This window comes from Phaenicophaeus curvirostris, chromosome 10, assembly GCF_032191515.1.
Source record: "Phaenicophaeus curvirostris isolate KB17595 chromosome 10, BPBGC_Pcur_1.0, whole genome shotgun sequence".
Classification (NCBI taxonomy): Eukaryota; Metazoa; Chordata; class Aves; order Cuculiformes; family Cuculidae; genus Phaenicophaeus; species Phaenicophaeus curvirostris.
Window position 1 is genome coordinate 17,257,051 of NC_091401.1, and position 263,454 is coordinate 17,520,504.

General features: G+C 39.0%; 5 protein-coding genes and 1 long non-coding RNA gene across 17 annotated transcripts; 2 read left to right on the forward strand and 4 right to left on the reverse strand.

Annotated features, from left to right (window-relative positions):
* Nucleotides 1–26,311: 26,311 nt before the first annotated feature.
* PEX5L (peroxisomal biogenesis factor 5 like) lies at nt 26,312–138,394 on the forward strand. 9 transcript variants are annotated; one of them, XM_069864676.1, is made up of 17 exons: nt 26,320–26,334; nt 96,573–96,638; nt 98,387–98,491; nt 99,884–99,922; nt 113,589–113,700; nt 115,491–115,700; nt 116,832–116,955; nt 118,115–118,211; nt 118,662–118,736; nt 124,266–124,361; nt 131,341–131,457; nt 132,373–132,516; nt 133,357–133,427; nt 134,355–134,552; nt 135,574–135,739; nt 136,112–136,269; nt 136,993–138,394. In XM_069864676.1, the coding sequence occupies exons 1-17, from the start codon at nt 26,329–26,331 to the stop codon at nt 137,195–137,197; spliced, it is 1,989 nt and encodes a 662-aa protein (XP_069720777.1). In that variant the 5' UTR covers nt 26,320–26,328; the 3' UTR covers nt 137,198–138,394. The 9 variants fall into 9 exon arrangements, with proteins under 9 accessions (XP_069720782.1, XP_069720780.1, XP_069720777.1 ...); XM_069864679.1 differs by lacking the exon at nt 96,573–96,638 and having other exon boundaries at nt 26,313–26,334; XM_069864680.1 differs by lacking the exon at nt 118,662–118,736.
* Nucleotides 138,395–144,034: 5,640 nt separating this feature from the next.
* On the reverse strand, nt 144,035–193,893 carry USP13 (ubiquitin specific peptidase 13). Of its 4 annotated transcripts, XR_011338132.1 has the most exons (23): nt 193,728–193,893; nt 185,190–185,315; nt 181,472–181,532; nt 172,336–172,457; nt 171,771–171,913; nt 171,406–171,590; nt 166,936–167,030; nt 165,247–165,434; nt 164,192–164,263; nt 163,833–163,926; nt 161,707–161,832; nt 160,251–160,404; nt 158,428–158,602; nt 156,746–156,834; nt 156,245–156,367; nt 154,329–154,355; nt 153,467–153,610; nt 152,333–152,499; nt 151,659–151,821; nt 149,971–150,055; nt 149,019–149,322; nt 144,299–144,407; nt 144,035–144,163 (listed from the first exon to the last, which is right to left on the reverse strand). XR_011338132.1 is itself a non-coding variant. In XM_069865316.1 (21 exons), the coding sequence occupies exons 1-21, from the start codon at nt 193,845–193,847 to the stop codon at nt 149,229–149,231; spliced, it is 2,553 nt and encodes an 850-aa protein (XP_069721417.1). In that variant the 5' UTR covers nt 193,848–193,893; the 3' UTR covers nt 145,391–149,228. The 4 variants fall into 4 exon arrangements, 1 of the variants encoding a protein (XP_069721417.1); XR_011338130.1 differs by having other exon boundaries at nt 144,035–144,407; XR_011338131.1 differs by lacking the exons at nt 144,035–144,163; nt 144,299–144,407 and adding an exon at nt 144,437–144,670.
* Nucleotides 193,894–195,827: 1,934 nt separating this feature from the next.
* NDUFB5 (NADH:ubiquinone oxidoreductase subunit B5) lies at nt 195,828–200,756 on the reverse strand. The gene is made up of 6 exons (XM_069864704.1): nt 200,614–200,756; nt 199,779–199,867; nt 198,829–198,895; nt 198,014–198,075; nt 196,944–197,050; nt 195,828–196,061 (listed from the first exon to the last, which is right to left on the reverse strand). The coding sequence occupies exons 1-6, from the start codon at nt 200,726–200,728 to the stop codon at nt 195,941–195,943; spliced, it is 561 nt and encodes a 186-aa protein (XP_069720805.1). The 5' UTR covers nt 200,729–200,756; the 3' UTR covers nt 195,828–195,940.
* A 57-nt stretch (nt 200,757–200,813) lies between these two features.
* MRPL47 (mitochondrial ribosomal protein L47) lies at nt 200,814–206,534 on the forward strand. Its single transcript, XM_069864705.1, has 7 exons — nt 200,814–201,037; nt 201,400–201,545; nt 202,125–202,185; nt 202,965–203,061; nt 204,109–204,239; nt 205,685–205,780; nt 206,224–206,534. Exons 1-7 carry the CDS (start codon nt 200,952–200,954, stop codon nt 206,339–206,341), a joined length of 735 nt encoding a protein of 244 aa, XP_069720806.1. The 5' UTR covers nt 200,814–200,951; the 3' UTR covers nt 206,342–206,534.
* A 1,698-nt stretch (nt 206,535–208,232) lies between these two features.
* ACTL6A (actin like 6A) lies at nt 208,233–218,406 on the reverse strand. Its single transcript, XM_069864702.1, has 14 exons — nt 218,242–218,406; nt 216,526–216,602; nt 216,158–216,332; nt 215,691–215,791; nt 214,199–214,296; nt 213,405–213,499; nt 213,079–213,185; nt 212,909–212,998; nt 212,664–212,725; nt 212,231–212,345; nt 211,811–211,891; nt 210,753–210,848; nt 209,583–209,669; nt 208,233–209,060 (listed from the first exon to the last, which is right to left on the reverse strand). Exons 1-14 carry the CDS (start codon nt 218,264–218,266, stop codon nt 208,980–208,982), a joined length of 1,290 nt encoding a protein of 429 aa, XP_069720803.1. The 5' UTR covers nt 218,267–218,406; the 3' UTR covers nt 208,233–208,979.
* A 40,967-nt stretch (nt 218,407–259,373) lies between these two features.
* LOC138724615 (uncharacterized) lies at nt 259,374–260,765 on the reverse strand. Its single transcript, XR_011338083.1, has 3 exons — nt 260,712–260,765; nt 260,061–260,223; nt 259,374–259,450 (listed from the first exon to the last, which is right to left on the reverse strand). It is a non-coding gene; the product is annotated as an uncharacterized lncRNA (long non-coding RNA).
* Nucleotides 260,766–263,454: the final 2,689 nt, after the last annotated feature.

Consider the following 263,454-nt stretch of genomic DNA (forward strand, 5'->3'; position numbering starts at 1 on the left):
ATTTTTAGAGCTCTTTGTTCACTTAAACTACTAAGAGTTGCTGTTCTTGCAGAACTGGCTGTGAGACTGTTGTTATGCTTTGGACAGCAGTACAACCTCAGCAGGCTGATGTACTCCTGCCATGCTTCCATGTGTATTCCTACCCGTGTCATCTCTGTAACTTGCCAGTAATTGCAGAACATCAGAATCCTGCTCATGTAGCTGCTTATTTGATTTAGAAGTAGCTGGTGGGTCATTCATAGGAAAAAAGTCATTGTCTTTAATTATGTCATGAAGTAAATACTCTTCACAGCTAAGGCCATCTGGACTCTGTTGGGCAAAAGGCATAAGAAACAGCTATCACACACACACACTCAACTGCTGAACTGATCTATAGCCATGAATTACAGTATATGTGTTCAGTATAGTAATTATTTGCCCTCAGACAATATCTTAACAATCTTCATTCATCATTCCAGCTACTCACTGATACAGGAAAGTAAAATCAGTTCCATTTAAACAAAAAAGTGAGGCAGAGAAATGTAAGACCAGTCTAAGAGTCCAGGTTTGATGACACAAAAAAAGCATTCCTGCCCTGAGCCAGTCAATGATGCTTTTTCCTCCCCATTTCCTGCTCATCTCTTTATTTGTGCTACTTATCATTAACTGAAGTTCTGATATCAGACACAGATGTTTCCTAATAACATTTAGCAGATATTCATGAATTAATAATTTGCAGCAATTTTGCCACAAATATTGCCTCTGAATACGGATAGCCAGAGCGACAAATACATCAGATTCAAAATGTGCAGACTATCTAACTCATCATCACCTGTATCTGCCACTGATCATAGATGTATGAATGTCATATAGCTTGTGTGAACAACTCTCACATAGCTTTAATCAGCTTCAGACTAATGGTAAGCTATCCTTCTATCACTGTGAGAAATAAGTAGGATTCAGACACCTGCTTTAGGGTGGAGTGAATTATGACCTAAACTCCAATGCCTGCACTAATTCAGTCTTTACTAGGAGTTAGGATCTCCATTTCAGGTGAACTCACACACTTGAATCTGATGTTGAATGTTTTCTCCAAGATCACACTTGAAAGGCGGAGCTGGGAATGGAACTTCAATTCCCCGATTCTTGGCATGATGCCCTTGGTACTGGATATTACTTCCCTGTATTTGAAACTCATGCAGGACAAATTTTAATTTTGTCCATGGACAGTAAATAAAGCAAAAGTAAAACAAAAAGAAGGAAAAAACCAACAACCCACCCTGTGTCCCCTCCCCGCCCCTGACATGAAAAGTCAGATAATACTGACTTCTCATTACTGCATACGTAATTCCTACTGACACAAACAGTTACGTGACATTTCAGTCTACTGCACTGGGTATTATGTTTCTTAAGGAACGGAAGCACATAGTGCCTGTGAACCAGCCTCAGGTGGATTTAAATTACTCCCTGCTCTTTCAAAGTGACAGTTTCTGATCTCTGATTTCCATTGGTTACTAAGCTACTAGAAACAAACATATTGTACACGGGTAAACAGTTATTGTATATATCTGGGTCACTAGCCAGATTGTAATGCAACCTGCCGTTAGTGATAATGAACACTGTGTTCCCCTACACACACATCGACTGGCTGCAGTAGTTCAGCCTTGTTCAGTTATTTCTGATATTCATCTTCAGAAACGCACAATAGGATGTGGATGTTGCTCTGGGGAAAGAAATTAATCCTAAAAATCAGCAGGATTTCCCTGCATAGGGAAACTAGGGAAAGCTTAGAGCTATTCAGCATTTCTTAAGACTCCCAGTCCTTTTTTTGACGTCTCATTTAGCTTCAGGGCACATGGTTAGCTATAAGGAAACACAGGTGGGACATTCCTTGGGAGAAAGTTACAAATGACAAACAGCCTCCCTGAGGACAAAGGAAGATGCATAAAATAGGGAGGTTGACTTGTGCTTTTATGCATACAATCTAACTAACTACATCCATCCATGCCCATTTCATGGTCCTTAAGCCAAGACAACAGGAGCAATCTTTTTTTCCCTAGACCCCTGAACTACAGGGTTTACTCAGATATCCTATAATAGCTATAAAACAGTGAAAGTATGAAAAATCAGTTCATTTTCCCATCAGTTCTGTACAGATACAGCTACAGAGGAAATACACAGACTGACAAACAGAGCGAAAGCAGAAAGCATTTTATGCTTACATAACAGTACCGTTCCTACAAGTCTGTAGAGCAATATAACCTTTTAATTGCTGCAAAGGCTGTAATGATAATCACAGCCTGTTTACAAAATAGTGATCCCTCTTTAATCATTCTGTATTTCTCCGATGTTGTATCCATATTAAAACATTGTAGGCTTTTTAAAATAGATCTTGCTTATATAACACCAGGCACATGTGAAGGGAACATGAAATAGCAGCCTTGACTCTGCAGCAGTTGACACAAAGAAATATCTGTATGATTCCTCCATGGCTGCAAGCAACACTGTCTTCACTGAGAAGGGTGTTTTTCCCATTCATCCTCAAAGTTCAGTATATTTAAACTTAATAAAAGTGCACAATGTGCTGCTCCAAAAGATTCATCCCTACTTTAGCCTAAAACACTGTCAGCAAAGAGCTCATTTCTTAGGAAGATCATAACTATACAGCTCACTTGAACCGGTTCTTCATTTTGAGATCTAAAAAAATGCTTACTTTATGTAAATAACCACATATATACATCAGGCTTATGTTATTGAAATGTGACTGGACGAGGCATAGTGAGGGGCAACTGGAAACCCTTGCAAGGTGGAACTAGGGTGTGACACCTCAGCAAGCATCAGGACTGGATCCTGGGAAATTCTGGAGAAGCTATGAGGGTCACGTATGGGTGGCTGTCAATTTTATAAGGAAGATTAATAGACAGCTCCAGTGGGAAAAATTTAGAGTGTAAGTCAGGAAACTGAAGACAAGAAAACACTACTGCTGGTGTCCCTGAAATGCTCCCATGTGGAGACGAACATGGGAGCAAAATTTTTATGTCGAGATGAGAAAATGGTGTGGAGAATGGCATTTCAGATTCAGCGAGGGAGCTTACACAGGACAACTTTGACATCACCAAAATAAGATGGGGACCAGGCTATCGCAACAGAAAACTTTTAAAACTAGGGTGTTACAGAAAGCTGGAGCAAAAGAAAGTACGTTTTGTGTTGTTCCACCTTTTGAGATGAAGTCATGTGAACACTGCATCTTTCAAATATGCCATGGAAAACATTAAACAAAAGTTTAACAGAAAATTACAGAGACTAGAGTGTCTATATTTAAATGAAAAATGTATATAGAAGGAACAGGAGAAACTTGCAGGACACAATTAGTGGGATACTGCAGACTCAGTAACCTACAAAGGAAAACAAAGTAGAAGAAATTACTGTACTGTGTGTTTAAAAGTTTCAGTTTCAGATGAGAGTGAAAAGTTAACCATGTAAAATAAAAGAGGAAGACAGAATACCTACAGACTGAAATTCCCAGATCAAATGGGAAAAGCACAGCATTAAGATTGTTTTACTATTCACCTGACCACAGTGGTGACAGACTGCAACAGGCTATGAGAGCAGAAAACACTATCTAAATGTAGAACATATTGATGATAAACATGATGTCAAGAGCAAATATCTAGACATCACTGACAACTGCTTCCTTGATTAGCTCCTCACAATTTGCTGGAAGAAAAGCAATTCTTGGCTCAACTCTGAGCACTGTCTTGTAATGTCCTCGTAGGATCACAGGAATTAAACAGGCAAACTACTCCACCAAGAAAGAACAGTTGTGTACTTTGTACACATAGCATGCACCAACACAAAGAGACAAACACAAGCACAGATTATTATTCCATAGTGTGATGCAGCTAATTTGAACTTGTTCTTGGTGACGCTTAAAAGCTAATACGTTTCCAAATTAGACTCTTGAGGTTTGATCATGCTCTCATTAGAAGCATTAACAAAACTCTCAGTCATTTTACCAAAACCCAGGATTAAGTCCTTCCAAAGATAAGAAAACTTAATATTAAGTGTTGCAATCTTCTTAAAAGATATTGTCACTATTCATTGATTTTCAAAATGAGCATCTCATAAGTACTTGGATCATTTGTTATGATAAGAAGTTCTGCTGATGCCTCAGGCTTTTCTGAGTTTCTTTTTACTTTATTTTCTTGTCCAGTAGAAAGATAAATGTTAAATGAACAAGGCAGTTTTAAAGTAATTTTCTTTAATTTTAATTTACACTTTTTTGTAAGACTGTAGTTGCTGTGCGCAATTCCTAAAAATACAACAATTTGCATACATTAAGAAGGTACATATGTGCAGTATGTCATTACTTCTCTCCTGCATTGCTGTTCTATATAAAAAGAGATTCTGACTCAGAATTATGAAAAATAACATCTATGAATGCTGTAGAGAAATTAAACTAATAATTGGCAATTGGTTATTGTCTTTTGAAATATTAATAACTGTGGCTTGTTCAGAACCTTTTGAATTCTGAGTATAAGTGAAGACCAAGACCCACTAGAGACAGAAAATATGTCATAAATTTTAACTCTGTTTAACTGACAAGGAAACTAAGAACTGGAAAGTTTGAGGCTTGCTACAGTTTTTCAAACTTTGTCTGCATTCAGAAAATGTTAGGATTTCTATAAGCCTTCAAACCCATGTACCATGTTCTTTTTGACACAAAAAGGAACTACTCAGTATATAGCAGCATTAAAGGCCTGACAATGATGAGTCTCCTGATAGGCAGCTATTGCATGTTCTGGACTACATTTGAACCGGTTCTGTGCATACTCACTTGTGTGAAATCAAGTAAATTGCATTTATTTAAGGGCAACAAAATAAAGGCTGAAGGTAAATCAGAAATATAGAGGGGAACAGTAATTATAGCCAGGGACATACAATTCCATTATAAACTTGAAAAAAATACTAGCCTTGTGTATTTTTATGTAGCTCACATCTCTGTATGTGTTATTTTAAGGCTTGGATGGCAATGACACTGAGTTTAGTAGAGGGCAGTTCTTTCATGGTGCTTCAATACTAGAACACCAAGATGAAAAGCAGTTCACATCAGCTTCAGTTATAACCATGGCAATAGTTAAATTTATCATCATTTTGCAAGCTCTGTTCTTTTGGCCTCCTCTTAAAAACAAAGATGTCTATTGCCTTGAAGTCATCTTTTTTTTTAACCTGAGTGATAAGAATTATTCACAGTTTTCCAAATTAAATCTAACACCTTATAAAATCACATCGAAACTTTCTTTCACAGCTCCACTGGAAATTACTGGCCTGACATATATCGCAGATTGTTATTTACTTTGTTTCATGACTGCATCAGACTGATGGCTCACAATAATCCTGTAAGTCAAAAATTGCAGTTGACTTCTTCCTCCTCCTGTCATTTTCAAATTAAAACTGTCTGGCTTTAATCATATATGTTTATATTTAAGTAGTTGTAGGCTTCATGCAGGAATTATTAGATGAAGTTCTCTAGATTGTGTTAAACAGGATGTCAGATTTCTCATGCCTTCTGGCTTGAAAAGCTAATTCTATAAACCCATAAAACTCAGGGCCTTAGTCAATCTCTAACAGAGCTGATTAGGAGAGGACTTGCCTTGATCAAGTTATTTCATAATTAGCCCCTGCAATGCTCCTCGACCCCTTTGTTAAAGCATCTAGTACAGTATTTTCAGAGTCACAATACTGGATTAATATTGATAACAATAACATTTGTATTTGCTTGAGTGTCAAGCTCATGGCACAGAACGGTTTGAATTTGTATGTTTCTGCAGAAGCAAGTAAACACTGAGGCAGAAAAATACACTTCTACTTAGCAGCTTAATCATTTAAAGTAATATCTTTGTTATTGTGTTAGTCCTATCCTTCACAGAGCAAAGGACTATGAAATCTACCGGAATTTTCATACTATGTGATGCAGACTTAGTCCCTTTCCAGATTTTCTTCAGTTCAGAGCCATTGTACTTTTAGCTATATTCACTTATGATCACTTTTCAGCTATGCTTTCTTGTGTTTCCTTACATTATCCTGTTCTTCCCTCTGATTCATTTCTAATTCTTTCACCTTACTTTCATGGTTGAACTCTTCTTTTATCTCTCATTGTTCCCTTTGCTTGCAAAAAATGGTCTAGCACTTAGATTTGGTTTTGTACTTATGTCACAGAGCAGGATCTTCCCATTAATTACATTCACTCTGCAACTTTAGTCTTTGTTTTGAAAAACTGTCTAATTTTTGGTTATTTAACAAACCCCTTTTTAGTTTGCATTCACAAACATCTTCTGGTATTTGCTTTTAGATAGCACCACTCTACTGTTGTACATCTTAGAAGGTCCTTCAAGGTTTGACATTTCAGAAACCTTGGGGACACATCTCATTCCACTTCCCCTGCTCATCTCCAAAAGAAACCCCTAAAAGAAAGATTTGCTGTTCTGTGCAATGGAAAGCTAGATCAATTAAAAATATTGGATTTTATCTTCATTAATTGAACCTCTACTTTATATCTGATTTCTGTGTCCCTGCACTGTAAGAGAGAGACAAATATAAGAACCCTATAATCTCCCACATAATTAATTTTTGGTCTTTTCGCTATAACTGTACCAAAGACACTTACCATTTTGATTTAATTTGCTTTCCCCCCCCCATTTTTAATTATTCATTTCCTTAGCAGGCCAAATATCACCCTACTATGGCAAACTGGGGACTGAGTCACTGAGCTATAGCTATGTGCCTAACAGGACTCACCTCTTCACAGCACAAAATCAGAGAAACAAATAAATGAGACAGCCCCTCACCTCATCATCAAACTAAAATGTACTTGCTGCTTGTAACACACAAATACCTGGTTTAAGTATCAGCTCTGGGGCTGTAAAGCTAAAGGGCAAGCTTGCATATGACTGAAATGGCTGTCATACTGCCTCTTGCTAATTAAACCTGCTACGATTCACTAGCACATGCAGACAACTCCCTACAACTTTCCTACGTCCAAGACATCCTTCTGTTTAAGCTTTTGAAGTTTCTTCTCTCTGCTTTCCCAGCTGAGAGAAGAACCGTACCCTGGCACAGTGCTACATAGTGAAGAAAAACAGGAAAACCCATTGTAGGGGAAGAATGGTCTGCAAATCCATCACATCACTTTACAAGCTCATTTCACTGCTCTTCTCTAGCAGTAGCCATCATATACCCAAAACTGTACTCAAGCACCCTCCTGTCAGATGGTAGCAGCTCCATCCAAGGAGTTGAGTGTTCCCAGCTTCAGGTGGGAGACAGAGAAATCTCTAAATAAGTCTCCCACAACCAAATAGTTCAAAGGCAGTAAAAAAGAGAAGAAAACCTTTTGCTGTGCAATATTGAAGAAAATCTCATGGAAAAATACCTGACTACTCTCTAAAATGCTGCTCTGCTAAAGGAATTTGGAACACCATTTTCTAGTCCTCTTTAGGTAGATGACCTCTTTATTACTTTTTATACCTTGTTCTATTAGTCAGTTTGCTGTCTCTCATTCTAACCCTCAGCAAATTGTTCTGCAGACTCCTGCTAATTGTTGCAAAAAATTTCACAGTGCTGCAAATTATTTCTGGATCATTGCAATTGCCTGTCACTATAAGTAAAGCCATTACCTGGAAGTACATTTCACCTAGAAAAGCAGTTCTCTATCAGTAGTATGGTCTTGTATGAAGAAAGAAGTATAGAGAATTTGCTGGCAATATTCTTAAAGCTATTGGTCTAAAACTTGCACAGGGGACTTCTACAGGAAACTGTTACATGCTCTCAAAATCATCAGATACTACAGGTTATCTGCAGTCTACACCTCGTTGCGAGTACCAAACAATTATGGGAAATGCTGCTGACATATATCCCCGTCAAGATTTAATAATGTAGATTAGTCTATAAATAATATGCTAAAATTTGTCACAAAAATTATAATTATTTCCAGTGACAATCACTCTCTTTCTTTTCTTTCCTTTATCCTTTCTCTCCTCTTTTTTTTGTACATATATATATAGATACGTATGCAGCCAGAGATGACATCCTGCTATACGTGGAATACATGTGTCACCAGCCCTTGAAGATAAATAGATGAAGTGATAGCTGAATGTAGCAGAATAATAAAATGTGCACAGCTAAAAGTTTCTTCCTCGTGAAGAAAATTATAAATAAAAGCATGCATATGGAGATCACTTGAGATAACCAAGAGAGATAGATTAGACGTTACTGACAGAGTTGGCAGCCAAATTTGTGCTGTTAAGAGCTGGTGTGTTATCTTTCTAAAATACAGAAAAATAAGCAGTGGAGACACAGGAGTGACACATGAAAGTCTATCCCAGTGGTGTTTCTTCAGCTCTGTGCCTCCTGTGACGACTCACAGGCTAGAACTCAGAGCTGGACTGGGAAGAACAAGCTCGATTTACTATAGTGAAGAAATTATCCAAGTAATCAATGATGTTTTTCTTATGATAGTATTATTATCTGATCCTATTTATTACCTACAGTATTACCTACCCATACAGTAGCATGGAAAAAACTAAGAGTTTTCTTTGACTACTCAAAGAAGTAGTGTATTTGGTATACATAGGCAGCATCAGATCCACCCTTAGCTTATATGAATATTCACAGAATAGGAGTCTCTGAAATTCATTTTGAAGTTGCGATAAAAGATGCTGGTTCCACAGGGAACTTTGGTTTTTGTAAAAAGAAAAAAAAAACACAACAAAAAAAACCAAACAAAAAAAACAGATAAAATCCTCAGAATACAAGAATGGTTTTTATAGTTCTTGGTTCTAATATTCTTAGTTTGTAAAATAATGGAAAACAAAATTATAAATAAGATCTATAAAAAGCATGGGAACTAAATATATTAAGTTCTCTTTCTCATCCCCATGCAACCATTGGATCACTAAACTCTAAAATCCTGATGGGAATATTCATTAACAGCTCAAAACAACATTTTACTCTCTGGATAAATGTTTACTAAATGCATTGAATCAGTGAAATGTATTTCATCAAGGCAACAACAGCAAAATGAAAAAGTTTTATCATAGTAACACTCAGTACTATGCAGATCATCACAGAGCATCATGTACTTTCACATCCCACAGAAATTCATTAATTTTACTGACAGACTATAAGCAGACAGAACTCACACTTTGTGCTTTTCTTCAAACTGTATTTTTCAGGCTTTTTGTTTTTCTCATTCCCTTCTTTTGAATTGTTTCTAGTTTTTGCCAAATCTTACCTAAATGTTTGTACCATACTTTCCTATTTTTTAAAACTGATTTCATAGCAGCCCTACCCTTAGGAGTTAAAACTCTAAAGTTGTATGGCAAATAACAGATAATCACTCATTAGGTAATCCTGGTCCTACTGTTGATATTTATGAATGCATTTTCTCCTATCTTTTTACAGCATGGTTACTCATGCTTTATTTTTATCATATATTATTTACAAAGTGCCATGTGTTCCTCATTTTTCACAGAGCAGTAAATGTTCCAGGTCCCTTCCCCACAAAAAAGCTTTATTTATGATTAAAAGTATGTGGACTTTATATTTTGAAACCTTCTTGATGTTACATCATAGAACAACCAGTAGAAATGTTACAGACCATAGCAGTTCACTGCTGGCCAAACAAGCCCACGACAACATTGAGGCCTCATTTGTTAATGTGAAGCCCTAATCCATTACCTTTCTGTGACTTCCATTCCATTATTTGAGCACCATGAAGCCGATGTCTGCATCACAATTTGATACACATCTTTAATGTCTGTTTAGATTCTCATCTGTCCTTATAGCTGTTCAGTGAAATCTGAATAGAGGAAGAACTTGAAAAGTGACTACAACTCAAAGCTGTATTGTAGAGCAGGACATCTAACTTCTTTCGCTGTTTTAATGTCAAATTCACCAGCATACACTGGGTATAGGAACTATAGTTCAATAAATATAACTTCCAGGTATATAAATGCAACTTGCTTATGCAACCTATATCTGAGTGTCAGAGACGTCTCATTAAATTACAGGATGGGGGACAATGTGATTGAGAGCAGCCCTGTGGAGAAGGAATTGAGGGTGCTGGTTGATGAGAAGTTCAACATGAGCAAGCAATGCGCACTTGCAGCCCTGACAGCCAACCATATCCTGGGCTGCATCAAAAGAAGCGTGGTCAGCAGGCAAGGGAGGGAATTCTTGTGAAACCCCACCTGGAGTACCATGTCCAGTTCTGGAATCCCCAACATAAGAAGGATATGGAACTGTTGGAATGGGTCCAGAGGAGGGTTACAAAGATGATCAGAGGAAGGAAGTACCTCTGCTATGAGGACAGGCTGAGAGAGTTGGGGTTGTTCAGCCTTGAGAAGAGAAGGCTCCAGGGAGACCTTATAGTGGCCTTCCAGTACTCAAAGGGGGCCTACAAGAAAGCTGGGGAGGGACTTTTTACAAGGGCAGGTAGCGACAGGACTAGAGGGACTGGCTTTAAATTGGTAGGGTGAAGTTTTATATTAGACATTAAGAAGAAATTCTTCACAATGAGGGTGTTGAGGCCCTGGCACAGGTTGCCCAGGGAAGCTGTGGCTTCCCCATCCCTGGAGGTGTTCAAGGCAAAGTTGGACGAGGCACTGAGCAGCCTGATCTACTGAGAGGTATCACTGCCCATGGCAGGGGGTTGGAACTGGATGATCTTTAAGGTGCATTTCAACCTAAACCATTCTATGATTCTGTGAAATTCCAACCAATGGCCTTTTTTTCCTGTTCTCTGATGTGCCAATGAAATGCCTGAAAAAGGCATTAACATACAGAATTGAACTTTGATTTTTCATCATTCTTCTTGCACTGGTTGATGAACAGTTCATCCTGTGACAATAAAAGCTTAAACCATTACCAGGTTTCTAAGCTGTCTTGGCATTGGTATAAGCATGTCAGGCTGAAAACAAGCTTGAGTTTTGTAACTTCACAGAGATGTTACATTGCTGAGAAAACACAATGTGCTTGAAGTTCTCAGCATAAAACAGACAAACAAGTGATTCTTGTTAATTACTGTTACAGCCATGATCATCCAGGACGATGAGCAGAGCTAGCTTTGTTAACAGATCAATGGAATAGCTGTAAAAACTAGAGGGGCTTTCAGGTATGTGAACCTTTCTTCAGGTCTGAAATACCAGTTAATTTTAAAGCTAAATACAAGATACGAACAAGTTAAATAGGCACATACTGTGCCTCCCGAGAGAAGGAGTTTCTAGCTCAGAAAACATGCAAGTGTTACTACTGTGAAGGAAAGGAAAGTTCCCAGTCTCCCTCTATAAACTGTTTATTTCCAGATATCGTGCAACTGTGCCTTCTTTCTTTCTAAAGAAAGAATTAATCTTCTTTCTAAAACAACTGGTCATGACCCTCAAGATTTGTTCTATCACTTGTTAAGTTGCACAGTACTACATGAGGCCACATCATTGACTTACATAACACATTCCTGTATTTTCCTTATTATCCTCTAACAAAGACCATATGTATTCTCAGTGACAGCAGCAGGACGCTGTAGCATCTTGTCACAGACTCTCTTGAAGATGTGAATATTTTGCAGCATGCTAGTGCTTAAACACAGGTGAAAAAAAGAAAGAGGAGTTCAGCTATAAAAAGAAATTAACTTTGTGACAGTGTTCCAGCTGCAGAGGAAGTCCAAGGCCACACAGCAAGGTTGGAGGAAAAGTCCTGATCTGGAAACAGAGAAAATACAGGATGCAGTGTCTTCTCAATTCTATTCTTCCTTTTGTAGCTAATACTTGAAGTCATGAGGGAAATACAAGCTGGCAGAGGAATAAATGCAACTGACTTGAACTTGAAGCTAAATTCAGCTCTGTTAATCTTCTGTTAGGTCTCCAACTGAACCAAGAAATGTAACTCCAGTTTGAAATATGGCTTATTTCTTCTGCCAGTCCTTAGGCTTTGTATTTGTGGAGGTGACACAACCAGAAACATTTCCCTCTAGCTTAGGAGACTTGGTTATAGATCAGAAACTCACCATCAATTCAGATTCAACCTATCTCTGCTCATGTGATTACAGTAACCAGGAAACAGATAATCCTCCTTTATTTCTAATAACTGCTCAATTCCTACAGGATGGCCAAGTGAGAATTGCTTGTAACTACTTATTGCAGGAAGTGATAACTCACTGCCCTGGCCTAAAGAAATGGCTTCAGCCATATCTAAAATGTTTAGGTATTTCTGGGCTAATATAAACACTCTTCTGGCTCCCTTTGGAATTGCAAATTGTACTCCAAGAATGCTGCTTTACAGAAATGACAAATTATCTTACTTTTCAGAGAGAAGACCTCAACGTTGGAGTTGTCAGTACTTCAGAGCTTCCTCTCCAAGTCACTAAACCTTTCTCTGAGGTCCAGTACATTCCTCTCTCAAATGAAGATGACAAATATAACCCATATCATCAAGATATTTCAAATCTAAAATCATTAAAACTTCTGAAATGTTTTGCAGTGTTTAGGAGAAAATGTTACAGAAATGGAAAGCATTTTTGCTACACTAATTAGCTGAAGAGTGAGACCTTTACAGAACTGTAGCTCATGCTTTAGGAGGATTATAGGTGGTTTTAAACTGTAAATTTTTTTTAAGTCTGAACACATTTTAATTACTGCAACTAAAACACATATAAAAGCATACTGACTTCACAGGGCCAATACAGCTCCAAAAAGCATCGGATTAGTTGGACTTAGTTCTTTTTATTTATATCTGAAATTATATTGCCATACTGGGAAGGAGAAACTCATATTTTGCTTTTTATCCTAGGGAAGTGCTGCAAAAATTAACATGCAGATTATGCACAGGAATCATGACTAGGACTTCATAGCTTCACAGTTCAGAGTAACTGTTCAACTGGTTAGAGCAGAAATAAAGGATAAGTAGGGGAGACGACAGGAGTGCAGAGTGCATGGGAAGAAGCTAGAATTAAGGTGGGCAGCAAGTAATTGTTTAAATTGGAATTTAGACAAGACAGCAGAGCTAATATGCCAGTAATATAAGAAAAATGAGATACAGGTACAATAGATATTTTGATCACTATTAACTTACTTCAAAGTTCTTGTAGGGTGATAGCACAATCTGTTACCATGAAAAGAGTTGTGAAGTTTTAATTAAACATATTAAGGCCTCTCTATCCACCACTGGAGCAAAGGCTTCAACGTTACACAGTCTAAACATATTTTCTGAATCCTTAATGGAAACTCCACTCAGTTTTGAACAAAAGCTTGCATAAACAGTGCTTGAGCAGCAATTTGCTTATTTTGGTTTATAAAGAGGCATCCAGACTGGAACATCAGCATCTCAGAATCAGCTGTTGAAAGGATTTACAGCACATCAGAAGGAGACATCCTGTGTGTCACAAGGAGCAGATACAAACTAAGCAACGTGTCCCTAGCAAATGGAAATGGCAGATAAAAAATAATGCAGATTCAGTTGGAAATCACTCCATATGTCAGAGAAAGACAAGAGTTTTGAGAACTTCCAAAGCAGAGAGAGAGAAAGACAGGACCCGAACTTTTCTCCAAAGTGTCTCTGTCTGCATTCAGTTACACAGTAAAGCCAGATGATACGCAGTAATCAAAGCGAGTAGAGAGGAATGCATTAAAAAATTAAGCAGCTGTCTCCTCCTTGGACCTATCAAGTAGGTTTTTTTGCCAAAGTACAAATTGTCTACATGCCCTTCAGCTTCCAAAAGTCAGCAACATTTCTGCTCTTTATCAGCCAGACACTTCCCAAGTTAATTCTGTTGCTACGAACCTGTCAACCAAAGCTCCCAGCATGCACTCCATCTTTCTCCTTGCCTCATGACATGGGGACCTCACATGCTACCTATATTCTCCCTTGTATCTAAGCAAATGCATATGTCTGATACGCTATATCTTAATCACTAGTACTTTCTGGATAAAAGTTTCAACACCTGCTGTATCTTAATTACAGCATCTCAAGGGACATCAGCTGACTTTCACATTAGTTAGCAAAGCCTTTCCTATTAGGAATTCTTTAGAGGCCAAATTGTTCATCTCAACATAGCCACAACACAGCAGGTGAAACACTCCAATGCAGCAAAGCAGCGCAAGACCTGTTTGCCTTCCAAGACCTTTATGTAGGATTTACTTTCTAAGCCTGCAACAGAAGAGGTAAATATTCCTCTCCAAAAAGATTAATTCCACCTTGAAAGAGGTGGAGTTGTTCAGTAAAGAGCAGGCTTTAGTCAAGTATAAATTATCCCAACTCTGTAGTCATGGAGCTACAAGAATTTATCCCTGCTGAGGATCTGCTCCAGGATTTTGCATCCTTTATTGCTGTGTAGGTATTGTAGTAGTGAAAGGTTGTCTATCACGATGAAAGTGAGCATAACACAATGATTTCTTTGTATTTAAATTCTATGTTTATATCTGGCTGTTACTCATTGGTTTTTTTTTTCTAAGCACATCTGCTCTTGTTACTTTCTGAATCTGAAATCCCCTATTAAGACAAATCATCAATATCAGCCTTTATCACTCTCTTCTGGTTCTGAGACATGTGCACCTAATTACACGCTCACACCTCTGCCCTAGTTTACAGTTTACAACTGAGAAAACAGAAGTATGGAGGCTGTGTAAGTTATGATTTCAAGGAGAAACAGCACTAGGATGAGATTAGATGACACAAGTTCCTGGTCAAAGTCCCGTGTTTACACGACCAGATAACATTCCCTGACAAAGTAAGGAAGTTTTGCTTTATGAAATGATGCAAAGACATCATTACAGAGAATAAAGAATTCATATTAAAAGAGAATAAGGAAAACTTGAAATTTAACAACAGTTAGGAGTAAGACTTTTTAAGACTTTTTGAAATGTTCCCCTTTAAAGCTTTATTTATATGCTTTATTCAGCTGCACAACTCCACAGAATAACTTTTACATAGTTGTTTGTAATGAGGAGGCTCATTTGGGGGGATGAGATTTATAAAAGCATCAAGAGACCTCTGAGCACAAATCCCATGTCTTTCTGTCAGACTTGTCTTATTGTATAACTCATGTTTGCTTTGAAAATTGCCTCTCCTGAGTCTAGTGGGGGTTTTATTCTGGTTTTGGCCCCAGGGACACTTAGCCAAACTAGCCCAAAGCCAGAGTAAAAATATTTTTCCTCCCAACCCTTACATTATCACATAGAGACAAAAGAAACCCTAAAATAAAATTAGTTTACCTAATCCTGACAAACTCGAAGCCAGATTTCTAAGAATCAAAAGTTTATCAGAAGACAGACTTCAGAGCTCAACCATGCACTTTAATCTGGTTTTACATGTGTGAAAACAGAGACATTTCTCACATAGGCATAAGACGTAGTTCATTATTCTTGCCCTATCTCAGTCTGTTAAACAGATGATTGCTACTGATACTCTGGATCACAGGATATGCATTCTTTATAGATCTTTAAAATCTACAGTGAACTTTTCATTCTGTCTGCGTCAAAGGACCTCAATCACTTTTGTCTCTGTTACCATCAACATCTCCCAAAATTTAAAGATATCTATTTTGTTACTAACCGAAGAAAAGATAAAATACTTTTTTCCCATCTGTACAGTCAAAATGAATACCTCTATAATGAACATGCTTACAACCATTAAATTATGAGTCTGAAACACAGGTTATCTGCAAATGACAGAAAAGGCAAAAGGGAAGATTCAGCAGAATTTGTTTGTGGCAGACTAGTCGTACATGCTGAGTCTCACATCTAAAAAGCCTCACTATTTAAAAGTTACTTCCTTGCTATTAATCACGTCTACCCATTTCTATGAGAGCAGGAGAAAAAAATGTTCTGAAGGTGATATATTACCATAACTTGTGACTCTGCAGCTTTTCCTTTGGCAGCTGTCCCTCACAGCTTCCCCTACAAGCCTGTGCTAGAATCAAATGGGGATCTGTTCTCTTACCAACCAGGTGATGTACATACATCTCTGCATGGTTGCCTTTCTTGCTGTGAAATGCTGTAAAATAAAGAGATCATTGTGCTGGCTCTCCACACGACACTACATCAAGCATAAAGAATACCAAATGACTTAAAGCAGTGACACTGAATCACTGGGGGACTGGCCCAGTTGGACTGAAAAATGTAACAGCATCTCTCAAATTCAAGGACATAAGGATTTGACCTACTGAGCTGGCGGGACAGACACATGTTGAGGATCCCACAAAGTCAGGTCTCAGAACAGTCTGTCCCTGTGTGCTCCCTTTTTCCTGAAACACCTGTACTCATTTTCTGTTTATCAGCAACAAATTCCCAGTCAGTGTGTCAGGAACCTTTTAACCCACACAGATGTTTCAGACAGAAAAAAAAAGAAACAAACGATCATTCACAAAAAATATTCTTACAGGTTGAAACTAAGCACACGTTATGAAAAATCAACATCTGACACATGAACTTCTTCCTCAGCAGAAAAAAAAGTAATGACTTTGGGAGCCAGCGCAGCATAGGAAGGCCAAAAGCTGTAATGAAAAAAGGTTTGATGGCTTCAAGGGCACTGAGGAAAGCAAATTCTCCATCCGATATGACGTGTACATGGGAGATTGGCTCTGGCTTCCCAGAAGAGCCTCCCAGAGTGACATCAACTGTCTAGAGGAAAGGGACTGAGGTTCAGGTTGGTCATGTGTAGAGTTTCAGTGCTGCTCCACTCACATGATAGTACAGCTTTATAACTGTTTCTGGGCGAGGTGTACAGATGGGGAAAGAAAGCTTCCTTTATTCTCCCACATTGAGCATAATAGCAGGATTCACACATACATGTGTCTAAAGAAATATATGTGAGAAATTTAGAAAGCCTTTCTCCTCTTTAGTAGGAAGTTGTATGATATAAAGAATAACACTGCAGCTTGGGAATCAGTAAGAGAAGTTACTATCCTAACTTCTGCCAGTGTCCTACTAGGTAGCCTTGAGTAAATCAGTTTAGAGATTACAAAAGCAGTAATTACAAAGCTCAATTGTTTGTTCCTATAACACAACTCTAGCTCCACTCCAAACCGATTCCTACTTGAAGTAGAACATATTTTTCAGAGAAAAAAAACCCAAGCAATCTTGATTTTAAGAGCTCCAGGTAGAGAATTCACAATGATCCTTTAAATCCAATTTCAATGGCTTATTAACTTTATTAGAAAAATGTGTACCAAGAATCTACTGTTGCCTCACTTCCAACTTTCCACCACTTTATTTTTTTATAACTGCTGTGCTGAAAGGTTCACCAGTATCATATTCTGAGCCTTATATAGATACAGGTTGGGACGAATTATCTTTCCTGAAACTAAATAGATTCAAGCCCTTGAGTACCTTGCTGCACAGAATGTCCAACCCATTAATCATTCTCTAAGCCTTCACCAAGTCTTTATTCCTTTTTGAATTATGAATCTGAATCTCCACACATACTCAGATATTTACCATGTCACTGCTGGCACAGAAGTAGCACAACTTCATGATTCCTGTTTGAAGTTTCCCTTTAGGCCATCTTTAGGCCTTTGGCCACTGCGTGACAGCAAAATTCTACATTCAACTAATTATCTACTATGATCACCCAAATACCTTTCAGTTCTTATTTCTCAGGATACAGTCATTCATCCTGCAAATGTAAGCAAAATTCTTTGTTCACATATGTGAAAAAATAGATAACTAAAATGAAGATATATTTTTTACATGGTTTTGCCTTCAGTGTTACTGAAGTATATATGATTTATGGATCACATCATAAGTTAGCTTTATTTCCAAAGTCCCAAACTCTATTCCATCTGCATAAAATTACCATTAATGACTTTTTAGTATTTTTCCCGTCACTAAAAGAAATGGGAAACAGAGCATGGTCCAACAATGCCTAAGGAATCCTATTAGATAATGATTCCCATTTTGCATATTAAGACTACCAGATAAGCAATTTTAGGTCCTTTTAATGTGTTGTCCAGTTGAATTTGCTTTATTCTCACCTCTTAATCAAAGGTTGACCATGACAAATGCCCTAAGGAAGTCCATTACATCAGCAGTACAACAATCATCGACCAAATCTCATATATCATAAGAAAGCTACTGAGTTAGTCTGACAAGATATATTTTCCATAAATCAATGAGAACTGCCATAAATTACATTATTCCCAATTATTACTTTACTAATAATGTCCCATATCACTCTTACATTATTGTGCCAGGGACTGGCACCAGGCTGAATGCCCTGTAATTACTAAGTCATCCCATTTAAAATTCTGGCTCAGTATTTGCTCTTCCCAGTGCTGTATCAATTAATAAAAAACATTAACAGTCCAGAGACATTGTTAAGCAGTTCCTTGAATACTCCCCAATGAATGTTATTGGAACTGCTGATCATAAAATGTCTTAACTGGAACAGTTGATCTTTAACAACCTCCACGGATAGTGATAAAATGAAAGCAATTTCCTAATTCCCCTCTTTAACTCTATGAAATGCAGATGACAACACATACTTCCCAAATGCTTTGAGATCAGTAGTTTAAAAACAGTGTTCATAACTCTACTCAGAAACTCCTCCGTATTGCAGTAGCTCTCTAGTGATTAACATTCACACTTCAACAAAAATCCTTCTCTCTTTTGTACTGAATGGGATCTAAGGTACAAAATATTGTATCTTTTTTTATACTGGCTATCCAAAATTTATAGAGCAACATTAAGCCTTTTGCCACCAGGAAATCCCTTCTGTAACTGTGTGGAGTCACCCTAAACAGATGCTTCAGCGAATCCAGTAAATTCTAAAGGTTTGTCAATTACAACAAACAGTGAAGCATTTAATATGGTGAGAGAAATGTGTGTTGTGGGTATTATCATTAATCACAGGTGGATAAAATCTGATTAAAGGGCCAAAATTTTCACTTTGAGATCTGTAAAGCATTTTGTATTCAAGAAAAAATGATCAGCAGAAAATTCTTGCAATTCTTGTTTTTGTTTGAGGTCCAGCATGCTTTAGGTACTCTGCAAATATTTTTAGCAATATTAAACCATTTAAATTAGGTTTTCATTAACTCTGTCAGCAAGAATTCTATACGAGTAATTTTTGCTACCTTCAAGGCAAATTAATGTGTTTACATTGCACTCACTGATGTAAAGGCAATGTAGCACAGATGTATAAAAACCAGCTTACATACTGATACCCATCTGGACACAGACGTCAAGAGCTTGGAGCAGGTAAATGCCTGCATGTTTATGCAGCTTCTAAAACACATTTTGGAATCCCCAGTGAGCTACATGCTGTTAAAAATTACTAGTATCTGAAAAAAAACCCACTGGATTTAAATTACCTAAGATGGTCAGGTGTGATCAGAAGTCTAACAGACCCAACATCAGTGATGGGAACACAAAGGCTTGAAAGTATTTAGGCATGTTAGTTGTTTTCAGAATAAGTATACCTGATCAAATTCACTCTCGGATTTTCTAAACATAGACTGAAGCAATCGCAGAAGTGTTACATTTGTAAATAGGCATAAACATAGTACTTATTATTATTAAAAATAGAAGAAAGAAAGGCCAGAAAGCTTAGTTCTAATTAGATATAGAAATACTATAACAATTCATCAGACAAACAATTTAAGTATCCAGAAGAATCCCCTGTTACTGATCACCCCATCAGTAACAACCAAAGCAAGTGGTTTTCTCTGTACAATATTGTAACAGAAATTACAGATAGACAAAAAAGACTAGATATTCTTAATAAGAACTTTATGATACGGTTATAAACAGCTGGGGGAAACATGGTCTAGAAAATCCACTGTTAGATGGCTGCTTAACTCTACTTGGAAAAGTTTTTGATGATTCACTGTCAAACTGGGAGGGTTTCCCAAGTGGCATTCTGCAGAACAGCATATAACTCAGTATTTTGATTAGTGATTTGGCTAAAGAAATAGAAAGCATATTTGTTAAATTCGCAGGCAACAAGAAGCTGGAAAAGCTTGCGACAACAAGACAAAGATGTGATCAGAATTTTTAAATGTCTAGATAAAATGGAGAAATGGTTTTGAATAAATAGGATATAAGACAAGAAGTCCAGTGGCAAAATTCTACAGTTGGGTAGGACTAATCAGCTGTGATGTCGCCATTCCTAGAGGTGTTTAAAAAAACAAGTAGACATGGCAATGTTTAGTAGGCACAGTGGTAATGGGTTGATGGTTGGACTTGACGATCTTAGAGGTCTTTTCCAACCTTTACAATTCTACGATTCAACTGAAATACGACTTCAGAATTTGCAATTATGCTGGTCATAATCTGGAATAATGTGGTACTTTCTTCATTTTGATGACAAGTTCTAGGCTGGTATTTACTGAGAGGCACAGAGCTACAGGTGAAAAAAAACCAGTGCAATTCCAACAGAACGAAGATTTATCCTGTTAGTAGTTTACTCAGGCTATTTACAACCCAATTGCTATTTGTTATGGACTTGTGTATTCTATGTTGAGTCTTGCTAATTAAATGTTTTATTACATCATTAGCAAAACTTTTACCTTTTTGAAATTAAGTTAGGATTGTGTGTTGCTCAAATTTAGTATTCATTAAAGTATGCAGAGCACCCTAAACACCTCCTTTAGATGCATTCTCTAAACAGATATAAAGCATGTTAGCATATAAAAGCAATGTGTAAATACACATAATGTAATTAGTGCTTTCATTGCTGTATGGTTGTACCATTCATAACTTACAATTGCAACTAAAAAATGGTGTAAAGTGTAATTAGAATCTGTCAGACATACATTATAAATCCTTAATTCTATGTTAAGATTTAAGACTATTAATACATTAACAACTGAATTTAATTTTCACAGTTTTTGCACCTCACTTGAGTCTAAAAATAAGCTAAATTATTTTTGGTAGTTAATTTTTAATCAGCTTCATGTTTTCACATATTAGGCCAATTCTTTTCAATTAGCAGAAAGTACTATTCATGAAAATATTTATTAGTATTCATGTTTGTAAAGATCTATTTATTAATAAAATGCAGGCATTAGGCTTAAACGAACCCAAAGAGTTTCCATGTATGCAAATTTCTTATCATCTCCATGGTTACATGAGTGCATACATTGATGTTTTACGCAAGGTATACACATCAGAACATTAATATTAAACAAAGCAGCAAATCTGTGTCTTTATGACCAAACATATGCTATCGTTGGATTCTGGCAACAAAATCTGTTATACATGAGAAACACCAAAAGATTCAGAGAGATCTGAGAAGCACAATAGATGCATCCAACAACCTGTCACGCACACAGAGGTCTGAGTTCCCCAAACTACTCTCCCCAAGTCTTGCTTCTGGAGCTGCAGGAATACAGCACATCACAGGCACAGCTGCCTCCAATGCCAATAATCTCCCTCAATTTCCATTTAAAACTCTTCCACTGAACTTTTTTTTTGTTGCTCACTACATACAACTAATTTTCCTTCAAGTTTCTCATTACCCACCTTCAGAAAAGTGTTCCTATTAAGGAAAAGCACTTACCTACATGCTTCACATTGAGTGTATATTTGCTTTCCCAACTTGGAATGTGCGTGCCTGTTTATTGTTGCACAATTATCCTTATAAAAATAATGATTTGCCCTTGCCATGTGGTTTCTTGGCATGGAAACAACAGACTTTGCCATTCCAATCACTTTGTTAATGAAGAATACTATGGTAACTGTTATTAAATTGGAGTCTATACGAGTTGCCTTGTGCAGTTTCAGAGAATGATATAAAACTATTTTTTAAATTTGCAGGATGACATAAATATCAGCAAGGCCTAAAGGAATGGAAGATCTATTGCTGTTGAAGATCAATAGGCCCCCCCAGTGGGAAGTAAATGTCAGGCTTTTGACAGTCACTACATAGCTGCTGGATTCTCAAAAAACGTCTTGTGCACTCTGTATTTCTGAAAATGCTCCTACACTTCCATCACTATCTCTAGGCTTCCTAATAGTCCTAACTGCCCTTGAAATATATTTGAAAACAAATTCTGATCATTTATTTGTAAAATAAAGGATTTTTATTTGACTTTTTTTCAAAATTTCCCCTGGCAATTTAATATTAATTAAAATCTGTTGAGCCATATGGTGACTTTTCTTTTTCTTAACAAACATTATGACTTTCACATTTTCTACCATGCTTTTCCCCATTTTTGCCATAACAAACAACAAAGCTTAGAGAGCTCATAGTACACAGACATCACTGGTTCAAATATTAATGCAACTGTGCAGACAGACCAAAAGGGATCACAATAGAAAAAGGTTTTTAAAGCATTTTAGGCAAGTGAACCTTGCACAATTAAACACATCCTGTAACAAAACAGACCTTCACATTCACAAAGAAAGCGCAGTCACAAACAGTGGGTCCTGGCACTCACCTTTTTACTAAGCTGTAAATGCCTTGTCTTCACATTTCTATTATATTTATGTTACAGAATTGCACATTAGTGGTACTGATTACCCATCACTGCATTTCTGAAATTGTACTACAACTGAGCAATAAGGACCAGGCACCACTTGCAGACCAGAACAAGATAGAGAGAGAAACAACCTTGCCAAAGCTGATTCTAGCGAAGAGCTAGAGCAAAGGCAGAGTTTACACTTGCAGAAGCACAGCGCTGCATCTGCATGTGGCTTGCACGGAAAGATATTTAAGGAAAAACTCTTTAAGAAGAAACCACTGCCACCCGTTTATCTATGCACACACAGCATTCACCTCTCCATTGCACTGACTGCTGCTTTGCCAGCCTTCTTAATGACTGGTGCCAAGTGATTTAGCTCCCAGCTAAGGAAAAAAAAGATGATCTGGATAACTGGTAAAAGCTGGATCTACCTGGCTGTATTTGATCTGCCAGATCCTGCCAAATTGTGGCACCACTATGCCATCGAATCAACAAATTGTAGAATAAATGCACCTACTTCTTATGCATTAAAAAAACGCCTATTGCAACACACACTATACTATAAAATCTCGTATCTAGTATTTGGATCATGCCAAATTCTACCAGTGTTTGTCCCTCACCCACACATAAAATGTCATGAATAATTATTTCTGAATTAACAACTCTTCTATTATAAGGGTACTTTTCCTACCCTGTGAGAAAATTTAAATCACAATGAATGTACTTAGGTTTAGCAAAGATAGATATTGTTATGTACTGGCATTGATAAATTTACCCTAGCTTTCCTCCTGATGAAAACAAGAGCCTTGTACTTAAAACAACAACAAAAAGGAAATTTTCACCTGCCTTAAAAACATTCAGCTACTATAGAAAACTCACACAATAACCCAAGAAAGGATAATCTGGATCTACTGCAGCCAGTGTGAAAAAGTGCACCTTCAAGATTGTTAAAAGCTTAAGAGTCTAACACATCTCTGTTCAACAAACAACAAAGACATCAAAGCTCCAAGTTTAAATAGGGCTTGTTTTTTTCCATCTAGACATGGACTTTCTTCTAAATTGAGTGCAAAGGCAGTCAGATATTTATATCAGAAAAATCTCTACTCAATGTTTTATATTTGAAGTAAAACCACAATAATTCCAATCTGATATTTCCATCTGCATAAGTGCAGTCACCTTTTGTATTATGTAGTGAAGTTTTACAGTAAGACATGTCTAACATGCATGGACAACCCCAAAGAAGTATTTTAAGCTCATCAGCTCTTAATTGAGGTTTTAAAAGCAGCTTAGAGGATTTAGACAAGAACTATTCATTTCTTATTTCCTTTCAGCACCAATACACAGCTAAACTTATAGGCTGTTCTGGAAATCTTGGTAAGCTAAACACATATTCATTGGATGCAAGAGAACTGTCACTTCTGACTATCTAAAAGATAAAACTCTCAAGCTTAGCTCTCTATAACTACCTGAAAGGAGGTTGTAGAGAGGAGGGTGCTGGCCTCTTCTCCCAAGTGACAGGGGACAGGACAAGAGGGAATAGCCTCAAGCTCCACCAGGGGAGATCTAGGCTGGACATTAGGAAAAAATTTTTCACAGAAAGGGTCATTGGGCACTGGAACAGGCTGCCCAGGGAGGTGGTTGAGTCACCTTCCCTGGAGGTGTTTGAGGCATGGGTGGACGAGGTGCTAAGGGGCATGGTTTAGTGTTTGATAGGAATGGTTGGGCTCAATGATCCGGTGGGTCTCTTCCAACCTGGTGATTCTATGATTCTATGAAAACAATAATTGGCTAGATTTTGCTTGTGCCATCACTGATGGCTTTATGAACTTGTGCTCTGCAAAATCCCGGTTTTTTTAGATGAACACTTCAAAAAGGCATATTTATTCAGCTGAAATGAGAGCTGTGATGACACAAATGTATGGGTTTCAGGAACAAGAAAACTATTTTGCATTGCTCTGGTATTGGAACACACTTAGGGTTGGATTTCTCTGGTCAATCAAAAACATCATGAAGTTTTGTGTAGTCTTATAGTAGGGCTAGAAAGCTCACAGATGAGAAATTACACACTCTAGCAAATTCCAGGCGCTAGATGTTTTCTGTGCTACTGAATATAGATACTCTGGGTGGGACAGAAATTTGCAATGAATCTGAAGAATCTGCTCTTTTTTGCAGATCAGAAGTTTAAGGTTTGCAGTGGGGGAGAGAAAGCTAAATCCAAGATGATACAGGCGTCACTCACAGGATTTAACCAGGCCTGTTGTGCCAGTTCACAGGGTTGAAATTTTGCACAGAAAGGCTATTAACAGGCTTTTTTTTCTGTATGAGAACACCTTTGGTAAGCACTGAAGAACATCACCAAGCGATACTACCAAACCAGAACAAAAGCCTCCTGATATTTTCTGTGAATCACGATAGACCACATGGTGATCAGAGTACAAGGTAGGGCCTGGCCCGAGCACATCACTGAAATGCGGCTCAGACACAACCGCAGCCTGTGCATCCTTCTGCAATGCCAAACTTTTTCCCGTGCTGCAGGCAGGCAGCGGCGAGCAGCGCTCTCCCAGCTGCTGCAGCGGTGGGAGCAGGGACAGGGCTGGGGGGACAGGGCTGGGGGGACAGGGCTGGGGGGACAGGGCTGGGAGCGGGGGGACATGACTGGGGGGAGGGACAGAGCTGGGAGCGGGGGGACAGGGCTCGGAGCCGGGGGGGACAGAGCTGGGAGCGGGGGGACAGGGCTGGGAGACGGGGTACAGAGCTGGGAGCGGGGGGACAGAGCTGGGAGCCGGGGGGACAGAGCTGGGAGCGGGGGGACAGGGCTGGGAGCCGGGGGGGACAGAGCTGGGAGCCGGGGGGGACAGAGCTGGGAGCGGGGGGACAGAGCTGGGAGCCGGGGGGGACAGAGCTGGGAGCGGGGGGACAGGGCTGGGAGCCGGGGGACAGAGCTGGGAGCGGGGGGACAGGGCTGGGAGCGGGGGGACAGGGCTCGGAGCCGGGGGGGACAGAGCTGGGAGCGGGGGGACAGGGCTGGGAGCGGGGGGACAGGGCTGGGAGCCGGGGGACAGAGCTGGGAGCCGGGGGGACAGAGCTGGGAGCGGGGGGACAGGGCTGGGAGCCGGGGGACAGAGCTGGGAGCGGGGGGACAGGGCTGGGAGCGGGGGGACAGGGCTGGGAGCGGGGCGCAGGCGGCCGCACGCCGGCAGGCATCCATTCCCAGGGATGCGCTCGGGCTGTTCTCCCGGAGCGCCCCCTTTTCTTCTGCGGGAGGAGGGAGGCTTCGCGTGCCAGATTCAGGTTTCGCGGTGCCCTGGCGCCGGGACGCCCCGATGCTTTTGTTGTTACGCTATTCTGGGGGGGGTTGTTGGGGTTTTTTGCCGTTCAGGCGCTGTCGGGGCGGTGGGTCGGGGCACCCGCGGGCGCTGGGCGCGCTCCCGGATGCCGCGGCCCCTCTGCGGCCGGAGGGAGGGGAGGGAGGGATGGAGGGAGGGAGGGATGGAGGGAGGAGAGAAGGAAGGAGGGAGGAGGGAGGGAGGCAGGCGGGGGAGGGCCGGCGGGGCCGGGGCCGCCAGGCGGGCAGGCCGGGCAGCTGGCAGCGGGACGAGGCCGGGCAGCCCCGCTCCGCCCCGCCCGGCGCCTGCCCCGCGCTCCGCGTTAAAAGGGGAGCGAGGCAGGCAGAAAGGGAAAGACGGGAGGGGAGGAAGCGGTAAGGGAGGGAAGCCGAGAGCAGTAAAGGAGCTTCAGGACAAACTGTCTTTTGCCAAAAAAAAAAAAAAAAAAATTATATTTATATATACAGCTCTTTCAAGGTTAGGATTTTTTTCCCTCTCCTTTCTCTCCTCTAGCGGAGCGCGGAGGGGCCCCGCGCAGCCCAGGGCATCGGCAGCAGCATGTACCAGGGCCACATGCAGGTAAGAGCCCGCAGGAGCCGCCCCGGGGGACGCGCCCCCCGGCCCCGCGCAACAAGTGGAGCCGCCGGGCTGAGCGGGGGGAGAGGGGGGGGCGTCAACTTCGGAACTAGGCGAAGTTTTTGCGTGTATTTATGAGTGGGTTATGGCTGCTTGCTCGAACAGATTGAAGGGAGCGGTACGGCGTGTTTAAGTGACACATGTCCTCCTGATGCATCTCTTGGTGTATGTCAAGTGAAGGGCAAACAATGAGGGGATAAACACGGGGAGCTCGCTTTGCAAAAATCTGCAAAGCTTTCATGCCGCTCTAAGCCATCCATTTGCACGGCGCCTTGTGGCTAAAGGTGATGGCTTTCTCCTCTTCCCTCCCAACACGGGATGAGGATTGATTGTGCTAAGCCCCGGGATGACTTTGTAGAATGAATTGGAACACATGTCTAAAGTGACATTTTAAGCAGAAATCTTGTCTCATGATCCTGTGGAGTGACATCGCTGTAGCGGAAAATGCCTCTCCTGATAAAAACATCCTAGTGCTTTGGACGTGATTACTTTAACCTTGACTCCCAATCTCCTTCATACGGCTCTTCCTTGGAAAACCAAGTGTGTTTGAAGGAGGAGGAGATGCCAAAGTGGAGTAGAGGTTTACAGGTTTTCTTTGCTTTTGGACCCAATCTGGCTTTGTGTTCATAGCCAGAAACAATCAGATGCTTCTGTCACATCCAGTGGCACCGGGATTGCATGTGGTGGTGTTAGTGCCAAGGCTGTTTACAGAGAAACTGCAGGTTTAGTAAGTGTGAGCTGACCAACCGCTCGTGCTTGGGGTGGCTCTGCATGGCATTTAAAAAAATATGCTGAATGGTCATCAGGGACATTAAACTTAAGTCAATGTCAGCCACAGGGTTGGCGTGTACAATGTGGTACAATATGTGTTAGTTGTAAGGACTCTGATTCAGCACTCTCTGCTTTCCAGAGCTGAATGATACCATGTTCGTGTTATCTGATCTCAATCACCGTAAATAATGTGTCATAATATTGCTTCTTATAGGAGAGCAAACAGGTTTTAAGAAGAAATGTAATCCACAGAAGGAGTATACATATTACTACTTATTTCTGAAAATACGGTTAAAGTATGCGTTATTTTATTGTAACACAAAATCCTATAAGTCCTGATACTAAATGAGCAAATAGGTTTTTATACCCTCAAGAAAACAGAAGTTCTTTGCTATGAGTACTATATTGCAAGGTTTCAACAAACATAAAACACTTTTAAAAAGGAAATGTAATGGAAGTGTCTGGTAGCATTGTATTATTTTTCAGTCATTAAAAGGTTGCAGTCAAATTTGCAAGAGAAAAATCACATCAAAACATACAAATATGTTACGTCCTTTAACTTATTTTCTTTGAAAACGTTTTTGTTTTTCTACCCCTAAAGTAATCAAATTCAAAGCAAATTCTCTTCAACAGTTTGCCAAGTTAAAAATTCTGTTCATGTTGAGTACATTTGTCATAATTAAAAATAAAAACCCACCTTAGTTTATCAACCAAACTTTTTAACAAATTTCTGACTAATAGGAAGCATTAGTTATTCAGAATACGCCTAAAAAAGCCTAAAGCATTAGGAGAGATTTTCATGTTTACTGTATCCTTAATTAGAGCCTTAAGTGAGTCAGACAAAGACAATAAAGAGCTAATTTCTTTGCCATGAAATGATCTCCTCTAATGCTTTTTAAACCATGTTGTAACACAAACTATTGAAGGTACCAATACAAGTACAGTATCAAACCACATGCTAACAAAAATGTAGGCACGTCCTAAGAATTACAAGTCCTTTGTTAATACCTCCAAGACTTCTGGAAAGGTTTCTACTAACTTAAGGAAAACTATTTGCAATAACCCGCCAATCTAGAATAACATGGACTGTAAAACAAGCCAAACGTAAGTGCCTGACTTAATCCAACCAAGTCAGTGTATGGACTCCTAAACAAAAACAATCTTGTTTTTAGAGATGTTCACAGAGCATGGAATGTTTAGCTGGGCGCTGCCTGGGTAGTTAAACATCTAACATTTTATGTCCAGATTCAAAGTGCTGTGCCAATATATAATGCCTGAGCCTACATTCTTCAAGGCAAAAGCTTTTCTGAAGTACTGTGGTCAAATTTAGGACCTAATCGAGAACTCCAGTCATTGTTTCCCCCTTTCCTAGTGTTTTGTTCTTAGGTGCAAGAGTAATATCTGCAGAAATAATTCCTTAGTCCTGTTACTTTAAAAGATGTTTATAGAGAGCCAGTGTTTTACTAATAACCTGCTGGAACTCCACTAATTCTTGGAAGACTTCTGAAAGGTGAGAAAATTAGCAACTGTAATAATGTAATAAGCATAATTAGAGAGACGGAGAATTTACCTACCTTAAATAGGCATCAAGCATTATCGGCTTCAGTGGGGATTTTCCGACTAAGCGCAGTAAGTGTAGACGAAATATACTTTGTATTTAAGCACTACTGAAGTGCAGCAAGCACCTGAAGTACTTCATTACATCAGTCCACAATATGTGTATCTGTTCTTAATTTTCAGTTTATAGTATTGATTGGAATAAACTAAGTGATTTTCTGGGATTCAGAAAAAAGTGAAAAACGAAGACCTCGGTTTAGAGCTCCTTCTTATTTTTTTACAAATTAATCGTCACAACACAGAAACACTAGAGATGTCATAAGCTAAAATTCTGAAGATGGTAAAAAAAACCCAAAACATAAATCTAAGAAGAAGGTACGTTACTGGTTAAACTACTGCCTTTCTTTTTCCAGGAGCCTTTCTGTAGGGCTAGCTGTTGTGTTACTTGTGCGCTGTGCACTTTCACATAGAATGCTAGGAGAAAGATGAAGAAATGGCCTTCCACAGAGCCAGCACCACAAACAGAAATAGGATGCAGAGAGGTTCAGTGCCGCAGGAGCTCTTTCAAAGCTATTTCACTATTATGATAAGCATAACCAATTGATTTAGCCCTATTTACCAACCTGTTCCATACACACTGTAACGTTCTAGAACATAACAGGGACCGGCATAGCTTCTAAGGCAGCAGCTGATTTCCAAAGCCTGAGCCTTTAAGGTGGGGCTTTTGCATGAGAAAGAAAACTTCAGGTGAGATACACAGACTGTTTGCAAACACACAACTTCAGTTATGTAAGAAGTCCTCTTTAATTCAGTAAACTTATGCTTCAGAAGGACAAACCTGATGGTTACAGGAGCACACGCTGGGACTGCACAGATATGGCAAAAGAATTGAGTCTAAATGCTCAACTGTATAGATGTAAGAGAATATTGCATTTCTTAGGGCAAGGTGTGCAACTCTGTGTGCTGTTTTGCATCTTCAAGGAAACATTAGCAAGCCAGATGGAAGCAGCACATAAGCCGTGTCTATCCCAGAGTCACTGTTCTAAAATATCTGTCATTTTAACAACCAACAATAAGATGTTTTGAAGTTTTTACAGTATATTTTATTGCTGGTACCAGTCCCTCCCTCCCCCGGGGAGGGATGTTTATGAGAGTTCTATAAATGGATGGAGGATAAATTACAATCATAGAATGGGATTTTCAGCAGTATATGGCTTCCTAGGAAATTCAAAATAAATGCTTTCAAAACGGTTTGCCTTGATGCTGTGTTTAGTCAGCTTTCTCTAGCTTGAACAGAAGCACATTGCCAAATGTTGGCATAGGATTTTATGTATGGCAGCAGTATGTTTTGAGATGGCTTAATTTAGACAAAGCAGAAATTTTGACCACACATGGCTATCGGAGTTCCTCTGGCACTTTTTATGCAAGAACAGGCTTGTTACTCAAAATGCCTTGGCCGAGTTCCAGATCAGTTAGTCTCTTAGACTTTTAATTCCATAGGCAATCGACTTCACACCCTTAATTGTTGTGGTGTGTATCACTGAAGATATTTAACATCCTACCACTGGCATTTCATATTTACATGGGATGATCCATAGTAATAATTTACATTTCAGTAAGATTTCAGTCATCAAAGACATACTTGTATGGTCATAGTGGGTCTACAGAAAGATAACTCTGAACGCATGAAAATTCTTGCAAGATGAAACCTCAAGGGCTTCACATGTTTTACTGGGCCTTAAAGTGTTGCTAAATATTTTAGGAGTTATTAAAAATAATTTTTGCACTGATTTCCCTACACTTAAGACACAGCTAACTCGCTGGGAGAAGTGGAGCAGAACTGGTTAGGCACAGATACAAGTCCCATCTTTGCTTCTTTGGTAACGTATTAAAAATGCTGCGGTAGTGTTGGTCACACTGCCATCTAAAATAAATCAAACTCAAGCTATTAATTAATGATGAATTTAAAAAGTAATCTCTTGGCTATGTATTTGGTACGTGAACAAAACAGCCCACAAAGAATATGCACAATATAAAATCGAATTCAGTGCTAAATTTTATCTTCGCTCAGCTGTTAAGATTAACATAAATGTCATAATTTTAGGCTACACAATTCTACAAAACTGGGTGCACCTGGAGTGCTAACTGATCCCTAGTGATGTTGATGAATCGTAACTCAACCTAGCTGAAATTCCATTATGATAAACTGATTTTTCATTATTACAAGGCTTTTCTAAAAGTACTCACAATATTAGGGCAGGGTTTGTAGGGGTACATTTCCCATTTTGTCTTTATATTTTCCAGTTATTCACTAGCAGCTTTTCAAGTATGAACAGCAGATTAAGAACTGCTTATAAATGAAACAAGCTAAAAATAATGAGCTCGCGTTCATTGAAAGAAATTCATGTAAAGAAAACAGGTGTTATACTGCTTTTGGCTAATTCGCATAGTGAAACTACAAATCATGAGTATTTGTAATGCTCGTATATAATTTCTTGCATTTCTTGAAGCTGTTACAGAGTTTTATGAGAACCTAGCAGGAAAAGCTTGCAAAGACTCAGAAGCTCTTGGCACACAGTGTATTTTTGCTGGATACTAATTAAGAGGAACTCTTAGTAAATAAATAAGGGATCCATCCCTGTAGTCCAGAATTATATTCATTCAAGATAAGAAAAATAACAATCCCTAGCACTGTCATTAATTTATATAAATATGTTAGTCTAAAGCCAGTATATAGCTTTCACAAAAGAGGCACCATTTACTCAAGAAATCACGCTGTATCTTTTTAAAAATCTACTGCTGTTGTCACAATTTGTAACAGCAGGATGCAGTTGCTAGGTCTTTAAACTATGTGTCTAGAAACATGGATTTTACCTCTAGCTTCATCATACAGCTTCAGCAAGCCCAGTCACCTTTCTACATGTCCACTTTGCCCCTCCTGCCTTATTCTACACTGATTACTTAGCACCTATGCTAAGCTTGAGTAACAATTACCTTTTTTTTAAATCATGTTTTCAAATATCCTAAAATGCACCTGCACATCTACTAAAACCGAGGACTGATCAATAGCAAAATCCCCAGCTGTGAAGACCAAGAGAGAGAGAGAGAGGGAGGGAGGGAGAGAGAGAGAGAAGGGGGGAGGGAGGAAAGGATGGAGAGTCTGTTTTGATTACTTAGATTATATTTGTTTGAAAGTTTAGGCTTACACTTTTGAAAACTAATTAGTTTAATGGGACTTCCTATTCAAAAAAAAAAAAAGGCAGGCCAGCAGTTTCAGAATGGAAGAACATAGGTGAAACTGCTATGCAAAGGAGGAGGTCAAAAAGCTGGAAAATAGTCCATGAGCTAGATCAGGATTAAATATCCAAGTAGTAAAAAGGTGCATGAAAGGATGGGAAAGATAACCAGAAATTTAGAGTACCCTTTAGGAAATGCAGGCTCATAAACATTAACCTGTAGAAAATAATTTCTAATTTATAATAATCTTATTTCTAAGCAACCTGATTGTCCAGAAACTTTTAAAAAAATAGGGTTGATGTCTACACCCAGTCTGTTTAAAACCATCTATCTAGTTTCATTTCCAACCCTTTGTGCAGTCATTATAAATGAAGATGGTAAAAACATTGGAATAGTACTTAAAATTAATCTGACCAGCTTTTTTCTTTCTTGCCTACCCAGCGCAGGAAGCATTTACTAGTTGCTTGTGCCACAGAATGTAAGCCTGCACAGTTTACTTCAGAAATAGCCAATACTGCAAAACTGAGACAAGTTGTCTTCCAAATCAGGTGTCATGACATGTAAACTAGGAGGTGACTTTCTGTAGTTTTGCATTTTCGTCATTGTCCAAGAACATTACTAGCAAAATGCTTAAGGATCATAAAGAGCATGCTCAGCAAATTTTTCTACCAGGTTACAATTATTATAAACAGTATGATATTTCATTGCTTTCACCTCGGGCTTTCAAAATTCTGAGTCACTGGTACATGAGTTTCACTTCTAATGGTTTATTTGCTTATAAATAAATAGAGTAAATCCAAAATACCTAGCAACTGAAACTTATACTAGACTGAAAAAAAACCCTCATCAGATTACCTGTCCCCATGAATAGAAAGCACCACCACAAGTTTAACATTGGGCCTGAACGTGATTTTTTTCAGAGTTTGTACAATTAGTTACATGTCTCAGCATTACTGCAGTTCCTCCCAAGCCTTATTTGTTAAACTTCTATCAGGTTGGCATAAGATATGGAAGCCCCAGGAAGCCCCAGGTTTCCTTTCAGTACTACTCCATGGCTTATCAAGACACTCAAACAGATTTGCCAGTGTTTCTTCTCTTGCTCTATCCTATTTCTTCATTTTCTCCGCCTTATCCAGATTCAAAGGCTTTATTGGAATGTTTTACTTCCTACCATGTTTTCACTGCGGTATCATTTGTGCTGTTTACAGGAGAACAGCTGAGCCCACCCAGGTCATGACTGCACACTACATGCAGTGGGGCTGCGTCACCTCTCAGCAGCACTTGGTCACAAGGCAAAAACATTCCACAGTGAAGTTCAGAAGCAAACTGATGGCTGAAGATCTTACTACCAGCAGTGCTCACTGCTCACAAACTAAATCTAGATTAGGAGACAACAGGGGACCAACAGAAAAAAAAAAAAAAAGCTGGCTTTGAAGGAGCAACCTGATTTTTTGCCTACACTCACTGCAGCATGTTTGTAGGGTAGACCAATATCCATGAACTCTCTTTTCTCACATGCTTATCTATTTTGGCAATCCTTAGAGAAAAATAACTACGCTACAGTCTTTGTGACTGTAAAAATCTGTAAAATATGAGAACATTTTACTGCCTCATGTTCATTTGTCTTAGAGCAGTCTGCTATCTTCTCGTAAGTTGCCACTGTTAATTCCATATCAGTTCCTCAAAACACCCCTTCTCCTAACTTGGATGTTGAATATAATACAAATTACATGAATACAAATGTCTTTGGATGGCATTTTTTAATTAACATACAAAAAGACAGCTATGCCTTTAGAATCTGTCAGTGTAATAACAAAAGCATATGATAAAGAAAGAACTGTGCAATGAATTCAGACAAATGATCTTTCTTTATTACATTAAGACTTTGTTTTCTGTTATTAGGTACACAAAAGAAATTCAAATACTTTCATTCACTGACATTTAGAAATGGCAGCTTCAGAACGATTTTGTCATGCATCTATTTTAGGACAAATTTTTTCCTTGTATTATTTTTCCTTCGGTCAATTATTTGACTTTCCAGACTAGTTTTCAAAAGCTGAATAAACAAACTTCAAAATTTGCCTTACTAACATTATAGGCAGATGTATCTATCTTTACATGAATGAATGTAAATGGAAATTACACTGATGTATGAAAGAGAATAATTGGCTTCCAAGCCTATTTCATGTTAATCCCTGTCTTCCTAATGTCACCAGTTGGGTTCCAAAGTTAGGAGTGTTAAGTAGAGAATGCAGCATGTGCTGAATGGGAGCAGAAAAGCCATTCAAAATTTCTAATTCAACATTTTCTAACTGGTACATGTATCAAGAAAAAGCTTCAGGAACTCTTACGTGCTGTTCATTAAAACTCAACTGAGAGATTATGCTTGCCTCTTTAAGCCTACCGTGGAATAGAGACCTGTTTCTCAGTAAAGTAACACTGATTAATAGAGTTTAAAATTTCAGAATTTACTAGGATCAGGTTTGCTTGTATTACGTATGAATCAGCAAAGACTATAATAAATAGAAGCTTATTAAGTATTATTTGATTATTATATAAAACTGAGAGAAAAATGCCACATTTTGATGTGATAGTAATCTGTCAGACCTCTTTAAAACCCAAATGAGGATCCTGCAATAGAAAGATCTGATAAAAAGCCAGTATCTGGTATTTTATACAGAACTGCAGAGTAGTATTATTTACGTAAATAGAAGGATGTCCTTACTCTTCACTAAGGCCTTGGACACTACTGTCATAGAAGCAATGACAGAATTGTCAAAGGAGCGATTAATGAAATGATAACAAATGTAGCTTGACATGTGTGTCATCAAAGTGACAAGTTATTTCTGCTGTCATTCACTGAAGTTTAACAAGGAAAATAATTTTCCAGTTAAGGGCTTCAGATGCAGATGAGATCTTTCATCTTTTACTGTTTACCATCTAACACTCCTCCCAAGAATCAGGACAACTTTAAGCAAGCTTTGAAAAAGGAATACAAGGAAGAATGTTAAATAAAAGAAAGGCGGAAAATGGTGATGTGCAACAGAGAAAAATAAGGCAAAATAACAGGAACTAGCAAGGAAGGAACTGCTGTTATTATTCTGAATAGTAGAAAACATTTTTAATATTACCACTGTACTCAGTCTGGGTAATATATGTGATATGGCAAGGTGTATAAAACCAGAAGGGATTCATGTGCTTGCCTGAACCTGTGCAACAAAACAAAATAATCTGAATTATTAGAAAACAGCGTGACACTACATGGAGACGGAGGAAGAACACTTATCCCTGGAGCTCTCACTATAAGAGATGATGTGCTGTTCGGCAAAGACAGAAAACGAAGGGTGTTGGTTGCATCAGGAACCTGTATTCCAAGAAAGTGGGGGAAATTTTTGTAAGAAGCTTCAGAACTACTATTTGTAAATATTAAAATTTTAAGACTAAGTTGAGAAACACAATGAATTGAGAGAACTTGATCCTCAAAGGAAGGGAAAATTCGAGTTGTTTGTTTAGATCTTGAAAGTACTTTAAAGCAATCGTTGAAAGTTTTTCAGTTACCTGGTTAAGAAGAGGGGGAAGCAAAACATACTCAGAGCACCATCCATGTTATGGATAACCTTATTTGTGGTACAAAGTCAGAATGGTTATGAGAGCACTTGTTAAAAATGTGTGAACCAAAAGCTCATGCAGAGGTACATTGTATAATCCCTAAAAACTGCTGATGGAACTGGTATATGAAATTGAAGACTTATGGTAACAAATATTTCATAGTCCAGTTATGAATTTGGACATGATGTCATGTGAAGGGACAATAGGAAGTAAGTCAAGATTTAAGGTAAGATAAGAAAAATGGTAAGACAGCTAACAGCCCAGATACCCACATGGCTATCCATAATCTGCAAGGTTTTAAGGAACAGATTTTAAGTAATATTACAAAAATAAATATACTTGGAAAATGGAAAAGTTGCTATTTGAATTTATCAAGAAAAGATAACGCTAGGATATATTGACAGCATTTTCTGTTATCCTAACTGGTTTTTAGGCAAAGGAGATGTAACTGACTTGATTTATACGGTCTTTGGTAAGCATATGTTACGGTGCCACAAAAGAAATTATTAGGGAAGTTGGAGAAGGCAAGGAATAGTAGGAAGTGAGAAAAAGAGCATTAAAAGAAAGACTGTCAGAGTGAGGAAAGTTTAATAGGGAAGGTCTTTGTGAATGACTGTTGGAACCAATGTCTCATCTTTCATCCATAAACACACTAGAAACAGGAAACGTTGAATACATTTGCTAATTAATCAGCGCTGGGCAACACCATCAGTACTGGGAAGTATCATCAGTACTAATTAATTTCAGGTCATGATAGAGAGGGAACTATGTGAATATCAGCAATACAAATATGATTAAATATAACAGCATAGTATGCTGCTGAACATCTGTAACAATCCTAGAATCCTAGAATTGCTTGGGTAGAAAAGACCTTTGAGATCATTGAGTCCAACCATACCTGTCCACTACTAAACCATATCCCTGAGCATCTCATCTACCCATCTTTTAAATACCTCCAGGTGTGGTGACACAACCACTGCCCTAGGCAATGTGTTCCTGTGTCTGATAACCCTTTTGGTAAAGAAATTTTTCCTGATGTCTAACCTGAGCCTCCCCTGGTGTAACATGAGGCTGTTCCCTCTCATCCTATTGCCTGTCACATGTGGGACAAGACCAACATCCACCTCCCTACAGCCTCCTTTCAGGCAGTTGTAGGCAGAGATAAAGTCTCCTGTCAGCCTCCTTTTCTCCAGACTAAACAACCCCAATTCTCTCAGGCGGTCCCCATAACACTTGTTCTCCAGCCCCTTAACCAGTTTTATTGCTCTTCTCTGGACGTGCCCCAGCACCTCAATGTCCTTTGTGCAGTGAAGGGCCCAAAACTGAACACAGTATTTGAGGTGTGTCCTCACCAATGCCGAGTACAGGGGCACCATCAGTTCCCTGGACCTGCTGGCTATGCAGTTTCTGATACAGGTCAAGATGCCATTGGCCTTCTTGGCTACCTGGGCCACTGCTGGCTCATGTTCAGCCCTCTGTCAACCAGCACCCTAGGTCCTTCTCCGCCAGGCAGCTTTCCAGCCGCTTCCCCAAGCCTGTAGTGCTGCATGGGATTGTTGCGTCCCAAGCACAGGGCTCTGCACTTGGCCTTGTTGAACCCTCTGTCAGTCTCATCGCATCGATCCAGCCTGTCCAGACCCCTCTGCAGACCCTTCCTCCCAGCTCAGTGTCATCCGTGAACTTACTAAAGGTCCATTAAATCCCCTCATCCATGTCATCAATGAAGGTACTGAACAGAGCTGGACCCATCCCTGAGCCCTGAGGGCGCCCCCTGTGACCGACTCCAGCTGGATTTAACTCCATTTACCACCACTTTTTGGGTTCTTCCATCCATCCGTTTTTTTAACCCAGCAGAGGGTGCGCCTGGCCAGCCAGTCAGTTTCTCAAGCAGAATACTGTGAGAAATGGTGTTAAAGGCTTTACCAAAGTCCACCTACACTATATCTACAGCCTAACATCTACCCTAAGCTGTAAACTATCATTTAGAAGTAATTCAGAAGAAAAACTCAGACATACAAGATGACTATAAGCCATCAGTTCTAAATATCCATTAAAAAAAACCCAAACAAACAGATGCAGTTCTGGTTTTCTAAGAGTTTTTTTCCAGAATAGTCAAGAAAATATCAATGGTAATTTATAATATCACTAACAAATTTTCATTTGAGAATCTTGTACAGATCTGGCATGGCATGGCAACTGATCCAAAGAAGGATGAGCAAGAGGAAGGGAAAGTTTATCTTACAAGAACAGACAAAAGATTTTGGCTTATTTTGTTGAGCAAAATGACAGCTCAGCAGGAGCATAATCACAGCATGTAAATGCATCAGGGAGATAAACACTGGATAGGGAAAAATCTAAATTAGCTAAGGACAAAACTGGCACGGGAACAAATGGATATTAACCAATTGTGAATAAATTTAGGTTGGAAATTAGAAGAAGGTTTCTGATCATTAGAGCAATCAAGATTTCCAATAGCCTTCCAACTGGAATAGTGGAGGCAAAAAACCTCATTACTTTAAAGATGAAACACAATCAATTTATGAAAGGCTCTATATGACATGTGAAAGCAGAAGGCTGAACCTCAATAACCCAGCAATAACTCTCTCGTCATCCTCTGAATTCTATGACTTCAGCAGAAACAAATCCTGACTCTTATAGAGTAAGAATAAAATCCTCAATTTTAAGGAGTCAAAGGCTGTGGAGGGCTTGATTTTCTTCACAGATTCAGTAACCTCCCGCTGAGTATGCCATACAGGCCCTGACAAATTAGTTTCATTTCTCCTTCCATCGCCTAGTCCAAAACATCGTTTTGACTACTTGTAGAGCTGTAGTGATTTGAATAACTCACTTTGCCAGCTTCCTTATCGAGTTTCCCAATCAGCTGAACTGATAGCATATACAGCCTTAATGATGAGAGGAAATGTATTGCCCCCATACAGCTAAACTCAGTGTTCATGCTAGGAACGCTGATGCTTTTCCCCATGTATTCACGTTTCTGCAAGCAGTCACTGAGAGTCTGAAATCACCAGCTGCGTTAACATTGTGTAACAGTAAGCTTAAATAGATTTTAATAAAAGTCAGAGTTTGTGTACATGACCAAGCTAGAACCTATCAGAGCCAGCAGGGATATTTTCCCTGACATCTACAGAGCCATGATATAGATTTTTCTCCATACTGCCATACTATTTTTCTTTCCTGAGCTCCAAAAATAAGTGCAATGGTCCTTATTTAGAGTATACACTGTTAAGTAAGACATTTTAGTGCTCTGGTTTGCAGTCCTAGTCAGGAAAAACTACTGACCTCACTTTGCACTATTGTCTTTGAAAGGATTGTAAAATGATGTCTTATACTCAGTCCTCTGGCCCTTCTAATAGACTGAGTCAGAAAATTATTTCTGGGCTAATCCAGGCTCATAAAACTACTTCAGAGTCTGTTTGCTGGTGTTTCTGTCCCATCTCAGACCATGGCAGCAGTGATTTGCATCCATCGATGGATCAGGCAGACAGATGTCCCTGAACACTATCACAACTTGATAAAACCATTACAGCTTTATAGCTCTTGGTTGCTAGCAGTTGCTGCGCTGCAGTTTACTGAGCATGACTATGCTGCTTATATTTTAGAATTTCAGGAGTCATGCCAGCAGAGAGTTTCCAAATAGGTGAGATCACTGGCTAATGCTACTCAAAGACAAGCGAAAGCACATTCCTAAATTTACTGAGCAAGCAAATAGGATGGTAATTTGATGAGTTACGTACGTTTACATGTGAGTACACAAAAAATGAATGCTTATTTACAAACTGTTTTATAGTTGTCAGAGTAGTAGCATTTCACTGCCTTTTTCTGAAGTAGTCACGGTCAAATCAGAAGTAAAATTTCAAACAGCATTCCGAGTAACTAACTCAGACTCATTAATCAGCACAGAAAAATCTACATTCAGGCTGTTGCACGTATATTGTGTGTATTTGCTAAGCACGAAGCGAATTAATTTTATGTGAATTTACAAGAGTATTTACTATTTCTTCTTGCATATGAACTTGCTCTAATTCCATCCTGTATTAGTGTCAGTTGCAGAACTAGGGAGCAGGAGGATTTATGTTACTGAAGTGGCCAACCAGATGTGATAGACAGACTAGAAAGACTGTATATATCAAGACAAAGTTTGTCAAATGGTGAAAATGGATGTACGTAGCATGCTTAATGAGCAATTGCAACTAGCTAAAGAACTGCCAATAGAAAACACAAGAACAGTAAAGTTTTTTACTGGATTTTGTATAGCTCTACTTACAAGGAAATAGAATGCTTGGCTTATGCTGATATGCAACAAACAATCAACATTTTTTTTCAACTATGATGAGTTGATTGCTTGCATGGCTCTCTCCATATATCACTGCCAACGGGCATTCTTTCTTTTCTAGTCTTTCTTGCTAACTCATCAGTTCTAAATATTAAAATCCTACCTAGCACTTCAGCAGACGAGAAGTGAGTTTCTTCAACTGCATAATCTTTTGGACAGCAGTCAGCAAGGAGTGCAGAAGGAACATTTACACTCATCTACAAGTAGAAACAGCACTATCTGTTTTTTCAGTATAACATTTATATAACACCTTCTAGTTTATGTTTTATTTTGAAACCACTGAGATGATAGCTGGACTATCATTCCCACTTCATCTGGCATTTAAATACATACCGATCAAAGACCTGCCTATACTTTACAGAATAGTCTAAGTTTACTAGTCAGACACAGTTATGCACCTATACTTTTTCATATTGTGTTCCTCATTCTTTATAACTGGCACTTCCTGAAGAGCAATGAAATCACTGCTTGAGAGTTAGTCTGCATTCATCATTTGTTTCTCTCAAATAACAGAATTGTTTTCATAAAGGACAAAATAAATTTATTACAGACATTAAATAAATTCTGCTGTGATTTATATTTACAGGTTCTCACTAAATAACAGGAGAAAAGGTTATTTAGTGTACCTGGTTACCATTTGCTTCCCACGAGTTTTAGTTTTGGGCAATCTATCAGAATTTGTATTTGTGGGCAGTAAAATAATTTCTGAAGTTTCTAAAATATGAAAAGCATAATTTTGAAACAGGAAACTCATTGCAGATTTCTGCCCTATGTCACCTTCTTATTAAAACTTAATACTGGCAGAGGATCATGGCCCTGTACACTCATGTATTGCAAAATTTATTTTAAAATATACCACTTTTCATCTATTCCAAATTTAATGTAATCCTGCTTCCAGTAAAATAAATGGCAAAAGATACCAGTTCGTTTCAGTGCAATCATGATTTTGTTTAGAATCTTTCACAGTAGGAAGCATTGTTCCTTGCCTCAAAGAAGTCTTAAAAGGGTTATCTTTGTTCTGTCAGCACAGAGAAATAGAAGTATAATAATAGGCTAAATTCTACTTTGGGGATTTGTACCTGTTTACACTCCATTTCTATGCAGTACATTATCTACTTTCTGCAGAAATTGTTGAAAGATTAAAATACCTATTCCACAATTTGTAGGGTTTTAAATGTGATCTACTCTGTCTTTAAGAAAGGCAAGTTCCATTACTGTTAGATCATTTCTTCAAATAGGTAAGGTAAGCACTCAATCTACAATCAATTCTTGTGAAACTGTTGTTTACTGACTAGATTTGAGAAAGGCAAATTTGAGGAGTTTGAAGAACCAGCATAGCCACCTGCATGTGGGAGCAAAGGGCCTTTCTTACCTGACAGTTCAGTACATGGGGAAAGGTACCGATAGGACACAGAGTAATTGAAGTCTGCTTCCCCAGCAAAGATTAAATTCTCCCAAGAGTACATATGAGAGGTGTTAAATCTTTTACTGGAGCTACACAGGATCTTCTCTGCTGGTTACAAATAATTTGCACCGGGACCAACTCTAAATGGATTGAGTTTTTATTCAAAAGCAAATTCTGTCCAATAACTTTCTGGATCCACATGCACAATACAGTAACCTCTAATGGTTATGGCAGTACTGCAGAGGAATCTGGGGTTAAGTTCCTGCTTTGCCATTACGACATATTTTCTATATAAACTTGGACAAGGCACTTACTGTCTGTGCGCCTGTTCTCCATCAGTAAGACAGGAATAAAAACACTCCCATCCACACAGAGTGTTATCCACATCTATTAAAACATATAGAAACACACATTCCTGCAGCTATGGAGACCACTTTTGTTTCTAATTCCCAAGCTGGTCTTTTATTCTGTTAAAAATGAAAAGACACCTTAAAAATAACCTTTAGATTTGAGTCCAAGCTTTATGCCAGCTCTCACAGAGAAATTATAGTACAAGAGCACACTTCAAGGTTCAGGGCCCTTTACATAACTGAACTGGTATGGGAGTTGGAAAATAATGGAATCTCAAATGCAAGAGGGCTCTCTACAAAACATGGGAACATGGCCATATAAATTTAGCTCTTCCTTCTGGGATATTGCTGATAAGACATAGATAGAACAATGATTCACGTAAGAGAAGAGAAATAGATGAGTAGTACAATCACAGAGAACTATAAATGGATGAGAAAATCTAAAACCAACAAAGGAACCCTGAAGCAAAGTCCACTCAGGAGCATCCTGCTCAGTAACAACACACTGCATTGGGAATGCGAGTCACACCGTGGAAGCATGGGCAGGTTGGCATTCTAGAATCCCCAGACAATGGAGGCGAGAAGGAAAAATCTCATTCTGAACCAGGCTTGATAATGAAAGGTCAGAGTTTTAAGAGGTTTGAACATGCATTTTAGCATATAAAGCATGAACCTGCTGTGATTTTATCCACTAGTTCTATGAAACTGTAACACATCCTGTGCACCACAATGTCCCTCTCTTATCCCAGCTATGCCAGGCTAATCAGTTATAATGCAGTTCATTCAATGCATTACTTCATAACTGTTATATACTGAAAACCTGTAATAAAAGAAATAGGATAAATAGAGTAACACTGTGAGCTCAGTCTTGATTTCCAAAAATCAGTTTGCTGCACTGAGGCACACAGAGGAAGAATCCAATATTGCTTGCTTCGGTTAGAGAATCTTATTTACCTGCTGCTCACAGTAAAAGATTATCCTGATTTCTCCATTTTTCACATACAGTGGAGAAAAATAACAATGTAGTGCATGAAGTATTTTTCTAAAATGATGACTTAGTTTCAGGGTGGATTTCTAAGGCTAGCGCCAATTAATATGATAATTCCAGGAGGACAAGGAACAGACTGGTGTTGAACAATGGGATGCAAAAAACCAACTATGGTACTGATACATTTTCAAAGTGTCTTTTCAGGATATAGAGTTGTGAAAAGGTATGAAGTAAGAGCTTATTCAAAACAGTAAAATCAGTTTGAATAATTCTGAGAAAAGGGCTATAAAGTGGATGTACAGTTATAACTAGTGTAAATATCAGTCTGCCCCATGGGTAGAGGAGGACACATGCATTCACTTCCACTCTCATTTCTTAAGCTATTCTAAGACAGACACTTCCAACAAAACCTGCTGTTAAGGGTTGTAGCTTTTGCTTTAAGTACTTCTCAGACTTGAATGCACTTGTTTCCATTAGGCTACAGGAGCTGCAAGCTACTGCTTGTAGCATCCGAGATCAGCTCTCCAGGGAAGATCACCAAACTCTCAAAAAAAAGTTAATAATGAAAGATATGATAATTGGATCTTAATTTCCTAGGAATTCTTGTTTAGGATGAGGAAGGAGTCTTGAGTCCTATTACCTCTATACACTGTGCTACCTTAGGAGCTATAGCTAATAAAGATCATACCAAAAATTATTTCTAGTGGATCTTAGAGATGGAAATAGAAGATAATTGCACAGATCTTGAGTTGAATGGAATAGTTCACTGCAAGTTGCAGAGCTATAACCCGCTCTGGCATCTGCAGAGACCCTTTTAGTTCAAGGGATGATACAGATGTAATCAGAAGAGATTCCGATGCAAGATATTAGAAGTAACAGCTAAATAACAATGTTATTATGGATTAATATTGAGAAGCTATTTAGCAAGAAAAGAAAAAAATCTTGTTCACGAAATGCTGAAATAGCAGAACATGCTGAAACCATTAAACCAAATAATTTTAAGAGAAAGCTACATAGTCAATGTTTTTTTAGAAAAAAAAAGGAACAGAGGGCACTGCTGCTGGCTAGGTATTTGTTAATTTTTCATGTGAATGTATTGCATATGTAAGTGATTGAATTAGTAGCATTGACAGGAACTCAGGCACAGTAAAAGCTTCCTGACACTGACACAGCACTGCTTAAGCTGTACAGTCCTGACCATTAGCAGTACAGCTATTGAAGCCCTGAGCCTTTCTCTCAAGCAGAGTCTGCAGAGCACACTGGAACTGGACCGAGCAAGGCATTGTTTCTGCGAGGTGAATTCTCAGACGTCCATTGCAAAGACTAGGATGAGACCACTACACTTTTTTAGATTAATGACCTCATTTGGACACTGATGCCAGGCTCCAGGGAAGAAACCCCAGTGCAAGCTAGTATCATGCTACCAAAATACTGCAAGGTAAGTTTTGGGGAAAAATATGTTTAGAGGATTTTGTGTTTTGTGGTAAAGAGTCTAAATGCAAAAAGGAGTCAGAAAAAGCCAGCTTGCAGAAGAGACTATAGGTACAGAAATCAGAATTATTTCCCACCTTTGAGAAAAGGGGGTCATTTCCAGACATTGAGGCTCAGCAGTGAAATCAGGATCTTCCATCACAGAGCAATAGATTGTTTTACAATGCTTCAGGCTTTGAGAGCAAACTCGGGGAATGTAAATGGCATATGTAATAATTTAAGTACGTGAGTCTACTGCCAATTATTATCACCTAAAAGAAGTATTGGTATCATGGCTGCTACCAAGTCCTTAGGGAGGCTCATAACCTTTTGGGAACCCTTTACTCCTTCCCTGCAACGCATTAACCTTTTGACTACATCAGTGCTTGGTTCTATGTAAACAAATCATACACACAGACAGGAATAGTTGGGTAGCAGTAGAAACGAAACTGTGCAAAACATCAGGGATGCATCATGTTGTGTGAATTTTGTATGAAAACCTCATATCCAAGAATAGATACAGATCTAAAAAAAAAAAAAGAAAAAAAAAGAGGTAATTTAGATGCATTATGAATGTGCAGATGAGCCGCCACGGGAAAGCATTTCATTGCTGTCTTATAATATTCCTGTAGTGTCAGATTGTGACAACTTACAAGAACGTAAGAGCATCAGTGCTGGATTTAATGGTGCTGTTAATGGAGTAAGATTTTTCTTGGAGTAAGAGTGCTATAAACCAGCCCTCAGTCACCACTTCCTGTTTACTTCTGGTGGTTTGTTCTCTAGGGCAAATACGTCTTTCTCTTGAAACTTCTGCTCATTACAAAAAAATAACTGCTTAATATTTTCCTTTTTACACTATTCATCCTCATGAAAAAACATCTCTTTTTATGTGAATCTTTTTACATGTAGAAGAGTGAAAGAATTACTGTTCTCATAGCAAAGTGGTAGAGCTTTACATAAAGCATTCTCTTTCGGTATGTCTAGACAGTCTCTTCTAAAATTTCATTTAGATATCATTTGTAATTCATTTGAACAATTTTAGTCACTTAGCAAAGTTACTTTAATATCTTCTTTTTCATTCAAAGTCATTGCATTGCTGCAAGCAAGGTATTTTGTTTGATGGATTTCCACATGAGTTGATCTGAGAGGAGAGAGGACAAAACACAAGACCCCCAAATTAAATTCTAATCCAGTTTAATAATAGCTGTAAAGGAAATGAGAAATATTAGTTACTCTAGAACTTTAGTCTCATGGTAACATGAAAAATGAAGCTGATCGTCCAGAAATTGTAACTAGTTTAAGTTTTCACCTGTATGCAAATGTTCCTCAAGCATCTACAAACCTAGGCAGAAGCTCCTGTTAAAACAACAGCATTGTACTGATGATATGATTAATGAGCTAAGATTGAGATTTGCGTTACAAATAAATATATGCTGAGGTGTACAACTACGAGTAAAACTAACAAGTGTTTTTGACATTTTGGCCACACTTGAAATTACAAAAAAAAAATGTTCTAATACATTGACAGATTTTGAAACTAGCAGAGTCCATTTCTCATCATCTCATATGAGCTGACTATAACACAGTACAGGTTGGTGTTATCACCGCTTACTTGATCTTCTAGATCATAGCTTGAATAAGAATAGCATAGACTGTAAATTCTAGTTTAAGTTTGCAGACAAAATAATGGGAAAATCTACTATCGCTTGCTCCAGATGTTCCAGTAATTATTCTCTGGATTGTTTAAAGCATTCCTAGACTTAGCAACATATTATGTCTTTCATACAAATACAGAATACATTAGAAACTATCCAACAAGAATGAAACAAAGCAGATAATGTTTCTAGAATTCTCAGGTAAGCTGAAATATAATGAGAAGGTTTGAAATTATATTTATAGACATGGAGAGCACACCTATCTTGGTCAGGACTTCTGTAAATAAAGACATGAAAGAATCAGTTAAAAGTCTGTCTTGTTCCCAGCACAGCATTTTGGTTCACTTACAGTGGACAAAAGTGGCAGTTGGAGGATTTAGAGGAATGATTCTAAAGGCAGCAGCAGCCTCTTGCTGTATGTTTCACAAAATGATCTTGCAATGTAAAAATTTCCATTGCCTTCGGAGAAACCAGGATTTCACCTCTAGTCTTGTGGGAGGGAATTGTAATCAACTTTTAGAAAACGGCTGCATCAAGAAATAGGAAGGTTGCTTTGTAGAGTGAACTTAACATCTGTTTGCATGGATATGTCAGGAGTGTGCATTCCTGTATTTTGTGGTAACCAAACATAGAATATGTACTCTAAAGTAGTTTAATCATACACCTCTTTTAGAATTTTCTCAGAAAGTTCCTAACAACCAGAGTTTTTACAGTTCAGTTGAGAGAATATGGAGTGACAGCATCTAAGCCTGAAAAAAATCCCATTAACAATAATCTAGACAAGGCTACAGATAAAAGAACTCCTCCCTTCTTTTTATGTGGAAAGGAAACAAGGTTATTCAACCAGTTACAAAAAAAATGGAAGAACTGTTTTCACCCAGGCTTAGAATGAAAGCAAAAGACAGAGGAGTTTGAACTTGTCGGTAAAAGAAATAGGTTAGCACATGTCCTGATTTAGGAAGACTAATCAATATTTAAAGACACTAAACAGGCTAGAGTTGGAGAATATCCTCTCAACAAGAGAATGCAAGAAGCCAAGAAAAGACCAGAGGAAAGCTGAATGGGGAAATCGTAGAATCATAGAATAACCAGGTTGGAAAAGACCCACCGGATCATCAAGTCCAACCATTCCTATCAAACACCAAACTGTGCCCCTTAGCACCTCGTCCACCCGTGCCTTAAACACCTCCAGGGAAGGTGAATCAACCACCTCCCTGGGCAGCCTGTTCCAGTGCCCAATGACCCTTTTTGTGAAGAATTTTTTCCTAATATCCAGCCTAAACCTCCCCTGGTGGAGCTTGAGGCCATTCCCTCTTGTCCTGTCCCCTGTCACTTGGGAGAAGAGGCCAGCTCCCTCCTCTCTACAACCTTCTTTCAGGTAGTTATAGAGAGCAATGAGGTCTCCCCTCAGCCTTCTCTTCTCCAGGCTAAACAACCCCAGCTCTCTCAGCCACTCCTCGTAAGATTTGTTCTCCAGCCCCCTCACCAGCTTCGTTGCTCTTCTCTGGACTCGCTCCAGAGCCTCAACATCCTTCTTGTGGTGAGGGGCCCAGAACTGAACACAGGATTCGAGGAGCAGTCTCACCAGTGCCGAGTACAGAGGGAGAAGAACCTCCCTGGGCCTGCTGGTCACACCGTTCCTGATACAAGCCAAGATGCCATTGGCCTTCTTGGCCACCTGGGCACACTGCTGGCTCATGTTCAGTCACTGTCAACCAACACCCCCAGGTCCCTCTCCTCCAGGCAGCTTTCTAGCCAGACTTCTCCTAGTCTGTAGCACTGCATAGGGTTGTTGTGCCCCAAGTACAAAATCACCTTGTACTGGTAAATCTATGTAACAATAAACACAAATCAGAATAGCAAATGTGTTGCCTCTACTGCTAATCTCCTATTTCCCTCTTCAGCAGAAAGGAGGAATATTACATGCAGCACAACCCACACCCTTTGCTTATCGTTTATGATAAACAAGTCAACGCTACCAGCACTTACAGCACTAACTCTATTCCATGCTTTCTAATTACATTTCTGTCCTGTTAACTCCATGAAGAGACTATTTTTTGTACTAATTTCCTTCACCCTATCTATTAACATAAATAGCAGTCATTTCTGTGCAACTAATACCAAAATGAAGTGCATGGATTTGGAAATGTGCTGTGTACAAGTGGAACAGAAGTGAAGTGACCTTGCCTGCAAAGCTGAATATTTTTGAAGATTTACCTTAACTAGTTAGTCAGGAAGCATTAAATTATAGAAGCTTATTTATTTTGGACAGTATAATGTGTAATTTTTTTCACATTAATTCATTAATTCAAAACATAATATCATTAATTCAAAACATAATATCATTAATTCAAAACATAATACATCTACCATATATGTTTTAACGATGGATTAGTAATGAAGGGATCTTTTTACTGTTCCCTCATGACAATACAAAGGCAAAAAAAAAACCCTCTGTGGGGACTCAGTAGTTGAATTAGGTTGTTTATGAAGCAAAGCCTACCTGTTTTATTTAGAACAGTTTCGGCAGACCTTGTGTAATGCAATGAATCTTTATCTAGATGCTGTCAGCCTAACTTAGAGCAGCTCCTTAGCTTGAATTTCTAACATTTTGACCAATTTTTTTTTTGTCTTCCGAGTACTTTAATTGTATTTATCCAGCAGTAAAAGTTGATAATAATTCACTGACAAGATTATATGCCTGTACCTTTCCCTTGCAGCTGTATTTACTCAAAACAAAGCTATTCAAATAAACTTTAATCAGGACACATCATTCTACCACACTGTATGCGCAAATCTATTTGGATCCCTTCAGCTGCGAACATATCAGCAGAGCCTCAGACTAGCAGAGAAACCCAGGTTTGTTGTGATGGGCCATCAGTGTCACACTTAGCCGATTTAAGTGTCATCTGGGTTCCCTAAGTACTCAGCAAAAGATGTGTTTTCTTCTGTGTGTTGACAATCCAACATACCAAGTCATACTGAAGACTTCTCATAGAAACCAAATATGATAAGTTGACATAGACGGCATTTGAGGTACTTGCTGGGTTTAGCTTTTTGTGACTATTACTCTCAGATGGTAGATTTAAGAGTGAACTGTACAAACCAATCAAAATGTAATTCCACGTGAGTTTTAGATCGTTCATATATAGAGCCTTTCTAAATAGGCAACTTGTGTAACTAGTGCTTGGGCAGAGAAATGCAGGATTAGAGAGAATCATCTGAAAGGTGGTCACGGAAACAGAATACAAAAAGCACTTCATTTTATCTTCCTACTAGATTATAATGAAGAAATATTGTGCTATATTGTGAAAATTCGTGGAACTGTAGCCTGTACATAATAAGAGCATTCTTGTCGCCATAAAAATCAATATTTGTGTCTTCATTAGATCTAATCACTAAGACTAAAATTCTAGATGTATTTTGCCAAAACGAGATTTTATTTATATATATTTTTATATACACAACCAGAAAAATAAAATTAAAGCAGATGTGACATTAACGCAAACCTACCAGCAAACACCAGTATATCATCTCCAAAGGAATTCTAAAAACTCTTGCTCTGTATGGACTTTAATATTTTCTTATTAGCCTCTCTCTCTTGAATATGAACCCTAATGCTAAGCTGAAAATCATCCTGTATAGACCACAGAGTTAGCAAATCAACAATAAAGATTTCACAGCAGTATTTATTGGTATGTTGCCAGCCCTGCACATACCAAAGTTCTTTTCTTAGGTTTCCAAGGTAATTGAAAAGTGCCTGCACTCTGACACATGGTTCAATGCGCCTGTGAATATTGTACTCTGTGTCTCAGTTTCTCTCTCTATACAAATACTTAGGGACAGTATCAGCCTACTTTATGGAGATCTTTCATGTGATTAAACTCACTGATGCCTGTCTAATGCTTCTAAATGCTTAGATAAAAGTGTGAAAGAGAAAATAAGTACTGGGACAAATATTGGCAAATAAGGTGTTCTAGACTAAGGTAGAAAGCATACTAGCTTTCTAAAATGCATGCAGGGTATAAGGGGGGCATTCTCTTCTTACATGCAAAGTACAAGTAGATTTTTTTTTTGCACTTTTTTTAATTAAAGTTAAAATGAGACTGCACAAAGGTGAAAATGAAATTTCTATCACCTTTTCCCATTTTCCTATCATCATTTACAATGCTTTTCCTAGTGTATCATGAAGTCTTTCATCGAAGAATTAACTTTCTCAACTGCCTTCCCTGCCTTCCAAGCCTACACAAAAGGGAAATTACCTGCCTCATTCCCTATCTATCCACATTTTCATCTTTTTAGAAGTCTTCCCATAAACAGTCCACTTAATGTGCACATATGAAAATGAGATCAAGACGAAGCCCTAAATTAGCAGGTCAGTGTATAATCGTGCTCAGAAAACCATTCAGATCTGCCACCACACATTTTGTCCATCACCATCCAACTGTGAATATATAAACTCTTTAGCATTGCATTTAAATATCACAGCATTTTAACGTGCAGCAAAGTTTCCGGATGCTTCCTACTAGGGTTTCATTTGGTAGAATCTGGATCTTGAAACAGTGGGAATTGTTAACTAATACAATATATCTCATTATTTATTTTGAGGAAATACTAAATCCTGCACCATTAAAAATTATTCTATACTTCCATAGCCTAAGTCCAAGAAGAACATATATGCATACACTAAGAAAAAAAGCTATTGTTTCAGCACATCCACAGGGGTGTGTGGGAAAACGGCTCAACCTGTTAAGAAACAGCTCACATCAGCACTTTCTGCAGTATGACCTAGCTACTTCATCTTATTGAGTTTCAGGGTGTTTTGCTGGCTGGCAGTAGTGAGCAAAGAGATACTGAGAGAAAAAATGAAATTTGTGGTGAGACATAAGCTTGAGAAAGCTGCAAAGGGAATCTCTTTGTCTAACTGTTTCTCCCAGACTTGCAGGCACCCACAAGTCAACCCCCAAAACTGCTCATTTTCCACACATACATGCAATAAAAGTTAAGTTGTGTAAGATGTAGTGTCTTTTTAAAAAGACACAGATTTTAGATTCTAACTAGTGAGAAAATTGCTGCAAAATTTCACCATAGCTGATTTATAGACAGACGACCTCGAAAAGCTAACATATAGTCTCTCGAAGGTTTTTTGGGACTCAGGCTCTTGGATAAAGAGAAGAAAGCCCTCGACGGTTCTGTTGTTCTGTGCGTGTGTTATAAATATGAGTCTTCATTGCCTTTAAATCTTCCATTTTCACCAGTATCCCCATAATCACTCAGAAAAGACACACACTAAATACGCACAGCAATTCATTTGCTTGCAGACAGAGAAGTGCAAGTGTAGGAGTGATCAAAGAGCTCCACCTCAAAGTAGTAGGGGGTGAATTGGAATAAGGGCTGAGCAGCAGAAGTGGGAGCCCAGCTCTGCTTAGAGTCTGGTATGCAATCACCCAACCACACAAAGGCTGCAGCATAAAGCGTCGTACCTATCGTTTTTACATACACAGAAGCTTTATCAGTATAATATCTTAAAAAATTCTTAGCTATTTCTGGAGTGTAATTGGAAATTGGGGCAGTAGTTTTATCTCTGTGTCATAAAGAGTAAAATGTAAAGAAGTGATTTTTCAATTGTCTGTGGCAGACTGGAAAATAAAAAAAAAAAGAAAAAGGAGTTTATACCTAATCTTCAATATCTAAATTAGCTCCTTAGGTGCCTTGAAAATCAGCAGGCTCCCTTGGAGAGCAATGCAGGCTGTCCCCTTACTTAGGCAGTTAGCACAAGTGTCTCATACCAAGGTAGATGATTAGCTGCCCACTGACTTCCGAATCATGACTTCAGAATAATGACACCTTTTTTTCCTCCATTCAGTTCTTTCCCTTTTCCAAGATTTGGTGCCTGGAAGAAACACGGCATTTGCAATTCCAGCAAGCCCATGCCTTATGTGTATAAGGCTGATCCACAGAAAACTTCTGCAGTCCCCTACAAAGCAACAACAATTTGTCTGACAGAAATTCATGCTTTTAGAGCACAAACCAATTTTCAGTCAGCACTTTTAATCCAATGAACGAGTTACACTTTCTATTGCAAGTCTTAACATTGACGCCTTTTCAGTCTGGTTTTCCAGCATAACGTAATTGTACCAGAAATCTTTATGAAACATCTGCCTGCTTTAAAATTGATTTACACAATGCAAAATATTCACACCAACAACAAGAACAAAGACACAAAAGAAAAGGTCATGGAGACTAATCCTGAGCTGTGAGCAGAGGAAATAGCACAACAATCATAACATGCAGCTTTTTTTCACTCCCTACATTTACAAAGCAGTAGTATTTCTGTAGTCTCAAAGAACTTTCACATTTCGTTTTTTGAAATATGGCTTATTTTTAGAATAGCTACTCATACTTTGCTAACAACTTACAGGCAGCTATCTTGAGTGCAAAGTCCGAGGATGCTGTCACCGTACAGGTTATGTTTATACTAGTAAGAAGGTTAGGGGAAGTTCCTGGGCACTACACTCTATTCACCTTTACTGTTAGACTGCCATAACAATCCCTGACATGGTTTTGTCCCATGCTAACTAGCAATCTTCCAAACAATTCCCAGGCATGATTCAGGAGCTGGCAGAGGACAGTGACCACTTCTAGCAGCCACCTGGTTGCAGAGTACTTTTGCAGGAGGCAAACAGTTTGCAGTATGGATAGCAGCCGTTCTATGCCAATTAGGTTCAACAGCGAGGAATGGACATAACATACTAACTTCTTAGTATGGGTGGAATCGGGGATCTAAGGAATGTTCGATTTCTTCCTCTGCAGAGTAAGCCCAAACAACATGTCATGACAGGAATTGGTTTTGGTTTCAAATACTCACTCCTCTCCTCCTACTTCAGTCATTCTGCTCTCAGCTGATTCACGGACCTCACATGCTGGTTTTGTATGGACTGACACAAGCAGCATGGCACACGTAGCTTCTAGCTGTGACAGAGGCCACTATAGTCATCTAGTCTGATCCAAAGTAGTGCAAACCAAAGTATAGGACGCTGGTTCCTCCACTGAGTCCAAGAGACCATGTTCGGAATAAATCTTTCAAAAGCCAGGCAATCTTGACAGAAAGACAACAGAAAAGCTGCTGCATTCTTCAGTACATTCACCGTCAAATGGTATGTGGCAGCTCACTTCAAATGCAACTGGTTGGTGCATTTTCAGCACTGTTACTTGCTTTGTCTAATTAGTTCTTCTTATACTATCAAGTATAACCCAGCACTAACTGCAAGGTAATAATGACTTACAAAGAAGCTTGTCATAGCCAAGAGGGAGAGAAGGCATTTTCCTTTTAAATCCCCAAGCTGCAAATGTGTTACCGGGGATTATAGCATGCCCATTACGCAAAAATATGCAGAGTCATCCGAAAACGTGCAGTGAGCAGAGGGCAGGTAGACTGTCATAACAGCTCTGGAAATATGAACATTTTGCTGTCCTAGTCATTCTCAGCAGTTTCTTTTGTCAAAAAAATAAATTATGCTTTCTGAAAAAAAAACCCTAATACTTGTTGCAGATTTGCAACTAAGAATTTGTTTGACATATCTTTTCTTAAGACCGGGATATAGCGAGGGTTTATTCCTTTCATAATTCTCATCCGGAAAGCATTGGTATCATGTAAACACTGGAGACTGAAGACAGTGAATATAAGACTGTATCTGTAATAGACTATGTTTATAAAGAGTGACTGTATGTCTCTAAATATTTACATAAATTATACCAAAGACACTTCTTATTCTCACTAGTCAGCATTAGTTTGTCCTTTCTGTGGTCAAGTCCTGTTACAAACAAACACTTTGAGATTACTTCCTTGCAAGACTGGATCTCACTCTCAATGAATAGATAATCCTATCAACTCAGTTGTCTTCTAGAACCAAACAGACAAATAACAAAACAAACAGCTTGGAGCAAGGGGTCCAATCTAATTTAGCATTGTAGGGAACATTACTACTCTCAAAGCTCTTCCTGCTGAACTGCCTTCCCTACTGATGGCAAGTGCTTCAGCTCTTTCAGTGCCAGCAGCATGGAAGAATATAACCGCTAGTTTGGAGCATGACATCAGATCTGTCGTTGCAAGCCAGAAAATCCATCAAATTGAGACTTTGTTCCCTCCAAAAGTCACTTGCTGCAGATCATTGAGCTGCTTATTTAATATTTATGCAAACTCTTCATTGTATTTTAGTGGACCATCTATAAAAGCCAATATATGCAAAGACAACTTATTTCCTAAGAAGATTAAAAAAAAGTCCTAAATACATAACGGGACACTTGTATCTACTTTGGTCGTAAGACCAGCTGCAATATACAGCTGCTTTTGAGAGCCACATGACTAATATTTTAAACACCTGCACAAAATCAAGGGACTACTACTTTTGCTACTGCCTAAACTAACATGTAATGCTCCAGATCTTATGATTCAGAACTCGTGATCTGCTTAAGGTCCTGAGGAGAAAGATCACAATACTAGGAGAGAAGCAGTTGGGTACTCCTAGAACTAGAACAATCTTGCACAGCAAGAAAGGAATTTGGATGGTTCGTTACTGGGAATCCTGCTGTGGTCCAACAGTATGTGCACATACAGACTGTTTGAAGTAAGTGGAAGCTACAAGTTAAGCTCAGGATTTTGATCAGAAGCATGCAGAGCAGTTCAGATGTACTCTTTACCAAAAAATAAGAAAAAACAAGGGAAGTCCTTTCCCTTTGTGTTTTCCCCAGTCCCAACAAGAAAGGCTGTCTAGATAAATCCAAACTCAGTCACCTGACTGTGATTTCTCATGTACTGTTTCCTTTCCAGAACAATTCACTGACAAATTTCTAAACTGGAAGCCCAGCACAAACCCAGTTGCCTTCAAAATTGGTCTGTTTGTCACAGCAATAAAAAAAAAAACAAAACATCTCAGATGCCACACTGTTAATCAACCTAGCACTTACACAACTATTTCCACTGTGAGCCTCACTCTTATATAAATGTCACAAATTCCATAATTAGCATCAGCTCATGCCATAGGAGTGGATCAAAATCTGTGTTATTTGATAATTTATTTTTGAACAGAACTCGCTTTTGAGAAGGGAAAGAAGATAGATAAAAGAAAGAAAATTCACTTTGATCAGAACTTATTTTGCATAATCTTGATTACAGGACTTCGTCGGTATTTGTAAACTGTAGCAGTGGTATCTGACTTACAACTAACCATCCTAAGTAATTCATAAAATAAGAAAAGCACAAAATTAAAATCTCCTTAACTCCTGAAATTTTAAAAGTATGCGAGACGTAGGTAATGTTTAGCTCCCCTTGGAGTTGTTATGTTTTTATTATTCCTGTCATGTTCTGTCTGTTTAATTGGATAATAACTGCAGTCATATTATTGCCTTGTAAGTACGTACAAGCACCTAACAACGTTTATGCAAAAAACTCCATATGCCTTGATGGTTAAATTGAAACATATTTGCATGTGCAACACGGGGTAGCAAGCTGCTTCACAATTGCTAGTCACCGAGGAATGAGAACAGAAGGTGAATTAATGAGAACTGTAATATCTGACCATTGAATTATTGCCACTAATGAAACAGGTGAGGACTAATGCTTTAGTAGCACAAGGTCTCCTTACTTGCCCTACAGTTGCTACCTGTGGGCCATCTTTTTTTCGTCTTTCCTTGTGCTCATTGGATTAAAATAACAGAGAAGAAAGAAGAATGAGTTATTTCAAACATAGGCATCAATAGTTCACAAGCTTTCCCATCCACAGATTGTGCCTATGCGTATTTTACAACACAACAGGTTTCCAGGTCACGTGCTAGAGAAGAGACAAGCACAGCTTTTTGCTTCCTAATCTGGCAGAACTCATGCAAAACAGAGAAGTAACTTGCAATGCCCTTCAGCCCAACTGTTTATTATAGGCCAGATTCAAATCTCAAATCAGTCAAAATTCTCTACAACTCCATTGATTTATGTATTTTATCATTAACTTAAAGAACAAATTATGAACATTTATTTTATTGTCATGTCCTAGACTCTGAAGTCACTGGGTGCAGCCCAGGACAGCACTTTATTTATCACTGTTTACGATGAAGTTAAGCACAATGTGAGAGCAATATCACTGAAAGCTTTCACAAGGGAGTCACCAGATGCTCACACATTGTATAACTCAGTATAAGCTTGATTTATGTCAATTTAATATTTGGTATGTAGAGGAATCCTTTCCAGAGGGTTCCAGATTTTCTCAGAGAAATTGAGAGAGAGCTTGAATTTATTTTCAATATGCACGTAAATACTTCTCTTTCATACATATATAGGGAAAAGTTTCTCCTCCTACTGTACACCTCGGTAGTTTGAAGAAGAGGTGCACTTAACACAATCTTAACCTATGTTTCCCCTTGGTGGGCTCATTCTAATTCATCAAAGTCTGAATCCTGCTGAAAATACTGAAAATGTAGATAAGTCTTCAAGCCGTAATGTAAGTGATTGGTTCTGACACAAGTAAAGGCATGTTGTCTTTCTTTCAAGTTGCCTGCTTTTCACGCAGACAAGTAAATTTAAAGACACGAGAATTCTTTTCATGTAGAGAAGTGGTAATCTGCCTTCTCAGAGTGGCTCGATTATGTCAGAACACATGCAAAGAAAAAAAATTCCCAAACAACTTGCTCAGCAGGCAGTTTTGTAAGAGGTTTGCCTTTTAGTTGGAATGTTGTTCAGTAAAACAGCGTTTCAGGATCTTTTTTTTTAAGGATAAAAGAAAATATATCTTTAAATTTATACCAGTCAAGTGAGTTCAATGGTCAACACAAAATGAAAATCAGAAAAAGTTCTCATTTGTTGATTTAAATACTGACTGCCTACACTCAAGTTAGGACTCCTATAAACACAAGTTCTTTAGTACCAACTAGAGAAGAAAAACTAAGAATTTCAGAATCTGCAACACCGCGTGTAAGGATGGTGCTCTGCCTCTATCTCACAATCAACACGGTCTCCACAAAACAGGAGAACCTATGATAATGAACTAGGGAGGTTCAAAAAAAAAAATCTTTCAATGGCTATTATGCCAAATATCTGACCGTGTCATTCGATGGGCATCTCTCTCACTTCACAAGGCAATGTATGACTCCAAAGAAATTTCAGGTCTCAGTTTTATGAAATACATCACAGCTTATGGTGATTAAGAGCATCCCCAATACCATACTGGTCTCACATTCACTGTGGTGCCACAGTAGTAGATTGATTTCAAATAATGGAAACTAAATCAACAGTGGGAGACCATTTCAATGACTGATATAACTGCTGACATTCCCTTTGAAGGTTCCAGTTAAGTCAAGATGCTGATCAGGTGACTAAAAAATAAAAATAATAGGTTACTTTACTGCACGGGATTCTTGCATTTTCAGTACTATAACCACATCTCAGAATCCTGAATCTTCAGATGAGGAGCAAAAGGTTAAACAAATATGAATGTTTTAATGATAATTTATTAACAAATGCAAAGGAATGGTGCCGAACTGCAGGAGTACAAATTAGTCAACACATTGTTAAGAGAGATTTGCTTGAAACCCTTTAGCATACAAAAATGTTCTTTTAAGCTCTTTACCTGCCACATCTTTCATTTGTTTACAGCAATACAGAGGCATACAGTTCAAATGTAGCATAAGTTAAGGAAATACATCTGCACTATCAGGAAGTCTATGAAATTATGCCGTTATAACCAGTTATGCTCTTAGGAGAGGGACCACTGAGAAGTAAACAATATGGCATACCACTTTGCACAGCTCTAGGATTCAATGTCTGTACATAAGTCTAAAAAAAGAAAAATTCAGGTCCTCTTCTCTCACTTAATTTTCTTCTTAGCAGTTGTCTCCCAGGAGAAATACTGCTGAGCAGATACATAGCCAGATGCTTAAGGTGTTTTGCACAGTATGCTTGGAAAGCTCCCACAAAACCAGTCCAGTTTATTTTTAGATTCCCTTAACTTTATGTATTGATTTAGAGCGATATGAGGAATGGGCATAAGTGAAGAGAGTTTTGTAAAAATGGTATCTTTTATTAGATTCGCTGATACAGCTTGAAAAAGCAAGCATGGTTGTGGATGCAGGGTGCCTTCTTCAGCAAAATCTAACTCAATACAGGAGGTTTCAGTTTAATCTTATTATATTAATGACAATGCTATTATGAAATAACTGTGGAATCAAATGAGAAGAGGGGTATGTTGAAGGTCTCTTTATTTAATTTGAAATGTCGAACTTCCACAAGAAGCCAGATGAAATATCTTGATCAAGATTATGGGGGGAAAAAAGCCTGGGATTTCTTCTAACTCTCCCTCTTCCTTCCACTCCTATGCACATCACTGCTCAGAAATCTGGCTCTGGCTGTTGCCTCTGATCTTAAAGAAATAGTTATTCTGAAGTTTTCATGCAACAGTATCACTACTATCGGTAATGTTCCACATTTACTAAACACACAAAAGAAATTGTGACATTTTGTTGGTTTTACACAGTCTTGTTCATCTCCCAGTTCCTAGTAGAAAAAGACTATGAAAACAGAAAGTGGGAGATACCAGAGTATGGATTGCTAGCACAGCTGCAACAGACTGAGGAACAAAGTGTGGTGAAAAAAAGTCAATCAAGCATCTTCACTGTTTAAAGATCCAAGAATAACAGAATTTGCACTAAAAAAAAAAAAAAAAGAGAAATCACAATGGCCAGCAGGGAAGCGGTCAGGAGAGAAATAAAGACAAACTGCCTGAGTGCTAGGATGTGCAAGAAAGACTGATACAAGTGACAGGAGTAGAAAAAATATCAGACACCAATCCATTGATCAGTGAAGAACAATCTCTGTGGTGATTCCTGGTAATGCCACTGATAGCTTTTCCTACAGCAAAGCATAACTGCACAACTAAGCAAAAATACACAATTTTTTATAAGGAGCAGAAAAGAGAGTCAGCAGCGTCAGTCAAAATTATCCTAATTAATTTACAGCTAATTAAATGTGAAAGTCCTAAAGAAGCAGGCATTTATTAGATGAACTACAGCAAACAAGTCAAGTGCAGCACTGATTATTGCATCAGCCTTATGTTTTCACTCATCTGCATCAAGTACAAGACTTTGCTTCGTTTTAATTCTTTCTGATACTGTTGTTAGAAAACTCCTTCCTGAGAACAAGACCATGAAGGCAGCGTTCAGACAGAGAAAGGCTAGGGGCTTTGCGGCTTGTCTCAAAGATCATCCTTGGCACACAAAACTACAGACAAGAAAGAAAATAAAGCAGTGGGAAATAATGGTCCAATGAGGCATCAAACGTGTCTTCTGTAAGACTGCATAGGAGGAATGTGGAGAATGTATCTGTGTGCAGAGGGTGACACTGTTATCTGTTTTTCTTTCCATCCTGTCCAGGCTTCAGCTTCCATCAATGTTCATTAATAGAAAATGTTTCTATTCAGTAGTCATTAAGCAGAAAATGAATAGGGAGAAAAGTTCCATCTGATTTTATTCCCGTCTCTGGTATTGGCAAGCTGCAGAAACCACAGGCAAGTTATTTATCACCTTATAATAAGACACTGCCTAAAACACTGAGGGAGAAAGCAGTGTGTTTTGAAGGCAGTGTATTTGAAGTGCCTCTAGAGGCTACTAAAGAAAAAAAGAACAACATTGCCTCTAGACTGGAATAGAGAGGTTTACTCAGCTCAGATAGGTCTGGTTCTGTCTGCGATTACTTTAAAACAGTATCAGGAAGGACTATGGCCACACATCCCAGCTCTTCTCTGCCCTCATTGTCATGCGCCTACTAGGATTAATGTTATGGGGATTAAAGTTTGCCTATGAGCAAAAAGAAACAAAGGATATTTCTGTATCACCTCTGCTTTTGTACTTTTACTTCTTTTCACTTTGAATTATTCCATCTGTAAAACAGGACTAAAATAGTTCTTTACTGCACCTGCAAGTGTTACTGTGGCTCTGCAGCTCAAGTACTGGAGAAGGTCATTTAAAGTGCTACTTAACAAGGAAGACAGAAGCCATAGCTCTTTATTCGCTGCCTTTCATCCTACACTACTGTGCTTTGCTAGGCTAGCTGCCATGATCTTCTTTAGTAAGCCATTTCATTTGTATTTTGACATATGCTTTTCAAATTGCATCATTAAAAACACAGCTCGTCTTTTCCATGTACTGTTGGCAGTACATTTTATCATTTGAGCAACCATTTCATTTTACTATTATGAATCTCTGAAAATTGTTGTGATTTAAAAAAAATACTTTAACCTGAAATACAGAGAGAAGAGATTAAGTCTTTGCAAAACACTTGCTCGTTAGGGTTCTTATCTTTCCATCAAGCACCTAGTTAGGGCAGCAGAAGCAGACAGGCACCGCAGTGCTGAACAGGGCATCATCGAACTCAAGTATTGTGCTGTCTCCCGAAATCCATAGCTCGAGTCGGGCCCCAGGCACCTGGGGTGAGTGTGTGCCTAAAATTGGCAGTCACAGTCATTAGTAGCTGGAGCAGGAGCTGCTTAAGAAATCCAATGCTCAGAAAGGGCTGATTTGGCTAATTTCTGGGCTACAGGAGCCTTCTCAATAGACCCCTTATCAGGAATCTGATACCCAACAATTTGTCATTAAGGAACTGAGATTGCCAAACACACACACACACACACTACAGAGAATGAAGGAGCAGCCATGCCCTCTGCAGCAACACAGCACTCTAGGCTCCAGAAGAGAGGTATCCTGATCTAGAATATGTCTGAGGTGTCCAAAACATCTGCCATCTTCAAGACGTCCCCAAACCAACAGATGTAGGACAATCTGCTGTATTAATGGCATTTTCATTCCTTCCTGCTGAATTTGCTCCACTGTGTAGGGAATTGATGAAATATTCATACCAACAGTCAGAAAAGGGATAAAAGCAAACTTGGATATAGCCCAGGGGCCAAAGTAGTTCTGCTGGAAAGAAAAAACACCTGAATTTTATGCTTTCTTTTGCCAACTGCTTCAAAATTATAGGTGCTCAGTAGAGCAAGGGTCTGAAACTCAGAGTGTTCCCCCTCAGTTTCCCTACCACCACTAGGCTTACTCCAGGCTGACAATCATAGGCTTTCTCCAGCCCACTGGAAAAATACTTATTCCACACAAATCAGAGTTGCTTCAATAAAAAAAAAAAAAAATGAGAATGGCTTCCAGCTACCCCAGGAGATCATACAAGTTTTGCATGTGAGTAGTCTAATGGAGTAAGGGAGTTTAAATAATTTTGGAAAACAGAAAGAATGGGATACAGTATGATTATGCTAAACCGCATTACTGGGTGAAAGTGGAGAAGGATGCTGTGGTTGTGTGGATTTGGCATACTTTGAGCAGGCCAGCAAGATTAAACTGAGCAAGCAAAATAGACATAAGAACACTTATTTCATGAATCTTAAAAATGAGGGATGGAACAGTTCAGTGCCATCAAGATGGTGATATCTAGAAGCAAAACTAGGTAGCTGAGAAACTGCAAAATAATTAATCTTAATGTAAGGGCCCCTCTCCCCAACAGAATAAAAAAACCCAAAACACCAAACTCAATGACAAAAAGACCTTTTACTTTAATGGGAAGCTCTTTGAGCAAGACAGAATTTGACTAGGCAAACTAAATTTAGGACTTATGTGCATAGACTAGAAATCTTGTGTCTAAAATCTGCCTACCTAAAGGCAAACATCACAAGAGAAAGACAATGAATAGAGGAGGACATGTATACAATATATAATTGCTATTTTAAAAGTATGAAAAATAACCTATCCTTTGACTCAGTGTTTGAGACTATGTAAAGTGGTACAGAATATGGGCCATCTTGTTGTAATGCCTCGTAACAGTGGAGAAGACCTCACAAGCACTCGGAATCTTCCTAGACCTATTCCTCACTTCTCCTCAAGGATGGAAGTTTTTTACGTGCAGTTAACCATCAAAGAATTATGCAACTTCCTAGCACAAACTGCGTGCATCATATGACAGATAACACCTACAATATATAAAACTATGATAAACTTATCTGTTATCGGAGTCTAGTCTGCAATTGTAAGAGGTGAGTGCCAAGGGCCAAGACTAACTGTGAAATACAGCTATATAAGGGAGAAGGAAATCACCTCCCTCAGCACTCCATGCTACACCTTGTGCACTCTGAACTCTTACTTTACTACAGTATTAATTGCCCTCATTTGTCAGTGTTTAACATACAAAGTGCAGAATAAAATCATTTATGAAATTCAGTACAAGTAATTAGCTATTTTACGTGCTTTCTATTGTAAAATAATCTAGTGTCTCAATTTATGACTTGGAAAACCATTCACTACCCATTTAGTGATCATATATTAATAATTGTGCGATGTTCCAAACAGTTTCAATAGATGATGTCATGTCCACAGACAGCTTATTATCAAGAGAACAGATCTGAGATGCAAATCACTGAGAATTTAATTATGTTAAATTGATTCTCTGCCATTCAGTGAACTGCCTATTGACAACATTCAATAAAACATAAATTGAATGCAAGTTGTTGCCCCTTCCCTGTACACAGTCGCCTAGCTTAATAAACAAAATAACTGCATAAAATGAATTCCAATTGACTTCAATCTGAGTAACTCTGTACCACAAAAATGAGCTTTCTTCCATATATTTCTTTCTTATTGTTACTGCATCATTTTCCATTTTCACCAATTTGCTTTTCAGTCTCATTCTGTTCTTTTATAAACAGCTAGTCCCTAGAATTACATGATTATATCTAAAGCTGTCTTTATTTTGGAAAAATGTTTATAGGTTTTATGGCTGTTGAGAGAAACTTTAAAATGTAAAGTCTTAACAAGCCAGAAAGCAAGTAAAACAATCACCAATTCTCTCATTGGTTTTAATGGACTGGCTCGTATTTCCTTAAAGCATTCAGTAATTACTGACTTTCGGAGCCACATTAGGACAACACTGAATCTAAGACATGAAATTTCTTCTTCAGAGAGCAAGTTATCAAAAGCATAGACCTGCAAGTAGGATAAGTTCAAGAATTAACATATGAAACCTCTTTGTTCGTGCAAAGTGAGTGGTATACATACTCCTAGAATGCATATATTAAAAAATACTTCTTTATTGGAAAAAGACCCATCATGTTTAAGTTGGCTGCACATGGAACTAGAGATAATGTACTAAAAAAACCAGAACTTTCTTTTAAAAACAAAGGTGCAAATATCTTCATTGCTGAAGAGAGAATTACTAAAGCAGGAAAATATTTTGATGATATGAATATTCATTAAAAACTGGATGGTGCCACATAAATCTAAGGAACAGTGAGCTGAAAAAAATCTCTTCTGATCCTTTTCACTTTAAGATGGGCTCTTCCATATCCACATCTCACCGAGTTGAAAATTGCCTCCATAACAGTGAATACAGCTAGAGCACCCTGTTTCATTCTTGCCATGACACCACAGGAAAGCTCAGATTGCTTCTTCCCTCTCCAGAACTACTTGGGTTTGTTTATTTCCTCTGATCTCTCCTAACCCCCAATTCCAACACTGAGAACCATCTTATAGTAAGCAGCCCTTCTGTACTTAACTCAAAGGCAGCCAGATGTGAATCACTATTCTAGGCTTTTCTGAAGCTGCTCTTAGCTGTATCAACAGTATTTGACTTTGAAAGATGTCTCAATATTCATTAAGCTACAGAACTGTCTATGGACTGATTATTGTTAGTGTGCTGTAGATGTTTTTTCCTATTCATCCTTTTTAGTTTATCTTCATAACCTGAAAGACTGTGTAAAAGATTAGCTACATAAACTAATTAGCTGTTACCAAATCTGCATCCTAAAGAGGGATCTGCTTCTTATTGAAAGCTGCAGGAAGCAGGTGACTTCTGGTTTCTTTGAGCTTGCTAATTTATACTGAGCTTTAATCTAGAAAATTCATTTAAGTTCTCATCTCTTTCTTCTGATAGGTACATTAAGCAAGGCAGCCCTTGCTGAAGGAGACAGGAATGCTGATAAACACAAATTACCATGCCATGGAAAACTGTATCAAAGTTAAGTAATATAGGAAGCACGTATGTTCAGATTTGTATTTAATACGCTGAACAACTTTGCCTCCATAACTTTGCACACAGAGTTTCTATTAATACAGATAAATTGGTATGGCTCTTGGATATTTCTTAAACCTTTTCAGCCTTCAAAGCATCTTCTCATAATCACCTACTAACTTTCAGCTTCAGTCGATTCTTTCCTGACCCTGCTCCTGCAGCCAGGATCCGAAACTTCCACCCTTTACCCTGCTTGAAGTCCTAAACAGCTGTGAACACATGCACCTGTACAGCAGACATCTTAAACACTGTCTTTTTTGTTCTTCTTTAGTATTTTGACAAAATCAATAGCCAGTTCTAGTGCAAATGGAAAATACAACATCTGAGGTGAATAGACAGCCTTAATTCATATTTGAAATATGCACATTTTATCTTTTATGGCCAAACCATTGACTCTGTTCCAATGGAAAAACTCCATTAGCCTAAGTCCTTGGGGATGATCTTGTATAACTGAAGTCTACACTATATAAATAAAGAGAATTCACATAGCAACCATTTAGCTGAAAATTAATTAAAATTAGAGATGTTGATGTATTATTTATATTAATTATTTTAGCAGAACACATATATTTCATTACGTAGACTTCAGCTGGCTTATGAGAATAGACTCCACAACTGTGGAATATATGTATTCCTGCTATGCTTTTTCCAAAATAATGAAGTGCAGTCTCAGCAATTTCTTGTCTTCTTTGGGAAAAACTGCAAAGACTCAGTCTATTGTAATCTACATTGAATTCAGCATCTGTTTACAGTATTCCCAGCAGGAAAAGTTGTTCCTTTTCATCATCTGCAGATGCAAGTATAACAGCAAAGCCTGTAAACTGTTCAGATATCAGATGATTAAGACTAATGAAAAGCCTAGAATGAAATGTTATTTTTGTCACAGAGAAATCCCCTGGGTTATTCTGTTCAGTACCCTTTAGCTTAAGCATAAATATAATGTAAATTTAATACTTTGCACCTTTGTTTCACATTTCATGTGAGCCTCTGAATTCACTTTGCAAATGCAACTGGATTAAGTATGCCAAAAAAGAGAAGAATTCTGCAACATGCAAGAGCAGAACACCACAGAGGTCACACTTACACACTAAGCTCTGCATGTCTACCACTGTTCACACACAAATATGCTAAAGCTGGACATGCAAAACCCAGAAATTTAAACTTTTAAATATTAACACACATTTTCAAAAGAAGCATGAGAATATATTAAGATTTTGACCTGCTAATCACAATGAGACCTGAGAAATTGAGGGGAAGTTTCAACCCACATCTCATTGAGGGTTCAAAGCCGTATTCCTCACAGATGGAGAGAAGTTTTTATTTTAAAAAAAAGGTGGGGAGGGACACAGTCCCAAGCTCTCAGACTTTAGGTCAATTTGTCAAAAGTACCTGCATAATTAAGGAACTATGAGATTAGGTACATGATATTGTCATGAGTTAGTTAACCCACTAGATAATAAAGATTTGCTCCCCTACCTGCACCAAATGCAAACCAACTCAAGTTACTTTAGCCATTCCTCATCGATTTCACAGAATAACATAATTGTTGATGTTGGCAGGAACCTCTAGAGACCATCTAGATCGCCTCTTCTCAGAAAAGAATTAAATAAAGCAAGGTGCCATGGGCCATGTACATTGTGATTTTTAATAACTCTGAGGATGGAGAGTCCACAGCCTCTCTAGGCAGCACATTCCAGTGTTTAATCACTTTTTTACCAAAAATATTCTCTCTCAGTTTGTGCCTGTTGCCTATTGCCTCTTGTCCTTTCACTAGGAACAACCAAGAGCAGCCTGAGCCTTCTCTACTTTCCCTATCAGGGATTTGTACATATTGACAGAATCCCAGGCTCAACTTCCACCTCTCTCAGACAGCGTTTCATATTTAAGATGCTCCTGTCTCATCATCATCATTGTCCTTCACTGATCTCACTGCAGTACATTCATATCTCTCTCATACTGGGGAGCCCAGGGATGGACACTGCACTCTACATATGGTGTCTCCAGGGCTGAGTAAAGAGAAAGAAAATCCTTTCTCAATTTGCTGGATATGCTTTTCCTAATCTAGCACACAAGTCTGTTGGATTTATTTGCCACAAGGTCGCGTTGCTGGCTCATCACAGAATCACAGAATAACCAGGTTGGAAGAGACCCACCGGATCATCGGGTCCAACCGTTCCCATCAAACACTAAACCATATCCCTCAGCACCTCATCCACCCGTGCCTTAAACACCTCCAGGGAAGGTGAATCAACCACCTCCCTGGGCAGCCTGTTCCAGTGCCCAATGACCCTTTCTGTAAAGAATTTTTTCCTAATGTCCAGCCTAAATCTCCCCTGGCGGAGCTTGAGGCCATTCCCTCTTGTCCTGTCCCCTGTCACTTGGGAGAAGAGGCCAGCACCCTCCTCTCTACAACCTCCTTTCAGGTAGTTGTAGAGAGCAATGAGGTCTCCCCTCAGCCTCCTCTTCTCCAGGCTAAACAACCCCAGCTCTCTCAGCTGCTCCTTATAAGGCCTGTTCTCCAGCCCTTTCACCAGCTTTGTTGCTCTTGTCTGGACTCGCTCCAGAGCCTCAACATCCTTCTTGTGGTGAGGGGCCCAGAACTGAACACAGGATTCAAGGAGCGGTCTCACCAGTGCCGAGTACAGAGGGAGAATAACCTCCCTGGACCTGCTGGTCACACCGTTTCTGATACAAGCCAAGATGCCATTGGCCTTCTTGGCCACCTGGGCACACTGCTGGCTCATATTCAGTCGGTTGTCAACCAACACCCCCAGGTCCCTCTCCTCCAGGCAGCTTTCTAGCCAGACTTCTCCTAGTCTGTAGCACTGCATAGGGTTGTTGTGCCCCAAGTGCAGGACCCGGCATTTGGCCTTGTTAAACCTCATGCCATTGGACTCTGCCCAGCGGTCCAGCCTGTTCAGATCCCTTTGCAGAGCCTCCCTACCCTCCAGCAGATCGACACTTCCACCCAGCTTAGTGTCGTCCGCAAACTTGCTCAGGGTGCACTCGATGCCTTCATCCAGATCATTGATGAAGACATTGAACAGGGCTGGACCCAGCACTGAGCCCTGGGGAACCCCACTTGTCACTGGCCTCCAGCTGGATTTCACACCATTTACCACCACTCTCTGGGCCCGGCCATCCAACCAGTTTTCCACCCAGGAGAGTGTGCGCCTGTCCAGGCCAGAGGCTGACAGTTTCTCAAGCAGAACGCTGTGAGAAACTGTGTCAAAGGCTTTGCTGAAGTCCAGGAAGACCACATCCACAGCCTTTCCCTCATGCAGCAGCCGAGTCACTTTGTCATAGAAGGCGATCAGGTTAGTCTGGCAAGACCTGCCTTTTGTGAACCCATGTTGACAGGGCCTGATCACCCGGTTCTCTTGCATGTGCTTCATGATAGCACTCAAGATCACCTGCTCCATGACTTTCCCTGGCACTGAGGTCAGACTGACAGGCCTGTAGTTTCCTGGGTCCTCCCTGCGGCCCTTTTTGTAGATGGGCACAACATCAGCCAGCCTCCAGTCCAGTGGGACTTCCCCAGTCTTCCAGGACTGTTGGAAGATGATGGAAAGGGGTTTGGCCAGCACATCCGCCAGCTCCTTCAATACCCTAGGGTGAATCCCGTCCGGCCCCATAGACTTGTGACTGTCCAGTCGGGCTAGCAAGGCTCTGACCACCTCCTCTTGGATCACGGGAGCCTCATTATGCTCCTCTAGTTCCTGGGTTAGTACACAGACGGAACGACCCTCCTTACGACTAAAGACTGAGGCAAAGAAGGCATTAAGTACCTCAGCCTTTTCCTCATCCCCTGTTACTGTTGTTCCTTCTGTGTCCAATAGGGACTGTATGGTCCATGTTCAGTTTGGTACCCACTAGGAACCCCCAGGTCATTTTCTGCTAAGCTGCTCTCTGTCTGGTCAGCCTGAAGCCTGTACTGGTGTAGGAGGTTATTCCTTCTCCAGTGCAGGACTTTACAGGTCCCTTTGTTGAACTCATTACTTTTATCAGCCTATTTTTCCAGCCTCTTGACGTCCCTCTGAATGGCAGCACAACCATTTGGTGGACCAGCCATTCCTTCCCCTTTTGTGTCTGCAGTCTTGCTGGATTCACTGTGGCCAAACAGGTCATTAATGAAGGTGTTTAACAGTATTTGGTCCAGTATTGATCCCTGGGGTAGACAAGCAGATACACAGTATTTTCCTACAGCTGAAGTAATTTATTTCTGTCTGATCCTTAGTCTCACTTCACTAAGTGCCTAAAGGTAATATTTGGCAGGATTTACACAATCACCAAGCAGGCTATATCCCCAGTTTCCATTAGTATCAGCAGCCTAACCTTTGTAGATACCTTGAAAATACCACTGGACCTCTATCTACGTCTCTTGGCAATCAAAAACTTGGCAAAAATCTATCAGGAGACACATTTTTGAAACTCCAGCTCCTAAGAAATTTGAGGGGTTTGATATGTTTAGTCTTACTTTGTGAACAGGCAAACAGTCGTCACTGTCCTCTTAGAGGTGACAAATGAAAGTATTGAGAATTTTGGAAATTATCACAAAAAAAAAAATGTAGCTGAGCCAGGAGCTGAACCTAACTGCCTTGATTTAAGTGTCGTACCTTTGAGAATTAAGTTTTGGTAGATTGGATGAAGATATGTGAAAATTATGCAGAAGGCATATATATATCCATTGTCATTACAAATAAAGGACAAGTTGGTTTTGATTGAAATAACTTTTGTACTTTATCTTAGGACTCCTTCTTGCCACTATTTTCACCAGCTCTGCCCTTCTTCCTCATGTTTCTCATACTAATATTTATGTCTGGTTCACAAGTCTACTAAAAGCTGGAGTAGGAGGTTGACAGAAGGAGCAGTGAGAAGAGGGTAGGCAGCAAAGCAGAAGATATTTGCTTGTTTTTTCACTCACTTAGTGCTGAGCTAGTGTGGTCCCAGCTAGGAAGTCCAGACCGAACAAGACACCTGAGACAGTACAGGCGGCAGATAACTGGAGAATAGACTTTACATGAGTGAATTAGTGGAAACTCTTGTGTGCAAGACAGGCAGCTGTTGCACACCTCCATCTTATGCAATCTAAGTAGATCCTAAGATAGTTTTTTCTATCACTAATTTAAACTACCCAAACTGCCAGTTTTCAGTGGGATGATTCTGCAAAGGTGAATAATTGTGAAGTTACAGGAAGCAGTTTCTGATCAGCTGGCAGTTAGTTGCTCTGAAAGATAGAAGATTTACTGGAGAAGACCTCATCTCATTTCTTGGCATACAGTAAGGGTCAAATTTAGGTAACAAACTCGATAAAGGGATTAAATTTTACTATAAGAGGAGTAAAGGCTAGTCTTTAAGCAACCATTTGTTGCAAAGACAAGTGAGTCAGGGCCAAAATCTGATCCAGAATGTCCAGATGGCAGTAGTAAAATGCAGAACAGACAGAAATACTTCCATTACTGCTTCCTTTTTTTTTTCTTTTTTGTCTGCTTCATATTGTTGCTTCATCCAATAAACATTAGCCTACACCTGTGATTTTCCACCTGTGGCCCCCACAGATGGGGAAGGTTCACAATTAAGGAAAATTCATGGATAATATCCACGGAGACTAGAAATGCAATTAAAAGAAACAATGTCACAGTTGCTAGGTCTTAATTCCCTCTGCAGAGGTTCGTACCTCAACTGGAATACCGCAAGGGTCTACAAGTGAAAAAGATTCAAAAATAGCACCCCCCCCAGTTCCCAGCCAGGAGATAAAGAACAATTTGTTAATTAGAAAACAAGTTTACTTTATGAACTGGAGAAAATATTCAAACTTCTGGTCTGCGATACACTTATGTGTGCCTCAGCAGATCAATCATACTGTTCCCAAGTCCCTACCTCCAAAACAGGGCATGTACATCCACAGCTCTTCAGTTCCATGTGAGAAAAACATTAAAGATGTGCACTTCAAATGGATTATTGTCAACAGCTGTCACTAGACAGAATAACAGCTGCCAATTCAATTATTTCCTAAACATTCATAAAAGAAGCTACCTGCAATTATCTGTGGATTAACTGGCTTTACCGCACCACGGAAGGAGGAATATCAGAAACAGCACCCAGTCAACTGTGTAGTCATTTGTGCAAAAACTATGAATAAATTATTTTTATGAGAAAAATATGAGAAACTAAAGCCAAAAGTAACCCTCAACTGACATATATGAGATTAATCACAGGATAAAATCATTCACACTGCATTTCACTGCTGAAACTCTTCTATTAAACCTAAGAGACTTCAGGAAGCAAGAGAAAAATCAATCAGCAGCTTAAAGTGATTTGGGATATGCTCAGTCACAGCATAAAAGAGATTTCGTTTTGTACTTGCAAAGAAGAAAGTGCTTACATGGGAATTTGTTGCTCCGTGGTTTCTAGATACTGAAGAACGACATTTAAATACCTCTCATAACTATTTCTAAGTTCAAAGACAGTGAAAGCTTCCAGTATTTTAAACAGTTCTCTGTGACTGTTTCTGGGATACTACATATTTCTTTCTCTAGCAGAAATACTGATGAGCAAAGCCTCAAAAGTTCTACCAACCTTACCTCTCCGTATGGAAACACGGGCTCAAAAGGGGTATAAATTGCAAGCTGTTGCCAGTTAAGTCGTTAAAGCTAATAACCAAGGATTTTGTCTCCAACATCTACCAAGTGTATATTAATAAAAAATAAAATAACATTAAAAAATAAATTGAGCATGGAGAAGTAACTTAAGGTACAAATATTTTGTGAAGTTTTATAATTAATGCTGAGTATCCCGACGGCTTAGTTCAATGTAGATGCTGCAGAAATGCAACCACTCATTAAGTCACTCCAGGCTGCTAAAGGCTTTTAAATGTGTGTCTTAATCCCCCTGGGCAAGATCTTCTTGCCTTTTGGCTATACTGTGAAATCAGAAATTCATGTCTGAACAGGCCAATGGATTCCAGAGAAGGTGTTACATAGCATAACCTGGACCATTCAAAAACCACAAGCTGCATGATTCGCAGTGCAGAGGTAGGGTAACTTCCCATACCAGCATCCACATACTGAAACAGGCAGGGTTAATGCTGTCTCTGTCAGCAGACACATCCAATAAGGATACACACAGATAAATATTTGTGAAGCATTCAGATACTGCAATGATAAACAAAAACGGGAAAGTTGATGACAAAAAATAACCTCACTCCTAAAACATCTTCAGAAGCCTTAAAAATCTCACTAGGGATTATCTTAATTTACTCAAAAACGTGAGTGGGATTACACAGAACGTGAAAACAAGATGAAAATCATCATTCAAATCCATAAAATAGTCCCACAATGAATCGGTTTCAGTCAGCACCTTTTATGTAAAGCCTTCTGTAACAAGCTCCTCAAGCTCCTCCAGGGGAGGTTTAGGCTAAACATTATGAAAAAATTTTTCGCGGAAAGGGTCATTGGGCACTGGCAGAGGCTGCCCAGGGAGGAGGTTGAGTCACCCTCCCTGGAGGTGTTTAAAGGACAGGTGGACGAGGCGCTGAGGGGCATGGTTTAGCAATGATGGGAATGGTTGGACTCAATGATCTGGTCGGTCTTTTCCAACCTGTTGATTCTATGTATCTCATTTCTTCATTTGCTTGGCTGCTACATTTCTGAACTGGTTTGATATCGGTCTTCTGTAGTGAAGGTTTCCCAAGGTTCATCTTTGAAAACAATATGCCCCATCACTGATAAATTTCTCAGAACATTATCTCTGCATCTTGGATAAAACACTATTACTTTACAGTTCTATTCCAAATCACATAACATATCCTGCCTTCTATAGGACGATAAGTCTTGGAACAACATGATTTTCTCAAAAGAAAAGCAGGAAGAATATAAAAAGTCTATAAAAGCAGAAGTAAATAAAAAACTTCAAATTAAGTACCTGCAAACACCCAAGGTTTTATAGACAATTCTGTCATTTTGAAGGGAATGACACAACATTTTATCATTTAGGTTAGATAGGTCGTATTTTGCCTACCAAAGCATGATTGCTTTTACCTACATATGTACAAAAAGAAAACAAGCCTGTAAAAGCTGCAAGTGTGGTCAATCAATACTCTTATTGAAACCAACAGAAATGTTTGCCTATATGTTTTCTGAAAACTCACAAAATTTTAATGCCTCTGGAACTCAAAAACTCCTGACTAAAAGACTTGAAAGAAATAAGATTGAAAAGTTTGCATATAAATTGCTAGAATACCGATCCATTTAGTAACATTTGTATCTTAATGCAATTCCTAACCCAAATTGCATTTCAGAGTCGGCTACATTTCAGCAACCATTATAACGATTCCTTCACGATTTGTAAGAGTGATGTTCAGCATCTTTGTTAGTAAAAAATACATATAAAAAATTCAAATTAAATCATTATTAGATGCTTAAAAGTTTTTTGGAAATGTGTCTGTATCTGATTCCCACTAGAAATGTTTTTAGGAGAGTTCTGCACAACCTGGTTATGGGTACAATAATCATCCTGAAAGTCTTCAAGGAAACAGCTGATCTTATGCTCAAAACAACTATGCCAAAATTTCAGTCCACTACAGCTTGGATAATGACAGATACTTGTGAAATTACAGGCAGGTTTAAAAAAAAATTAAATCCTTAGAAACAGAAAAAGGCATGGACTTTTTTAATTAAGTGTATGTGTTCACACAAAAAAAGTTGTAGCTAGTCTGCAACCTATTTACATTTTAAATACAAAGACCCTCAGCATCATTTAGGAAAGAAAACAGTTGAAAACTCAGTAGAAATTTGCATTAAGCAAATTAGGAAGCAAATGTTTTCAAAGAGTTAAGCATATAAATTGAAGGAGAGATTAATAATATACAAAACCGAGCACAATTCGTTTCTGGCAATAAATTACAGATTTCACCAAGTAGATGCTAGCACATTTGTTTACCTCAACCTTTGGCAAGGTGTTCAAACATGTCTTATCTTTCCTCTATCCCCTGTGTTTTGTCCCAAGACAAAATAAAATAATGTTTGTATCCAAAGTTTCAGGCATAGGTAGCACCAGAACAACGGCAAGATCTCCAACATGATATGCAGGTTATATCCTTGGAGTTAAATTTATTTGCTTGGCAGATTCTTTCCTCCTTCAGGTATTATCACATTTAACTTAAAGAATTTGGTGATGCTGAACATAGCTTTACAGAGGCTAATGCTTAATGGATTTAACAGAAGGGCTTGAAGAAATCTCACAGTGCCTGAGGCTTAAGTCCTGACACAGAAATGCATACACAAACATATGCTTTAAATTTCACCGGATCAAATTCATAGAGGATATTTTCTCCTTCTAACAATGTCTTTAGCAAGATTCAGCTCAAGAAACCCAGGAAAGACTATGTAAAGGTCCCTTGCTCAACCAGTCTTCCTATATCAACTCTAAAAAAAAAAAAAGTTTTAACTCTGTTTGTATTTTGTAAGCTAGAGCTGCAGTCACCCAATCAAAAACAGAGAGCATGAATCCCACATGCTCAAAGTAACAAATCACACAGTATCAAAACCACAGCTTTAATCCTTCAGTAGACTCAAATATGTTTATATGACAATTCATTCCATACCTCTTAATAAAAAGCCTGCAATTGAGAATGAAAGACTGTTCACATGTGGTTTCTCAACAAGAAGAAAGGACTGGCTACTCAACCCATCTCTGTCTGTAGTCATTTATAAAGTAATACAGGATTCATTATTTACATCTAATATTCACTGGAGAAAAGGTTTTATGCTCCAAGTTGTTAACCTCCTAGGCATGTTTGCTTTCTTTTGAAGATTTATTTTAGCTCTGTGGTTATGTGGGCAACACTATCCAAAATTTACAGCCTAACACTGAACACTGATTAGTTTTAGATTATACTTAACCATGGATTTCAAGCAAGGATGCAAATAGGGCCCAGTGCCTGTACAACAGTTAATATGGTTGGAAAGAACATGTTGTTCAGCAGAAGAGGCAGAGCCTGTCTGCTTCACGTACACAGGAACTGATCAGTTTCATATAACAGCAAGAAAATTCAGTGAGCTTGAATTTGTCAGAGTACTCATGCGATGATCGAGTGATGTGCACCAATGCAGAGTTTACAGTCTACATCAACTACAAAGCAGGAAGAGATGAAATGAAGTGGAAGTGCATGCCCATTTTTCTTGTTAGAATATTATATGTGAAAAAATCAAGTTGAAGTAGACATCAGTACTCAAAGGACTACTTGAAAACAGTGAGTCTGGAGACATTTTTGTTTTAATACAGGTAATAGAAATTAATTTCTTAGTTCAATGATTCTGTGAGGTACTAAGAATTTTCTAGAAGGGGGAAAATGAAGATGATCGTTATCTCCTAGTAGGCAATAACCTTCGGTGGGATCATCCTCCTGAACATATTTAGCAACTTTGTAGGGTTCAATTATTTTAGAGGAAGAATTCCAAGTTTACCTGTGCTTTTAAATTTTTCTGAAGGGAGTATAATTGGAGCTTTTCTACAGCTTCTGAAAGACTGTTAAAGTGGAATTATTGTTGAGGGACCAATACAATTTACGATTATTCCTTGTTTATAGCCTCCCAACATACCATAGTAGCAATATGTATTTCTTCAGAAGCCTTGCTGTTTCCACAGCCAGATTTCATGCTTTAGTCATTTGAGCCCTGTTGTCTATTTTCTACACCACAAATCATTTAAGAATTTCTCTTTTCAAAACAAAAGTACACATTCAGAACTGCCAGAGATCTAAAGGTCAGGCATTTACATTTTTACCAGCTGGTACCCTTCTAGGAAAAAAAAAAACAGTCCCATGTGACTTTTCCACATACTCCTCATTACTATAACAGTGTATTTTACCCTTTGGAGAACAAAGAGCCATATAACCTCTTTTAATGGCAATATTGGTGGAAACCTGTTATTAGACTGTGTCATGTTGTCTTAATGCTGAAACAAATAAATTATGATTTTAAAAAATATTTTCTTGTATAAGAAACATGGAATGTAACATTTCCTTCCATTAGAAACGCCCTAATGAGCCTCTTTTCTGCACAAGAGGATTGATTATATGTATCAGTCTCAAAATGTGTCAAAGACTTGTTTCTTTGACCCAGGCTAATCTTATATCATCAGCCTTGGCTCTGGCAAACACCCCGACAAAAATTAATCAAAGTGAAAGACACAGAAAGAGGAGCAAATCAAACAGCAAAGTTACATGATCAGCAGTGAGAGAGAGCATTTCCTGACGCTGCTGCCTGTTACTGGGGGACCCTCTTCTTGCTTCAGATCAAAATGCCCCTGACTGAAGCAGGAGAGTGCACAAGAAAGACAAGCATAATAGTCTGCCAAGGCTTGCACCTCCCTGTGCTGAATTGACTCCGCTCTTACCTCCAAGTTCAGTAAGAGAAATGAGTTGATTTATCACACTCTTCACTTTCAGTTACCCAATAACTCTCCCTATCAGTCTGAGTGTTTTCATATTCCCAGCTCATTCACATTCCTTCACAGCTGCTTTACTCTAAGTCAGGATCCAGTTTGCTGCAGTTCACTTTTTCAGCATTATCGTACAGTACAGGCTTTATATGACATACTGGAGATTAAATACTCCCACCATCTGAACATATAACAAGCACAAACAGAAATTACAGCTTTTGTTCTTTTGATACCCATTGCGTGATCTAACTATAGCCTTTAACTGGGAAATGCATTCAGGCTTTCATCATAAGCATTAACAGTTTTCCCAAATACAAATTGTTTCGCATGTGGTCCAGGTCCCACATATCTCACAGACAGAAGGGATGAACACTTACAATAAAAGAATAAGTATCTTATTTTGTCTTCCTTCTTGCAGAAGGCAAAGAGGAAGCTTCATTCAGTGACAGCTTAGAGCAGCTAAAGTCAGCAAAAAGCTGTGTCATCCCCTCTTCCACACAGACAGCAGCAGCCAAATGCAAAAGATTTAATTAAAACTCTCATGTTAGTTAAGTTTGGAGTGCTTCCACTGAAACACAATCTCTCACATGGAAAGAAAATTATAATCAGCCTGTATTGTGGAAACCACTGACAAGATCAATGGGCTTTCTGATGCTGTATGGAAGTTTATTAGTTGTCTATAAAAAAAATATTTTAGAATTATTTTAATGACAGCAATACAGCAAAGTCAAAATAAAAAGAGATGGACAATCTAGTTTTGAAACACCAATAACTCCATCATTTACTAAGATAATCTTACTGTAGCTAAGAGTATACTCTGCCACATTTTTAATTAAATGCTATGAACTCAATAAGCAGAACATAAATATCAAATGCCAGGTACAGGCCAGATCATCCATTCCTTCTAGTGCAAATAAATTAAACCATAATTTAGCTAGTATCTTTTAAGTATCGCTTCCAATGATTCAATTGCAACACCATGCTGAGGTGCCCTTTACTTCCTCCATTTCATGCAAAGCCTGAATCACAGTATTAGTACGCAGATAATAGTTACGTAAAGTGGGCTTAGACAGGAGTACATTAAAACAAACAGATTATTTGTGCTCCTTTCACCTGCATCAGTACCTGGAGCATTCCTAGCTCAGCTGCTCCAGGAAGGATACACAGCAGATAAAGCTACTGCTGTACCCAAAATCTGAATTGGGTGGGTGGTAGCAAGAGTGATAAGTTTGCCTGGTGAGCACCAAATTGTCTTTTGGCATGGCCCATGACCATAGGGGCTGCACACAGCCATGGGGCAACTGACTTCAACCTTTCCAATAACAATGAAGCCCCAGTCCTACTTCTATATGAGTGTAGAAATCCACCTTCTTCTGCCAGGATGACGATATAGGATTATATGTACTTCAGACTGGTTTAAAATATAACACAACAGAAATACAACTACAGTTTCCTGGCAAAGATATATCAGACACATGTGAGCTACTAGCTCAAAGAGCAGTATACTAAAACTTACCAAGACAGAATTAGGAGGAACAAGGCACCTGGCCTTCTGCATGTAGCAGATTCACAAGAGATATCCTTTCACACCTGAGTCTTTTAGGAAGACTGTGCTGAATTTATAACATATGTAAGGCTGAAGAGCCAAACAATATGATCTGCCAGGCAGCCAATTACTGTCATAGACATCAATAGGAGAAACTGTCCTCTAGAGGAAGAAAGGGAAAAAAGTTCTTAAAGTAGATTTTTAAACTTAAGGGGTTTGGCGTTCTCCTTCAGAGTTTTTTCAGCTGCAAGATATCGTCATAAACAGCTGCTCCCAGTCACAGTACACTTACTGCTGCCAGATTGCACATTGAGAGCTGGAAATCTACTGTTAGAAGAGAATTGTAGAGAGTAGAACTCCACAGGCCACTCTTAAGGCTGATTCAGTACTTCCTAGGTTAATAACTGAATTCCATTTTTTTACTGGAATTTTACAATTTTACTGGAAATTTTATTTCTGTGTTTGATTATGAGATAAACATTTAGTTTCAAAAAGGTTGCATGCATGGAACCTGCAAAATTTCGTAAATAACGTGACTTTTCAGTCAAAGACATCATACTAATTTAAATCTTCCTGTACATTTAAGAAAGCAGGATGAATAACATGATAACTGCAAATGAGTGCACGCTGTTTGAATGTGACCATCCAAGAGTTAGAGGCTTTAAAACTGCTGTATTTGCATTTCTATAGTTGCTGAATCTTTGTCCTAACTGGTCTTTTAAAAGCATTTCACTGTAGAAAACTTAAACACGTCTCACTTCAAGTCTTTTAACTGACTTCAGCAGTAATTGAAGTTCATTATACAAGGGAAATCACACATGTATAAAAGCTTAATTCCCTAGGATATGACTTTTAATGGAATACATATAAATTCAGCTAATGTGTCCCTGCAGAAATGTTATGCCTCAGAACACAATGCCTTTTGCAGGCAGCAGCTGGAGACAGTATTTTCTAACCACATGCAGCACATGGATATGCAGAGCTAGAGGATTGTTCCAGGTCATATTTGTGCAATATATTTCTGGAGTTTTAGACAAACAACTTCCCCCGTTTATTACCAATTTGAACTTCGTATCTCAATAGGAAATCCAGGTTCATTTCTAGTTCAGAAACTGCCAAAGACTGGACGCAAGATGCTTTTGAGTTTTAGAAAAATCACGGGAAATCTATTGAAAGAGAGCTGATAAGAGAGCTGGCAAAGATACCTTTAAACATTACAATTCTTGGATAGTCCTGAACAGAGAATATCCATCCTTCTGCATGAAAAGGTCTAGGGAACTTGGTCCTGATGTAGCACAACTTCGTATAGATGCACATGCCTAAGACTGTCAAACATAAGAGTTACCTCTCTGAAAGCCCAACAACACGATTTAGAAAAAAATATAAGAATGACTACAAAAGACAGTTATAGTACAAGTTGCAAGCGTAAGATGCTACAGTTAGAGCAATGTGCTGTGCTGGTATTCAGATTTCAGCTGCTGTGAGACTACTCTAACCCGTGTGGAAGAGCGAACAACAGTGAAAGCGCACTGCTGTGATGAATTACTTGTAACAGAAATACAGCTCCTGAGCTTCCTATGCTGTAGGTCTTGATTGCTCCCATGCATTTCAAGCTCTGTGCTATGAGTTCCGTGGCAGAATTTCTAGAAAGAATATGCTGTCAAAGTCCATTGGAGAACTGCTTTTTCTTCCCTTCTGAGCCTTTAATTACAAATACACTCTAAAAATCTTCAGTGCTGCAGATATGAGAGTGTATAAGCAGCAAAACATACAGCGTATGGCATATGCTTATAATCTCACTTCATCATGTCTTAACAGCTTTGCCTTTCATGAAGTATTCCATGGGAAGGGTTTATGAGAGCTGATGATCTCATCAATCTTTTTCTTCTATTTACTTCTGACATTTTTCATTACCCGTGTTCACTCTTCTTCTGCCTGACCTCAGCACTTTTCACCTCCACAGCTGCCTCTATTCTCCCCAAACCAGTATTTCTCTGCTAGTATGCTTAATCTCTGATGGTATTTGGAACAGGGTTATGTGGTGAAACTGATAATAGGATAGTGAATTTTGTCAATACTATTGTTTTCTTTTATATTTATGCAAAGAATAATTGATAAGTAGTATTTTACCTCCAGGAGTTCTGTGACTTGCCTGTGGCTGTACACACTGATGTGGGCTACTTTCATCCTCTCCCATTTCTAAATATCCAAGATGTTTCATGATCATAATTCTCTATCATTCGTTCAATACAATTATGAGCTTTATTCACTACTTGAAACCAAGCTTAGTCTAAAGTTAGACATTTCAAATCAGACATGGTTTTGTGCTGACTGAATATGAATTTCTGGCTGATTTTCCGTGCTTATTTTTAATGGATTATGAATGCTTCCACTAATTCAGGAACTCAGCTGATTACAAGAGAAGGAGGACTTATTTTGCTAAACGTAATTCCTGCTTATGGGATTTACTGAGTACCCCTTGTAGCTGGAGAGGGCAATGGGATTGTGAGCATTTAACATCTTACAGGGTCAGGCCATAACTACTGTCTAAATTCCAGCAGGTTAATGCTCTAAGGGCAGATAACAAATGCTAGCCGGCACCACATCCCTAACTACAGATCATGCATTAAATTTAGTATCTAAATGTCTGAGACTTAGTCTTTACAAATGTTAAAATATATTCTTATATTTAGTTCTTAGTCAAGCTTTTATCCTAATGTAAGTGCCACAAGTAGCTACAAACAGAATACAGTTTGGTTTTATAATTGTCTTAGACGTTAACAAAAGTGGAGGGGATATGCAAAACTACTTCTTCCTGCTGTTATCTACCAGCAGACTGGCTTTAAGAAATACAGAACACATTATATTCATGTTCTCTTGGGCTCGGAATACAGCAATATCAACACAGATGGGCAATAGTATAAAACCTTACAATAGTAGTATTTGTAGTATTTTAAACCTGCTTTTAGTCACTTTGAGAACTGCTAGTAACAGTCCTGGATTTCTCTGACCAAGAAAAGTACTTTTCAATAACTTATCTTACAGTTTAAATTCCCAGAAACTTAGGTGGGACAAAGCACCTGTGTGATTTTTTTGTTGCTCCCCACTCTTATTTCATTTCATATATGAAAGAAGTAAAAGGCTACAAACATTATTACTGCAAGAAGTATTAGTAAAGTCTCATCTTTGATTTCACATTAATAGCTGAAACTAGTTTAGAAAAGTGGTCTGTGAGTGGGCTATGGAAAAATATTTTCTCTTTGAAGTTGTGAGGGAGATCTGTGCTTGTTCATTACCCTTCATGCTACATTCCCTTCTTTCTTTCAATTTATCTTTCACACTGTATCCTCTTAGCCAGTATCATGCTATATGGCCTCTAGCCTTAGTTCATAATTCTGAACAATTTTTAAGAAGTGAATACTCCTTTATAGAAGCGTTTTCTCACATCCACCCACCAACCAGGACCGCAGGGAGGAAAACATCAAACTCAGAGGTCATTCTGTTCTACTGTAGAAATGACAGCCACGTTGCAAAGATTTCCTGTCGAGCACTGAGTCCTGCCATAAAATTCAGAAATTCCTTTACATCCCTCTAGTCCTGCTGTTTTTATTCCACTTACTGATAACAGTAGGTAGATCTTACAAAATGAACAATTGAGAAAGAAGATATGATTTTTTTTTTCCCCCTTTGGAATTCATCCATGGACTTAGCAAGACCAAAGAAAAAAAATATGTCTAATGCAGAAAGCTCCAAAGTAGCCCTATAAATAAAACAAACAAACAAAAATCTTGTTGATTTAATGTACTTAAGTTGGTTTTAAATGTCCGCATTTCTTCTCAATAAATAGAATTGGCTGATATGACTGAGAGTTGCACGCAATTTTTATAAACATTCAAGGAACAGATTTTTTCAGGAAAAATATATCAGATGTGGACTGTCTGTCTGGTGGTGTCTGCAGTACACATCAAATGAATGTGCAGTAAAAGTAAATGTTTGGATAGAGTCAAGCCTACCAAGCCACCTTGTTTTCAGGGACTCCTATTCGTTAACACTGTAAATTCAGGTATACCTCAGCACAAAAGACAGTTTCATAACTTGCATAACTGAATCACAGAATGAGGCCTGAGGAATTATAACATTTGCTTTCTGAATAAAACTTTTTCTCTCTCAAAATGACTAACATAGCTTAGTTATTACTGTGTTCAGGTTTTATAAAAAGGAGAGATAGCATTAGAAACATCAGCACTGCATTCAAGGAACAGGCAATCTCTCAGGGTGCATTTACCTACTGTGGTGAGCTTCGCCAGAACACAAACACAATCACCCCAGGACAGCTGTTGTATTAGTTCGTCAAAAAAAGTTTTGTCACATGATTCATATGTGCCATAAAACACATTTCCGTGTTTGTTTTAACATCAAAATTATGTCATGGAAACATTGAGAAGATGAATCAGTAAAAGAATCTTTTTATAGATTCCTAAATGTAAGAATCCTGCTGATTTTACAACATGCAAGTATCCCGCTGAGAGAACAAAAATGCAGAACTAATGCTGAGATACAATTTCTTAGTCATACAACATTCACTGAAAAAAAAAAAGTCAGCATGGTGTAGTTACCAAATAAGTAAAAAAAAAAGAAGCTTCTTCATTTCAAAATTTATTAAGAATTCTGGATCCTCATTTTCAAATGTCATTCTGTTCAAAATTGACAAGAACTTATGCTAAAAATAAAGCTAGAAACTCAGGAACATGGATCCATATGAATGTCCAGTCAGTTAATACAGAAACCAAGAAGAGATCATTGTCCTTTCTATATGCATTCATCTTAGAAATAAGTTTTTCCCCATTACTTCTTTTAGACAGCTTCAGAACCTTTTGATTTCTAACCCAAGTCTACTCCCTATCCTTCATTTATTCTGCTAAAAATAAAACTTTTTTTTTAATAAAATCTTCCCAACTGACCCTTTTGTGCACCTTTTGGCATCATTCAGCCCATCTCAAATGTGGCTGCTGTGGTATTTAGATGAGGACCTAGAAGTGTTTATACAACAGAAACATTTCCTGACTTGAACTGAAATACATAAGATCGATTCACAGATGCATACCATCTTGCAGTAGTCCTGTGGCTGACTGGTGTTTTTTCTTATTTGTTATTTCCAGATGATAGATTCTCAAATGGCAGCAGAAGTTCCTTTCATCCTAGTTCTATTATTCTGATAAGCCTCCATATTAATGACACCTTCAAGCTTTGTATCATCTATAGGCTTATTGTCATCCCCAGCTTTTGGTGCCATTCTTCAGTGAAAAATTATTTGTGGAGATATCAGTCCCAGATATTCAGCCACCAATTTCCTTCCTACCTGTATTTTTGTTGTCACCTCAGTAACTATATAGAAGACTTGGGCGTAACAAACATTCCACTTGACTGAAAGTTAAGTATTTCTCTGTTGATCTTTCCAGTCAGCCAATGAACCAAAGACAACTACTCACACACCAGAAGAGGCAGAAGCAATCTGGATATGAACAAAACATTTACAAGGGTATTCCCACAGCATGCACACTGCTGGTGCTAACTGAGCAGAGGTCCCAGCAGTTCTCTTAATTCTATTTCTGGGTGTTGCTTTATTCTGATCATCTTGTCTGTTGGTCAGTATTCCAGACCATTCACATACCTTTTTCTAACTAGTGATACTAAATCTACATATAAACAAGTTAGGAGAAATGTCAACATTGTGTAGTAGCTACTACAATATAATAGGCATTCCTGAGAAGCCACAGCTGTGCTTTATTGGTCCACAGTGTAATTCTAATATGGCAGTTTCATTAGCAAATATTTCATATCCTGCTTTATGAACACTTCCCATTGTTTCTAGGTATGATATTCAGTATAACAAAAAGAATAGTGGGCAACACAGATCAGGACAAACCTCCTGAGAGCCAAAAAGTGAAACAGAAACATCTAATTTTAGTTCTGTAGCAGCATTTCTGACTCACTGAACTCAATTTTCAGAGGATGAAGCTCAAGCATTGATACATTTATTCTAAAGTAAAACTAAGGGTCAAAAACTAGCCTTCGTTACTATTTTATAATTATTTCCTAGGAAGGCTCATAGAAATCATAACTTGAAACAGATAAATTATTATCTGAAATTATAGAACACAACAATTATAGAACACTTCTGGTGGTAGGCTTTCTGCTACATTTCGGGATGAAGCATAACAAGTAGGAAAGTCACAACATAACAAAACAACAAAAAAAAAAAAAGAAAGAAAGAGCAAAGAATGCCAAAGCCAATGAAAGGCAATACAGAGCAAAATTGAAAATTCAAGAAATCCTTTCTGCACAACATCACACCTCACCTGAAGTGTGGACCCAGGAGAAGAAACATAGCTGCTGTGTAAAGGAAAACTCTCCCCTCCAGATCAACTAATGCCACTTGAATAGGCAGCTGAAGTCCCTGCTGTGGAACTATTTGGCAGCATCTACTCCCATTGGAGAAGGAAGCACAGACAGGAGGAAGTGGATAGCAAAACAGTTGCATGGATGCATCTCATAAGGCAGCAGTAGGGAGTAAGTCAGTGTCTTAATCCAAGTTTGCTTTTTCTCTGAGCCAAGAGGTCAGGTAGTCAACAAACAAGTTCCTCTCACTTAAGAGCAGAACTGGAGAGCTTCTTCATTAGATTATTTCAAATTCCGCGAACTGACCATTTTATCGTAAAAGTATATATGTATCTCACAGGGAATATCCTAAAAATATACAAGTGTATAAAGTCTGAAGGAAACTTCAGACTGAAATTTCCAAATGCAGCAAAAATACAAGCACTTGCTTATTCACTGCATGTGTCCAATCTACCTCTACTCTCAAAAAGCTCACTTTCACACAGAAGACAATGCCTTATTTTTTTAAGCAATTGATTTCCAGCTGTCTATATACATATGGAAACAAACATGTATATTTTTAACTTTTGCAATCAGATCTTTAACAGTTTCAGTAAACTCACAGCCTCTTGTCAGGACGCTTACAGAGTGCAGAAACAATAACATAACATCAACATAACTTGCACTTATTGTTGAGTTCTCCCTCTCAAAGAGTAAAATTTTAACTGTATTGTCACAAGTAATAACAAAATAAAAGGTCAGCTTTTGACACAAATGCCAACACCAAAAAAAAAAAAAATCCTTTTGGAGAAAATAGCAACAGCCTCAGCAGGTATAGAAGGCGTTATTCCTCTACTTGTGAGATCACAGGGGCACATAAGAAATAGTGGGGTTTTTTTTCACACTTTCAGTATAACACAATAACATTTAAAAGGAGATAACTTTTCATATACTAGGAAATAAGAATAAATTCTCAGTCTACTTTAGCCAAACTGTCTACAATTGTTGGTACTGGCTACTGACCAAAGAAATTTATTTGATTTATGAAATGAAATAAAGTGCGTGAAAACCAAGTGCAGTTTGTAGTTGATGAGAGGACAGTGTAGTTCAGAAAGGAGTGCATGAAAATAGCTCCAAGCCACCCTTTCCATGTAACTGAACATGAATTATCTGCTTGAATTTTTTATTGGCTGCTAATGACTTTGAGGGCACTTTATGTTAAGGTGTGAACAGGAAGGGGAAAGACAAAATTCTGCCCATGCTGCGTACACTCTTAGCTCAGCCTTTATAGTTCAACCACATCTTGGCAGAGTTTCAAACCAGAAAGCCCATAAGTGGTCCAGGTAAGACTCTCCCTTACAGGAAAACACTGGTATTTTCCCAATTCTACCAGGCATTTTTAATAACTACAGGTAATTCTTCCTTACCCTGACCACACAGTAGCTACACTGTGCCAATACCACAGGCTGCCTCACTCGTGGAAATTCTCATTTCCTCATCTCTGCTGGATGCACTCTGGCACTGATCCTTTGGGACAAAGACACATTTCTCAGTTCACTTTTCTACTCATGAACAAATGCCCATAGGAAGGAACAATTTGATTCACTCTCTTTAAAAAGATGCAAGTTTAATTAGTTAATAAGCATGCTTCTTCAAGCTTGAGATTTTGGCAGTTGCTCAGGTGTGTTATCCTACCTAAGTAACACCCCTGAAAGTAAACTTTGGGTCGAAGCACATGTCACAAGGCCTCTCACTGCTATCACCATCTGCGACAGCTTCTTTTTTTCCCTCAATTATGCTCATGCTATCCAGACTGAAAATAAATCTTCAATTCCTTGCCAGTCTAGGCATATGCTTACATATTTCTTGAAGTAACATTTACTGATTTGAGTTGACAGTGCCATCTTTCACATCGTTTCACTGGGATTTTGTTAACATGAAGTGTGTGATGCTTAATGGGAAAGAGTCAAGTTTGGATTAAGACTTGCTTATATACAAGTTTTTCAGATTGAAATGGAGCAGCAATGTGTTTCAGTGGAAACAAAACTAAGTGCTGCCTTGACAGACTGATTTCAGACAGTCAGAGCATTGTCACTAGAAAAGCTAAGGGCAGTCTACGCTCTTCATGAACCAAGCAGGAGATGGTATAGTGAATTGCTGTTGGACTACACCAACCAGAAACCGGTATTTCTTTTCCTGTCCTGGTTTAGTTACCCTCCTTAGTGGGTAGAAAGCAAAGTCAAGATACATCTGTAGATACATATATTTGAAACTCTACTGCTTATCCTTTGCACCCAGGCCTAACACCTATCTCACCGTCCCTAGGGCATCAGAAATGCCACACTCCCCTCCAAGTGTGTCAGCTACATTCCAGTACTTGGTACAAATGGCAGGCATAAACAAGCTGCTGCACCTCTTTCTCTCAGGCATCAGCATGTTAATTCTCTGATAATAAGTACAAATAAGAGTTTGTCTTCAAGCAATTCAGAAAGCGCTTAACTTGTCCTTACCTCTTTCACTTTACCAAGACTTATTTTTATGTTCGAGAACAGTCTGTGCTAAATTAATTTGATCCTGTGGAGGTGGACACAAGCAGCAGCATATAGCACTGGTCTACAAGATTAACAGTTTTATATTGTTCTATGGGGCCTCTGAGAAGAAATATTTCTTACAATAGCTGTTACACTATTGTCAGGCACATTAACCTCCATGGCATAAATTACTATGCCTTGAACTACTAGCAAGATTTTGTTTAGTTTTCACTACATAGGACAGACTGGCACTAAATTTGACATTCCAGCTGAAAAGGAAGAATCCAGTAATTAGTGTGACAGTACATCCAAGGGATTCTCTGTGTACCAGAAGCCAGTTCTGAAATACAAGCAGTATCATTTACATCCCAAGAAAGTAAGAGCTAAAGAAGCTTCACAGCAAGTGTTAACTGATGATTTGACAAATCTTTGCATGCAAAATCTTGGTTAAGACATTTTAAGAATCATGAACCTCTCTGTAAGAGGCATTTGCCATCACTAGCCTGTTTTTACTACCTAGTCACAGATATCATGCTGTAGGTACTCTTGAGTTTTTATTAAGCAAAATAATTGCCTTATCAACCAAACTAAGCTGGTTTAAACAGTCACTATAAGTGTGGGCTCACCACCTTTTTAGTTACATTGCAGACATCTCCAAACTGATAGTAGATGATGGAATTTTTCAATGCTGTTGAATTACAGGAAAAAAACAGAGACATGATTTCTCTTATGAGGAACACAACAACTTAAACACATGTGGACTGCCAAACAGTGTGCTTTTTATATAAAACATACATTTTAAAAGCATGTGAAACTAAGCTAATAACTACATCTTTCCTTTTTTTCTTTAATAGATGCTATTTTATAAGTATGCAGAAATGAGTAAAGGAGGTAAAAAATAAGTTTATGAAAAATAGTGCTTTTGATTACATTACAGTAACAATATAGGAGAGGATGAATGCCTGTTTAAATAGAACAATACATCTTGTATGTGATATCAGTGATGTGCTGGCTATTAGAAATAGAGATATTGCTTTCAGGTCTTGTAGAAAAGGTCAGATGTTAATCACTGCCCTTGAGGTAGAATTAATTTAAATCCAGTGAAGCCAAAAAGGATACATAATATTTGCAAATATATACAAAACGGCATTCATACAAAAGTAACTGATGTGACCCATTATGCTACAAAATCAACTTAAACAAGAAAGACTGAAGAACAAGCTTTTAAGTGTCCAAGACAACTGAACTTCTGATTAGGTCTAGAACTAACCATCTACTGGTGTACCTACAATTTTTCATGTTTGTAATTACAATATTTGTACAGTATTAGAGTAGAAAAGTCCATTTTCCACCATAAGAGTACACATCAAAAAATTAGTAATATCTTCTAAGGATATATTTGTAATACCTCAATTCTAAGAGCTTTTATCCTGAAGGTTTCCAAACTGTGTGATAAATGAGTGGCTAAATGAAGGGACAGTAGCATAATCCTCTCAAAATAGGCTTATACGATGCTGCTAATGCTGCTTTTGTAGCATTAACATACTTCAGATGAGATCGCTTCAAAGCTGAAACTGTGTGTGGAGGCCAACTCCAGGTCAGGGACACGAAGTTATTTTGCAGTCACACTATTATTCCACTGCCTCATCTGTTATTGCTGTTGTCTGATAAATAGCAACCTGCTATTTTTAGGGAATAAAGAGGGTAAGCATTTTAATATACTGTGTTAAAATCAGAGTTTTAATTGAGCAAGCAAGTACACAGATTCAGAAATCTTTGTTACCAGGAACACACAGCACAAAAGACACGGAATGAATTTTGGGACAAAAGCATAAAGCCCCTTTATTACCAAAGTGCTACAGTTACAGTTTAATCTCCATCCATCCTAAAGAGGGCTCCGATCTAAAGGTTGCAACAGAAAAATTGCATAATAAATTCAAGGGTGTTGAGTGTTTATATTATGGTAGGAATCAAATGTTTGCATTATGGAAAGTGCTAAATCTACCCCCTGGCAGCATTCAGGATGGTGGCTGGAAAGGACTCAAAGAGCTCAAGAAAATAAGTAAATCCTAAAATAGTTTTTCAATCCTAAACTGTCCTGATCTGCTGTTTTCAAATCTTCCATCTAGTATGATATGTTTTCATTACACAATATGTACAGGTCTGATCACTTGTCATCTGATGAGAAAATAACAACAATCTGCTTCCAAACAAATCCAGATCATAACTCTGTCTAGCACCTACCCTTCTGTACTTTTTTTGTTCCATTCATTCTTTGCCCCATTATTCTCTGCTGCCTGCATTTTTTTACATAGTAGAATCATATATTATGTGTGGATTAAATGTATTTTAGCATTTTACGTTAAAGAATATTTCCATTCTTCTTCCATAGCATTTGAGCAAGGTGATTAGCAACAGAGCCAATAAAAACAAAAATCCTAAACAGAATTAAATACGTTCCTGTAATTATTATACACAAATCACACAAGAATCTAGATGAAAGAATTTTGATCTTGGCATGGATTTTGATCACAATGTTTTTCCCCCGATTTACAGAATTCAAATCCTGAGATTTTCATCTTAATCATCAATAAAAGTTAATACTGATGAGAATACAGTGCAAACTGCCTTCTGTGTTCAAGCCTTCATAAGCAAAATCAGAACAATTATAACAATCATTTTAGAATACAAGTTTAAAATGGTTCTGAATTGAGTCACCTAGCAAGAGATTCGTACTAATTCATTTATTTGAATAAATATCTTATCATTCAAAACAGTTTACAGAATTTCATCTGAGTCTGAAATAACCAGGCATCTGAATGGTTGCCATCATTTGTCATTATTCCACATTTCCTAAATACCGCCACCTTCCTTACAAGGAAGGCTTTCAAAACAAAAGTAAAATCTTTCCTACAGTGACAATAAGCAACACGTTCTATTATTACTTGATATTACTAGATTAATCTAGTGACAGAAACAACAGACAGCTGCTACGTCCACCCAGCAGTTTTGATTAAAATTTCTCTTCTAGACTCTACAGGTGTGCCTGGTCTTTTCTGTGCAGAAAACCATAGTTTTGAGACTTAACTGATCTTAAGACTCTCACAGAATTCTAACTGTGGGATAAGATCAGATTATTAAGCATGCAGAGGTTTCTTTTAGCTCTGCAAGAGATTATTTTTTTTCAGTTACATTTATTTCTTCACATCTTTCTCATTCTAAATGTCTGAGAAGTCTCAGCCCAATCTAGAGAAAGCATCCTCAAACAAGAAGATTGGGCTAATGGCATCTAATTTCCTTTATGGCTACACCGGCATACAACTGTGAAGTGAATGGTTTTATAATGACATCCGACTCAAGAAGAACAAGTAAATGCTGGAAAAGGAATACACATTTCATCTGTGTTCCAGGCAGGAAGAGCACAGATTATATCATTTTAACATCAGAACCTGCTTCACTTTCTTTTTTAAAAAGAACTTGCATCATATTCCAGGCATAGTTATACTTCTAGTTGCCTTTCATACATACTTAAACCTACTGTCGTAAGCTTTTCAGAGTCTCATTGGTCCCAAGAAAAGAAGGAATGAAAGAGAGAACCAACACATAGACTGATCGCTCCCCAGAGATCTGTCCGCAAAATTTGGAGTCTGAGACTGAAGACAGACTGCTACTAGGTATTTGGGCATTGCCTTTCACATGAGGCCAAAATAATTCTATGACGCCACATCTAAATGTGTTTATTTAATGGGGAATGTTAGTGACATCAAGATATAACAGTTAAGACATGGGCATTTCTGGGAAGAGCTGAATCTCTCTTTTTAAAACATAAAAGAAAGCAACAGGAACATTTAGGCTATGCCATGACTCACTCCACACTTTGCTCTGGTCAACGCTGCCTCTCCTATATTAAAAGTGATAAATTGATATTTTGATTCTCATGGTACCACCCCTGAGAATACAGGAACTTTTGAAAGCAGCATAGTTAAAGGCAGAGATCAGGCCAAAGCAGATCCAAACAAAATCATCAAAGCTAAAATTCCCAACATCTATCAACATTCGTGACAAGTCTCCAAAAACTTAAATGCTTTTCTCAAGCTTTATAGCTCAAGTCATTGTGTGAGGTTAAATAACAGCAGCAGTTAATGTTACTGGGGGTTACCATACCACCACACCTATAAAACACTTTCTAAAAGACAAGCTCAGAAACAGTTGTCTTTTAATCTTCAGTTAGCTCAGAACAATATTCTATATTCTGAATTTCCTATGAAGCCAATTCTATATTCCTCCTTTTTGATAAGCCTCAGATTTTTTCAACGTAAAAAATACCTCTAAGTTTATTTTTATTGTTTTTCCTAAAAAAATCTTTTTAAGAAGAAGCACAAGCTACCTATATATTTTCTAACTGTCCTGTTTATGCAATTTACTATCAATTCTTTGTTTAGCCTAGCTGTGGCATTACATCTTGAACAGCATTAGCAATAAAGCAAAAAGTTGTACATGTCCACAGATTACTTATAATCCAAACTGATTTCAGCTGTATTAAATGTTTTACTTATCATTCTGGAATAACATCTCCCGCCTGGGGGACTCTGAAACACTGCAGCTACCAGGAAGAAAATTAACTCTATCCCAGCCAAAACCAGGACAAGGTAAAAGAATTGAAATAGAATTTCAGCTTTCTCCCCCCAAAATAACAACTTCTAGATTTTTAAAGAGGAAACATTTAATAACTAAGTAATTTGTAGATGCCATTTTAAAATTGAATGTTAAAGTCTTTACTGTCTCTTTTAAGTCAAAATTCTCAATTCTTACTGATGATCAGACTTCTAGCCCTCATATTACATAGGAAAACTTGACTAAAAGCAGGGCAGGAGGGGTGCAGTGCAAATGACAGTCCAGCCTTTCATGTCTACATACATCTTTAATTCTTAATGCATGTTAGGAAGAGTATATGGAAGAGGGCATATTTCTTTATGCTGATAAGAAGTTCTATAGATTTATCAAAAATTCTTCAATTTGCTATTTCTGGTCCACTAACCCACCTGTGGCTGAAACATCTGGGTTTGTGAAACAGTAGAGGAATATAAGGAACATTTGCTACAGTGTGTTCACCTCCCATCTAAAGACAAGCAGGGAAGATTATTCTAAATTATGTCCTGCCTAGTTTCTTATATGATGAAACTGCGCTAATTATTGAAGAGAACATATGTGCACCAAATGCTTTAAGGCACAGATTTCACTGCTTTGTCATTGATGTGAATTTCTGACAAACTACCACAGTTCCAGCACGCACATATAATTTTGGCAACGTTGTTTCTTTATCAGGAAGTGGAATTTAAATTATCATTTTAAAATAATAGATAGCATGTACTGTCCGACTGTTTATATATGTGAATAAACATCATTAGATTATATTACTCTTCATTCCTGTGCCATGAAAGCAAGCTCTATATCACACACATTACACATCAGGGCAGATCCTGTCTACTAGACATTTGTTCCAGGAGCTCTTTTGGGATAACTTTATCATTAGTGGCTGCCACTGCTGTAGCCCTTCATTCAACACAAACTCCATCCTGGGAAACTCCGCTAAAGATAATAGGCAAAGAAGTGCACAAAGCTGGAAGTCATATCAGGAGAACTTGTTTCATCAGTAATATTATGCATATCAAAGTAGTAAGTCAGACTTATAGCCTTTAATCTTACTGCATTTGCTGCAGGTTGCTAGTCTGAGTTCTCTGAACATTTAATGAATAAGCACCATCAAAAATTGTGTGGCAGCTTTCAGAGATGAGGAATCACTACCACTTTAAAGAATGATACATTATGTGCTAGGAAGAAGTGAAAGTGCAAAATGTGTGTTTTACACATCATGTGTGCAGCAAACATTAAAACAATGGATGGCACAATAGTCACCAATCTGTTTATTTTGAAAGTGGTCTGAGCTCTTTGAATTTCACTTGAACTAGTATGAGAGAAATGCCTTATTGTGATTCAGTACATGCATTATCATAACAATAAACTAATTCTATTTTTCTGTGTATGGTATTATTGGGGCTCATGATATTGAAAGTCAACATAAAATGAACCCCAACTGAAAGAGAGAGAATATACTCTAATTCTAATTCTCTGCCAAAGACTACCAAACAAATTTGAAATTGCCAGTTGCTAAATAAAATGATTTCACAATGTTCCTTGATGCAGACTAAGCAGAGATAAAAGTTATTCCCTGAAATTTTTGAAGTCAAATACTATTGTGCAGTCAAAAGACTCGCCCCTTTGATATGCAATTTCAAATTATCAAGAAGTCAATCAAATAAGTGCTAAAAAAGTAGTTTTTACATACTCACAATGGCCTTATTAAAAGATGACGTTTACATATACAGAAAAGGCTGCAAGACATCTCATCCAAGCCTGCTATCACAAGCAGCTACATTATGTAACTTGTTCATAAAAGGAGCAGAACCTCAAACAACCTTTAAGTAGCAAGTTCTGTCCTAGACTTTGCTCTTCTTACCAACATTGCTCTATATTCCAGGCTGGTTTTGCTATTTACAGCTAGGTTAACATTACTGTTCCAACATTAGAAGGTGTTACCTTGTTTAAGATTTATAATTCTTATGTATATTCCAAATAAAGCTTTCTGACTTGAGAAAAAAAACAACCAACCAGCCTAGCTTCACTGCATCTTCCTCCTACGGGTCTGTAGGAATCGCACCAGCTATAGAGAATGAGTTAATTTGCCAAAATTGTTTATTAATTTCTAGTCATAATATGTCTTCAGGTTCATTAAGTACAATAACATTGCATAAGTTCCTGAGAGCACAATGGGTCTTGCAGAACTTTCACTGGAGATGCTTTGGAGCACTTGGCTTTCAGAACGAATCTATAAGCATCAGAATGAAAAAAAGGGAGCCCACATAATGCAACAGTTACTGATGGTTAATAAACAGAAAACCTAATTCCATTTCAATGCAAACGCTTCTCAAACTAGAAAGCAATTTAACCACAGTATTGACATTAAAATGGTTGCAAGACACAACTTAGTGAAAGTAAATGTGAGTGCTTGTTCTGATTATCTTTTATCAGCCGCTATCTCTTTCTTTGCCAATTTTCTTGTATGCAGTAAAGGAAAAGCCTTCCTATATTAATATTGAAACCTTCTATTCCATCAACATGAGAATGAAAAATGAAAGGAATGAAAGATGAGTTGTACACTTTGAACTCAGCCAATATGGATTTAGCTGCTTTACTTTAAATCACCTTAGGCAAGCCTCCCTATACCAGATTCCTGGTATGATAGTCAACACAATGTGTATTTCATCATATCTCATACAAATTAACTACTAAAGGTTATGAGTGAAAAGAGGTTGGACCATCACTAACAACAAGCTTGTTAAGAGGTTCCAAAGGATACGAGTACACTGTGGAAATTCTAGCTCAGGTACTGAAGCTGGTCTACCTTGGCAATATTGCTTCCAGTTCAGGAGATGTAACTTGTTCACATGTCTCCATATCACAGTCAACTGATCAGTGCCTAAGGGAATTATGCTCCCATTTACCTTAGATATATACCAGACTTTGTTAAGCTCATAATAAAGAGCTACCGTGAGCTTTGGTGAAACAGAATTTTCTGTTTAAATATCCATCTTGCGTTGGTTCATAAAACTGCTTCACCATATGGTTCTTCATTATTTTTAATGATAGATGCAAGATATAACACCACTAGAAGACAGTAGAAAAGCATAGATGATAAAAAAAAATAAAAAGACAAATGGAGAAAAAATGAATAGAAAAGCACGAATAGGGAAAAATGCAAAGTAATAAACACAGATTCTATGTAAAATCAAGAGTTCACAGTCGTATTGTGGACCCTTGAACTCTCACTCCAATATTGCATAGTTGTGTGCTCATTTTGAATTGTTAGCACATGATTTTAAAAGTAAAGTCAAATCTGTCCCTTCATTTTTATTTTTAAATTGCACAAAACAAAGATTTGTGGTTCATAAAACCATTCTGAATAGGCTGCTTAATTGGTACTGTAAGTCTAATATATCATCTGCCTAGGGATCTGGACAGCAGCCAAGCATCTCAAGTTCAGTGAGTCTAGTAGCTCTGTTTATTCTTTTGACTAACAAAGAACTGCAGCTACTATAAGTTAAAGTTACCACTAATGTATCTTTCATAAAGTTTGCTTTGTAAAATCCCTCCCCAACCTACTGAAGTTATTAAAAAGCAAATCAGTACTTCAAGATGTTCTAGACTGCAAAGTACTGAGGGATATGGTTTAGTGTTTGATAGGAACGGTTGGACTCGATGATCCGGTGGGTCTCTTCCAACCTGGTTATTCTGTGATTCTGTACTTGGTGGGTTTTTTGTCATTTCATTCTTAAACACACTTCAATAGCCTGATGTGAAAAGTTCAGGATAGCTGGTCACCTCTTTTAGCATCGTATTTGTAAATACAGCAAGTTAGTCTGTTTCTCTTCAACTAGAAAGGAAAGATGCCACTTGAAATCTTATCAAACATGTACTAGCACTGTCCACATATTACTTTTTTCCTATCAAATTTCTTTTCAAGGGAAGCTGTATTAGACCTTCAGTTTTACAAAAGCTTACATCTGGACACTCCCATGTTAAGAACATTTCCGATAATTCAATGAATAGCGATGCACTGCAGTGTGTAAAATGAAACTGACACTGCTGGGCAGAATCTTTGGGGTAAAAAAGGAACTGCATACATTTATATAAAGGCAGAATTTCTTTCTCCATGTATATCTATTTAAAAAGAAACCAACAAAATAATCTAAGCACTCCATTTCTGTCTGTTCATTTTCTCACAAGAATCAGTGGCATAAACACTCCTGAATGGAGAATCTGGGACTCAAGTACCTTAAATATTCGTCAAAAACAAACTCTTAATTATGTTAAAGATTTAGATAAAATCCTTTTACTGCATAGAAGATGACAAAGAATTTCTGTGGTTAATCATTATAGTTTAAATATTGCTGTCAAAATATTTAATATTTCCAAGGCAGTGACCATTGGCTTTTCACATACAAGAACAAATTTGCAGACAACCGTAACAAAGGAAATAACTGCAGCATTAAATAGTATCTCACCAAACACTGATGTTTCATGTGCCTGTGTATTCATTCTAATTCATGTGCCATCGTGACTTGAATGTGATACATTAGTCTATGTATTTAAAGAAAAGCTATATCTTACATGGTGAAGATTACAAAGATATATGCATCAATGATCTAAAATGCTGTCCTAGAAATTTACATTAACATGCTCTTATAGTAGCTTAATTAAATATTCGCTATTAAGTACCACATCTAAATTGTGTGACTTTTATAAAAATTTAATTTAGAACTATTCAGAAACATCAGATGCAAAACCCAGAGTATTTCCTTACGAAATCCTGCCAGATCAGTATATTCCTTAGAAGAGGCTATTACTATCCATTATCTGGACACAAAGGGTATAAACCTAGAGAAACAATTCCCAAGTTTTGAACTCAATTCTATTATAAATATTTATCATCAAAGGAGTACTCTGAATTCTACTCCTTAGTTTGCTCAGGAGACATCACTGAAAGGAACCGTTCCATTTTAAATGCATCGATTAATGAAATATGGACATGTTTTTCTTAAGCAGTATGTTCCATAAAAACAAAGAATATATTTTTCCTTCATCAATACTTGTTTGTCTTGACTTTTACATCGGTTGTCATGCCCTGCACCACAGTGGTTTCCATCTATATATTGCAGACAAACAGGAAATGATGAGATTTAATTACTAAACTATTGAACTGTTGTTTAAATATGAAAATAATTTATCTTGCAAACCTGCACTATAAAGAAACTCTTCATTTTAAAGGTCAGCAACTATAAAATTAGTTGTGGCAGAATTAGAGGGTTTGAGAAATAAGCTACTGTAACAGATAGACACATATAGCAAGCCAAAATGCTGAAAAACAACACAGGGGTTGAAAGAGGCCAAGTAAAAAACACTTTTAATAAAAAAATTTTAAAAAACCACCAACCAAAAAAACACAAACCACACACAAAACCCCACAACAACAAACAATAGCCTTTGAAGGATTATTCTCAGAAACATGCCGGAGATTTTAATTTCAGCTTCTGTTTACAATTGTAACAAGGTTGTCCTGGTTATAGAGAAACTATTTTCATTCCTCTCCAATTCTTGTGACTTATCTATTCATGGGCAAGAATTGCATGTATAGTAATCACTGCAGCAAATACAGAGACCTAAATTTTCAGGCTTTCACGTATTACATTTGACAACACGATCCATTTCCAGTCAGCAAAACAAAAAACTGGGTTTTCCAATGAATTGGTCACCTGTGTATCTTCCCACCAGAACCTAAAAGTTTAAACTATTTCACTGCAGTGCTTTTCCCTTAGGTATCCAGGAAATTCCCTACTTCTAGTTTCAGAATAATGTTTGTCATACTGCAGGCGGAGTAGCCAGAAATACATCAACCGGACTTATATGTAGTCTTTTAAGACAGATAAAATAAAGATGTAATAAAAAGGAAAAGTAGCGACGACTTACTTTGACTAGCAAATATACAAAGTCTGCCCACAAAAAACCAGCACAGAGGTATTCATCAGGTTACCGTTCTACGTTGTACTATAGGCACTTTAAAATGATGAGACAGATTTTATATATGGTATCAGCCACTCCCAGGGCTTTGCAGAGTTATATTTATGAAAGGTTAACAGCCGGCACTAATACGAGTATCATAACTCTTTTCAGGCAGTAGGTGAAACCTTGAAGAAAAAGTGGCTCTGTCTTCAAAAAAGTGACCTGACCTTTGCTTTGGTGGGTTTTTACTCTGCAAGAAATAAAAAGCACTGCATGCTTTCCAATGCATCTTTTTTAGCTGATAAACTATTTTGTTCAAGCACTCAGCACAAAAGGACTAAGTTTTATAAAGATCAAATAGCATGTTACTAGTGCTAACGATAGCTCCATGTGCCATACTAGAAAAAAAGCTTCATAGACCTGAAATATGTTATATGCATCATGAAGAGCGTAAATACGTAATTTGTCAAGAACCTTTGATATGTTCACCACTTAAAAGTATATTCTCATTGAATTAAATGTATTTAATTTTACAATGATTTTGTAGTTCTTTGAATATCCAAGGCATCACAAATCAAGCATGCTTATCATTTATGACACTTCTGCTCTGAGAATTTCTTGCAGCATGCAAAGAACTCTCTGTAGGGTAACTGTAGATGCGTTGCACAAGCAAGCTAACACTAACATTGATGTGACAATTATTAAAATCTGTTCAAAAAAACTGCAATAGAATGTGATGTTTTCACCTGCAATTGTTTAAATGTTTCTGAACCAACCTGTAGTTCAGTATAATCAATACCATTTGGTTTTTCATTGGGCATAGAATACAGTACTAGTAAAAAGTGATTCTAGTGTATAATGTGTTAGTAAGGAATCCCTGCTGTTAAGAGATTTGAGAGTATTTGAATATATTTAAGTCTAGCATAAAATATTGCTTTTATGGAGCCAGATCCTGCAGTCTTTGCACAGTTAAAACTTCCACAGAAACGAATGGGAGCTTTTTAAGTGTAACGGTAAGGACATGCCCAGAGTCACTAGCATAATACAGTTCTGCTGTTATGCATTATGTATATGCTCAGACTTTATCTGTCACTCCCAAGAATATGAGAAACCAAAATACAGAAATCCCTGTGAATTCAAGAAGATAAATACTCTTTCTAAATAAAGGGTATGGCTTCAAAGAGAGTATGGCATATAATGTTAATGCATTTATTCATTTGGCTTAAACATTAAAACTAAATATTGTTAAAAGTAATTTTTAGCCTTGAAAAATTACAATACATTGAGTTTTAAGAAAGACTTAAAGAGGTTAAAAATATCCTTACAGTAAGTTCAACAATTACATTTTTGAAGAGAACTGTAGTAATGACTGCAATGGCAGAATTTGGCTCCGTATATTCTATTAGCAAAAAACCAGACTGTTTATATGACTTAAATTGCATTGTAAAATGTTACTAAAGCTATAAACACTGCAGGCCCAGACCTACAGGTTATACTTTCAGATTTCAAGGAGTTTGCCTCAGTGAACTATAAGGATCTGTGCTTTATTTACAAAAATCATATTGATTGTATTTTTAAGCAAAAACTTTTGAATAAGTAAAATTAAATTATTGGGCTGATCCTGCAGACTTCAGTCCTGTGGAGATTCTGTCTTGGAAAAGGTCCGAATCCTTCCATTCACTCTGGAGTATCTCCAGCCAGCCTTGCCCCACCAAGGCGGTGCCGTATTCCTCTTGGCTTCAATGGGGCAACTCTAACGGGTCTCAAGACAACAACGCGTTTGGGTTCTGGCCATAAACTAATGGGTTCACAGATAAGTTATTATTATTTTCAAACAGTTTTTGTGTATTCTACTTGCAAGCCAGTTTTGTTTCAAGCCATATACACCGTCAGTTTAATGACTGGATGGTTCTGGGGTGTTTTTGGGATGCGGTTTTTGCCCAGCTCGCTGTTGATTCGCGCCATTGTTGATTTCACTGTTGTAGGGGAAAGGCTCTAGGGCGGCAGATAAGGCTGTTGCCATGGTGATGAAGGAGATTCCGAGGGAGGAGTCTGCAGAAGAAAAGCCCCTCCTTACTATGACATCACAGGTGGGCAGAGCGCGAGTCACCACCAGCCACGTATAAAAGCCCCCCCCACAGACTAGGGGGAACCTCATCCACCCCTTAGCTTTCCCTCAGCAAAATTTTAGCTTTAGTGGAGCTGGTGGAACTCATCTGCTAGAGAATCTCACACCAGTACCACCATGTTTCCTCACTAACATGGGGAAAAATAATGTGGGGTAAATTATATAATGCCTTGGGGGTTTAGATGTTTTGACATGAAAAATACATTTTTTCCCCCCAAATAAAGGAAACTGTATAAAGTACATTATAAGTCAGTTACCAGGAATTCTATAAAACCAATTTAAAACTTCCACTACAATTCATGCCAACAACATTCACACCACAAATATTCATTTCCAATGCAAATATAAAATAAGAAATAACCACTTCACAGTAGTATCATTTTCAATATCTGAGATCCCATCCCTAAGCTCTTGCTGGGATTCTGCTCCTGGTCCAAGTCAGAATACGTTCCTTTGCACAGCCCATTGCCATCATTTCTACAACTTCAGTCAGAGGAAGGACACAACCTCGTCACACTAAACCTCACACTTTTTAGCTCCCATCAAGCCGGAGGTGGTTTCACTGCCTTATTGAAGGCAGTGTCTGAACACTACCACAAGCAAAGCACAACACTTCCATCTCAGTACAAGAGTGGATTCTATTCCCTCCTGTCTCTCATCGACATGAATTTGCTCCCCTAGAAAGTGCATTTAGTGCATTCAAGTTATTCCTACTCAACGGGAGCTTTAATGGAAGTAATCTTACCACATAGTTGTTCTTCTGTGATAACCTTCAACAAAATCCACAATCCTATTGTACTCCTTTCACATTTTAGGATAGTGGCTACTGTACTTTTTGAAAGTATTTAATACACACACAATCCAGTACAAACTTCTCTTGCAGAACATACAGATGTGCTGTACTCATACACATATGGTATAGAAATATCATTATCTACTTTGGAAACCAGGTCTGGTGACCTCCTCCTCAGCCCCTATTGAACACTATATTTTGCCTGTGATGAACACCTATCTCTATGAAGTAGCTGCACGAAGTAACTGCTCTTTTCAAGGCATCTTTCTGATTTTCTACTAAATGATTAACAAAAAATTATAGACAAATATAAAATGTTGTCCCCTCTATCCACTATTCTACCCCCACCCAAAAAAACAGTGCAAAACTTCCATTGGCTTCAACAGGGTCAGGAGTTCAGCCTCGGTTCATTCAATGTTTAATGCACCATTTGTAGTGCTTGTCTGTCAATCTACTCAACAATAGCCTATGATAAACTTATGAGTAAAATGCTTGTGTTTGTTAGTCAGTGTAATTTCTTCCACTAAACACAAATACCTACTTCCCTGCTATGCACCAAAGGGGTGCAGAAGCCAAAAGGAAGCAGAATCAAGTGAAAAAGTGAGTATTTTCCATACCCATCTCTGCATCATGTATTTGTGATGTGCAGTTATACAAACATATTGCATACATCATTTGTATCCTAACTGTCTGGCTGTAATATTGTTTTGAGATGTTGTCTCTTTAGTGTGTTCATGCAAACCTCTCATTAAGACCATTCATTCAGAGTAACACACCGCTATATTGTGATATACATTTAGCCATCACCATCAAAGTGTTTGTCTCTCCTCTTTACATGATGAAACAGATGGATGTGGTTGCTGCTCACAGGTGAAATGCACAAATTCCAAATTGGCCACAAAATTCCCAAGTAAGATTGACTTGGGTCAAGAGAAAAGGGTCTGGTCTTTCCAAAGTTATCACCACCAGCAGATTCAGTACAGGCATGTGTATATCTTAGGAAGTAATTTTTTACCTTAAGTATGTAAATAGCTCCATCCCTACAACTAAGCAAGAAACCTGCAAGTAAAAATGCAAGAATGAAGGTCAGGTAGAGGAGTACTGGCTTCTCTAAAAGTTAATTAAAAAAAAACCAAAAACAAAAACCAAAGAAGTCTCATCTCTAAAATCCTTGATGAAGGGAGGATTAATCGTGCCTGACTGTGGAAGCAGGCTCCACAGAAAGCATGAGTGAAAAACTATTCAGAAAGAAGAGACTCCAAATCCTTGTTTTGCGAGGAATAGTATTCATGTTTTAAGAGATGCCTCTATGCTCTCTTTCTCTTAGAAAACGTTAATAACGTCCAACACAGAACAGGCGAATTACGCATTCACCTTTTATTGTTAGGTTCCTAGAAAAGCCCTGCTTGCAAAATGCAACACTTGTTTGCTGACATAAATAGTCACTGTGAATTAAATTTTGATGAAGTTTCCAATTGACCGATTATTTTGTAGCATCAGGTATTATTTTAAATCATCAGGTCTGGAGACAAATCTTTAAACAACATGAACCAAAAAAGTACTGCAGACTCCAGTAAGGCTATGCCAATATATGGCAGCTGGGACTCTTGATCATCCTTCCAGTAGTAATGAGTATACTATGAGAAGCAGAAGAATGTTGTTAGTAATGGAGTAGGCCTTTCAGTATCTATTTTTTGTGATTCCATCTCAATTATTTTCAATGAAAGTCACTTTATTGGTGTGAGAAAGCATTCAGTGGTTGCCAAATGTAATACTTCAAGCACGAACAGAGAGTGAACTTTCAGTACTAATGGGATTTTGTAGAACATAAATCTGTTCTGTGTTGCTGTCTCCCTTTATCTTTTTAAAGATAATGCAGAAGAAACTGGAACAAATGAAAAAAATGTATTTTTTTAAAAGCTTGAAAAAGTGAAAGAAAGTTTGCTAAAGGTTCAGTGATGAACTGGGAGTTAAGCTACAGGCAGATGTACAGCTAAACAAAACAGAGAAGTAAATAAGAAAAATCATGCATAAAATTTTAATTTCAAAATGAAATTTTGTTTAACCTCTTCACAGCTTCTTTGCATTTGTCAGGAGAAAAGAAAAGCTTACTTAAGAATTATTTCTTAATGACAAATTTAAACCTAAATATCCCCTGGAGTCAAAGTTTAATCATACAGTCAGCTATGAAATTCCCAATTTACTACAGGTCGGTGAACCTCAAAGGATCTGATTCAATAAAGTAATTCGATCCACACTTAAAGTATGATTAACTGCTTTATTGAGCAGTGAAAAAGTACCTGCTTAAATGCCTTGCCATCCTAATTTTAAACAAACAAATCTCAGTGTCACAAGAGTTTTGTCCCATATTCATCACACATAATTTAGATCCTTCATTAGAGAGCTCAAATTGTAAAGGTACTGATGGTAGGATGCCTACAAAGATAATAGAAAGAAAGAAGGCCTGCAGGAGGTGCTTCATGGCCAAGATGATCCTGTGGCAAACGTACTCTGGTGTCACCTGAACCGAAATATGTTGCCTACTTTGAATTTACATGAACTACACGGACATCGCTTGGAGTACAATTTAGGTATTGACTGTTCATAAATTTCAAAGTTAACCCACAGAACACTCAACTTTAGAATTTGAGCTCGAAATAAGAAAATTTTAAAGTTGAAATTGCATTATAATAAACATGCTGAAATTTATCCTGTCCCATTAAAAAAAAAAAAAATCAGGCTAAAACATACACATCAACTTTAAAACAGTCTTAAGCATCTGGTAGAATTAGTTGGTATGTAGTCATGAAACATAATATTTTAGTGTCTCTATGAGGCACTATTTAGTAGGAAAATTTTCTTTTTATTTTTTAAAGTGAACTTCATTTGCATGGTATTTGTTGATCCAAGCATAGTTATATTTATTCAAGTGCTTAGGAGTAAAATACAAAAATACTTCCACTGCCAAAATTCCACTTTTTTTTTCTTGTCTGGTCGGGTTTTCTTTTTTGTTTTTCCCCTTTTCTGGGGTTTAGTTTTGGTTTTTTGTTACGGTTTCTTTGGTGGGTTTGGGGCACTGTTTGGATTTTTTAACGGGTTTGGGGGGTTTTTTGGTTTGGGTTTTGTGTTTGGTTTTTTTTTTTTGATTTAACTCTGATAGGAAATCTTTCAAATGCTTCCTTTCAACTTTATAAAGGAAAGAGTAAAGATAGTGAATATTCAGCTCCCAGTTGCTCTTAGTAGATTTTCTGATGTTTATCAAGGACTTGCTACGTGAATTTAACTGCATAGTCACATTTTCCATGTAAAAGTTAACAGCCTTATTTGAATCCATCATACTCATTCTTAGCATTAGAATTCCGATGATTTACAGCCCACTCCATACAGGTTTACAAAATAAAATAACAGAATGGCAGAAAGTTAGATGAATATAATTAGCTTTTGCTCTCTTCTGTTGCAATCTAAACCAGAATTAACTCAATTTTAACCAATTGATATACATTAATGTAAAAAAAAAAAGGCAAAAGTCATTCCAGTTTTAGATAAGGACAATAATTAAGTTCGAACTACACTAATTCACTGTATATTCCAATCTGCCCTCTAAGAACAGTTGCAATTTCCCCACTAATCTTGGGAGGAGTAGACCTGAGATCGTATTAGATATGCTTTTTAAAGGATTCATGATAAATTCATTAGCAGTATTTTTCCTACATCTCCAGTTTGTCTCATTTAATTAATTATAAAAGATTTGAGTAGTTTAGAAAGGGGCATTTCTTAAGTTCTACTGATAACATTACCATCTATTAGTAAAAGAGGGTAAGTACAAGAAGAGTAAGAAAGAAAATATTAAATTACTAAATGCATCCTTAGCAGTACAAATATTAATTTGTTCTTTACCTCCAAGTTAAATATTGCTCAGCACTATTATTGCTTTTAGGGCAGTATGCATAATTTCAGCAGAAATATTCTCATGAGTACAATAAAGTTGCCTTGACAATATGTTTAAAAGTCATAAATTGGCTGCTTGCCTAAAGTTATACAGATTCCTCTGTCACACAGATTAAATATATTTGTCCATGAAATAACAGCTTTAATTTGAAATTACCGTGGGAATTGATAGTGTAATTTTTTCATAAAATAAAAACCTAACTATACTGCTTCATACATTTTAAAACGCCTTACCCTTCCATAAGCACAGAAAGATTTGACAAATGTTTTTCATTAATAATATATTATGTCTGTTTAACCCTGTTTTTAATATGAATTATTTATTAGCTGGAATTAATTCTCAGATATTTGTTGGTTCTTCATTCATGAACATGCTAAGCAAAAATCTACTACCCTGTTAGAGTTGCAATCCACGTACAGCAGTTGCTCTAAATTCAGAGAAGTTGCTGCTTGTACAGTGAAACTGATTTACTGAATTGCAAGTCCAAAAAAAATTCACAAACAGCTTTTCGATCTGAAAAAACATTTCGAAACACACACGCCCCATGACAGATCCCTACAGAAGAAGGCTGTATAACTTAACAAGAAATTATGACTTGCTGCCCATGACTGCCCACAATAATACATCTAAAAAGACAGTCTTATTCTAGATACACTACAGAACTTTGTTTTAAAAGGAAAATCCACAGAAAGAATGAAAAAAGAAAATTTATTACTTCACAATAACTACAGCCTATAGGCAAAGGTACAGCAAGGGTACAGTAAAAGATTAATTTTGTTGCATGGAAAATGAACAAAGTGCATTTTTACCACAGTTGAAGATCAGCAAGAATGGCATAGGCTTTACAAAAATTAAGTTCTGTGATAAGTCATGATATATTTGATACTGTTCATTCTCTCATCTTTATCTTTACAGTATTCATGGTGCTATAGTATGAAGGTTTGTTTTTTAAAAAAAAACAGTGGTTGTACATTTTTCATCTAAAGTGACAGTCAGTTATGAGGCTGCATAAAATTCACCACTGATGAACTTACCTATGAATCAGTGATGGTTCACAAATAATTTGTACATGCAGCTCAGTTCCATATACTGGCAGTCTGTTCTCTCAGCTAATGAAGAACTTTAAATAATTTTTTTAATATTTTGTCAGCAATCAGCGCATTTCCCTGAAGATGCTGCATGAGTACAATCGCAATACCTGCATTGTGAGTGAAAAGGGACTCCTTTGGTTTCTATCACCTGCACCTTATAGAGAACCACAGTTCACAACTGTTCTAAAAGTCAAGCTTCCTCTTCAGCTGGTTTTGCCACACAAAAGGTCATTTCAATGAATGATACAGAAACCAGAATCTAGCAACCCAAGTTACCATTTTGTCCCTGTAGGTAGTATCACTTGTGCTTTCTCCCACAACACAGGTTTCTTCAGTGCTTTCTCAAAAGATAACTGGATTCTGTAGCCTTCCTATTCCTCAAGATCTTCCCAGCCTGTACGCACTTTGCTTACATACCGATTTGTTAATCCCTCAGTTGACTATCCCACCGTTCTAGGACTAGGTACTTCCATAAAGAAATTATTTCTGCTATGTTATTTTAAAGAAATACTTTGAAATTTCTTAGCAACTATGCTACTGATAGGTTCTCTAAGCATCCAAGACCACAAAGGCAATTCATAACCAAGTGAGGGAAAGTAAATAAATACAATCATCTAATACCCAGGAAAGGGAAACACCCAACCGTTCTAGTAAACAACTTGCTTTACTTAAGAGGCATAGAGCATGAAGATACTAATGCAACAAACAGATTCACAGTAAATCACATTTTCATATGAGTAGTAACGGCCAAATTATCATTCACGGTCAAAATATGACAAGCACAACTTTCCTCCCCTTCTCCCATGGCTCTGATCCAGCAAGACTGTTAAGCAAATGCTTAACCTTGAGTTTTGCAGGACACGCTTAAGTGCTTTGCTGGAGTGAGGCCAAAATGCAGGAGCCAGATACAACTACACCTCCCATGTTTTGTTTCCTTCAGTCAGAGCAAGAGGAACAGACAGAAGGAGATGGTGAACTGCAAGATATTTATTTCTACCTTGCAGCAAGACATCATAATTTGTACAGGTCAGCACTTAGGAACACAGATAGGACACCATTGTGACACAGCAATCAAGCAATGCATCTGCTGTTTATGAAAATATAACATAAGCATGTTATTTCCTGATTTAGACATCAGACATAGATTATAAACAACACAGCTAGCATGTGAATTTAAATGTCCAATATGGTGCCTATAGTGATCCTCCCACAGCTTTCTCTGACTTCACGCAAGCCCCTCTGTCAGTTGTTTACATCAAACCCCAGGGAGTCACTTGGCTTGTGTGATTTCAGGTAAGATGCTGTCACCTCTGATTCACAGGCCACTCCACACCTTTCCTACTACGTAAGCAACAGAGTTCCTGTTATCGCTTGCTGAGCAAGACTAGTCTTCGGAGAGGCAGCAACACCAAACTGCTCTTTGCAGAAGGGAGAAATGAGTTTGTTTCTGTTTTAGAGCTTCCCACAATACACAGTATGTGGAAGCCAGTTACACTGCGTGCCCTGTGAGTTGATTCGCTGTTCTTGGGAGCGTATTTGGCTGGCACTTCAGTTTGGTTGGGACATAAATTCACACTACAGTGACACAGAAAAGATGACTATGACCCTGGCACAAGGATAATGCAAGAAGTCAAGTAGTGATCACACTTACTAAACAGTGAATGAAGTGTGAGAGGTGGTAATTTTGATTGTGAAATATTTAAACATACTAGAAGAGTGGGTGAAGAAAAACATACCTCACGCGGTTTGAGGTTTTAGTATGAGATTAGCGATTTTGCAAGGAGTTCCCTTTCCAAACCTTCCTCAGTGAGCAGAAAAGGGGAGCTTCCAGATCTTATCCTGCCAAGATAATAACCTGCAGGCACAGCTGTCAGGCCAGTTATGCTCTAGAGAACAATAACCTCAATTTCTAGTTGTGTTTCCCAATTATCAGTTTTTAGAAATAGCTAGTTCATGGAAGTTGATTCACTTGATTGTCATCTTTGGTGGCATGCACTAGGGTAAGACGGTGTGCCAGATAAGAGCAGAAAAACTATCAAGAAACCATTGCTGTGTATCATAAAAATTAATGCATAATTGAAGTTCATCCTTTAGTGGATGCCTTTAGTTAAGTTAAAAAAAGTAGTTTAACACTTACTAACTAGTTGGATTAATCTAACGCACTCACCTATTTGTCCAGTTTCACCCAAACAGCAGTCAAGTTTCTCAGATGTCAAAAACACAATACCTCCAATAGAAAATCTAAGTTACAAGGTTCCTGCTCTCCCCTGTGCTCATTACCAGATCCTATGCTTTCTAGGTCAGGTCTTTTCACTGATGCAGTCAGCAGCCACCCTCTCACCATCAGACTGAGTGGGCAGTACAGCAAAAGCTCTAAGTGCCCAGGAGAAGCTTTTCTGCTGAACTGCAGGGAGATCATCCATTAGTAGTTTCAGGGCTTCCTAAATTAGTGCCTTGAGTAATTCAATCACCCTCAGGTGACAAAATGGGTATAATCCAATCCAACTAACTTGGGTAACTAATTACATCTAAGTTTTAGGTGTTTGTTGTTGAACCAATCTTTCTAAAATAAATTCCATATATAGCTGGTGGGAAAGCTAGGTGCCTTTGAGAGCTTCCTGAGGGACAGCTTAAATTAGGCAGGATGTCCCTCTGGAGTTGCTTTTCTAGGCATTTCTCTCTCCCTATTGAACACACAGGGAATTAAGCACTTAATTTAAGAGAACTAGTTCACTCTGTGCTCAAAACATAGGTGCTAATTAGCTGCCTATGCCTGACTGGAACCCACCGATTTAGATTCTGAGTAATTTATCTTAAAGTCTAGCTTTATTTTATGCCCTACTAACATTTAAAAAAAAAAAAAAAAGCAACAAAATAACACGCCTTGTGCACTGCAAACAGAGGAAGACCAAGAATACAGTAAGACCATATATAAAATGGGATGTCAGGACCATACCTTACTAATATCCTCAGTGCGCTCCGGCACTGCCACAGCACAAGCCCAGTGGATTGAGAAGAGAAAGCAGACAAAGCACTTGTAGCCATAAGCAGGGCAAGTTGAACAGGTGAACATTATCAGCTGTAAACGCGATACAAGGTAGGAAGCTGGTTCTCTCAGCTGTTCACTTGAGCGTGAGGGATCCTCCAGACCTCAAGGCCAAACTAAGCTGTTTCACATCAGAGCCCTGTCAACTGCGCCACCCCCTTTTTGTCTATTTTTAATTTGAAATCAAGCTATTCCTTAGGTATTTCCCAACTCTCTTGCTACAACACGAAATATAGACTGGGAACAAAGCAAAACCAAAGCCATAGCAGTTGCCATCCACATACATAGTCTAACGTGGTCTCTGGCACATTAAAACACACCGCCACTGACACCAGCATCACAAGAGGCACCTATATTAAAACCATATGCCACAGATTCTAAAGATTAACAGAAAACAAATTTTTCTGGAAGAGCAGAGCCAGGGAGATGACCTAGGGCCAAGGCTCCAGGAAGGCATTTTACCAGGCAGAGCATTCCTTAGGGGCAACCTGAGAAAATAAAGCCTGGGAGGTTTTAGGGGACTGCGGAGCAGTGCCACGTGGGTGACTGAGGGAAGCTGAGACCAGGCTGCATATCAACTAGAGGGAAGAAACCCCTCTCATGCCCACTGCTCCCCCTCAGGGGCCAGCACTGCACCTCTTCTACAGCAACATTTCCTTCCTGCCCCCAGCACTCCCATGTCCAGGACCACCTAGGATTTGATTATAATTTACTCCAAAGGAGCTGTTGCAACAAAATTCATTGTGTTCCTACCTACCATTGAGGCCTGAGAAGCATCCAGAGAGAGAACTACCGCAAGCTGGTGCATCCTCCTCTCCTCACAGAAGCCCTTTAGGCAGCACAGAGACCACTGCCAAACCAGAGAACCCAGGAGAAGGAAAATCGGTAGCAGAGGCAGGTGCAGATAATAAACTACCTGAGCTGACTAAATGCAGACAGCTGTGGATGGGGTGTTGGACAGAGCACAGAAAACAGGGACCCTTAGCACAGGCAGGGCAGGTGATACCCTTAGCACAAGCAGGGCAGTCCTGCAGCACAGGGTGCTGGGGAGAAATACAGCAGTTGCGGCCTTGAGCACAGCAGTCTGGCACTGCCAGACCCAGCCTCTGCACCTTGCCTCAGATCTCTGACAAATAACACATGCTCTGAGTGTATTTAAATAGGGAGGTTGATAGCAGCTGTCAGATGACACTTTTAAGTCTCTCAGCATCCCTCCCAAAGCACAAAAATAATCTCTCTATGTGCTTGTTGGAACAGAAAAAGTCCAATAGCAGCACTGAGGTAAAAAAAAAGAACCTTCTTCTGTGGTGCTGTCCAATAGAAGTCAGTCACAGAAAATTCATTTGAATTTAGGAGTATTTTATACTATGGCTCAGTCTCTTCAGATGTACTAGTAATAGGAAGTATCACCCTCCACAGATTTTAGATCTTAAGTTAAAGGAGTGAGTGGGGTTTTTCTTTAATTAAAATGGATTTTATAAAGGGAAATTCTTAGAGACATTGTGAGAATTAATGGCACTCACTGGCTAAATTAGTACTCAGAAACCATCAGTTTCACAGGCTGAGCATATATTGCTTGGCACATGTACAAACATTGCACACGTAAATGCTGTGCGGCAGAGCACTGCCAGCCACTGGCTCCTGCTCCCAGTGCTGCTTCCTCCAGCGCTGGGCGATGTTGGGTGGTTTTCTTAATTTCAGTTTGCTACGCTTGCCTGCAGCATAGAGATAATACTTCTCATCTCTGTGGTGGTGCCAGGCATGATTCATGACTGTTGTAAAGCATTCTGTGATATTCACCCTGAAAGGTGCTTGAGAACCATAAATTGTTGCTTTAATATAGATAATAGTTTTCATCTTATGAATGTTTTATAAGATCACTCCAAATACATGCCTGATATAACTCTAATAACTTGAGCAGAGTTAAACTGGGGATAAATTTTGTCCAATATATGAAGCAGCAACCTGAAATTCAAAGTGTGAGACTGAGGACTTACCAAGTAGCATTGCATACACTGTAATGTCAGAAACCTACCCCAGCACCTGCTAATCTATGGCAAAAATATTAGTTGATGGCATTTTTTAGCATTATGTTTGATTCATCATGAAATGTCAGCTTCATGAAAAAAAACCCCATGTTTTTCTAGTATGTTCAATTCCTACAAGTACGTAGTTTGTATTCGTTAAGAATTAGGAGACTTCATCAAGTATTTGCTGTCTGTTTTAACCCAGCTATTTCTGTTGAAAGAAGATTATTTTTCACAGGAACAATCTGTTTAATAAGACACTTACAGCCTCTGGTCCTTAGTCATGGGAGCATGGGACTAGGAGGGATCCTCTGGGCCATGGGTTACTTCTCAAAAACAATCATATCATAAATGTAGAAAGCTTGTCAAAAGCCATTTTAAATAGTTAGCCTTTTTGTACCCCACCCTAAAAAAAAAATACTGTTTATTCACTTCATTGCTGTGATAGTTAGAAAGATTCTTTTAATTCTCAGGACAGATCTATTTGTGGACAGTTTAGATTTTTCTGTTGTCTTGCCAGCCTTTCTCAACAGCTGAAATAACTTTCCCCCTCCAGTGTCATCTAACCACTCTCCCTTTATGTGTACATGAAGAATAATTCCTACTCAACCTTCATTTTGTTAGCCTAAGCAAGTCAAACTTAGTCTCCCTGTAAAATGTGTTCATTATCCCTCTGATCATTCAGGTAACACATCTCTGGTGAATTTAGTGCATATGTTCACCAAGTAAGGGGGTCAGAGATGAGGAACCCTATTTGTTCTCTAATTTAAAAAAATGCTGCAAAGGCAGCAGAATAAAAAAAAAGACATAACTTAGTAAAAAATAAATCTTGCTCTTTGATAGCAAAATTGATGCAGTGGGTATTACCACCAATCTGCTTTTGGTTTAAAGGCAGAATTTTATCAAGGGACTTTGAAGAATGCACTGCTGGTATCAAATTAATGAGGGCCTGTTCCTGAGCAGGTCTCGCTTATGCAAACAACACAATAAAGAAATTTCCAGGGATGTGATAACCAGCTTTGAAAAGAAAAAAATATTTGTTAGACATCTGCTACTTCATACTTCCCTTGAATCCTGGAGATTTCAGATCATTGCGGATTCCTGTCTCCATACCCTCCATGATTCTGACTCTTAGCATTACTACAGCTCTTCCCACAGTTTATTCTCTTACCCCACAACAGGTTTCCTTCCCAGTTGGTTTTCAGCTTTTCCATTTTCCAATCTCCAGTGAGTGATCTTGGCTGTCTTGGTTCTGATAATTTTCCTTAGAATCGTAGAATCAGAGAATAACCAGGTTGGAAGAGACCCACCGGATCATGGAGTCCAACCATTCCTATCAAACACTAAACCATGTCCCTTAGCACCTCGTCCACTCGTGCCTTAAACACCTCCAGGGAAAGTGAATCAACCACCTCCCTGGGTAGCCCCATTCCAGTGCCCAATGACCCTTTCTGTGAAGAATTTTTTCCTAATGTCCAGCCTAAATCTCCCCTGGTGGAGCTTGAGGCCATTCCCTCTTGTCCTGTCCCCCATCACTTGGGAGAAGAGGCCAGCACCCTCCTCTCTACAACCTCCTTTCAGGTAGTTGTAGAGAGCAATGAGGTCTCCCCTCAGCCTCCTCTTCTCCAGGCTAAACAACCCCAGCTCTCTCAGCTGCTCCTCATAAGGCCTGCTCTCCAGCCCCCTCACCAGCTTTGTTGCTCTTCTCTGGACTTGTTCCAGAGCCTCAACATCCTTCTTGTGGTGAGGGGCCCAGAACTGAACACAGGATTCAAGGAGCGGTCTCACCAGTGCCGAGTACAGAGGGAGAATAACCTCCCTGGTCCTGCTGGTCACACCGCTTCTGATACAAGCCAAGATGCCATTGGCCACCTGGGCACACTGCTGGCTCATGTTCAGTCGGCTGTCAACCAACACCCCCAGGTCCCTCTCCTCATTCTCTCCTTCTCCCATTCTTTCCTCTTAAAGAAATTTTCCATGGAATATACTGGGAAACTTGATAAGCATCCAAACTGCATGCAATAAGGTACCCTATTGATATACTCTTACATGTACAAAACCAGAGTATTTTCTATGAACTTTTTTTACAGTGGTTCCTATAGAACTACTACTTCCTTCCTGCTGCCCTCCAAATGGAGTAGGACTTTTCTTTATGCTGTTAGTGTTTCACAGAATAGATCATTGAAGACCCAGCAGACCCAGAGGATTTGACAATCTTTCTGCTGGATGCTGTGTTACAGAATGTGCAACTTGTTGCAAAAGCAGCTGTTGCTGATGCTAGTTCCTAGAATGGGATGTGTAAACACAAAAAGAAAAATGTATCAAGCAATTTTTGCTGATAACTGGACATAAAGAAACTTTTAAAATATTAAAAATATTTTGGATAAGAATTAACTCAGCATCCACCTTCTTTTTTCACCAACAGAAATGAGTAAGGACTGACACCAAATCATAAATAGGAAAAATAAGGTCCTCCTACGTCTTAAATATCATTATTAGATAAAAGTATATACCTGAAGATAATGTAATTACTGTAGAGCCACCTTTAATGGAAACTGGAGTGTGCAGCTGGTATAAACAGAATTACCAATCAATCTTGAGATTTACCAAACTAAGCAAGTAACTTCTGTGTTACAGGGACAGCAACCTGGGCAATCGATTCAGAGAGCTAAGTCTGCATGGTCAAGTCCCCAGTAAGGTCCATATACAGTCTGAGTTTAGCATACACAGAATTAGTTTGGGAAAATATCATTGTAAATTAAAGGCGCATATTTGCACATCTTGCTACACACAATTGGGCAAGCAATCACTCATCTGCCTTCCATGTTACTCATGTAAACTGGTATTTCAGTGCAAAACTTTAAAGTCCTAGGCAAACAAACATGTACACATGTTATAGTCAGTCAGCATTAAGTCCCAGCTGAAATGTTTGACTCATCAAAATAATGGACTTTTTATTTTAATAGGTCCAGTATTTTTCTGGCAACTTTGTAATACAAAAAAACAAGCACCAAACAACAGCGAGTCTAAGCTTTTTAGCTGTAATAACTTTAGACACAATCCTGCTACTGAAGTAGCTAAATGCGAGTAATTATCCAACATAAAATGAGGATGAATAAATACCTTTTTTTGCCAGTTTAGCCCATGTTAGCACCCTAAATTTAAAAGTTCAAATATAAATGAGAGAAAATTTTTATAATTCAGCATTGGAAAAAGAGTGGGAACAGAACAGAGAGAAAGAGAGCAGAGAGGTTAAAATTAAAGCTGAAATAGCTCCACTTGAAAGTAATAGAGGGAAAACATGTTTTCACATTAATAAAGATAAAGTAAATGCAGGCCACATCACCAGACATCTATCCAGTTCAGCTTAGGTCTTGATCCTCCTATCAGAATTAGGTTGCAGAGAAGAGAATTTTGTTTATTAAATTGTTTTACTGCTTTGTCTTCTTAATCCCGAATACATGAAATAGTCTGTAATGCAGAGATTTCTTTTAGGTACCATAAAAACAATGCATTCATGCAATTACAATAAAAAGGGAAAACTCATCATAAATAAAAACTGTATTTCGACTCTTCACACACTCATGTGAAGAGTGAAGAAACTCATGAAGAAAGTTCATACATTCACCAGGCTCCATCCACTGTCATTCATGTGTCTTTGTATTGCAGAGAAGTGTATTCTGTCTCAGCAGGTTATTGTTTAATGGGCTAAAGCAAATTTGTTAGATGAAATGGTATTGTGCAAGTCCTGTGGGGAGGCATGTTACTGGTGAAAAAAAATGACCACTTCCAAATACTAAAAAAACTCTGCTTCATCTCCTGGTGACAGAGAAGGCCAACTTCACCCATTGATTTGAAGGGAGATACATCAAGCCTTGTATATTTAGCCCTATAAGCAATAGTATGCAATAATTGCTACAGAGAAATCACTTTGCTGCTTTATTTTTGTGCAATTTGTAAAACTAGAATATAATTTTCCCCTAAAAGAATGACTGAAGTTTTTCATTTGAAGCCCAGAGCTATTTGTAAATCTTCTAAGTGCAATATTTATTCTCTCTTAATCAAAAATAAAGCGCATGAAATTGTGAGAATATGTTTTATTTAAATTCTGCATCCCAACAACGCCCTGTGACCCTGGTTTATTTGTTGCTAGCTGGTGAATGAGCAACAAGAAAGCAGACCCCTTCTGAGCCCCTCCATTGATGACTTTCTCTGTGAAACTAAACCTGAAGCTGTTGCAAGGCCTGTAACATCAAATACTGCAGGTAAACAAAAATACTTTCCTATCCCTCACTAGAAATAAATAATTTTTATTTTATCTTAATTACAGTATATTTTTGTCAAGTAATTTCTTGATTTGTTACTGTTAATGTGAAATTGCAAGCTGGTATTAAATTATAGTTGCCTGATCTGTTAGTGGAGAAACGATAAAAATCGCATGTTTTCTACCAGATTTCTAGGGCTGAATTAAAGGAAACTTGTTTAAGTTCAACAGGATGTACATATCAGTTTGACCAATATTTGGTTTTGCAAAATGGTCACCTATGGGAAAGCCACACTTAGTCAGGTTTTAACCAATCTCGTTCCTTATTCTTGAAAGATTTTCTTTAATAAAAACTTGGATGGGATGTCAGAGAAGATGGAAGAGGTGTCAAAACAGTTTATACAGACTGAGTTTGGACACTTAATTAGTGAAAGGATCTAGCACACTCCTTAGCTTCTTTTTGTTGTAGTGAGATAGTAGAGTAGAGAATAAAAAGAATGTATCCTGAAAGCCTTTTGAATTATACTGAATCACATTTGAAGTATGTTGTCCTTCAGTAGTGTGTTTAGAAATTGGCCTCCTTCTCTTTGATATTTGTGCAGAGGTAATCAAAGCAGTTGAGCAGATCAACTGAGATACAATAAAATCAGCATAGCACTACTATGTTCTGTTGATAAGTCATAAAATTACTTGGCTTGTTAGAAGCCATTTAATTAAAATCCATGTACATGCAAATTATTAAGTGAATAATTGACAGCTGGGTGATTATCTTCACATCTAATTAATATGTGTCTAAAGCAATAGGCAAGTTCTAATCACAAAAACTGGAACACTGAATTAAAAAACAATTGTAAATAATATCTTTTCCTTTTATATATAGCTTAAGGTATTATAGGGATGAATAGAAATATTTCAGGTTGTTTAAGAGTGGTGTTTGTGGTAAAAAAGTAAGTATCTTTAAATTCTACATCAACCTGGCATATCTATCAGATTGGGGGGTGATGGGTAATTAGATTTATTTAATAACAAAATAAACAATTCTTATTCTACGAAGATTGATGAAGTTCACTGATTTACCAGGACAGATAAAGCACTGCACTGACCTTCCAAAAAAAACCTGCCTTATAAAATAATGATAAAGAGGGAGTTTTTCTATCTTTTATGTGCTAAAGAATTATAAATGTTACTTTTCAATGAAGAACTGAGGCTGAACTATACTGATATAGCCCTTAATAGAAATAGCAGTAGAATTTATAATTGTATTCAATATTTTTTCCCAAAAGACAGACAGCTAGAACCGTCGAAACCATCATTAAACATACCACTATTCCTTTATAACGCCAGAAGTCCACCCAAGAAACTATCTACTCTTAAGCTTTTCCCATAATGTCATGTGGCACAATGGTAGTGCCCTAAGCAGCTGCTAGCGGTAATTAATAATTCACAGGATTAAACCAAATCTTATTTAAAAGTTCAGTTGTACAGGGGAAACCTCACAACATAAGAAAATCTGTGAGGTAAGGCTATAGCCTTAAGACTTACGATTTCTTTAATGTTTTTAGAGGAAAAGCTTTTTTATGCTAATCAAGCTTTTTAAAACTACATCCAGTTAAGCACCTGAAATCCCTAGTCATATTTGAATGTGCTGATCATCCTCTTTAGCCAGGAAAGATACATAAAATCTAGTCAAATGCAAACACATTAGTAATATTTTTTTCCAATTAAACCAAATTTTTAAAAGTGACCTATTTGAATTAAAACAACATTAAATTCTAATGTTTTGTCTGTAAGTATTATCAACAGGTCTGGATCTCTTGGATCTTAGTGAACCTGTCTTACAAACCCAAAACAAAGCAAAGAAATCAGAGAATGCATCAAGAAGTGAAGGCTTAAAAGCTTCAACCCACAGAAAGAAGACAGACAATTCTGACCTTATCAGTGTGGATACTGAGCAGAAAGTCCAGGCTGTCAGAGTTTCAGACAAGTCTTCACTAGATTTAGGTAAGAGTGTAGCTATTTTATCAGTGCTACATAGCCTCACTTAGCACAAATTTATCCTTGCTACTATCACAAAACAATGAGCAACACCAGAATTTTTGTTGCACCACATTAGCAGGGAGTGTAACCTTTATTCCACATCATAAACTACTTGAAAAACCAAACTTGAAACACTGTGAACATATTTTTCCTTTGCCTTTGCCATTATCCCTATTAAGTGGCCACTAAAAATTGTAATAATAAAGATCATAAACTTAAAATAATTTAGTCAGGGTGAGTAAAACGGCAGAAAAATCTATAGGGGTATCATGAGAAAGGTAAAGGGCCAAGTCAGAGTCAGCCCATACTGGATGTTCTTTTCAGAACAGCAGATGTCAGAAATATACATTATATTTATAAATACTACTTTATCTTTGCATACAAGTTTAAAAAAAAAAAATTTAAAAATCCATTCTTGACAGCAGAACTGTATTTATACAGAATGAAAAAAAAAAAATCCCAAACACAACTCAATATCCTGCCAAGTATGATCGATAGATGAGCTTTGGAAAAGGTGAATTTAATTTAGTTACATCCAAAGTAAATTACTCACACTGCAACTGAGAAATTTGCAAGGTAAATGTAATTTATATCAAAGCAGCAAATTTTCCATTCATCAGCACAGAAATTCTTTTAGAGAAATTTATCTTCAACCAGGAGTTGAACATCTGATTTCTGCAAAGCAAGTCCAATGTATTACTGCCTAATACCAGTCACCTACACAGTCATTTTTAAATGTTAGTCACCAGTGGAAGTTTTATTTTTACTATTTAACTGCAATTAAAAAATTAAAAATGTCTAAAACTATCAAAAAGTTAATAGAATTCTATCAACAAATCTAAATTACATACAAGTCACTGATTTTAAATCAAGCGTTTCACTGACATTCTGACCATGAAAGCTAATAGATTTAGAAAAAAGTTGTAAACTCCCAAATATTTTTACAGAATATCAGCTAGAAAGGTGCACAACGTTTAACTAAAATATAGTCTTTGGTGACACCATTTTCTCTATAACCTACACTTAACAGAGGAGGAAAAAAAAATGTACAGCAGTTTTTTTAAAAGATTCATATTTTCTTTTCTTACTTTTCAGTCGATATTCAGACCCAGCTAGAGAAATGGGATGATGTCAATTTTCACGGAGACAAGAGTAGCAAGGGCCAGCCTTCTACAGAGCGAATATCATCATCTAGAGCTCCATCAAAAGAGCTTTTATGGTACAACATTTTCTTTCCCTTACAAAAATATTTCCAGGCCAGCTTTCTTAATTCACATAAATACTTGCTTGATGACAATTTGTATTATTGAATCTGTTATGATTACATTAAATATGTTTAAATAGACATTTTGCAAAATGTATCATAAGCAAGTACACTATAAATGACATTTTGCCAGCAATTTTTTATGCTGTGAAAAGCAGCAGGTGCAATTACTAAATAAACGGTTGTGAGAATTTTACAGAGGTGTTCAGTGATCCAAAACCAATTACAAGCATGTGAGTAAAATAAGTGAAAAAGGATGCTTGGCAGTGATTTGACAGTCACTGGATATCCAGTGTATTCTGATTATCCTACTGAGAGGGCAGAATTACTCTACAAATGGAAGAGGCAAGACCAAATATCCAAGCCAACTATTACCTCTTTCACGTAGTTCAACCAAAGTTGCAGGGAATGTAAATAAGGGAAGAACTGGACTTTGCCTTTGGGAACAGTTTATGTAGATTAATTCTGCTGCCTTCTGGGTAACATTCATTCACTACATTATGTATGACAATAATTATAATTTTCATACACTAGAAGCAGTTTTCTAACTAACTAATGCTTATCCTATATCTTAACCTACCCTTTATCTGTGTATTTCATTAACTTAGGGCTTTATACAAGTTTTGCCCAGTTAATTTGATTTTGGTCTACCTGGTTTCATTTTCTAGGAAGAAAGAATATTACAGTACAGTGGCACAAAAAGGCACATATGCCAAGGTGAATTCTTGTAATGTGGTGGATGATTCTTAGACACTGACTGCAGGTACAGTCTTGTGTCACTACATAACTTTGTTTTACTTGGCTATGAAAGAGAAGACCAGTGGTAGAGGCACAGGCTCTGTTCCATTATACTTAGTTTCATGCCAGTATACACCCAGGGCTCTGCTGGTGAATCAGGCCTGACTCTGTTCTATTGTATTTACTGTGGTCTACAGGCATCTGAAAAGCATGAGTGGGAACACGGAAAAAGGTCCAGGCACTTTTAATAACTTCAAATTAAACAATTTGGTTGAAAGAAACAACCTAAGTAATCAGTACGTGCTTATGAACTTGAAAGACTTAAAGCAGCATGTGTTAATGTGCATTGCTGAGTGTGTAAATGCGTTGTTTCTAGGTCCACAGAAAATAGATCACAGTCTGAGCTGACTAATGTCAAGAGTGCCTTGGAATCTGATTCAGCATCAGAATTAGAACTTGCACCTGCAACACAGGTAAGAGGATTTGGTAGATTTAGTAACAATAAAAAGACAAGTAGCAGTTCTCACACTGGCTAACTGTTCATGTTCTGGAAGAACTATTTAAGGGATATTTTAAGGATCATCAGTCCAAAGATTCATACAGATGAAACTTCACACAGCTTCCAAACTAATAAGTTACTAAAATAACTTAATTATATCAATGTATGAAACATTCAGAGTTTAACACTGCAGTGAACTGTGACCTTCTTGTACAGAGAGAAAGACTTCAAACTACAGTTTACAGTGTCAACATTCTTCCCTTCCTCCACATCTGAAATTCAAACTTCTAATGGTTTTCTATCCCTGTAATATACTTCTTCTCAAGCTCTTTTGGTCAACCAGGGCTCCCCAGAACTGGGAAATTGCTAAGGAATACAGGAAGGAATCATTAAACCGATGTTCATTAGCAGTTTATCTCCACAGGTGGGAGAGCAGTGTGGTCAAAGGACTTTTTCCTGCTGGAAAAGGAACTCTAATACGGAGGGCTCTGGGCTGAAGGTTTGTAGATTTGCCCGATTCCACTGTCATGTTGTCTATTGGACAGGACATTGTGGAAATGATTACTTAGAGCTGTATGGTTTCAGATATGTGTGTGTGCATATATGTGTACAAACATACATTTATGTACGCAATCATATGGATCAGGTTGCTTATACACCTTCTTCCCTGCTTCTCATCTTTAAATGGAAAAATTTCAAGTTCAGCCAATGCCACTGATAGGGGCATAAGAAAGTTGTTGGGTGGATTAACTTTTAGTTGAACATTATTTTCTGCCCTTCCAAAGCTATTTTTAGGTCTGAACTTCAAAACCTTTCTGTCAGATAGAAAATTAATGGAAAATAATAGCATCATTTGAAAATGGAAAAATGAGACATCAAAATGCCAATTGTCTTTCCTGAGATTATGTGCTAGTTTTTTCAGAAAATAGAAATAGAATCATTATTAGAATCCATTCCTCTGTTTTGGTTATGAAAAAAAGTCTCCTTTACTTCCCTGCCATCTCTACATGACAAACGGGAATTTTTTTTTCCCTTTGGAAAGCCTAACATTAGTTGTAAGGCATGACATCTTGCCTTTCTGTGCAATAGATTTATACATCTTAGTAACAGAAAAAATCTACTGCATAACATCCTCCTTTTGAAAGGGACAGTGTATTTTCACATGCTTTGTGCAGCTTATCTTCAAGCACCCCTTTCTAGGAGTTTGTTCCTCAGCCTAATAGATCTAAGTGCCAAGAAGTTTGTGCTTGACTGAGATGTGTGTAAATCAAGTAGGCAGCCACAGAATTTAAATGCTGTGGCTTTCTGTTAAAGCAGTTACATAATTTAGTGTATAACATGTACTTTATATGGTCTATTTCCTGTTTACACTAGAATAACTGAGGAAGAAAAAGCCCATATTTTTAATTCAATATAAATTCAGTCCGTTGAGGCTCCGTACTATTTTGTAAAATGACTGGCATTTCAAAATTAAACAAATGTGAAGTTTAATAAGCCAAACTGAAAAAGAAGCAGGGTATAAAATTCTCATCTCTTGTTCTGGTATATTTCATGTTTTGTTTTGTTTTCTAGGATGCTGGTTTTTTTCAAATTTATGGTTCATTCAAATAATGAAATGTTGTTTAACTTGTAATTAGTACTGCAAAGAAATTACCTGAAGTGAGATTAAGTTTTTATTCTAGGCAGTCACTTAGAAAGTTAGTATTTCTGTTCACTGTCTGCTTCATCCTGTACTTATAGTCGGCCTGTCAAAGTTGTCAGTGCCCGACAAACAGACTCACCCATCTTGACTGAGTTCTTAATCTTCTTGTAAAAGAAATCACATTAGAGCTTTTATCAGAGCATATGTTTTCCATACTTTGTCCTCTATAGATCTCGTCTATTTCATTTAAGGGTAGCCTTTGCATATGGAACAGATTCAGCCATACCCTAAAGATTTCATCTTGTCAAACTCGCTGCGTTTTCCATCAGCAATTTCTCAGACAATCAACTTCATCACTCTTTGACACATTACATTTAGTTCCTCAACATGAAATACTAACTAGCTGGGTCGCATTTTCATTAAAAATATGCAATCTTCTTAACAAAATCCTTTGTTAACCAGCATGTATTCCAATACAAAATCACAAAGGCAAGATTTGAATTAGTAAAGAAGAATTGAGGGATGGGGCAGACAATAGCATGGTGGCTGTCATTGGATATAGGCGTCTTGCTTTCAGTATTCCACTCCTATCATACATTATTTATCATTGACTCTTAAACTGTATTGGTCTTTCTTTTATCTGCCAATTCTGGAAAATTCCTTGATACTCTTTCATTAGTACTGAAATAACCTACAGTGTTTGGGGCTTTTTTGAAGGTTTTTTTTTTTTCTCTTATAGTTACAAACTACAGAGAGAGATAATATGTTCAATCGTATATGCGTAAGGTCTGTTCAGGTTTTAACTCTCTAAATGCCTACCAAGGCATTTTAGACATTTTATTGGCCACTTGAAATGCATACAAAAAAACCCGTGACATGCTAAAAAGCTGTACCTAATTCTAACGTATTAGCACTCTTAGGCAAATATACAACTTAAAGCTTGTAAACCTCAGAAATCTGCAGGTCGAGGTAACAATATTGACAGTGCAAAATTTATTCCCCACTTCTCCCCAGTAGCTACAGTAAGACTAATGGCTCTAATGGTCCTTGAATGTGTCAGTTACTCAACAAAGTGAAGAGTTACAAGGGACAGCTTTAGCTCATTATTTGAAGTCTGCTCAAAAGATAAGCACATAACAGCACATAAGCAGACTAAAAGTGCAGGAAGGTGTTTTTGCAAATGCATTGGAATGGAAGATTTTGTCCCTGAAGACAGCAGCCAGTGATCAGCTACAGCACCTCCACTGCAGAGTGGTGAACATATAAAACCACAGTCTTCATCCCTCAGACATACCCATTCCACCCTGCCCCATATCCCACCGGGACTCCCCTTAGAGGAGACAACTGCAGAGTCTCACCCCATAGTCAGCTGGCAATGAGAAGTTCTCCAGTGCAGGTACCACATTCCCACCCCCTTTCTTCCTGAACTAGCAAAAGTCAGTGAATTTGTTATACATGGGGTCTTCATTTCTGGGTATCACAACTGAGAATATGACTCTGCATTGTCTATAAGCAAATGCAAATTCTGTGGGTTCTGTCCATTTCTTTTTTCCCTCTGACTGTGCATTCAATAGAGGAGAAAGTATATTTCTGTGGGGATTATGTGGGGACAATGTGTATACACTGACATGTGGCAGAAGAGGCAACTTCTATGCTTCTTGTCTTCTTCTCCCCTTGCCTCTCTACTACCCCAACAAGCTTGCTCTCCCCTTCTGCAGAACTACTCAGTCTGAACATCATGATTTACAGTATTGTCCTTGACCTAAGGAAATTGCAGTCACTGGAAACAAAAGATTAAAAAGCAGAAGTAATCAAACAGTTTGAGCCAACTCATAAATAATGAAAAGGCTAGGAACATAATTAATGTCTATCAACAGAGTTTTGTGTCAAGAAAACCCGATTCAGTTGTTTGATCAGATTACAGGTCAGGTTGATAAATGCTGCTGTGTGATATTCTGCAAGATGTATACCATACCATATTCTGATTTTAAAATTAGCACCATACAATATGAATAAAGCAGTTGTTAAACAGATTTAAACTGGCTAGCCCAAGATCTCAAGAACAATAGTTATTTATTAGAAATTGTAATCATATGGGGGTTATTCTGTGATTCCGAAGAGAAACCATGATCTTCAATATTATCGATCTAAAAATAAACATGCAAGCTGTTCCAGATAAAAGTTGTATAAGATGAAATAGTGGAATAAAAAAATAGTAAATAAGGGAGTAATAAAAATGATCTGGTGACCAAGACATCTGTGTAAATACATATTCCAATACAGTCACTTGAAAAATCCTGCATTTCAGAACAAGAATGCAGGCTCTACTTACAAGCCCATGCTGGAAGGCAATTTGAAAATAATCTATGGCTCAGAGGGTAAGAGCATGTCAGCATGAGTGCTCCCTGAGCGGCACTGGGGCAAGAAGAGTGTGTAAAAGCAGACACAATTAGTGGGAGATAGGACATCACCTTATTTCTATATAGAGAAGCAGCAAGATGGGTACTGGAATAAAGGGTTCACTTTGGTTGTCTGTATGGCTATAAAAAAAAAAAGCTACAAAAACAATGCGGGAGAGTAAGAGAGACACAGGAAAGGTTGAAGTCTGAATAAATTACTCATAATGAGATAATTTAAATTCTCAATCTCTTTATATAATTTAAAAAACAATTAAAACCTGGTAAAAGTAATCAATATCTTTCCACAGAGAAAATTAGGAGTACTAAAAAGCACTTTAAACTGCTGGAAAAAGAGTAAGAAATTATAGTTGAAAACTGAAATTAAAATCGATAAGAGAAACAAGGAGGGCAATTAAACAAATTTGCAAACAAAGTGATAAAATTAAGGTCTTCTGTTTTTTTAAATTAAATCCAAGTACCTTCCTCAAAGAATTGTATTCCAGACAACCTCAATTTATTCCCTGTGGAATGTCAGTTTCATTCTGCAGATGTTGAATGACAAATACCAGCTTGTGATATACAAATAGGTTATTTGGACCAGTTATCTGTTCCACCCTAAATTCTATTAATCAATAACATAACTGTTTTGTGTATAGGACTGGGTTTTGGTACGTTTTAGTGACAGCCTGACGTCTCTTCCTGGCCTCAACAAATAAAAGGATTATTTTCTAAACAACATAGACCAGAGGTAATATATGTGAGAGCAGAAACAATAGATCCCCAGTGTAGCCCTTCATTCGTGCTCTGTGCTTCCTGCCACTTGCAGTGAAGTCCAGAAGCCAACAAAGAAGGCGGCGCACCACACATTTCTCTCAGAAACTGTGCTGTAATTGTTCTTTTCTAACCATATGTGTATCATCAACTTAGAACACATTTTACTCATCAGGCTCTACCTGAGAGACAAAAGTGTCAGGAACAAATCAGAAACTCCAGGGCTAGATTTACAAACAAATGTCATCTTTCTAGGTGAAAAAAAGATGTGTGTACACACACCGACATACGTGTTTGACCATAGCACAGAACTTAGGTGAACACCCAGAAATGTTTCAACTGTTTGCAGCACACACTCCAACACTTGCAAACATGACCCAATGAGTCTGCAGTAAACAGAACTAGTCTTTTAGCAATCTGGCTCATTGCAATTAAATATTACAAGTACAGTCATCAGAAATATAATAACATAAATTAATGCAATTGGGACTATGGTCAGGCAAATGGCTAATGAGTTTAACCTCTGACAAACACAAGGGGAAAGATTAGCAGTCAGAGCTGTGTTTAGCAAGATTAGGCCACTTCATGCTTTTCTATGTCATCATTGAATACTGTTTCGTTTTGTATTGTGTCTTTTGTGAAAAAAAAAAAATGTTTCTAATAAAAGAAAAGGGAGAAACTTGTTATGTACTTCCAGTGGGGTCGACTGAGAGTAAGGCATGGATGAGATTGCTGCTTGTAAAAAGGATTTGTCCTTACAGTGAAATCCATAGCAAACCTGGCTCTCCAATGTGATCCCTAAGCAGTATCTGAAATAAAAATGCAAAATGTAGAGGGGAAATGAGATGTTTTCTTCCTGGAGCATAGTGAGTGGAATGTGTTGCCACAATCATAACACAGGAGAAGGAACAATTAAGGTGAAAGTCTTCTACAAAATTGTCAGCTCTTCCCTCTGCAGCCCAACTCTTGCTTGGATGTTTCTTTATCTCTCATGCATCTTGAGTGAAAAGAAAAGTCTGGAAAAAATAATTTACCTTGCTTCCCATGAGGAACAATCTCTGCTATAGTGTCAGAGAATTGAGCAGAGTTCATGTAAGGACACAACAAGTTTTGCCCAAGAAAAAGGCCATTTGAGGCTCTAGGCAATTAAGCAAATAACTCAGAAATGTGGCAGAGAATATATCATCCCTTTCTGATTTATTCTTTTACTTTTTAGGCACGATCAATGAAAGAGCAGCGTTGGGGAGGGCCTCTTCTCTCCAGAAATCACTCCTTGGAGGAAGAATTTGAAAGAGCAAAGGCAGCTGTTGAGGTATTACTTCATTTGCTGTTTTCATTTTCAGCTAATGTTCTATGGATTTCTTATTCAGCTTGCAGCACAAGTATTGGAGAAAGCTGGAACTGGAATATTGCAAGCAGAGTAAAGATAGGTCTCCTGGAGTTACTAATTTAAAATAGCAAATTGTCTGCTAAAAAAAAAAAATAACCCCAGCTATAAATGCAGATTAGACAGAAGCAGCTTTTCAAGTTCAAGTTTTGTATTGCAGTAGTAAGTGGGTAAAGAAAACTTCCCTAAAAATGTTAGTATTTCCAAACAAAGTATAAGAGTGAAACATATTTTTCCTCAGCAACTGAATGTGTGCAGTTATTTAAGCTCAGACAGAAACCAATTCTCCACAGTGGGACTGCACATATAGCAGTAACCATGCACCAATGCGTTTTTATAATTACTGGCAGAATCTCAAACATAGATGAACTCTTGTTTCCTCATAAATCAATTTCATTTGAACAGGTGCAGGTATTTGGACAGTTCTCCTATCACACATCTGTTTATCACACATACTACTACTTTTCCAACTTGAAAAATGCCTCTTGACTACTGTCCTATACCACTAGTCCCAGTTGAACTGATCCTGTCTAGAGACAAGGTGTCATACAGGGGCTTTTTAACAGAATCAGAAAAAAAAAATATATATATACAAGCATCGATCTTGAGCATCTTCTCAGGGATTCAGTCGGTAACCCTTCAAATTCCCAGTGCCACAGAACTCGAGACAGTTGCATCCCACTGAGGATATATGTTCAGGGTGAATTATGTAAGAGTCACTGAAATGAGTTTCTAGGGTGAAAAGGATGAGGCTGTGAAAACAATTCCTCAAAATTGATTATTTTTAGCATTAACTGCAGTCTCATTATTCTACAACACCTAGATCACTTCAGGGAAATTTGGGGTTAGATTTAACTTTTAGTATCTGTATTTTAATACTCCTTGAACTCAAGTTTTATACCATTGTAATTCCAGTTTTGGCAGTTGAATATTCTAGATTTATTGAGGTTGATTACAAACAAAACTAGTGTAAAATCATTATGCTGGCTCCTAGCTAGAAACAGAATTTCTTATTTAAGAAATTAAATTTATTTGTAGGGGATTTTTAATGATATGCTAAGGTAAGACTGTATGGTTTCTACCATAGTTAATTAGGATTTTATTGCATACCTAAAAAGTTTTAAAATCAGCATACAGGGCTGAAATGGACACAAGCAGTGAGTTAGCTGTTTTGTAAACTATACAAAGAATGCATTTTTCTTGTATTTTCTGAGTGCATTGTTTTTTCCTCATCAGACAAATTCTTTATAAATAACTGTTGGTGAAACACAACAGGTTTTCTAATGCCACACATCACACACATTTACTCCAGGTAGGAAAGGAGAAACTTGCTTTCAAATTGCCGCTGCTTAAAATACTCTAGATATTCCTAATGGCACTGCCAACTGATGCTTAGAGTGGAACTTGTTGTTGCTGATTGCAACACAGGGAATCTGATGATGAACATCTCTGCATTAGGGTTAGTGGTTAAGCAAATGTCAGTACTCTTGAAATTGCCAGAAAGCGTGTGTGATGAGAAGTTCTCAGATATTCAGCAGAAATTAACATTAGTTGAGGCCAACAACAGATTATGAGACATTACTGAGTTACTTTACAGAGTAAAGTGAAGAGGAGAATATATTGGAAAAAAACCAAACCCTGCACATTTAAAGGTCATTCTAGAATCATAGAATTGTTTGGCTGGAAAAGATCTATGAGATCATCAAGTCCAACCATACCTGTCCACTTAAAAACCGTATCCTTGAGCACCACATCTACCCATCTTTTAAATAACCACAGGTACAGTGACTCAACTACCTCCCAGGGCAGGCTGTGCCATTATTTGATAACCCTTTCAGTGAAGAAATTTTTCCTGATGTCTAATCCGAACTTAACCTGGCACAACATGAGGCTGTTTCCTATCACCTGTCATTTGGGAGAAGAGAACCAACACCCACCTCGCTGCAACCTCCTTTCAGGAAGTTGTGGACAGTGATAAGGTCTCCCCTCAGCCTCCTTTTCTCTAGGCTAAACTACCCCAGTTCCCTCAGCCACCTCTTATAAGACTTGCTCTCCAGCCCCTTCACCAGTTTCATTGCTCTTTTCTGTACACGCTCCAGAGCCTCAGTGTTGTAGTGAGGGGCCCAAAACTGAACACAGTAGTCAAGGTGCAACCTCACCAATGCCAAATACAGGGGCACAATCCCTTCCCTCTTCCTGCTGGCCACACTTTTTGATACACACCAAGATGCTCTTGGCCACTTGGGCCACTGCTGACTTGTATTCAGCTGGCTGTCTGAACACAGACAGGCTGTTAAAATGTTTTAATGTCTCAAAAACAGCCATTAAAAAAAAGAATCTAATTAAATGTTTCCCTAACTGTGTAGCTGGCAGTCTTCAGTTATTCTTCTGCTTAAAACAGAAGCTTGGACCAGGTAGTTAAAACGTAAAGGGAAACATTCTTCAAGACCTTATAGAGCAGTTATTTTCATTTGCATATGAAAAGAGCTGAAATTTCATCCTAGCTAAAATGAAGTGGTAATAATACCAGAGTGATTGAAATAAATTGCAGCCCCTCTCAGGAAGATTAGTACTTTCTTAAGCAGAGAACAGATAGGATTCAAAAATTCATCTTCTAGGCTTTGGATATTTCTGTAATATTCTTCAACTAGGAAAGCTCCAAGTGGTAAGATTAGCCAGAAAACTGATCAAGAAAGCAAATCTCAGGTTCTTTATGGCCTAGTTTGAAAGGAATTAATTAACAGTTCAGTAAATGAAGACACCAAACTTCATCCTCTACCCAATATTCACTTTAGAGCTTTGGGAATGATTTTAAGATGTCAGACTTTGAGATTAATGAAGATCTGTGAGGTAATTCTTTCTTAAGAAGGTTTAAAGATGTCTATGCCATTGGGGAATCTTATAAGAATAAAGAGATAAGTAAATTAGCTTTTTCACTAGAGGAGGTCCAGATTCACTTGCAATTACTGGGTACTTGCAGACTTGGCTACTTTTTCTGTTGTTCTGGAAACTAGATTTGATTTTTGCCTCATCCCTTTGCTTTGTATGCAAGGGAAGGACAAACAGCCTAAAGTCATCATGATTTCTAGGTGCCATACCAAATATGTTTTAAGATAATCTTTCTAATAAGTAGCTCTGTACTACCAAAAAATTGGTACTTTTGAATATTTTAAAAATGCCACCATGGGGATTCAGATCCATCTTGTACCTATACTCTGTCAAAACTATTGTTTTATCATCCACTACACTATTGGTAATGAGTCAGAATAAATAAAAATGAAACCAAGAAAGTAAAAAAACCTCCAACTGAGAAAAGGCTCAGAGATGGAAACAAGCAATTTTGATATTTTTTTATTCCACAACTCCCTGATGTAGAGGTTGAACTGCAGATGCCACACTGTTTTGTTAGTTTATGCTGAAGACATTTTGAGCTGTCCTTCTCAGCATCATTTTATTTACACCACCATGTCACAGGAGCCATCTGCTGTATAATATACTGTTATGAAGCATCATAACATTACAGCTAAAATATGTGACAACAGTAGGAAGAAGAAGAGATTAAGTTATTCTAGCCTAGGAAAACATCATCCAGAATCATCAGTTTTGTGGTTCCTCAGAATACTGGTTAGAATCCCTTCCTGTGTTACTATTTTAACATCACTTCTGAATGTGCTTAAGACTGCCTAAACCCCATTTTAAATTGGGATTTAGAAGCTTGCCTCTTTCAGATGCATTTTATTTGGTACTTAATACATGAATAAAGAAGAACCACAGAACCTTTCTTTCTTATTCACTGACCAAGAAAGAACGTTGCAAATTAAATTTTAGCAGTACAAGACAGGCAAAATTCCACTCTTAAAGTTATGAAAATAGGTAACTTTAAAAATTAGCCAGCAATATTCAGAAAGTACAGCCCATCCCCCTTCACTGTATCATAGGAAGTAAAAAGCCTGGAAATATTTTGCTTTCTATTTAACTGCTTCAGCATATTTTTAAATACTAAGAACAAAAATAGCCTATTTGACTAAATGCAGGCTTTTCTGCTTGGAAGTAGTCAGATGGTGTGAATGTTTTTTCTGGCTGTTGTTCCACTTAACTGCTGCAGATGATCTGAGAACATATTGAACAGGTTTAACTCATCTGAAAACTTTTGGTACCTTCAAAGTAATTCACCAGCCTTAAGGTAGAAAAAAAGATTGAAATTAAGTAGTTGGCACCAGTCACGTAGCAAATAGAGTTAGAATTAGATCTCAGAATCTTGATCCGAAGCCAGATGTTCAGAAATACTCAATAATAATTTAACCTTCCTGCCATTAAAGTCCATGAAATAAATGCTATTACTAACAGCTGAAATAAATGTAGGCCTTTAATAAAGACTAATATTTATGGTCCTCTTCCTCAAGGGCATTAAACTGCTCTGCTATTGGCATCATCATTTGTCATGGCAATATTATAGCATTTTATCAGGTACCATAATTGTGCACGATCCAGTTGCTCAGTGCAGCTTGGCCATATCAGTTTCAGAAAACCCACATGCTGGATGTGCTGGTTCATGTCCAAGTAGCATATGATGAGTTGAGAGACTTTATGGCAAAGCAGGTCTCCTCCCCATTACATTTTTCCTCCACCTTTGACTCACTATAGACAGACATTAAGCATGGATACTTGAATACATAGTGATTAATTAGCTTTTTTTAATTGGAGTATACATGCAGTGAACTACATGAACTATAAATACATAATTAAGCAGCAGAATTTGAACTAAAGACCTAAAACTACTTAGATGATTGCTTATGATCTGCAGAAATGTGAAATGTTTTCAAGCCATTGATTCATAAGGGATTTCCATGGGAAAACTAAAAGCAAAAACTCTAATATAAACTCATGTGTATATGTATATAAAAAACTAATTCTATAAGTTAATCTGTTAAAAAAAGAAATAACTAATTACTGTTCAGTACTGTTATTAATATTAATCTGTAGGAAAGAGAAATTTCCACTCCATCACCTCTGCCTGAATCTTAAAATTACTGCTAGGAAAACACAGTCAAGTAATTTTTTCTTCAGCACAGTGTAGATTTGAACTGAATGCAAAATAATTGATGGAGACATCTATTGCACAGGACAGTTTAAGAGATTCAAGTGCCTCTGGTCATGGCTGGTAAGAGTAAAAAAGAGAGCAATCTGATTCATCATCCTAGTCTTTTCAAGTCCTAAATGGACATTTCAGCACAATTTCACAACTATTTAAAAGACTGTACACCCATCAATTTTGGAATGAAAGCAAAATTTTGAAACCTTGGAAGTCATGTAACGGAGTTGTCATGTTCTGTTCACTTCTATTACAAAGAGGGAAATCTCCTCTCCAGGAATGAACGACTCACGTTTGTTTCATAGTCCACAGAAGGTACCTTCACAGATCCAATAATGGCAGGACTCAGACAATCCTGAGATGCTGGAAGAAAGTGCTGGATATCATGAGTCACATGCTACAGTAGGAGCAAAAGGGAAAGGCCTGTTAGATTTGTAGACAGGGAATTCACCTTATCGTTTGTGAAGCCTCAAAATTTAAAGCAACAGCACCCACCATTAGCCAATGCAAGTTCTCTTAAACCTTTGCACCTCATTTCAAATATACTACAGAAATATTTCATTGCTGACTCATTCTAGATATGTTAAAACCCTACACTTTTCTTTTTCAAGGTGCCTAAAAACAAGGATTATAGCAAGTCATGCAGTCATGGACTAACCTCTGTTTTTGCAAATCATGCCTGGCTGTGGAGCAGTAGCAAAGTGATCAGTCTTGTAACGAAGAATCAGACAAAACTATACCACACCAGTTTATAATACCTTCAATTAATTTTTTATTAGCACCAAACTCTCAAATAGTTCTGTCTAAACCTCAACGGAATTATTTGCACTGCTCTTTTTGACATGAATACCCTGAGAAACCCCTCAGTACTGTCCCATTACAGAAGTTCTGGCCATGATCTTGTAGGAACTAGAGAACTTTGCAAAAGCTCATAGGGCTGAGCATATATTCTGCTATGGAACTGCTTTGCGGAGCCTGTGACTAATGCGTGGAGGCTGAGAAAAGTAGCACTTTAACTTGGATTCTCCCCTCTTTATTTTAAAATCCTATTTTTGCTTCTTGGCATCACTCTCTGGTAGCCACAGTGGTTTCCTTACTCTGGTTGTAACACATCTTAAATATCATTCTTTTTTCATCATTTCTGTTTCTCTTGGAGATGCATTTTTTCCTCTTGTTTTTGAGCTGAATGTTAATTTTACTGTACAATTTTATGCTCTCTTATAGATTCCTCTTATCAGCACAGTATATGGAGTAACATGAGGATTTCTCTACTACACCCAAAAGCCCCATTTGTATTAATTCTCTTGTGCAAACACCCTTTGTCTAAGTTTTGCCATTACTCTTTTACGCAGCTGAAAATTATGGTTACTATACTAAAGTGGGATGCTTGCTCTCCTTTAAACTTTTTTATCTATTGTTATTCTTTAGTATGTTTGCTTAGCTGTTTCTTTTTTTTTTTCTTTTTATGGCTAGTGAATAGCAGCATTCTTTTCCTATTTTATGTAACAGTTTGCTGCTAGCATCACCAAGATGCTGTGTAAGCTGCTGCTAATCCTGCTTCAAACAGAACATAGGCTGTCTCTGAGTTAAAGAGTTTTCTGTTGACAAAATATATTCCAATACAAGAAATGAAATGCAATTAGATGCAATTCCAAATTTGTCTTGTATTATTTTTCGGTATGGTTATTAATAGAAATAATACTGCTATGCAAAATGGCCAGACTCAGACCCCTGGTAGAAAGAAATTAAAATAAATTAAAATTTTGTTGTTTGTTTGCTTCCCCTTTTCTCCCCCCCCTCTTTTTCTTCCAGTCAGACACAGAGTTTTGGGATAAAATGCAAGCAGAATGGGAAGAAATGGCTCGCAGAAACTGGATTTCAGAGAACCAGGAAGCACCAGGTCAAGTCACCATCTCAACCATTGAGAAGGTAGCACAAAGTTTGTTAATGCATCCTTCCTGTGCAACACTGGAATGAGACTCAGCTATTCCAGGGAACTCAATAAAACTCTTTGGACATGGAATCTAATTTTACCCAAAAGAGCTCACCCTCTTTAAGTGTCTGTGAGAGGGGCAGATTTAAAAGACCATATCATAGAGAGAGTATATTTAGACTTCCACATTGCCTGAATTCAGCTGAAAGGATCGTGAAAGAAAGTGCTGAATGGGCACTTAAGGAAGGGCACCAAATAAAAAAATCTGGGATAGCACATTCAAACACTTCTGTGGATAGAAATAATAGAGATTCTGTCTCTCTTCTTCATTCCCTCCATTGTGTGTTTTAATTTCATTAATTTATGTAGCTGATAATAGCATGCACCCTTTGCACTGCAGAGGCAAGAAGAGAAAAATGCAACTTTTAAAGAAATCCTATAATAAACTCAGATGCTCGCAACACCCCTCTGTATCTTGAAGGTTAATTGAAAATTTCAGTGTAGTAACTGAACAGACACCAGGTTACAGTCACTGTACGGAATCAACTGCTAGAGGTGTGCTCTTTACCATCAAATTGAATGCATTTGGCTCATGCTAGGTTCAGTTCTGGTTTTATTGCAGTCAGTGTGAATGTGCTACTGTCTTTGACAGGAGCAGGAGAGCCCAACATGAGTACCAGTAAGTATAACTTCAGAGCTAAAGTAAAAATAAAGAGTGCAGAAATACAAATGTCCCATGTTGCTGACCTTTTACACTTTCTGTCATTGAAATTCCATGAGGGAGCTCACACCAGTTTCATAGAATAAAGGATATTTACATCCAGTTGGAAAATAACGAGTCATTTAATTTTATAGATTTGCGATTCCTTGCTACTGTGCTTCATCACGGGTCCGTTATCTCCCTTCTCCAGGGGTATTATTTCCATACTGAGAATCCCTTCAAAGACTGGCCTGGTGCTTTTGAGGAAGGACTGAAAAAAATGAAAGAAGGTGACCTGCCAGTTACAATCTTATACCTGGAAGCTGCTATTCTGCAAGAACCCAATGATGCAGAGGTATTCACTCATTTGCCTTCTACTGATAAAGGAAAAGGGGACTCCCTTTAGCATGCAATGACTGAGTGATTTTGAAGCTCGAACATTTTTACTAGTCAAAACTGACTGAAATCGATTGAATGCTAACGGTAGTTTTGGAACAGTGTATGGCTTGAGATTAAGGTGAGCTCTTCATAAGATGAGAATCTATTTTTGGAATGATGACATTTCCAAGTTTGCACTTAAAAGTATTTGAAAGAGACTATATTTCAAACCTTTCCTTCTTTTCTGATGTTTTCAAGCTATCTTTTAAATGCTGCTCTTGAGAAGATGAACATGTTTGGTGTCACAGGAATGTTAACAATTTTTTTTAAGTTTTATCAATTTTGCAACATAGTTTTCAGTGAGTTTTTTATATTTTAATTTCTGCTTTATGTAAAATATGAAAAATAGTTACAGTGCAAGTACCTAGGTCTCTTCCAATCTATTGCTACCTTAATTTAAGCAGCAGTGTTTTGAGAAGCAGAGAGAATCCCCAGATCCTCTGGAATCCCCTAACCCTGCACACCTTAATTTTTCCTCACCTTTTTCCGCAAAATTCTAGCAACATTTTAAATGTACAGTAACTCTAATTTAAGAAATAAGCATGTGATCCTACACTAACAGAATACCTTTGCGTTTGCTGATTATAAATATTATCAAGCCCAAAGTTCTTCAAAACTGCAGTGATTTGTACTGTAGTCAGTGCTGGACAGAACCGCTATTTTTATTCACCCTGCTTCTTAACAGTGATATTAGTTGTAACTCTGCTTGCAGTTGGGTATATATAACAAAATAACGCAATTATCATTATTTTTCTAGGCCTGGCAGTTCCTGGGCATAACGCAGGCAGAGAATGAAAACGAGCAGGCAGCCATTGTCGCCCTCCAAAGGTAGATGAAGATAATTGCTAAATAAGGGGTCTGATGAATACTAGGTCATGGCAGCCGAGGTATACTTAAGGACATGCTTACCTTGTAACATGAAGCATTTATTTAGCTAATGAAAGCGTTGACATAGATACAGAAATCTTGCCAGTGATTTCAGAGGGATGACTGGTGATTAAGATTTCTGTTCTATTAATAAAGTGCAATATTTAATCTAGTCATTTAAGTGGTTGCACAAGAGAAAATTTACGTGGCCTGATAAACATGAATGAGGCATAATGTAGACATAGTCCCTTTTTGATAGTCTAGACACTTGACACGTTTTCTGTAGTTTGTCCTCTAATGAAGAGGTTTTCTTAATTGGAACGAGCGCTCTTCATCTCCTAAATACTAAACTGACATTTTAAATTTGATAAAGATGTGAAGATCACTTGTATGTACTTGTATGTAAAATGTCAATTCCAAATTATCAGCAGCATTATTATCTTTCTTTAGTAGTTTTCATGCTTCCATTTGAAGCAAGTACCTTTTCCATATTCAGCTGCATTTTGTTTTCAAATTACTTCAGTATAGTTGCAAACTATTAAACTGTTCACTTTAATTTACATAAAGCTTCTCTTTGTTTACTACGTAGATACTATAAAAATGAATCTACCTACATTTACTCATAACCAGAAGGATGAAAACAAAACTTAGATGCCCATGTAGATGTACATATGTGTGCATGCACAACGACGTGCATGCATGTGTGTATATATGCATATGTAATGCACTTAGCACAGAAAAATAAGACAAAGTCCCTCCTTTAAAAGCATTATTGGGGATATTTTACTTGTGAGTGATTTTTTTTTTTTTACAGAGATTATTTTGTAGGAATTCAAGAATTGCGTTTGGCTAAAAAAATGTCTCAATATATTTTTGTTTTCCACCTAGGTGCTTGGAACTACAGCCAAACAACTTAAAAGCTCTGATGGCCCTGGCTGTAAGTTATACTAACACTGGCCATCAGCAGGAAGCATATCAAGCTCTAAGAAACTGGATAAAGCAAAATCCAAAATACAAGTATATAGTGAAAAGCAAAAAAGGGTCTCCAGCACTTACCAGGAGAATGTCCAAGACGACAGATGAAAGGTAAATACAGCGTAAATCCTGGTTTTGATGACAGGCCTTATGTTTTATTCTTATCAATTACAAGATAACTTAGTGTAAGCAAAAAATAAAATATATGAGTTCTGCTTTCTGTGTGTTACTCTTCCTGGACCTCATCCCTCTGATATCTGTTGTTGTCAGTGCAGAGGTTTTATGAAGCCTACAGAGGGTACGGAAGCCTTAAATTTTGGCATCTTACTTCAGGGGTCTTGGCTAATCACTTGATCTGTTTCTCATAAGAATAACTACTGGTTTTGCCAATAAAGAACTCTTTCATGTCCGAGAGACAAATCCAGTGTTAATAGTTTTAATAAGCCTTCACACTATCTCACTTGGGTTCATAGCTGCCCTTTGACTTCACAGAATCATACCATCAGTTAGGTTGGAAAAGACCTTTAAGGTCATAGACTCCAACTGTTAATCTAACACTGCCAAGTCCACCACTAAACCATGTTCCCAAGCACCACATCTACTCATCTTTTAAACACCTCCAGGGATGGTGACTCGACCACTTCCCTAGGCAGCCTGTTCCAGTGCTTGATGACCCTTTCTGTGAAATAATATTTTCTAATACCCAATCTAAACCTCTCCTGGCACAACTTAAGGCCATTTCCTCTTGTCCTATCACTTGTTACTTGGGAGAAGAGACCAGCAATCACCTCGCTGCAACCTCCTTTCAGGTAGTTGTAGAGAGCAATAACATCTTCCCTGAGTCTCCTTTTCTCCAGGATAAACAGCCCCAGTTCCCTCAGCTGCTCCTCATAATACTTGTGCTCTTTGTTATATAGGTGAACCTTTTTATCCCAGACACGAGTTTACAACAACACCTGAAAGTAAATCTTTGCCATAACAAAGCTGAAGAAGTTAATTTTCAAATTTTAATAGCAGTGGATGTATCAGGAACAATATACAAGGGTTTACATTTCTGGCTATGCAAACAATATCGCAGTATTTGTAAAGAACTGTAAGATGGAACTTCAAGTTATTTTTCACCCTTGTCTAGCTCATTACTTGAAGAAGTGAAGGATTTGTACCTGGAGGCTGCTCACCAGAATGGTGATATGATAGACCCTGACTTGCAGACGGGACTTGGAGTTCTTTTCCACCTGAATGGAGAATTTAACAGAGCAATAGATGCATTTAGTGCCGCTTTGACTGTTCGGCCAGAGGTACATTTTCTGCTTTTACATTTTAAAGAATTCAGCTTTACAGGTCATTTTCTTTCTCCACTTTTGATTAGGCTAATATTAATGAGATGTCACTTCAGGCACTAAAATTTTACTATCTGAAATAGAAACATTAATTACAATATAGTCCCATTTAGAAGCAGATTTATACATGTCCGATTTCTAGCTTTGTGTTGATTAATTATACTAGTTATATAAAGTTGCCTATAATCATGAGTCAGAAGCTCGCATTCTGTGTCAATTAAGAGAAGACACGATACCATTATTTTCCATAGTTGTCCTTACTTTGCAAGCAAAAGTGAGGTATTTTGTTCTTTTTTGACGCCTACAGTAGAAAACTCATTTTCTCACCAGGACTACACATTATGGAACCGTCTTGGAGCTACCTTGGCAAATGGGGATCGAAGTGAAGAAGCTGTTGAGGCCTACACACGTGCTTTAGAGATCCAGCCTGGCTTCATTAGGTCCAGATACAATTTAGGGATAAGTTGCATAAACCTAGGGGCATACAGGTAAGTTACAAAAATGTGTAAACAAAAAAAGTCAGGGATTCTAACTACAGTGTCAAAATTCTTTTTCTAGCTGGAGCTGTCTAAGAAAAGAAAAATCATATAGCTACATAATATCTGCTATTGTAAAATTTTGTAATTATTTTTTATGAAGTACTAACAAAGCAATGATGCTTTTCTTATTCCACAAATTATACATAACAGAACTACTGAATGTGTATCAAAAGAAAATAAATCCCTCATTCAGCAAGTTGCTTAAGCATTTTTTTAGCTCTAAGTGCAAGTACTCTTACTGTAATCAGTGGGATAGTTCTCACAGTTAAACTTAGCCCTGTACTTAAGAGCTTTTCTAAAATCTAATAAAAAAGCCTACCTTTAGAAGGGATTCTTTACTTAAATTGCTTCAAGTAGTTAATGCCAGCAAAACAATTTTTTGTACATCCTTCAAGGAAAAAGGGTGATGTTTCAGGGGCCCAACTGTCAGCTTAACAGAGTTAAGATGAAGGGGAGCTACACAGCAATGAAGACAACATCCCAGACATATGAATAGACTGAGTTCTGCATACTAGAAGCCATATCCACTTGTTTAAAGAAAATCAAGCAAGAATATCAGAGACCGATAAGCTGTATTTTAAAATAATATACTTGGTTCTAGCATAGGACTTTAGAAAGTTTTACTCCAATTGTTAAGTAAATTATATTACTTGTTTCTTTTCTCCCCTACAGAGAGGCTGTCAGCAATTTTCTCACTGCTCTCAGTTTGCAAAGGAAGAGCAGGAATCAACAACAGGTTCCCCACCCTGCTCTGTCAGGCAATATTTGGGCAGCACTTCGAATTGCTCTGTCTATGATGGACCAGCCAGAACTATTTCAAGCTGCCAATGTGGGTGATCTAGACATTCTTTTAAGAGCTTTTAATCTAGAGCCGTAATAACAAAGTATCCACAAATTGATTAAGTGGTATTAGGAAACAGCAAACTTTTTTTACTACTCATCTCAAAAAGACCACATTTTCCAAAAGAGCATGGCAGAAGATCAGTAGGGAAATTCTCTCAGACATTATTCAAAAAGGAAAAGTTCAAAAGCACAAAAAAATGTAAATAAATTGAAACTCAAAAGACTGAAATGAACTGCAGCTAATCCGACAAAGCCCTGAACTATATGAAATAGCCCTTTCTGAAGAATCTTCATCCCATGCAAGCTAGCCATCTCTCTCTACATACACAGATATACAAACGAAAATATATTAAGAACAAACCTAGATAACCATTACTGCACATTAGAAGGGCAAGCAATGCATCCAAGGAACCTGCTTAGTAACTCTCTGCACTATGATGATATCACTTTGCCCTACAATGCGCATTCCCTATCCTTTAGTTTCTTTGTAGAAAAGTCTTGTCCAGGTCCATTTTTAACATAGCTCTGAAAATAGACACACCCAACATGGACGTATTTTGTTCTGAATATATTTATTAGTTGGCAGTCAAGAAATTTTTTCTTCCAAAGGCACCTTGATTAATTCAGGCCCGATTCTGCAGGCTCATAGAGTTGTAAACCACGTGCAATGTTAAGAGGAACATTGTACATGGAGGTCTATAGGATTAGACCACGTACATATGGGAAGGCCAAGTGTTGCCAGCAGAAGTGGTAATTTGCACTAGAATCGTTGCTGTTTAAACCAGCTATCCCTGATCTTGAACAGAGTATGTCTGCTTCAAAGGAGCTCATTGCAGGACCTGCACCTATCTATGTACTTATGCACTTTAATCTTCCTTTTTGTAAAATAGTGCTATGCTTGTATTTTAGTTACTTACAACAGAATGTACAGGACAGCCTTGTTGGCATAAAGGACCAAATATAATTTCCTGAGATGCGATGAGAAGGTTTTCAATATTCTTATGTTTAAAAAGTGCAAATACAGTATAAACTGCAATATTTATTAGAAAGATTATTCAATTATGCATCCATCAGGTACTACGCATATACATGCATGTGCATGCACATACATGTTGTATGTGAATTATGTCATTGCTGAACATAAGCCACAGATCTGCATTGTAAATAAAGAAAAGCCTTCAAAGGAATTAATGCCTGCAGACCATGCTCAAGGGAAAGTACTCCCTGAAAAAGTGGGAGACTTAAGACTAATATTTGATCCTGCGTTACAGCAAACAGCGCCAAAAGTCTCAGTGACCTCCATGGTAGCAGACTAAATCCTTAGATAACATCAGTATTTGTAGCTACTTACATACATGTATATACACACCATCTTAATTACCCCTCGCTGGATGAGTGGGGAACAGTTCTGGGGACAGTACACCACCAAATGCTCAGTGGATTGATTTGACTACAGCCGAACACATTCAGTTCAAGGTGAATGGATCATTAAAGACAGGAATAGAAATTTTTAGGGAGGTAACTTTCAAGTTTTTGATATTTTTAAATATTTTTCCTAAATAGTGAAAGTGTAATTAGATGGCTACTGTGTCCATCTGTGCTCAGGAATTCAGTGTGCAGGGTAGCAATTGAAATGTGTCAAAGCAGGACAAATAGTATATTTCCTATAAACAGCAGTAAAAGGAAAGTCCAGTTCAACCAGCTTGATTAAAAAAAAAAAAAAAACCAGCCATGCAGATCACAAAGAAAGAAGCTCTATAGGAATGGGACAGTTTCATCAGTACAAACATAAGATTTCTTGCAGCTGTCTGTTATTTTAAGCAACCACTTAAAGGAAAATTCCATATAAGACAGTGTAATCACTGCATCTAGTCACCAACTATAGTTTGTTAAATAATCAATTCTCACTACAAAATAAAAGGCTTACCCCTCACTCTCTTCCACAGAATAGAGATGCTGAAATAGGTACAGGATTTTTTTTAATAGTGCTTTATTAATTTGTTGTTTACATATATTCCTATTTATCTATCAAGCATTTAGCAATTGATTCCTGTAACTTCTCTAAGGACTGGCTATCAAGAACTGACTGGGAATGTCACTTTTGCTAAGTAGGCTACTCTTTGCATATCTGCTGACAACAGTTTGCTCTTTTGCTTTGCCAGCGATGTGTGATGACAGCTCTTTATTGATAAGGAAGAGCAGAAGGTGCAGCGCTATTGAATCTGGAAAGTGATAAAAGAGAAGGGAGGCAGCTTTGAGAAGAGGCTGTAAAGCAAAGGCATATGTGCTTAGATTTTGCCTGATGCCCTGCCATCACACAAGTTCTTCTGAATATCCTTGGTGCTGTGGTGTAGGATAATCAGTGCTCATCCAGAGGAATTAGCTGTCCAGAAGCTTTGGTTTTACACCCTTCATATTAAAGGGGGGAAAAAACAACTTAATTGTTTGACTTAACAGTCATAATTAAAAGGGGCATTTGATACTGATAGCAGTTCAGTAAACCTCTTCTCCACTAGCAAGTGGATGAGTAGCTATTCTGTTAAGAAAACCTAACGCAACCCCTAGCCTTCCCAAAAACAACAGACAAAGTATGTAGCTTTGATTTATCCTGGGATGCACTGCTCAAAACCACACTCATCCGCTGATATACGTCCACACCCATGTGACTGGGATGAGTAAAGTTTTCTGTGTAAACCTAGAGACAAATCACCCGGGCTGAACACTGCCTCCCCAAGGGGATACTCAGGCCCACAGTTCATCACAAGCACTGCAGTTCTGTGGGATGGGGCTACAAGGCCTATCTAAAGGGATTGTGCTCACTCTCGGAGATTATCCCCACTGTTCCCTCTTGTTTTAGATAGCCTATGAACTGCTGACCAAGACACTGAGTGAGGGGAAAGTCTAAAGCAGACAGACTTACAGGGCACGGTAGCTCTTCTTCTCATACCAGACACCAGTTCTGGCCAGTTCTGTGTGGGAGAGTGGCCAATGACTGGGCTCACCTCACTCTTAACAGATCAGACTCAGCAGCACTGGGGAATTCTTCAACATCCTGGGCTTTATTGTCTTTTGTACCCACTGCCAAGCACTATCAGTACTGAAGACAGGATTGGATACAGCTTTTATCAAATGTCTTCATGATATTTCTTAAATATTCAGTAGCAAGTATGTATATTTGCCCGAAACCGCAAGAGGAAACTTGTGAGCAGGCTGCAGCATATTTACACCCTGAAAAGGAAATTCATGTACTCATACTTCTAACCAAGCATGAGGTAGGATAAACAGGGCAGCTGCTGAGCAGTAGCAGATTGAGCCTGAGAGTGAGAGACAGGGAATCTGGGTCCCATTCTCAGCACTCCCTGGGAGCTCGACCAAGTCAAAACCTCCTGTCATGCCTGACTTGCCCAGGTGTGCAGGGAAGACAGGCAAATACCAGCCATTGGACATGATAGCAAAACATGAGAGCAGGGGAGTGCTGCTGCCTCAGGGACTGCACAGGTGAGGTCACCACTCGTGTAAACTGAAAGGTAACACACGACACAAGATTGCTCAGGTCTAAGTAAGGAAGCAGTTTGCATAAAGAGTAGCAATTTCAGCAGAGAAGAGACTCTGAGACATTTCAGGATTACAACTGCACAGCGTCTATGGGGTGATGCCAAATTAGAGTGCTACAATGGTTTATCATCATCTCCCACCTGTTTCCCCTCTTTCTTCAGAGGTGATTTATCACTGCCAGGTAATTGATTCCAAGTTTTTCAGTATTTCCTCTATTTTATATGTCATGTAATTAAAAAAAATATTTTCCTTACCCCAGCTTGTGACTGTCCCTCTCCGCTGCAAAGCTTTATAAATATTTATAACCTGTAAGTCTGATCCATCATGCTGCTGAACACTGAAAGTCTGTAGTCTTCATAGGAGTGCTCAGCACTCTTGGATGATTAGGTCATGTGCATGTATTCAGTTACCAGAGGACAGCTGACCTCTGATACCACTGCACATGCTAAGCAGGCACTGAAATCAAAGTGATTATTTATTGAGCCAGGACTTGCAAGGAAGGCAATAGGCTCATTTCTTGCTGGTCTCTTTAAACTGTAATGACTCTAGAAACCTTGCTGCAATAGACTGCTTAAACCAATATAAAAAATTTACTTGACCTTTTAGTAAACACATAAGCATATCTGTATCTAATGGTATTTTCTTATGAGCTGATAAATCACAGCTCTTGTAAAAAAACTGAGAGGGAGGTTCAAAGGACACAAAACCTCAGAGGACAATGTTGCATGCACCTACAATAGTTAATAATTGCAATGAAATATTAACACAAAGCATGCAGTTATGCTACTCAAGTATATGTTTACAGAATGCATGCAGAAGGCCCACACATAGGGGATTTTTAAACTATTGATTGGTATCTTTTATGGGATATCTCAAAAGTACTTTTCATCTGCCAAACTCAAAACAGTTGTTCATATTATTTGAAACACCTTAGACCAAACACAGAGCCCCTTTTAAAGAAATTTCCTCAGAAATACTTTTGTTTTGCGCATTTCATATTTGCTTCGAGTGTTTAATGAGAGACGTCTGGCCTAACAGCGTTTGCACGTGTTTTAGTATACTCTTAATTAAAAAACTAAACGTGTGCAGCTTTCACAGAGATGCTGGTTGTTTAGATTTTCACATTTTCTTTTCTAGTCAAAACCAGATCTCACCAAATTGCGTGAGAGAAAAAGATTCCCTGAACCAGTGAAACAACTACTATCTCAGTCTACAGTGACTTACCACAGGCCGGGCTTTTCAGACTTGCTCAGCAGCTCTAAAGGCAGCTCAACAACTGGCTGTCCCGTTTGAAATACGTAGATATAAAACTCTGCAGGATCTGTGCATCTGCTGCCTCCACCGATTTCAGCTGCAGACACTTAACTGAGCTGAAAGCTCAGAACATCAAGTTAATCATGAAGAGCTAATGAGCCAATTCAGAAAACTTGGGCCTGTCTGTCAAATGAAAATAAGAGCCCTGACACCACCAGCAGATCAGCCAGGTGATCCTATGAACATCCATAGAGCAGGGGCCGATACCAGAGCCACCACAACAGAAATAATAACCAATAACATCACAGGCAGCCACAGAGGCAAAGCCTGATGACTAAATCATCGCCTGCTGGAGCCAGGAATGAAACATAAATTGGTTGTAGATCTCTCTTCCCCAAACACGCATCTGCAAAATGAGGCATTACTAGTTACTCCGCATGAATAACTTGCACAGTTGAAAAACTGAGATTTCTGATCGCCAGTGTTGTCAGCTTAGCAGTCTGTACAGTGAATTTATGTAATTAATGTCTATAAAACGCCAATACTGAGTATCCATAGATAAAAGTAATAGACAAAATGCACTGCACGTTGTGAAAATAATGGTGGGTATGCAATGCAGTATTATCTATTATTCAAACTTCATCTAGGCTAGAAATCAGATTCTTTCATTATAGTTCTACTGGTTTTGGACTGGTGAAATAAATCAGAGGAAAGGAGTCCCAGGCATGAAGATATCACCGACATTTTGAACAAACCTAGGCAAAATGAAAACCAAGGATATCAAAGAATCCACAGAAAGTGTCAGACTTTCAGTCCACAAAGCAATAGGTCTTAGGCATGGGAAAGAGACAGAAGGAATCTAAAGTTCCCTAAAACAAGCTGTAACTTTACTAATGCTTGTACATGTGACAGCCCATTGAGCAAGCTTGCATGGTCAAGACTTAATGTGCTTTGATCTTTTTTTCCCCTTCCACATTTACAGAACACCATCAACACTGGCCAAAACTTTAATTTGAATAGCCTTTTTAATATCAGTAGTCTATTGTAAATTCAGAAAAATCAAAACATTTATAAATATATTTTATATATCAGAGTATAACATATCTAGATTAAAATAAAACTATATTGTTTTGAGAGGCATTCTGTGCGGCTTCTTCTATATGCTGTAAACTGTTTGAAAACCTTTGCAATCTTCCATCAGCTTTTTTGGCTTTATTTTTAAGCCAACATACAAGAAAGATTATAGGGTTGGCAGATACTTTCGCCTGGGCCATCTGAAGAGCCCTGCTGCTGCGAAGACTTACATTGTTCACTTAACTTTTTGTGTCAATAGTTAAGTTTAGGTGCAAGACTTAGCAGTGAGTGGGTGCTGGATGCAGAGGCGAGAGTGCAGCCCTACACCTGAATGTTTACATTCTGTTGCAAAGGTTCATATCGACCCAGATTGAGAATCTGAGTCTATAAGTACACATGGAGTAAAAGAATAGTTTCTTACTACAGGTAACTTTGCCTCTGTATACCTAGTGCATTATCAGCTGTGTATAATACTAAACACAGACCTGTAGTTTACTGATGCTTTAATTTGATGTTTCCTTGCACTGCTCTTGAAAACTATCTATTTCCTCAAAAATGAATGATGTGCATATTCGATGTGTTCTATTTATCAAGGTCATAGACTACTATTTGCAAAGCACCACATTTATTGTAGTATTTTTGTACTGTAACGGAAGCATGCCTTCCTTGGGTTCTTTTCCACATATTAAATTGTATTTATTTACCTGTATTTATAACTGTGCAATTTTTAAATATGTTTAAAAAATAAAACTGTCTGTGGCTTCAAATATTTAAAAATCTCTTTTTCAATTTGAAAGTGGTCTGGACCATAATTACTTTAACTGAAAGAAGGGACCTACTTCTCCAAGTGAAATAAAGGATTGTTTTTTAATGAGATCTTCTATCCTGCTGTTTATGATGTTAACATGGTTTTTTTTGCTTAAAAATTAAGCCCAGAAGGCCTTTTTTCATTACTAGACATTTTTCATAAATTCATCATTACTCTTGGTTATTTTTAATATTTATTTTTATTTCAACATGTATACTTACAACTGCAGTTGATACTAGCCATGGTGTGGCCTAAAGCATTTTGCACATTGCTCTGTAGGAAACAGACCAGTAACCTGGCACTGCAGTCCTGAAGCCAAACAAGGACAGAAGTCATGAGAAAAGCATTAGTGCCAAATCCCACATGCAAAATTTCTGGGGAAAAAAATATTAAAAAAAAAGAAACCACCACCATTTTGCTAAAGAAGTCTGAAAACATAATCACCTACTCCACACCAGCTGTCAGCCATGCACTGCCTTCAGTATTTTCTTGGCCTTCATCTCTCACCACAGCTGTCAGTGCCTCCCTTATTCATGTTATGCTTGTAACAGACCTGAGGGACAGAGAGATTTTACTTCCCCTTGTAGTGATGGGGAGCAAAGACCAGGAGTGGTGTTAACTCATCAGTTATCTAATCCTGCCTTCTGCAAGCAGACTGCACAAGTCAGCAGGCACAAATCCTATACAGGAAATTCTTGAATAAAGTCTGAGCAGAGCCTTTAGCTTGCACAAGAAGCCACATTCTTCCACCTCTTCCAGTTGCTACAAGTCGTGTGAACACAGTGCGGTGTGACTTGCCATGAGCACTAAGGACATCTGTGGTAGAAAAGAAACCACAACAGATCATTAAACTTGGACTTAAGGAGCAGAACTGTCTTCAGCTTTTGTATCATTCAACACTTCACATGGCTTCTACTCCCATGCCAGGAAACATCACATAGTGCAGTTGCTTTAACTCTTACCTCTCCTCCAGTTCCCAATCTCATGATTCTACAAAAACATGAAAGTATTGCCTTCTTTTTTGGCCTGTTCTTGCATTTACTAAAGAGTCCCAGTGGTCACACTGCTGTGTAAAGCCCTTACATGTAAGGAAAAAAGATTTCTCCTTTATTGAACAACAGGTCAAATTGCTAAAGTAATATGAGGAATTACAAACCAAGACAAAAGAGGAATTCGGGGGTAAAATGACAACCCACTTCCACGTGAACACTGCCAAGTCCTATGTACAAAGAATGTCAGCCAGCTTAAAAGATTTTAAAAAAAAAAACCACAAACCAGAAATCAATCTTAGTTTAAAACCGGTGTTCTATTTTGGGCATGTTTTATATCCACTCAGGGCTTTTTCCAATATACAGAAGTGCTGCGAGTCACAAGAAATCAAGATTCTCACAATGTCTTTGTTCCCTATGCAGGTTTTTTAAGTAAAACACCAAACATGACCACAAAGAGTAAGAAAACAGGAAGCACCAGACATACTCAGTCTATTCCTCTTCAATTCAGACAGGAAAGAAAGCAAGAATCCACAGAGTCACAAGATGTGAGAATATTTCTTTTTAATTTAAAACAGTTGCAACAATGTCATTCACAACCTTTCTTGTCTCAAATACTCTCCAAAATGTTAACGGTGCTTCAAGCAAACAATTCTGAATGGTGCAAAGTAAACCAGTACAGACACTTCCAGGATACAACGGTAAAACCACTGAGGAGTGAATAGAAATCAGAAACTGATCTCAGCCACTAAGGTAGGAAGGGTGATAGGAAAAATAATAAGTTATGTCCAGTTACAAATTTTGCATAGTTTTTCAGCACATGAAAACAGCAGATAGAAATGGCTGCTACCAGGATGGAGAACAAAAGGAATGAATTGGAGATACTTCCAGAATAAGTTAGCAAGCTCTGGCTGCATCCATATTCAGGATGTGCACTACGACCCAGTGGAGGCTGCGTGAATCAAAGACTGATGCTGGTTTCAGTTACAACAAAGTCAGTCAGAAGTAATGCCAGTGAACCCAGTAGAATGACAAGTGAGAGCAGTCCAGAAACATCTAGACCTGTTTTTAATTTTTTATAAATGAATTTTTTTTCCCAATTATATTTTAGCTAGGAGAATTAAATAGGAATTTGTGTCCACATGGGTCTACTGGATCCAGCAGGCTGCCAGGAATGAGAGGAGAAATGGAAAACTAGGAAAAGTTGTTGAGTTTTCTTCCTTCCACTGTCCTAACTTAAATGTGTCATACAAAAAAGTAAAAACCAGGACAAGAAATAAGAGCATTATTTGCTGGCAAGGCCTGGCTTGCCATGATTCTCAGATTAGATTGTCTCAAACTGCTCATGGTGATTTTTCTTCCTCCATCCTTTTTTGTCAAGAAGCTCTTGGCACACCTAAGCCCCCCCTCGAGCTACTACAGTACCCAGACACAAAGGAGGTTCCCCATCAACCACTGCCCAGGCTCTGCACTGATGCCTGGCCCAGCACAATGAATTGCACACAAATATTATTGGGAAAGCCTGATAAATCAGTCATCTATTCAGTACCGTCTATTTGAATGTAGTTTCTGCATGCTGGAGTTTAGAACCAACAAACAAAACAAACTCCTCTCCCTACGTTAGGCTGAAGAGTCAGGAGTTTACATCCTGCTCCTCCAAATTTGTGAAGTTCTTCGCCCGCATCCCAGAGCAAAAGTGAGATGACCATTTGGAAAAGGAGGGAAGCCACTACTTTGGGAGATGGTAAAACAATTTCTCAAATATCTGACAAACTTCAACATATTTTCAAGTGATAAATTTTAGAGGATCCATAAACCTTTCCCCAAAACTGTTCCCTGCACTTCTGACCCACTTGGTAGCTAGGCAGGCAGTACACGAGAGAGATGAAATGAAAAGGATTTCAGAAGCCAAGCTGCTACAGCTTATCTATCACAGACAGCGAATGGCTCTCCCCTTTCATTTACCATTTCCAGTTTATCACTTCTCAGATTTCTAAGTGTCTCCTGCTAACTGACACCAATCAGTCCCACAGCCACTCCAGTTTTAGGATGTACCAGACAAGTGGTTTGTAAGAGTTTAAGATCCATCCTTCATCCTATGAGACCAGCCATATTTCCAGTTCAATAACAAACATGGGAACAACTCTGGTGGCCTTTATTTACTCAAGGTTTCTAAATAAAAAGGTAGTGGCCACCATATCTTGTTAGTTTATAAAGAGCCCTTTAAGTTCATGAGGCAAGAGGAAAGCTGTTGTATTGAACTTCCTTGGAATTTAACTGGGCAGTGAAAAAAATTAGAAAAGAAAGAAAAAGAGAGAGGTCTTTTGTCCTTTTTTTACTGCCAGAATAAAAAAGCACCAACATAGATATATGGCATTTTAGTTCTTTCACTTTAAATAGAAGATGTATCACTGCATAATTTGCTGACCCCCTTTTCAAATTTGGCATTTTCTGGTGAAATACACAAACATTCCAAACCTGGAGAAGGAAAAAAAAAAATTACTGGCAGCTTTTATTTTGTCCAGTGGCTCAATAATTACAAGGCAGCTGAATCTCACAGGAACCACTTACTAATGTGCTAGGATGCTGTTCTTTTGTGTCAATAAGAGCACAAAATGTAGGATACTCTCCCAGCAATTAGCCACATTTACAATTATTGCATTACAATCTCTCTCATAATTTAAAATCAAAAACTGATATTTAAAAAAAAAAAAAAGGAAACTTGATTGGGGGTTTGGCTCTGCATGAGGCTATATGACCAGAGGGGGAACTATTTTTCCCCCAAGACACTGGGAAAAATAAAATGCCCTATTCATAATCATATTTTTAATTTGGGTTCTCTTCCATAGTGTAGCGGTCTGAATTTTGCTGTTAAACTTGGAGGCACTGACTGCATAGAAAATGTAATTACACTTCCTTGCCACTCTTGCATTCTGTAAGGAGTATTTTTTTTTTTTTTAACAGTTTCAATTTATTGTCAGGGCTCGGTAATAGGCAACTCCAGCAACAGCCTCTAAACAGTAGCCAACACTGTGAACCTTTGGGGTTTTTTTTGAATCATGAAAGGTTTCACACCATCATATTTTTTGTAGAATTAGTGTTTTCAAATACAATTAAAATATCATATATTCTTGTCTGTGACAGAAACCAAAATAACACCTCAAAAAAGTGAGACAGGAAAGACCAGACCCTGTCTACCCACACCTTCATCCCTGCCAGAGATATAAAATCCCTTTAGAAGGTATCTAACTGAAAAGATCAGAGTATTGGTGTGTTTGCAAATTAAGAAAGCCAAACCATCATTTCAAGGTGATGACTTTTTTTTTTTCTTCACTTTTTGCTGTTGCTTTTTGGTTGGTTGGTTTTTAAAGAGAGGGAGGAGAGAGGGGCAAATCTGTAAATCAGTTTCACTAAAGCAATTTCCCTGCCATGGATGGGACTAAATATTGAAGTAATCTTTGGCAGAAAGCAGAATTACACTGCAAGTATTTTGTCAGGAAATCAAATTCAGCTGGAATGTGAATGGTATAGACTGAAATTTCCCTGAAAGAAATATTAATAACAGCCTTGTCTTTCCTGATGTTACATATTTAATTTTATAGTCAAAAAGTCTACTTGTCTTAGCCATCTGTAATCCTGAACCTGCTGGAAGAACTTGCAAAAGATTAAAGACAAGCTGAAGAAACCTATTTCTGAAAAAATAAAATCTACTATTTCTCTTTGGCAGAAAATGTACAGAGCGCTGAGAGCAGATTGTTTCCATCATCGTTAATTTTGTAGGTTTATGAATCAAAAAGGCAAACCAAAATACTATAAAACCGAATTCCAACAGATATAACTCGTTTACTTTTCTCACTGTACTGAAAATAATCTCCCAAGCAAGATATTCCGCTTTGAAGAACACTCACACACCCCCTCCCTCCAACATTATATGCAATATGATTTCTCTAAGTGGTCTGGACTCTGGCTCCCAGTTACCAAAGAAGCAAATATTTCTCCGTTATCTTCAACAGATGCACGGGCAGAGCAGGCAGGAGCTGGGCTGAACTGGGCTATTCTTTTTCAACTCAATTTCTGGTTTTTCCATATACTAGCTGCAAACTCCATCAGTAATCTGCATGGTTTTAAGGTATCCTTTAAGGTGTATAAATTTAAAACAGTGTACTATACATTACCTAGTAGAAATTTTCCCTCTAACACTTAAGGCGGCATCAAATGACTGTTTTTAAATAAACTATAAATATTCCATGTTTTCCTTTGCTTTTTGGCAGTCCAAGGGTTAGGGGGTCTTTCGTTGGTTTTAGATTTTGCTTTTTATTGTACGCTCTTTTAGGGCAGGTTAAAAAGGCTTATGGCTTCTTAAGGCCAGGTGATAGATCTGAGGCCTAACTTGGTATCCTGTGGTAAAAATAAATGTAGCCCAGGTCTTTGGGAGGTCGTTCTGAGGCACAGACTCTAAGGTCATTGTAGATCACCCATCTGAAATTAAAACAAGATTGATTACATTCCATGTGTATAAAAATCATCAGAAGTTTATCAGGGGCTTCTCAGAATCAGACTTCAAAGAGCTTAAAGTCTAAAATTAGGCACTATAACAGCGACAAAAGATCAGAGAAACAGACAAGCAGGTTACTTGGCAGAGTCAGGAACTGAAAAGGAAGAGGGATGTGCAAAGGAACATGTAGTTATAGTTCCAAAAGAAGGAATATTGGGGATTCCCAATGCCAAATAATGGGGGCATATCAAAATCACAGCCAAGATCAGCCTCCCAGCACTAGCAATACTATTAGCAGCCCATAGTTCGATGAGTTTCTAGTGATGGGGAATGAAAGGAAGCTGGGGTAAGCTCAGATAAACAAAGTCAGATACAGAACTGATGCCCCAAAATGAAGAGAGATTTGGAACAGCAAGCAGAGGAAGGACAATTGTAATGTTTCAGCACAAACCTCAGTGGAATCAAAACTGACTCATCCCATTTACAATCTGCAATAATTTCTTTGGAGGGAAAAGTATACATGGTAATGACATGCATGTGTTGTCTGCCATGAATACACACCCTGCTCTGTACAAAAGTGCTTCAGAGAAAACATTTGCTCATTCTTGTGTGTCTCTCCAAATTCCACTCACCTTCCTTCTTTTTTGAGATGACAAACATAGTGGCCACTCATTGTGGATGTTCCCATGTGGCTGATGAACCCAAAAAGCTCATATCCTGTTAAAGAAATACAAATGAGAACATAAGTCTTGTATTGTTAGTATTGCAATGACTCCAGAGGAAACTCTCTTTCTAGCACTGGAGAAGCAGCTAAGCGCTCCTAAACTCAGCCTCTGCATCCCCACAGTTTCTGTTAAGACTGCAGCCTTTTCTCATTTTAACTAGCAGTCAGTTTCAGTGTCAAACATAAAATCAATCCAAACCAAACCCACATAGAACGTGCACACACGGCAGGGCTGTGATCACAGCCCTTACTAGGAAAAAGAAAACAGCAGACTTATTCCCACTTCAGAGAGCACCACATAAAGTGCCAGATACAGAGTTCATTCTGCACACAAATTAGCTACGTCTGTAAGTGTGGTCACAGATCCCCTATAAATCAAACAAAAACCAGAAGTCTGTATTTTCAGCAGCCCATAAAAGAGAGGACAGGAAAGAAACTTCTTCCTTTACTACAAGGACAATTTTTGTGCTTAATGTCTCTGGAGAACTCAGCACTGGTTCTTGCTCCCCACCCATTCATGCCATTCACCCAAATTACCACCAAAAGTAAAAGGGTACCTTCTTTCAGGATATTGCATAAGAACAGGGGCCTGGATTTTGGTGGAGAGGGCTTTCTGGAGCCATTTTACAGTATCATGTTGGTTATCAGGATTTCAGGCACTCAGTAAATGGTCTCAGTCTATAAAGGCTAAGTACCACAAAAAATAATTATTTTTTTTAACCTAATGATAATCAATGTTTCCCATGTCTCCAAAAGACTTAATATTGCTCTTTATAATGTTAGAAACAAATATATGAATGTTCTTATAGAACACACAGAAGGGAAAAATCAAATTCGCTGTTAACTGTTTTTTCTCAAGACCATTACAGTCAAGACCAGAAATACAAGTTTAAAACAAACTACACTTATTAAGACTGGTCACTAAAGACCCTTCAAAAAACATTATGTGGCACCCTTATGATAGAACCACCACTGAGCTTTTGCACTCTAGTACTTTTACACTTAAAATAGGTTCTTTGCCTACTTCGCAACCTTGACTGTTGTACATTAGCACCATCTTGTGGTTCATTTAGCAATAGGTATAACTGAGGATCTCAAAAAAAACAAAAAACCAAAACCAAAAGAAAATAGCAAAACAGTACATGCAGGATACCAAGGATGTTGGTTCAAGGGATTATCATATCTCCCATCAGACCACAGAAGGACAGAAACTCAGGTGGTCTGCAATAGCAGCATTATCTTTAGGATGCTCAGCCTCTGAAGATTTAAATATTCTACCTTTATTTGTCTTTTGATCTTAATAGCAATAAAACAAAAATTAAAGCTATGCCAGGAGAGACTTACATGCTTTGGCAACAAGAAACTTGGATTCAGGTTATTCAATGACTTCAGGGAAAGAGTCTTCTGAGCAAACACAGCTCACAGAATTTCACAGCCCCATAGTTTGACTCAGCCCAAGAGGCAAGATTGGAAGTATATTGTCTGGATCATATCCAGAAAGCCACAGTAACTACTTTCAAAACAAAAAGGACCTCTACAAATGATCTAGGTGTGACAACAACATTATAGCCAGTTCTAAGCTGGAGGAGAACTTACTTCCAGACCCATCTTTGATCCTGGGTCCCTCTGACCCTGTCTCTGCAAGGATATTGGCATTAGCATTGTTCTCCATATCCATAATGTCCAAAGCAGGCTCACTTTCTTCCTCAAATTCAGGGTGGTTGAAGATCCATTCCAGCGCTCGCTCCAAATTATTGTTCTGTGAGTCAAACAAGCAAAAGAGCAGCTTTTAGCACATTCTCTAAAATCATGCTACTGCTCAGTCTTTGAACAGAGTAAAGATCCTGTTTGACAGCCCTTAAAACTTCTTATATACATACTTTACCTCCCTGGAAAACAGTATTCAACAAGCACTCTTCAGAAGCACGACAGATGGAAAAGAAATCCTCCCATAACTAATTCCCACGGCCCCCAGGTTCTCATCTTGAAGATGCATAAACTTCAGGCATCCAGGTTGTCTCTCAACAGATGGTAAAAGAAGCAAAGTTTTCCGCCACACTTTAACATTCATGTAAAACACACAAACCACCTTTTCTACTCTAAGACAGAGAAATCAGGCATCCCGTACTTAGTCAGACTGGTTCTATGTGCATCATCCATTAAGTGGACTTTTATACACATTTCAAAGACATCTGAGCATGCACATGTACAAAGTACATAATATGGAAAAAAAAAAAAAACAAGTGCTACCAATAACTCATGGTACTCACTGTTGCTTTCAGTGCTTGAATTGCTAAATTCCTTTGGAAGCCCATGGAAATGATAATTGCAACAATTTCTTCGGGAGGTTGGTTATCTAGCCCAATAGCTCCAAATGCAGCTGCTCCACTCGAAGCAGCTTCTCCAAATGCAGGTATGACCAATGGCTCAGCAAAGTCTGGAACAAACATTCATCAGTTAATTTGTTTGCCCCATTGAACTGGAAAGTCAACAACACACAAAAACAACAAACAGGATCTCAAAAGCACTCCTGAAACAAACATAACTTCATTTCAATGGCCCAGTTGGGATTCAGATGTGCAGAAAGCCTTAAAAACAACAAGATGAACATGCACATTGCAAAATATCTAAGTGGACAAACTCATACTGAGAAGGCTAGAACAACTGAGCACATCGCAGAAGTTAAACTACTGCAGGAAAGTAGCAGAGATTGGTATGGAAGCAATGATGACACCAGAATAGTAGACAACCCAGCTGATACACATATAGATGTAAAACGAACTGATTCCACAGCTGAAATACGTCAGTTAAGCCCAAGTGAAACTCATTCTCAATTTACACAAGCAACACAAAAGCCCCCAGTGAATTATGACCACAACCAAATTTGGAGTCTCCTGGCAAAGGAGTGCTGAATCATGAGTCTAAACTTTGACGAAACACAAAGTGGAGAATGTCTAGCAGCACTGTCCATCGGTGGATACCCAGAATTCTAAGTACAGCATGAATGCTCTAGCCTGAGCTAGAGAAGCCTGATATGAAGAAAAGCATCTGGACCACAGGGTTCTTTGTACTTACAGTTGATCACAGGCCATCTTTCCCCTTAGCAGCACAGACCTAGCCAAAGGGTGGAAAACAGAGAGCTGGCCCATACCATCAGTGAGGACAGGAGAGTGTACTTCTGGTATAGCTTAGGGGGTTTTGTCATCTTCTAGGCAGAGGATGCCACATAATGGTCAAGATCTGCATATCCCAGAGGCAGCTTAGGAAAGCTCAATTACACCTCCAGGTTTCCTGGAGGTGGCAAGGGGGCCGTTGTTTCTCTGTCACATATTACAAAAATTTCTACTGACTGCCAAAATACACGGCAAGGAATTGAGTTCAACTTAAACCTTCCAGTCACTGACCTGGTTCTTCCATGTGTGCAATGATCCAGTTGAAAGCGACTTCGGCACCCAGGTTGCCTGTATAATACACAGCTTTCCGACATGCTTCCAAGGGAAACCCCATTTCTGCCAGCTGCATAACTGAAGCCTCGTCGATATCTAGAGCTACAAGAAAGGATCTTCTAAAATATAAAAGTCTAATTTTGTTTATTGTATAGTATTTCTTATTTTTATTCAAGGTGCCACATATTACAATACGTATCTCCTGGATTTGCTTTAGTACTGACATAAACGCACATCCATTAGAAAACAGCCTTCTACAAGGCATTATAGTATCTGTCATGGACTTATTGGTAATCTTTTGTCTCAGTAATCTACATAGATCCTTAAACCTTGATGAATTCCTAGACAACTTAACTTCTTCACCCCTTGAAATGCAGTGGTGATATATATATTTTTAATATATTAGGTGCTGAGCTTTGCTAGAGATGGCAGCCAAAAGCAATCACCTCTCTTAAAGGCAGGATCTTGCAGGTAAGAGAAACTACAGCTGCTGGATCTAGCAGTCTCCAGTTGGACTTCATCTCTGAGTGACTGAGTCCAGAAAAAGCCAGAATGAAGCAGCTGTGACCCCCGGAACTGTAAGATCCTTTCGGTGAGCAACAGGTAGAGGAGCAGCTCATATTCTGGCTATGCTGATGCTACAAGTCCTGCACACATACACAAGTAAACACTGAACAAGTACAAAAATCAGCTGTTATTTAGAAGCATGCAGGGAAATATTCGATGCATCTCTATGTGGACAGAGAAGCTACTAGCTGAGCAAAAGCATAACAATTTTTAATCAGCTGAAATACCAGTCCCAGAAAAATGAGATACGTACATTCCATGAAATGGTTCATCATACGATCTGAAAATTGAGAAAGGAAAAGGATTTAAATGAAGGCTAAGTAGATTCAAAGGTTAAAAAAACAATCCCATGTTTTTAAAGTCATAGAAACATTTGATCTCGTATAGGTAAGGCTTATTTATTCTTATATCCCTGATGTTTTTGCCATGAATTAGACCAGTGATGTTTCTGCCCAGTAATTTGCATAACTCAGCTGAGAGCGAAGTGTCACTGGTACTACAAACCCATAGGAAGTACAGCTGATGGCTGACCTACAGCAACTTAAGCAAGAATCTATTGTTTTATAAATAAGGTGCCATCACCTACGCACTTACACTAAAACTAGGTCAGTCCATGGAGCAAGAGGATAAAAAAGAACAGGCCTTGGTAAGGAACCTACAGATAAAGGACAAAATTAACACCTTTAGAAAACTGAATTTTGCCATAGCCTTTGCTTTGACCCACATAAGCTCCTTGAGACAGAGCTTTTTTGAATGGGCTATGAAGCCCATGTATATCCAGAGAATCGGACTATGCATGTATGCACAACTGCTAGGGCCTACCGCAACCTAACAATTCTTGTACTTCAAAAACGAATAAGATTTTGAATCTTAATTTATGCCTGGAAAGCTCTTTTCTTAAATTGAAGTCATTTATGTATTAAGTATTGTTGTACTGTGAATGAATCAGTTCTCCAGACACAGTGTGTTTGCTGTTCCATCTTGATCTGAAGTGTTTCAAGTTATCCAAGTAAACTCTGCAACTGAACAGAATGCCATCTGCTCAGAACTGTAACACTGAAATTCTACAGAAATAGCCATAGGATCCGACAGATTTTGAAATTCCTTCTGATCAGGATGGACTATACACAAGGTACCAAGAGACTGATTTAGCTACAGTACAACCCAGACTACCTTATCACCAGGTTTTAGACAAAATTCAGTACACAAGTTCTCAAGAGATAACAGCAGTTTAGTAACACCTCTTATACAAATGTAAGAAATGAGTGAATTACCACTCCACTCCTGACACCTATCTGAAGACTCCATGTAGAGGCGTGAGACCAAGTCCTTTGCATGAGGCCCTGGGAAGTGCACAGTGACTTTACTGAAAGTGAGTCATGAACATGCACTGAATGTCAATAAACAGAGAGAAGATGGTCTCTGCATGTAGCCGATTTTCATAAACATAGAGATATTCACACACTTCCCTGTCCACTAAAGTCCTAAATACAAATAAACTTTCACTCAGGATGAGTACAAGGACCTCATCCTTAAGTAAGGATAATCATCTATGCACACAGAAGACATGGAATTATTCTGATAGTGAACATGAAGAGATCATAATGCAGCACAAGCTCCTCCACTGAGCAGGATTACACTATGGCAAAAGATACAACCGCCACACAGCAGCGTAAGTATGAGACTATAGCCAGTAAAGCAAGTGAAATAATCTGTTTCACAAAATATGATGTGTATCACTGAGACCAGAAATTTCATAGAATCACCAGGTTGGAAGAGACCCACCGGATCATTGAGTCCAACCATTCCTATCAAACACTAAACCACGCCCCTCAGTGCCTCGTCCACCCGTGACTTAAACACCTCCAGGGAAGGTGACTCAAACACCTCCCTGGGCAGCCTGTTTCATAAAAATATTAATTTTTGGAGAGAGTCCAGAGCAACAGCATCAATCATAAATCCTGAAAGCATCAAAACAGAAAAGCTGGAAGAACTGCAGTTGTTTAGTAGGGAGAGAAACAAAAGCTGTTGTAACAGACTGTTATAACAGTCTTTAATTACAGAAGTGGAGAGCTGCTTTTTTTGCCCATAGCTCCAAAAGGTGATGCTTAAGGAGAATTGGTATGTGGTAGAAGGAAAGGGAAATATAGGAGAGAAGTCATTGAATACCTTTTGGGTCATCAGGAATGATAATGGGAGGAGTGATATCTGGAAGTTCCTCTTCTCCTGGCTGAAGACCCCTGGCCCGAAGGTGGCTGATATCTAGGAAATCCGGCATGTCTATAGAAACATCTACAAAAGTGAAGAAACGGACTAAGCTTACAAATACAGCAAAATGACCTCACGGTGCAACCTTCCCCTTCCAAAAGGGGATTCTGGTACTCAAGCTACAAACACAGCCAGGATTCTCCTCCTGAAAACAGTTATTTGAGAAATTCAGAACACTAAAGCACAATTTATCAAGGAGGTCAGACTACATGAAACTGTATTTTAAACTTCACAGACCACATGGATCGGTTTAATTTGTTATAAAAGAAAAGAAGATTCAATTAGGATCTTCATAGTATAAATTTGAGAATCAGGCCAGGCCCTCATTAAAGACCAAAGTGTTTACACCTTATAGGTTTTCTTGGATAGAATAAGGAAAAGGTAGTTATAAAGGACACATACCAAGCTTTTTGGGTATCCAGTCAAGGCCAAAGGTAAATTTCTTTATCTGCACCACTAAGTACTCAGGAAACGAAGCAAACCAAGAAGTCCTGGGAAGCACAAGAAACAGAATTCAGTGAAACAAGGCAACAAAGTCACAAGCAGCACAGATGTCAGTACGTCATGCACACTGAGATGTGTAACTTCAACCCTGAGCAAGACAAATAATGATGGATTTTATAAACATTAATTTCATTTAAAAGTTTTAAAGTAGAGTGAAGAAGTAGGGTAGTACTCCAGCATACTTTATCTTTCATTCACACATATCATCCTCTCTTCTAATTCTCTTAACTATGGTAAAATGGAGTAAATGCATCATAAGAACACAGTCCACCTATCATACTACAAACAACTACTTTCTAAATTCTTGTTAGTATCATCTTGCAATTTTAGCAACTTTATCATGTGCAGCATGAAACTTTTGAATTTTAAATAGCAGATTATTCTTCATCTTCTAATGCTTTTAAAGACCTAGGGGATGAAGAACAGTTAAATTACAGTTAAATTACAGTTAAATTACAGTTAAATTACAGTTAAATTACAAATTAACTCTTGATTTAAAGATTAAAATGTTCTTCCAACATGGTCATGGTTAATACAGAAAAGCTTCAGATTTCTGCTGCATTTTTCTTCACTATGTGCACTTGTCTCCCAGTTTACAACCCAATGTCAGTGAAACTGTCTGCTAAGACAGCAACAAGTCATTAATATGTTCAGTGACCTAAAAATAGAAGGTACCTGGCCACAGGAAACCAGATGCAGAGCCAAATTTTCAACAACTCCTTACTACCGACACAAAAATGGAACTGGATAAGAGACTAACTCTCGTTCTCAGCAAGAAACATTGCCCCTGAAAATTGCACAGATCTCTACCTGCTGTCCTATTTCTTCTTAATGCTTTTGTAAGCTGAAGATGCTCTTGGTTCTTTTATCAAGTATGCCCAAGTATAGACACACAAGATGAATTCCTTCTTTTATACGCCCATCTTGTACCATGGCCCCATGCAAGCGACAGCAAACTTAACAGATGCAAGCAAACACTGTGGCATACAAAGGTGATGGGTTGAAATCCAGACACAGACAAAAAATAACATAAACCGTAAAAACATATAAAATCCAAAGTTTTCAGCACAGCACTTCATAAATGCAAAAAATTTTGATCCATCTAAAGAACTTTATCACAAGAAACGCAACCTTCATTTGCTTCACCCTGTTTTGTTGCCACACACAATGCCCTTCAGCATTTATAGTCAAGTGAGAACATTAGGAGACTAAGCACAGAGATCCAGACTATTATCTCCTACCAAATCACACAGAGCACTATCACTAGTTGATACATAGTATCCAATTTTAATACACAGGCAGACAATAAAGCTATAAGCATTTTAACTTCAAGCTCTTAACAACCAGACTGTCTTGCCTCTTGGAGCTGGACAGTTGAGAACAATTTATTTCCTGCTCCACTGGTCATTAGAACTCCTGTCAGGCTTGATCTACACATTGATACTGTATTAGTGTTGGGGTTCATAAGTGTAAAGTCCGCTATGTCACTGGCTATTTCTCTCTGACCCTCATCCAGTTATCAAGATAAGCACAGAGCATTACCATACAGATTTTTGATAGGTAATCAGTCACACACTTACTTAACTCCCGCAGATTTTGCTTGAAGGGCACTGCTCCAGAAATCCTCTACGTTGTTTGGCTCAGAAAACGCCTGCAGACATGCACTAAATGGGATCTTGGCACGGACAAGCTCTGGTGGAGGTCTCCTTGCAGCTTCTGCTTCTCGCCTCTTCAATTCATAGGCAATTAATTCATCTGAAAAATATACGTGACACTAGAGGCTAAATGAACATTGTCATTGTTATGATGTCCCTCACCAGTCTTATTTTTGCAAGTTTCAGAAATGCAAAAACCTACTTAGCAAGATAACTTTAACATGGCTACAACTGGACATTAAATCTTGTCTGCGCCGGGGTCAGGGACTACATTTACAACCACAAATCTTTGTTAAAGGTTTCCGTTCATGGTAGAAACACAGAACTTGAAATACTGGGCAACAAATTATTAAAACCTTGCCATGACAGCCAGAATCCTGTCTTAACAGTAATGTCAACTACACACTTCATCAGCTCAGTCTGACTTGGTAAGTTATTGCTGTCTATCTGTGTCATCTGACTTTCTAGACAGGACAGGATTATGTATGATCTAGAAAGAGTCCTGACATCATCAAACTGCACAGTAAATTCATAAACTAATATACCTCCTGAGCCACTACCTGGAAATAACATGCTCTTTTATAAGCAACAGAATCATCACTGAAAGGGATGAACAAAGAATGTGAAGTTCTCCAAAACTTAAATTTTCAAATAAAATGGTCAGTCTATTTAAAATATAGTATCCAGTCAAAGAAGCTGTGGGCTAAGTGAAAAGCAGCAGGTGGAATTCTCTGTCTTGTGCTGTTTCAAAGGATCTGATCAAATAATCAGAATAGTTCCTTCTGGCTTTAAAATATTTTAAATTCTGAAATTATGAAGGAAACCAGAGGCATCTCCCCCTTCTAGAGTTCTTGTGACATTCCTTCCACTTCCACCTCAAGCACACACTCATCTTAGTTTGCAAGACTTTTCACCACTGATTGCAAGGACAATTCTGATATGTCAATATCTCCCTCCTGCTTCCAGGTCCACCATTTAATCCTCCTTCCCTCCTCTCTCTCCTAAAGCCTAGGATATCCAAATGGTGTGTTTTGGCTTTATAGACAACAAACTATCTTATATTTCTATTCTCTATTATCATGTTAGATTTTACAATCTGTTGCTAGTAGACACAAAGCCAGTCTATTTTTTTTAATTATTTTTTTTGTGAGTATGTTTGTTTTTCACAAGATATTAATTAGCTGGTATGTTCAGTTCCTTTTTAAATTAAGAAGTTTTTGTGTACTGGTTCGTTGCCCAGGATAAAGGGAATCCAGTCCTAATGGGGATCTTGGGCACATACATGCATGTACACACACAAAAAACAAGGGTAAATAAGTTGTACTACAAGTGCAGTGGTACATCCCTGGATCAAATCCAGGTTAAGGTTTTAACTCACAAAAGTCTGATCATACAAACTGATGCCATTCTTGGTGATATGCTACTGGGTGGTGACACTTAATAGTGGTCCCTCACTCTGAGAAGAAATCTGTCTGAAAACTTGCCAAGAGTATTAGTTAAAATCCTTATTCCCTAAACATATAACAGGGAATGGTAAAGCCACTAACTCATGGGTGTTTAAAATCTCCTTTAAAGAAAACAAAGCCAAGCAACTCTCTCATGATCAGATCATTGGTTTGATTTGTCCCATGCCCTTGAACTGTTTTATCCACATAAAGAGACCACACGGGGGGAGGGGGGCGAGAACTTCATTCCCTGGTTGAGAGAATCACCACAAGGTCAGTCAATGGAACCTTTTCTTCCTTTACCTTTGTTTGTTGCTGCCTCCATGGCAACAGGTAACTGCATGACATAGTCCACCCTCTCTGTGTAGCGGACCTTTCTGGACTGGCAGCATTGTGTTCGTTCTTCCACTAGGAATCGGAAAACATCACTAGGGTTTTCTGAACCCACAGGGTTCCTCTGAAAAGAATATTAGAGCCAATCATTTAAGTGACAATCATTAAAATGACTAGAGAATCCAAAGGCTGTTTTACTGCAAACCCAGAGACAACAATCCTGCACCCAGATCCAGAGCTCGGCTCATATTTTATTGCATGCAGAACTCATGAATCCACAGAAAACCCCACTGACGTCCACGATGTCTGTATACACAGGAGTATCTTCCTACAGATAGTAACCTGCAGAGTATGTACCTAATGAATCTGACTGAGTCTAGGTGAACAGAAGAAAGTAGGAAGGTGGCAGGTTACAATAAAGACAGAAAGCTTACTTAAATAACATGGAGCATCCTTTCAGCAGAATTGCTCCTACCACTCCAAATCTGCACTGAAACAGAACAAGCAACTTGTAGCTCATTACCCAGATGGAAATGTCACACAAATAATATACCTCCTCTTTATTGTTCATGTTAATGTCTGTTATCAGGCAAAAACCAGAAGAACATCTTCTAACTACCCTATAATCAGTACATGTGTTCTGGGAAGTAGAACATAATGTATGCAAATGTGAATAACTTCATCTAGACTGTTAATATATGACTAAATACCCTTGATTCTCAGGGAAAATAGGAAAGAGAGTGAGGAAGAATAGGAAAAAAAAAAACCACTTTAAATCAGAACCACACGAATTTGTCAATTTCCTTTTCAGAAAGACAGCATTAAAATCACTATTCTGATTCTTTTACAGTACACTCAGCATTGAGCTGGAGCTCAGTGGAACTACCGCTTTATACAGAAATATTCAACTGACAACCAACCACGTCGGTTTCAGCAGGGGAGTCCTCCCTCCCATGATTCAATGATGTTCAGCTGCAATGTGTAAAAGAACTGGACATAGCAATTAATTTGCTCCCAACGATGACAAAAATTTTGAATAATAATAATATCCAATTTTAAGACAGACTTCAATATGGTAAACAAAAGGATAGCACATAATTATAAAATGAATAGCACTTAAAAAGGACAGCCTAGATGTGTTTACAAATATTATAGCCTCTGCAGCGATGCTTGACCTCTCTATATCTCTTGCAGTTACCAGCAGCATTGGCCCTCTGTGTGGCCATGCAAGAGTCTGAAGTAAAAAGAAGGGAGAACTAAAGAAACAAATGTTTCTAAACCAAAATGCATATAAATTAGTGCCGTATTCACATATACAGGGCTAAAAAGAGGATAATAAAAAACATTTTTAAATGGCCACATAGCAGCTCTGCCCCCATTGCCTAATATAACAAAGGAAAAGAAGCAGTAATTCAGACTTTCTCACCTCTACTAGATTTATAAGATGTAGGAAAAATTCCTGTGCGTCTTGTTGTCTGTTAGAGGAAAATTCTGGGTGACCTTTACTTATAAAAGCCTTAAACATCCGGGGAGATATTCCATTGTGTTGAAGCTATATAAAAGAAAAAGAAACATTTTAAAGAAGGATTTTTATTCATTCCTGGAAAAAGTACACCAAAGCCTCTCTACTAGCTCTATTTATGGCCCATTTCTGCCAGTGGAGAAAATATAGTTTCATTTTCAGTTGGTTTTCCATTTTAATAAAAATGGAAGGGGTAGTGAAACATGATCCAGGAGTTTTAGAACAAGTTTCATGACATAATTCCTACAGTGTTCACTTTACCTGATCTTTCTACAGCATTTGCAAGTAAAGACAGATTACTGAAGGTTTGCTAAAGGTCACTAGTTTTCAGAAAGGCTAAAAGCCTACACTGTTTTCTAACATTTGACACTCCTTTCAGACTCCTGTTCCGTCTAAAAGTATGTGGGCACTGAATCACTTCAGTGTAGCAGCTTTATTCAGGACAAAGCCTTTCCAGAGATCTCTACAGAATCAAGCAGAGAATAACTACTGTATGCAACACACACTCCCAGATGGGCTGTTAAGAACAGACATGAAATTGCAATTTGCAGATATTTGTCACGTTGAAGGACCATAACATGCTGCCTTCATCCATTCGGTTACATTAGTAGGAAACTGCCCTAAATTAGAAAATCTCTAGCATCCATGAGAGTTCTAGTTTTGACTTTCTCACACTGCACTCCACTTAAGCCTCCTCAACCACCCCAGACTGCATCCTCAACACTAGCTATCATCCTTTTTAAATAACAATCTTTTAACTCAGGTTTACCCTCATCCTTCATGAAACCAAATAATCAAGACAATCCAAGGGAAAGTGTAGCCTTTAGGATACATCAGAGGCTGTTAAATACTCAGCCAATCTCATTCTTTACTACAGTTGTGTTACCATACCAACATACAAGTAGAAAAAGCAGCATGAAATGAAGGCACAGAACACATACACTGAAAAGGCACAATTTTATTCTTAGTTCCACCAGGGTAAGGTATTCCTAGACTCAATGAAATCACAAGCAAGTTCTCAATTTTTAATGTTTTTTCAACTTCTGGCAGTACACCAGCAACCATGTTAGGCTAAGATGCTCTTTAAAGGCTCTCGTAAAGAGAGAGTCTCAATATCGCTTGAACAAAGAGATGCTCTAGGGATTTATGAATCTTGGGTTATATATCACTTCAGTATCCTCAGCTGCCTTTCATCAAAGCTAGGACTGGGGAAAGAAATGCATAAACCAGCTCAAATTACTATATACCAGCCTTCTTTCTATGTCAGGAGAATATGGCAAGGTAGCACATTTGCCCTGATGTATAATGCAATGAGGTTGGAATTAAGCCTCATTTCCATCTCTGCACTTTTTACTTAGCCATTTGAGCAGAGAGAAGAGAAACACGCCATGTGGGACAGCCTACAGAGGAGGGCTGGATCTTGCCCTCTAAACCCTTTCCACCTCAATGACAAGAAAAATAACAGAAGAAATAAACAGAAAATCAGGTCCTAGCTGATGACCCTTTAGGCTTTCAGCCTGTTTTTAATGTTTAAAGTAGGTCCAAGAAAACTGCTGCTGTGGTGAAAATTTTTAGCTCCACAGTGCAACGAATATTTATAGAATACCTAGCATACTTTCCCCATCAACAGTCACAAAACAGTTGAGCTAAATATAGACTGTGCTGGACCACTGCTGATTTCATATGATTGCTTTTATGGGAAACAACTCACAAAAACTTTGAGTGGATTCCAAAGACCCAGAAAGCTACAGAACTTTGCATGTTGGAAGGGGAAAAAAAGTAAAGATGAACTTTGCACTCATCACTGGAGTAGCAAAATATTTTATTTTATTAAGAGAAGCAATGGTTGCCTTAATGCTTTGCACAAATAGCTCCTGACTAATATACTCCTGACTAGAATCCTGTACATTCCACCTTGCTAAGCATCCCATTCTGGATGTACACATGTTCTTCAATGCCCAGCACCTGTTCCCTTTTCTCAGGATATCACTTTTACCTAATTACCAGGCTGTACAAACTCAGTCAAATACCTTGTGTTCTTCTTTCATCACCTGCTCAATAAGCTCAGATTTCATGGGTGGTTTAGAGTACTGGCCTGAAAGGAGGCCATGTCCCAATTTAGCCCTGTAGGGAAGAAAGTGAGGGGGGAGGGAAACAAATATGTGAGAAAAGCAGAAAAGAAGATTTTTATTCCAAGCAAAAAATAAATTTACTGTCTTTGACGCAGTGATAAATATCATTATCTGCAAATAAACAGGCAAATCTTCCCATTCTATTTTGTGCCATATCTCACTTTTAAGCCCAAGCAGAGTTGTTCTTTTGCCCTGACATTAAATTATTTAAATTCTATTTAACTTGACCAAGTAAATCACCGAGAAGTGTTACTTACATCTGAGTGTTGAAATCTTGCGTTGGATCAAGAGGAGAGTAGTCAAATATTCGAGGAAGGTTTCCCACATACCTGGCAGAACAAAGGAAAAATATTCAAATACTGCAGCTAGATTTACTCAAGGATATCTTCAGCCCTCAACAGCGATACATCAGCAGGTTTCCTCTGTGCTAATAAGTAAAACTTTGTATCATAGCAATGACTTCACCTATCCCTGGTGATTGTTTCTATCATAGAGATATAATAGTAAATAAATTAGGAAATGGACAATCAAGTTTTATTTAGAAGCTCCTAGCTATAAATGATACAGCACTGTTGTTACCTGGAATTTAAATATTTCCTCGATCTTGAAATAGGTGCAGAATGGTGTGGCTCAAAACCAAAGACCTGGGTTTAAAACCCATGTTTCAATTGAGTTTCTTCAGTGAAACAAATGCTTACTCCTGATAATTAACACTGATTTTACCCCCTTCATCACTCAGTGGAAGAACATGCTTACACTACATTTTCATGAAATGAGATTTTTTTAATAAGAACTTATATTTTAAAAATGCCTCTCATAGTTTCCCCCTTAGCCATAACTGCATGCAAAAGGTGCATTGGTTTACACTAGCATGAATCAATATTAACGCGTTTGTGCCAGTACAGATTGCTTTCATAAATTACACTGGAGCAATAGAATTAAACCTGCAGCTACATGAAGGCACATGCCAATACACAAACCCCTAATCTGATACTGATGATACAGAGAAAAATAGATAGGTACATATGTATATAGAAAGCAGAGACATAGAAATCGAGTTTACAAGGTGGCATGATTTCCCACCGCTGAAGATAAGTGAGTTACACTCTGATTTTAAAGGCAGATTGGGTTTTGTGTTCCAGCCTTTTCCAGAACACAACACGCAATCACTAAATGCTCTAAGTGTCCACTGAAGTGGCAGAGACTTGTTCGCAGGTGAGGAAAAAAAATGAAATTACCATTTTGCTTGGAAAAAACCAAGAGATTGAGGAATGCAGCAGCTAGTGAAAAGAACTAGTTTGATGCTACTTACGCTCGTTGGAACTCTGGGATGCTGAAAATTGTTTGCATAACAGCATTGAGGTAGCAGCTATTTCCCAGGTTCTTCATACCAGTGTATCCTGGGCCATACATGGGCTTGAGTTTCACACCAGCTTCCTGAATCACTTCCCATTCAGAAACCCTTGGTTTTATATCATTATCTCTTAGCCCGTTCTCTGTCTGAAAGCAACAAGATTTTTTTTTTATTCTGTTCAACTTCTGCAACAATTATGCTGCTGCTATCATCATCACCAGTTTTGTGATTTATACATTAGAAAAGAAGAGCCAAACCAATAGGCAAGGGGAGGTAAATCTTGCATGTAGGGGAGAAGATCAGGGTCAGAAAACTAGCAGCTTCTTCTTCCAATATAACTCTTAGCTCTTTACCACAGACCACTGGCTCTTTGAATGTTCCCAGCTGGGAACCTCACTTCTCTCAGTGCTGTGACCTGAAGCCTTAACATCAAAACACTGCATTTATTTTTCAGGATTCATATTCCATTTTTAACAGCCAGGAATAGCTGCTGCTGTAGAAGCTGGTCCCAGCAAACAAACCAGATGAAAAGCTGCAGATCAAATAACTCTCCCCTTCTTTCAAATGGGAAAAGGCAAAATTTGTGATGCTGAAATTCCTCCCCTTTACAGCTCAGCTTTCAGCTTGTAGGTACACAGCTTGTTCACAGCTCATAGGCACAGGTCACTGCTCTACCACTTCACTAAGAATTTTTCAGAGTAGTCTGAAGACTGGAGGCAAAACCTTTGCAACAGCTGTAACTAAGTTTTCAAGGTTGGTGAGTAACATGGCTTTTCCAGAAAGACTCCAGGATAAAAAAGACTTTTTATTCAAGATATTGGCAAGGAAATACCAAAAATATTATTAGTACCATGAAGGCTTCTGAAACTGCAGTTTAACTCTCCTCTATAATGTTAAAGTTATCACTAGTTTTCCTTCCACTGCGACAATGAAATACACTAAGTCAGTAACAGGTTTGTTCATTTTTAACAGACTTCATGTTCAGGTTCTCAGGCAGTGATACTTGGCTATGTGCAAAAAAGAAACAAACCACAAACTAAAGCAAAAAAATACATATAATCATATTCCATTCAGGCTTCTCAGATGATTTAAACAAAACTGGAATCAGCATCCATTAAGACACAAATAATTAAAAGGACTTCTTTACTAATACAGGCCAGCAACATGGTCAGGAACAGGACTTGCCCCAGTCCCTTTCTAGTGCACCACACCACAGACCATACTGTTTTCTAGATTTTCAACCACTTTTTGCTTATCCATTGCTTAGCTTGTTTTTGCTTAAGATTTGTATCTATTTACACATGCAGTAGGCTTTCCTTCACTCACTAAAATTAAATATTCTAGATATTCTCTAATTGAATGAGGTTTATTATCTTGAATAACACACAGGTAAACTAAAGACTACAAAGGAACTCTTTTGCAAGGCAACTTTCAGATTTGAGAGTAACAAGTAATGATTCAACTCATCTCAGACCTCAGGAAATAAAACATGAACTGGCTGACTGAACTTTACAAACCTAAATACAGTCTAAGGAATTACACAAATATAAGCTAGAAGGATCACTCTCCTGTTTCTCTCCCACCTCCAAATAAACAAAGCAATAAGTAAACAATAAACTAAATTTAAAAAGAAAACTGATTTCCTACCACTTGCATCTGCAGCATATCAATTCCAAAGTGTGCCAAATGTTTTGCTATATGTGGATCTAAAACCGGCTCCTCTTCATCAAAAGAATAGACATCTACAAAAGCAGAGAGAAACAGATGAGCTGCAGTATCAAATGTTAGCCCTTCTCTTTGTTTACCAACACCGCATTCCCAGTACAGGGCTGCCTATATAAGATGCCTTATTCATATTGTCCAAGTTTGGTTACAACCAGCAGAAAAATGCATAGATATCCACATGGCCCAGTAAATATCTTAAATGTTCTCAAGACAATCACCTCAACTAAACTCCTCAATAGAAATCACATGCCTTTCTATAGAAATTACATACAGTATTAAAATCTAAGAATATTTATAGTGATCATAGTATTTCTGCCCCCTGGCCCAAATAAGAAACTTGTAGGAAAAACAAGGAACGGGGCATGCAAAATTCTCAGATATGTGGCCAGTCCATATTTTGATCGTGGCAACTAGACATTCTGAGATTTTGTGGAGCTATTAAATACAGGCAGACACACTAAAACCGTAAGTAGATGGGGCCAACTACTGCCAATGGTATTGTAATTTCTAGTACAATTTAAGGAATCCAGCTATGCCCTTTTCCCACAGAAATGCAAGGAGAAATCCTTTATTAGAAATAGATGTATTTATTGGTTTGGACCTCATGAGATTGGTCTTGTAAGATTAATCTTGTAGTTAAGGAGAAAGGCTGATTTCATGACTGAGGTGTCTTGTGTTATTGTACGGGAGATCTAGATTTCAGTTCTAGCTCTATGATTGGTCCTTATAGCATTAACTGAAAAACCATAACCATTTTGGCAGGGCAAAGTTCGAAGTCCTGATGGAAGCAATATATCTAGCAATGATATTTTCACAATGAAAACAAGTTTAATAAATCCAACGAAGGACAAAATGGTTGAGAGAGAAGAAACTCACTTTTAGTGTTTGCCAAGCAAGTTCTGTAACAAATCTGAGTCCAGAGCACATTTTGCCTACTGGAGCAAATACCAGTAAAGCTGCAGGCATCATAAAATGATATGAGTGGTAAACATGCACTAGTAAGACTTGAACAAGCCTTCTACCTTTTCATTTTTCTAGTCTCGTTCTCTGTCACAAACAACTACTTTCCTGCTTTGGTCCCATACCAAAATCCAGAATCCCTCTGCCAGTCTGCCTGCACTTCTCTCAGCCAAGTTTCCTTTATGCCCAGCAGAGTTCCTCAGAGTGACCTTGCCCCATATGACCAGATCTAGGCTGACAGAAAAAACCTAGCCAGGAGAAAAATGAAACAAACTCAGAAGATGAGAGTAGGAATCCAGGTAAAGGCTGTTCACAGCACATATGCCACTTCTGAAATGTCCTTACCCTGCCCTCTCCCGGCAACTACAGACCTTGGCTCCAAATCATCCCCTTACCTACATACAATTTTAACAGAAAGACATTCTCCTTGAAGGCTGCAAGTACCAAATCTACATTGAAATGACAGGTTAAAGGCTAGCCAAGACCTCCAAGAACTAATGCAACTTCTAAAATTTACCAGCTCTGTGGAAAACATTAACTCTCCCAAATCAGTGAATTGTGCTTTTGATTCGTGCTGCCAGCTGCTGATTAGCCACACCAAACCTTCTATCAACATTGTCCTGATGACCTCCCTGGTATGCATGTGGCTGTAGCTGCCCATCGGCTGGAATTCCACTTTGTAGTCGCAAGACATGACTGTTCACCCACACACAATAGATAACAGTCCCACAGTCTTCTAGTGAGGTCACAGCGCAGCCAAAAGATCCTGCAAGGTTCAAACACCTAGTGGAGCATGATTACACATCAACTGATTCTGAATGACTACTTTCAGTGTGGGATTTCTTTGGATTGTCCTTAGGTCTGGCAGCTGAAGAGAAAGAGCAGCCATCTGGGACTACTGACCCAGAGCAGCAGAAATGGAACACAAGATACATTAATCTTTTGCTCAAGCTCAGCTCATGCTATATCCTTTAGCACTTTCTGCTGCGCGGCCAACTTAAATTCGCGGGAGAGAGATGCAATTCACTTATTTCATAAAAATCAAAGAGCAGTAAAACAAAGAAAGATGATGAGAGCCTCCAGTGACAGGTCTGTAGTGCTGTCATACAGACTCTGGTAGATAAGGATTATAGACAAGACGGCAAATGTGACACACACAAGCTGGTATCATTAGAATAAGAAAGGAGAAGAAGGGAAGAATATAAATGGGGGTGGGCAGGGAACAAAAATACCAAGAAAAATCTGAGACAGAGAAGATAGAATATTACTAAACAGAGAAAAATTATTATTATTTTTCATATTGTGGTAAGAAAATCAAAGTTACAGTGCTACCTGTATTTCCTTTTCTTCCACAGCTCAAGATTTATACCTGTTCTGGCTGCATAGACATCACTCCTTCCTACTTAAAGGATAACAGATAATGGCAACACTGTCCCTGAAAAAACAAGTTGCACAGGATCCCCCAAAGAAGAACCTGACAATTGCTGAGATTATCATCCGCAAAGCAACTCATTCATGAACCTATCAGATAGGGCTTCCTCCTGCCAAACCCTATTCTATTCCTCAAACCAGTTTCAAACACACAACCTCACAAGGGCTTGAAATTAAATCTAATGGCATTGTCAAGAGAGGTAGCAGGTAGCACAGTCTGCCTAGCACTCAAGCTACTGAAGCAACCAACTTCTGACACTATCCTGCACCCTGTCCAAGGTCCAAGAACGGAAGACAGAAGTCTGGTACAAATTCTGCCCTGATCCCAGAAATCTTCATAAGGTATACAACACAGATTTCTCAAGAAAAGACAAGGAGCTCTCTTTTGCTCCTCTACCTCCTACATAGGGTTTATGTATAAGTGGAATAGTAGCACCACCTCTTTCTCCTTACTGGTGTGAAAAAGGAAGAAATTATGTCAGCAGAGGGACTAATGCTTATTACTCCTCTACCATCACCTCTTCACCTCGAGCTCAGGGAAGCAGAAATCATTCAGACTTTGGGTCAGTATCAGCCACGGAGCCTCTTTCCTGAAGCTCATCTGTCATCCAGCCCTATCGAGAGGTTATGATTACCACTGCAATATAAATCAGAGAGAGAATAATTATTGAAAAGGAAAGAAGGCTTGGGGGAGGGAAGTCTTTTATATAGCAAAAGCAAGTAAACATCATCCAGAAGAACAAAGGTCTGTGGAAAACAGCTGCTGCCCCTCATTCAGAGGGAAGGATGACAGCCTGTCCTTTGTTATCCCAAAAGCCACAGAAGACAGAAAGCGGCTGATCGGTGGGAAGCAGAAGGACAGCAGCCATACGGAAACAAGTACTGCTGCTGCTAAAGATGAGAAGAAAAGAAAAAAAAAAGAAAAAAAAAACATGCTAAAGAACAGCCTGTGTATATTTTAGATGCAGTTGAAACCTACAACTGGCAAATCCTAAACACCTTCAATAATTTAGAGATTCAGAGATAAATCATCCAAGAATAGGCTCATGCAAGGGAACAATATTCCACCTGGGAGAGTAAAGAATTAATTTTGCCCAATGATTCTGTAGCACAGCTTGTTGAATCTGACTACAGTCTTCTTTCCCTGACACTGAATAAGACTTCAGGATAAAAAACTCACAACTGACGTGTTAAAAAAGGCGCTGCTCTAAGAAGTTATTTTTCATCTATATGGCCATAAGCACTAAAACCAAAATATAATCATGCAATGTGTTCTTTTGGGGTTTATTCCTCTGTATAGCTGCAAAGGACCTCTTTGTTTAGGACTTTCACAGCTTGCCATGTTTTTACTCCATCTAATCCTCACGCACCATAATCCTCTCCACAGCAACACTACAGAACTTCACACTCTGAGAATATGCAAACAAGGATACATCTACAGCTTTCTTCCTCTCTCAAGATCATCAGACATTTTACAAATGAGCATCACAGCAGCCCCAGGAAGATAAGCATTCATCAGACTGAACAAAAGGTTACCAAAACAAAAGGAGAAAAAATAGCAGTTTCCATTATGATAAAGAAAACATACATGTTGATAAGAATGGACTTTTCTGACTCTAAAAATCATTACTCTGTTATTGTTTCTACTTTATGTAAGACTGAATCATTTTCCCTAGCAATGTAGCAGAACTGGATTCTGTTGTTTCAAAATAATACCATGCTTCTATTATAAATCTACTTTTATACAAACCAAAAAAAACTATTTACACCAAATATAAAACAGAAGAAGAGCAGATTAAAGAAAGGTAAGGGCTTTCTCTGAATGGACTGTGTGTCATTTCCCCAAGCCTCAATCAAGATTCACAGACTCATAGGGTTTTCTTTCCTATCAGTCTTTCAAACATTTGCACTACAAGCACAAACTCGCTTTTGGTGATAAATATACATAGTTAGTCTCATGCACAAAAGACACCCCAACTCAGAACCTGTCAGGTGGCTGACCTGCTCCATCAGGTGTGATGGTTCCCAACTTCACTGCCAGGGGATAACCCGTCTCCTTGTAGTGCTCCATTGCATGGCCATTCCCCCCACTGCCATCGAAGAACCACTTCCCACACAGCACAGACCCATCTGTCAGGTTTAGCCACAGATTCTCCCGCAGGTCACATTTTGAGCATTTCCAACCACTGCAAGAGAAAACAGGAAGAAACAACAGAAATAACATAAGGCAAGAAACAGTCCTGTATTTCCAGCTATGGGAGGTCAAACCAAACATACACACTTTGCCGCAGTCATGCAAGAGAATTGTTGGCTGAGTTGCTTGCTTTAGTTTTTACTCAGGACTGTACAAACCTTACTACCCTCACCTGGGCGGAATTCTAACACCGTTGTCCAGCTGTACAAGTGTTTTGGCATGTTTAGATGCTTGTAGCTCTTCCTCCCAGGAGTCAGGTTCCTGCTTCCTGTAGGGTGATTTTGCACTGAGGAGTGCATCACAAGCTATCGTCACCTGGAAGGCAAATGCATGGCAATCAAAACCTAACACAATTCAGTGACTGGATAAAACTTGGCATTCAGCTCACTGCTAACCACTTACAGAACTGGCTACCACTAAGACTATTTATATACTTAAATATGCATGCATTCTTCTCGACCGCAATAGTTGTTATTTTAGCAGGAGAGTAAGCATATGTACTATATAAGCTTCCCTGAGACAAGCTGGCATCACAATAAGAGAATGACTACAGGAGGTACAAGGAAATCCAAGAAACAATGACAAAGCAGATTTTTAAAAAAGACTGAATCTCCATTATAACTGGTTAAGAAAGATCTTTATATAAACAAACACCACATATAAGAAAATAAAGCAACATCTTGATAAAAACTGAAGCAGGAGACAATTCCTGTCACCACTTGCACACACTCACTGACCAGCGCTGGTAACTCTTCTATGTTGGGTAATGAGATTTCATAGTGATCAGGAAATATAACAAGTTTTGCTTCATCTTCATATTCAAAGTCATCACTGTTGAGATCTCCATTTGTCTCCAGGTCTAGAAAAAAGATGTGGAATGTTAGGAGATTGTCCCAAGATCAAGGTTCCTAACTTGTGGCAGGGGAACCACTATGAAGCATTGCTTGCCTGCCATCAGGCTGCAAGCTGACAACATCGTTAGTTTCTTCTGGCTAGAAATGTTTTGCGAAATGCTGATCTAAACAGAAATCTGATCATCCTGCAAGAGGATGTTCTGAGGACCCAGATTTCCATCTTAATCTGATCCTCACTCACAGCCAATTTGGCCTCTGTTGCTAACATCACATTCTAGAAAGCAGTTAACACAGTTCTGCTCATTTTGGACAATATAAGGATGTAATACTGCTGTGCCTTTTACCCAGGATCTTGAAACACTATGCAGTGTGGAGACCAGGTCACACTACCCATGCTCAAATTGCAGAGCAGGAATAATGCACCTCTGTTTATGATCCTTGTATTTTCTAGATAACAGACCTGGCTGAAATCCTGTGGCTCCTATCCATCTCAAACCTGTGGCCTTTACTTCCACAAAGATGTCCGCGGCTTGAAATGTTCCTGCATTTCATCCATAGTCTCAAATAGCTACAGCAAGTACAGTTATACCAGCGTTACCCATCTCTTGCTAACTCCACTCCATAATCAGTGTTACTATCTCTTTAAAAAAACTCTTAACTAATAAAGCTTTCCTTCGAAGACTAAGCCTTCCAAAATGCTTGTGTACACCCGTACCCGTACTCCAGCGTAAGGAAAACTTTTTTGCCTAAAATAAGTTATATCAGCTACAATGCTTGTCCAGAAATAAGTGGGCTCTGAGAGAAGCCAAGAGGGTATAGAGATAAGTAAAAGGCTAGTGTTTATACCTCTGACTTTATCAAAACCATAATTATCCCATAGTCACAAGACTGATTTAAAATATTGTTCAGTTCTTTCCAGGACAATCGAAAAAAGCTAAGACCAAACATGTGCATGTTGTGTCAGGCATTACATAAAATTCAATTGCAAAAATAACCTGGGCAAGCATAGGATTTTCTGGACCCTTCTCTTATCTGGACATATTGGATCTACTGTATTCTGATGTGACAAATGGTCAAAAAGGTTCAACCAACAAAGAAGATGCATTAGTAGTAGCTAAAGCTGGCTCTTATTTTTACTCTGAGTACAGGCATATGCTTAATGACTCACTCAATACTAAACAAGCATTGGCAGCAATCACTGCACCTTGGGAATACCTAAAATCTCAACAGTAGATCTGTGAGAGACACGAGGATGACAGTGGCCAGATTCAGAAAACTAAGCTCTCCATTTACTCAGTGGGTAGTAATAGCCTGAACAGCCTAAGTAATAAAAAGTACCAAAAGATAATTTAACTTGACCTGGAAGGCCACTTTTTGAGGAAGGTAATCCAATTTTTATTAAATTCTTAGCTCATCCGCTGCACCAACCGGTCCTGAGGGGTGACAACACCCACTGTCAGTGACTTCCACCAGCAAGACCTCTTTCTCAGCAGCAACCAACAAAAGCCCCTTCTCTTCAGACAAATATAGACACAAAAGAAAGAACTTTTCCTTATTCTGAGAGTATGACATTTATAAAGAATATATTAATTCATCACTAATTCCCCAAATCACACTATTTTCATAACAATCCCTTGCCTTACTGCAGCATAATAGAGAAAACTAGCAATGTTGCTTTATTCCAAGCTTCTTTCCCAGCTTGTATTACACTCCTGTGTTTTGATAAAAGAGTGAATCTCAACAGACGCAGTTTGTCACAGTAAACTCTTTTGCTCTGTGAAGCAAAGAAACAAGAGCATCTCCAAGCTGATGATAAACATGGCAATGCATTACAAAGAATTTTCACCTCACGTCTGGAAATTTGATGGTAGCCAGCACAGCAAATTCAAAAGTACTGACCATCTCCTAAATATGACAGAGGTTCTGCACAGAGGATAAACTCAGGGTATGTTCAGACAGGTTTAAAGGCAGCAAACACCTCTTCCAGGTCCTGCGGTCACACACTTCACTCAGCCACCAGAGGGAACCTGAGGACAGCTCATATCAGCCACCGTTATCTAAAATGTGTTTAAGACTTGCTGGTATTTTCATTTCCTTATGACACAACATTAATTTTATAGTATTTACAATCCACTATATAGAAACAGCAGTGATATTGTTGCCCGGGTTCAAAATTCAGACTCACACTTCAGCTCATCTCACAAACCAGACAGTAGTGACTTTACTGCTACTGACCTGACCTGCATTTGAACTAGTGATCCAGGGATGAAAGACTTAGTATCCAATTAGCAATCACCCACTGCCATCTAAGAACCTCACACACTTAGGAGAACCAGCTTTTTGTGTGCAATAGGTAGGGAAGGAAAGTTCCTTTGCACGTTCTCAGGCTTCACACCATTCACACTACCAGAAAAGTGGAAATCGATGTCCTGTCAGCATAGTACTCTGTGTTTCTGATACGCTGATATGGGAGCACCACAACTCCTGTTTTAAATCAAGATACATACAGCTTCATATCAGTTCCAGGGAGAAAAAAATAAAAAAAATAAAATTTTAAAAAAAAAAGATTTAAGTGGCAATTCCACTTTTGAAGGTGACCATGCAAAGCTGGTACACTTCCGAATAGGAATTAAAAGGAACACTGTTGGGTTTCGGCAATTATTACTCTGAAGATAGTTTCTCAGGGTTCACATACAGTGCATAAGAGTAGAAAGGACTTGTAAGTCACTGATTGAAGCGCGTTAACAGAGCAGATGACTATGTAAACTAACCCCTTTCACTGACTGTCAGACAGGCCCCTTATTGATGCCCAGTCAAAAAAACCCCAAATCACTACTCAAGTTCTTAAATCTCGGCTTGTATATGCCGAGAGTCATGGTTGCTAATTCCAGTAAGAAGTTCTACCTGCATTATATTTTCTATGCCTATGCTTTCTTAGCCATGTTGGCTCTTGGATGAGTGTCAACATAATAAAAACAGACAACTATTACTTTAGAAGGCAATGGAGCCCACACTAGATAAGGGCAGAAGCTGACCCTGTAGTGACTGGGAATCATGTGAAGACTGCAGGCAGCTTCAAACTTGGATTTTAAAACTAGTGCAGAATTTGAGAGGAACAGGTGTAATTATAGGAAAGAGTGGCAGGGGAACTATACATCCAAAAGGAGCATATTTCATTAAAAATTACTATAACACTAAAGGCACTGAAAAATATGAACTTTCAAGCACTATACCTCATACAAAGCTGTTCCTTGGACATTGACGTTCTTCCAAGACTGTGAAAATAAGGATCTGTGGGCAAAAAAAGGGTTTACTCAGTTCTGAGACTGAGCCACAAGAGGACCAAGCAGTCTAATCTTTTTAAAGAGCTGACAGCTTGGTGGTGAATAACCATATGATGACGTTGCCCTTCTAGTGGGCTCACAGCTTTAATGTGCCTCCTCAGAGCCTCAGTAAAACACCACAGTCACTACAACAAAGTGTCTGTAGGCTTTACATGTTGTGCTGGGAGGCCAGGACAACAGTCAAAGTAAAATATCAGGCACCTTAAAACACAGGCTCGACTGACACTGGTATTTTCGGCAAGTGGTTAGTAGAGTAAATTTACTCCACCTCACAGGCATCACTTCAGTGACGGTGAGAAATGCATTACTGCTGAACTGACTGAAAACAGCAGCTGGAAGTAGAAGATGGAGTACTGTAAACCAGCCCACCCAAGGGGAAGAAAAGGAGTGGACGTGCCCAGATCAGATTTAGACAAGTTACCAACTGACTGCACTAATAATAGTGGCACAGGGAGACTCCAGGCAGGACCTTCAAACAGGATTTCCTGTGCATATGTATGTGTCTGTGCGTATGAAAGGGAATACAAACACGAAAATTGAATGATGATGTTGACTAGTGAGCCTAAAACCAAGTCTGAAATCCTAGAAAGACATTTTAGGAACCTGGGCTTGATCCTACTCTCACTAAAGCAATGGACAAATTTGTGTTGACCTAGAAGTAGAAGACTGAGTCTTTAAATCAAATGATCTCTTCCTGAAGCCTCTAAAAAATAATGAATCGCAGCAGCAGCAGCACTCCGGAAACTATAAACTCTTCAAAGTTCATTTGCCTCCAGGCACATATGAAACACTGACCTCATCAGATGAGCCATAAAAAAACATTTTTTTAAAAAAAATAAACACTTTGCAGCCGTAACGTTTGCCTTTGTGGCAGAATGAAAAGAAAGCTCTCTACTAGGATGGTTTGGATCATTCACTACTTGTAAAAGAACATTCAAATTGCTTGCCACATTTCCAAAGAATCAGTATGCTGTTCTTATTGCTAGCTACAGACCTCACCCCTTCGATTCCTGGCACAGTCATGTGTTAACAAGCAAAGCTAAACCACCAAAGTTCAAATTCTTAACTATTTTGCTAGCAACATTAGCCTTTGTTATCTAGCCTAATTTCCTCCGTTCTACCCAAACCAACAAACTATTAAGACACTATTAGTGTAAGGTATCTGTTCATCATTCTATATTCAACTTGAGCTTAGACGGCAAAAGCCAGAAAGAAACGGGTTCACTCATGGTCTGATCAGTTCCACTGCTACTGCTGAGGAGCATGCACAACTCTACTGTGCCAAAACTCAAACACACTCTAATCCTCCTAAATCAAAACTCTTCCATTCATAAAAATACTCTCTCTGTGCTTACTTACATAAATATAAACTTAAACTACTGGCAGTGTAAGTCCTCGCCAGAAGCTTACCAAACTGAAACATCCCTGCTGCAAACAGGGTTCTGCTACCAGCTGCTATGAGATCTGGGAGAGCTAAGTGGAGCTGTGGTGAAATCCAGAACAGTCACTCTTATGAATGGCCTTTACACTCAGAAACAGTAGCTGTAAGTGCATTCACTGCCGTAGGCAGGCATGTGCCATCCAGAAAAAGCTCAGCAAGTTTACACATTCTCCCAGACTCTCTAAGTGGAAGTTTTCTCTTCCTTTCCAAGGCCTCCTCTGAGACCAGCTGTGTGTCATGGATACTGTTCCTCACCAACACTCCTCTCACCAGCAATCACCATCCTCACAGATCTGCTGACAGAGCTGTTCATTTGAGTACTTCAAAACAGTTTTAATTGATGGCTTGCACTTGTCCAGACTTTGCTCAAAGCAGAGCTCACACAACTTGCTGCAGATCCTGATCTAGAAGAGGACATCTATCTACAGGCAAGTTTCACCACAGCCACTATACCAGCTTCATCTAGCCTGGAGTCCAGGCTCCGGCAGTGACCAACAAATGTCCAGGAAAAGAGTACTAGAACAAGACAAAAATGTTGCAGTTCTTCCCTCAGTGTATACCCCCTAGTCTACAGATATCTATCTGGGATTTCTGTTTGTTGGGAGGTGGGTAGGAGTACAGGGGCATGAGTGAGGGGGTGTTTAGTTTCAGAGAAAGAGACACAGGGAGATACTGCATGCAGCTGTGGTTTCCCTATTCAAAAGAGAGGTTCACTTCTTTGTTATAAAACAAAATAATAGAGAACAAAATGTAAAATGTTGCCCTACTCCTGATGTTCCTCTTGATTCTTCCATTGCTGCTGCTGACAGCAGATGTTTTTGGAGAGCCATTCTCACCATCTCTCTCAGAGCTACCTTTCTGAACAGTAATAGCTAATTATGACTGTGCACATGCAGTTAAAACACTTCTCTTGTCTTGTTTGTATTTTTCCACATTTACTTCATCTATTGTTTAGTAACTCAGTAACACACTAAAAATAACTTTTAGATTTAATCTCTTAGATAATGCTAAATCAACCAGCAAACTCTATATACTTGCTTTTCAATCCTTCTCCAAACCAGTGATCATCACATCAGCTCGTCATAATTAGAACATTAAGAAGGACTCTGCAGATAACTCCTGGGAGTAACAAGGCCAGGGGAACTCCGCTGGTAGCTTTCTATTGTAAGAACTGGGCCTCCAATCCCTTCATCACAGAGAACTTTCCTCTTACTCTATTCCCCTTTTTTGATCAGAATCTTGCAAGGGAGATTACATCCCAATAACAGAATTGCTCTTATTCACGTAGTCACTGACTACACAGGAGGAATCCTATGCCTAGACCTAGAGTACTCCAGCAGACCCAGAACCATTACTTCACTTCAGGAAATCCACAATGGTTCTTTTCTGTTCTGTCATATTTACACAATTCTCTATCAATTCTGATCCATTCTTTTTCTTCCAGACGGGATTTATTTATGAAAATTAAATTCAGTGATGATACTTCTCCTGGTCCAATTAAGTTGGTTTTATTGCAAAACTGGTATCACATTTTTCATACCGTTTGTGATTTAAGCAAGAAGTTGTATACCAAAGACAATAATGCAGCTGTTTCATATCTGAGAGGCTTGAAATCACAGGAAGCTACCATCTTGTCCCATCAATTAATTTCTTTCCATTTTACAGACTGAATCTAAAACTTCTTTGCAAGATAGCCACACATACTGACAAGGACAAAGTATCTTCAAACTTGCTAGCCCAGATAACAATGAAGTGAGGATATTACTCCATGCATTGTGATGCAGCTTGCTTTAAATATCACCCTAAATCCCCTGAAAGCTTCCACTGTCTGAGCTGAAGTTACGATTTCCACACTGCTGGCAATATCTAAATAATCTAGATTAAAGGCAGTTCATACATTTCAATGCACAATGTTATTATGCTTCCCAATTACACAGAACACTCACAGTCAACATCCTCCTGCCTTCTCCAAAAGAAAAACAAACCAAAAATGATCCCAAAACCTAATGCATGCACATACACACACACTTTGATATGGATCTTCTAATGTTTAAGGAAAGCTAAAGCTTCCAGTTGTCTGACACAATCAGTCTGTGTTTCTATAGCATTTGCTGGATAGCAGCAGTGCTAGAAAGTAGTCAGCATGCATCCAAAAGATGTTTTCCTAATACTAAGGAGATTGAAATGGGTTTAGTATCTTGAATAGCTTTACACTGAAGAGGATTATAAAAAGCAATGTAACAAATGCCCAAACTGGATTGACTTTGTACAGAAAGCTTAAATCTCTGGGCCTTCGGGGAATTAGTCAAAGACACCTAGAAACACAGCGATGTTAGAGTTCCCAGTGATCATTGTCCATTCTTGTCTGACACGGTAAGCCCCAAATCACTGGCTACATATATGGGCTGACAATAGCTAGTTTGGTGCAAACTTCTACCACAGGTGCCCAAGGTCACAATGAGAAAGACAGAACTAAAATGACTTGTTAAGGTGAGAAGTCCAGCAGTTCCAAACCAATGAGGAAAATGTTGGATTAAGAGATAAGATGCCAAATTTTGCTAACCATCTCAAATGCAAAATTGTGACACCAGCTGACATCTCTGTGCTTTCATTTCCTCTGCTGTGAACAAGGACAGGAATAATCCTTTGTTCTTTTCTTTAAGCATGGCCAAAGTAATAAAATCTGCTGAGCCAAAGAAACGGATACAAAGCATTTGGATGCATGTAAGTATCTCAAGGATGAGACCAGAGAGTTGATACTATTCTACTCCCAGCCAGCAGGTGATGGAAAGAGAACTGCAGTAGAACATCAGATCAGATGAGATACATTTTCAGAAGTGCATTAGATTCCAGAAGTGCTGGATGAAAGGGTAATAGTTCTATGTGCTAAATCCACCCCAGCAAAAAAATGCACCACCTTGACAAGTTCACTGAAATCAGGACAGTTGGAACTGCTGCACCAGATCTACTCAGTGGGAATAAAATGCTTATGTGCAAGGATGGATGTGCCAGCAAGGCACATCAGAGACACTACGCAATGTACACTGTGTGCCAGCATACCACAATGACAGGAGCCTGAAAAGGTGTGCAGTAAATCAGCAAGAATAAAATTGGACTGTGCTTTTGTACTTCTTGTTTACACTCACTTTGCTAACACTGTACAACCATTGCTGCATGACAGCCAACTTTGTTTCTGAAGCTTTCAGTGACAAACATTACTTTCAATGTAAGCTAATAGTAAATGGCACTTATACCAGCTTCCATGATTTAACAGTCTCTTCTTACAAAAGAAGTTTAATTTCTTTATGACTCATCTCAAGACTTTTCTCTCTAAGCCTTCCTTGCGAAACTTACTCCAGACATTAACAACAACTTAATTGATCACAATCTGCAAAGGCCTCTGAGGGACTCATTCCACAGATCAAAGCATTTCCAAAAGGAGACCATGCTATTGTTTTCCCTTAGCCACAAGAGCTGGCAATTGCAAAGAAAACATTTAAACTCTTCATTACTAGAAGAAAAATTCGCTATTTGCTATTAATACAGAGAGAATAAATAATAGATTAACCAGAGAGGTGGGAGAAGGGAGAATATAGGCATTGCATCAAATTCCCTTCATCCATATTTAACAGGCCTTCAGATTTTCTGGGTAATGTGAATCAACAGATATTGAGTGAAATGGACATGATAAGAAAATTGCTCTCCATGAAGCAAGGGGATATAATCGTGGACTTAATGGAATAAAACTTGGTAAGAGATGCTCATGATATATATACCTATATTGTTGTGTTCATTACAGGAGAGACCACAACACTGCTTAAGAACATTTACCTGTCTAACAACTCTGACATGGTACCAGTCTTTCCTAGGATGAGCTGCAGAGCAGAAGAGCAGAACAGTGCCACTCTGAGGCCCTGCTGTACCTAAACATTGAGTATTAACATTTTATTAAAAGGGTGCTTTGTGGATATCACAAAGAGGGAAAAAGGCCAGAATTACCCTCAAAATGTCTGCCAGACCCTAGGCTGCCTCAGAATGGCTGAGGGCCTAGTTTAGATTAAAATGTTTCATGTATACACACTCGTATCTCTGAATATGCACCAAAATGGCTAAGAAAAACAGAAAAATAAAACCCACAAGGACGCCCAAACCCAGACACAATGGTGGACAGAACCCAAGCACACATGCAGACAGGGTCAGAAAAGGACTGTGTGAAAACAGCTGTTCACAATACCTAAAAATAGCTTTGCATTCCTCCTTTTTGGTAAAGCTCCACCAGATGCTCCTGGTACCTTCTGGAAAAAGAGAAAGAAACAATTAAAAATACAAGTGAGATAATAGTGAATCAGCAATAACCCTATACCATCACCAATTCTGACGCATGTCTATCTGTTCATGGTCCTTCTATTAAATCACAGTCCTTGCTGAGCAAGAATGTAAATCCTCTTTATTCACGTCTGACAACTGGCCTCAATTCATCATTGCTCACGACTCTCATGGTGTGAGAAAAGCCACTATCTGAATCCTTCACATTTGGCTCTGTTAGGAATGAAGCAAAGCACATCTCATGGTGACCACGTGTGACTGCTGTTCTGTCTACAAGTCTGGGATACGTAGGGTCACTCAGACCTCTTACCACTAGATCTGCTACATTATTTCTTAATGACTGAAGCTGAATTAGAGAGAGGACGAAAAGATTATACCTGATAAAGATTCGGTCCTTCATAACTAATTCCAGTATGACCAGTATGCTGTGTTCTATTAGTTCAGGTAATTTTCTTCTATCCTTTCCATCAAGATGCATGCCTTCAAAATACTTCAAACTACTAGGGAAAACATTAGTAGCTGAGGAAATGTAAAAGTCAATGCACTTGCTTCTTAAGCTGTTTATTAACAGGCACCATTAAATCAAATCAAGTTAAATCAAATAAGCCTCTGCGGCTATAATGCCAACACGAGGCATTATGTACTGCATAATGTTAGTGTAACTGGTGAGGTTGTTAGGCAACTTTTTTTTAAATAATAATATTGGGATACAACAGGTGGAGAGAAACCAGCCAAGAACCTGTCAGTGTAGGGAAAGTTCATATTTGCCTCTGCTCCTTGGGTAGGTGAAAGGGTCACATATTTTGGGTGGTTCCCCTGCAGCATGTAAATAAAGCTGTGGCCAAAGCAGACTGCTTGAATCATCAGTGAGGTCTTATACATCACAGGCAAGTTTTCCATTCTTAGAAAGAACAGATGCCAACTAAGGCTTCTTGGCAGAACAGAACCTATTATCCATATATATGAGCCCTGGGGAAGGGAGCCAAGGGTACAACTCCAGCACTTATTTTTTAAAAAAAAAAAAATAAATAATCAAAATCTCAAAGTGAAAACAACAAGGAGAACGTTTTTAACAAGTGGAAAGGAAGTAGCCAAGAATCCAAATCTATTTTTAAAAAAAGCAGCAGCAAGATACAACATAATCCAATGCCAAATATATTATGAATAAATTACTCGTACTCTCAGGATTATAGCTTCATAACTAAAAAAAAAATTTGGTTCCAACACTAGGAAGCTCCAGTTGAATTCTGACATCACCAAGTGGGATGTTGTGCAAGTCATCAAGACTTGAGATTCCAAAGAGGGAGAACATGCATGGAGTGTTTGTCATTGCTAGCCTGACATTAAACATTTCATCTTCATCTTTCTCCAAACTGCTGAATACATCAGAACTGAAACTGCAGATGCTCAATACTCCTGAAAAACCTACTATCTCACATTTTTCTATCTTGTTTGTCCACTTGTCATAAATCACTGAAAATGTTCCTTATTCATAAAGCAATTTTGGATTTTAACATGTGACACACCCAGCAAATGACAGTCCACACAACGCATCAGTAGTGCCATTAAATTCTATTTGTGATGCTTGTCATAAAAGGTGTCAGCGTAGCCTACCCCGCATTCCCTTTTACTGCACTATTGCCACATTTTTTATAACAGAGACATCACCAAATAATATCCACGAACCCGTTACTGTAGGAAATTTCATGTTTCTCTAACCAGTGTTTTCAACAGTGCTGGGCTACCATTATAGCACCAAGGTAAAGTTCTGCCTGGGGCCGAATACTATCCAGGCAGTTGTATACAATGGTCACACACGACAGGCAAGTGGCTGATTTCAAAATTCCAAAGATTGAAATTTAGGGAAAAAGAAAAAAATCACTCTTCTGGATATAGCTAAGAGTTTCACCAGAGAGAGCTCCAAAACTGTACTCGTGCACATTTCTGATGATTCAGCAGGTGCCTCTGGTGCTGATCTGCCACTGGCAGATCCTCTAGTTCTACTTAAGCCCATAGGCAGAAGATCTGACCCTTACTGTCTAACTGAATTTTGACAAGATACACAACTGATACTTATTCCAAACACTTCTGGAAGCAAACAGGGATTTCTGCAGCAATGCGGTGCATTCTGCAAGGATGACGTCAAGGGAACCACAAGCAGAATAGTAGCCTTACTGAAAGAACCATAGGACAGCATATCCAATGCCTTTTGCTTTACTGTATCAAAAACTTGGCTTAAGAAAAACAAAACCACAATGCAGCATGTGCCGTACGCTTCATAAAACTGTTGCAGACAAGGCCTGACGTTTCACATTGCTCAGAGGAAAAGATGGATAGCATGAAGGAAGCTAGACGTCATGGTAAACAAAATCCACCTATCTATGAGCCACGTTAGAAGTCACAAGCATCGCCTGCACTGTATTGTAAAACATTGTTTCCTACCACATGACCCAGAGCACCAGTGTGTCCACCATCGAACACAGGCTCTTCTGCTACATCATGATTCACAAGGAGAAAAATAGGAATCACTGAACTAGTTCAATTGAAGGGGTACACAACACCAAACACCAGTTGATATATTTGTTTCTCCCTTTGGAGTCCTCAATCTAATCTTTATCCAGGAATTTGAGGCCTCATTTTAACCTCAGTTTACCTTAATATTGAAAATTCCCAGGTCACATGCTAGAAGAAAGTTATATACAAGGAAAGCTGACAGGATATCTGCCCACCTGTCTCTAGTCCTAGATATCATCTTTCAGGAGTGTTAAATTCACTCAGAAGACTGTTGCTAAGACTAGGCAGGCCTCTCCAAATACTTAGTTAACTGTGTGAAGGGAAATGTTGTTAGCACCCTTACAAGGAAAGACAATTCTCAAGTATAACAAACATCATTAACAATCTCAGCCTGGGAGATATGCAATCCTCCTCACTATAACTCTGAAAAAATATGAGTAGTCATCTACTTGAAATAAAATAAGAGGTCAGAGCACTTCACATAACTTGGAGCCTTCATCACCCAGGGGAAACATTGCTGTAGAATGAGAAACGTGAAGCATTCTGTCCTGCTCCAAGCAGCTATTTTAGGCCTTCTAACTTGCCAAAAAAGACAGAGCTTATGGGAGAGTGAGCTATAAGCAAATACAGTGCCTTCCATACAGCTCAGGTCAGAAGTCATTAACAGCCCTTTAAAGATGCCAGACAAACCACACTCACAGAGGTGTTATAAAAAGCACAGGTTATAAATTATTATTGATATGCAGTGATACTATGGAAGAACAGTGAACATGAGTTTTGTATGAAAAGTATTTAGCTACCTACAGTACGCATATAATATGCAGACAATATGATGCATGTGATACACAGAAGCACATCGCGAAAAAGAGCAGGGGAAGTCAGGCAACAAGGTGCCTTTAAGATCAGACTCTTTAGGGCTTTTAATTCAACTGAGAACTGAACCTATGGGATTAGTTGGAATCCAAGCACCTGAATTTGATATCCAGCCCCAAATCTGAACATGTTCATTTCCATCATTCATGATTTAGTCTGTGTCTGAAATGTGTTGCCTAAATGAGCACAAGAGACCCAAGAACTGCCGGCGTAGTTAGTTAGGAAGGCACAAGTCTCACCTCTGTTGCACGTCGTTTCAGATGCAAATATACACACTGTCCTGTTTTCCGGTAATGCCTTTCAATGTGTTCCCTTCCAAATCCCAGAAATGTGTTCATGCACACATAGAGACCTCCTTCTGAATCCTAAAAGGAATGACAAATAGTTACAGCACAGAAGTAACCAAACGAGACAGAAAGGACTCAGCAAGCAGAAAAAACAAAGAATCACCAACCCTTTCTGTTATCAAGCAAGCACTCAAAACTCAGCTTTCATAGAACATTATGGTGTCTACATTATCAGTTCTCTATAAAACCTACACATCAAATCATAGTCTACAGAACCTCATTGAAACAAGTTACTTCACAAGATTAGCAAGTGTCCAAATTGGAGATCTATAAGTTAGTCATGAAAAATTCTGCTTGAGTGCCAAATCCACAGAGATTTGTAGGTGCAGAAGTTTGTAAAGCATAGAAACAATGAAGCACGAACATTTGCTTGAAATAATAGAACTTGTCCATTTGATTGCAAGAACAACATTCAATATTAGAAGCGCAGCAAAGCTGATGGTCCAGGGATTCAGCCACACATACGTTTGATCACAGTCTTGTCTGAGAAGAACAGATCTCAAGTGATCTTACAACAGGCTGAGGAAAATTGGCAAGTATTTTGTGAACGTTCTTCAGTATCTATATCTACCAGGAAATCTCTGTGTTCATGCAATAGTGCTCAGAGATAAAAGCACTGCAAAAAAAAAAAACAACGAGATATATTCCTGGTAGTGATCACTTCAGTAACAACCTGGCAGGGGTCTCATCACTTTTAGCTCTCCCAAAAGCTGGGTACCGATGCTGGCTGTTATCAAGGTCTTGCTTCATTTTACGCCTGCTCCCAGGATCTCCTACATCATTCAGACTGCCAGGAGGACTTGCAGCCACCTGCTTCATTGGTGTTGGATCAATTTTTTAAGCCCTCTCCAGCACGTGTTGTTTTGAAGAGGTGGTGCATAACAAATATAGAGACTTTCAGAAGCACCATGACCTTCCCTGTATTGTGAATGTGTTTGTGCTATCGGATAGTAGAGAATATCTCATATTAATTACTTCACCATGAGAGTGGCGAGACACTGGCACAGGTTGCCCAGGGAAGCTGTGGCTGCCCCATCCCTGGAGGCATTCAAGGCCAGGTTGGATGGGGCCTTGTGCAGCCTGATCCAGTGGGATGTCCCTGCCCATGGCAGGGGTGTTGGAATTAGATGATCTTTAAGGTCCCTTCCAACCCTAACTATTCTATAATTCTATGATATTCAATACTGTAAATCAAGAAGTTCCCTCCCTCCTGGTCCACCTCTGAGCCCAGCCCAGCCCCTCTCTCGCAGCAAGTACAGAGCTGCCCACCCTGCTGCTCCATCCACAGCACAAGGTGGGCTCTCTCCAGCCCTGTGGACTGGAACAAGTAGTAGAGTGCCAGTCTGACAGAAATGATAGCTGATCTCAAGTTCTTTTCCTAACCAGCACTATGTCAACACACCTTATTCTCTTCAGAAAAGGAAGCTGAAAGTCTGACCATGCTGAGCAGTTGTAGCTCGTTTGACACCTGGCACAGACCAGCCAGGGCCTGGCAAGTCTCTCCTCTCCACCACAGCTCCAAATCCAGACTTGAATGTGCTGCTCTATACTCAGTTTATTCTCCCCAACCTGTGTCAAAGGCTGGCACTGAGTATTTTTGTAGCACTCGAAGCAGTCTGAACCTCCAGCTTGCCTACAACCCTCACCCATACCTGTATGCTCCTCTTTCAAACATGCTCGTTTTTATTAATATAACTAAAGCCAGAACCGAAGAACAGCCTCAAGCACCAATAAATACTGGTACTTCCACAGTAGCCAGCAGAGTCACAGAGCTGAGGAACAGAAAAAAAGAGAAACCAGAGAATGATGTTTTATCCCATCTCTTCTGCTTTTCTTAATGTCAACCAACACACACAAGCTTCAGCTTTTCTTGGGAAACAATAACCCTGTGCAGTGCTAGAGACTTGGGGAAGAGTGGCTGGAAAACCGCCTGGCAGAGAAGGACCTGGGGGTGTTGGTTGACAGCCGGCTGAATGCTTTGAGCACTTTCAAATATGCAGCGTAAAGCAAAGGTTGAGACTATCAGCCATTCACACTTAACATATACCATAAAGTCAGTCTTTCAGCATCTAGATACCAACAATGATTGTCTGCAGAGCAAATACTATTTAGCCACCTCATTTCTGAGCCACAAAATCCCTATCCAAGATTCCATTAAAACAAAAAACAAACTATGCAGCTTCTTTGAATCTGAGATACTTACAGCCTTGAGAACAGGGCTGATATCTACAATTGTACTCAGAAGTAATTAAGTGGTTAAAAGAAAACTCTACACCTGGTATTCTAAATATTCATAAAATACAATTGTGTTTAAAACGTGTTACATTTATTTTAATTTCCACTACTCCTTCCCAGATTTATGTACTTTAAGACCCATTATACCTTTTTCGTCTGCTCTTATATCCTGTATTCCAAATCATTTTGCATTATCTCCTTCTGCAAGAAAGTCATGGATGTGTCCACTGCAAGAGAATCCTGTAGGTACCCAGCCTAAATAAAAATACATAGTTTTGTCACTCTACAGTCTCAGGAACTTTGTTGACACATTTGTTTTCTTGGAGATCATTCTCTTTTCTTCTGGAGGGAATCCAAGAGACCACTGAACTGTTGCTGATAAGCAGCCTATGACAACAATCTGAGCTAAATGTAGCATCTGAGTAAGTTGGTTGTGGTTACTAACAAAACAGTCATTTCTCCTGGAGAACACAGGCAGACTTCTCTCACACATCTTGGAAAGGAGTGGACAGACTGTTCAAATGCCTAAAAGGTCACAGGTAATTCACAGTGAAGGAGAGCTAAAATGTGACAGAATTACTCCCTCCCACACCTGAAAAACAGAGTAAGGAAACTGGTCTGACAAATACAAATGCCAGGCTACAAGGAATCAGAGAGAGATCACTGCCTCACTTCATGGATACTGATGGCACCAGACAATAATAGCTTTTAAACATTACTAATCTGACCAAGATTTGAACTAATGACCTGTATCCATTACCAACACCCACCTCTAACCATTTAGATTCCTCAGAGGAATCTAGGGTTTAGCAATTTCAACTCTTGAGGTGTCTCAGACAATGATTTTATAAAACCACAATTGCCGTGGTGATCTACAAACACAGCAACCAGTTACGGCCTTGGGCTCAGTGTCTACTACAGAGATGTTTGCTTTAGATCCACTAGAATGATAGTAAAACTTGCTAATATAGGTATCAAAGAAGAGAGTAAAATAACACCGCGAGTTGTCAAAAGTCTCCATTTCCAAACATAAACGATAAAATATTTGTTCGTCAACCCAAAAAAACACGTGCTCAAGGCCAGGAATATATCCAGCCACATTCAAAAGGAATACGGGGTATGAACACTGGCAGAATTCTGCCATGTAGACGGCTAGTCTTTTCCTGTCACCCAAAGGGGACAAGAAAACAATGATGACAAAAATAAAGCAGAAGAAGAATAATAAGAAGTGGCAAATTTGGGCATCTGGTAAAGAGGAGGAGAGGGAAAACCAAAGAATGAGGAAAAAAAAAAAGGAAACAGAACAACACAGACATACACAAGGCATTGATGTGAAAACATACACAAGCAGTGAAGAGATGCCACGAACTGGTGAAAGATGAGAGAGATGGAAAAATAAAAACTGGGTCAGGCAGAACAAGAAAGGATGAATTATCTAGCAGCAGGAAATAAAGGACAAGGCTTCTAATAACCGGACTGTTAGCTTCAAATGCAAAAGAAATCCTTACCCGTCTCCCCATTAAGAAAAAAAAGGCAAGTGTCACACTTTGTGACAGCAATGTGCAAAATACTGAACAGCTTGAGGAAAATATATTTCACTAAAATAAAAAACTTATCAGGACTTTGGGATGCTGATGTTATGTGGACAACCAGATAAAGTTATTACAGCAAATGCATAACGGTTTAAAATCCTCCATGTTCTGGGGTAAATGCCAACTACTGGACATTTCCAGATTAGATATCAGCAAGAAATTTTTTACTGTGAGGGTGATGAGGCACTGGAACAGGTTGCCCAGAGAAGTTGTGGATGCCACATCCCTGGAGGTGTTCAAGGCCAGGCTGGATGAGGCCCTCAGAAACCTGGTCTAGTGCAAAGCGTCCCTGCCCGTGGCAGGGGGGGTGGAACCAGATGATCTATACAGTCCCTTCCAACTCAAACCATTCTATGATTCTGTGATTACTCTGGACAACAGGACAACTGAAGTTTTGTCGTCATGGATATAGCCGGAAAGGCTAGTAAGACCCAAATGTAGATCAAACTCACAGTAATACACAATGCACATACACACTAGTTGTTGTCAGCAACAAGGTTTTCCAGCAGAGTGAAGCCAAACTTTAAGCTGCTCAAACACAGCCCTGCAACCTACAGAAACAGACTGCTTGGTCCTGTGGCTGTGTCAGACTCCTGATCTGTGCTGTTGTGGTAACCAAGGCCCTTCGTGGAGAAGGCTTTAGAGCAAGCACATCCATCTACAGCATGCATAGCTTGTACACAAGCCTTTTTTTTTTCTTATACTCCAGTTTGTATCCCTTTCTGAGCAGTTGCCTCTCCCTCAGATGTGTCTCATCTAAAATGATCAGAGGTCTTCGAGACAAGGATCCCATTTAAAGGTGGAATTTCCAGCTGAGTGCTATACCTCCATATAAGTAAGAGGACAAAAATCCCCTATATAAATGGAATCCTTCTGCCTCCTGTGTTCTACTGAACAAAGTCAAGTTCATCTGCCAAAAGAGGAAGAGAGGTCACAGCAGATGAAACAGGAGAGAAGAAACCTACATCACAGTGGCACAGATATAGAAAAACAGTGACCAAGAGGGACTGTGCATCAGATCTGAATAATAAGAGGTACAGGACTTCATCATCAGTTAAACCACAGGGAAGGGGTAGGCTACCACAGCAGCTGGGCCAGTCACTACAGGGAGCGGTACTCAACAGGAGGCTGCACTTCTCTTTTGTAGGCAGCCTTCTTTCTCAATTCCCATATAAAGAACAGAATAACTAACTGGAGTAAAGCTCTCATCGGGGAAACGGAGGTTTCCTAGAAACCAACAAAAAAAAAAGACCAGGAAAGTCAAAAAAGAGCAGGAAAGTCATAAAAAGTCGTATTTTCTAATCTTATGAGACAAAGAGACTGGAAAGTGTCACTAGGGCTCTTAAGCGCATAGAACTCACCTCTTGTATCTGAAAAATTTCCTGGAAATTAACCCCAGTATGTTCTGTTGGAAACAGGCCAGATCTAAGGATGAGTTTCTCATCTGTTTGGTAGTCTTTGTAACAATACTACCCTTCTAACAAGATCATCATGCTACAGTTAATCAACATGGAAGAAATACACTGAATATCCACTTGTACCTATCCTATGCTCACATTTTGAAATCTCTCAACTAACGACTCTCCTTGTAGCACAAAGGTGCCATTGTTTTCAGATCTGTACCCAGGGAAGTTAGGTTTAAAACTCAGGGGAACGGACCAGTGAGTCAACCAGTTCTGAGAATAATCAGTGAAGCAGCCTGTAACCATCAGAACATAGCCCTTCAGTGACACTACACCGCTTAAATCCAGCCAAGAGGACCAAACTGACAGAGTGAGAAACAGGCATTCAAAAGCCAGGTCTCGCTGCCACGTTAAACTTTGTACAACTGCACATGAAACATGGAGCCACTTACACCCAGTACCTTCTCTGGCAACCCCTGACACAAACAGCTCTGGGTTTGACTATCCCACCCTTCTTGGACCGCTTCAAAAATGCTGTGGAATCTTTCTCTATAATAATAATACATTGCATCCTAATACTGAAAGGTCTGATGGGTGTTAGTGCAGTTTAGAATTCACAACACTTCCTTACAGGGAAAGTAATAATATGCAATTAGTATAACTAAAGATATCTGAGCATAGAGCTGCTGTGTGACTGGGTAAGTAACTTTAAAAGATACACACAAATACTCAGGGGGGCTGGAACCAGATGATCTTTACAGTCCCTTCAAACCCAAACCATTCTATGATTCTATGATATTTACTTCTTTTTTAAAAAAAAAAAATAAGAAGTGTAAAGCTTGAGAGACAGCCTTAAAGTGTCAAGGAAAGAAACTACTGAAATAAGATCTGGTAGAAAACTTAAAGAAAAGTGACAGAATAAAATTGTTTGCATTGAGTCAACTCAAAACAGAGATGTGCTGAAGTCAGAATTGTGACAAGGAGTGAAATGGAAAAATTAGAAGACGTGAAGAAATACCAAGAAATAAGCTTATAAGAGAAAATGCTTCCCTCCAAAAAATGTAATCTGAAGTTTTATCATGGATAATAAAATGAAGAGCATGTTTTTTAACATTGATTGTTTGCTTTACTAGTATAAGGGAAAAAAAAAAACCAAAACACAACAACCTGTTGGTTGACAGGGCAGAGAACAGACAGCGCAATAGGAAGAGGCTGGGTTAGCTTATACATAGCTAACCTAAGAAAATAAGTCACTAAATCAACCTAATACAAAGCATACAGAGATAAACATCTCTCTTTAGACCAAGCAGCAACTTGCCTGTATCCTTTCACTTTCCATCTCAATGAAAGACTGTAAAAACAAAGCTTTGCTAGCTTCAATTTGTATATGACAGTGTTTTGCCCAACATTTGTCCTTTAAAATCATCACCCTAGAAACAATATCCAAGTATCTGTCAGATTATATGGGAATAAAAAGTAAAAATCTGAGACAAGTCTTTTGCCCAGCTAGGCAAAGGGGTGGTATGGGCTGAAAAGCTATGGAAAAAAATAGAAACAGAGACCAGTTTTATTTCTACTAGTACTGCATAGGTTCAGTCAAGCCATCTGCCCAGTGAATGCCTATGATACAATTTAAACAAAATCTTTAACAAAGGGCAACATTTTCCAAAATTTGAAATTTCTTCCCAATAAAGTCAAAAGGATGAAACATTTTGGAAAGAAAACTACACATGGTGATTCCAACTGCTTTTGACACTTTTACAAATAGTTTCTGTTCAGTTAATTTAAGTTTTGCTTGAAAGTATTGTTTCATTCAAGCATATTCTTTTGCTGTAACAACTTCAGCTAGAGGGTTGATGGGAGGGATGGTGTTTGGTTGGTTTTAATTTGTAGCGTATCCCTTCTTAGGGGTTAACAGAAACTTTTTTATAAACCATAAGCGTGAAAGTATTACTAAAAACATCAACCACACGTTGTTTCAAACAGAAATTTGAAGGGAAGATTGTGGTAAGCTGGTTTTCCCCCCAAAATCCCTTATTAAGTATATAACGCAATTAGCACCTCTGCTGCAGAATCTGATTTGGCAGTTTTAATCAGACCGCCTCCCAGTACAGTCAGGGCTGCTGGGTGACACTTGAGATCTGAAGAGTGCGGGTAAAAATAACCTCTGTTCAACAAGACATGATGAACAACAGACAGCTGAGTCACCTTTAAAGCCAATTCTGATTTTCTGTATTAGAAGGAATTATTAAAGACAGGGGAAGAAAGGATTCAAAAATCTGCCCTAAACATAAATTTCATTGAATATTCTGTAATGTAAACCCTGACCTTCCTTTGGGCTGCTGGCATTGCCTTTAACATCAATAAATAGTGCTCAGTCATCTCTGGGAAGTCTTGGTTTCATGTAGAGAAGCAACTTTTAATAGAATTTCTGCTCCTGTTAAAAAGCATAATTTGGAAGCACCTGTTTCTTAGAAAGCATCAACCGTTACTATTTAGGAAGCCTTCCAGTACTATCAGCGAAGTTAAAAACTAGTTAGGCCCCGCAGAACACACAATCTGTGGAGCTTGCAGATGTTCTGCAAGACAGCTGTACTGCCCTGGGGAGTTTACTGCACCTCAAACATTGATTTAACAGCAAACTAAAGGAGCTGGAGGGGAAATACGAGTCCATTGAAGTCCAGGAACAGAACTGAAACCCTGGCAGAGAAAGCGTTTCAGGAGGACTTTCACCGGTAGCCTTTACTTCCCAAGCTTTCTCTGAAGATGTTAAACAGCGAGCACCGAGACAGCAGGAACGCAAAACGAGTGGCATCCCCTGGGCAAAATACACAGACTCCCGCAGCTCCCGCCTCCTTCTCGCTCCCTCGGCGTGGAAACAGAAACCTGGGGAGCCAGAGCCCTTCTCCCATGGGGCAGGAGCGTCTCCCAAAGCTCCTCGGATCTGGGGGAGCCAGAGCCCTTCTCGCAGGGGGCAGGAGCCTCTCCCAAAGCCCCGTGGATGTGGGGGAGCCAGAGCCCTTCTCCCAGGGGGCAGGAGTATCTCCCTGTCTCACCGGGAACCCGCGGCTGATGGCGGCGGGGTGGGATGCGATGGGATGTGGTGGGATGGGATGGGGGGCGGGGGGGGGGATGCTGAAGGCTCGGGGGGCAGGGGGTGCGGGGGTGCCGGCGGGGAGCGGCGGCGGCGCGGCACTCACGGGCGAGTCGTAGGAGAAGGCGCACTCCGCCTTGTAGACGCGGTCCCCCGACTTGGGCACGCGGATGGTGGGCATGTAGGGGACGAGCAGCTCGCCCAGGTCGCCCCCGGCCCGCTGCATGCTCGCTCCCCGCGGCCGAGCACAGGGCGACGGGGCAGCCGGGGCCCACGGGAGGGAGAAGGGGGAGGAGGAGGGGGAGGAGAGGGGAGGGAAGATGCTATTTTTAATCCAATGGCAGCGGGAGCGGCACCAGCTGCGGCGGCGGCGCTGGGGGTCCCGGCGAGGGCGGGGATGGTGCCCGCGGCTCCTCTCTCAAGGGGCGGCACCGTTACCTTAAAATGACCTCTTTTATTTGGCCGTCGGCTGTGTTTTTGTGGTTTTCGGTCGGGAAGGGTGCTCTCAGGCGGAGGAGGAATGGAGTGAAGTGACTCTGTGTGAAAAATATTGAAAAATTCTTTCTTTCCCCCAAGCAATTTCTGATAACTATTGCATGTGCCTGACGGCTTGACACGGAATTGTAGAATCAAAAGGTCGGAAAAGACCGGAGAGATAATCGTCTCCAACCACACTGCCTACTACTAAATCGTGTCCCCAAGCACCTCATCTACCTGCTTTTTAAACACCTCCAGGGATGGCGACTCAACCACCTCCCAGGGCAGCTTCTGCCAGTGTCCGAGAATCCCTTCCATTATTAACGAAATAACTGACCCATTTAAAATGCAGACGTGTCATGCAGATGAATAGCCTTCCACCTATAGTTCACATTATATCCAAGGATTTCTCAATCACTTCCAAGCAGGTGATGTGACCATCACTAGAACCACCTCTTACCTCAAAAAATTCAGTTTCAAAAGGTGGTTCTAGTAAAATCTCAATTAACAACAGAATTGAAAAAGAGTTTGTATCCAGCTATGAAGAAACGGAGTGAGCACACCAGGGCAGTCTGTTTGCAGCAGTTTTTCTAGCAAAAAAAAAATCAACTGTTGGGAACACCGTGAAATACCGAGAACAGAATACAATGTCAATGGAACGGCCTTAGACTTAATCAAGAACAGACATTACATCAAAGACTCGTGAGCATCGTTGGGTGCTGGATAAAAAACACAAATTAATAGAGGTTCACTAGGCAGATTTATTTTGCCCGAAGAGGCTTTGTGCTTTTTTTAAATGGCTTCTCTTATGATTAACTCAGCCTTTATAAACAATGAGAACCACAAGATGAGATGGAAGCCGTCTAACCTGAAAGATGGACTCAAACAAAAAGGACAAGTTAAAGCACTGATACAAAATCAGTCGGAGCCTTTCTTATGTTTGGCAGTGCTAGGAAAACAGCAAGCGAGGCAGTCTGCTTAAAATAGGCTGTGCAACATTGCTTAACGTAAAGAGATAAATGTATGTGTTTTAAAAGTTTGAAACCACAAGATGATCAGGTTTATTAAAGAACTTGGGCTTATTTCCTTAAATAAAAGTGGTAATGTTGGCTATGGACAGATAGTTTAGGGTCATAAACTGTAGGAGGCACTTTCCATCACTCTCTTGGGGGACTTAAAAACGGGGGCGGGGTACCATGACCGGTAGATCCTGAGGAAGCGCATCCCTCTAGTGGCAAAGGACTGCCACAGAGAGCACTCTCTGCATTCCACTTGTCAGCAGTGGTTTAGAATAACTACATGGTCCTGAAACCGCATGGCAAGTCTGTGTGGGTGCCCTCAGGTGCGACTTGCCTTATTCACCTTACATACTTCTTAAGTTGCTCTTGGTTAATTACAGTTGGATAGTACATTGATGTTTTATATGTATATATTGACTTTTGTTTAGCACTTGACTATTTTATATAAACTCTTTTGGTTTGCTTTTTTAATTCTAGTTCACCCTGGAAAAAACAGCCTTTCATCAACAGTGTTAAATATTAGAAATCATGCAATGAATATTGCCAGCTTGTTTCACATGTATTAGGTCACAAAGCCATTCTACACTGATGCTCTGGAGAAAATGAGTAATTGTCACCAGCTGACATTAGGCATTTTCTCTGATTATCAATCTGAACAGTTATACGAGCTTAACTGCCACAGTTTCTTTAAAATTATCAGAATCAACACAAACATTGTTTATTTTTATTCATTCCTGCCAGTGAGCAGCAGGATTTATATTACATAGCTCAGTCACAATTTGTCAGTATGCATTTAAGACCATGCATACTGTCTTAAAATTTTTTAATTGTCAGGTGTGGATTTCATAGAATTGTCAACAAGATTTTTATCAGGTGTTTCATAATGATACCAAGGTCCATCTCCCCTGTGTCTCATCAGTCTGCGTGCCTCCAACTCCATCAGCCTGAAAAACAAAGGAGCAACAGACACACTCAACATGAAGTTTATCAGTTTTGATCATACATGTATCGGTGTTTAACATCAGAATATACTGAAAACAGCAATGAGGTTAGCGTTTATGGTTTATAAATATTACTGAAACATAGGCAATAACAAAATATGAAGGGTTCAACTAAAACATGAACTATTACATCCTTCTACTTCAATTTTTTTTTTCAGCAAGTCATCTCACAAAACAGTAATAAAAATACTTGTGGGAGTTTTGTCAGAGGTTCTTGCTTACCAAGGGGTTAGACAGTTTTGTCACACCTTTCAAATAAAAACAAACAGGAGCAAGGAAATCAGAAGGAAATGTGACGGTAGAAGGAGCTATGCTGTCTTGGTCCCAATAGCAACAATTCGTGGAACTCAGACTCTCTTCCACCACCACAGTTAACACTAAGCAAATGTAGAATAAGCTTAACGCAACAATGCCACTGCTGCCCACAAGATTTTCAGCAGCAACAAGGAACGTGACCAGTCCTGAAAACTGTCATTCAGCTGCTCAGTTAAGCTATAAGCATTAGCATAGGCAAAAAGCTATTCATTTCCTGACTCAGGAAAACACAGCTACACCTTTATAATACAAACTGTTTTGAAGAGACACTGTTATTTTTCAAAACTGCCCATGGATCATTCACCTTCTGGTAATATCAATACTGAGAAGGCAAGGACTAGAAATACTGTAACTTTCGCCTTGGCACCAGCCAGTGTAGCAAGCACTCAGGGTCAAGTGATACATGAATAAGGATTCTATGTCAGCATCCAACAGAACACGTTAACCAAAACAGAACAGTCAACTAGAGTATGCATTGGAATTTTAAAACACTTCAACTACGTAACATACCTCAGTTCAGCTTTCTTCGCTTCAGCATCAAGCAAAGCCATCTCTTTCTCATACTCCTTTTCAGGGGGGTCAAGGAGGTAACGAGCTATCCAGCGACTTATAGGGTGCTAGAAAATACAAAGGCAGAGATTATTCATGCAATTTCCAAGTAGAAATGTCATCATAACTAAATGGTACTTCATGTTTTCAGTCCTGAAAACATGTCATCAACACTGCCATTCAAACTGTAATTGTGACATTGAAAATGTTTTGTAAGGTCAGAACCCTAAAAAGCTGTATTTATTTTTGCCATTTTTCATGCCAAAATAACCTGGAGATGATTATTCTGTAGCCAATTTCAAAGTTAATGGAAGATGTGATTTATCTTTTTTCTGTTGAAGTAAAGTTCCTTCAAAGTAAAGTAAAGTTCCTTGCAAGTGTAATCACAGAAAGGGACTCCAAGCCTCTTACTGTCATCAGTTACATTTTAAAGTTTTGCTTCCACATAGAAGTCATATAAGTAGGAACAAAATTCTAAACGAGTTGAAACAGTCATCATAGTATTGAATTCAAGAAAGAAGCCAGGGACTGATTTTAAGAAAATACAATGAAATTAAATTTTCAATTCAAATATAAAAGCATGCAAGATGTTGGACCTCAAAACATCACTAGCAAACAATACAAAAGCAAGTAATGTCACTTTAAACTCTAGTATCTTAAGATGTCGCAGTTCCAGAGCAAGAAACAAAGGCAAAAACTGTTAAGAATAAAGAGAACAGAAGACTGCTATTATTGGTTAGGAATGTTATAAAAGAATTCTCAGCATACAGATTCAGCAGTTTACATGCATAAAGTTAGACATCATTTCCATCTACTTGTATCAATAAACATTTCCTGCAACAACACACATGTTCCTTTAAGTTGAAAAAAGCAAGCTTACTAAAATCACAATTGCATAATTTGAGCCTCACTACACTGGTAGCCAGTGGCAGGGATATAGCCCCTCCCCAGTATCATTCCCCACACGTTTTACTCCTGAAACTAGTATTGAGAGGAAGGCTGTCTATAACATGCTAACCTTTCATACTCACTTTGTAGTATTCCCAGTAGTCTGGTATATAACCTTCAGGAATCTCTGCAAGTTCAGCCTCACCTGAAAAGGAAAGACGGGGAGGAACAATTAATTCAAGTATTTTTATTTGGTCTTTAGTACCTTATATTCTGGCTTTCATATAAATGAGAAAGTTTTTCACATTGTTTCACATTTAATCCCTCAATATGAGCTCTTGTCAGAAAATTTAGACTTATAATTTTTCCAAGCACCTCACCCTGCTCCTAGATTTCAAGGCACACAACAAAAGGGTGAAATTAGGAGGTATACAGAAAAATAACTAAAATCAAGTCCACAGAAATGTTCTTTAAAGTATATAGGCTGAAAGCACAGACCTTACCTGTTTTCTCTATTAAATGAGTTCCGTATTATTACAGTAGTACATTTAAAATAATTATTGCCAAGCAGAATGTTTGCTTTTTTGCTAGATAAAAAGTTACAGTCGCGGTGTATGCAGCCTTCTTAGCACAGTATGTAAACCAAGAGAATACAGACTCACTTTAATACAGAGGAACTGGTTGCTGAACCTCACTGATGTTTTGAAAAACTGTCAGAAGCTGGAATTTTTCCATTTAAAAAAACATGGAAAGCTTATAAAAAAATTCGACAACTACAGAAAAAGAAAAATACTTTTAACATCATCTGTGTACTTACAAAACATTACCATAACTGTTAGGCCTGTATCACGGTCTTCCAAAGAGCAAGCCTTAAAAGATCTCTCTTTTCTATCCAGCATGCTTAGTTGCCATTTAAGAATTTTGACTGTACTTCAGTTAGTCATGACAGAGCACTCACCAATAAAGATGTTGACGTATGTTATGAACAGTGCCACTGGTATGCCTGTCAGAAATACATAGAATCTCTGTATAGGGGATAAAAAGTAAAAGAAGGTATGGGAAACTGACAAAATTTAAATGAAGTTAATCTGAGAATGATTAACAGTCAATAATTCTAGAATTTACATTCATAGGTTAGACAGGAATATTATATATACGCATACGGCTGCTTAAAATGAGTTAATCAACTACAATACAGAATCAGGGATGCTGTGCTAGTCCCTGAGCCTATTTAGCTCAGCTGTCAATCTCCTGGAGCAGTCAGTCTCTGCAGAAGCAGACAGTAATGCTTTCCCTGAGCGCTTGTCTCAGCATCTCATGATGACCGGCTTCAGCATTTCACTGTAATGGGACACTAACACCAATCCAATATCCTCCCAACATAAATACAGCCACTGCTGGCTTTGATAACTGTGGAGGACAGATAAAGGAAGCCTGATCACACGAACAGAATTGCATCAGCTTTGCCATTAACCATAATAGGCTTTACCTGAAGCCTAGCTTTTTAGAGGTCAAACTCAGGTTAGGCTTCCTAAGTCTAAATCTCTGGTGCTGGTGGTGTAAGTAACTGAAGGCAAACCCTGCAGAAGAGTAACCTAACGGAAAGCACGTGTAGGTTTTGTGTATATGAACACAGATTCATACATTAAAAATAGTACTACAGCATTAATTTAAGCACCCATCACAATCTTTGCTGTTTAGCTGATCTTGCATCTTTTTACTTCATTGGGTCCTGATATTCCAACATGTGACAGAAAAGTCTTGAGGACGAGAACTGGAAATTCTTATTTATGTGAACAGTGCCAATCACATTTCAGGTGCTGTCACACAACCAACAAAGAAAATCGTATTTACAACATTCGTAAGGGATGTGTTACACTGAATGCAACAACTTTGTTTTTAACTCACCAACAAGTTCAGAAACCGACTATCATAAAAACTTGTTGCCTTGATAATAAACATTCTCTTCCCATGGCCGCTACTGTGCCGTACAGGAGCTGAAAATCGAACCAAAGGATTATGCTGTTATTATAGCGACCTTCCACTGCCTGAAGGGGGCCTGCAAGAGAGCTGGGGAGGGACTGTTTACAAAGGCTTGTAGTGATAGGACTAGGGGGAATGGGTATAAACGGGAGAGGGGTGCATTTAGACTAGACATAAGGAAGAATTCGTTCACCGTTAGAGCGGTGAGGCCCTGGCACAGGTTGCCCAGAGAAGCCGTGGCTGCCTCATCCCTGAGGTGTTCAAGGACAGGTTGGATGGGGCCTTGGGCAGCCTGATCCAGTGGGAGGTGTCCCTGCCCGTGGCAGGGGGTAGGAACTAGATGACCTTTGAGGTCTCTTACAACCCAAACGATTCTATGTTTTTCTCTCCCCTTGGCGACTGTGCCAGGACAAGGTCGACACCGCACGCGGGGAGAAAAGCAGCCCCGAGCAGCGGCCGAGCAGCCACGAGCTGCTTTGCTGAGGACACCGGCGCTGCCGCCTGAACCCCTTTCCCATTTCGCTAGCACGTGCCTTTTTACTCCTTATTTTCGACACGGATCTATTTCTGCGGGTCCCAGCGAGCGAGTCGGGGCCGCTGCGCAGGTGGCTGAGCGGCAGCGACCCGCACCAGGCCTGACCCCCCACGGCCGCCCCCGCCGCGCCTCCCACAGCCCGGACAGCGCCGTCGGGGCCGCCCCGCTCCGCTCCCCAAGGTCACCCGGCCCCCGCCGCCCCCGCTCCCGCCGCGGAGGCCCTACCGAGGGCGCCAGGGAGGCGGGCGGCCCCCGCGAGCCGGGGGAGGGCAGCGCAGCCCGCCGCCCGCCGGGCCCCGCAGGCCGCGGCCGCGCGCAGCAGCAGGCTCATGGCCGCCATGGCTGGAACCGGCACGGGGGCGTGGCGCGCGGCGCCGTTCTCAGCGGGCGGGGTGAAGTTAGGCGGCCACCATCTTGGAATGGGGCAGGGCCTTCCGGCGCCCTCGCGGGACGGCGTGCGCGAGGCGTCGCTCTCCGCGGGCGGGGTGAAGCTAGGCGGACGCCATCTTGGCAAAGGGCAGCCCCTCCTTCCGGCGCCCTCGCGGGACACGGCGGGAGGGGCCATGGCGGCCGCCGCGGCGATGGCGGCGCTGGGCCGGGGCCTGAGGGGCGCGCTGCGGCTGGGCTCGGCGGCTGCCGGCCTCCCCGGGTGGGCACCGGGCACCCCGCGTACCCTCCCCCGTCTCCCCGCTGTCTCCCCCGTCCCCGCTGTCCGCCGTGCATGTGCTGCTGGGGCCGGGCAGGGCAGGCGGGGTTGGCCTGCGCTGTACCGCAAACTCGCCCTTGCTTTTAATTTCCACGTTGCTCTTTATCCTGGAATGTAGAGAAACTATATGGGTGAGAAGGGTTAGAGGGCAGAGCAGCACTAAGGTGGCAACTGACATCCTTTCCTCAGGCTGTGGTATTCACCTGTCTGTGGGACACACACCTTCACAGATGGAGGAAACAGCCTCATTTAGCTGAGTATTTTTTTTCTTACTATATATAGTTTACCTTCTAATTTTTATGTAGATCGATGCCGAGTCTGTGCCATAAGGGCCTAGCACAAGTCGAGCCCCTCCGTCCATTGAGGCTTCTGCACACTACGTTGTGTCGGAAGGGTCTGGAGGAATTTTTTGATGATCCACAAAACTGGGGAGAAAAAACAGTCAAGTCTGGTGAGTTGTATTTAGTATTTCTGACAGTTTTCTTTGAGGCACTTGTGCTCAGCTGAAATCTGACCTTTTGAATTATAGGTACTATTCATAGCTATGTGAAACGTTTTTTATATGTATATATGTAAGTATATATTTATGCTTCTTTACGCCTGATAATTTTACTTTTTCTGTGTGCATTCTGTGTTTATAAAAGTAAGTAGCTATTATGCAGCAAAATATTTTGCTGCAAGTCCTCTGCCTTGCTCTCAAGAGTGTATCGTAGAAGAGATGTTCTTTGATGAAATGTACAGTACCATGGAAGAAAAATACTTTCATGTCAAGCTTCATTATAGAGCTTTCTGTGTTCCCAGCTTTTTACAAACACACACTACACATCATTGCCTTTTTTATGTATTTTTATATTCAAAACGAAGCTGAATATCCACAAGGTGGCTTTCCAAGAGGTAGGATTTTTTAAAAAGCGATCCTTGTTCTGTTGAGTCAGGTGAGCCTGCTCATAGGAGCACTGTTTTTTTCAGAATAAGATAACTTTATTCCATAAAATTGATTTTTTTAAAAAAAACTTTATTTCTTTTACAGGGGATGCATGGAATATAAAGCAGCTAAGGGGCAAGAGCAGTGAAGACTTGCACAAACTTTGGTAAGTAAGTTTTAGTGGAGCAGCTTCTCTTCTTTCAAAGCAGCTCTGCATATTTTATTAAAATGCAGGTAGTGCATCCAGTTCTGCGTGCCTAAGCCTGCTTGGGGCTTGGAGCAGCCTCTGGCCTTGTTCAGAATATGGAAGCTGTACTGCAGGTGGTTGTGTAGCAGTTGCATCCAGTACAAAGTGTTCAGGTTTGGTACGAGGAGGCTGAGTTGAGCCCTTGGGGGGTTGTTCAAGCTGCAGGACAGGCCTGTTTCTAGGGGATCTCTGGTGGGGCTAATCACTAAATCAGATCAGGTTGCTCAGGGCTGCTTCCACTCAGGTTTTGAAAGTGTCTAAGGCAGGAGATTGCATCGCTACTCTAGGCAACCTGTGCTAGAGCTAAACTCATACGTAATTATAGAGAATAGGTTTTTTCCTTCCTGTCTCTTGTCCTTTTGCTGTGCAAGTGTAATAAGAGTCTGGCTCTGTTTTTGTCAGGTACTAGAAGGCTACAGTGTTACCCTCGTCCCTTCTTGTCCCACTTTATTCCACGTTAGGTAAATCCATCTCCCTCAGGCTCTCCTTGTGTGTCCCGGTACACCAGCCCTCCCCTTCCTGCCTCTGCCGGGCTCCCTCCAGCTGGGCAGTGTCATTGTGCTTCTTGATGGGAAACTGCCAGGTGGAGGATGTGGGATTATAGGTGGAACAACTGTGCTCTATCCAGCAGGGGGGTGAGTCAGTAATTGCCAATGCATCTAGACTTTCTTTTTTAAGTCCTGTGCTTTCTGATCTAGGTATGTCCTACTGAAGGAAAAAAATATGCTTTTAACTTTAGAGCAAGAATCAAAACGACAACTCAGGCCCATGCCAAGTCCAGAACGATTAGAAAAGGTAACTTTTTCATACAAGCTTACAACTTGTAAATAAAATGACTGAATGAAAGGTGAAGTATCTGTAAGCTGGTTAAAGACCACTTTTTAAATTATTTCCCTGCTTTTAGCATAAGCACAAACATTATGCTCAAGCAACACGTTTGGAAAGGCCTTTCTATTTGTTATGTAATGTTCAGAAATATTTTGCCATCTTCATGCCTTGAAACTGCACTAGAGCATTCCTAGAAAGTCCTAGTAAACCCTTCACAAATTTGTTTTCTCTTAGTTGTTGTCTACTTCTTTCCTGACATTGTCTTCTCCAAGCTTGTGTCCTTTGGTTCTTCCCTGTCCTCCCTTTTGTCACCCCCTGCTTCTTTTGCATTGTCAATGGCCTTTTTGGTTTTGGCTGAAGCCCAAGAGAAATAGAAGACCTGCACCAGTGATAACTGTGATCCCACTGGGACAAAAAAAAGCAATCTGTTTATTAAAGTGAGCTGTAGCAGCATCTGAGAGCTTTAACATGGTGCCATACATAACACCTTATAGTAATATCAGACAGACCTGGCTAAAACCCTTCAACTCAAATGTCAGTTTGGTCGAGGTGGCTTTGTAATCAGTGACAAGGCATTACTGAGGCTGTGACAAGACTCCAAAGCGAAAACTAGAATAATAAATGGCCAGTACAAACCAGCCTTCAGAAATACATACAGCATATCTTCTGTTTGCTTCTCCTGCTTCTTTCCTGCCTCTGCCTCAGTTTTCTATACTTCTAGCATCAGCATTAGATTAACTTTATGTATTAGCCAGCAAGTCTTAATGGAATATCAGACCGTCAGTTATTTCCTGTCTATTCTATTTGTAAGTTAGGCTTTTAAGCACCTATTCTGTCCTGTTCTGTTACCTGGGGCCAATTCAGCTGTTTCATTCAGTCCACAACTGAGATTACTCATGATGGAACCCCTAATGTGTTTTACCTTTGCTTTCCTTTTAAATTCTATCTGAGATTTTTTAAAATTGTCAGCATTGTGTCTTGTTGGCCCACCCTGAAACTGTTTCCTATTTCCAGGTAGAAAAGTCTATGAAAAATATAGACTTAGTTGTCCGAGAAAGAGAAACTGCTTTGAGGCTTTTACAGACTGGCCATGAAAAACCAGTACCTGGCGAGTGGAGACACGACTTCCTGGGCCGGACATACTGGTATGGAAAAGAGAACTTTTTTTTCATATGTGTGAATTTTTTCTCGTTGTACATCTTTTTACCAGAAAATTCTTACCTAATCCAGAAAGGATGCCTACACTGTACAGAAAGGAACATGTTTTCTGGTCAGCATTCAGCTGCTTCTTGAATTTTGTTTTGGTGGTGGTGTTTGTTTTGTTTTTTTTTAATGTGGTTATAACTGTTGCTAAATAATTCAATTACAAATTCTACCATTAATTACAACAAAATTAGTTTCCTGTAACTGATATGACTTCTGTATGCGGAGGATGCCTGTTACTATCACTGCTCTGTAATGCAGGAATGATGCAGGCAGTACTGTTCAAGTTGAACTGTCTAACTTCCCCAGTTATAATGCAAAATCCACAGTCCCTTGGTGTCCCTTAAGGTGTTCCTTAAGTACTGCATGAGACCCCCTAAACATGCATTGGAGTTCCCTACTAGTCCTGGCAGACTAAATTCTAATTAAATTTAGTTTAATTAGAAGTTTCTGTGTTTAGAATTATTTATTGTCCAGATAATTTCAGTAACCTATTATGCCAGGTGATGACGCTGAAGGCTCAGACAGGACCTGCTGTTTCATTAACCAGTATTTTAGCCTCATCATATTGGCGTTCAAAGCACTAATTGCAGCATTCAGCTCTGCAGTAAAAGTGTAGGTAACAGAAGGGCACACGTGATAATAATGGGGAATTTTCAGTGAATTCATTTGTTTACCCATTAATGTAAACCTAGTGGTTAGTGCATTTAGTACCTTGCTCTAGGGATAAGGATTCTGTGTATCCCTTTCTGTTTGGAAACATTGTCCACAAAGAAGGCTATGCCCACGTGTTTGGAAGCCCAGTCCCCAGCTGCAGCTGGGGAAGTGGCAGACAACATGAAATGGCCTGAGCCCTGCAGAAACTCTACCGTATGCAGAGTAGCAGGTCTGACACAATCAGGATGTGTGGAAGCTGTAGCAAGTGCACAGTCATCTGTGCAGCCCATATGTGAGAGAAACCCCAAACAATAAGAGTCTACATGTAGGGTTAAAGGCTTATGTTCAGGCAGATTTGCACTTGACGTGACCCTCCCAACACCAGCATTTACAAGAAAATTGTAGAAATAAAATTCTTCACAGTTAGTTCACATGAGCTTTTCAAAGTTTTCTCATGAAGGAGTGAACATACTTAGAATCGTTATCTATATTAGGCCCTCTCTTTAGACATCTAGTTTGTAAAGCAAGACTACTTCCTACAAAAAGATGCTAGTGACATAGGAGACAGTTAAAAATGAGGCCAGCAACTAAGCTAAAGTAAATACTCGCATATAGATTTTGCAGTCTACTGGTCAGACCCCTTTATCACCCGACTGTAACCACATGTAACCGGTAACATCCAAGAATGAAGACAATGTATATGAACTGTAATCACTTCTATGTTGAACAGGTACACTTACAAGGAATGGCCAATACCATGGTACTTGAACAAAAAGTACAAAAAGAGGAGATTCTATTACTTACCTCATGTGAATCACTTCATCAGGTAAAAAGATTTTGTTTTGACATTGAAAGTTATTTTCCAATCCATTCCTGAGTCCTCCTTATCCCACTTTGCAAGGAAAAAATAGTAATAATCTTGTTTTTACAGCTAGTAGACTGAAAATAAGGCTTTAAAAAATTTACAGCTTGCTCTGTTTCCTTTTTTGCTGTTCTCATCTTAGTTATTAAGAGACTTGCTGTTTGTGAAGTTGCACTGTAAAAGTTACATGCAGAGTACCCGAGATCCTCCCAGAGGCTGAATTTCTGTAAATTTCAAAAGCAGAAGGAAAAAAAGAAAATAGTTTGCTTTGCAGGCATTTTCGCTGATCAAAAGCAAGTTAATACCAAAGTTGTTAATCAGCGGGAGCCTCTATTGGATTAGGAGGCTATATTTATTAAGGTGATTATAAGTTACCTAGAAATTGACCACAATGACTTTTATTTCAGACTCAGACTTGAAAAATCCCTATGTAGAAGGGTAAGGCGGCGAAACCTAGAGAGGAAGAGGCAGAAGGTCTTGAAACGGAAGTTCCCTCACCTTGCTGTAAAATCTCAGAGCCAATAACATGCTGGAAGAGAACTGCAAGCAGTTGGTCGGGTATCTTTGTGACTGGATCACCAAACAAGTTCTGAAACCAGCCAGCAACTCGACTGAGCATTCCTGAGAGTATCTGTATGTTTGGGGTTTTTTTTAAATCCAATATTTGACCTGAATTAAACTTGTGTTTTGGAATTAAAAAGCAGCTTTGGGGTATAACTCAAATTAATCCTAACAGTTGTTTCTAGAAACATTTGAAAAATGACATGTTAAGTAGTTGTTATAAAAGCAAGACATACATCAGTCACACTGAAACGCAGCAACTGCCTGCCTGGTGAAGTATAAAGTCTAGGGTTAATTTTTAGCTGGTTGAGTTTAACAAGCACACGAACCTAGATGGAAACAAGGGTACCTCTGAAGCTCCCATTGCCTTCATTCCCTGACCATCTCCGTTACCTGTCTATCACCTCACTTAGGTGCATCATCTACATAAAAACAAGGGAGAGTGCACTCTTCGGTCTACTATAAGGAACTTTTCCCCTGCTTTAAGTTTGGGTTGTTAAATATTTCATAATTTGTAACTTGTGAACTTTTAATACTGCAGCCTTTAGATGTGGATTCAAACATTTGCACAGCAATTTTTTTGCAGCATGCAAAATGGCTGTAGGCAGCCTGGTAACAAATTATGAGACTGAAGCAGAACGCTGCTGCTGTTGCTCTCAGTTTATGGCAAACACTTAAGATTAAAAGCTTTCATGAAGGTGAGGTGGTGTAGAAACGTAGATTAGTCACTAATACTACTATTTTAGGACGCAAATCCGCTGTGCAATATAATTGGATAAACCAGAGGAAATTCCATAAGAACCAAAACCGTAGATGATGGATATGTCTCCATTGTCTCAGCTGCTGCTTTGCATCATGCAAAATACCCACTTCTAAAACAAACTCCTTCCTTTGGTGAGAAAATCGCAGATGGTGTTTTGCTCTTCATACAGTGCTGGAACACTCGTGGATCCTACCATCGTACCTTCTTTTTTAAGAAAATACACACAAGGTAAAAGTTGATTAGACATAACAATACCTAAGCACAAGGAAAGCTTAAAATGCATACTCAGTTAATGAAGAGAAACAAAAAACCCCTACTCTCCCTCTTCACCTACAACTAGAAGCTGTCCCGTCACTCTTGGTGCTCCACTGATACCAGAGGCACTTTCTTTTTCTTCCCTGCACTGTGCCCCAACACAAGCCCAGCTGATATTCCACAGTCTGCTTGAATGCAAACTTGACTGCATCTTCTTCCAGTACGACAACAGGAGCTGGTGACCTGCAGCACCTGCTGTAACCAACTTACATTTGCTCTGTTTTGTGAGGGAAGTGTGATTTATTAATAGCTTTGGAAACCTGGAGCAAGCAACTTTGTCTCAACAGCAAACCCATGGCTATCATGGCAACACAAAAGCAGGCTGGTTTAATAAATTACTTTATTGTTTGGAGGTAATGTAAAACTTTTCAACTAGCGGACTAATCAATATTTACCCAAATGGTCTTTTAGGATACAAAAAACATAGAAGTACTGTTTCACTTTTTATTTTTAAATCAGCTAAATGCTATTTGGTTTTCCACAGCTTTTAAGATAAGGAGCAAAACTTCACTGAATCCCAAGGGAAAATATCACACAGTTGTCAGTGAAAGAAAGCTTAACAGCAACACAGAGCAGCATCTTAACAGCCGGTTCCTGCTGAAAACAAAATCCCCCTCCTTCCTCTGCCCCTGAGTGCACGCTCCCCGTGCAAAATGCAGGCACTTACTGACCCTACCAGCAGTGAACGAGCAGTGAACGCCTCAGCAAGCTGCAGCTCCTTGTCAAATGTCAAGCCACATCCCAAGGCTGCCCACGACTATTCTCCTTGTCTTGGAGAGACACTTCTTTGCCTTTACTTCCCTGGCTTGAACAAGTTTTGCTTCTCACCTACATCATAAAGGCATTATATACATTCCTAAAAATCTGGTGGAAAGCACTGACTGTTTATGGAATTTCTCCATAAAAAGAAAATAAGCAAAGCAGTGCTTCATATAAATTTTTGCTACATGGAGGGTAACAATTTCCCTAAAACGTAAAAGTTTACACTGAACTGAGTCACCTTGATTAATTCACTAAAACAAACTTTCCATTTTTAACATGGCAGAAGGATTTTCTCTCCAAGTACTCACAAAGTTGCTCAAATATAAAAGATCATATTTTATTTTTTTTAAGAGAGAAGAAAGAGCAATTTAAGGCCCAAGTGGCAGCAAGGAAGACTAGTATATGAAAGTAGACAAGAATTTTTTAATAAATTTGCAGAGGCATTTGCAAGGTTATATCTCTATAGATTAACTAACCCATAAAGCTGTTCCCAGGAAAAGATACTAGAGAAAATAGACATTTATACAAAATTATAAAATGCTTGTTACATGAATTATTGCTTTACAAGGGATGTAAACATCCTTTTTCTATGATAGTACCATTTAGGTCTCTCAAAAATTTCTAAGGTTTGTTAAAATGGAACTTGAATTATGCAAAAAATCCAATATAAACTTTCTACAAAAAGAGTCCATCCCATTCCTGAGTGTGCTAAAGCTATAAAACAGGAGGGCTGAGCAGGCAGCAGTTTTCACAGTAAGAGGTTTAAGGACATTTTCTTTCTACACACTGCTTCCCTCCTTCTTCGTATTCTTGTTTAGAAATCCACATCTGTTGAAAAGTACCCTAAAAAAACCAACAAAACACAATAAAAAAATAAATCAGAAAACAAATGAAAGTTAAGTGAAACATGGTTAGCTTTTCCTAGGAGGAAAAACAAGGAGGTCTCTCCATTAAATGAGGTAAAAGGACTTCACCTGCAACTGTCTTTCCATTTGAGTTTTATGTTGCTAGCGATTAAAGACAGGAAGTTGCAGTACTGAAAGATGATTTCAGTCTCCCTTTCCTTTTCCCCACAAACCATTTCAGTACCCGCTTCCATAGTGACTATATGCACATCATTTCTAGATATTGTATTTTAGGCCTGCACCTTGGCATTGCCAGTAGGAGAACATGGTAAGTTTTTTTTTGATTGCAAATGCCCAAGTTGTCTTGTTTTTGCAATAGATTCTCTCCACCTTACACAAGGACAGACAAGATGAAAATTGCCATGGTAGCACTAACTCAGCAACGCACACTTAGGCAGAACTAGATTTCTGGGTAACAGCGCTGCTCAGCAAAGCAACATAGCAACACAGGTTTACTAACCAAAGAAGCCAAAATCGATCCACCAATCCACGAGCTGAACCTCCGCTCCACTGTTGTGTTGTTTGCTATCAACTTCAGGCGCATGCTCTGAAAAGAAAAGGTGGTAAAACAAAAGAACAATCAGACAAATTGTAGGCTGGTGACCTTCGGGGACAGGGCAAAGGCAGCATAAGGAACTTGGTGTATAAACCAACATGCAGGTGAAAGGTCAATTTTATTAAACTTGCAATAATGCTCATCTGTCCTGTACTACAAGTTTAAGAACAGCCACAGTGGAACAGAACATTTGGCTATTAACTTGTCCCCAAGAGGTACCAGCAGCAAATACTTAAGGCTAGAAGTGGGGCAGGTAGGAAGCAGTAATACAGCATACATTGTCATCTCTAACACTGGGCTACTTAAAGCGTGCCCTGGGACCAAAATGTCTTACCTGGCTGAACTTAATTAATCTGGTCCCTTTTGGACTCATTCATTCCTTTTGCTTTCATAATGCCTTGTGGCAATAAAATCTTCAAATTTCAGAGGGTTCCTTCTCAGCTATTGTAAGCAGCAAATAACTACCTCACAGTTTCTCAGAAAATTTGTGATTTCAGAGTTGATACAAATACAACATTTTTTCTTGAGTATGAGTATTCAAGAAATAATATTGAGTATGAATATTCAAGAAATAATAAGATATAAGTGCTCTCAAGAATACAGGTGTAAGGTATTAATACTTTCTTTGACATCAAGTGATTAAAAAAAAAAAAGGACATCAAATCACCAGGTTTTATGTACGAGAAGGTTGAGTTGTCTGTAGAATCCAGGAAGAACATTTCCCAGGACAAAGTGACAAGACCTCAGGCAGAATGACTGAATGTGTGAGGCCACCAAGGGAAACAGTGACTGTTGCTTAGGGACAATTACAGAACTTACGAGTCACAATCTGAAAGCAGGAACGGAGAAGCAAAACATTCAGAAAGCAGTTGTATCTGCTAGAATTCATTCCATACAAGAACCTTTCAAGACCTCATTCTTTTCTTTAGAGCACAAGATTTCTTACCCTACAGAAATCTCTTCAGCTGTTTGTTTCCTAATGAAGTCAGAGCTATGACACATGCTTATGTATTTATGTGGAAGAAAAGCAAAATGGTAAGTAACTCAAGGCAATAACTTAAAGAGCTTTTTTACCGGTGGAGTTTTCTGAGACAGCTCTCTGTTCAATCTGTCTGTGAAACTCTGTATCAGAGTGTTTCCTCCTGCTACAATCACGCTGCCATAAAGGCCCTAAAGACAGAATAAGCAACCTACTATATTAAGGCTGAAATCATCCTGAAAACAACTGTTTCACAGAATAGAGAGGAATGGCACACAAGTAGACATAATCAACAGCAATAATACATCACTTAATGCCAAGAATATTTCTCCTACCATTGCAATTAATTTTTTAATCACTTGAAAAATATTTCAAGACAACTTAATATAAACTACACAAGGAAAACTGAAGCTACGTGATTAATTATTCAAAATTATTTCACAGAATATATTCCATTAGAGAACCTGACACCTAGAGTTATCTCCTGTATCCAAATTCGTTTCCTTACAGCTGGATGTTCCAACCACAAAGGCAAACACCACAGCATTGCAACAGTTTTCCATCTCACTAATGCCGCAACTGATAGACAGTCATGGCCTAGTGTACTCAGCCAGCCTGACAAGCCAGTTAAGAGGAAAAATGTTTAAAGTTACTTCCATGAAGTCTACATCAAACCAAAATATTTTCAAACTGACATATGAGGAAGTTGGGACATACTTGTAAAAAAGAAAGTTTTCCCTTAAAATCTCTTCTTTTCACTTTCGTAGAAAGTTCCCTTTGATTGGTTACACATAGAAAATTTATCTCCCACACCCAAAAATCTGAAGACTCAAAATCATGAACATGAAATCTGAAGCCAATCCAATGCACATTATGCAGTGCCAGCCATAAAATCTGGACATAAGCTATTTAAATATAGGTAGAAACACAGAGTAGAAGTAAAAAAAACCTGATACAGCATTTTGTGAGACAAAATGGTCATTGTACGTATTTATATATATAAACATTCAATACTTAAGGAATTATACTAATGCATTTATCGTTATGCTAAGAAATCCACATTTCTTCATCAACAGTGTTCTAGTCCCAAAAAAACTGTATCAGCACAAAAATATCTATGCCTTAAAATAATCCATGTCTGACTAACACTTACCGGCCTGATGTCAATATCACACATTCCAACGCTTGTTGTGACAACATGGCTCACACCCAACATCGTGTTACCAGATAAACCCTAGAATAAAAATCAGTAATCTACATATCATCACTTCAAAAGAGCAAGGCATACAGAAGCCCTGAATGAGTTCAGTCTACAAATATAACTAAAGAGGGAGCGAAGCATAAAAAAAATATCATATTTTTCCATTCTGTTCATCACCACCCATATTGAACTACATTTTTTTCACTGCTAGCCCAACCTTACACCACCACAGGTAAATTGTATTCCCAAGAGAACCACACAGTATAAACACACACATACAAATCACAAAATTAAGTCTATCGTACAAAGGGAAGCCATGTGATAACTCAGTATTTAGAGCCTTCCAACTACTACATATCACAGTTGGTTTACCTTTACATTAGAAGGGTCAAACAATCCCTCAGGAATTTTTAGACGCTCAGCACCAAAGTCACAGTTATAGCCGTTGGGGAACTCATAATGAACTGTTGGCATCTGTGCTGCTACCCTAGAGCATTCGTTAGGAAGCAACATATTGAAGTGCAAATGTAAACAGGGTGTTAAGTCATCTCAGTAGCATTATACAGCAAGGTTCCAAATGTAATATTGTGATTGCTATGACTTAGACTTTTGATAATGTTAATTCTAAGATGATCAAGATCATAATAAAAACCTATCATCTGGATGTACACTGTTATTTCTACTTTAAGAAATAAAGAGATTTTATGAAAAAAACTTCCATAATAAATTCAGCCAACAGCACTAACAGGCTAAGCACCCCATGCACAAGTGATAATTGTACAAGAAGGAAAACGCAGTGACGTACTGTTCATCATAGGTTGAGTCTGACACTTGGAGAACAGAAGCCTGGAAGTCCTGAATGACGCACTACGGAGTTAAGAATAATACAGTTATAAGAATGTCAGTCTTTGATTCAATAGACTTTACAGAATTGATATTGACTTTTTAAATATTTTCTAGTTCTTCAAAAGGAAAACTTATATACCTGCGAACAAAACTTCTTTATGGAGCACCTCGAGGGTTTGAGAATGGCAGAAATTACCTACTTACGTTACACATGTAGTTGTGCCAAGACCTAGTGACCTGGGGTAACTTCTCTTTTCTCTTCCAATTTGCTGGTGACCCCTCACGAACTGCTTCCTGAGAGTGTAAGAAACATGGTCATCAATTAACCATTTAAGCCTCTCCCCAAACTGAAGCAACTGAAGTTACTTTCCCACCTTTGAAGCAATCATATATGGAGGAATTATCTCTATGTTCATTTCCTGAAACAATTCCCGGCACTGCATAGTAATAAAGTCTCCTGCAAGTGGTGATTTCACAATACCTAAAAGACAAAAAGAGAACCAAAAAATCCCACAAACCTAGAAAGCACTGAAATAATGAATAAACTCTCAAAACAAACTGTTTTGTCACTGAACACCATTAGGGGTTTTTTTCCCTTAAGGGGATACACAGATTTAAAAACACTAACAAAACTGTAAAAGCAGAAAGAAAGCTAACTCAACCTTGATACCACAATGCTATTACTCATGAAAATGTTTACCTTGCTGAAGTACATATCCATCATGCACTGGAATAGCAGTGGTGTGTGTTGCTCCACTATCCAAAATGAGACCTGTAGATCTGCCATTAGCAAAACTAGCCAAAATGATTAAGGAAAATATCAGAATTTTCAATTCAGAAAAAAAAATGTTGCCATACAATTAAGAGCATAACCAAGAATGAGGACTCCGACATGTTATTTCTTGGCTTAACAAAAGGATTTGCCATATTCCAGTGCATATAATCTTTCCATGAAGGGCACAATCTCATAGAGAGGACGGCCTTTAATTTCTGTCTGTGAACCAAGTTCAGCTTTGGATGTACAAAGGAGGGACTTCATGTCAACACTACACAGCAAGCTCTAAGTACCTCCAGCTCATTTAGACTCTGAAGCGGAAAACACATTATTAGTTCAAAATAATTAAAAATATTCATCTAAAGGCTAGGAGAATTTCAAGCTGCAATTACTGCACTTAGTAGTCAGGACAACACCATTCCAGGTCCATAATGTTCTTATCCATGGCATATAACAGCAAGAAATGTTAAAAAGGGGGGTGGGAAGACATCACCTCCAAGGAAAACAGTCAGATTGAGAGAACTTCACAACTGCACTCTAAAGCTTCAAAGTTCAGAAATGGAATTTGTTTAGTTCTTCCTTAGGTGTTTGCAGAAAAGTTAATTTGAAAGAAGTTATATGTGCTGTTATACTAGGAACTGCCTAGAACAACTTGATCATAATTTCCAGGGACACAGACACCCACACACACACAGATGGAGAAGCATTCTAAAGGATACGCTGTTAGAACAGCGGTTTTACACAAGAAAAAAGCAGGGATGTTGTAGTGTTCAAACATCAATTCTGTCAGCTTTTCACGCTTTGCTCTAGTATTCCACTAGAAGAAAAAATAAACCAAACCTCAAAAAAGCAGCCAAAAGGAAGATGTGTTTATCCTGAGGATTGTTAGAGCATAGTTTCAAATCATATCAAAATTCTATAGATAGATTTCTAGTAATTTACTTCTTTAGAACCTTTTCGACTACAATTCTGCTACAATACATTCATGCTTAACTATCACATAGATTTAAAAGCAATATACACTTCTACTGTTACAATAGAGGTTTCTTTACACTTCTACAGCTCTTCCAGAATCAGTTGTGCAAATAACTCTCCAAAATACGTAACGTGCTCATTTTACAAGAGGAAAGATATATGAAATAACTTGCCCAGTTGAAAAAAAATAAATCCAGATTTTCCTGTTTCCAAGGTATCTTCCTACAGTTCTACTCCATTCACGATTAAACCATTATATATATATATAAATATATATACATAAAATATTCCATACATTACTGAAAACAAAGTTTTTTCCAAGCAAATATGTTGAAGTCAGATTAGCTCTGTCAGGAGAATGTTAATGGGAACCTCGATTTAGACACCACTGAGCCCTCAAACATGAAGTAACCATTGCAAATTCATGCATACTCTATAAGCTAAAATTTAACACAAAGGAATAATGAAAAAGAAAATCCTTTTCATAAGATTATTCTTAAAGAAAAGCAAAACCTTTGTATGGCATGTCTACCTGTTGTATTGTGACTTTTAAGATCTGCCCTTCAAGTACTGAGCATTATTAAATGACAGAGACCTTGTTCATATATTTTCCCAGAAATGTGTATTATAGAATCACAGAATGACCCGAACTGGAAAGGATCCACAAGGAACATCGAGTTCAACTTCTTTCCCTGTCCAGGACAACCCCAGGTCACCAAAGAGGAGATCAGCTCTTCTTAGAATAATCTACTTCACTCACCTTACAGATCATTTCTAGAAATGAGGACAGAATAATTAAAACTTCTCCACTATAAGCATTATTCTCTATCACATAATAGTCCTTGTAAGGCTGAATGAAGTGACAGGCTTTCAATAGCATTTTGTTAAGTGTAACTTAATAAGACACTCAAACATCTTTTTGCTTTTATTCTAGGCAGTAAAGTGAGATTTATTCTTATTTTGTATTCTTATTGATAAGTGACTAACATAGCACATTTTAAGTATTTTCTAATACAACTCACGCAAACTATTTCAAACTGTATTTTTTAAGACATTTGTCTTAAACAGATTACCTTCCAGAACCTGGCAAAGGATTTTAAAATTATTATTTCTGTAGCTAAGTTGTAACACTCCTAACCTACAAGCCAATATCAGACTTCTCCAAGATGAATGTCTGTAGAGTCAGCAAGAAGATACAGTTAAGACTTCTCAAAATGTAAAGCTGCTTTTACTCACTGGTGCTTCGGACATAAGGACAGGATGCAAACTTGCTTCAGATTTAATATGCATCTTGTAAGTGTGATCCAAAATTGCCTGGAAACTATCCCAGTCTTCAACTGTAACAACATTGAAGTGAGGAGATTAGTTACTTCTAAATTTTGTTCAATTTCATAAATTCACAAAGGTTTTCCAATGGCTTTTTTGCACAGAGCTCTTTAGTCAAAAGCTCCACTCAGTGGACATACACTTCTGTATTCACAGAGTTCTCTTCCTCTGTAATCACCACGATCATAACATTTCAAGAATTATGCCTGAAGTCCACTAACAGTGTAAACCAACTATACCTCATGCAATCTGTAAATCAGGCACCCATTCTTAGAGCTTCTGTTGCCATGTATAGCATCTGTTTACAGGAAAGCTATGACTTTCTAAATCCTGGTAATGCTGTTTTAAAAACAGGTAGAAAAGACAGAGCACCATACTCATTCCATTTTTTAAAGGTGAAATGGCCTCCATGTTCTCCCTTGGAACTCGCAGGGCATTGGTGTCTATATAGTAAGTTGGGCCCCCTTGTTTGCCTTTGTCACCATCGATCTCCATAAGGGTGCTGCCATTGTCCCGTTCTAGCACCACACCAATGGCTGTTGGAAAATCAACCTGTGAGGCAAGAGATAAGCAGTATACGAGAATTATTAATGGTTTTGGGTGGTTTCATGCTCATAAATCTAGAGCTTCTCTTATCCAATATAGGCAGAACAAAATCCAGCATATCCTGAAACCTTGTAACTAACGAACAAGCTCTAAGGCACAAATTCACATTGCATTGCGACTGAGCCACACAGATTCTCACCTTTGGACAGTCTTCGCCTGCATAGCCTGCTCTCACTGTATACGAGCCAATGTCAAAAACCAGAGCCCCAACTTCATCTGAAAAGATTGTTAAAAAAGAAGTTGTGAAAGATTATTACTCCCTGCTACAATCCTGACCTTTCCCTGCTGCTTGTCGTGTTTGCTCACAAAAGATGATCTTTTCCAAGATAAGGAGAAACTTCTCTTTTCAGAACTCCAGTTATCAGAGAGCTACCAGAAGACTGCAGATAGGCTTTAACTGGAACACTGCAATGCTGTCCTTTGGCATAAGGGGAATTTTAATAGAAGAGGGAATAGCCTCAAGTTGCACCGGGGGGGTTCAGATTATATATCAAGAAATATTTCTTCACTGAAAAGGTTATCAGGCACTGGAGCGGCTGGCTGCCCAGGGGAGTGGTTGAGTACCTTGGAGATATTTAAAGAAGGATAGATGATGTGTTCAGACAGGGCAGGTAGGGCTGGACTCTATGATCTCAAATGTCTTTTCCTACCAAACAATCCTATGATAGTTCCACCTAGATTCTTTCAGATCTGCTACATTAACAGCCACACACACGCTGGTGAGCCCAGACCTCTCGAGGTTGACTGTGAGCGAAGGATGCCGCCCCACCAAGCGCCCTCCCCATGGAGGGGTGTGCGGAGGTGCTCTGGGAGGAACCTCTAGCCCAGCTTCCCAGCTGCAGGGTCCCTTCGGGCCACCTGGCACCCCAGCAGCGGCGACTCTGCCCGAGGCCACGGGTTGCCCAGTCTCCTGGAGAAGCATAGAATAATTTTGGTTGGAAGGGATCTTAAAGATCATCCAGTTCCAACCCCCTGCCACGGGCAGAGACACATCCCACCAGACGAGGCTGATCCAAGCCCCATCCAACCTGGCCTTGAACATCTCAGGGATGGGGCAGCCAGTGCCACTGCCTCATAGTGAAGAAATTCTTCCTTATGTCTAGTCTAAATCTGCCTCTCTCTGGCTTCATAGAATCATAGAATCACCAAGTTGGAAAAGACCCACTGGATTATTGAGTCCAACCATTCCTATATTCCTATCAATCACTAAACCATTCCCCTTAGCACCTCGTCCACCCGTGCCTTAAACACCTCCAGGGAAGGTGAATCAACCACCTCCCTGGGCAGCCTCTGCCAGTGCCCAATGACCCTTTCCGTGAAAAATTTTTTCCTAATGTCCAGCCTGAACCTCCCCTGGCGGAGCTTGAGGCCATTCCCTCTTGTCCTCTCCCCTGTCACTTGGGAGAAGAGCCCAGCTCCCTCCTCTTTACAACCTCCTTTCAGGTAGTTGTAGAGAGCAATAAAGTCTACCCTCAGCCTCCTCTTCTCCAGGCTAAACAACCCCAGCTCTCTCAGCCGTTCCTCGTAAGACTTGTTTTCCAGCCCCCTCACCAGCTTTGTTGCTCTTCTCTGGACTCGCTCCAGAGCCTCAACATCCTTCTTGTGGTGAGGGGCCCAGAACTGCATACAGGATTCGAGGAGCGGAGGTGGTTTGTACCCATTACCCCCCCGTCCTACCCCTACAGGCCTCTGTAAGCAGCTCCTCCCCAGCTCTCCCGGAGCCCCCTTTATCTCACGGGAGGCGCGATCGGGGCCCTGGGCCGGCGCTGAGGGAGCGGCGTGGGGCGGGCGCGCACGCGCTGCCTCACGGGACGGCGCCGCGCGCGGCGGGCGGGGGAGGCAGGGCCGGACTCACCTCCCCCGTACACGCCGCCGCTCATGGCTGCCGCTGGGCCCGCGCCGGCCCCGGTGTCCGCCGGCCCCTTCTCTTCGACAATAACAATAGCGCCTCGGCCGCTCTCTCCGCCGGCGGCTCAGCCCGACCTGCAGGCCGCCGCCTTCCCGCCAATGGCGGAGCCCCTGCCGCGCGCACGCCCGCCCACCGCGCGCCGAGGAGAGAGGTGGCGGGGCCTCACCAGGGGGAGCCAATCGCGAGAGGGGAGAGGCGGGGCCTCGCCGCAGAGAGCCAATCGCGAGGCGAGGGAGGCGGGGCCTCTCCGCGGGAACCAATCGCGAGAGGAGGGGCGGGGCCTCGCTGCGGGCGGCCAATGGCGGGCGGCGATAGGCAAAGGGCGGGAGTCCCGCGCGGACAGGGTCTGCGCCTGGAGTGTCTGTGAGCCCTTTCCCTGCTGCTGTCCCTGCTCCTCTGGAGAGAAAGAGGACTTTATTCCACCCAAGGAAAGTACATAAAACACGCAAAGGAAATTCTGAAACTACTGGAAGCTGTCCAACTGCCAGAGAAGGTAGCAATTATGCCCTGCAAAGCCGACCACAAGGGAACAGCTGCACTAGAGATGGGTAATTCCCTGGCGGAGGTGGAAGCAGAGAGATACAGGCCAGACGGAAAAATTAAAATCAATCAAATTCCTAAATATTCGAAAGAAGACCAAAAATTGATCAGAGATTTAAGGGGACGAACAGAGGAAAATGGTTGGGTTAAGATACCACAAGGGAAAGCAGTAGTGCCAGCACATTCCTCTTGGCTATAATAATGGCTGAGCACAGAAAGACTCACGGGGGAGCTGAAGCCTTATGTAAGCACCTGAGTCAATGCATTGTTGGCTGTAACTTGTATGCAACCATCAAACAAGTGACACAACAATGTGATATTTGTTTGCAAAATAACCCTCAAGTAACCCAAAAGGTTGAGCTAGGACAAACAGGGAAGGGTAACCTCCCCGCTCACTTTTCAGAACTTCCAAGAAAAGGGGGATTTCGATATTTGCTTGTATTAACCGATACCTTTTCAGGATGGCCAGAAGCGTTTCCTTGCCAAACAAACAAGGCTAGAGAAGTGACTAAGGCTTTGCTATGTGAAATAATACCAAGGTTTGGGGTCCCAGCAGTAATATCCTCAGACAGAGGCCCTCATTTTGTGGCCAAAATCATACAACAAGTTAGTAGGCTTCTGGGGACAGACTGGCAATTGCATACACCCTATAGGCCCTAGGTAAGCGGCCAGGTGGAAAAGATGAACCACCTCCTTAAATTACAGATTGTAAAATTGGGTCAAAAAGCTGGATTAGCTTGGCCTCAGTCACTACCCCAAGCTTTGTTATGAATCAGAACCAAACAAAGGGTTAAGAAAGGATTGAGCCCTTTCGAGATATTGTATGGGAGGCCCTATCTGGTTCAAGCAGGAACGTGAACACAAGTTGGTACTGAAGTGTTGACTGCAGAAACAACTCAGAGAAATAGAAAAGCTGGTTTCAGGAACTGTGCTCTATCCTTCTGAACATAAAGCATGGGCATGAATGGTGAACAAGAATGGCAAACTGTAAATTTAGTCTTGCGTTAAACGAGAACAACAAGGATTTGTTTGCAAAAGTAATACAATCGATGCTCAAGACATCTGCCTCAACACTGAGCAAAGCATTTGTCACTTTGAGATCCATTCAGATGCTAATCAAAAACAGTACTTATATATACTGGCCAAGGTTGTGTGTGTTTGAGAACTGCCTGTACCTCTTAACAATAAACAAGATAATTATAGATAGCAAGAATCATTCTAAATTTTGTATTTATAATTCTGTTAAGATTGTTGGGTGTGACTTTTCTTACTTAGCACCAGTTGTATCCCACCAGTTGATAAAATCCAGTTGTACATGCAGAGGTCATGAGCAAGAAGGAGGGGACTTAGGTAACCTAATTCTTGGAACTAATTATTATATACTCGCTTATTATTGGAAATGTAATGAACATGTGTGTTAGTGAAGAATATATATCGAGTTGTGTTAAGCTTTCGGGGTGCGAGTTAGGTGGAGCTAATCCGCCTCGCACCCGCCGGCAAATAAACATACCTGCTTTATAACTCGTATTGAGTGGTAGAGATTGTTTCCGCAAAACACTCCAGGCTCTTCCACTGAGAATAAAACCTGTTTAAAGTACACCTTGCTATCCCAACAGCTAACATCTAGCGGTAGGTGTCCTTGCCCATGGCAGGGGGATTGGAACTGGATGATCTCTACAGTCCCTTCCAATCCAAACTGAAGGAAGAAATGATTGGTTATAAGTTGCTAACCTATTATATGTTTGACTATTATGTATAGCTTTTGTGATTTTAGAACTAAAATATAGGATTAGCTTGAATAATAACTTTTAGCTCGCCTGTGCCCAGATACTTGAGCTTCAATAAGGAATTTTAACAAGGCTGGAGTTGGAAAGAATGGGAAAGAATGTGACTGTACCTAAGCCAGATAACAAGGACTAGTGCAATGATAAGAAAAAGAAGAACCAGCTGGGACCAGATACAACCTTGAAGAGGTGCCCAAGGAGTCTAAGAGCATGCGCAAGAAGAAGAGTTGAAAAGTTCAACTGTGAGGAAGATCTACGGCCTTCATCCAGAGCCCCCTGAAGACCCCAGAGGGCTCTAAATAAGAGAGTGTGTGCACCAAGGGGAGGAACTTATGTAAATAAATTCCGGGAATGGATTATAATAGACACACCTCTTCCAGGAAAAGTGATGCATGTGTATGCTTTGACTGCATATAGCCTTTGTGAATTGGACTGGAAGTTGCATGCACATTAGGTAGAGTGATCCCCTACGATGTCGCATCAAAGAATACCTTACTTAATAATCAAATTGGCATTGATTATTGAGTCTGGCTTTTCATGGCATCAATTTTGGCACCCCAGATGGGACAAAGTCAAAACCATCCTATTGCCAGTTGTGCAATCCCAACCTTGTGCTGTCACTTCTTTGCCCCTCAGACCTTGGTCCCAGGGTGGCTTTAGGTAGCTGGGCAGTTCTGATCGCCAGCACAGCTGCTCCACTTGTGATGAGGCTTTCTGGTCACTTGTTTTGTGTGTGAGAAGCACTTATTCACTGGTAAAATATCAAAAAAGACAAAGTATTAAAAGCAAAGGCAACAATATTTTTATTTTACAATTCAGTGCTGAATTGGATGCCCTTCTAAAAAAAGGCATGCCATTTACAAAAGCAGTAGGCATATATACTAGTTTTAGACAAAGAATCATGTAAGTCCTTTAAGAACATTTTTTTTTTTAGGTTATCCAACCATGTCTGGAGACTCCCTTCAAGTTCATTCCTGACCTAAGACAACTACATCTCACTAGTCAATTAAGCACACCAAAAAATTCTCGCAGCCCTAATACATGTTATCTCTTGACCAAAACCAGCTATATCTTACATGACAATTAAGCAAATCAATAAATTCTTGCAACTTTAAAAGGGTGTTTATTCTTTCAAGTTATTCATCCATGTCTGGAGATTGTCTGCATATTATCTCTTGATACGAGACAGATTTATATTACAAGATAATTAAACATACAAACCAGCTGCAGCAAAACTTATCAATTAATTCTCACAGGTGTCAAGGTTCTCAGCCAAGCTTGGCGTTGATCCAGAACAACCAGAGAAGGGGAAAATACCTAAAGTTGTAGGAATTAAAGGAAACAAAGGAAAGACCTCAGGTACAACCCAAAGTTATCAATGGAAAAGACTAAAATTCCAGCAAGCTTAAAGTGTAAGCATTCCTGGTATGCACCTTTTTTAATTCCTATATGAGGTTGTTTTTTTTTTTTTTGGAGGGGCTGAGGTGCTGGTTTGGTGCTTTTTTGTGGTTGGGTTTTTATTTAATATGTGAGCTACTATAATTGCAAGTGTTCTTTTCAAGGTCACATAGATGTGCACAGCATTTCTGCAGAATTGCAGTAAGGGTCTCCAAGTGATTAGATTTCAACAGCATAATGAAATTTACATTTTATTTATTACATTTACCTATAATGTGTTACATAACATAATGAGTGATCTTAATAGAAATTTATTATTGGATTGTAAATAATAGAAAGTGTTTCTTATATTTTACCATAAGACAAAAATTAATGTTAGGAGTCTCACTTCGGTTTTTTTATAGAGAATTTAGAACTTTTTAAAAAGCTTTGGTGGTTTGGTTTTTTTAAGTTGTGACTTAAGTTTAAATTATACCTTCATATTTCCATGGAATTTAATCAGTGAAGAAGAGAGATATAAAATGTACATTTGGTGTACCTGGTAGTTTAGTTAGGAAGTTTGTAAAGCTGGTATGAATAGAACAGATTATTACAAATTTCGGCAAACTTTATAGCAGTAAAGCCCAGATATGTGCGTTTGGACTACAACTCACAAGATGCTGCAGTTAATGTTAGGATAGTGAGAAACAGTGCACCTTTAGGTCTCATCTCAAATGAAAACATAGGAAAAATAGTAAAATGCAACAGTAAGGGACAGTCAGTTGGGTGGGTTTTTTTAAGCACAATTATGAGACTATCAGGAGGTGATTGGACTTGCCAGCTCTCATGGGTAAGGAATTTAATTTGACACAGTTTGATTCTCAGTTTCTTTAATGGAGAAACTTAAAGATTTTATCATACAATTAAGAAATTTAAATTTTTACCTAAGTTATAATAAAACTACAAAATACATATGCTATTATTGGAAAGATAAATACTGCTGTTTCACTAACTATACATCATAAAGTCAGTGTACCTCAATTTTGTATTATGAAATGTTTTAACATGTTATCATGATTTCCAGTATGTGGCACTAATACCCCAGGTAGAGTTGTTTGAGTGGGAGGAATTAATTGCAAGTGGGAAAAGCAGTTCAAAGAATTCGGAATTACAATGCCGAGTATCTTCATTTAGCTCTTGCTTGTACTTTGTTTTGTAGTAATGGTTCATGTATTCATATGATAATTGATATTTTGAACCAGATCCTGCTCTTTGCACAAGAGCTGCTTATGATCGATCTGCAAGCATTAAAAACTCACAGCATTCTGATGCTTTATTTTTCTCCAGTATTTCTTAAGCACAGAAGAATTCCAGATGATGCCATCAGAAAATGTGTGCCAGGGTAGAGGCTTGCGGCTGTGTGAGGCACGGAGAGAGGTCGTGCCTGTGCTTGACTCATCTTTACTGCTCCAGTGGCTGACCCCGATGGGTACTAAGAATTTCAAGGTAATGTGCGCTGGAAATCATGTTGATTTCTTGAAACCTCAGGATTTGACAAGCATAGGGGAAGTAAAGCCTGTGTAATCCTCAGGAAGTCTGGAAGATATAGGGAAGGAAATATAGACTGGTAACTGTCTAGGTCTTACCTTTCTCTGCCTTGCAGTTTTATAGGCATTTACATCAGCGGAAAGTGTGTAGAACATCATCACTGTGGTGTGATAACATTTCATATTGACTTTGGTTTGTAGGGTTATTCTCGCTGCTGTAAAGTTCAATTAATGAGACAAATAGTTTCCAGGCATCTTTTTTTTCAGCAGTGTCTAACAGTGCTTAAAGAGATTTAAATCTGAAATTTTTTTTTAGTGAATTCCTGCACATTATCCTATGTTTGCATAAAGGCAGGTGAAATCTGTGGTTTTTTCCACCACTGTCCATAACATGCCCAAGTACTACTGTCTTTTGAAAGCATTTTTGCTTAGTTTCCTCAGAAGCAAGGTTAAGAAGTCAAAGTATATAGAAAGAATGAATGTATTTTATCTATGTTCCCACATTTGTATAAATGGTCATACTGTCTTGGCAGGAGTTGCAGGAGTGGGTATAATGCAAACAATGTGCTTTTCATGAAATATCACATACTGATTTACTGTATGTGACATTGTGTATAATCGCTCTGGATTGAGGCACTAACATAAATTGTCCACAGGAATTCACAGAAAAATAATCTTCTGTGAGAAATGAGACATGAATTGAGACTCCAAATGATGGTGCTTACTAGTAAGCAAAAGTTAATTTCATTACTGGTAGTCTGGAGAATCTGAAGTTTCCCAATTATCGCTTTGACTTTTTTAAAACTTCTTTAAGATGTAATGGTTTCAAGCATTCACCTTCCTGGTAATATAAAGCAATGTAGAAAGTGATGTGTATGTGAAGCCCAAACTGAACAGAAGGGTTTTTTGTTTCTCAACAAACTTGCACTTCCCCATTGGGTTCCTGATATCCTGATGCTTTTGGACAGTGCCGTACAACTGCCAGTCAGTCTCACAGACTGCAGTGCCAGCTTTTAGTTGTGGCAGCAGAATGGCTGGGACAATGGGTTACTCGTAGCATTTCTCCTTGTTTCCTGATTGCAAAATGCATGTTAAAGGTTTTATTTTTCTTAGTTTCAGAAGAGGTATTAAATGTTTATGTGAAATAAAAAAGCATTGGAGATGAAAAAGCAAAACAATCATTAATGCTTATTCACTCAAGAACTTTGTACGGCCTCTCAACATTCCACTTTCTTTGCTAAAGTACTTGGGTGCTTTGTCAGTTTTAATACTTTGCTTCTTTACTGGGATGTTGTGAGAATAAATACACTATCATCCTTCTGCAAAGAAAGAGCTAGAGAACAAACTAAATGCTAGATCTCTCTAAGGGGCCTCAACGTTGCCACGCCTGACCTTTAGGTTCTTACCTTGGACTTGAGTCCAAGCACTGAACTGTGTTTCATATAAAATGTACTGAGTATAGCCAACTCAAAACTGTATTTGTGACAGTATAACCACTGTACAGGATGTTTGGGCTTAGTGGTTGAAAAAGCCGAGGAGAGGAGATACATCTGAAATGTGCGTGTGACTCCATCAAGGCAGTCACAGATGTTCCAGAATCTTCTTTTAGAGCTGGTGTGTTTAACTTGTCCTTTTGTAAAAGACCTGTGACTCACTCTTATTTTAGAACATGGTTGAAGGAAAAAGTGGTGGTGTTTGCAGTTAATATACAGTCAATTTTCCATTACCAATAGATGGCCTGACTTGTTTTCAGAGAGGGTAAAAACCAAAGGAATGCACGCTGAGATTCCAGCTGACGGGCAGGAATAATAGCAGCTAGGATACACTGGAGAATGGGGGAAAGTGCTGCTTTATTGTTCTGAACCATAAGTGGATCCTATGAAACCACACTGGAGGACTCTGGACTCCTTTTCTTGTTTAGCCCAGTCATAGTATGAATTCACAGAGCCAGAATAGGTGTGCAGGTGGTACAGCAACATTTGCCTGGAACTGGTTCTGAGATAATATGTCTGCAGGGCTAAGCCAGCTCTGGCCAGAACTTAAGTGTGTCTGTATTGCCCTTCTCGAATGGGTCCCTTGTGTACATATGTCTCATTTGGCTCAGATCTGGCAACACTTACTGCTTCAGGCTTAGTACTTGATCTGTAGTCGCTTTGGATTCCTGCAGGGCTTATTAGCTTGGCAGCTGATCCAAACCTGGCCTGGCTCAATACCTCTCATCTGTAGAAACAAAGCTATTTACAGTTGGGAAGCCAGCTTAGCCTGATAAACAGAAGATCTTTGTGTCAGCTGAGCATTACTATTATACAAAGCATTTTGATCCCCTGTGCTTCCCACTGCTAGAATGGAAATTTGGCTATCATATCTGAGCAGGTAGCATGGAATACACATCTCCTTTTCTTGGTCAGATGCTCTGTCTTCAGCCTCGCAAGATTCAAATGCCTATTCCCAGTTTTCCAGGAGGGTGCTCTACAGCAGTTGCAAACTGTGAGATTGTGCAGCTAAGAATCACAGTCCTGTGCAGCCAGAGGTAAGGAATCCAAAAGAGGAGCCTGCAGGCTAGCTTGTTCTGCTGAGAGAGGAGAGGCCCCAGCCCCTATTTCTGCATTTGAGTCCTTAATTAAGTAAAATGAGGTAGTCCTGGGAGTATAGCTGCAAGTGTGTGCTAATCAATGATCTTATAGGAATCATGACCTTTTAGGCAATGATCTTACAAGAGTCATTACACTTGTTATGTTACCTGTCTGGAGGCCAGTTAGGCTTGGAATCTTGACCTTTTTTACTACAGACAGCAGTTTTCACTTGACTTCGGGAAATGCTTCTTGTAAAGGGGAAATTTTGGTGTAACTTCTATTCTGTGCCACATTCTGTTACCAGGAGAGGGCACAGGCAAAGCAGGGACAGAGACATTGCCAATCAACATTAATGCAGCGGGTTTTGGAATACAAACTAGAGTAGCACTATTTCTACTGGGTTTCAAAAAACCAAGGTACTGACTTGATTTGCTAAATTTGTGTATTGTTGTATCACAAAAGAGAATTGTTATAAACTTAATTATTAAATGGTAGGTCACTGGGGAAAAATAATGGTGTATTTGCTGGATGGGCATATTTGAAAAGAGACTGTAGCTTTTTTTTATGATTCATTCAGGTCGTTACTATGATAAATATGTAGTTTGTCATCCAAAACGAGTATGTAAAGTAATGTAATCACACTGCAGCAAGAAGTCTGATGCAGAAAAGGATGTGCTTTTATTCAGGAAACACCAATTTGTATGGGAAAGATTAAGATTGCTGGGCTTTATCTGGATATTTATTCACAGAAAATCTGTATTCTAGGACAGTCATGCTATGACTGTTCAAAAGTATCAGCTGCTAAATTACAGCATCAGCACACATCTGTATCTACTCCATTTTAAAAAGTGGTTGGGTTGCTAGAGAAGATCTTTGCATTATTTGGTTATCATTGAAATTGCTGCAACAGTTAAGGTCATGGCATATTTAATAATTATTATAAGAATTCTGACTTTTTAATCACATGTAGATTTGTAATCCCTTTTTCTTCCACTTCCAGAATCTTCTGATTCTTCTCTCTCATCACATTTACACTGGCACAGTGTCTTTTATTTCTGTGCAGCAGAATTGTAGCCAAGAGGTGCATCAGGCCCAAGACATCTTACTTGCAAGTAAAATTGAGAGGAACGAGTATTTCCAAGTATTATCAGGAAAAGATGTGGTAGGGTGCAGAACTTGGCCAGATCTGCAGATGATGAGCTTTCCTCGAGTCTTGATGTCAGCTTATGTGTGTGGATAGTTTTCGTTATTTACTCCTTTATATGGAAATTAGCTATGGCACAGGGAATACTGGCTAGGAGGGTGGTCAGGGATGTTATTTCTCACAGGAAATAAATGGTACATAAGAGCAAAACTCTATGGCAGTCTAGGTATTTTGTATTTATTAATTTCTTGAAAGTTTTCACTACAGAATGCTTTTAAGGGGGAGAGTTTTATTACCAGTCATGATACTTGTTTTCTTTGAACAATCAAGAGAAATAGAAATAGAAAACTGACTAGCTCTCTGGGGTTCTTGTGGTAGGGAAGAACTGAAGTGAGCAAGTCTCAGGTGTTTTTATACTAGTGCTTTTATGAAACTGGGCTTATACTACCTTTTTGATTTCTTCCACAGAGGATAAGGTTGCAGCATAACCTGTATTACATTAGTTGACAAGAGGCAATCCATCTAGAACACAGACTGCAATGAATATCAAGAGGCTTGGTCAGAAATTTTTGCTTTTTGAGACACAAAGGAATACAAACATGAAATGCAACTGGAGGAACTTATTTTGAATGGCTTGTTTAGATCTTCCTTTAAACAAAGTTGTAAATACAGTTTCTCTAAAAGCATATTAGTGCTTTCATGCTGGCTGGTATTAGCACAGGGTTAGCTAGTCCTAGGCTCTTAAAAGCTATGTTGCTTAGTAGAAGTTCTGGTGCTGTATGACTCTGAGGCTGTGTCACGTACTGGAAGCATGGTTAGTTGACTTCGTACGTGATGGTTAATCTGAACTGACAGCTCTGAAAGTAAGTCGACTACCAGTGACTGCAGGTGTCACCATCATTGGTGGCCTGTATGACTATGCCCTGTCTTATGTTGGAATGGTTGGACTTACCACTGTCCTCTCTTGTCACATCTATTCCAGTTTTCCTGCTCCAGGGTTGCCCAGCTAAGGTGGTTGTCACCTATTGGAATATTTTGGCACATAGCTTATCGGGTAAGGAGGGACTGGTCTGAGTCACAAAGGTGCTAGATGATAAATGCTGGGACTGGTAAAAAGATGAAGCAAGATAAATGAATTTCTGGGTTTGGGTACATCTGTGTTAAAGAGCAGAATGTGCCTGTGAATTTGATTAAAATTGAGTATTAAAGGATAATATCAACAATGTGTTCATACTCAGATGTTAGCTTTTTTTGAATATTATTACTTTCTAGTCCTAAGTTTATCTTACTGAATTTCAATGTAATAATGTTCCCAGTTAAAGCCAAATCATGGGAAAGCCAGGCAATGCTGAAAGCCTGTGGTTTCTGCTACTAAGGAATGTTGTTATCTTTCAGCATGGACATCCTTGACATCAGCTAGTCTAGCCTGCAATATCGCTAATGGAGAAGTGCAAGGACACTAATAACGGGTTTGGAACCTTCTGCCAAAGCACATGTCTGCCCTCTAGAAGGACAGAGAAAGAAAAAAATATTTTGCTTACTTAACAGTGTATTGTTCAGAATCACATTCATCATTCACTCCTTCCTGATGTGTATGTGACATGACAGCGGAAGGGCCTTTATAGAAATAACATATTCTGACAGGGTATTTTTTATTTTCTGTAACTCTCTGGCACAAAGTGCATTGGGCCACCTAAAACCTGAGCTAATGTCTTCCAGCTAAAAAACAGGTTGGAGTAAACACCTATAAGAGAACAGAACAGAACTTGGAAAGCATGGAGAAAGCCCTCTTTTACACCAGGTGACTACAGACATTCTTAAGTGGCTAGATTCTACAACATGATGTGTTTTACAAGCATTTGAATGGTTATATTTGAATTTGAATCCAGAAAAATGCTGAAGACTTTTAACTCCTACTGACTTGGGTGAGCTGATTCTTTCCTGGGATGAATCACTTAGAATCAGTAATAACTTACTTATCTGATTATTTCTGTCTCCAGTCTTTTTTCCCCCTAATGTACTGACCAATTTTTAATTTTATTTTCTAATGTATTGGCAAATGTAATCAGCATACGCAGAGGATTCTTTAGGATTGGCAATCCAATTTTCTGTCAGCCACCACATATGTTAGACTCAGCAGCATGGCTGGCGCACAATGTCACAAAATGGGTGTAAGATTCTACCATTGTGCCTCTTCCTAAGATTCCATTAAAAGCCTTATTCCTGACTGCAGCTCTGTACCAGTGTCTTCCCTTTCTCTCCATCCATTGGTTGATTTTGTCCTTGTTGTGCTGCCCAGAACGTTCAAGTGAGTCAGTCTCATATGCTGAGTCAAAAGCAGGTTGGTAGGGCTGGATATGATAAAAGAAGCTGAAGGTTTTAAAACCATCTATTTACAAAAACATAGGAAGTTTTTGTATATTTAAAAATCCTTTTTGTTCTTGTATCCTATTACATTGCATACAAAATATATCCACGACAGATCACATTTGCTCTTAAAAAAGCAAGTTTGGGAGCACTGATGGTAAAATATTTGTTCATTTATGGTAATAACTGGAAGAGAGGTGGAAGATTTGTAGTTGGATCTAAATTTCTGAGAGTTTTGTGAGAAAATGACAAGCTTGGCTTTGGACGGTCAAAGAGGAGACCCACGGGAAGCACAGAGCATGCATTAGCCATCTACATATGGATGAACTTTGCCACCTTTGATTTCTAAACACAAAATAGTGCTTCCTGTCCTCCTGTCATGAAAATTTCATATCAGAGGAAGTGTTAAACTGAGGTTTCACCATGCTCAGATCAAGATGTTTCTGTCAATTATAACCCATTGGAGCATTTGCTAGTATGATGTTGCCAGAGTTTAAATAATTAAAGGTTAGTTGTCTTCAGCAAATAAATAAAGTACACCTAATGGAGCATTATCTTTTGAATGTCCTATCTATTCATTACTTGTTTTGTCATAAAATTCAGTCACTTCCAAGGGCTTTTTCGGCCTTTTTGGAAAACCATCATGGTGCAAGTGTACTGCCTTCTTCCTGATTGCAGGGGGATAGCAGATTCTGAAAATAAAAAAAATGAAGCCCTTTCTTATATAAACCTTTTCCGTGACAGCACTGAAAGCACTATTTAAAGGAATTAGAACCTTTATTCACATTGTACAGGTGGCGAAACATTTTGTAACATTTTGTAAGAACTCATCCAACAACCTAGTATTACTGCTGAGAATTTAACGTGAGTTTCATAGAATCATAGAATCACCAGGTTGGAAAAGACCCACTGGATCATCGAGTCCAACGATTCCTATCAAACACTAAACCATGCCCCTTAGCACCTCGTCCACCCGTGCCTTAAACACCTCCAGGGAAGGTGAATCAACCACCTCCCTGGGCAGCCTGTTCCAATGCCCAATGACCCTTTCTGTGAAGAATTTTTTCCTAATGTCCAGCCTAAACCTCCCCTGGTGGAGCTTGAGGCCATTTCCTCTTGTCCTGTCCCCTGTCACTTGGGAGAAGAGGCCAGCACCCTCCTCTCTACAACCTCCTCTCTACAACCTCCTTTTCCTTAAATCTCAGCTCGCTGCCCTAGTGCTGAGGACAATCAGGGGTCCTACTGTTGATCTAGTTACATTTTCTCTCAGGTAGATGGTGATTCTGTTTAGATCTAACACTCTGACTGGAAGCAAGTGGAAAAAAAATGAGTGGAGTTACTTGCCTTCCCTTGTTACTCTGCTTTTGAATTGTGGGGCTGGACATGATTGAACCACATCTCCAGTCTGGCCAACAGCAACCAGAAGGTGAGGCTAATTCTTGCTTAGCGTCAGTAGGCACTTTCCAGTGCAGAGCAACAGTGCAGCAATGTCATGCCTTTGCCATACCCTAAAGCCCAGAGCTGTAAATGTTGCCGTGTCCATAAGGCAACCTCACTATTCCAGAACAACTGTTCTTATAAAAATTTTTCTTTTACATAAGCTTCATTGTTTGGTGAAGCAGTGCATGTATTTCTCTGTAAAATTATCAGTTCAGAGTCTTCCTTTTTCACACTTAAAAATTCATATTTTTAACAGTATTTCTTTGATAGAAATGCATACCCTGTGCTTAATGTGCCAGTTCTTCCTATCTTTATAGTTTGCTTGCTCTTAAAGGACCTGGATGTAATTTTTTAACTTAGGTGTTGGCAAAGTTTCTTGCCTTTATTCTTGTATGAACAAGCTGGGCATCTAAAGCCTGTCTATCCTCTTCTTCAAGGACACCTAAATTTGAATCCCATCTGAATTTCAATGAGGGCTAAATTTTACTCAAAAAGTTGTAACTACTTGAGTTTAGGCAGCTAGGTACAGAAATATATTGGCTGCAGCTGCTGGTTATTTCTCCTTCATTTAAAGTTTGAAGTGGGACAGAGTTCAAATACATCCAATGTGTTTTCATCAGGAGTTCAGCACAAAACTCAGTTGTCATGGTAGAGCCATTCCCATCCAACTTTTACATAATAGCTGAGTGGTTACAGCAGCTACCTTGGTTCACTTATTTCCTCAGTTCTTCTTATTTCATCTCTGAAAACTGTGCCCTTTCCTTTAGGTTATAAAATGATCTGAGTGGTAATGCTTTCAAGTATGTTCTTTGAAAGCTGGGTTATGTGCATTTAGGAATCCAGAAATGCTGAGGTCCAAAGAAGAGCAAGTAAAAGGATGCCTGATCCTGAACTGTAATTAGTAACATATGCAAGCAGGGCTGGAAGATGCTTTTCTTGGATTTCATCCCCAGAATTCCATTGTTTTACTTAATGGTGTAGAGTTGTGTAGGTGCTAAAAGATCTCCTGGCAGACTTCCTTTTCATCTTAATCATGATTTTTTTTCCATCTAATTGTGGAAGAATTAACCACACACACATTTCTCAAACTCTGTGATGTACAAATCTCAGTGTGGTCGAATTCCCTGTGATCATGCTGTGCAAAAATAGCAAAGTGCTTTTTAAATTGTTCCCTGATGTTTGGCTAAAATCTTCTCTTTAGGCAGAGGATAGTTATCAGTAGCACTAAATACACATGCTAATGTGTTTATCTCTAGTGACATAAACACAAGAACTCTTGTGCAATTTGTACAAATGTATTGTTAGGGAAAAATGAAGGCATGAGAGCTAATGTGAATAAATATAACAATAAGTAACTTTATGTAACAATAAGTAAAGTGAAAAGGAATAATGAAAAATACATCTACTCTTGTCTGAATACCACTGTGAGCTATTTTAATGGGAAATGTCAACAGAATTGTAAAAAGAGAATAAAAACAGCATCTCAATTATTAAAATCATCAGAAACCAATTTGCTTCAATTAAAGACTTAAACATGCTCCCAATGCTTTGATTAAGAAAAAAAATAGAAAGTTTCTTATTCACCTCAGCAGACATCTCTGCAAAATGGAAGGTTCCTTGTGCTCCTCTGAAGCCATTTAATGCATATGTGAGCATGGATTCTCAGAACTATCTATAATGCATATAGTGCTTTCTGCTCTCAGTGGCTTTTTTTCCCACTCTCTTTACGTCATTTGCCATTTGTGAGGGTTGCCAGGGTAATGACCAATCATCCCTGGAGAGATGCCTGCTAGTAAGGACAACATAGGCTTTCTCTTTTTTGGTATTCTGCAGCATGGATTCAAGAGCTATTCTAGCATCAAGATTGCAGAACTTTTGTTTAGTTAGTAGGGAGTGAAAGTTTGCACAGTATGAAATAACATCCTACAACTAGTGAGGTAAGTGGAGATTTTTCTGACTGGATTTATTCAAAACACTGAGCATTGTTACAATTTTTTTTCTGCTATGTGTGTAGCTGACCTTGAAATTAGTAATAGCAGAGAGGTTTTGCCTAATTTAAACAAGGAAATCTTAGTAGTGCTGCTTATATGGCAGGTCAGGATTTATTATCTTTGTAAACCTTGCTTGCCACTACATTCTCCATATACATCCAGTCATCTCAAAAAATAATTTCAGAAGAATTAGTTAAAAACAAAAAATCCTCACGGTGTGTTGTAATGCAGATTACAGAGCATTAACTGTGGTTGCCTCTAAGGCAAATGGGAAGTTCTGAATAGTCTTCATTGTACTTGTATGTATATAGCGGGCTATATCAAATGTGAAAATCCAGAGTTGAGCCCTATCCTATAAGATAGTGAACTCCTGTTGTTTTTAAATCTTGTCTATTAAATAGATGCTTGCAGGCTCACGGGCTGGGCTAGCTCCTTGCTCACCTGTGGGCAGTATGAAATCAGTAAGCTCAAATATCATTATCTAATGTTCCTTGTGTATCAGTGTTCCATAAGATTCCACTATTTTTAGTAATTTGGGAAGCAAAACCAGAAAAATACCATTTTGTATTGTTGTAGGTGGTGTCTTAGAAAAGTAACGTGATGGCAACTAGAAAAGACATGTTAATTAGTAAATTGGGTCTTCAAATGAGAGATTCAGAGGTAAACATTTCTGGAGAAGATCTTTATCTTTCTGTTCACCTTTTTCCTGTCTTATCTATTTCTCCTCTCTCTTTCCAACTGGAAAGTGCTCTGTGACTCTACAATACAGAAGATAGCATTTGCTTTCAGACAGTGGGACAGAGAGACAGAAGCTGAAAGGAGGAGAAGGGAATGAATTCTACATTGTTATTCAGGGTGTGATGTGTGTCAACAATTAGGGCAAGGTATTTGTAGCTCTGAGGAGTGATGCGGGAGACAGGCAATAACAGGTCCAAGGCAAACAATCTGGGAGTAATGAAGGAATGCTGTAAGGTTAGGTGGAATTAAGTGGCTTTAGTGGAGCTCACACTGGGGGTGCAGTAAATTAACCAAGTAGTAGAGAGCTCTGGGGAGCAGGCTACAAAGATTCCTGGGGCATCTGGATGAAGCTGGTATGCAGAGTTTGGTACGGTGAGCCTGGGATGATAGGTTGACTAGAGGTAGACACTAAAGTTTTGGGATACAGTATTTAGCTGTGATGCAGTTTAAGTGCTGTTGAGCAATTTGACCCATTTAATGCCCTGTCTATTGGTGGAGACTTTGGAGTGGTGAATTCCAGTTTCTTTACCTTCTGCTTTTGAATACATAGGAAAGAGGAAGAATTAACAGGACAAATTAATCCACTGATGAAAAGGCAGGCTTCAAACCAGGATGGAAAAACATGGCACAGGATGGAATAGGATGGAATAGGAAGATAAGTTAGGATGACAAAAGAGAAGCAATGCTTATCCTAAAAAGAGACATGCTGGACAAGTGCAAGAATATATATAAACATTCGGTAGTCCAAACGCCTCATCCATAGAGAAACAAAAGGCAAAAAATAAATGAAGGTGAATAATCATAGGGTGAACAATAGTTTCTAAACATAGTGTATGACAAACCAGATCATTATTGATAACAGTACTAGATTTATCACTGCATTGGACAGCTCAGCCTAAACTGTGGCCTTTGCTATTGGAGGTTAATTCTCTGGAGATCTGATAGATTATTTTGTCTGATAGCCATCATCTATCCATGATCTGACATTACCTTGTTTGGTTTTAAATGAACAGTACCCCTTTTAAAGGAATACTGTGATTTTTAATCCATGGCTGTAGTGGTTAATGACACCATCTGATGAAAAATTTACTAATTCATTTTTCATCTCACCAAAGCCCTATGGTTCTGTATTTTGTTTCTGTTGTTTGAAATCCAAGCTGTTATTGCATTACCTGGGCTGGACCGTCCACTGCTACGAATAAGTACAGCTCTGTTACCTCTGGGGATCTGGTGACATAACTCCAAAACTCTGGTGTCAAATCATGAAATGCATGTATTCAGGGCATCAGGGAAATAATTGAATAGCATGAACTTTAACTAAGTGGCACCAGAAGGCACTGGAATAGTTACAATATCAATATCTGATTTTAAATTACCACTTAACTGGCATTTCTGAAAAAGAGTGGTAAAAACATGCTCTGTCATGCAAAGTGGGAACACAATAAAGGCATGTGGAAAGAAAGTTACTGTTACTTGACCTATGTATAGTTAGGAAAGTCTAAAATGTAGTACGCACTACAGTACTTTTCAATGCCTCTTTTAAAGTGCATGTTCAGGTTCACTTTGAACAAGTAATTAGAGAGAAAATGTCTAGTTTAAAAGAGTTTTGAGGGAACTGGCGGATGTGCTGGCCAAACCCCTTTCCATCATCTTCCAGCAGTCCTGGATTACTGGGGAGGTACCACTGGACTGGAGGCTGGCTGATGTCGTGCCCATCTATAAGAAGGGGCACAAGGCGGATCCGGGGAACTACAGGCCTGTCAGTCTGACCTCTGTGCCAGGGAAAGTCATGGAGCAGGTGATCTTGAGTGCTATCATGAAGCACATGCAAGAGAACCGGGTGATCAGGCCCAGTCAACATGGGTTCACAAAAGGCAGGTCTTGCCAAACTAACCGGATCGCCTTCTATGACCAAGTGACTAGACTCTTGGATGAGGGAAAGGCTGTGGATGTAGTCTTCTTGGACTTTAATAAAGCCTTTGATACAGTTTCTCATAGCATTCTGCTTGAGAAACTGTCAGCCTCTGGCCTGGACAGGCGCACATTCTCCTGGGTGGAAAACTGGTTGGCTGGCCGGGCCCAGAGAGTGGTGGGAAATGGTGTGAAATCCAGCTGGAGGCCAGTGACAAGTGGGGTTCCCCAGGGCTCAGTGCTGGGTCCAGCCCTGTTCAATGTCTTTATCAATGACCTGGATGAAGGCATCGAGTGCACCCTTAGCAAGTTTGCGGACGGCACTTAGCTGGGTGGAAGTGTCGATCTGCTGGAGGGCAGGGAGGCTCTGCAGGGATCTGAACAGGCTGGACCGCTGGGCAGAGTCCAATGGCATGAGGTTTAACAAGGCCAAATGCCGGGTCCTGCACTTGGGGCACAACAACCCTATGCAGTGCTACAGACTGGGAGAAGCCTGGACGGAAAGCTGCCAGGAGGAGAAGGACCTGGGGGTGTTGGTTGACAGCCGACTGAACATGAGCCAGCAGTGTCCCAGGTGGCCAAGAAGGCCAATGGCATCTTGGCTTGTATCAGAAACGGTGTGACCAGCAGGTCCAGGGAGGTTATTCTCCCTCTGTACTCGGCACTGGTGAGACCGCTCCTTGAATCCTGTGTTCAGTTCTGGGCCCCTCACCACAAGAAGGATGTTGAGGCTCTGGAGAGAGTCCAGAGAAGAGCAACAAAGCTGGTGAAGAGGCTGGAAAACAAGTCTTACGAGGAGCGACTGAGAGAGCTGGGGTTGTTTAGCCTTGAGAAGAGGAGGCTGAGGGGAGACCTTATTGCTCTCTACAACTACCTGAAGGGAGGTTGTGGAGAGGAGGGTGCTGGCCTCTTCTCCCAAGTGACAGGGGACAGAACAAGAGGGAATGGCCTCAAGCTCTGCCAGGGGATGTTCAGGCTCGGCATAAGGAAAAAATTTTTCACAGAAAGGGTCATTAGGCAATGCAACGGTCTGCCCAGGGAGGTGGTTGACTTGCCTTCCGTGGAGGTGTTTAAGGTGCGGGTGGATGAGGTACTGAGGGGCATGGTTTAGAGATTGGTGGGAATGGTTGGACTTGATGATCCGGTGGGTCTCTTTCAACCTGGTGATTCTATGATTCTATGATAAGCAGTTGTCAGACAATGGGCATTTTAAAGTACTTTACTAAAAGCTTCCAATTTATACTTTTAGTCCTATTTTCAAGTGATTTATCTTGAGTTTCATTGCATGTCTGTAGGCTCTAAGTTTCAAAGAGACATAGATGCTTTTGAACATTGGATCACTTATTCCTGAATTGTTACATACTTACTCCATGACACTGGACAAGTGCATTAAATGCTTTAGGGAATGGGAATTCTTCCTAAGCTGAGAATAAGTAGTATTTCCTTCATAAGACCATGGACATTACCTATTATTCTTTGTGTAGTGTTTTGAGTAGTCATGTTGTTCAAGGCCTAGTTACTGAGATATGCAAAGTCCTACACAACACAGCCCTCTGAGATTCCTTAGTTCATTTTGGTTTTCTATTGTAGTTACAAGGTCAAGTTGAAAAAATCCATATGATTATAAGAGCTTGTATGAAAAACTTTCCCAAGGAGCAACATCTGTTATCTGGCGGTAACAGTGATTCAAAGAATCTCTCTGGGAAGAGAATACAGTCTCACATGAGCAGAATGACTCAGTAGTTCACATTTGGAAAGAGAAACATCCTCCAGGCCTCACAAACGTGATGCTGGAGACTCATTACATGCATTATTACATGCTTTCGTGAAGCTCACTGACACAGCGCAATGCGAATGGTTTCTGGCAGCCATGATCCCATCTTCCCAGAAGCAGAAGCGATACCAACCATCTGCAGTGCCAGTGCTGCTGACTGACTCATTTCTTTCTGATTCCTCAGTGGCAACACATGTGGCTCTCATTGTACATGCCTATTAATAAATCTGAACAAGTGGTATAACAGGTAAGGACCCTAACAAACGCTGAACTCCCAGAGCCCTCTTCAGTCCTGACACATCTTTATCTCGAACAAACTGTGCTGTAGCATGGCAGGTCTGTGCCACACACATACCTGTTTATTTGTAAGTGTTCAACAGCTGAGACTATAGCTTGGGTTAATGTGTTTAGAGATGTTTTATTACTCTGGTAATGAGTATTTTGGGCTATGGGTACGCACATCGAATTTCACAAGAATGTAATTTTATTTCCCATTTTATCTAAAATTTGAGTCAAATGCAGCTCCTCTATAACAGACCTAGCTGCCTCAGCCCTACAAATCAAAGTAGCCGTATAGCTTCACCTAGACAAGTGAACAGGCATCCTGCCTTCATGTGGTATTGATTGAGGTCTGCATTTCAGTTCAACTAAACTACACAACGAACTACACATGGGTATTCCAGTCCTGTCTGCTTTCACAGAGACTTGCATCTTGCAAACATTGTCCCACGCAAACAAAAGTACAGATAGGTGCCATGTAGTAACATTATGTAAAATACTACAGACCTGAAAGGCTGTACGGCTTCATTAAGTGCAATTCTTATTGGATTCAATGAGCGTTTTATTCAATTAGGGACTGCACAACTTAGATCATTGCCTTTGGCTTACATCATTGCAAATATTATTGATGCTTATGGAGCTTTCAGGGATCTTTCAGGCTTTTAGTCCACAAATTGACTGCAATATGAAAGACTTGCTCGGGGGTAAAAGGAGTACTTATATCCATCTCATCTTTCATTTACTTATTCCAAGTCTGTCTGTGCTATTCCTTTGGGAGTGCTCATATGAAATATGCATTTTAACAAAGAGGGGGAAAACAGGGTTGTCGCAATACAGCAAGATTCAAGTTTCATTTTTGCATGTATGCCTTTCTTATTTTCTTGCCTAAAATGTAGAAATTAATCTGATTAATTCTCACAAAATCCTGAAATTAAGACACAGCATATTTAGGTTGAATATTTAAGGAAATTAGTGGTTTCCCAGAGGCCGGCATGAATACAGGGCTTGAAACTTTAAACTACGCTGGTTGGAGCCCTAGAAATTTTGGCAAAAAGAACTAACCTGCTTTGGCAAGAAGGGCATGGATGGCTTAAAAGATATTTTACCTTTCTAAGCTGCATGCAATGTAAGCCAGTGACTGATTTACTATGTATGAGTAGCACAAGAAGGCTGTGATCATAGTAGTACAATGGTTAAGATAGATATCCTTGTGCTGGCTCTGTTAGGCCCAGAGAGAAAGGGGATACAGTTTCCACTCCTTTCCATTCAGTGCTTCAGGTACAAACAGTGGATAAACTGTTTCATATATACTGCATGTAATTGCATTTAACACTTCTTTTATCTAGAGTCAGCAATGAAACACCTAGAAATACATGAAAGGAAATGAAAACAAAAGAGGTTTATAGGGATAGGCACATCACTTTTAGGACGTGTAATGTAGAAATCAGATTGCATGTTGGGCGATATATTCTTACTATAGATCTTCCTGTAAAATTTGCAGAAAGAACCAGTAAATGTCACCCATATACACGTGCAATTTTTAAGATCTGTTCACTAAAATTTGAGAAATGTGTCTATGGTAAAACTGATCTACGTCCTGGCTAGAACATTGACTTGCTTTATTTAATTCTACCACCTTAGATGAATTCAAATTGGACTTAAAAAGAAAAGGTAGCTGCCTTAAAGAAGGCTTTTTTTTTTTTTTTCAGCAGAGAGCACAATAAATGTTATCTGTCAGGGAAAGAAACAGGCTATTTAAATTCAGGCAGCATAGCATCTTCAGGCAGAAGGGCTATTTTTAACCGCAGATGTAGCTTAATTTAGAAACTGAGCAGTTGAAGTCCTTTTTTCCCCCCACTCCTCTGACTGGAGATTTTTTATAATGATTGTAGATATCCTTGTGTGAAGATACTGAATAGAATAAAAAATACATTATCCTGAGCTTCAATGTCATGAAAATGCACAGCTAAACGAAGCAGCTTTGTGGCAATGTTGTCACACATGCGTACACATGAAGATGGGATTAGATTGATGCACTATTTTGTAAGCACAAGGGCCACTTTGGCAATTTTCCAGGAGGTTGCATATATTTTTTTATATCCATTTATGCAAGATCTTACTCAGACATGTATTATATTATGTAGGAAGTGCTGTAATTGCTTATAACCCTATACAACATATGATAAAGAGAATGTAAATTTCAGTGGTTTCTAAGGGAGAAATATTTATGAGAAAACTAACAATGATTCCCTGCATTGATTTTTCTGAACCAGCTTCTTGTGGTTGGCTTTGTTTGTAAGTTAATCACAAGAAGCTCCTCTTTTTAGAGAGATATTCAGAATTAAGAATTGTACATTTTACTCTATTAACTGATTACAGGCTTTTTAATGTATTCAGATGCAGAATAAGAAAAAAATCTCTCACAAATCAAAGTACTTCCAAGATGGCTTGTTGCAAACAGTCTTCTCACATAATTGCATACTCTATGTCACTCAACATTCATCTATTGAATTTCAGTAGCATTTCAATATAAAACTCAGTCCTGGCTGAATTTTATAGTTTACCTGTTCAAGCTCAGTCAAAAGCGATTCTGAAAGCTATTCTAGTTGCATAATAAGAAAAAGCAGATAGAGGTATGTGCCATTGCACCAGAAATAATTGGGTTATTAATAAGCTGAATGTGACATGGAAAAGCCGTCTCTATTTCTGAGCATAGTGACACCTTCACCATTAACTCTTATGCATGCACAACTTAACCGTTTCTGAAATTTTGTTTAAAGGGTTGAGCATTTGTTCATATACAGAAAAGATAAGTTTTTCTGTAGCAACCTAAAATCCTGCAATTATAAGTGAAAGCCTCTGCTGCCGTTTATTCTTTAACTTATGACAGCTAAAATTAGAGGCTTTCATTCCATTGTTTTTATACACAGGATAGCGTGATGTAATGTAGTAAGAACATCATAAAACAAGATAGAAATTTAGAGTTATAATCATTAATGTTCAATGGAAGATAAAAAAAATACTGTCTAGAACTGGACTGCTCCTGAATTGCCTGCTTTTTGTGGGGTTTCTTCCTCCTAAACATTTGTTTTTGAGGAATCCTCCTTTGCCTAGCTACCTTCTATGTGGAGGGAATGAGGGAGTTACCAAAGAAGCTGTTAGAGCCATTAGGCTCTGCTGTGGGTTTTTCTTCATTCTCTGCTGGCCAGAAAAACCTGAATTAAGGCTGAATTTAGTCTCTGGGAGGCATTTAAGTAGTGGTGTCAGACTAGGAAATTCAGACCGTGATGTGCAGTTCGGATTGGGAAATTGAATTCAGAGCCCTTTCTTAAAGCGGATTTTCGTTATAATAAATCAGATACATTGCACCAATATTTGCCGAAGTGCTTTGCCTTTAGAAAAAGAATGTGTTCTTCTCATCAAAGGGTTGAACTGAAGCTTGTAGCAAAAGAAACATTCAGCACATATACTTGCTTGTTTTAGGTATGTTGATATGCTGTCAGAAGGAGGCATTCAGTTTGCCTATTAAAGAGGTTTATAAAAGGACTAAAAACATCCAAAAGGAGAGGTGGGATTGTCAAGAAAAAGCTGAAAACTTAAGGAATCAAGGGTAATATTTTTGGTCTTACAGAAATGCAGGATATACTTCAAGTAATTTTCTGAATGGATTTATAAAATCTAATCGGCTTGAAATTCTAGCTGTCCATTTTTATCTGCTTTGGTTTCATTCAGTTTTTACTAATGAGGAAAACAACTGTTTTGAGAGCGAACAGTAATTCTGTTTTCAGGCATTCTAACTCATACATAGCAAAATGCAACTATGAAGAATTATGGTGACGCACCGGTGATTAGGCTTAAGTAAGGCTAGACTTTGAGACTTGAGGGTCAAGTAAAGCTTGGGTTTCTAATAGAACGGCACTAAAATACTCTGAGTTACCCTTAGGAGATTTCTGCCATTTTAGGCCAAACTCGTCTAATGAGATTATAATTATAGTCACAGCCAAGGCTGAACTAGAAAACTTTTGATTCTGGATGCAATCTAATGATAATTATTAGTTCTTATTTAGTAGCTTTCATCTACAGATCTCAAAAGTGTTTTATAGTGAAGGTCACTGTCATGGCCTTATTTTACAGAAATTGAAGCACAGAAAAAGAAACCTAGTACCTCAGATTAATGAGCAGCTTGGTAATACACCTAGGAACATACTTAAATCTTGTAATCTAGGTCCAGGTCTCATGTTCTCCCTATCTATCAAACAAAAGCTGTATTTATACTTTCATCTCTGCATCTGAAACCAGCTTCATGGCTTGGACTTGAATTGCTTATGGTGTTTTAGATAGTGGTGATATAATCCAGAAAGTAAATTCAAAAACCAAACCCAAACAACAGCCAGGCTCAGATTTTCCTACCTTGCCGTTTCCTTCAAAATTTCTGCCTAAATTTGCAGATAGATTTGTGTCCCAAAGGCATGAGGCATTCAGCTGCTCCACTGCTAAGGAGGACGGCTGGATAGAATGCCCGAGGGTTTCATGAGCAGTGTCCTAAGACCTGCTCAGTACTGTGCAGATACTTCACTTTGTCACCAGAGGGACTGAGATGTGAATATTCCTGACTATATGGTACTCTGCTCTATATTGTGTGTCTCCACCCTTCTGTAAGTGCTTAGCATGACAGATTCCACATTTTCTTTTGTAAAATGACCTCTGTGGAACTGGGAATACTATTTTTGCAGACATTTACATCTCTATGACCTCCCTGGGAGACACTGACTTCTGCTCTGTAACAAAGTCAGCATGGTTTACCTCTGGTTTATGCTTTTCCTCCTCTGGGTGGCTATCAGTTATTGTGACTAGGTCAGTTTTAAAAGACTTGGTAGTGATCCTTACTATAACCTGAAGGCTGGACCTAGACCAGATGAGTCCTGCAGTGTCTCTGAGAGAGATAGAACCAAGCTGCTGGAGCCTCCTGACTTGTTCCTCTGTGTGATTCCAAAACAGCGATTGATGGTCTCTGCTCTTCACTGTCTGTCTATATAGCCTGTAGACTGTTTCCACTGGCAGGGAATCACATGCTTAATGTACTGGCTCTTCCATAAGAATTCTATGATAATTTTTTTGTTTCAAAAAGCCTTCTCTTTCATGTCACTTGGTGTTACAGATTTTTTTTTGCTCAGCGAAGGAAATATATGAGTGCTTTCCATGCCTACACAGGAGGGAGGACATGCAGTAGACTGGAGTTTTTATTAATCAGTATGCTGTCTTCTCAGAAAGGGCAAATTGATTTTATTGAAGTGTGACAAATTACAAGAAGTAAATAAATTGATATTTGGGTGAAATACAGGAGACTATAACAGCCATACTGCACATCTGATTAATTATATAAATACAATATGCTATGCCTGTATAGTGAGTTTCACGTGTCAATATGAAAGCAGTTCACAAACCTACACAGGCATCATCATCCCATGTTAATAGATAGGGACATAGAATCATAAAATCACAGAATCATTTAGGTTGGAAAAGTCATTTAAGATCATCGAGTCCAACCATAAACCTAACACTGCTGAGCTCACCACTAAACTATGTCCCTAAGCACCACACCTGCATGTCTTTTAAATATCTCCATAGATGGTGACTCAACCACTTCCCTGGGTAGTCTGTTCCAGTGCTTGACAAACCTTTTGGTAAATAATTGGAGAAGATGGTCATAGATGAGGTATCAAAAATAGTCAGTCTTGGGGGCGCATGCTCCCTAGCAGGGATCAAAGATGATGAGTTGCTGTTTAGACATGCAAACAACCAGAAGTATCAGAGCAGGAAAGAGTGTGGTCGAACCAGTTAGGGCACTGATAAAATCTACTTTTGGCTTCAGCAAAATTTCTGAAAGTAATAGAAATGGAGTGCAGAAATAGAGGGAAAGAGATGTGTAAGGCAGTTCCTATTCCCTCTCATTACATGCCTAACATAGCTACCTAAAGGAGGAAGACAATTTGTCCTGGACTATTGAGAGATTAAATGCAGAGGATGTTCTTTCAGAAAGTAATTCAGAATCCACAAATATGGCTTCTGCTCTGAAGCACCTCGAGAGGATCCTGACACTTTTCCTTGATTATACAGGAGACGTAAGTAAACTGACTGTGCACCTAAAGCCCCTGAGTATGGTGTTAAACCTTAGCAGTGGTAAAAACAGTCCATGTAGGGTCACTGCAAAGGCAACTTCATCCTAGGACTACAAACCTAATATTGATAATGTTCTTTCCTTGTATGCCACCACCTTGGGGAACTTTTATTTTCCCTTCAGACTTCTCTTTCTATTCTTCACATGACATCCTGATCTAATGTGTGGAGGCCAAATAGTTTATCTGAAAGACAAAGAAAGTCAGAGGAAGAGAGCACCTTAGGTATGTGCATTGCATTTGCAACTGAGTCCAAGGTCAGGGAGACTCAAGGACTTTCCTCTTCTATATTCCTTCAAAGAGATGGGAGGTTATTTCTCTAATCAGGATTGGCTTTTTTAAAAAGCCCTGGCAAAATCATAAATTGTGCTCTTCAGTTCAACAAGATCTCTGAAAAATAGAGAAAAGTTCATAATCAAAATAAGCAATAGTTTTTGTGCCATGTCTGAGTTAATAAAAAAGCGCTGTTTTCTGAATATAAGTAAAATCTGTTTTTTCATTAAAATGGGTGAAAAAATGTAACTCAAAAAGGATAGGAATTTTTAATTAATGGTTGAAAATAACATTTTTTTCAAATGTTGTTACTGGAAATTTTGTATGCAAGCCCTAGCTTTAGATGATCTGTTGAATTCTCTGTCCCTTGCATCTGACTTACAGCACTATTAACACTTTTCATGTTTCTCTGTTGCACTTGTCTTGTTTAATGCAAAACAAGAAGCCATGTGGGTGACAGCTCTATACCAACAAATCTTTACAGACAGATGCTACAATTTGATCCTGATACTCACTGTATATGTTACTTTCTGCTGCAACAGGGACTTAAAAATATAAGCACCAGCTTTTTTTTGCCTTTATATATCACCATGAAAATGTCTGTTCTCATTTATTTTTAATCTAAATGAAGCAGTGGACAATGACATCACTATGTTTCTTGGTGCTAGAAAAGATTTCTTCCTTTTGGCTGATATTCATCACCAGTTCTTGCACAAGCATTCACCATACCTAAATAAACCAGTAAGAAGAAACTTCCTCCTCCTGTTAAGGGGCCCTTTATACAGAGAAGACCAAGTCCAGCTGATAATATCATCAGGAAGTATGTGCAATATTTAAAATCAGGTTGACAGTATAAATACTGCTGCAGAATCAAAAAATGTCAGTTTGCCTCAGTAACGATGTTACAGATTTCAGGTTGATCCTATGACAGAATTAAGGACAGACTCATTGATTAGAGTTTTTACCACTTATACAATTCATATTAGATTTAGGAGTTATGGGAGGGAATCCGAAAAGGAAATTTGTGTGCTTCATGCCACAAAACCAGTCTGAAATTTAGGGCAATGAAGCTGGTTGAAGGGCCTGCAGCACAAGTCTTCTGAGGAGCAACTGAGGGAACTGGCATTGTCTGGTCTGGAGGAGGCTGAGGGGAGACCTCATCAATCTCCATAATTGCCTGAAAGGAAATGGTATCAAGGTGAGTGTTGGTCTCTTCTCCCAACTAACAACCAATAGGATGAGAGGAAATGGCATCAAGTTGTGCTGGGGAGGTTCAGACTGGGTATTAAGAAAAGACTCTTTCACTGAAAGAGTCTTCTAGCACTGGAACAGGCAGCCCAGGGAAGTGGTTGAGTCACCATCCCTGGAAGTACTTAAAAGACATGTAGATGTGGCACTTAGGACACAGTTTAATGGTGGAGTCGGCAGTGTTAGGTTTATGATTGGACTAGATGATATTAAAGGTCTTTTCCAACCTAAATGATTCTGTGATTCTGTGAAATTGTGTTACTGGACTGACTCTCAAAATGGCTTAGTGAAAGTCCTGGACAGAAAGTATTATGCAATGTATGTTAAGGAACAATTTCACATTAGCCAAAGGATGAAACAGGTATATATTAATTCTTTTCTGTGTTTTTTTTTTATTTGCTTGATTTGCTGTTTAGTTTTTGTGTGAATAGGTCCTTTTTCGTTGCCAGTTTGGGTTGTAAGGTTGGTTGAATAGCCAGAATACCTGTGACCTACAGGGCTCCATAACACAGAGGAGAGAAATAATTTAAGTTAAAATAAAATTAGAAACACTAAGCAGAGATGCACTCAGTCAGAAAATTAGGAAATAAAATCTGTCATAATTAGCATGGAATTGCAAAGTCATAGTGGGTATATTCCCCCAAAGCTGGAAAATTAGGAATTGAGCAAGGAAACAGATGTTATGCAGTCTTTGAGATAACAAAAGAATAAAGCCAAGTTTTTATTTAGGAATCTGATTATTATTTTCTTGCATATCTAAATAATGTAAATATGCATAAAAACAATTAGGCTGAAAGAAAAACTCCGGGGAAAGTGCACAAGGACAAACAAAGAAATGGTTTAAATGTATAAAGCAAGACTTGTTTAGTGAACCACTCAAACATTTGTAAAATGTGAGCAAAGTGGTAGCAAAGAAAACTAAAGGGAAATGCATTTTAAAATTCTAGCAAGCAGACTTTTACTTCTAAATATAAGTGCTATGATAGATGGCTTTGGAAAGTTGTACATAGAGACACAAAATATCCTCAACCCTGTGGTTGAGAAATTTCATTAATTCAATGGAAAAATAAGCTAGTACTGTTCATGGATGCATGTATTGTCGAGAGAAAATTTCTTTTTCCCTGATGTGTATTCATAATAATGAATTCATCTGAGCCCTTAAAATGCAGTCAACCTATATCTGTGTTGGTGCTAAACTTTTCTAGTGCCAAAGAAAGTAGACATACATACAAATCTACTCATTCCACCATTGTTAAGCTTTGCTATTCTTTTCAGTCTTCTTTTTTCATGTACTTTTTGACTGTGAGGAGGAATAAGCAATCATAGTTACAAACAAGTTCTTCAGGCAAAACTCTCAGTGAGCAGCATACTTCCACGTCCCTAGACCTGCTACTGTGTTGTCCCGTTATTTCTGGTGCCAGCAAATCCTCTGTACTTGTCTGATGTGGGTGCTCCTACACTGTGGCTTATAACAAGCATTTAGACAGATCCCTTAAATGTCCCTCTTTGACGTCAGCTCAGCTTTGGGGACGAGTTGGTATTTTCCATGTGACTGATAACAGGAGGTTTCCTGATAAAGCCTTTCAAAGGAATAGGCGAAAGCAGCGCAGCATGATTCTCTGAGGGACAACATCTTTGATACTTGAAAGGAACCTTTTAATCTGCGGCTTTGAGAGACTGTGCACCCAACATGCTGAGGAGTTTTAGAACATCCTGGTTTACATATTTGCCTCGGGAGATTACTGTGTAATAAGAACAAACAAAATCCAAGGTGGATTCTAAGGGTGTAACTGTTCACAGAGAAAAAAAAAGTATTTCACATGAATTTCAGCCATATGCATGGGATTCCAGGTGCTCAAGGCATCACTTGTGTTAAGGGAATAAAAAGAATACTGTTAATAAGGGGATATTCCTGAATTAAAAGATCACACCCCATGAATCCATGATGAGGATAGTTGACCAGTGTTGCCTCCACAACTGTTGAAGTTGAACTGATTCCACAATGTTGAAGCCCACAAAACTTCTGCATGTGACATGATGATTGCAGTAAGACTATTTTTGTTAGTACTGTAAGAGGTATTCAACAGCCTTTAAAAATGCATGCCTTTTTCCTCATCTTGGCTGCAGGTTATGTACAAAGTAAAGAACCATTCTTTATTTGAGATCTGACTGAATTTCATCCTGTCTCGTCTTTTGAACTCAGCTCTGGTGGTATCACTCCCTTACCCTCACCTAATGAGCCAGCTCACCGTGATGACAGCTGCTGCTGTCTGGTTTTGACTTTTGAGAGCTCTGTAAGCGCGAAGTGTGATGACATCATGCTCCCCAGGGTGTCAGTTATTAGCTGCTAAAAATAGTTACAGGCAAACACAGAATAGAAAAATCAAATGTCTGTCTAAACCGCTAGTGAATGGGAAGGCAAAGAGATAGAGCTCAGCCGAGGGGCTTTTTATTTAAATGCAGGGGCAACAAGGTTGGACTGCAGTCCAGGCGAATGTTGCAGGTGGTGCTATAGGACTTGTGAGCTGGGAGAGCCCACAGAGACAAGTTCATCCCTGGTGCAGTTCCAGAACTGTCATGGTAAGTGAGCTTTTTGTGTTTATTTCGCACTGGTTAGGTTATCGGGTCTGAGTAATCAGTGTTTTGCAGCTCCTAATATAAGTGTAGCAGTGGGATTCACAGCACGAGAATGATGTCAGTGTTACAGCCAGTATAATCACTGCACTATTAAAAAACAAATCACAAAGCAATATTCATATTGTAAAATGAAGTGTTCAAAGGTTAGGAAATAATGTACAGAAAAAACTATACGCAGGTGTAAATGGTGTCTCCTGCCTCCACGTTCAGGAAAGTATCCTCTCAGCCTGTGGTTTGGGGCTACAAGGAGCAAGTTCTTTTGCTTATGACCTGTAGGCCTTGATTACAGAGCTGCAAGCTGTGACAGGCTTGAAGACAGAGGTCAGATTTTCAGGCTTTAACTTAATTCCAGTTTTGTAATGTAGACTTGTGTTTAATGTTTCTGTGGGTTAGCAAGGTGTTTCAGATACTAAAATGCTCCAAATTAAAGCTGACCTAATAAAGAAATCTCATATAAATACACAAGCAATGTAATGTGAAAGTTAGGATTAAGGTAGGACTGGGTGTCTCACAACCTCTGAAAATCTTACCATGTTTTTTAATACTAATTAGGCCATGGACAGAAATGTTAAACCAGGCCTAACAGTGCTGTTAGAAGATTTTCTAACGTGAGCTACTCAAAAGTCTTTCCCACGCTTTTATAACTGTCAAAGGGCAGGCAGGGGTAGAAATATGAAACTGTGACTCTTCCAGACAACCACCAGAAATCCTCATTCCCAGTTACAAAAGCTAATCCATGGGTCTAGAGCTCCCTTGGCCAAAGTGTAATCTATTTCTCACCTGTTTGGAGTTGACTACAACAGCTTCATGGTTATTCAAAAGCATCAGAAACAACTTCTAACCAGCGTTGGTCCCCTTACCAGGGCGAACAACCTATGCTCCATCCAGCTTTTGCACCCCAGCCCAAGCTGCCTGGTCTCCTGTTTGCAGCTAGTACATGGGCTAAAAACACAAGTGTGCTGATCCTGCAGAACCTGACTCACATCTCTGTCAGCCACTTGCAGCCGCCTTCCCCAGAGGGAATGAAGAGCCTGGTGGATATTGTAGTGCCTGTTATCAGAGTGCATGCTAATGAAGCAACAGATCCATCACAGTATTTATCTGTTTTCCGTGATCCAATTACAGGAACTTTATGAAGTATAAAATAGTTTTATTTTACCCAGTGTTCATCCTGTAAAAGATGATGTCTCTAAAAGATATTCCCATCCTGTCATTATTTCCTCATGCTGATTCATCTATGTTCAAGACTGTTCAGAGCCAGCATATAATTCTGCCTTGTTGCTGGTAATGTTTTTTTTTTTTGTAAATCTGCTTGATAATTCTCATGGATAAAGCTGAAAAATCCCTTGGTGTTTTGCTTGCAGGGTGTGACACGGAAAGTATAAGTTTCTCTTGCTATTACAGATCAAAAGGCAGGGAACTGACGTAGGAATTATTGTGTGAAATTACATTGTCTCTGCTATGTAGGAATTCAGGCGCTGATTGTCATAGTCCCTTTTGTCCTTTCAAAATGGGAATTTATGACTCAAAGTGCTTCTCTGCCAGTCACAAAATTTTTACCATTATACTTAATTTTTCCTGCCCTTTTTGTTGCAAATGTGGTGTTTTGGATGCAAACTGATTTTCAGTCATTTTCTTCAGTAGCAAAACAGGCACCAAAAAAAAAAAAGATGGAAGGGAAGAAATTCTGTATTCAGTGGTGGTGGTCAGAGTGGCATAATAATAATAATAATAATAATAATAATAATAATAATAATAATAATAATAATAATCCTTTATTGAAGAATTTTTCCTCATTGCATGGGTTTCTTGAGGGTTTTTTTTCTGAGAAAGAGAACTGTTTTTAGCTGACTCCTTAAAACTGCCTGAAGGAAAAGCATCTGAAAGTGAATGATAATAAGATACAGAAATACAGGAACATTTTTACAACAGAAAATGCATTTTTAGCAGATGGCTAGCTTCTTGTTTAGGAGTATTTCCTGCTGCATTAAATTTTTCTTGCTGTATCCCCTAGAAAGCTGAACATTGCTATCTCCTGCAGACAATGCAGCAACGCCCTTATTTTGTAGTAGTGGATGATGTTCCTATTGACAAGCTGTTCCAGTATTCCAGAGCATCTTACTGCTCTAGCTTGTACTTATCTGAATTTAAAATAATTTATTTATAAAAAGAATTTTCTCTCTTGATTTGAGGGATACTGACAGTGATAAAGGCACATGCAGTAGTACAAACAACTGAGATCTTCTGGCAGACTTTTTGTCTGCTTAATGCTTCTACTGATAGCCTTGACACTGGTGATGATGCCAATAGAATAAAATATCATCTACAAAATATAATTTCCTGTTGGAATGCTGGCAAAGTAGTGCTGCTGCAGCATACACTTATTGCGTCATCTATAGGTAATGGCACTGTGTCTTGCATGTTCTGTTTTCAAGGTTACACAAAGAAGTGGACAAAATACTCTCAGCAAGAGGTAGAACTACCTGAGACTTAGGTCTGACTTTTGCAGAGTGTTCAAACCCTTGTGCTATCCTTTTTGTGTGCAAATGGACCTGCCGTATAGGAAAATTATCTCAGTTTAAATAGAAGCAACGCAGAAAACTGAACTGTGTAAATGAGTGTGAATGGATCTACCTGGTTTTAGTAGAAAGTATAAGGATGGTGGACCTAAATAATCAATAAAATTAGGGTAAAAGTCTCTGTAAAACACCTGTGGAAGTACATATTTATCAGCTTTACATATCTCAAGTTAGATAACACCGAAATGATGGACAATTCAACAAAATATATGTCTGGAATGTATTTAGATCCAATGGCAGGAAATGAGGCTTATGTGTCTATTAGTGTGGGTCATTGAGCATTAGCATACCTAGACAAGAAATGTGGTATTTCACATGCACAGTAAATTGAGGATGTGTCCACTGTAAATTGAAAATTTGTCTACATAAGACTATGCACATGTAATCCGAATTAACACCTACAAGTTAAAGGTTGTTATGTAGGCACTACCTAGGGAACACTGTTGACTCTGTTGCTACAAAATATCAGACTAAAAGATTGGCTGAAAAATACATGAGTCTATTGCAGTAGCTCTGTCCTGTATGTGCACAGCAGACAGGGAAGACAAAAAGGTTTTCATTCTGCTGCATAAGAAGATATTAATGGCACTCTCTCACCAACAGTTTTCACACCGTTGGATTCTTAGACTGTGTCAAATCTTGGATCATCACTAAGACTACTTGCCATAAAATTTCTGACATCAGAAGAGGGACTTTGCATTAAAGTAAAATCTGAAGATTGTCTAATATATGTTTGTGAGACAGAGTCCTTATCCACAGAAACAGTGTTGTCAGCAGTGCTGTTTTTTTGAATTAAAGCTGCAGAATGGATCTAGTCATTGCTGCTGATCTCAACTTTTATGTAGGACATAAATTGAATACATTACATCTTCCAACACACCAGGCCAGCATTCTCTGACGCAGATACCAAAGATGAAGTAAACGGGAGCAGGCAGTATTTTCCAGCCTGAGGTTTTGAGCCATTAGAAATTTCTGGTGCCTGAATGTAAATGTAGTAAAGATATCCAATTTGAAATATGTCTTGAAAACATATCAAAAGATATATATTTTTCTGACAACACTCTGGAATCAGTTACTACTGCTGACACTGTGCCAATGCAGTGAAGGAGTCTTTTGATGTATTTCAAGAAATGTGTAAGTTCAGAGTTCTGTAACTGCATCCATAACCACCAGCCTCTCAGGAAAAAAACTTGAGAAGGCTGGTTTTTGTTTTTCAATTGTTGACTTTGCACTCTTGTGCCTTCCTTCCTCTCTAAGCTTCCTTTTTGTGAAGATGAAACCTAGTGATGTACTGTTTGCCTATAGGCGTCCTCTTTCCTGTGAACATAGAGAACCCCAAAGAACAAATAAACTTTCTAACTTGCTGATCCTGCACGTTTGCAAATTCATTGGGAGATTTGGCTCACATGTAAGGACACAAGGATCCGGCTCCTGAGGAATAAACATCAAAGAACATGAAAAGAAAAGCCTTAGTAGGCACTGGGACTATAAGAACAAAGAGTGCTTCCAAATTGCAGTAGTGAAAACCACTGGGAAATGTGGAATAGTCTGACAGAAGCACTAAGAATGATGGTTCTGAGTCAGGCACTGAATCAGGGGGAAAAAAAAACCAAAAAACTTAAAGAGGCTTGATCCAGCTGAATTAAAGACACTTGTATTCCTGGAAATGAATTATTTCCTCTTTATCAAAAAGGAAAAAAGACAAAGAGGTTAAGAATGTAATTATATGTTGCAGAAAGAATTATATAGCAATTTCTGTCTCCTAGGCTTACGTTCAGGGTACTCACCAAGACTCTGACACACTGACTGACTTTCTGCAGCGAGTCATAGCAGCGTTGCCTGCGCTGCCGATTTGCTTCTCAGTACTTCCTCTTGGAGACTTTCTTTTAGTCTATGTTCTCAGCAGGCTTTTAGAGGAAGCTCTGGGTATTACTCTGTGTCTAGAACAAACAGAAAGCACAGTGCTGTCTTCTGTGCATAAGGTCTCTCCTTCCCCTGTCAGTTTACAAATATTGCAGAAAACCAAAAATGATAATAGGAATAATATTTTGTTAAACAGTTGTTCCAAATTAGTGCTGAAGAATTCATTCTTGGCCTTGTCAGTGAGTTCAAGCATATCAGGTACATAATTTACTAATTATATTGTGAAAGTCGTCAAGGAAGTCCTGATGCCTATGAACCATGTCCTCCCTTTCCTATCTTAGGCTGAGAATATTTTCATTCCATTCATCTCTGCTGAGATGCAGAGTGTCTGAAGACTGTTGCAGAGTATCTGTTTTCAATGCACACTGATGTTTTGCCAGTCATATGTCATGAGGGAGCATCCTCCTGCTGGTATGAACAATATGTCCATGAAAGAAGGCAAACAGTAACTGTATTCTGTCCTCCAGAAGACGGTCAGAAGTCAGAGGAAATATGTTTTTGTGCACTGTGTTTCAGGGCCTTGCCCATCAGTTGCACAACCCTACTAAATTTGTTACCTAGTGCTTAAAAATGAAATAAAATTAAGGTTGTAAACCAGAAAATTGTATTCGTATGCTGTGTAGACTGCTGATGACAGGCATACTGGGAAATGCTCAAAAAGCTCTGCTGCAGTTACTCCATGAAGAACTTAATCACCAATATGTACTTGACAACCAAGATTTCAAAGAGTTAATTTCAGTCTGTCCTATATACTCACTAAGGACGTCCTTTTCTGGTAATCTTGTCGATAGGTGAAGGTTGGTTGGACATAACTGTATTGAAATTCAGTTATTAATAGAACTGTTTCATTTAATAGCGACACAACCATTTGTTTATGAATGCGTTTGGGTTGCTGCACTGACCATACCCAAACTTCTCTCCTCCAGTCATTGAAGAGTGTCTCTGTCTTTCTTAATTGGCTGAAGAGTAGAAAAGGACCGGGGCAGTTTTCTACAGATGATTTTCTAGTTCTCCTGGTATGATGCCCTGAAGTAGGTGTGAAGCCCCTATACCACAGAGACAACTGGGTTAAATTAATCAGGATATAATTAAGATTATAAAAACAACCCCCAAAGCTTTACAGGGCTGCAAGAAGCATTGTCTCTCATAATTCCAAACAAAGCTTGTTTCTTGTTACTTCCTTAAGAGTTAAAGAATTGCCCTGTTATGGGATGAGGGCTGCCAAATAGATAACTAGAAAAAGCAATCTGAGAACCAGCCTGGCCAGCTGGAGCCTGGCCAGCATGACTGCAACTGGTGATCCCCTGAAACAACCATGCAGCAGAAAGCATCGCCCAGCAAGTGCCACCTAGAGAAGCCAGTGACAGCCTGGCCTGTGAGAGTTGAAGACAAAGCAAGGTGAATGAGAATTAAAGAAAAACAAGTAGGGGAACAGTGGTAGAGAAATTTATCTTTATTTGGTGTGCTGGAAAGATCAAACCACATTGCACTGTTGCAGTGTTTTGAAGTACATTTTGTCTCAGGACCTGACTCTCTTTATGCCAATTTAAATAATCAGTTTAATAAACAGCGATGCAAATAAGCATCAACCTCTTGCTTGCCTACTCGTGCAGACAAACATTTATGTTGGACGCTTGCTTTTTAGCACAGTAGTGAACCAACAATGCTAAAATGCCATTTGTTTTGCTCTGTCAAGGGAACCAGCCATCGCTGTAGCCACATCACTAAATCACATTACAACCCTTGGTCTAATGACATTTGTATAGATCTCCAGCTCTCTACTATTTGTCACTAATCAGAGTAGTCTGAAGATAATCATGCAGGGACATTATCCCATTTGATGTTCTTTCCCTCTACCTCAGCTAATCATTTCTACAAAGCACACATAAGCCAGCATATCCTGACTTCTCCAGTTCCTTCTGCTATCTTATTTTTTCTTTCTTTTATCAGAAATAATCGAGAGATCAATGTGCCAGGTCTATTGCTCAACTCCCAAGTTCCCTGTTGCAGTAGGAAACTTCAAGAAATCCAAAGAATAGCCAAACCTCTTCTCATACTTGCTCCAAGAGGCCTACCCTGCCTGTGTTACAGGGAGAGTTGAACATGATTGAGCCTTAAAATAAGAAATACCTTTTGATTACAATATGCCTCATCGCAATGGAGACAATGTTAGGGTTCATATTAGCACTACTGAGTGCTCATGTTTTCTCTTTCTGTTTTAGCAATGCAAAAAAATAAAGGTAAATTTTTCTCCCTATTACAGGTTCTTGAAACTGCAATGAATTTCATGAAGCTAATTGAATTGTTTAGGATTTTAATCAATGTAGCTGCAGGATTTCACCAGCCATCTTAAAACTACTGTGTTTATTTTTAAGATTCAAAATGTTATACTAATAATTCAAACAATTGTAGGGAACATCTTGTTACATTGACCTTGAAAATGCCATTAAACATAGTAAATGCAACATTTTCTTGCTTAAATGGAAAGATGAAATGCTCAGTCACTTGCAGCTTCATATGGCATCATCGGCAAAACAGATCATTTTTTAAATGTAGCTGTCAAACTGACAGGTTGCAAAAGAAACAGATTCCCAGCTATTTAGTAGTTACAACAGATCAAGATCATCCAGGTTCCTCAGGCCATCCAAGAGGAAGACTTGAATTTGATGAAATCAAATAATTTTTTCTCCTTGCTCACTCAGGCTGGTCCTGACCAGAGATTCATGAGAGATTCACAGTGAACTTTTGGGCGGTTACTCATTCCAAGATGGCACTGAGCATCAGACAGCTGTCAGTTAGAAGGTGACAGAGACCTGAATAAAAACACAACTGCTTTTTTTTTTGAGAAACGCTTTGGGTTGATCACAACCACTTTGACTTAAGATGCAATTCTCTGCGAGTGCAGATAGCAAATGATTCTGGCAATTTCCTTACGGAAATTTTTCCAAGGTATATTTGATGTAAGCAAATGTCTCTGAAAATAAGCTGTGGACATACTATGCAGATTACTTAGAAGTCTTTTCTGAAAAAGACACCTCTGTCTGCTATAGTTTAGACAGGGTTGTATAACTTCTATTGATTCCTGACCCTTTGTGCCCATCTGTCACTCAGCCTCCACCACTCTAAACCAGCCCTCTCGTCTTTGGAGTTGTGGAAACCTTGTGTTTTTTCACATGCTTCTTAATGTATTTGCCAAGATACTCAGGACTTCTTTGCAAAGGTGCTCCTGCTCTGCTGATTGACATTCAGCATGGGCAGGCAGCGCAGGCCAAGGAAAGAAGCAAGAAGCCAGAAAGGAACAAAAACCTTCGATTTTTGAGTTCTTATTCCAAATGTCTTTGAATCAGCAGCTCTGGGCCCTTCCCAGCTCTTGAAGGAATGCCAGTACAGTTAGTGAATAAGGTGTGTGCGTGGGGTGACTGCTCTGCTTCTCTGTCAGTTTTGAGAAGCTTTATTTTAAAAAGTGCCTTTTTTTTTTTTTCATGCCAGCATTACAGAGGTTTGAATGGTTCAGAGGAGCTGGTAATGGTTTAGGGAGGCTTTTTTGTTTTATGGCCTGTTGCTCAGACAAATGTCCAGCCCAGGTCATTAGTGACTAGAAACTGTTACCACCTTAACACACTCTGATGGATGATGTGAACTGTGCCCAAGTCCAGTTTCCAGCAGAAAAAGCATCACAGAAACCAGCATTGCCCTTGTCCCTAACTGACTCACTCACAAGCAAAGGGGGCAGAGCTGTGCCAGCAGGTTCATTCAGGGCAGAGCAGAGCTGAGGCATGCAGCTGAGCGCTGGTGTAGCAAGCTTCCTCTGCTGCCACACACCCTTCCCCTCTCTGCAAAGAGAGAACGTGAGCCTGCGAAGCTGTCAAGCTGATGCTTTCCCCAGCATTGAAATGACACACAGTGAAAACAGGCAAGAAAAATGAACAAAAATAAGGAGCACCTTGGCTAAGGAGCACTGATATCTTCTGGGAAAAGATACACGGAACAGCATGAATGGTTTCATTCAGACTTTTGGACCAAAGCCCTGTGTATATGAGGAAAATCATTAACATACCATTAGCAGTCATGCATTAAAATGGAAATTACCTCTTTATTGTAATCTCTAAATTTTTTTTACAATGATTTTACTGTTTCATTTTTGCATTTAGCTTGCTGGTCATTTTCTATTTGCTTATATTTAATTTCATTCCTTTGTTTGCTGGTTTGTTCTTCCATCTGAAAAGCTCTCTTGTTGGCTAACTTGCTCGGCAGCAAGGGTAGAAGGAAGGCAGGTGGGCAGGCAATCTGAATTCTGATTTTGGCTCTGCCACTGTTTGCTTGGCAAGCTGTTTACACCACTCTGTGCCTTACTTTCCCACAGAAAGAGACTCATCGTTTAAGAACAGTTTAAAGTCTTTGACAAAAAGGGAGCTGTGCATGTATGAGTGCTATTTACTGGAGGAAAACACAAATGAAGCCAACTTTTATATTCCTTGTGCTCCTTAAAGTGTGGATGAGTTGATTAAGCCAAATAAGCCTCTGTTCTTCATTTTCCTTTCCTGAAATAGATCTAAAAATTGAGTCATCATCAAGGTACAAACATCGATCCAAACCACTACAGACATCTTAGCCTTTGAACTGTAAAAAACTTGAAAGATTCTAGATTCTTCAGCCCATTTAACAGATGTGCTATGCAAGCAGCAAAACCAGTGAAATGCAGCTACGGTATAGATCTGAACAAGCAGCACTGCAGAGAGTATTTATTGCTCTTCCCCTAAACTTCAGTGTTCTCCCTATTCTCTCCCCCGATTTAATTTGGATACAGTATAAACCAACAGGACACAGTAGTCTGTTAAGGCCACAGTTGCTGTATAATCTTATATTACTTATAGTCTTTAAAAACCGTTGCAGATAACCATGGAAATAGTGTAGTTTCTCTGCCTAGGCCACAGTGCCATTTCCAATATAATTAATTCACTATAACTTTAACCTTTTTCCCTCAGGAATGGCTGGGGTCATAGCAACAATGATGATGCAGATGCAGGTTAAGAGACAGTAGCAGCAGTATGCTGACTAGCTTACTAAAAGTGGTCTCTGTCTCACTGTAGACTTGGAAACCCAGCCTCTTGTATCAGATTTCCTCATTCATGTCCATAAAACTCTTCAGGTACCAAAACTTCTGTAAGTTAAATAGCAAAACTTAACACCTGCAAGCTTGAGTAACATTCCTGACAACTCAGTGTAAGCTCAGACTCAAAGTTCAGAGGAAAGTGAAATTTATCTGTAATTTGTCTAATATGCAACACTTGACTGTAGTACTTGTACTGCACCTGGAGGTTAGCTTAGATTCCCAAACTGAAGAATTAATAGCCTTTCCCTTCTTTACAATAATGCAATTGCAAGTCACTGAGTTTAAGCCTTCATTCATTTACTGATCATCACCGAAGCATTTGCCAATGTGACACCGAATAGCTTGGCATTCTGCAGCCTGCAGTTAGCAACCTTGACCTGTGTTCAGTGGGACAGTTTAGTATTTAGACACAGTGGAGTTCGGCTGTATAAATGCCTTCATGTGCTGGTGGTACTATGCAAACATGGATACTAAAAACTATTACGCCTTTTATTTTCTAAGAAGTTGGCCAGCAGTGGAATGCAGCAATCTTTCATTAAACACATGAAAAGTATGATTTCGTTGTGATTGGAAACTAGCTTACATTTGTAAGAGTTTTGAAAGCTAACAGTGGACGTGATCATGCTTCTTCAGTTGGCTTCCTATCTTATTCCATAAAAGGGCCAAACAATCTCTGAACAAACTGAACAAAATAACACTTATTTAATACTTCTCTCTTCTGAATTCCACAGTCTTTTTCTCATCTCAGTTACTGAATGCTTTGTTAAGGTCCTGTCATGACTACTCACATTTTCTCTTTTATCTCATTCCACTTGATACCTGGAACACAGCTTTAATGTACATTGTGCTCCTCGTCTGTTGAGGGAGTAACTGAAAACTCACAAAAAGTGATCCCTTGCTGCTCTGCGTGCAGCTAACTAGTCCTTGTTTGCACACACTGTAAAAATCTTGGTGTTTAGGATCAGGTTAGGTCTATGATAAAGTAACTGTGATTTCCAAAGCGGGATCTAGAAAATACCATTCATAACAGTTTGGAGAAGAGCTATTTGGCTGCAAAGGGCTGGGAGATTTTTCAAACTGAGAGTTAAAAAGGGATCTTCGTTGTTTCTGCCCCTCCCATTTGCTGTTCTCTGCAGCTGAAAATAGGGCAGAAAGCCAACATCATGACATTTGAGCAGACAGCAGTTTATGGAAGCGTCTATTACAATTCCACACCCACACCCTTGGTAGAAAGGAGCCTTCTCCCTGGCCATTTCAAGCAAAGTTGCTGCCAGAGAGTTACAGCTGACATGAGGCTTCGTCCCCTGAGTCTGGGATTCGCAGGCAGACTCTTCAATTTTTCTATGTAGGTTTTAAATCCAGATTCCCCTTCCTCTACTTGCCTACTCCTCTCCCCCTCTAGAAGGAATGAAAAGGATTTCCGAAACATGCTGTGGCGTTTTCTCAGCCCTCACGTGCCATTGTTACAGGTGGGTTGGACTGCAGCATCAGAGCACATGCAGAAGCACAGTGATTAGTATGAGCATTGTCTTTTGCTTTACTTAGTGATCTCAAACACTGGTGAAACGCCTTGCAAATTACAGCAAGGGCATGAAACCCGCTACTGATCTCCCAGTGTTGCCACGGGTCTCGGAAGGGAACAGTATAGATCACACGGATTTTACAACCTATTTGATTTTTGATGCTGTTCATTTATGATAAGCACTTTCAGCCATTTTATGGGTATCCTTCATCATTTTGCCTGAAAGAAATATTAATACATATTATAAATAAATGCATGCATACATATAGGCCATACATAAGGCATTTATGCATCTGTATCCACTCCCCTTTCTAATGTTTAAATAGTATTCAATGATTGTTCAGTTCTCTTTTAGAGTGAGTCACCAGGCTCACTGTGGAGTCAGGAATCGAGACTCAAAACTGTAGCTGCACAACAAGACAACTGTGTAGCTTGACTGGTTGTTTTACTGGACCTCAAAAAGTAAATGCATTCTCAGACATCCATAGTTTCATCAGTCTCCTAAATAACAAGAAATATATTATTACTCTTTCTCCTTGCAGTCTTTTCCTTTAATTTTTTAACTTGAATTAATTATTAGAGAATAAGCATGTGGATATAAAAGGGACTAAATTATGCTGGTTTGGCAGCCCTAGAAAATGAAGTTCACTGTTTCTTGGTAGCACAGGGACTAGTAAAACACAGCAAGGATAGTCCGCTCTACCTGCACAGTTCAACAGTTCTCCAAAAACAAGGGCCGGTGGTGAGCAGCAGCAGCAGCAGCTCATACAGTCGCCATACACGTTCTATCTTGAACTTATAGAGAGACACATACATCATATGAACTAACCTGCCACCTTAGATGCATTTCATGTAGAGCATCAGCTGGTGTGCAGAGAGAGTGCCACTCCTGGGTGTTGTGAAAGGTCACTCATATGTGAGCAGAACCACAGATAAAAAGACAAAAGATGATCTGTCATGCTTCAGTTGTGCAGCTGAGCAAGTGGAGGGTTCTTGAAACGAATGAATGGTACACTTCAGTAAGAATAAAACCAGGAGATCGAAGGTAAAGCAATAAAACATTTTCTTTCATATTTAGGAATAAAGAAATTGAGAAAGGATATCCAAAGGTGGATTTTTCCTGTCATGTCTAGAATATAATATGTGTAATCCTGCTTAATAAGTAATTAAACTATATCAGTAAATTAAATTAACTCTTAAGTCTCTGGCTGTTTATAAGGCTTGAATAAAGAATGACATGAGATAGCCCCATCCCTGGAGGCGTTCGTGGCCAGGTTGGATGGGGCCTTGGGCAAAATGATCTAGTGGGAGATATCCCCGCCCATCACAGGGGGGTTGGAACTGGATGACCTTTAAAGTCCTTTCCAACGCAAAACATTCTATGATTCTACTAGTAATGGGTTAATCACCATTTTTATTCTTAGATCTGAAGAGAAAGATGGAAAGGTGAGGGAGGAAGATGTAGATTAGCATATCTCACCTGAATAGCTGCGTGGATTGAAGAAGTGCTGTCAGACGTAAAGACTGAGGACAAAGCCAAAGGAAAGTGTAGAGACTGAGGGAGTGGCCTGATTTAACCAATGGAAAAAAAACAATGATGAAAGGAAATCAGCTTTGCCAGTATAAAGGTGTCAAGGAAGTGGATTGCCACATCAATAAATTAATCCTGGAGGGAGCGATTTATTTTTTCCGGGTTTTTTTTCCTGAAATCAGTCAAAGGGGTGGTGTGATTCCATCACAACAGGGGAGGGGATTCCCTCTGGAACTTTGTCTCCCAGTTATCAGGGTTTTGTTGGGTTTTTTGGGTTTTTTTTGTTTGTTTGTTTGGTTTTATTTTTAATTTAACTTGTCTCCTGAACAGACGTGATTGTTTCACGTATTTCCTGAAGTGTTTTGGGAAGGAATTAAATAATGGGCTGATGAAATGTGAGGGCTTTCTGGAACATGGGAAAGTACCAAGCTGACAATGAACTCCGCTTTCCTCTGGAACCAAGAGAAGACAAGCGTAGACTTTAGTGGTATTTTTAGCTGGTTAAATTATACATGTGCCTGCCCATCTTTCTGCCTTTTGGTCTCAAGCCCTGCCAAGGCTGCAGAGATTTTTAGAAAATGTCCCATAGCTTCCTAGTGCCCGTACACTGCACTAACTCAGTGTTTCACACAATTTCCATCAGAAGGGTGCCGCTGGAGCGATCTCGGCTGAGTTTTTCACTTACAGAGAAATCAGCACAATCTCCAAACAGGTTCCCTTCCTCTACCTTCCTTTTGGACATGTTTCAGACTCATTGGGCAGGAATCCAAGCACTAGGTGCCTCCAGTAGCGTTTAATCACTCAGAAACAGAAGTTGCTGTGTTGGCTGTAGTAACTCGTAATTCAAAGAGAGCATGTTAGAGAAACCGATCTAGCTATTGATTTTAAAACTCACCTGGCACTGTATCTCAACATTTCTCTTTCAGCGCAGACAAATTGATTCCTTAGATAAACTCTAAAATAACATGAAGCATATTGCTGAACTGGCATAAGAATACTTTCATTAGGGGTAGCTCTAATTTTGCAGAGTAGGGGTTGGCATATGAAACCAGTGATCAGAAGAACTGGATAAAAATCGGTTGTAAAACATTGCCAGTAGCAGGACTGGGGATTTCTGTTTCATTAGGAATTTGTAACTCCTTCATATAATAAATATGTGATGTAAATGACTAAACAGACTGCACTACAGGTGATATGAGTTTTTCAAGGAGACACAGATCCTTTTATTTGTATCAGTTGGTCTAAGAAAAGATGCTCTTCCTTGCAAACTTTGCTTTGCCTTGGACCGCCACAGCTGCAGCAACACCACTCCTGCAAGAGGAGTTCCCCTGCTGAGAACTGTCCTGTATGTTTGATTTTCCCAGTCTGCAACTGAAGAAATGGCCCTGTCTCCCAAATGAGTCATGAGGATAAACTATGTAATTTTCATAAAATGCTTTCATTTGTGCCGCTGGAGGGACAAAGCCTGATAATTTCATAATATGTAACTACCTAAATACCATCTGAACCATTCTGAGGCCTTGCTCACTGCCCATTATTTTCCAGAAATGTTTCAAAACAGAAGATAAGAAATATGCTCTCGTTCTGGGGCCATATATTGTCAATAATGACTACGCAGAGATCTGAGGACTGAATAAATAAAAATGTAAGGGAGCAAATGTAGTTTACGTGAAAACTATCCTCGTGCCAGCTTCTCCTTTTATAAAAATTTAAGCAATTTCTACAGCGATACAGTGGCTGTGAGAAAGGGTTTTCCCTCTTCAAGCATGGTCCAACAAAATCAAATGTATTCCTTGTTGATTTTTGCTATGTGATCACTCATGAAGTGCAAAGTAAACATACTGCTGAATGACATCTGTCCTTCAGATAAATGGAGGACAGCTGTATTGCAGTGCAAGAAAGCACAATGCAGACTTTGCAGCCAGGACAAAGCTTTTAAAATAATAGGCTTGAGTCAGTTAAGGTAAGTGCATAAATGTTTTTTAAACTGATTTAAGGTAAGCAATGAGCTGTTTCATTACAATACGTACTGTATGTTCCAGCACATACTGCTGTTAACACTGAGCATTGATCAGTAACACCGTAATAGCTCAGAGATTGCTTTACCCACAGTCATCATGTGAAATACCTACAGAAACCTTGAGGTGTGGTGCTGATGGTGTGGCAGACGCGTGCTGAGCAGATGGAGGATGCAAATCCGCTGACCTCGATGCCGCAGGGCCACCTCTGTAGAAGTCATTGATTCAGCACAGCCAACGTCAGGCAGCCCTGGTTAAGACTCTAAAGATGGGGGATCACCACGAGGGTGGTGAGGAGCTGGCAGGGGTTGTCCAGGGAAGCTGTGTCTGCCCCGTCCCTGAGGGGTCCAAGGCCAGGTTGGATGGGCCTCGGGCAGCCTGGGCTGGTGGGAGGCGTCCCTGCCCGTGGCAGAGGGATTGCAACTGGTTGGGCTTTAAGCTCCCTTCCGACCCAAACTATTCTTTGATTCTGTGATTGTAATTTGAGCATTTGGACGCGGAAGGGCAGATCTGCACCGAGGCTTGGTGCTCAGTGCGTGCCGGCCTTCTTGTTTCCACATGACGGGGCAAGGCCGGGTGGCCGATACAGGGCTGGGCGCACCTTTCCGGGATGCTTTGTGAGGGCCACGAGAGACCAAGCCTCCATTCATCCCCAGCCCTTCTAGCTCGGTGCT

Coding starts and splice junctions, on each gene's coding strand:
- PEX5L (XM_069864676.1), top strand. Junction 99,923..113,588: donor AAGCAGAATCAAGTGAAAAA/GTGAGTATTTTC, acceptor ATTTGTTGCTAG/CTGGTGAATGAGCAACAAGA. Junction 113,701..115,490: donor TGTAACATCAAATACTGCAG/GTAAACAAAAAT, acceptor TTTGTCTGTAAG/TATTATCAACAGGTCTGGAT.
- USP13 (XM_069865316.1), bottom strand. CDS start 193,847: ATGCAGCGGGCCGGGGGCGACCTGGGCGAGCTGCTCGTCCCCTACATG. Junction 154,356..156,244: donor CATTCCTGATGACCCAAAAG/GTATTCAATGAC, acceptor CTCAATTTTCAG/ATCGTATGATGAACCATTTC. Junction 150,056..151,658: donor GATCAAAGATGGGTCTGGAA/GTAAGTTCTCCT, acceptor TTTCTTTAACAG/GATATGAGCTTTTTGGGTTC.
- NDUFB5 (XM_069864704.1), bottom strand. CDS start 200,728: ATGGCGGCCATGAGCCTGCTGCTGCGCGCGGCCGCGGCCTGCGGGGCC. Junction 199,868..200,613: donor CCGCCTCCCTGGCGCCCTCG/GTAGGGCCTCCG, acceptor TTCGATTTTCAG/CTCCTGTACGGCACAGTAGC. Junction 198,896..199,778: donor GTCGGTTTCTGAACTTGTTG/GTGAGTTAAAAA, acceptor TCCCCTATACAG/AGATTCTATGTATTTCTGAC.
- MRPL47 (XM_069864705.1), top strand. CDS start 200,952: ATGGCGGCCGCCGCGGCGATGGCGGCGCTGGGCCGGGGCCTGAGGGGC. Junction 201,038..201,399: donor GCGGCTGCCGGCCTCCCCGG/GTGGGCACCGGG, acceptor ATTTTTATGTAG/ATCGATGCCGAGTCTGTGCC. Junction 204,240..205,684: donor TTCCTGGGCCGGACATACTG/GTATGGAAAAGA, acceptor TATGTTGAACAG/GTACACTTACAAGGAATGGC.
- ACTL6A (XM_069864702.1), bottom strand. CDS start 218,266: ATGAGCGGCGGCGTGTACGGGGGAG. Junction 216,603..218,241: donor CGGCGGCGTGTACGGGGGAG/GTGAGTCCGGCC, acceptor CAATCTTTTCAG/ATGAAGTTGGGGCTCTGGTT. Junction 212,726..212,908: donor GGCACAACTACATGTGTAAC/GTAAGTAGGTAA, acceptor TTAACTCCGTAG/TGCGTCATTCAGGACTTCCA.